The sequence below is a fragment of the Hermetia illucens genome, chromosome 1, assembly GCF_905115235.1.
Source record: "Hermetia illucens chromosome 1, iHerIll2.2.curated.20191125, whole genome shotgun sequence".
Classification (NCBI taxonomy): Eukaryota; Metazoa; Arthropoda; class Insecta; order Diptera; family Stratiomyidae; genus Hermetia; species Hermetia illucens.
In genome coordinates, this window is record NC_051849.1 from 189777689 (window position 1) to 190038553 (window position 260865).

Consider the following 260865-nt stretch of genomic DNA (forward strand, 5'->3'; position numbering starts at 1 on the left):
ATGTTCACTACATGCAGGCATTTTCTGATCGAAGGGACCGAATTTTGAAAATAATAGTTTGTAAGTGGCGTTTCTACTCCTGTTGCAAGCAAACCCGAGTCAGAATGCTTTCATGCGTATTGGTTGCTATCTGAAGCCACCCACATAAAGATATCTCTACGAACCTAACACACAACCCAACATTTATTGGTTACGATGTAATCTTGCCGGCCCTTCGTACTCTGGGAATTCAAATTTTGAAGGAAATGAATACAAAGTGTTATCCGTTAAATAAATGTAAAATTTATTTATCTATGAATATGATAATAACAACAGTAACTTTTCTAAGTCTGTGCTCCTTTGCTATTAGGACATATCTAGCTAGATATCGTCTTCGCCCTTTTGTTAGCGTGATTACTAAGATGTTTTTTTAAAAGTCCCGGTCGAACAAATTGTTTACCGCACTCGTTACAAGGAAATGGTTTCTTATCTACATGTATCAAACAATGCATTTTCAGATTTTGTTTATTGGAAAACTTCTTCTCGCAGGTGTTACACTGAAATTCTTTCCCGTGAGTTTTAAGATGTCGGTTCAGGATAAATTTTCTAGTGAATTTTTTGTCACATGTTTCATAGGTGCAAGTGTAGGTCGGATTCACCCCGTCCATATGAACTTCGAGATGGTATTTTAAACTGTACTTGTTCATGAAAGTTTTTGGGCAATTGTCACATTTTAACACTCTGGTTGCACGCAGTGAGCCCGACTCAGACAACTCCATATTCTCTTCTTCCTCATGAACTTTGGTATGCGCTTTAAGCCCATGTTTGTACTTATACACCTTCGGACATTTATCACATTTGTATATTTCAGATTCACTCCTTTCATGTTGGCTCACATGTTTTAGTATATAATATTTATTTGTAAACCGTTTGCCGCAGTAATCACACGCGTATGGGTTTTCCTCCGCCTTATGAGTTCCTAAGTGATATTGCAAATTTCCTTTGTAGGTAAATCGTTTCGGGCAGTAATCGCACTTGAATTGTTTTCCGAGTTCATGTATTTTTGAATGATACTTCAGTTGGTATTTGTTGCTGAAATTCTTGGAACACTGGTCACAATTGTAGGGTCGAGTCTCGCCCTGCGTGTGGGACTCCATGTGGTTCTTAACACTACGCTTATTGAAAAACGATCTTGGGCATATCTCACATTTGAACGGTTTTACTCCTTCTGTAGCATGAATTCGCATGTGATATTTCAAATAGTAAGCAAGTGCGAATTTACGTGGGCAAATTTCGCAATGGTATTCCTTTTCTCCGGTGTGTCTTGTGAGGACGTGCCGCTTCAAGCTAGATTTTGTCGTAAACACCCCTTCACATAGCTTACATTGAAATGCGGATGAATTACTTTGATCTCCCGCCCTCGTGTCTAGCTTCAAGATGAGCGTAGAGAGATGATATCGTTCTAGTTTGTTCAGCTGCTGCTGAGTTTCCTTGTCTAGGTTTTTCAACGGGCAGCTATGATATTCTAGATTGCTTCCTCCGGCATGTTTTCTGTGCAACTTCCGGTGCTGATAAAAACATTTAAGATTTGGAAAATTTTTGCCGCAACCATCACAGTTGAAGGAATAAGGAGTTTCTTTTAAGTCGTCTAAAGTTATTTGTGTAGAAGCCTCCGTCATCTTGTTAGGTATACTTTGTATCTGTACTCTGTCATTCTACCGAACGCGAATCGTCATTTGAGAGGAACCTGAAAAAGACAACAAAATATCCATGCTTTATTAACCGTCCTCGAAAAATAAAGTTAACAAATTTTGGAAAATAAACGAGATTGTTTCCTAAATTTAGGATTGGAAAGAGATTTGCTCTTAGTTTGTTTATTTAGACAGAACTGATTGGCTGAGGGTTTGAATGATGGTTATTGATAAGGTTCGTTTACGCCACTACATTTTATACGAATTTTAATGCAAAAGAAATGCTATGGAAACGTTTAAAAATTTGTTGAAAGTGAATTTTTTTATACAAGTAGCTCCTTTGTTTCCTATAGTTCTTTATAAGTAAAATTGTTAAAAGGAAAAGTTTCCAGTTTAACTATAGATTTTATTTAAGGATTGCATACACGTGTTTCGGACGCAACATGTGTCCTTTTTCAATGCTGGTTTTGTAATAATTTATTTGACTTAATTCTATAGTCTTGTGGCGTAGCGGGGTTAACAACATTCGAAATTTATTTCTCCGGCTCTCCGGTTATCTGGAGGCGGTGGCAGCTGCGGCCGATAAGGTGCATGAGGCGCACGCGCGTCCAACTATAGCGGCCGTTCAGCAGCCTTTGGACGAAGTTGGCGAACTGAAGCGCGAGATGGCCGCGCTTGTGGGCAGTATGGCTGAGATGAGGGTAACGCTGGACGCTCAGCGTTCGGGCGCCAGGTCGCGAGCTCGCCCGCGGCCTTCTGCTCGGAAAGGGCGATCGGGTAGCAGGTCGTCAGGTCAACCTACGGACCGAGGCATTTGTTGGTACCATCGCAGATATGGCGAAAAAGCCACCAGATGTACGATCCCGTGTAAATTCGCGCCTACCTCAGGAAACTAGGTCAGCGGGGGGACCTGGCGACGGCAACCTAGAACGCAGCGCTACGTCGCCTAACAATTTATGACCCTCTCAGCAGGCGCATTTATCTTGTAGATACTGATGCGAAGGTTTCGGTTCTTTCCGTACCCAGGCATCATCGGCTATTTCCTCAACCTCTGAAACTTGCAGCGGCAAATTCCTCGCGCATTAAAACCTACGGGTACAGGTAAGTGGACGTGAACCTTGGCTTGCGTAGGACGTTCCCGTGGCGATTCATCCTGGCGGATGTCAGCTTCCCCATTTTAGGCGTAGACTTCTTGTGTCACTATGGATTGCTGGTGGACTTGCAGAACAGGTCCTTTATAGATTCCACAACCAACAATCTTTCCGTACTTTTGGAGGACATTACTCTTACTCACTCTAGTGTTCGGGCACTCCTTCAAAAATTCAGCCAGATCACTACCGAATGTAGTCTCTCTAAATCAGTGAAGCACAACGTGCTGCACCACATTAACACTACTGGTTCCTCTATCTTCTCGAAGGTGCGTTCCCTACCACCCCAGAAGCTGGCTATTGCACGGAAAGAGTTTGAATAACTTATGCAACAGCGTATCTGCAGACTTTCGGACAGCTGTTGGTCTTCCCCACTCCATATAGTCCTTAAGCCAAACGGCGAATGGCGCCCCTGTGGCTAAACGCGCAGACTGTGCTAGACCGATATCCCATTCCACTCATTCACGACTTTGCGCATATCTCACAAACTGCCGCATCTTTTCGACCTTGGGTTTTACCAAGGCGTATCACCATATCCCTGTAGCTCCAGAAGACATTCCAAAGACGGCAATATGCACACCCTTTGGACTCTTCGAGTTCACACGGATGATTTTTGGGTTGTGCAATGCGGCGAAAACCTTTCATTCACTCGGTCCTGCGAAACCTCGACTTCTGTTTCGTATATTTGGATGATGTTTTGGTCGCTTCTTCCTCAGAGTCTGAGCACTTAGCCCACCTCGAACGCATTTTTCAACGTCTCCTTGAGGCCGGTTTAGTCCTAAACGTTGATAAATGCAAGTTTCTCCAAACACAGGTGAGATTCATCGGCCACTTCATTTCCCCTGACGGAACACAGCCCGACCCAGACAAAGTGCATGTAATTATAAGCTTCCCGCGTCCGAAAAATGTGAAGGATTGACGGAGGTTCTTGGGCATGCTAAACTTCTATCATCGTTTCCTGTCCAAGGCCGTCCAAAACCAGTCCGTTTTGAACGCGTACTTGCCTGGCCCCAAAACAACGGACATACGAGAGATTGTGTCGTCTGAAGAGGCTGTCCACGCGTTTGATAAATCCCGACAATAACTGGCTGATGCTACACTCTTGGAATTTCCTCAAAAACATGCACCCCTAGCCGTTTTTGTTGATGCCTCTGACATCGCAATAGGTGCTGCTCTTCACCAAATGGTGAACCAAGTCTGGCAGCCGTTGAGCTTCATCTCCAGACAGTTAAACCCCGCTCAACGGAACTACAGCACCTACGATCGAGAACTGCTCGCCGCGTACTTGCACATTAAGTACTTCCGCTTTTACCTAGAAGGCGTTCAGTGTTCATGGACCACAAGCCTCTAACGTATGCTTTGAAACAGAAGCCTGACAAAGCGTCCCGTCGTCAGCTTCGACACCTGAGCTTTATAAGCCAGTTTACGTCTGATATACAGCACGTGTCTCCGAGATTAACATCCCCGACTCACTCGACTTCTCGGCTATCGCCAAGGCGCAGGAGGATGACGCAGTACTGACCTCGGCCATACATTTCGACCACATTTCGCAAGGAAGTGTTCGACGCGGTTCACCACATAGCGCATCCAGGCATCAGGACGGCAAATCGGTTATTCACCGAGAAATAGTTCTGGCCCTCCATGAATAAAGACATCAACTCTTGGGCCAGAGAGTGCATCGAAGAAAAGAAGTGGGCTCATTTCCCCGCACTACCAAGCGGTTCCACACCATACACTTCGACATCATAGGCCCTTTGCGAGACTCGCACGGTTACAAGTATTTCCTTACAATCATCGACAGGTTTACGCGGTGGCCTGAGGCAATACCTCTGAAGGACATTACGGCAATGCAATGGAAATGCAATTTGAGTCCATCCATTTCTCGGAGTTAGTCAAATTCCTGGGATTCAAACGCCAGCGAACCGGCATACCACCCGCAATCCAATGGGATGCTAGAGCATTGGCACCGGACGCGGAAAGCCGCCATTATGGCTCGTGACGATCTGTTCTTGACTCAGGTCTTTCCTCTCGTCCTATTCGGCCTGCGAACAACCCGGCGAGTGGAATTGCTGCCAGCCCCGCGGAGCTGGCATACGGGGAGAACCCAAAGCTTCCAAGTGATCTTTGACAAGAGATCAAATCTCACAGATTCGGGATTGCTGCGCCTGCTGAGGGACAACCTTCGCCGCATTAAAGCCACACCTCCAACCCGACACTTGACTGCACCTGCCTGCGCTCCCAAGGAGCTGGACACGTGTACGCACGTCCTGGTCAGGACGGATGCTGTCCGGAAACCGCTGCAGCCTCCATACAAAGGCCCGTACCGTGTTCTCGAGCGGGGAGAGCATTTCTTCCAGCTCGAAATCGGGGGACATAAAAAGGCTGTCTCCTTATCCAGGCTGAAACCCGTTTGCGCCCCAAATTAACATTCGCTTCGTCGAATAATGAGGAACGCAGTTCCGAGTTCAGTCGCTGAAACCCCTAGGTTTCATCTGGGGGCGGAGTGATGAGGGGCAGCGGGGTTAACAACATTCGAAATTTATCACCGGTGTTCTCCGTGGCGGAGTAGGCCTGGATTTGGTCGCAAATAATGGAAGTTAGAAAATTAGATTTGACATAAGATTTTTCAATGGAAAGGTTATACTTTTGATGCAATGCTAAAGTTCTAATTTTGATGCAATGTTAAAAATAAAAGTGTGCGATGCATTTTTGTTTTCTTCTAACATTCTTGGGGTATTTCAGTATTCGAAAGTACATTCATTAATTACCGCGTAAAGTTTATCTAGAACAATCAGGTCATGTTAGCCCAAAGTCCTATATACACTAACCTATTAGACCAACTAACGTGATAACTAATATTTAATTTTTCTGAAATTGTAATACCCTCTTAATCACTTACCCTAATTACCTGGAATAAGCATATAGGACAGAAAATAAGTCAATAGAAAATATAGCAGACTTTGTAGTTAACGGATCGTCGGAAGTTTTTATAGATGAAGAACTGAATTTATTGAATAAAGGATTGAACTACGCGACACCGGACTTGAAGATGAACTTCGAAGATACGATTATAGACGTCGAAGAAGCTATTAGGTTTCTGGAAAAGGATGATCGAGATAACATAACATAGGCAACATTCCCAATATTAGGGTATGGCTTGAGCGGAAACACGAGTAGTTGGAACCACATTACCCAGTTCCTCACGAGACCTGGTGGCCGCTACAGGCAGTATATGCATCGCTTTGGATGGACGCGGTGGCAGATCGGAGGATCTGGTGCATGTGGTGTTTCACTGCCACAGTTTTGTGATGCTGATAAGGAATGTGCTCCAAGCGCTAGGAAGGTGATCAGTCCGGAGTAAGAAGGCTGTATACAAGAGATGCAAATTCAACGGCAAAGGGGAACGGAAGTGAACTGGCCCGTGACCCATGTGATTAATATATTGGTGTGTTGATGCGTTTAGATGGTTTTCTTGGGCGTGTTTTACTATCCCAAGTGACAATTCATAAAGGGATGTGCAATGCCACATACCCGCAACCAGGTGGGCGCCCATCAATACAGTGCACCGCATGTACGGTTCTAACACCAGACCTTATGAGAGGAATTTTCCTCCCGCACTGTCGATTTTCGAAAGTGAGCTTTTATTTTTCTCCACCATAAAATGAACAATGCACTGGGAGTTGAATCTTCTGTAGTCTTCTTAGCACGGAGATGCTAAGGGTGAAGCAGAATTTGCTTGCTGGTTTCACCACAATCGTAAAAATACAAAACGAGCTGATGAAGGAAGTAAGAAGAAAGAAAACTGAAAGCAATAGAAGCAGCAATTTCACAGGGTAAGCTCGCGTCTAAGCTTACCCTGTGAAATTATACCTAAATGGTCGCGGACCTGGTGACTGTCGAGCTTTTAATGTATGCCAATTCCACAAGACCCAATTGTAGCTCCGACGCTCAAGCGGCTAAGGTGAAACGGAACTTTTCAAAATATTTACATCCATATACATGTATATGTATATGTAAGAACAAAAACAGAATATATGTATGTTTCGCCTCTAGAAACTGAAATTGACATACATATGTATTTAAAAAAATTAAGAAGCTGCAAAGATTATATGTTCCCACTCGCTCCTCCTATACATATCATATATGGGCTCTACGTACTTCAGATAGTCTGCAACTCAATTAACAATTCCTAAGCTCTTCTCGAGTAGAAATGGTGTGATGAACGATCGTTGTTTTTGCTCTACCATACTGAAGTTGCAAACTACCCCACCGACAGTGTAACTTCTTCTCATCCTGAGGTCCTGTCATTTGAGTGACCAACTGCAACTTGCCACTTGATTGGCCCGTGTGCAGCGGTTATTAGTTAACTTCCGGAATACAGAAGCCACGAAACGATTCGATATTATATTTTTCAGGAGCACATACAAATTTGCTGTGAGACCACACAAAAGTGGCAGGCTGAATCTTATGATGCCAGCGTTAACGGCTAAATGCAGTACGCATCCACTATAAAGACACTGATTTGTTTGGTTATTAAATTGGATAAAATAGTAAATACGAACGAATGAACACTATTGAATTCAGAGAGCTATAATGCGAAGCATATCGCTCGCAAAAGAGGTACAATAGTGTATTATGAATCGAGGTCCGGCTTTGGTTTTGCCGAAAGGATTGCAACACGATTACTTCCTTGGAAACGTGTTACTTTGTTATTGTCAGCACAGTTAGCTACCGATTTTGTAAACTTGGGTATAACTACCCCAGCTAATCATAATGGTAGAAGGGCTGTCGACTTCCAACTCCTGTAACTTAAAAACTACGATGCAGGTTTCTAACCAAGGCAAACGTAAATAAGCAAAAGCCTCCACTAAGCTATGAAAAATAGAATTCACCTGTTATTATCTCCGGCACCGGCAAGATAGTGGTTTCCTACTTAGCGAAAGCAGAACACGAACCCAAACACAGCGTCTCCCACTAAATGACGTCTAATTTGACTAAAAACAAACTAGAAGTTGGCTACAGTACATCATTAGCAACATCAGCTGATAGTCAAGTTTTTTATACAGCACCATCTACTCTTGATTCAGTTAAACAAAATGATAGGAAACGGAAATCAACTAATGTCCATTTAACAGAGAGAATTTTTGTATTAAATTTGAAGAATACCATGACCGTTAGGTTGTGGATAAAATCCGGCTCAATAGGTTACGGTGGGTGGGTCATTTAATCCGTATGGATGAGGATGTTCCAGCCCGGAAAGTCTATAAGGGCAATATCTAAGGTAGAAAAAGAAGACGAGGCAGACCCTGCCTGAGATGGAGTGCTGGCATAGATCAGGACGCAATACAGCTTTTAGGGATATCGAATTGGTGGACCTCGGCGCAAAACCGGGATGTATTAAGGCAGGCCTAAACCGGATACCGGTTGTTGCGCCGCTGATGATGGTGATGAAATTTGAAGTGTCCAAGTTTATTTTTGACTGTGCAAAATGCTTACTTTTTGTTTAATCGCTATTTTTCTGTTTCCAATAAAACCAATTAAATAATAATAACGTTAGAAAATGCGCATACAGATGTGTTGTTTTTTTTCCAAATGGTCATCAAAAAGTTTAGACTGATTTCTGAGATATTTGACTTGAAAGTGTGTTGTAGTAACTGTCCAACTTTTTAATTGGCTGACTGTATATGAAACGATAAGTCTTCATTTGGAGTTTTTACTAGTAATTTTTTGAGTTTTTAATGTCGTTATTACGATTTTTAAGGTTTTGTGTAAATTGTAAAATTGGTTCACTGTCCGTCTGTCTGGGTATCCGTCTCTCTGTCTTTCACACGCACTTTTCTTCAAAACGGCTAAACCGATCGAAACGAAATTTGGTCGACAGATAGGAACTACGAAATCCCACGCATACGCAGTGAGTGACATAAATTTACGTGGAGTTTAAAGGGGGGGGCTCCCCATACATGCAAAGGGGGGATTTAACAATTTTTTTCACCGGATAATCGTGTGGAATATCAAATGAAACGTCTCGATTAGTACTTTTCGAAACTGATATTAGTTTTGGCGGGAATTGCGAAGTACTTGAGTAGGGAGTCGAAATGTACGCACTTAAAGTGAGACCCAACCCAAAAATCCGAAAAAAATCAGGGTGGTGCGCTTAGATGAAATCTAAGCCTCAAAATATGTCCCATTCCGATATCTGTTCAAATAAACTTACTAATAGTATTTTACCAACTTTTAGAAATTTACTGAAATTCATCCTAGGGCTACCAAATTTCGCACCAGTATAGAGGATCACATTTTGCATAAACATGCCAAATTTCATGGAAATCTGGCCATTAACGCCAAAGTTATAGCAGTTCAAACTTAACAACTTCGCGCTTCTAAAGCCATGCAAATTAGATGCTGACGTCATAATTAACGAGAATAGTTGACATTCGTTCGCGTGAAATATTAAAGTCACATTTATGACGAATTTATTTCTTCAGTTTATCCTAGGAGTACTAAATTTTACACCTCATAGACGACAGTTTCGTGCATACATATGCCAAGTTTTATGAAAATCCGACTATTAGTGTCAAAGTTAAAGCAAGTCAAACTTACCGCATCCTAAGCCATGCAAATAAGATGCTGACATCATAATTAGCGAGAATAATTGATATTTGAATAAAATATTAAAATTCCATTCATGAAGAATCTATTTCTCCCCAGCCCTTTTTAAGGTTTTGTGTGAAACAAAACCTTATTAGAATCGAGTCGCTTCAAAAGCTACCGCAGGCTCCTACCACACGGTTATGTGGGACTCTTACCCACTAAAACCACCTCCTTCTCCTTCCACCTCCCCGCGGGACTCCTATTTGGTATTACGTTGCGGGGTTGGATCAGAATTTATTCTGCGCTCATGTTAATACTCGTGTTTCTCTCGCGTTCATTCTTTCGGATGACTTCTTCCTGCCTAAGCTTCTTTCCGATGGCTGCAATCACTTTTTCGACTTCGGTCCATATCCCCTTTGCTTTCACCATAAGTTCCATTATATTTTCGGGTGTAAAGTCCTCCCCAGTTGTACCTTCTAATGTAGCCTTTGGGCAATGAAAAAAGACATGTTCTGCGTCTTCTGCAATATTTGGACACTTTGGGAAATATGGCGAATCATCACGCCCAAATCGATGCAGATATACTCGACAGCCTCCGTGTCCGCTCAAGAATTGAGTTAGGTCGAGACGTAGTTCGCCGTGGATCGCTCGATCCATTTCCGGATAACCCATATGATTTTGTGAGTCCAGCGGCCTTTTTCTGACTCGTCCCACTTCTCTTGCCATTCCGCGACAGTTTCAGTTCGTGCGAACTGAAGCCGACGGGCAGGAGATTATACGGTGAGATACGCTCAATCGTAAAGTCGTTGTATTTCTTTCGCCAGAATCTCAATCGGGACCATTCCTGCTATCACGCAAGCTGCTTCATTGGATATTGTTCAGTAAGCGCATCATGTTCGGAGTACACTTATGCGATACGCAGCTCCAATCTTTCTCTTATTTGCTGTATTTTTCAGTGTAGCTGCTCATACTGGGGCTGCATAAAGAAGGATCGAACTGACCACCTTCGAAATAAGGAGTCGACGGCTCGGCCTTGGGCCACCTATAATTGGTAGCATTCTCGCAACCAGCGCTCCGATATTATATGTCTTGGTTGCTGCACCCTCCACACGCAATTTGAAATGTAACCTCTGGTCAATCATTACACCTAAGTACATAAGTGTAGGCTTGGAATACATCGTTTGCGTTCTAACTTTGATTTTCATGGAAGTGCACTTTCTCCGCTTGGTAATAAGTACTACTTCCGTCTTATGCTCTGCGAGCTGTAGACCAGCATTCTCTAACCAGAATTTAATCTCATAGACTGCTTCATTAGCATAAAGCTCGACTTCTTCGAGAAGGCGTGCAACAACCATCACACCAATATCGTTCGCGAAAACAATGGAGGCCACACCAGTAAGAAGGTCTAGGGTCAGTACTCCGTTATATATAATAATCCACAAGAGTGGCCCTAGGACAGACTCCTGTGGAACTCCGCATGTCGTTTGGTATGATTTCATTCCTTCATCTGATTCGCAGCACAGAATCCTATCGGTTAGGAAGTCGGCAACGATACGCATCAGGTACTTCGCCACGCCTAAGTTGTTTAGGGACTCAAGTATCTTGCTCCATCTAGCAGAATTGAAGGCATTCTTCACATCAAGTGTAATCACTGTACAACATTTGCCCTCGTCAAGTGCGGTCTTAGCTGTGTTAACTGCTTGGGCAAGTGCATCCGTTGTAGACCTCCTCTTTCGAAAACCGAACTGATTTTCGGAGAGACCATCCTTTTCGGCAATTTGAATTAATCTGTTATAGATTACTCGTTCGAATAGTTTGCCAGTATTATTTAGAAGGCATATCGGCCTGTAGGATGAAGCTTCACCCAAAGGTTTGTTTGGCTTGGGGACTAGTATCAATTTCTGCTTCTTCCATTGTCCTTCTTTAAGGCATGTGGTGAACGCCTCGGCAGACATATTTGGAGTTGTCCGTCTGTTTGTCTGTCACACCTCATTTATTCGGAAACGGTTTGGCCGGTTGTCACGAAAATTGGTAAGAGTGTGTGATCTGCTGTTCCCTTTATGTGCAGCAAGTGGTGCTATTTTGTGTTAAGTTTAATGGGGGGGGGGGGGGGGGGGGGGGGGGGGGTGAATGGAGGGTGCAAACTTATTCTCATAAAAGTGGCCATGTGGGGTATCAATTGAAGGTCTCAATTAGTACTTTTCAAAACTAGTTCCATATTTGATATTGGGTGAAACATAGGGGAGTGAGGGCTCAAAATATGACCCAGAAAAAGTGTAACAGGTCTCGTTCTTAGAACCTACCCAACCGAAAAATTGAAAAAAAAATCTCTACGAAATCTAGGCCTCAAAATACACCCGGTTCCAATATCTGCGCAAATAAAGTTATGATGGGAAGATGGGAACTATGAAATCCCACGCATACAGTGAGTGGCATAAATTTAGGTGGAGTTTAAAGGAGGGCTCCCCATACATGTAAAGGGGGGATTCAAAAATTTTTTTCACCGGATATAGTTGTGTAGGATATCAAATGAAAGGTCCCGATTTGTACTTTCCGAAACTGATATTAGTGCGTGAGTAATGAGTCAAAATGAACGCACTTGAAGTGAGACAGGACTCATTTTCGGAAACTACCCAACCTGAAAATCCGGAAAAAATCGGAGTGGTGCGCCTAGGTGAAATCTAGGCCTCAAAATATGTCCAAATGTTCCAATATCTGCTCAAATAAACTTACTAATAGTATATTACTACTTTTTAGAAATTTACTGAAAACCCCCCTTAAATTCATCCCAGCACTTCCGAATTTTATACCAGCATAGAGGACAATATTTCGTATATACATGCAAAATTTCGTAGAAATCTGGCAATTAACGCCAAAGTTATAGCAGTTCAAACTTAGCAATTTCGCGCGAATTTACCGCTTCCGAAGCCATGCAAATCAGATGCTGACGTCATAATTACCCGGAATAATTGACATTCGCGTGGAATATTAAAGTCGCATTATGAAGAATCTACTTATCTGCAACACTTTTTAAGATTTTGTGTAAAACACTTATGTGAAATCTAATCTACGAGAGATGTCCTATTCCAGCATCTGCTCAAAAAATTTACTAATAGTATATTATCAACTTTTAGAAATATACTAAAAAACTCCCTTTAAGTTACTCCTAAGTATACTAAATTTTGCACCGACATCCAACTATTATTGGGAAAGTTATAGCAGTTCAAACTTATCAATTTCGTGCTAATTAACAGCATCCTAAGCCATGCAAATAAGATGCTGACGTCATAATTAACGCGAATAGTTGACATTCGAGTGAAATATTAAAATTCCATTCAAGAAGAATTTAATTCTCCCTAGCCCTTTTTAAGGTTTTGTGTGAAACAAAACCTTATTAGAATCGAGACGGTGTCTGTCTGTCCGTCTGTCTGTCTGTTTGTCTGTCTGTCACACCCGATTTATTCGGAAACGGCTAGACCGATTGTCACGAAAATTGGTGAGAGTATGTAATCTGGTGATCCCTTTACATGCAGTAAATGGCGCCATCTTGCGTTAAGTTTAAGGGGGGGGGGGGCTCCCCGTACATGTGAATGGAGGGTGCAAATTTTTTTTTCACAGAATGTAGCCAAGTAGGGTATCAAATGAAAGGTCTCAATTAGTACTTTTCGAATCTGGTTCAATATTTGATATTAGATGAAACATAGGGGAGTAAGGGTTGAAAATATGACCCACAAAAAGTGTAAGAGATCTCGTTCTCAGAACCTATCCAACCGAAAAATCTGAAAAAAATCACAGTAGTGCATCTCTACGAAATCTAGGCCTCAAAATATATCCGGTTCCGATATCTGCACAAATAAAGTTAATAATAGTATATTTCCACATTTTAGAAATTTACCCGGCACCCCCCCTTATGTTCATCCCAGAAGTACAAAATTTGGCATGAGTGTAATGAAGAATATAATGCACAGGTTGGTCAAGTTTGAAGAAAATCCAACTATTATTAACAAAGTTATAGGGGGTGAAACTTTACAATTTTTTGTGAATTTCGTGCACTCTACAACCCGCATGACGTCATCATCACATATCAATTCGTCAATACCACAACGAAATGAATTCTTATGAATTGGGTCGCAGAGAATTATTTGGTTTTAGTTTTTTAGTTATTTGTCAACCAGACATGTGTGTATGTAGGTATATAATATATGCGTGCTAATGAACTTTGCGGGTAGTGCCTAATTCAGATAGATATAAGACGTAAATCGGAAATATGGGTACGATAAATTTAGATACGTGCATATATGTGTACAGTATTCGGTAATAGGCAGTTTGTTTGTTTAGGGTGAGCGTGATATCTATGGCTCTAATATGTACGTATGTCTCGTAGTTTGGAAAAATATGAAGGATTATGTTGGATTTGTAGCTATATACGGACAGAAAAATGTGCGTCTCTTACATAAGATGAACACAAAACCTTTATACCCGAAGCGCGAACTTCCGGTATTCCGACTTGTTTATATTTGATGTTGGTTAAATTGTTGGCATTTGCTATTAATATTAAACTCAGAGTGTGAAGCGTGTGAGGTTGACTATTTCAATACAGTACTTTCCATCAAATGATTTATTAAATTGCTTTCTAAAAATAGAATTTTTCACTATGTGACACGGAACTGTCAGGCTTATCGCTCCTCACATCTTCTTCTTTTTCTTCAGCCTTCAGTTCACAAGCGGGGTCGGCTCGTCGTGATCGGTTTCGTCATTTTATTTTATCAAATGCCTGATCAGGATCGCGAGACCTTCAAATCTCCATCCTGTGTATCATGCGACCATTGTTTTGGACGGCTTTTTGGTTGCCTACCGTTGACTTCGATGTTCTGACTAATACTTTTTGTTGGATTCTCGTTAGCGTAAATTACGTGGCCACACCATCGAAAACGCCTCTCTCGCAGTTTTTCCACGATCGGTGCAAACCCATATCGATCGCGGATATTCTCATTTCAGACGTGATCAAAACATGTCACGCCACCAGTGCATTGCAACGTCTTCGCCCCATTACTGCAAGACGCCGTTCATTGTCCTTTATAGTCAACACTCAAACTATAGAGACCGGCAGACAGGCGACATTGCAGTAAATTTTAGATTTGGGACGTGCACTGATACGTCGATCACAGAGAACACCAGTTGGGGAATGCCACTTCATCCAGGTGGCGTTAATGCTTGAAACAATTTCATTACGCAGTTCTCCATTGGCTGGTAGCATTGATTCGAGATATTTAAATCGCTTAGTTCTTTCAATGGCAGTAATCTGCCCCTCCAGATATTTAAATCGCTGAGTTCTGGCAATGGCGGTAACCTGCCCAGAACTGAGCGATTTAAATATTTCGGGTCAATGCTATAAGCCAATGGAGAACTACGTTATTCTCCTCACATAGGGAAACATAAAACCTTTTATACCTGAAGCGTCAAGCTTCCGGTTTCCCGACTTGTTATATATTGCAGATTCCACTAAACTTCTGTACAGTACAAGTATATATGTATGTCTTTTTCTAGATGCAGTTGTTCATTCTTTCAAAAACACGCGGTTTGTGAAGATTTTTGAGTTCCCCTAACTTCCAGTGGAGCTTTTCCAGAAGTGGCGTTACCTTTAGTTAGATATAGAGACGCGGGAACCCCCAAACTTCATGACATTTAGGGTTCAACGGGGTTTCAGACAAGATTACTATTTGTATTGGTTTCTCTCTTCCTTCGATCATGTTATCTGAGTTTCGTAATAATAGTTTCGAGCATGATCAGACAGTTTTTTCTTTCGCGACCTTATTGAGAAATATAATAGTATTTGCAGCTTCCGGTAATTTTGTTTTTGAAGACTGAGCTTGCAAACGAATATAGTAATGACTTGACACTGAATTGTTATTAATTTGAAGGGTCAGAGGTATCAAAATATCCATCTCAAACTAGCTAGCGTAGTGTCATGCAAGCACGTGTGAACTTTTTCTTCTGATAATCATTCCTTTTGACCATGAAATTTCAGAATCTTATACTCGTACTCATAAAAGTTTCAACTATTTTCGAGTTAGTTGTTTGTGACAAAAACTCAGAATTATAACAAAGCCATCTTTTTGCTAATCGATTCAGCACTATCCAATTCCTGGAAAACACAAACACACATCCAACATATTGTCTATCTTAAAAAAGTCACACGCCGCCAAAAGATATATTTCATCACATTTCAGCTAAGTAATTCATCGATACTCGCTTAACAGACACAATATAATCCAACAGGTGAATTGAGCAACCTTGCTCGAACCATCAGTCAAATGAAAGTGACTCTGCTCTAATGAGCTTATTCAAATTAGCAAACTTGAATGGCGAAGTAAATTATTTCTAGCCCCCAAAGAAGCTTGGAAATTATAAACAAATCTTTTAACTCTATAAAAATAGAATTATGAACAAATAGGTAACTTGCAACAGCAACTTTTTAGTTGATAACAATAATGGATTCAAATTTTTTTCTAAGAAGTTATGAATGTATTATATTAAGAGCAGTTTCCCAAAGATACATGGTCCAAACTTACCGGTATTCTGCTTTCGATACGAGATCTACAATGTTTTGAATTATCACAAGTACTCGTATACCCAACTAGTATCTCTTTCTCATTTATTAATTCAATTTTCAGCAACGCGAATGGGACACACTAAGACACTTTTAACACAATTTTCACTTTTCCATAATAATCCAATCAATTTAACCTTTGATTAAAATCACAAATGAATTCACACGGCCCCCAAATATGTACGTATGCAGGTAGCGTTTGACAGAATACTTGAGTTATTTATCAATTTCGTGATTATTGCGAAAAGTACAGTTTTTGTTTGATATAAATAAGGCAAAAAAAACAGCTGGAAGATAGCATTAGAACGCGTTACGTGTGCCCCAGAGAAAAAAACGAGGAACCTGATCACATACATTCATAGCTTTTTTTTATCAACGTAACTGATAACGACAATTTTTCACATTTTCCGTAAAATCTAAGGTCAATGAATCACTTTAATCTTATCATCACTACGTTGTAAGCAATTAATCTAACACTTGAAAAGACGGAATTGGGTCTATCCCAGTGTGATTGCATCTGTTTGACATCTTCAAGATAATGATAGATAAAAGATCGGTTAAATTACGATCCGGGTTCAACTATTTTAATAATTGTTTGCTTTCGCGGTTTCTATCGCCTCAACGGCAACAATCTAACTATGCAAGGTTGTTTCTAAGATTTGACCCACTTGATAAAAAATGATTTAAGGAGGGATCTTGGTCTAGACAAGATATTTTGTAGATTTGTAGAACACTTTTTCTTTTTTTCGAAATTCGATCAATAACATTCTTTCGATGTAGCTACTTCGGCGTTCCAATGTATGCAATCGTACGCATTTTGGTGCATATTTGGCGATAAGGATATTAGAAACCCACTAAACTTTCTATTCGGCGACTATTAAATCATTTTTGAAAAGGTACTTTTCACCGTCTAGTTGCGTTTAAGGGACTATTACCGTGAAAATTCCTGCCGGAATTCCTACCCCCGTTCTACATTTTTAAAAGAAATTCAGAAAGTTACAGCAGTTTTAGTGCACGCTTATTTTTGGCTTCGCGCAGATACCAGTAGCCAAAGCGCCGCAATACGAGGGCTGTAACATAGAGTGGTATAACTAGTTACCTGTAGGAGGTGAAGAAAGTTGTACATGTACAAACTTGCTCTTAGTCTAGAGATGAAGGAACACGTTAAACCTCAATGAAACGAAAAGATTGTTTTTTGATTAGGGACAACCTTATTGTATTTATTTGTAGATGTTGATATTTCGGGAGTCAGTTGCTCCCTTCCTCAGTGCTTACAACCTGTAAAACGATCTTTTTGTTTCATTCACAGCACAACCAAAAAGTTCAACGCTACAAACCACAGGTTAAATCCGTTTTGTGAAAAACTAGTCGATGATGATTAACACAAACGTTGTTTGGAAAAGAACATTCAAAATAATACACGAAGCGAAAGGCGTCATGGGAACCCCTTCCCACACTCGAGGGGTACACGTCAATGGAGTCAGCCATGTCATTCGAAGACGAAAACGATTCAGCGAGGGACCCTGACTCTCCATCATCCGGCGGCAGCGTCACCCCGTTCGAAAATGAGGATCTCGTACCTTTTGAAAGGGCGAAACGCACGCTCGCATCCAAACTGTGGCCAAAAGAGACGGAAGTGCCTGGAAACGGTGATATCTGCGCGTCCACTCACCTATCTAGCCACAACCAAGAGGTTTTCCTTTACTGTGCTGAGGAACACAGCCCACCAGCAGACCAGCATATCCACAGGCCCTCACACAAAAGCAAGCCACCACACCCACCAACCAAATCGCCCAGGTAAGCAAAATTTCGGCCCCCCAATGATTTCTCCTTCACCAAATCAACTCTACAGAAACCGTCCCTCATGTTTTTCTCATTACGAGATCAGGTCCTGAATCCCACCAAATTGAAAACGAAATCCTGTCCAAGAGCAAGACTAAGTTCTATACTTACACCCATCCGTCTGTAAAGACAACGAATGACGAAAATCATTCGCACCCTCGATTGCACTTTGACACCAAAAGAAATCAGGGATAAGTTACACGCTGAAGACGTCCAAAATATAATATCAGTAAAGGCTTATACAACCAGCCGAGTTAAAATCCAGAACCGCATTTTCGATTTCTGACTCACTACTTTCGATGCGACCTTCTCAGAAGAGCAGCTAAAGAAAGTCAGGGCGTTGTTTGTAGTGCACAAACTGCACAAACTTGGTCACGCCGCCTCCAATTATAAATTTCACTACCACTGTGTGAAACGAATCCTTGGTTGCACCAGTGGCTTGCCTAAGTGGGTCAACTGCGGCGCTAATGAATATCTGGCAAACTACCCGAACTTCCCGACCTTCATTAAGGTCGTCTTTAACCGAAACGAACAAAAGCGTTCGCGTTAACACCAGCCCCAAGACAGGCCCTGTGCCTCATCCACACTCCTTCCTTTGTCCGCTCTTCAGTTTCATACGCTAACACCACCCAGACTCAAATCACCGCTAACTTTCCAATACCTGGCCCGCTATTGTGAACCCAACTAACAGCATTAACTATTCTCAACTTACAAACAAGGACAACATGCAGCAACTTTTTGAAACGTTCTCAATGATAATCACTTCCCTAGCTATCCATAATGGACTTTATATTTATTGTGCTAAACATTAACTCGATTGTCGGAAGGTCGGGCCGACAAGATTTTGAACTGCTTCTCAAGGAGCACATACCCCAGGCGAGACCAGACTCAACCACCGCTACAGGCCTTTTTTCCCTAATTAAATCTCTTTCGAACAGGTCACTTCGAACAGCTGCAACCCATAAATGTCAATATGTCCTCTCTACGCAACATTATTTTATATTCTCCCAAGATACCGTGTTTACAATGGTATACAATGTAGCTATTTACTGCCCTAACCAATCCTTTGATTCCTCTAACCTGCCCAACCTCATCTATTTTTGCCCCTCGCAACCACGCGAGGAAGCCAAGCCTTGGTCATTAGTAGAAGCCTGAACGCCAATAATCCTAATCGCAAAACGCACCATTACCTTGGCAACGGAAACCTAATCTCAGTCCCTGATGATATCATTCAAGATATCAAATTGAAGAAAATTCTTCGGTGCAGACTATTCAGGAATAGATTTCTGCCACATTTCCACACCTTACAAACTTATACAATCTTGACTTGTCCATTAAAACAAGAATCCGCACTCTGTATTTAGAACATACTAACTCGCGCTTAGTGAGTACTGTTCTAAAAGCCGATACCTTCCGCAAACTAAGTCAAATCTGTCCTGTTCCCGAAATCTTCCCCCTCCTCCAAAATATAACCCCACCAGAAAAAGGCAAAATCCTTGTGGACCACCTCTTCGAAGCTCACTAAACCACGGCTTCAGTACAAAATTACCACACAGAATCGGAACTCGTTGACTCTATCTCCAAATTAAAATTCTCTACTACTACTTCATCTTTCCAATATTTTTGCCAATCCACATTATAACCTAACCCAACCTGAAACCACCCCAGCCCTTTCATCATCAACGGCGCAACAACCGGTATCCGGTCTAGGCCTGCCTTAATAAGGAACTCCAAACATCCCGGTTTTGCGCCGTGGTCCACCAATTCGATATCCCTAAAAGCTCTCTGGCGTCCTGACCTACGCCATCGCTCCATCTTAGGCAGGGTCTGGCTCGTCTTCTTTTTCTACCATAGATATTGCCCTTATAGACTTTCCGGGTGGGATCATCCTCATCCATACGGATTAAGTGACCCACCCACCGTAACCTATTGAGCCGGATTTTGTCCACAACCGGACGGTCATGGTATCGCTGATAGATTTCGTCATTGTGTAGGCTACGGAATCGTCCATCCTCATGTAGGGGGCCAAAAATTCTTCGGAGGATTCTTCTCTCGAACGCGGCCAAGAGTTCGCAATTTTTCTTGCTAAGAACCCAAGTTTCCGCGGAATACATGAGGACTGGCAAGATCATTGTCTTGTACAGTAAGAGCTTTGACCCTATGGTGAGACGTTTCGAGCGGAATAGTCTTTGTAAGCTGAAATAGGCTCTGTTGGCTGACAACAACCGTGCGCGGATTTCATCATCGTAGCTGTTATCGGTTGTGATTTTCGACCCTAGATAGGACAAATTGTCAACGGTCTCAAAGTTGTATTCTCCTATCCTTGTTCTTCTTCGTGTTTGACCAGTGCGGTTTGATGTTGTTGGTTGATTCGTCTTCGGTGCTGACGTTGCCACCATATATTTTGTCTTGCCCTCATTGATGTGCAGCCCAAGATCTCACCCCGACCGCCGCCTGCTCGATCTGAATGGCCTTCAGTTTGTACGTCTCGAGTGGTTCTTCCCATGATGTCGATATCGTCAGCATAGGCCAGTAGTTGGGTGGACTTGAAGAGGATCGTACCTCTTGCATTTACCTCAGCATCACGGATCACTTTCTCGAGGGCCAGGTTGTCGTAGACCGTTGTTGATATCGAATGGTCTTGAGAGTGATATTGCTGCTTTTATCTAGGCTCGCACATTGGTCAGCCCAGTCAGTCTTGTTAATTTCGTCGGGATACCCCAGCCCTTTCCTTCACTAAAATCAGTATGAAACGTCAGCTAAAACAAAAGGTCAACCCATTTTGACCGTAAAAATGCGCCAAATTCATCAGCCTTTTCCTGTCTAGTCTAGTAAATAATTGCACCACCACCAAATGCCTACTTTCTATCAAGCTGGAAATATGCACAAATCGTCCTTATCCCCAAAAGACAGGTAAATCCACTCCACTCCAATAGCTATCGGCCAATTTCAGTACTCCCTTCCTTAGCCAAAGTCTCTGAATGAACTATTAAAACGTTCAACAATAATCAAATCGACTTCAATAATTCTAGACCAGAGTTCCAGTTTGCAAACCACCACGAACATTCGGTTGAACACGCTTTTCTTCGTCCTAAAAGCGGATATCCTACTGAGCCTGAATAAAAAAGCCCCTACCCCTATTCTGCCGACCTCAAGAAGGCTTTCGGCTCAGTTTGGCAGCATGGATTATCCCACAAATCACACCATTCCCTATCTTTCCACCCACATCTATGCAAGTTTGTACTCAGCTTCCTAGATAATCGCTCTGCAAAAGTAGCCAATCAAAATACTACATTACCACCCTACTCTTATCCGGCTGGCATCCCACAAGGCTCGGTTCTCTCCACCACGCTGTTCTCACTTCCAAATCCAAATCCCAAGTCTTTCAAGGCCGCCTCAAGCAGCCATGCAGAGCAATAAGAACATCCAACTTCAACTTCCCTTAAGCAATCATCCACCTTCTAGATCGCATCAACATGTTCGACAAAGAAGAAGGTGTCACCCTGCTCATCGGCGCATTCAAAATATGAGATGCCCAACCACTCTAACAGACGCAATTAACACCCCACCCCCTGTTTTTCACGCCCGCTCCCTCTTTCAATCTCCTCTCTATTTCTTTATTTTCTTCCACTTTACTCAGCTGGCCAAAAAAGTAGCGCAGTATAGCGACTAAGGAGTACTTTTTCATAATCCAGGGAGAGCAGATTGATTAATCGTAAGTGCCAAAACATGATTTTTGTATAGTCGAGTCGACGGGGGTCCCTCAAGGAACAAAGGCCGACAAGAATACCAACTGTCCGAAACCAAAGTAGAAGCAGAAGGGAGAGTTTTGCAGGGTCTTACTCAAAAGGCAATATCGTGGCAAGATTGTGGAGAATTAGAAGTCCGTTACTGTCGACGAGCGGGACGAAGTACCTGGCGATTGCCGAGAAATACAACAAGTGCCTTCAGGATGATGTTCAGTATGTTCAGGATGAACAGAGTTTGCAAGGGCTCGGACGGTGGACAACCTCTGCAAACAGGGCAGGAATGTCCGGCCGACAGTGCATGCACCGCGACGTGGCAAGGAGTCACTTAAGGGGGGCGTTGATAGATGGCATTTCCACCAGCGGGAAACTTGAGGTCAGGGTGTCGGAGCTGGTCATTGAATATACGTATAATGGCTCTTAAACAGTATAGAACAGTACCACCTGCCTTAATTCTCCTCACACGCTCCGTGGGTACCGTATAATAGCGTGAGAGGGCCGATTCTTCAGGGACTTCTTGGCTCATGTGTCGCTAAGGTCAATGACGTCTGATAGAGCATAAAGACAATCCTATTCGAATTCCATTCTGGTTGCTAAAGATTCGCGTGGATAAAGGCAAGCTCATCAAATCCCTGAGCTCTCTTACGCTTTCAATTGTACGACACACGAACTGGAGTCAAAGAATGGGACTCTGGAAGAGGCATTCGATCGCTTTTTGCCAAATCAGTCTTACATCTTTTTTGTTGAAGACCCTGGAGCACGTCCTGGACATCCACTTAAGCACTATCTTAAAGAGATTGTCCTTTTCCAAATTTCAGTATGCCTACCTGACAGGCAAATCCTAAAATACGCTTTTCATGGGGTAATTAGCACGGCTGAGCGGTCGCTACACTATAAGCAATATGCCCCTGCTGCCTTCCTGAATATAGGGGGAGCATTCAAAAACGTTAGCACCAAAGCCGCCAAGAAGCCTTTGACCAGAATAGGAGTGGAGCGCTATATTATGCAACTAATCTGGCAGGTAGCCATTTAATCTTAGCTGTGAGTAGATAGCCCCTCAGGGTGGCGCTATCTCCGTTCTTCTGGTTGATGGCATTTTCCTCTAATGTGAAACATCTGCATTTGACTCTGGATCCTAAGTTAAATTGTAGACTAAACATAGAACTGACGGGTTAACAGGTATAGTGTTCTCCTGCTCCAAGGACTTTTATAGGAAAATGGGGTCACAAGTTTAGGATGATTTTTTACGGTTCTATTGTATGGTTTCCGACACTGAACCAGAAATATAATAAAACCTAGTTTAATACGATTGAAAAAAACGGGTGTGCAGGTGCAACTGGGATTTCACAGATCATGTTCTTCTGCATCTGCTCCTTCTGAACCTCCATACTAAATACGTTGTAGTGTGCAGTGCTGTCGGAGTACATGGGTCTGAATTGTATCTAGAGAAATCCAATGGCCATAGTAACATCCTAAACGAAATAAGTCGAGAACACTGGGGATTCCCAACGAATTACGTTACAAGAGTTTCAAGGGAAATTTTGCAGTGAGCATTTCAAACAAGGAAGACTGAAAAGTCGGCAATATATTGCAAAGGTATGACGTCACCAACGGATCAAAGATGGTCTGTCGAATCCATGCGGAAGTTTTCCCGACACACAAAGTGTAGCTGAGTCGTAAGTCCTCCGGGATTCGCCAGTGTATTAGGCTGCTGGAGCAGAGCAGGGACGCGCTGGACAATCTGGCCGGCACGTCACGTTCAAGGTTATTGCAATTTAGTTTACTGGTTATAGAAACATAGAGGGGAATGGGCAAGTCGACAGATTGGACAGACGATTGTGAGGGGTGAAATCTATCTGCACTACTTAAAAGCTGCTGTCCTAAGTCGTCTAGGATGTGGAACGTCTACAGCTCCCGTTGAAGCCAGGCTACGGACACTAGGAAAACGATTCTTTGGGAATCTCGAAGATATCCTAGTTGCAGGGTGGGAAACTGATGTCCTTCATAAATGCTACGGGTTGGCTTTTAAAAGTTAAGAATACATGATTCTGTTCCTGTTACTCTTCCTACAGCAGTTACTTACCTCACTGATGGATCCTAAATAAATTACGGTGTCTGACCGGAAGGCTACTTTGAGTTACATAGTCTCTGCGAGTCGTTTAGCCTTCCAATTCATATCAGTGTCAGGTAGAGCTAATAGCAACCTGGGAAACCTGACAGTCGCTAAAGCAACATTTGACTTAATTTAAATGGAAAAGTTTCGTTTTTATTTTATTTTTTTTTATTAATTTATTGGTAACCAGCATGCATCTTAAATTCTACTAAAAATAAATAGGACACAACTTCAACTTAAACTTAACACATATTTAGATGAATGGAGTCACACTATCTCCAAAGCTTGTTGGCCCTGGTGCAGTGCCTTTTGGTGCTCTTGCGTCATTTACGTCGTTTACGCGCTGTTGATTACTTATATATCCTAACGATCCAGAACCAAGGAAGACACTACCATTCGGTCGTCGAATGTATCCTAAAGATCCTGAACCAAGCGCGACGGGTCCATGATTTCTTGTAACCGGTTGAATGAGGGACGTTGGTCCATTGCTAACTTGAATTCGGAGGAAATCCTGACTTATTCCTCGACTCACTGGATTTGGTCTACGATTATTCTGATTTATTGTTGAATATTTATCGAAAATGTTGGCAAAATCATTAAGAAGTATTGGATTTGACCCCACATTGTCTGGAGGAAGGATATCATCATATTGATTTTCTTCGACCAAGTATTGTTTCAGCACTCGACCGTCAACGATGTAAGTTTCCGTGTCGGACAGATAATTGTTATCTATCACTGGAAAACCCAAATTTAGGAACTGTAGATTACTACGATCTTTGTTGCCGCTTGTGACAATGCGTGCCTGGGGTTGAGAGAGAAGGCCTTGACTGATTATTGATGGAGCAAATGTCGGTGCTGGAGATGATGGACCAAACAATGATGGTGATTGGTATATGTAGCCTGACTGAGCGGATACTTCTAGAATGGACACTAGAAGTAGCGAGAGGACCGGTTGATGTATCTGAAAGAAATGGGAAGATTCATTAATATTTAATTGTTTGAACTATTTACATATATCGAATAAAGATCATTGCTTGGGGTTGTAATAAAAATATGAAGAAAGTACAGAAATTTTAGATGAAGGTAGTAAGGAACCCTAGTGAGAACTTTACTCTATGAAGTGAAAGTAATTTGCTTAATTGTTTGAATAATTTCAACTCCATAAACACTATGGGTCTTGCCATTATGAAAGATATTTCGACAATACCAACGATGATTTCCAAGTAGATGGGATATTGGAAGAAAATGGTTCCCTACAAAAAACAAACAAATGCAGTATTTCGGGAATTAGTTATTCCCCTTGTCGGTGAAAGAGTAGTCTAGGTTCCAGAGCTAAACGTGGATTGGTACCCACGATGGAGTATAGAACCTGGGAAATGCCTGCTGAACCAACACCAGCAGCTCTATCTTCGCTCCTGCGATTTCCCTCTTAATGAAAAACTGCAGACGGAGAAGGATGAAGGCTCTCTCGCGCCTAAAAATGGAACAAACACTCTGCGCTTTCGAGGCAAGTTTAGAAATATAAGCCTCATTAACGTCCTCGCTCCCACAGAGGAGACTGCAGAGTCAGGCGATATGGCGGCTCCCATAGCATATATAAGGATACCAATGATAACGGACTGCGGATTATTCAATTAGCATTGTCACATGAAATGGTTGTTGGAAGTAACATATAGAGGGGTCAATATAGACTCGGATTACTATCGCGTTGGCATGGTGCTAAGGGCTCGAATAACAATACCACCAAAAATCCCCCCTGACGATCAGATGAAACTATCCAAACACAGCCCTCCATAACACCTATAAGGGGGAAATGGATATAGCAATAACTGCAGCTAACAGAGGTCCTTGAGATGAGGCATCAACAAATAATCTTCACAACCACCTGAAGAGCGTTATTATTGTTACGGCCCCAATCGCAAAAAAAGTCACAACGGCTGGCTCGGCGATGAATGCCAGCTAGCAACGGACCGGAAGAATGCTGCATACCGGGCAATGCTGTACTCTCGAAAAACGCGGGGACGTGCAGAGGCCTATCACAAGTGGAGAAGCGACTTCACAGGAAGAAAAAAGAAGCCACTCTATAAAATATTCTCCGCGTTCTTACTACCACGGACAGCCTCATATGCCCAGAACATCACTCACCCATACCAAAGAGGTTTCACTCAAAGCAAATCAGCAATGGATCAGATTTCCTCTATGCGGCAAATGCTGGAAAAACGGTTGAAATATGGCCATCAGCATCATCTTTTCATCGAATTTAAGGCTGCGTGTGATGATATAGCCCTAGTAAAACTGTACACGGCCATGAGACTGATTAGGCTGACCCTGACCAACGTGCGAGGCCAGACAAAAGCACTCTCAAGAGCATTCAGCATCAACAATGGTCTAAGAAAAAAGGATGCCCTACCATTCGTCCTCTTCAACCTGACCTTGGAAAAAGTGATCTGCGATGCAGATGTTAATGGCAGAGACACAATCCTCTTCAAATCCACCCACCTACTTATGTCGACGATATTGACAGACCGTTGAACAACTGTAGTACAATTTACCTTCATCCAGATTGAACCGTCAGCACCAAAAACCATAATAAAAAAACGAGAATAATAAAGATATTAGACTACAGACCGTTGATAATTTCTCCTATCTAGGGTCGAAAATCACAACCGTTAATAGCTATAACGACACGGTTGTTGACTGTCAATAAAGCCTATTTGAGATTACAAAAACAGCTTCGCTCGAAACGTCTCACCATAGGGTCAAATCTTTTACTGTACAAGACTATGATCTTGCCAGTTCTTATGTATTCCTCGGAAAACCAGGTTCTTAGCAATCTATGAGCGATACCACGATCGTCTGCTTGTTTATAAAATTTAGCTCAACAGGTTGCGGTGGGCGGGTCACCTAATCTGTATGGATGAGCATGGTCCAGCCCGGAAAGTCTACATGGGCAATATGTCTGGTAGAAAAAGAAGACATGGCAGACCCTGCCCCAAATGGGGTAATGACGTAGGTTAGGGATATCGAATTGGTGGAGCTTTGTGTAAAGCCGAGGTGTCTGGAGTTCCTTACTAAGGCATGCCTAGCCGGATATCGGTTGTTGTGCCGTTGATGGTGATGATGGTCGAGATTTGGACTGCAGATTGCATGCAGAGATTGACTATTTTCTTCTGCACTCCTATTATATTTGTCTCCAATTTTGTCGGTCGGTCTGGGGGGAGATGGGGATTTCGCAATCACCCTCTGGCATACCAAATCATTGTTCCTTCTTTTTTTGGAGTTAGCCTTTGGAAACCGCCCAGCGCTAGAGTGGTGGAGTTCACTTTCCATGTGCTACCCCATATAGCAACACAGAAAGGACACTAGCGCAGAACAGTGATCTTAGTGTTAAGATAACTGCATTTCCAGATTTTAGATAAGGCAGCGAAAGCGGATCTAGCGCTGTTAATGCATCGGGCAACGTCCCGTTCGGGGCACCATCGCCAGAAACCTTATTTCCTAGATATACTTACAAATTGATCGAGGCCTTCGATGCTCTTCCCATTAATGCAGATAGGGAGGGTGCGATAACCCACCACACTGAAAACCTTGGTTTGTTTGTTCACTTTCCAAATCCAGAGCCATTTGGTTAAGGTCCATTACGTAGTCAAGGTGTTTAAGGTTAAAAACGTTACCGATGACAACAAGAAAGAATATCGGTGACAGGATGAAAACTTGGTGAACTCCGCTTTGGACCTCAAACTCCTCCAAGATTTTACTCCTCCAACTGTCACACTCATATGGTATTCCTTCCGTGAAATCATTGCCTTTTGCAGCATTTTCCGTTTCCCTGACCAGTGCAACAACAAATTCTCTTTTATTACGGCATACACTACGCTGAGTTTCTCGGGATTTCACTTGGTATCGGAGTTCGAGCGCGACATGCCCGCCATCATTCGCAGTGGTCAATAGACCCTTTAACCCCTTTCTTTCATCAATCCGTTTCCACGACTCTGCAGTCAGCCAGACGTTATGACGCCCTTTAGGGACGAGACCGACGACCTGTGTAGCACTTTTTCTGGCATTTTTGATGGCAGCCTGATGAACATCGATAGTCTTAGGCGGGTTACTCAGTATATCTGCAGTTCGGATCGGCAAGAGAGCTCTCTCACTGTCGAGCGACAACTAGATTATACAAGAGGTCGATGTTCCACTTGGCGGATGCAACAGGCAAGAGAAGGCAAGCGACCATTAGATGGTGATTCGTTTCGAGGTCGATGTGAGCGCCTCTCTTGTTACGCAAACCAAGGAGACAACTCCTAAATCTATTGCTGATCGCGAAGTGGTTGATCTTATCGCTCGTATGATGTCGGTCAGATGAAACCCAACTGACCTTATGGCGGGCTTTGTCCTGGAACCAATGACGAGGCGGTAGAAGTTGTCGAAATCCACAGATCTCTTCGGTCGCCAAGACCGTGTTTTCCATCACATATCCGAGCAAGGTGTTATCAGAGTTTACCATGGTATTCAAATCATCTACCACGATCACACAATCACCTTTAGGAGGGCTCCCGTGAACTACGTGTAATTACTCGCGGAAAGCATCCTTCTCCACTATGTCGGAAGTATATCTTCGTGCATACTATTGTACAATTGTGATGATTCTTAACCTGGACCGGAATCGGAAGTCTGTCAGAAGTCGGCTCCCAGGCCAAGAGAGCGCGCCTCGTCATTGCCGTCAGAAACAACCGGATTCGTGCCTGCTACCACTTGTCTTTCCACAGTACAAAAGCACAGTGCCGCAAGAGGAAGAGGAATAATCTCCAGAGTCCCACCATCTTGTTTCACTTAGGCCCAGAATGTTCAGCTCATATCGCTAGAGAAAGCGAGCATTCTGAAGGCCCTCACTACCGTTATCGACGAGTGTGCGCATATTCCAGAAACCAATCATTGTCGCTTTTCGATAGCCAAAGGTCTTTGGGGTGGTGTTGACTTTTCGGTAACAATAAAGGTTCAAAATTTGCTGGCCCACAAATTGCTATCTCTTGTAGTCGCCTCTCTTACGACAAGCAGACTTTTCAGTGTATTCTTAAGCCCCATCTCACGATTATTCGATTATTGTAGGACCAGAATGAATTCCGGCTGGTGTTATGAAATACTGAACAAATTAGATAAGCAATTTAGGATTGAAGCAAAGCAACGTTGAAGAACAGCATAAGGATTCTTAATGATAAGTTTGCGAGGTGGAAAACGAATTCGAACAGTTTTTGAAGGGCATAGTAATGAGTTGTTATAGAACCTCAAGCAAAATCTGTTAAAGCGACTATACAACTTGGCCGACATAATAAAAAGTCCCGCAAATATGTAACATGGAAACATGTATTTTCTTTACATGTGAAGTGATGATTTGCAGAATAGAAGAATGGCAACGATTTAAAAGCAGATTAAGAGAATTATGAGAATAATAGAATTATAATCTAAAGTGTAAATCCAATGAATAGAAAGGTAGAGTACCAGGTGGGCTGAAAACATCATAGGGTGATATCCCAAAATACTGATTCCATAGGCTTGTCAGCCGGGTGTTGTGTCTTTTCACGCTTTGGAGTCGGTTCATATGACGATCGTTTTGATTCTATTGTGAAATAATGGAACCAAGTTTCGTCCATTGTCACATATCAACGAATAAATTCGGTTTTTTTTATGGAGGATAGAAACCCTGATACGAATCGTCAACTCGTTGTTGTTTTCGGACGATTTTGAGCTCGCGCGTCACCCACTTTGAACAGATCTTTCGTATTCCCAAACATTTATGCAGGATATGTTCAACACGTTTCTTTGACATCTTTAGAGTTTCAGCTATCTCGACTTCACTTTACGGTTATCCAAAATTATTTTCTGGACTTTTTTCGATGTTTTCGTCGGTAACATCCTCTTTGAGCCGTCAACTGTGTGCATCGTTCTCGATGCTCATTTCACCTCGTTTGAACTTAGCAAACCTCTTCTTAACGGTTGATTTGCCTGACGCAAAGCCCGAATAATGTTTATCAAGCCAAGTCTTGGCTTCAACAGTATTTTTTGTCAAAAAACCATGCTTTATTAACACACGAAATTCCTTTTTATCCAAAACAAAAGTATCCCACAAACTAATAGTCCAATAGCTGTCAAATTTGTACACTTGCCTTTTGAAGGTTAGAGTTAACTAAAAATCATATGGATTTAGTACTATTAGTGCCATTTGTATGTTGACCTACGAAGTTTTCAGCTCATCAAGTAATAATAAATTTTAAATATCGTTTCTATTATATATTTGCAGGTAAAGTAAGGACATTGTAAATATTGTAAATAGTAACTAACATTAAAACTGTATTTTCAGAAATAAATTTGGTTTGTTGTTCAATCTCATAGGAAACACCCTTATAAGTGTACATAATTGAAAATGGAAAGTTTCCTGTATTTCTTCTCTAAATAGTTACTTTTTGGATTGCTCTAATACAGTGGATTATCCCTTCTGCTTGCTATTAGCATGATTGGGCCTAAGTTGGGTTTGGCAGGTGGAGTGGTCGTCGGGGCTTATTACATTTCCAGATGGTTGTTATTCATGAAATTCCTTCAATCTTTGCCCACAGCTATATTTTATGATACAATCAGATAAACTTATCGAAACTGCACATTTTGAGCTTCAATTATAGCTTGCTTTTCGCCCATTCACGGGGTAATTACCATGCGATTGCTATTCCGAACTTTCTTTACATTTACGGTTTAATCTGATTAGTTCCAGCGTCTGAAATTTATGATCATTCAGATCACTTGCTACCGACCAGTTAGTTATGCGTTGCGTATCAAAAATTGCAAACTCATGTTCTACAACTTGACTTTGTAATTAATTTCGCTCAACTACTGGATCTGACAATGTCACAGGAACTGCAAGAAGTTGCTTTTAATTGCCGGAGAAGTATAATTAAATTTCTCTCAAACAGGCCACTGTTATGGCACAGAGATATGTCCATCTATAAATCCACCTGGTATGACTGGGCACTGGTTTTTCGAATTCATATCGTTTTGGATTAGTGCGTTGTTCGGACTTTCCGCAAAAGTGATTGCGTGAATTTCCAGCACAATGTGGTGGTTCCCTTCAGGCCTAAAGGTTCGCAGACAACTGGTTAACTGGCATGTAGCTGAAAAATAACCCTCAGGCAACGACTGACGCTTGCATGAAGTCGGAATGCATAAAAACGAAAGTGACATGATTGCGTATGGATAAAGCATTTAAGCGAACAGCAAAGTTTAGGCCGTAAATATAAATTCTGTACGTACATATGAAATTTATTTGAATTTGCAAATCGCGACCATAAATCTGCCCCCAATTCTGGGAGACAAATGGAAAGGCGGTTTGATATGGTTATAAAATGTATTGATGAATTTGGTGCTGTTTTTAAATCAGGTCTACATAAGGTACCCCACATATCTCGCCATATTGAAGAATAACAGGTCGAACTACCAGAAGCTGGACCAAAGTACAAAGGTTTTGCTTCATCTTGTGTGAGAAATTTCCAATTCCCGTTTTCCTACTCGCATATGCTTCCAATTCAAAATATTCGTTGATATATAGATCCTCACAGAATTGAAGGCACAAAGAGTAAAATTTTTGGAAATCTGGCTGGCATATCACCTAACACACATGACCACACGACAATCATGAAAAATTCGTTACACTAGAAAGTAAAGGGGGTTTCTCCGAAAACTGCGATCTTATGCGGCACAAAATTGAAGGCACAAAAATTTATAAGGATATGTAGTGATTAGATTTTCTCAGTCATCGGACGGTGTTTATCGATTGAAATTATCTGAAAATATTTTTATTTATACATTGTTTGTAAATTTTTCGGATTTGTTGTGAAAATACAAACAAAATGAGGAAGGAAACAACAGTTGAAGAGCGAAAAATTATTGTTAAGCTTGTTTGTGAAGTGAAAACTTTTCGCGTAGTTGGTAGAATCGTCGGAATATCATTTTCATTGATAAAAACGATTACAAGCGGGAGAGAGGGCGAAAAAGGCTACGGACGCCTCTCGAGAAACATCAAATTAATAAATAACCAAGAAAATCCATAAACAACCTACAAGCTGATTCGTCTGTAATGTTCCGCAAACTTATTTCTAAGGTAACGATACAAAGAACGCTCGTGATTCACGACTTTAATGGAAGAGTTTCTCGTGGAAAACCATTCATTTCCAAAGAGAAGGTAGAAACTGTGAACGCTCACGCATACAGTGAATTACATCATTTTAGGGCCAACTTAAAGGGGATCTCCATATACGGTAAAAGGGGTGCAATTTTCTTTTTTACCAAATATCATGTGGGATATCAAATGAAAGCTCTCGATTAGTACTTTCCGAAGCTAGTCTTAGTTTTGATGTCTGTTGGAAAGGTGGGGAGTGCCGAAAGTGATAATTTCTTTAACGGACCCATTCTGAGAAACTACCAGACCGACAAATAATAATAATAATATACACTATAAGATAAAGCACAATCCTACCAAGTTTGGTGGAAATTGCACTATTACTAACAAAGTTATATTATGTCAAAGTTGTCGCTTCTGTGCAAATCCAAGACTTTGAATGTCTGCATCACGCAAAAGTGGATATTCTCACATAATAATAATAATAATCGTTGGCGCAACAATCCAAATTGGATCAGGACCTTGAAGTGTGTTAGAGCACTTCATTCAAGACCGTAACGGTACACTACAGGATTACAGTACCTTGTAGGAGGCAATGTGGTCAGCATTGCGCCCGCCCGAGATTATTATCCTGATTTGAATCAGGTACTCATTCACAGCTGAGTCGACTGGTATCCGACGTCAAATCACGATACAAATTCCACTGCCACCAGTGAGATTTGAACCGCGACCTTTCGTACAACAGCCTTGTGCTCTAACCACTTGGCTATCCGGACAACTCACTGTCACATAATAGATGTATATATTACGTGCTTGGTTTTAATGGGACAAATGTCTACTCAAATATTTTTATATAAGATATACACAAAACCTTTCATACCTGAAGCATCCAGCTCCCGGTTTCCCAACTTGTTTTATTATGTTATTAAGAGTAAATATATTGCTTTTGGAAAAACTAAATTACCACTTGTGCCTTCAATTTTGTGAACATTTGTACATATGTATTTCCAAGCTCCAACTCCGCCGTTCATATTTGTTCATTTTATATGATGATGACGCCATACTCGTCTTAGAGCGTGATAAATTCACGTGAAATATAAAATTTTGACCTTTTATAACTTTGTTAATAATAGCTGCATTTTTGTCAAACTTTCCAAAATTATGGACTATGTTATTATTTGTAACCGTACTAAATTTTGTACTTTTAGAATGAACTTAAGGTGGGTTTTCGGGTAAATTTCGAAAACATCATAATATGCTGTTATTAACTTAATATAAGCAGATATCAGAATGGGATGTCTAAATATCATATAAAGGCCTAAATTTCGTATCGATGCACCGTAGTTTGGCTGAATAGTTTCTGAAAACAAGACCTTTTACACTTTTTGGGGTATACATTTCGAGCTCTCACTCTTCTCTTTCACCCGGATTTAGAAATATCAATTTCGAAAAGCACTAATTGAGCCCAGGTCAATGGAGAATCGCCTTTACAAAATTCTAATGTAGACGACAAACTTACAGGCGATAGAATGGCTGAGAATACCAGGGCGGCTGCGTTTACAGAGCTAAAACTAAGATCCGAGAAATTATGGACCCTGCAAATTCGTGCCATAATGTACACGGAGTAAATAAGGAGCAATTTAGCGCTATGATGGCTATTTACATCAAAGCGAAAGAATAGTTGGAAGCAGAGAAGGGTAAGCGAGATACAGTAGAATCCACAACCCAAACTACAAAAGTAATTCTCCCTCTCAATAATGTTAAAGGGGTAGCAAACGGGTATCTGGATAATAAGCAACCATCAGAGCACCGCGAAACGAATAAGGAGATTGCTGAAGAAAGCAAAGCGACTCCGCGAGCAAATATCGTCAAGAAAATGCTTCAAATGCCTAGAATTCGGACACGTAGCGAAAAAATGCACTAGCCTACATGACAGACCTGATCTATGTCGAAAGTGCGGAGAGGTAGGACATTTTATCAAAGATTGCAAGGAGAAGTCAAACTATCTTCTCTGTAAAAACTCGAATAGTAATGACTGTGCTGCCTTTCACGAGTTGAGTACAAACTTTGATCGAAAGATTGGTCCGACATGCAGATTCGCATCATCCGCTTTCTCACGATTGAACATCATTTTTACAAACACCGGAGGATCAAACACATTCCGAAGAGGGGAAATGGGCTCGCTAGCTAAGGGTCTGTAATGACATATTAGCAAGCACTACATGCATAGCGACCATCAAGTGATTGTTCTTCAAATGGTGTTCACCATTAGAATAAAACAACGCAGAACTAGAGACATAGGACTTCTAGAAAAACCCATGCATTTCAAGCTGCTTTGCGGGGAAGCTGACCCTGACCCTTGGGGTGGTGCATACAAGACAGTTATGGCATCAATCAAGGCAAAGCGTTGCCCACCAACTACATACTCCAAGTCACTGAACGACATAATTAAGGTCCTATTCCCTCAGAATATTAAAGACGACCTTTCGACTGTTCAAATCAACCTCGATGAAGTACCAGAGATAAGCTACGAAGAGGTATTGAAAACGGCCAAAACTATAAAAGTCAACAAGGTTCCCGGCTTAGATGGTATACCGAAAGTTGCTATCAAATTGGCAGTAGGGATAGTCCCAAAAACTTTTGCACAAGCATTTACTGCGTGCTTGAAAGAAGGTATCTTCCTTGGACAGTGGAGTAAACATAAATTGAACTAGCCACTAGATGAATCCTCGTCGTATAGGCCAATATGCCTCTTAAATACCATTGGTAAAGTTTTCGAGCGAGTAAGCTATAATAGAACCCTCCCTATAGCGGAAAAGGATAGCGGTCTATCAGAGAGGCAGTTTGAATTCCGGAGAACAAAATCAACGTTCAATGCGGTCCATTTAGTGAGATTTCGGCTATTGAAGGAAGTAAATGTTGTGCGATGGTAATCCTCGGCGTCAAAAAATGCTTTTAACTCGACGAGGTAGAAACTAATCACTAAGGCACTTGTCAGGTTTGTGCCGCAACGATCCAAATATGTATTGTTATCGAGTTTCTAATAGAAAGACGACTTTGCTGCGATTCAAATGAGAGCCCTATAAAATACTGAACCATCTGTGTACCACAAGGATCAGTCCTCGATCCTTTATTGTGGAACATAATGTATAACGGAGTGTAAACGTTGCACCTCCCTGACGGTGTCACCTCCATTGAATTCGTAGATGACATCGGAATCACAATCGTAGCAATATATGTTAATGACGTCGAAATATACACCAACGAAGCAATATTGCAGATACAATCGTGGTTGAAAAATGCTGGACTTTCACTCGCAAAGAATAAACCAAAATTAGTACTGATTACTAAGCGCAAGAAGAAGAAGAGACGAAATTATGTAATACCAGCTTCCTCTCGAGGATCTCGTGGTGATTTTCAACAGGAGTTGAACTTCAATCCTGCGGATTCGCGAAGTTGCTGAACCTAACGTAGCTCGACGACAATCAGCAATGGTAGAAACGATGGGACGAGAGCAAGAAAGGACAGTGGACTCATTGGCCGATATCGAACGTTGAAAGCTAGACTAAACGGAGGCGTGGTAACGTGGGCTATGACTTGACACAGTTTCTAAGTGGACATGACGGTCATCGAGGATACCTCCACAGATTTTTTCATCATGATTCTCCGAACTGCCTGATTTGCGAGTACGCAATGAGGAATGACTTGGAATCGAAGGTAAAAAAGATATTTATCGACGGGCAAATAAAAAATTAAAAATTCAAGTCCATAATTATTTATTCGACTGGAGCAAGTTTTTAGATATTTGCCATACCTATCTGTTAGAACGCTGCAACAATGGGCCCAAAAAATCTTTTTCCTAGTCTCTAAACGGACATTGCTTATCAGTCAATAATTGTACTGCAAAATGTTCGGGCTTTATACTTTTCCTCTGATTTTCACTCCATTCAACCCTAGTTATTTCTCTTCAACTACTTTATAAGAAGTATCCTCGGGTACTGCTCACTGATCTGGTTATCCTTCCGTAACTGTTATTGTCTTGCCCAGGAAACGGTGCAACGTAAATTTACCCATTCCCTCTTCTTTAGAAAAACATTCCTCGTGGACTACTCCTCCCGCCTACGCTTTCTGAACCTCCTCTTCCTATAACAGCGTATAACCTATCTAGATTTTTTTATTGCAGGCAGCAGTTTCAGTACTGGCCGAAGCACTCTTCTTCACCCATGGCTGAATTCTCCGCTGAGATTTCGGTTCCAAAGAGCGTGTATAGAACTCTCGGAAATGGATCCTTTGCATAAAACAGGTATTCCCGAGCTCTATGCATCTCCAGCAATTCTGCGATTTCTATCTCAAATCAATGATGATATGACTGTCAGATTGCACGGTCAGAGGATTCGCTTTCGTGTTATCCACCAAGGAAAGTTCGGAGTGCCGGGATGATTCACTAAGGCAGGACATTGGTAGGATGATTCAAATCAGCACTGACAACTCCAGCAAACGAGTGGGAAATAAAGTGCAGAGGGTTTACAGGAACTATGCCGTCTCTAGTGAGACCAAATTCTGTACATATTAAAACAGAAACTTTCTGTTGTATCCAGGCTGTTACAGTAATTGGAAGCAGCCTATATTTTATGACTTCAAATGGAGAATGTCAAAGAGCTCCTCTGAGAAATAATAATAGCTGCAGGAGAAAGTGTTTATACCATTCAGGCAATAGTAAGCGGTTTAGGCGCCACTAATCAAGCCCTACACAGAGAACTAGGAGTGATATTTAAAAATTCTTCATAAGAGTATAACTTCGTATATTCAATTTCCCTTATAATAAGATTTTGGTCTTTTAGAATTATCAAGCCATCGCCGCCGGTCAGCCAAATTTTCTTGTTCATTGATGTTCTCCATCTGACAAAACTCCTGCGAAATCAATTCGTCAATTACGGCTTCATTTGTCAAGCTGTGACATGGGGGGAAATATTAGAGAAAAACTTTTATCCCTTACTTCAGATGAACTGAACGTCACCCATAAGGTTTTCTTGGTAAATTTAAATGTGAAAGCGGCGCAGCAGCAAAATGTAAAGATCTGAGTCGCAAAGGAGTGGGAAACAACCTTGCTTTCTGGATGGACAAAATGCTAGAGAGTAGGTAATAGAAGTACCGACAGGTACAAATTCTATTGGTATACATACTACACAAGGTTATTGCCCTGTTGATAATATCGCCGCTTATGTGGAGTACGGTAGTGGACGAACTCCTGAACGTGCTAACAAATACTGGAATATAGGTCCAGGGTTACGCGGACAACATTGTTTTAATCTGTAGGGGCAAATATGAGGATACCCTGCGTGATAGAATCCAAACTGAACCAAGGGTTACTAGCGCCTGGTGCAGGAAGGTGAGACTGCGTATCAATCCTGCCAAAACCACTATAGTACCATTCACTAGGAAACGTAAGTTTGATCACCTGAGATCCATAAGGTTACATGACATGGAGTTGAAACGAGAAACGCAGGTAAAATATTTGGGAATTACACTAGATCAAAAATTACTCCGGAAGACGCATGTCGGAAACACTTGTCGGAAAGCTACGAGGACTCTGATAACTTATAGGTCCACAGCAAGAAAAAATAGGGTTGCAGCACGAATATACTACTTTGGATATACACTGCAATAGTAAGGCCAATGATAATCTATGGGGCGGTAATCTGGGCAGATAGAACTGAACTCAGCACATAAGCCAGGGAGTTACACAAACTCCAAAGACTGGCTTGCGTGTGTATCAGCGTTGCAATGAGGACATGCCCAACGGCGTCTCTTTTAATCTCCAAAGGAACTACAGGGGGCAGTGCATTGCTATTCTAATCGATAGCCAAGTAGCGATCAACGCAGTTACGTCCAACAGGTGAACTCTAAACTGGTGTGGGAATACCTTGGGAGATTGAATACGCTTGGTTCGTTCAACAAGGTTTGGATACTCTGGGTTCTAGGTCATTTGGGGTGGAAGGCAATGAGGCAGCGGACGAACTAGCCAAGAAGGGAGCAGGGACGCTTTTACACGGGCCAGAACCCTTCTGTGGAATCGGCAATGGGTTCATGCCTATGACATTAAAAAATGAAAAGGAACGATTGAGGGAACTATACTGGGTGGGCCCACCAGGAATGGAGCAGTCCAGGATGCTTATTGTGGGATACGAACCCATACACACAAAGAATTGCTTAAGGCTCATCAAGAAGAACACCTGAATCATAGTGGGAATTCTCACTGGTCGTTGCCGGCTAAACTATCACCTAAGGAAGCTAGGGATATCTAGGGACACTGCCTGCAAGTTCTGTGCGGAATATGATGAAACTTCTATACACGTTCTGGGACAGTGTCCGGCACTTGTGTAAAGTAGGTCGAGGCTCCTGGGAGAACACTTAATACCAGATGCAAAGTTGAAAGATTTGGAAGTAGGGAATATATTAAAATTCCTAACGGTTATAGGCTTGCTTGAGATATTATTATTGATAGGTGCACTATACCCAGCAAAAGGGCACAATAGTTTTTGATGACATCATGCGCAGAATAACAAATATTGCGCGAAGTGTCGCGATCTGGTTTTCTTTGGTTTATGCTCCAGTTCCATGAAGTAATACCATATAGCAGTCCCGCGGAGAGAGTGGATGGAGGAGGTGGTTCTAGTGGGTAAAAGTCCCACATAACCGTACGGTAGAAGTCAGCGGTAGTTTTTGAAGTTTTCCACTTACCGTAAAAAAATAGATAGGCAGACGAACAGACAGACATCGAATCCACTCTAATATGGTTTTGCTTTACACAAAACCTTAAAAAGGATACAGTGCAACTTTTACAAGTCTTACATTTTCTGCCATATAACGAAATGCATAAGAAGCTTCAAAGCACTTTGGAGTATCCTAAAAAAGTAAAGCATTCGATGAATGTTTGGCCTTCCTATGAAAAGCCGAGCAAATATCAATACTTGTTTCTCCAATGCTAGCCAACTTAGTTATAATAATATGAATAATAGTTGATATGCGCGGAAATTTGTGTTGAATAAATAATTCCTTTTCATAATTAAGCACCACTTGTATACCAATATCGTTTATAAAAGGTCAAGTAGAAAGTAAAAGCTAATCTCCCGAACTTGTATTCTGTTCACACTTTTTGTTGAAATGGCTCTTTTGAAGTTATGAATGTGGGTCCATGTGAATATAGACAATAAATTCAATTAGATATCTTTTCTAGATAAAAATTTTCTGCCAATATATAGTAATTGCATTACCCAATTTTCGCTGCTATCTTTCCCATCTCGTTTTTATGCAGCTGAATAAAAAAATGTTTACATAACATATTCACGTCCACAAAATCGAACCGCAAACACTTGATTGTCTCTTTCGTCCCGCGGTTTTGTTGAAACCAAAACGACAAATCTGTCTGGCAAATCTTTGATGTAATCAACAACTTCTACGACATTTTTTTCACTAGCTCTTTCAGGGAAATAATGTTTCAATTAAAATCACTTGTCTATGCATAATAATTGAGTGTGGCATTAAATCTCTTGTAACCATCATATTATATTAACCTCATAAAAAGGTACATGAAATCTTAATCACGTTTCGCGTCATGTTTTGATATTTACCAAATTGAGCGTGACCTGAAGGAATTAACAATAATAATATGCTGCCCTCTACGTAGTTGCGGTCTATGTAAGTTCGTATGAATGCACTATTATTTTTACGATATTTCGAGTGCATAATACGAGTACTTTTGCTAATTAGAGCAGACATAATGCTGCTGGAGTCTAGCAAGGTAAAAATATAGACAGACCTGTCTAAAATGCAAATTTTCTGAAACCGAGACCAGGTGAACATTTGAATAGAACATCTGCTCAAGATAGGTATTTCATTCAGTGATTTGAAAGTAGATTCGTGCTTTTAACCCGTTTGGTAGTAACAACAAGACGAGAGGCCATTCCTCGTCTATGGAGAGCTTTGTTACTTCTAAATATAGTAAGCCCTCGAAAGAACAAGGCTTTTGACAGTGCTGTGGCGCAACCTTTGTCAAATAGTGAGAGGCTGAAGTGATATTATTAAATAGTTGTTGCTCAATAGAAGTCCATAACATGCACAGACTGAAACAACGTGAAACACCAAATCATTCCAGTTAGCACCCGTATTTGGAAAAGGACACAGTTTAATTCCAATTTTCATACGAAAACATGTTCCTTTTTAGGTTGATTGCTTTATTAACTATTCTTGTCTGCCAGTAATTGAGTAGCAAACGGGTTAAGGCATTTCCTCAGTATAACTTTCATAAAACTAATCTGTTCCGTTCAATATCAGTGCTAATTCTTGTCGGCAGGTTGTTTGGCCTATCACGATTTATATGTTACACACTACCTACCTGTAACCAAGCCTTTCATAATATTTCTAGTGTGTAATTTGGAAAAGTATTTGTTGCGATTATGAACATCTTTTTACTATAGATTTTCATGATTAAATGATTTAAAGTGTTATATAATATGCCAATTATGAACAATATGCAAATTATGGTCCCATTATATAGTGGAATAAAAGGTGTATTATAAATAAGTAGTCACGTGCTTCTGAAGTTAGGCTTGTGAGAAGTTCGAACCTTGTAAACAGCAAATCTTTTTCCCACGTTTTTTTATCGAAATTGGTTTATTTCGTATATATTCATTTGAGGAAATTGCGATAGATACACTTTGTTCAAGTTTTCCGGCTAATAAAATTTGCGGCATTATCCGCTGCTTATTCGAAAAGCGTTGGCTATTAAACAAATGTGTTGAAGAATACTTTCTATGCAATGAATATCAATTTTAAACATTTCATCATTTGACCAAATATGGAAAGCAGTTACTGCACTATCACGTCTCTTCACACCTAATCATATTATACGTAAAGATCGAGAACTATACAATATACTTAATTCTTACTGTCGCTTGTGAATTGAGATACTAAGAATCTAGTAAGATCTCCAACGGGGCTTGGTCACTACTTCGAAAAAAAAAACAAAATGAAAAGTTGGAATATCGTACAAAATGTCTGTGATCAGATGATCCTTAAATAGGGCAATATACTATTCTTAACTTAATTTGGACAGATATCGATATAGAGAGTATTTTGAGGCTTGGACACCATATAGAGGCAGCCTCACAATTTGAAAAAAATTTTTACACCTCCCATTTACGTGAAAGGGGACTCCCCGTAAAGCTCAACGTAGAAGGATATCGCTTACTCTCTGGGTGTTCACAGTTCCCACCTTCTCACCAAATTTCATGTTAATCGATAAAGCCGTTTCTGAGAAAAGTGCGTGTGACAGACAGACAGACTGACAGGCAGGGAGACAGACAGACGGACTGACAAAATACTGAACTGGTCAGCCTTCAATCAGCCTGTCATCGAGCCAGAAGAGCGGCTCAGAGAGCGGTAAAAACCAAGGGTAAAAACAGCGCGCCTATAAGGAAGCCCGTAAAACCCTCAAATTTGCCATCCAACGGAGCAAGAGGGAAACATTTAAGGAGCTCTGTTCAGAAGCGGACCTAAACCCGTGGGGGAGCGCCTATAGAATCGTGATGGGGCGATTCAGAGGCCGATCATCTCCGCAGATCACGTGCCCTTTACTCTTGTTAAAAATTATCCAGGGCTTATTCCCCTAGCAAGAGGGGGGCATAGACAGCTTCCAGTGACCTCTGAACGACACGGCAATACCGCCAGTCACCAGTGACGAGCTGCTGGAGATCTGCGCTAGGATAGGAGATAACAAAGCTCCGGGTTTAGAGGGCTTGCGGATAGGGTCCTTAACCGTGCCGTGAAATCCAGACCGAACATGTTCACTGAGTTGTTCGCGTGCATGTCCGAGAGGATATTTCCTGCATCATGGAAGCGGCAGAAGTTAGTGCTACTGCCTAAGGCTGGCAAAACTCCAGGTTAGCCAACCTCCTACCGACCTATTTGCCTTTTAGACACTGTGAGCAAAATGCTAGAGCGAGTAATCTATAATAGATTACTCCCGGTTGTTAAGAGCCAGGGAGGTCTTTCAGATCGGCAGTGTGGGTTCCTTAAAGCCAGATCAACCATTGATGCCATCAAAATGGTTACTGGCTTGCCCGAAGATGCAATCCTACAACAACGATGTATTTAATGTTCCCCTTACGGAGTTACAATCATGCGAAGCGATCAGTGCTGTTAGGGGTTGGCTAGAGAGTTCTGGTCTGACACTTGCGGGGGGAAAATGGAAGTGGTCGTCATCACCAAGCGCCGTAAAAGAAATTTTGCCTGTATTCTAATTGGGAATCATAACATCACTTCTAAGCCTGCCATCAAATATTTGGGAGTGATGATAAACGGGAAGCTTAGCTATAAGCAACACGTGCAGTATGTTTATGATAAAGCAGCCACTGCCAGTATGGCCCTGGCAAAGATGATGCCGAACATGGGAGAGCCCAGCATGCTTCTAGGTTGCTTATAGCTAGGGTAGTGAGTTCGATCCCGCTCTATGCAGCTCCAGTTTGGGGAAAGGCATTGCAGGTTACATTTAACGCTAACATACTAAGTTCAGTCTACAGAAGAACAGCCCTAAGGATGTGCTCGGCATTCAGGACTGTCTCAGGTGATGCAGCATTCGTCATCTCTGGAATGTTGCCCATTGAGATCTTGGCAGATGAGATGACGAATATATATAATGCGAAGTTTACCTCTGCTTTATCGCAGACGAAGAACGCCGAAAGGGAGAGATCTCTAAATAGATGGCAAGAGCATTGGGAATGCTCGGGAAAGGGTCGGAGGACACACAGGCTCATGCCTGCCATCAAGGAGTGGTTGGGGAGACGACACGGTGAGATTAATTATAATCTTACTCAGTTTCTCACGGGGAATGGAGGATATCGCCAGTACCTGTTCAGGTTTGAACTAGATACCCCACCCGATTGTTAAAACTGCGATGGAGTCCCAGAGGAAGCTGAGAATGTATTCTTCCACTGTCTAAGTTTTGTGGAGGAAAGGAAGAACCTAGAAGAGACTCTAGGAGAGATGCTCCTACCAGAGAATCTGGTGCGAAGAATGTTATCATGTCAGGAAGACTGGGATGCGATCAACTCCATGGTCGTGTCTATCCAGAGCAAACTGCGAAAGACACAGGAGACTAGAAAAGCGCGATTACGTACGTCGGGTAGAGACGAAAGGGGACCAAGCTAAAATGAGCTGACTCCGCCCCGTGATGTAATACCGTACGGTGGTTCCACGGGGCTTGGGAGGAGTCGGGGGTGGTTTTAGTGGGTAAGAATCCCGCACGTTGGCGTGTCCAGGCCAATGTATTTTGAACACCTTGCCCTGAAGAAGGGAACAAGTTGTTCCGAAATGCTAGTATTTGGAAAATACAAAAAAACAATACTAGCGACGGAATCGTTGCTTAGAATTGTAAGATAGATTAAGTGAAATATGGCGTAGTGTAATGACGAATGCGATTGGCGATGGTCTAAAGACTATCCTGAGTGACCAAAGACGGCCAAGAGGGAAGAGATATCCCAAAAACCTAAAAAGATAGCGAAATTGACCGTGAAAGTCTGCCGCAAATATTGAAGCTCCATCGAAGCATTCTATCGACACGTGCTTCCACGGCTCTGTGAACCGGATTGAACACGTCAATTTTTGTAAAATGATACGTGAGGGATCGAAGTTCTCGAAGACCCAAATTCGCGAGCTTGGCTAGCACAGAGGCATGCAAGCACGTGTCATCGGAGCACTTCGATTGAGCTTCAATATCTGTGGCCAATAAAATCAAGGAAAAAGGAATCGCGAGAATTCAATTTTCTTCGTTTGAAATCCAAGAACAAAATGAGGATAAATTATTGAGTACAAAGCGGCACAGCGTGCCTCCGTATTCCATCAAGCATTCATCTCACCCGAAACTTCATTCTAACGAAGAAGAAAGAATATTAATTTTTCATTTATTGAAACGAAGAGATGATCATTTCATATAACGGTAGGTCAGAACACTCCACAGAAATTCAAACGGCACACTCTTCAGTTTCAGTCTAGACCGATTGACATGAAATTTGGGGTGTGAGTAAAGGGTGGTATACGAAACAAAAGTTATATAGTTCGGGAGTGCAGCCCGGTCTCCCGGAGGGGTGTGGCACCTCTTCTCGAGGGTGGAACATTTTTTCGAAATAACCACAGAAATCGATTAAATGGTAAATTCATCAAAAGACGTTTTATAAAATTTTTTTGAGCTATTCATGTTCAAACATGGCGTTTTTTGTCGAAAAAATTCATGGTTTTTCGCAAATAACTTGAAAACCATGCGTTCTATGTAAAAATGATACTAAGTACAAACAAAGCATATTTAATTACAAAATGACTCGGTTATTCCTCCTCAAACGCAAATTCGTAATAATTAAAAAAAAATTGGAGGTTGAAAGCTTCAATGGGTGGAATAATTATTTTGCGGAAGCTCCGAACTAGAGTTCTCCAACTGCGGACGTGTAGCGACTGCAATTTGTATCTAAAGACAAAAAGCCTTTTAATTTGCATTGTCAACTTATTTTGTAAGAATATGAACCTAAATGCCTGTGAAAATAATCAAAATCAAAAGTTTTTCATCTGTTTACAGAAAGATTTCGGTTTTTACCATTTTTTACAAATGATGCAAAAAAGTATCGTTAGAAATATGATACTGTTCGAAGTTTCATATTCTTGGTAATAATTTAAAGAATCACATGTCCAAATTTCATAATGATCGGTTTATTATTTTTTGAGTTACAATTCTCGAAAATATGACAAATGTATATGGCGAGAAAACGCGTTTGAAAAAATAGTTTGAAAAGTCGCCTTTCAGATAAGAAAGTATTTCTCACTCGTAATTACAAACAAAATACAGTTACAAAAGAACCAAATATACTCGTAGAAGGAACTAACGCCAAGTATTTATAAGTATGCTAAATACATGGTGCTACAACATTAGGCAGATACTGTGAAGCTTGTTTTAAATCTAGTAAAGTTAGTATTGCCGGTCACTTGCTAGATGCAAAGCCGGCATTAACTGAGAATGCTTAGCAAACATTTAATAACATTGATGCGGTAGTAATTCTGTCAAAAGCGGGTAAAACGAAACCACCCTTGGGGTACATTTTTATCCGACAGTGTAAAAGCTGAGATTGAACAAAGGAATGTCAGATACAATCAGGAAGATGCCGTAAAACAATGAGTTTGGTTGTTGGAAAATTCCTTTAGTAACATCCCCCATAAATAATTTAAATAATTAAATTTAATTGTTTCTATATTATATAATATTAAGAGATATGCATATCTACATCCCATGCATTAATTTTAATTTATATTTATACTGAAATATAGTAGATTGCAGTATTAAAATTGTTTTTCAATAATTAGCTTTTTCGATTTTCGGAAAATTTTCCATAATTGGTAAAAAATTTCAAAAGATTTTGTACGACCAGGCGATCTGGGCAAAATTGCATAATTTGATGTTATATTATTTTCCATTGCTACGATGCATAATTATCCAAATTTGGATGCATTTAGTTTTGGAAATTTGGAGCGGAAATAAAATCTAAATATGACTAGATTGAATGCAATGAGTTGACGATATATGCATGTTATAAAATGAATTTTCAGGAAAGTTGGATCATTATTATAATAAATGTTAATTATAGTCATTGAATTTATAAATACCATAAAATTTTCACTATTAATAGGTAAGATTTGTGGAAATAAGTTCGATTTTACTTCAGACTTGTTATATTCACAAATAACCATTGAATTTTCGTGAAGCAATGCAACTTGTGCACCGAAATTATGACCTTATAATAATTGTTTTCTACAAGTTTGTATCTTATGTTATTCGTCTGGAGACGTTAATTAGAGTCAATTAGTAAAAACAAACTTAATTGAAATTCATTGCATATTTATCTAGTAAATTTATCCATATAAACACCCATCTAAATTGCGCATTTTGTATCTTAATTTCGTAATGAACAAGACCATCTTTAGTCGAAAGAGTGAACGCTTCGAGTCTTATTTAGAAATATTTTGTTTGAGGATGGTTTAAGGCTCAAATTAGCTTACTTTTAATTACGACAAAGCCAATGTCGTAACCGAAATAAATTTGTATTCCTTTTTTGGCAAATTCGATAAGATTACACAATTATAAGATTATTCTGTTTTTGGGAAAATGGAAAAACTAAACTAAATAGACTCGGAAGATGAATGAAAAGTGATTATTATCTAGGTGCTACTTCAAAAAAGATTTTCTTTTAAAACATAGGTTTCTCCAGGAATAATTTGTATTTTTGAGTTTCACATGTAAACACACTGAAGCTGACATATGTGTACTGTTGAATACTCAAACGTTTTATTTCATCTATTTGTTTATAAATGTAAATGAATTCCAATATTAAAGAAAATAAATGGTATAAAAGTTTATAAATAAGCATGTGCGACTATATTTCATTGAAAAATATTCGAATGTAGGAAATTCGGAATAAATCAAGACATCGACATGGCCTTTTCTCTTCAGTGTTTTTGACAATGACATTGGTAATGGCACAATATAAGGTAACATATTCATGAAAACTATGTTTGAAAATGTTAATAAAACTTGTTAAAATTATAATAGATGATGCGTGATGTGAAAGAGTTGCATCAGAGCTTACTGTATGTATATATGTATGTATGTACATAGTTTCCATGCCAGGTAAAAATATATTCTATGAAATTTAAAATATGTACTGACGAAAGATTATAATTTAGCTTTTATTTAAAGAGGTTGGCGAATCTGACAAACATTTAATATGACTTTTGAAATATTTCTCATGGTTGATAATATAATCGGAGCACGTGGTCTACCTTGATGTTTAAAAGAGGGTGTCGAAGCGATTGTCCACCATACACGAAACATCAAGTTTGATCAGTTTTTGAATACCTAAACTAGTTGTGCAAAAGATATTTTCTTGGATATCATATGTTTAGTTTATTTGTCAGCTTGACTTTATGTACGGGTTCGAATAAAGTTAAAAAATACGAGTAGTCAACTGCTGGGAGTAAATTATTCCAACCCCTGAGGAAGAATCAAATCGTAGGTTATTCATTCCTGAATATTATCGCTTATTATTGCGGGAAAAAAATTGCCTTCCATTATAGTAATATATTTTTAATTTATTTAGTTTTAAATACTTTTTAATTTATTTAATTGGAATTGTTTTATGTAAATATTTTAAAACAGTACTAGGATTCGCTACAGATGTATTTTTCATATTCATTTCTCCTAAAATAAATTCATTTCAAACAGACCTATCTTTTTTTATGCAACAATGATTCTATGTTCGACTATATCCTGTTTGATACATTTACTGTTGACAAGGTCAATAGGTAAAGACGATTTTGTATTACCAATATGCACCAAAACAGTCTCAAGCTATATTAAGATGAATCGATGTCACGTCATACAAAAACAACAGCCATTTTCGTGATTTAGACGCTCCCTTCACAGCAGTGATGATCCAAATTATAATTTAATTTAGCCTGTCTAAGTCACATTATATCAAAAATAAAACAGCTTCAATTAACAAAAACAAGTAAATTTATCCTTTTTGCATCTACCAGTAAATTTGCTCAAAAGATACAACTTTGACCTATTACAATTTTGTTAGCAATAGTGCGATCCCCACCAAACTTGGTAGTATTATGCTCTATATTACGCCTATATTACTGATTCATGATTCTAGAATGAACTCAGTACGCTTTTAAAAAATATTGTAATATACTATTATTAACTTTATTTTAACAGATGTCGGTATGGAAGGTATTTTGAGGCTTAGACATTATATCATTTTCGATTAAGCATTTTTTGAGAACGAGCCGGTGAAAGAAACTATCATTTTCCAGTCTCTGCACTCCCTCCTTTTGCAACAAATCTTAAAAGTATGGAAGTTATTAATCGGGACCTTTCATTTAATACCCCACATGACTATATTCGGGGAAAAGAAATTTTGCACCCCCTTTTGCTTGTATTCTTGAAACTCAACGATGATACTTGATACGAGGAGGTTCACAGTTCCAAAATTTCGTATCCAAAGGAGTAACCTTATTTGAGAAAATGCATGTGAGAGACAAGCAGACGCACACACAGGCAGATTCCTAACTAGCATTTTAATATTTAATTGCAATGATCGGCGTAACTTTATGAAACAAGTTGGGTAACAACAAAGGCGTCTTTCATCGCTGTAACAATCTTGAGAATACTACCGAACATTGGTGGGCCAAGGTAAGGCCCACGGCTTTTATTTCAAGTGAGTTAGTTCCGTGCTACCGAATGTAGCTGCAGTTTGGGCAAATGTTCTGGAAAATAATTTAACCTACAGAAAGCTAGGAACTATCATATATCGGCTAAGTGTACTCGACAATGCTTATCGGATAATATCAGGAGAAGCAGCATATGTATTAGTAAGTATGCTCCCTATAGATATCTTGGCGGATAAAGGCTCGTATCTCTACGACAAAACATACGCAATCGGGGAGTTTATCGCAGAATAGCAAGAAAGATAGGACCGTCCGGTCGTTCCGGTTATTCAAAGATGGTTTGGAAAAAGCCAGGGGGAATTACACTGAAAGCTAAGAGAGTTTTTAATTGAGCATGGAGGTTATCCCGCTTACCTACGTCGATTTGTCACGACGAGTCATCATACTGCCAAGATGTGGTAACGTGATGGAGAACAGTTTAAGTAGAAAGAATTCCATAGAAATGGGGTGGGGACAAGAGGCTTAGCTTCTATGTAAGTACTTAACACCATAGTGGTCCGTATTAAATGAACATTATAACATTATGCATAGAATATGCGAAACAGGCGCAACGTTGTGAAATACAAGAGAGATGAGATAAGAAATGTCAAATCTGATTATTTACATGATTGCTATTTACCCCGCAACGCTTAATTACCATCATCGTATGAAGCTCGCTGAAATGGGCTCCGCTAACGAAGTTCTTATCCTATGAGCCGTCGAAACCACACTTCCTAGATATCATCGACGCATGCAATGCTGTGCCCATCAATTCAGATAGGGAGTGTGCGATGACCCGTCAGACTGAAAACTTTAGTTTTGTTGGTGTTTATCTTCAGTCCAACTTCACTTGCATCTCTTTTCAAATCCAGAGCCATTTGAACAAGGTCCATGACCCGATGAGAGAACAAACAGATGTCATCAGTATAGTTGAGGTGCTTGGAGAAGGATGTCATGATCCATTGAATCCCTTCGCTTTCTCTGGACAAGGCAGCATGAAAAGCATTACAGATAACAAAAAGAAATATCGATGACAAGATGCACGGCGGACTTCGCTTTGGACCTCAAATTACTTTGAGATTTTACCTCGACGTAGCACCTGAGCTTTACGTTTCTCTGGAATGCCCTTCCTACGTGGAGCATGTCAGATACACTTCCTGCTCAGGCTGTTAAAAGTCGTCTGGAAATTGTTGAAGAGCAGGTGAAGCGAAGATCTAAACTCCGTTCCAATATGGTCCGTAACACGTTGATGTTGTCAATCAATTCCTTGATGCGTTGTAGGATTGCTTTATCTTTTTTTTTTTGATCACTGCAAGCACGCAGATACTCCTCCAAATGTCGCATCCAAAACGGGAACCCTTCTTTGGAATCTTAACCATCATTTCCTTGTTCCTAGGATTTCCGTACGAGTGAAAGTAGCAGATCTACAGGAACTGCAAGCGCAGCGATAAATATTATAACTCTGGGGGAAGACCGTCAAGCTCAGCGACTTTACTCTGTTTGAATGCATTGATGGCGAGATGATTTCTTGGCTTGGGGGCGCGGTCAGTACTTAATGTTACGATGACAGTCATTCCATCCAGAGGATGTGATACGGTTAAGAACCGTAGTGAAGTGTCCATTTCACTTTTCGACCATCAATGCTCCCCATAGGACCTTTGGAAGATTTGCGACCACATGCAAGTTCTTTTGTGAAGCGATATTCACTTCTGAAATCATTACTATCGGGGGCTCTTCCGGTTCCCTGACAAGGGAATAACGAATTCCCTTCCATGATTCCGTAGCCAACATCAAGGTCTTCTTGATGCATAGCACTGTACAATTGTGATCCTTGTTAACCTGTGCTGGAACCTTACATTTACTATCAGAAGTCGATTCTCAGGTCAAGATAACACGCCTGGTGGTAGCTTTCAGTACCACTTGGCTCTACACAGTATAAAAGCACATCGTCAATAAGTGTAGCGAGAGGGAGAGGGGTATTCTCCAGAGTTCTACCATCTTATAGTACTTCGGTTAGGCCAGAAATTCTCGTTCAAGTAGGAGAAAGCGAGCATTCTGGAGACCCCTGATACCGTTATTGAGGAGCGTGCGCACATCCCAGATACCAATCATATTATGTTTTCGATAGCTGAAGTGCATAGGTGTGAAGTCAATCCTTATTCGGTGCGTTGTTGACGTTTCTATAGCAGTAACATTTGGGAATTTGCAGCCAGCTATCCCGTAGCCTTGTATATTTTTTAGTCATTTTTTTTTATGACAAGCAGGGGAGCCTTTGGGTGTATTTTTAAAATCCAACCCGCAGGACCAATTAAAGCGGCAATGTGGGCTTATGAAATGAAGCCATCCAAGAAAGGATAGAGTTCCCGGAAGTTGAATTCGTTAGGGCAAAAATAGCTGGCAATTATAGTTACCGCTCTACCTTCGTATGCTTCCGCTATGGAATGGGGAAATCGAACTATAAAAACCAACACACCAGGGGCTGTGTTTATTGTCGAGCCTTTTGCAGAGTTAGATTTGGCACAAATATAATCAACTTCCGAGGGACATGTTTGGGCTCAACAGTCGTAGGTATCACGTTAGCGATGTTTGCTAGTAAGCAACATACTCACAGCGACCATCAGGCAATTTTCCTCCAGATCCAGAATGGGTGTTGCGACGGTAGTGTTTCCGTGGATGGGAAACTAAAAGTTAAAGTTAATCCATGAAACTATTTGCGAAGTTGTGTTGTTAGAGATACTATTGGAAAGGTACGATTCTGATGGTGCGGCTTCAAAAAAGTAGTACAAAGTATTAGACAAATAACGAAGACATGGACTCTGCCATGCCGAGGCGGGGAATTCACGCCAAAGGTCACACTATTGATGGAACGATAAAATTGCGGGCTGCATGCTTTCGACAAAGAAAATAATGCCACCGAAACATAGGAAGATCGGATTTCGGCGGAAAACAGGAAGTATACATGAATAATTGAAACAACTTTGCATTGAGGCAGATCTTAATCACTGGGGAATAACAAACTGACTTATTATCATATAATGAGGCTGAGAGAGCAAACTCCACAGTCAACCTGCTCGAATCGAATCCCCGCATTTTCACTTTACCGTTAGTAACTCAGGAGGAACTAATGTTCTGAAGTTGCGTTAGTAAATTGGGGATAATAGATCTGACGATTTTAGTGCCAGTCTCAATAGAACTCTTAAGCTGGCTGTTAAGACTAGACCCTCCAGGTCCATCAGCTTGTTTCCCCCGTTCCGTGGAGAAGGCAAAGACTACTTTTGATATGGGAAGCTAAGAGGTTAGATATTGTCTTCTATTTGTAGTTAAGTCTAAAATTGATAGACCAGTAGCTTACTCCAAACTACAATTATATTTTGTTATGTATATATAATATATATAGATATATATAGATATTAAAATGTAATTGTAGTTTGGAGTAAGCTAATGGGAAGCTAATAAGTAACCAGAAGATCTATCGCCATGCCCTATAGACATGGTTAGGAATATGCTAGAGCGGATCATTATCATAGAATAAAGGGATGGCCTACTGCAGTGAAAATTTGGTTTTCACCAAGTTCTAAAACGCGCGTCTAAAACGCGTTCAATTCAAATAGCTGAAAATAGATAAAAAAATAATTGTCTAAAACGGGTATTTTTAGTTGCTTGATTAGTTTAGTCACGATGGATCTCCGAAAGGTCAGTTTGGTACGATAAGGGTGGGGCCCTAGGGAGAACACCGTCTTGAAAGAGTTCTTTGTTGGGTCTGCTTCCTGGAACGTTATCTTCAATGAAGTTTTCGTCCCCTCCTTTTCGTGTTGGAAGAGATGTTCAAAATTGGTTTTGCTTATGATTTCACCGTGGTTCGCTCTGTCGCAATACTATTTGAGATGTTGAAGTGTAGGCCGATGAAACTATCAGTGCCATAAAAACTTTGCAGAAGATAGTCCAACTTAACCCAACGAAACAAAAAACAGAGGCAATCTTGATCACCAACCCTAAGAAAAGGAATAGGATTAGTATTCGCATTGGGGGCTATATCATCACTTCAAAGCAGGTTAGCAAAAATCACTGAAAAAATATCAACAGGGGAGGGAAAGTTCCCAAAGGGATAGTTGGCACAATTCCTGGCGAGCCATTGTGGTTAAAGGAAGTATCTACCCCGATTCAGTTGTGATGATTTTCCCTTTTGATTTTTAATGTGGTTGCACACCTGCAGAATCAGAGTCACTACTGTCACTACTGTTGAGATTTTGCTCAGAGAGAGGGAGTATTCTCTGGACATCAACAAAACTCCACAAATCATTGTCGGGGGTATATTGAAATCGGAGATTATCCCTAATAAGGAGAATTTAGGCGGAACTTGGTAAGACAGACAGTCCCAAAAAGTGTTCATCCTAATTTCTCCAGCTCGGTAGCATAGTTCCTTGTTGAAATACAGAGCAATTTATACACCCATCTCCAAAAAAAAGTGTTTTTCTGTTGCCGTGCTAGAGGACGCTGCGATCATCTTAAAGAAAACAAAGTAAACAGCATTTTCACGTACAGACTTAGCTACAGTCCGCAAACTAGGATTATTAAAAATATTAAAAGCTAAATTTTTGGTGCCGTGTTAAACTTTTTTTTGTGAATTTTGATGTTTTTTCAGGGCTTCTTCAATGAATAAAAAAACAACTGAATGAATTGCAATTATCCTAGTTTGCGGACTGTAGAAATATGTTCTGAATAAGTTGTGAAAATTTCAAAGAATTTCGTTAGATAGATTTTGGGCTATGGTGGCAGCCGATTTTCAATATGCAGTTTCGAGAAAACGCATTTAAAAAGTAGAATGCAATTTTTAGCCATAAAACCTTAACTGACCACTAATCTGCTATATCTAGCCCATAAACCCTAAGTTTCTTCAAGAAACCCATGTACAGCCTTAGCTTCAATTCTTGTCCTTTTAGCGAAGACATTCGAACGTCATTCGGACCGAAAAGTACGAGCCTTATTACGGCGGCCTACATAAATCTGGCATGTGACTTATCACGTATTTAACACTATAATTTCCAAATGACTCCGAATATCAAAAAATCACTTTGCCCATATATTCTACACTATATCTAGAAACAGTACAACTTTCTCGCGAAGTAATGGTTTGCGGTGGTTCCGCGGATCAAAAAGAAGTAGAAAGTTGGGTGGAAGGGTGTCTTCAGTGGGTAAGGGTCTCACACACTGCTGTAACCTGGCCCGGCACTATCGTTCCAAGTTTTCCACTTCCGACCATAAAAAAATCTACACTTCAAAGAGAACACTACAATAAAATGAATAATATTGATGACAACTCTAGATACATATTTTTTAAAATAGTTATATATGTAAAATTTCAGAATAGCATTGACATGACATTTCTCTAATTTTCACTGTCCAAACAATCCGAACAATCATTCAATTTGTTACGCTAGCATGTGGGAACCCAATACCTTTTCTATACTCCATTGATATGTATGTTATACATGGATTGAATGGCGAAAAAAAAAATAAATATCCACATTATCAGCAGGTTTCCACTAAATATTACAACCTTGATCTGCATTTATACTACCTACGAAACATTCTATGAAAATTTATGTATGCATAAAACATTATATAATCAGCAATTGATATGCAATATTTCTTAAATAATTTTGAATAAATATTAGAAGAAATTTGAATTGGTACGAATTTGTCTAATTAAATCTCAATCCCAATTGGCTAAAAATAATATGAAATAACGAAGTGTTGGTTGCAAGGCAAATGGAAACTGCAGCCATTTGAAAGCGAATGCATGTTTAATAATACTCACGACTAATGCTCCTTATCAAGCCTCGAATCTGAATGAAAATTTATGCAAAAGTTATACATACATTTACACATTTATTCGTTTAAAACCAATACTTTTTTGGGCATGAATAATGTTCGTAAATTAACTTTCGAAACCACCGAAGTGTAACCTGACTGCATTGTACATGCAAAAAGCATCAAGGAAAATTTAACTCAGATGTATCTGTATTTTTTGTTAAAATCTGCGAACAGACAAAGTCAACTTTTGATCGAAGATTTCCTGCAAATATGAATTTTCCTTGAAAATTTAAAGAGAAAAACCTTCAACAAAACCAAAGAAATGAAGCAAATAAACCAGAAATACATATGCACGGCGTATATCATTGGATTTGAAAGCATTATAAAGTGCATGCATCGAAAAAAAAATTGTTTACATTCTGGGGTTATTAGGATGAAACCAAAATTTAAAATGTAGATTTAAACGGAAAGATATGTGTGAACGCCAATAAAATTAACTGTTCGCGAAACGCATTGATTATATTTCGTTTATAAAATCGTAAATTATCTATTTAAATGCCAGCATTTTTCTAGCGTTTAGCGCTTACTCTACTTCCGTATCATCAATGGTTAATTTAATCTAATTTTTATGCAAATAAATTATCACATTGTTGAATCAAACTAAACTGATTGCAATTTCGAGCGGAAATGGATTCTCCTGCGATTATCTTTTCAAGATTGATTTAATTACTTAGGCAGAATGTTTCATTATGATATATTATACATACATACATTTTTGCAACAAATGCGTTTTTTCTGGACATTTAAAGGTGGATTAGTAGATGGCATTGATCTTTTTAGAAAATACAAAATTAGATTTGTTGTGCCAGGTACATCGAACTTTTTGTATTTTGCAACTTTTGTTCCCTACCTGGCTGTCACGAAATTTGATAGACTGACTTCATAATGCACGAAAAAGTGACAAAATATTTCGTTCTATTCAACATTGGATAGTCCCCCCAAAGGAATGAATGGCAGATACTCTAAAAAATACGAGTATGACTCAAGGTGAGTCCAGTTAATTTACATTTTTGTTTATACATATGAAAGCTTTGTTAATGATTCTACAAGGATGAGATTTAGAGGGTCATCTGTATCGGTTTTGCAATTTTTCCATTGAGCAGGGTATCGCAACTTCATTTACCATCCAAAGCATTAAGCAGGTAGCTCTTCAGAAAGAACCATTTTAAGCAGTGACCATTGTGATGAAAATCACTTTCAAATTTTCCGGGGAAATTTAAAGCGTGGAGAAGATACATGAGTTAATAAGATATTTTACTACTATAGTTCGACACCTATGATAATTTGTGAAACCAAAAAAGATTCTATCCAAGTATGTTCGCATTCTATGGAACACCCGGCAGGGTATACAAAGGCCCAAATTTCACCCCGAAAGATAAACAAGTCAGGAAACCGGAAGCTCAGCGCTTCAGACATAATGGGCCATGTAGGGGGGCAGAAATTCTTCGGAGGATTGTACGTCTCGGGTCATTCTTCCCATGATGTCGATATCGTCAGCATAGGCCAGTAGTTAGGTGGACTTCAAGAGGATCTTACGCCTCGCATTTACCTCAGTATCACGGATCACTTTCTCCAGGGCCAGGTTTAAGAGGATGCATGATAGGGCATCCCCTTGTCTTAGACCGGTGTTGATGTCGAATGGTCTTGAGAATGATTCTGCTGCTTTTATCTGGTCTCGCACATTGGTCAGGGTCAACCTAGTCAGTGTTATCAATTTCGTCGAGATACCGAATTCCGGCCGTGTACAGTTTTACCCTGGCTATGCGATCATAGGCGGCTTTAAAGTCGATGAATAGATGGTCCAACTGATACCCATATTCCAACAGTCTTTCCATCCTTTGCCGGAGCGAGAAAATCTGATCTGTTACTGATTTGCCTAGAGTGAAGTCTCTTTGGTATGGGCCAATGATGTTCTGGGCTATCCTAACAAGATAGAGGAGAATATCTTATAGATGGTACTCAGCAACTCTATAATTGCTGGACTGTGTGATATTTCCCTTTTTATGTATGAGACAGATAATGCCGCGGTGCCAGTCGTCAGGCATTGATTTGCTGTCCCACTCCTTGAGAACAAGTTGATGAACGACTTTATGTAATTGGTTGCCTCCATATTTAACCAATTCGGCTGTAATTCCTTACTTATGATTTTTAAGCCGAAAAATTGCACGGACTGTTTCTTCGATACTTGGTGGTGGCAGTATTTGTCCGCCGTCTTCAGTTGGCGGGACTTCCAAATCGCTGATGTTCTGGTTGTTCAGTAGTTCATCAAAGTACTTAACCCATCGCTCCAAAATGCTCATTCTGTCGGAAATCAGATTTCCCCCTTTGTTTCGGCAGGATGAGCATCGAGGTGTATAAGGGTTCATCATGCTGACTTGTTGCGCTTGGTGCGGTTGCTCCCCGTACTTTTCGATTTCACAGATCTGTTGGTTCTCCCTCGCGTCCTTTTTCCATCTGTGAAGTCGCTTCTCCTCTCGCCGGAGTTCGTGATAAATCACCGGGCGTGCCCGCGTTCTTTGAGAATGCAACATTACTCGGTATGCAGCATTCTTCCGTTCCGTTGCTAGCTTACATTCATCGTCAAACCAGCCGTTTCAACTCTTTTTGAGGCTGGGGCCAAGTTTGTTTGTGGTCGTATCAATGATAACGTTCTTCCGGTGATTGTGAAGAGCATTTGTTGATGCTTCATCTCCAGGTCCCCTGTTGACTGCGGTTATTGCAGGATCCACTCTTATAGATGTTACAGAGGATTGTGTTGTAGATGGCTGTGTTAACTCTCATCTGATTGTCAGAGGGGATTCTGGGTGGTGTTGTTATTCGAGCTCGGAGCACCATACCAACGAGATAGTGATCCGAGTCTATATTGGCCCCCTTATACGTTCTGACATTCATCAAGGCTGAGAGGTGGCGGCGTTCGATCAACACGTGGTCAATTTGGTTGAAAGTGGTCCCGTCTGGAGAGGCCCACGTATGTTTGTGGACCGCTTTCCGCGCAAACCAGATACTTCCAACAACTACTTCGTGTGACACTGCTAATTGAATAATCCGCAGTCCGTTATCGTTTGTATTTTGATGTAAGCTGTAGGAGCCAGCGTATCGCCTGAATACGGGCTTCATCCCTACTTGGCTGTTAAAATCCCCAAGTATGATTCGGATATCATATATGGGACAGGCTTCGAGGGTTCGTTCTACTGCCGCGTAGAAGGTATCCTTCTTCGACTCTGCAGTCTCCTCTGTAGGGGCGTGAACGTTAATGAGGTTTATATTTCTGAATTTGCCTCGCAAACGCAGAGTGCATAGCCGTTCGCTTGTGTTTTCAAAGCCGATAACAGCAGGTTTCATTTTTTCGCTGACTAAGGAACTTACTCCGAGCACATGGTTTACTGGATGACCGCTATAATATATGGTGTAGTGGCTCTTCTCCAGGAAACCCCTGGAAACGCTGTTATATCAGCCCTATATTGGGACAGGGTATCGGCTAGATGCTCAGCAGCTCCATCTCTGTACAGGGAGTGCACATTCCATGAGAAAATCGTTATTCCGTTATCGTTGTCGACTTCGTTGCTGTGTTATCCGTCCAGTCCGAGGTTCCGGTTGTGGCTTCGTAACAATTTGTGTTCCATGTAGGGTTGTCAGCCCTACCCAACTCCCAACCTGGAGGACCAGTTGGTACAATTTGTCCCGTTTTTGAAGGCGGGGAGTAGAGTTTCCTGCTTTATCCTTGGTAGAATTCCATAAGAGCTAGTCATTTGTTGTGTTTGTCTTTGAGACTTAACGCCTCGTAGGTGATTACCTTCCAGAAGTCTCTGGTCCTACGGGCCTTTCAGGCTATACGCTGAAAGGTATTGCCGTCCGAGTTTCTGAAGAGTGTCCTTGCCTACCTTTATGTGAAGTGACTATCTCTTCGTTTCAGAATTTAGAAAACTAAATATTCTGTCTTGTTCGTAAGGGCGAAGTGACGGGTGAGATGAATCCTGGATGGAATACGGAGGTAGTCGGCTATATGCTATGCCGTTCCGTCCTCAATAATTAATCTTCACCTCATTCTCTGACTTCAAACGAGGAAGCTTGAATTATCTGTATCCCATTTGCTTATTTTATTATTTAGTTCTTTGCGACGGGGAGCAACTCGATGGTTGTTTCTTCGATAATATGCACTGTGTGTGGAGACTTTTCTGCACACATGTTTAACACAATTTTTGATGTTGGGATTGCATTTTGGCCATCCGAGAGTTTTGCGGGAGTTGGTTAAAGAAGTGACATTTAGGAACATCCTCTCATTGAAAAACTGAGGCAGAAGAATCAATGATTGAGGCTATGATCCGTCGTAGATCTTCCACCCCTCCATCGCGGCACTCAGGTCGGGAGATTTATGGCTCCACCGGCGGTTAAGCCGTTTTTTTTTTAATTTTTCAAATTTAGGTTGCGTTCTGTTTTAACTCGTTAGACCATCGGGAATTTCCTTGTTTGTTTGATTATTTTTAGATCCGGTGCGGACCCACCCATCAGTATAGATAGTTGATTTTATATAATGACACCTGAGGGATCAAAACACTCAAAGACCCCCCTCACATTCCCGAGCCTGGCTAGCACAGAGGCGAGCAAGAACGTGTCAACCGAGTGCTTTGATGGAGCTTCTGTATTTGCGGGCAGACCTTCACGGTCCACTTAACCAATTTCTTTTAGATTTTGAGACAGCTCCTCCCTCTAGGTCATCTTCGACACTCAGGATGGTCATTTGACCATCTAACTCTCGTAAGTTTCATTACAGAGTGGAACCGTACAATGCAATGCCTCATCGTATGCTAACCACACCCTTATCAGAGGAACGCTTCAATTACCGGAAACGCCACCTTGTTAAAACTGCGGCAAAGAGCGATTTCAGCAGGAAGATGATTGAAGGAATCATCATCATCATCAACGGCGCAACAATCGGTATCCGGTCTAGGCCTGCCTTAATAAGGAACTCCAGACATCCCGGTTTTGTGCCGCGGTCCACCAATTCGATATCCCTAAAAGCTGTCTGGCGTCCTGACCAACGCCATCGCTCCATCTTAGGCAGGGTTTGCCTCGTCTTCTTTTTCTACCATAGATATTGCCCTTATAGACTTTCCGGGCTGGATCATCCTCATCCATACGGATTAAGTAACCCGCCCACCGTAACCTATTGAGTCGGATTTTATACACAACCAGACGGTCATGGTATCGCTCATAGATTTCGTCGTTCTGTAGGCTACGGAATCGTACGATTGGAGGAATTATCCATAAAAAATTGGCAAAAATAATCTGACGACACGATACTTCATACAAACAGGACAATCTAGAAAATCACGGGTACCTATCATCCATTCCCAAATCAGCTACCTGGCCAAAAATTTCCTAAGGAAATACGACATGGAAGGGATATCTACTAGCAGATCACATAATCTGAAGACACGATAACGAAACGGGAAGGACGCCACGGATGACAACGAGGAAAGTGGAATCTATCAGGTAACCTGCACCGATTGCGCAAAATCATATATAAGGCAAACCAGAAGATTAACAAAGACGAGGTTTAACGAACATATAAGGGAAGCAAATTTTGCGAAAGAGAAAAACAGACCAAGACATGCATTCAAATCATCACCAAGACCGCAAAAAGAGTCGGAATGGCTGGTTGGACGATGAATGTACGTTAGCAACAGAACGGAAGAATGTTGCATACCGACTAGTGTTGCATTCTTAAAGAACGCGGACACGCGCGGAGACTTATCACGAACTCCGGCGAGCGGAGAAGCGACTTCACAGACGGAAAAAGGAAGCCTGGGAGATGCAACAGATCTGTGAACTCGAAAAGTACAGGGAGCAACCGCACTAGGCACGGAAGTTTTACCAACCAGTCAGCAGGATGAAGGCTTATACACCTCGATGTTCATCCTGCCGAGACAAATAGGGAAAGAATGGGCATATTGGAGCGATGGGTTGAGTTTGAGTTTGATGAACTACTGAAAAACCAAAACATCGGCGAGTTGGAGGTCCCGCCAACTAAAGACGACGGACAAATACTGCCACCACCAAATATAGGAGGAACAGTCCGTGCAATTCATCGGCTTAAGAATCATAAGTTGCAAGAAGCCGACGGAATTACAGCCGAATTGGTTAAATATGGAGGTGACCAATTACACCAAGTGATTCATCAACTTGTGCTCAAGATGTGGGACAGCAAATCAATGCCGGACGACTGGCAACGAGGCATTATCTGTCTCATACATAAAAAGGGAGATATCACACAGTGCAGCAATTATAGAGGTATCATGTTCCTGAGTACCATCACTACATCACTAAGGCAAATCAGCAACAGATCAGGTTTTCTCTCTGCGGCAAGCGATGGAGAAACTGTTGGAATATGGACACCAGTTGCACCATCTTTCCATCGACTTTAAAGCCGCCTATGATAGCATAGCCAGGGTAAAACTGTACACGGCGACGAGAGAATTCGGTATCCCGGCGAAATTGATAAGACTGACTAGGTTGACCCTGACCAATGTGCGAGGTCAGATAAAAGCAGCAGGATGACTCTCAAGACCATTCGACATCAACAACGGTTTACGACAGGGGGATACCCTATCATGAGTCCTCTTAAACCTGGCCCTGGAAAAAGTGATCCGTGATGTTGAGGTAAATGCGAAGATTACGAACCCCTTGAAATCCACCCAACTACTGGCCTATGCTGACGATATCGACATCATGGAAAGAACGACCCGAGACCTTCAAACTGCCTTCATCTAGATTGAGGAAGCGGCGCGAGATCTTGGGCTGCGCATTAATGAAGGCAAGAGAAAATATATAGTGCTAACGTCAGCAGCAAAAACCAACCAAACAACAACATCAAACCGAAAATCACAACCGATCAGAGCTACGATGATGAAATCCGTGCACCATTGTTGGCAGCCAACAGAGCCTATTTCAGCTTGCAAAATCTGTTGGTGGATCTCGGCGCAAAACCGGGATGTCTGGAGTCCCTTATTAAGGCAGGCCTAGACCGGATACCTGTTGCTGCGCCGTTGATGATGATGATGATCTACGAAGCAATTGTTGTTTTAATTTTGTTTCCCATCCGATGAATGTAAATCATAATGGGCCCGACAAATGTGAAAGATCTTCAGGGGCTGAGATCCATCGTGAGAGGGGTCTAGTGTATGAACCTTCAATAATAAATGAAAAAATGTCCGAAAATGGAGACGAAACTTTCAAGGAGCAGCCAGTTCCACAGCGAAGCCGCACAAAGTGCTGGGGTTGACCGCAAAATTTTTGAAGGTTTCCATCTTTTAAAAAAATCTCTATTTATAAAATTTCGTCGGGTCTTTGAAAGATCGAACCTGCGCAGTTGCCTCTCGTGAACTATAAAGACTATACCTCATATAGTAAAGTGGGAAATGACATTCGCAAACGTGCGTTATATGAAATAAATATGAGTAGGAATCGTCAAACGACTTGATCAAATTCACCTTTGCAGTTGTGAAAAGCACGACAAGTGCCCGTGTAAATTTGCAGAGTGTTCGTCGACACATGCTTTCATGTCTCTAGCCAGCTTGGGAGTATGGGATCCCTCAGCGTTCGCGTATAAACATCTTACCTTTCAAGTGTCTACCCATTGCCCATAGAATTCACAATAAAATAGACTGTCAAACCCACGACTATAAGCGCGTGAACATATCTTCGATTGGATGGAAAAAAGATGGAAAAAATGGTGATCAGGATGGCCTGCCTAGATTGATATCGACAGAATTGTAACAGGGACTTCAAAGGGAGAACACCAGCAATGAAAGGTTATGCTCTCAGTATCGTGGAATTTGAAGGGTGTGATGTTTTTTGACCTTTTATCATTAATCGTAACAATTAATTCAGAAGATTGTCAACAATTGGGCATCTCTCGTCTAGAAACGCTCAGAGGAGTTGTGTTCCATTAAGAAAATTCAGGACTATATAAGTTTTCGATGACCTGTAAGCAATTATTGTTGTATGACTTGTGGTTTCGTCCAGGGCAGAGGCAACTCATTAGACACTGCCTCACCTCTGTCCTGGGAGCAGCGTGCCCGAAGTAGGCACATGTTGGCATTTGCTTCCTTATATTAATTCAAAAACACGAGATGTGTATAAATTATAATGAAGACAAATTTGCCTTGCAAAATTCAAGCCTAAGCCGGCCGACAGAAACGGCAAGTTACATGTTTTGCAACTTGGGTGCTTGTCCAAGGATGAGAGTTCCGTGGACCACAACTGAGAAAGTATGTTGCTTTCCAACTGGTCCGGTATGCCATTAAGTGGATGGCAGACCTCAATTCTCAAATCAAATTATAATTATAATTGCTTGGATGGAATTTACTGCCTCACCTAGCATATTAACATTACCAAGCGCTATATTCAGATGAGGTGGTAAGTCAGCAGCTTTTTCAGTTTTCTGCCAATAAAGAAAGGACCTGTCGGGGAATTATGAAGCTCACCGAAAGATTGCAAAAGGTCATCGGACCAAATGGCATATATATCATTGATTCATGTTTGTTTTTTTAGAGAAATAAATGACGCAGGCAAAATACCGCAATTGCTTTTTAATCAAACGAATAACATTTGGCTTCCTACAAATCCTTAGGAAAAGGTAAAGTACTGATATCCGCCGATCCAATTTTCACAATAGATGAAGTTCATAGCTGAAAAATTATCTAAGGGATGCATACAACATAGTCGATATTCACAAGAAAATGGGGTTTAAATACAAAAGCACCAAATGCTTAGTTTCGCTTTTAAGACACTTCGCAGATTATAATGCTTGATCCGAGGACACTAGTGGCTATCACATGGATGCAGACATTTTCTAACACAATTCTCTGCATCCAATTGTTTACAGCAATTCTAAGGCGATCCATTCATAAGCTTCCGTAGCAGGGCATGATCAGTAATAAGAATTTCAATCCTTTCAAATATGTGTTAATATGTGGGTGACCTATTCACTGCTACTTTGGCCTTCTAATCAGCATGTCTCAAATATCTCCCACAAATGCGACGGAAAAAGAAACGCACGAGCCACTTATCAAGTGTGAGATAGGATTTCAAAAAGTAGATTGGCAAATTATTAAATTTACTTAAAAAGATATTGTTAAACTACAGCATACAAAAAAGGCAGAACAGGGTTTTATCGACATCGTCAGCTGAATATTATTGTAGGTTTTTATGTTCAATCTCGATCAATTTAAGTAAATTACTGCAGGAATCAAGATGTACTAATTGACCATCTATCCTACCTAATTATAGAGGTATCACGTTGCTGAGTACCATCTATAAGATATTCTCCGCTATCTTACTAGGCCGGATAGCCGCATAGGCCTAGAACATCATTGGCCCATACCAAAGAGGCTTCACTCCAGGCAAATCAGCAACAGATCAGATTTTCTCTCTGCGGCAAGCGATGGAAAATCTGTTGGAATATGGATACCAGTTGCACCATCTTTTCATCGACTTTAAAGGCGTCTATTATAGCATAGTTAGGGTAAAACTGTACACAGCCATGAGAGAATTCGGTATCCCGACGAAATTGATAAGACTGACGAGGCTGACCCTGACCAATGTGCGAGGCCACATAAAAGCAGCAGGATCATTCTCAAGACCATTCGACATCAACAACGGTTTAAGACAAGGGAATGCCCTATCATGCGTCCTCTTTACCCTGGCCCCCGAGAAAGTGATCCGTGATGCTGAGGTAAATGCAAGGGGTACGATCCTCTTTAAGTCCACCCAACTACTGGCCTATGCTGACAATATCGACATCATGGGAAGAAAGATCAGAGACGTACAAACTGAAGGCCATCCAGATCGAGCAGGCGGTGATTGGCGCGAGATCTTGGGCTGCACATCAATGAAGGCAAGAGAAAGTATATGGTGGCAACGTGAGCACCAAAAACCAACCAATCAACAACATCAAACCACACTGGACAAACGGGAAGAATAAAGATAGGAGACTTTCTCCTATCTAGGGCCGAAAATCACAACCGATAACAGCTACGATGATGAAATCCGTTGGCAGCCAAAAGAGCCTATTTCAGCTTACAAAAACTGTTTCGTTCGAAACGTTTCTCCATAGGGTCAAAGCTCTTACTGTACAAGACTATGATCTTGCCAGTTCTCATGTATTCCTCGGAGGTTCTTAGCAAGAAAAATTACGAACTCTTGGCCGCGTTCGAGAGAAGAATCCTATGAAGAAGAGGATGATCCATGGTAGAAAAAGAAGACGAGGCACACCTTGCGTGAGATGGAACGATGGCGTAGGTCAGGACGCCAGACAGTTTTTAGGGATATCGAATTGGTGGACGTCGGCGCAAAACCGGGATGTCTGGAGTTCCTTATTAAGGCAGGTCTCGACCGGATACTGGTTGTTGCCCCGTTGACGATCCATTCGTTGACTTCTAAGACAGGGCATGGTCAGCAATAAGAATTATCATCGTTTCAAACGTATGTATGTCAATATATAACTGATATATTCGCTGCTATTTCGGCCTTCCAGTTAATATGTCCCCAAGTATCTCAAACAACTGTCGACGTTGTTTTGCATTCAAATTAGACTCAGACATGGCTACTTTTGTTCGAAAAATATGAAAACGTTGTTTCTAAAAATTTATCGAAAATTATCAAATTTACTGAACTTCCAGCAATAGCAACATACAGTAAAAAGTAAAAAAGGATCATAGTGATGTCTTCAGATTATTCCTTTGATAGTCACAAACACGGAGGAATAGGATTGTACTTTTTTATATTTGACTCCTTTACTTTCCTATCATTCAATTGAAGCAATTAATACAGGAATCGAGATGGACTAATTGGACATCCATCCTTGCTGGAATATTGGGTAAAAGGTAACAATTCCAAGTTTCGGATGGAAAAAGGACTCATCGCTGGAAAATCATTCGAAACTAAGCACTATATGTGAACTTTCATTGAATTGAATTGTATTGAAAGGAAACTTAGGATAGATTTTCTTGTACAGGAGAGTTGGAATCAGTCCTGTAAAGATTATAAATTATAAATTTTGTATCTGCACTTCCGACACTAAGGCAACTTCAAGGGTAATGCTTAATTATTGCATTTTTTCATGAGCTTTTACCATGTTTTTGTGAAAGTTCAACGCCTCATTTCACTTTACAAAAATTTTCGAACTGAGTTTTATAATTATGCAAAAGTGCCATTCACAAAATTAGTTAATTCACCAGAAAAAGTAGATATTTAAAGTATCTAATCTCGATCTTTAGGAAGAACAGAAAAACACGATTACACACTCCACTTTACAAGAAACTTCTAATGACTGAATAACATACTTCATAACACTGCACCTAAGATATTTTCGCCCCTAAAGGTGGAACCATACCTTTTCATTAAATCACGCAACACCTTGCCGGAAACTCATAAATCAGAATGTGCATGTGCTTCTTTGGTATCGCATAAATGCATTTCTGAATAAAAGTAAGTTACTAAGTAGAGTACAAACTGCTGTTTATGTATAGGAAAGCAATGTCTTCACACATTATTGGTTACAAAATTTCATTGCTATGTAAAACGCCTTCGGAAAACAATAGTTATAATACAAAGTTGGAATAGCACGCATTTTTTTGGACGCACTCAACATGGTACCGACATACCTAATTAAGTTGTAAATGTAAAAACGGTACTGGTTTTTGCCCAAAGTAATAATGTAAATTTGAATTTGAATTGGGGAATTTTTTGTCTTGTTGATGCCATTATAGATTTTGAGAACATAATTAATTGTTACCAAATAGTAATTGTGAAAACCACCTTTTGCCTAATTGATGTATCTGGTTTGTTTGGGTCAATTGCCATTAAAAGACCGCGTTGGCTTAATTGATGAAACTGGTAACTTTTTAAGAATCCATAGGGGTGCTATTGCTTCAAACGTTCATTTAATTTGCAAATGCATTGAATTGGAACAGTAGTAACATTAGAATAATAGATGGATTCCGCAGATACTTCACATTATTTATGTGAGTGCGGTCAAATCCGGGGAAATTATCCTAGATATTCCTGGTATCCTTGAAGCGATGGATTTGTTGAAGGGATAGATTCACTTATCCAATAAATTTGGAACATACAAATTAAACTATGGAATCAACATGCATATTTATAAACAAAATTAAAATAAACAAATTAAAACATCTTAACTCTATCACTGACTAGGAGCAAACATACCGAAATCATTTTAACCGACGAGATTACACGCAAGACGACCGTTGCAAAAACGATTCGAATTAACTGGAGAGTGAATTTATTGGATCACGATTCACGTACGAGTAACAAATTTCAACTGAACTTTGTCTCGATCATTCACGGTGCATTTATAAAATCAACTGAAAGATCGCCGAATTCAAATCCAATCTGGTTGACTTCAACTGGATCTTGGGGCGGATTTTTTTTTCGGTATTTATTTTTCTTGAAACTTTTAAGTTGTTCGGATGGTTTGAAGGTGGCGGCGGCGGCTCCATGACTCCCGACTGACTCATAGTGCGCCTATATCGAAGCAGCGTCCCGCCTTCAATATTACTTACTGCATAGTATTACTATCACTTTAGCTTAAGATGAAATGGATACACTATCGGTCATAAATGCCACAGCGTTTTTGGCAATTAAGCTCGTTAAAATTTTGGCCACGCACGTTTCATTATTTACGTGCATTGTTTTTTGAGTAGGACCAAGTGAAAGCATTTTTTATGATGAAATGCACCAATGGACTGTGACAAAGCCGGAAAACCCGAAAAAATTGGAATCTCCACAAAAAATCGAAAGCGTAAATGTGTTAATTGACTCAGCGTGATAAAACTGTGGGTGGCATAGAATATTCATGTCCTAATATATTGAAAAAAATCAGCTGTAATTACAATTCAAAGTAACACTTGTGGTGCCTCGGAAGTCACAAGTGCACGCAGCGAAACCATTGATAGCATGATTTAATTAAGATATCAATGTTTATTTTATTTCCTTACATTAGGCATTTTAATTTTCTGTTAGCTACTTCCTCATTACTAGTACTTCCTGGACAAGGATCACTTTTTTCTTCAAATTTTAAAGAATTTGGAACTAGTGAAGGTTGTAAGCTAAACATTAAAAGAAAGAGTCTTGAAATAAGCAGAAGATTGCTTTTGAATTAAAAAAACCAAAAAATGACTGACGGTTTCGTCCAGGTAGGCAGAGGTAACTCATCAGACGCTGCCTCACCTCTGCCCTGGGAGCAGCGTGACCGAAAGTGCCAACGGGTGGAAAAACATCATCATCACCAACGGCGCAACAACGGGTATCCGGTTTAGGCCTGCCTTAATAAGGAACTCCAGACATCCCGGTTTTGCGCCGAGGTCCACCAATTCGATATCCCTAAAAGCTGTCTGGCGTCTTGACCTACGCCATCGCTCCATATCAGGCAGGGTCTGCCTCGTGGCAGGTGGAAAAACGCTCCCTTTTATCATCGCGATGATAACTTAGGATCCCGGATATCCTAAACAATTGCTTTTGAAATTATCTGCAATTGCTTACATTGAAATTCTTAAGTTAAGTTGTAAAGTCACGTGCATGTCAACGTTTCCTCCTTCTTGGCATTTTTTACGTGCCGATCACAAGAAGAGCCGGGGCCATCATAGATGGGTGCCGTCTCATCTGCCAGAATGGTTGGAAGCTTTTTTAAAGAGGGCTCCCCATATGTGTAAAGGGGGATGTAAAAATTTGTTTCATCGAAGATAGTCATGTGGGGTATCAAATGAAAGGTCTCGATTAGTACTTTCCGAATCTGATATTAGTTTAGTTGTGAATTGCAGAAGCGCGCTAGTGAGGAGTCAAAATATACACACTTAAACTGAGACAGGACTCATTTTCGGAAGCTACTCAACCTGAAAATCCGAAAATAATCAGAGTGGTGCGCTTAGATGAAACCTAGGCTCCAAAATATGTCCCATTCTGATATCTGCACAAATAAACTTACTAATAGTATATTACCAACTTTTAGAAATTCACTGAAAAACCCCCTTAAATTCATCCTAGGACTTCCAAATTTTGTATCAGCATAGAAGACAATATTTCGCAAACACATGTGTCCGGATAGCTGAGTGGTTAGAGCGCAAGGCTGTCGTACGGAAGGTCGCGGTTCAAATCTCACTGGTGGCAGTGGAATTTGTATCGTTATTTGACGTCGGATACCAGTCGACTCAGCTGTGAATGAGTACCTGAGTCAAATCAGGGTAATAATCTCGGGCGAGCGCAATGCTGACCACATTGCCTCCTAGTGTACCGTTACGGTCTTGAATGAAGTGCTCTAACACACTTCAAGGCCCTGATCCAACATGGATTGTTGCGCCAACGATTATTATTATTACATGTAAAATTTCATGAAAAGTTATAGCAGTTCAAACTTAACAATTTCGCGCGAATTAACTGCTTCCAAAGCCATGCAAATAAGATGCTGACGTCATAATTAACGAGAATAATTGACATTCGAATGAAATATTAAAATTCCATTCAAGAAGAATCTAATTCTCCCCAGCGCTTTTTTATATCTGATGTAAGTTAAATTCTTGGCATTTGCTAATAATATTAAACTAAGAGTTTGAAGCGGATGAGGTTCACTATTATCAATACAGGGCTTTCTATCAAATGATTTATTTAAATCGATTTCTAAAAAATAGAGGGCAATGAAATTTTTAGCTATGTGACCCGGAGCTGTCGTGCACTCGTCGCTTCACACACATCTTCTTCTTTTTCTTCAGCCTTTGCCCCGTTGACAAGCGGGGTCGGCTCTTCGTGATCGGTTTCGCCATTTTATTTTATGAAATGCCTGATCTGGAAGTCCGCATCCTCGAGAATGATAGACGCTGAAAATTTAAAGTCGGGAGTATCCAGTCAGCTGGTCAGAATCAATCAAGTATTTAGGAATCAAACGCAATGATTTCCTAAAATCAGTAAGGCACCCAGTGTATTGAGCAGAATTTAATTTCTTCTTTATAAGAAGGTAGGTCTAAGCACGAAAACCAAACCGACTCTATGTAAAACTCTGATACGACCAATCATATGTTATGGAGCCCTAACGTGGATCCCATGCTCATTGCCACGGAAGCCATTGAAAAGTGTGTCACCTTCGAAAGTCGGATATGACTGTATTACATTTGGAAGACCGCCCTGTGAGTTGTGGCTTAAGAATACACTTTCGCTACTTGTCGTAAGAGGCGACCAAAAGGGATAGAAATTTGTGGGCTAGCAACCTGCAAATTTTGAAATTATACTGCTACGGACCCGTCAACAATATCTCGGATAGGGCCCGACCTCACAGCAACGACCGTTGGCTATCGGAAAAAGAACTATGATTGCTTTCTGAAAACTGCGCACGCTCCTCGACTTCGATAGCGAGGGTCTTAAGAATGCTTGCTGTTTCCAACGATATAAGCTGGACATTCTTGTACTTAGCGAAGTAAGATGGTGAGACTTTGTAGAATACTCCTCTCCCTTTTGCGGCAATGTTATTTTGTACTTTCGAAGTGGTAGCAGACGGGAATCCGGTGTCGGCTTGCTTCTGCCGGCTACCGCAAGGCACGCTCTCTTGACTTGGGAGCCGGTTTCTGATAGACTTCTAACTGCAAGATTTCGGTCCAGGTTAAGGAGCATCACAATTGTACAATGCTACGCACCAACGGAGACTTATGATGTAGTGGAGAAGGATGCTTTCTACGAGCAATTAAACGCGTTATTGTTCCGATGCTTGTAGTTCTTCTAAATAAAAATAAAACTTTCTCCTACAACAATATATTTTAATAGTTAGTAAATACGTCGTAGCTCTCGAAATACGTATTTACTAACTATTAAAATATATTGTAGTAGGAGAAAGCTACCTAGTTTTATTTTTAATTAAACGCGGTTCAGGGGAAACTTCCCAAAGGTGACATTGTGATCGTGATAGGTGATCTGAATGCTAAGGTGGGATCTGACAACACCTTGCTCGGGCATGTGATGGGGAAATGCGGTCTCAGTGACGCAAGAGCAATGGTGAGAGGTTCGCGGATTTCTGCTATTTCCACCGCTTCGCTATTCGTGGCACATTGTTCGAGCATGGAGCCTTCCATGAAGCCAGTTGGGTTTCAACTGACCAACGCCGTACGAGCAATCAGATCGACTTCTTCGCTATCAGCAGTAGATTTAGCAAGCGGTGGCGGATGTGATTCGCTCGAACTCCTATACCGAGCGAAATCCCGAGAAGTTCAGTATTGTTTATGCCGCGACAAAAGAGAATTTGCTATTGAGCTAGTCAGGGAAGTGGAAGATGTCGCAGATCGCAGTGATTTCAGAACTTTATACCGCATCATGAAAGAGCTTGCATCTGGTCGTAGGTCGTCTTCTCATCCACGATGATGAACAACTAAGGAGGTGGAGATAACAATTCACCATGGTTCTTAGTCGTATTACATCCGTCGAAGTTGCTTATCTGGCGGATGAAAGGGCTAGTCACCGTAACATGCGGATCTTGTCGCAAAGATAAGAGCTGAAATGACACTAGAACGTATCAATGAAAACCTCGAAATATTGATTGACAGGGATCAGGCTGGTTTCCGCTCCGGATCCTCTTGCGTTGACCACATCAACACCCTGTGGATCATTTTGAAATAGTGCACGGTGTTTAGATCTTCACTTCACCGATTCGATTTCAATATGATTTTCGATAGCATGAACAGGGATAACCCCTGCCGTGCTCTACGCAAAAGAGGCATTCCGGAGAAACTAACTTTTTTATCAGACTAACATACGATGGCGCAAAATGTCACGTACTACACTGAGGTAAAATCCCGGAGGATTTTGAGGTACAAACCGAAGTCCACCAGGGTTGCATACTGTCACCGATATTATTTCTTCTTGTTATCGATGACGTTCTTGATGCTGCCTTGTTCGGAGGACGTAGAGGAATTCAATGGACGTTTCCTCAAACACCTGGCCTACGCTGATGACATCTGTTTGCTTCCTCAAAGGGTCACAGCTCTGAATTTGAAAAGAGGGGCAAGTAGAGTTGGACTGAAGATAAACAACAACAAAACCAAGGTTCTCAGTCTGACAGGTCATCACACTCTCCCTATCTGTATTAATGGGTCGAGCATACAAATAATAATAATAATAATCGTTGGCACAACAATCCATATTGGATCAGGGCCTTGAAGTGTGTTAGAGCACTTCTTTCAAGACCGTAACGGTACACTACAGAACACTGTAGGAGGCAATGTGGTCAGTATTACGCTTGCCCGAGATTATTGATTTGACTCAGATATTCACAGCTGAGTCGACTGGTATCCGACGTCAAATCACGATACAGATCCCACTGCCGCCGGCGAGATTTGTATCGCGACCTTCCGTACGACAGCCTCGTGCTCTAACCACTCAGCTAACCGGACATCCGGAGCATCCAAAGCGTTGATCAATTTGTATATCTAGGAAGCGTGGTTTCTGTCGACGGCGGCACCGAACTAAATGTTGCCCGACGCATTAACAGCGCTAGATCCGCGTTCACTACCCAGTCTAAAACCAGGCAATGCAGTTATCTCAACACTAAGACCAAGTTGAGACTATTTGGTGCTAGTGTGCTTTCTGTGTTTTTAAATGAGGGTAGTACATGAAAGTGAATGCCACTGTTACTCAAAAGTTTCAAGCTTTCGTCAATACATGTCTGCGTCGTATCATCGGAATACGCTGGCCTGACTCTATCTCAAACGAAGAGCTTGGTCGGGGCGCTAGCTTCGCACTCGTATCCGATGTGATAGGAAGACAGAAGTATATATATAATATATAAATGTCAGACCACTTAGAGAATTTGTTCTCAATCTCATGGAAAACTCAAAAGAGTTGAAAACCATCCAAATCCTAAAATTAGAAGAAAAAATTAGAGGAGCGTTCCCAGGTTAAAAGCGTCTAGCCCGCATGGATCCGATTTCAGATACCGGTATTAGACTAGTTGCGTCGACATCACCAATTCCCCCTTTTCCGGTGGCAATCAACTCAGCTGAGTCAAATCAGGGTAATAATCTCGGACGAGCGCAATGCTGATCACATTGCCTATTATAGGGTATTGTAATCCTATAGTGTACGGTTACGATCTTCAATGAAGTGCTCTAACACACTTCAAGGCCCTGATCCAGTTGGATTGTTGCGCCAACGATTGTTATTATTATTATTTCCGAGTTGTCACAATCTCGACAGATGCTGGATTTTACCTAATACTAGCACTAAGTACCAAGCTTTTAGGCTCGGACGATCCTACCTACTTAAAAACTAAAGGGGCGCTGGTGGTAGTGGCCGGTGGTAGGTCCACTGGAGAATCCGTCGAGAGCTTCCCGCAACATCGAGCACGTATGCAGAATAGTGTACTTCTGTATGGTTAGCACCAGCCTGTGTGAAAGTCCGAGACATCAAGGCAAGCCGTGAGGGATTTGGGTATAATACCTGTAACTGGCAATATTATGAGAACTACAACCACCAGCTCGAGACGCCAAATTTTTTTGATTTCCCGAGCCAGTGGCTCATAGTTCACCTTTTTCTCCACGTATTTCCGATCAAGGATAGCAACATCAATAATAGACGCGGACCGACTCGTCTTGTCAACTAGCAGTACGTCAGGCTTGTTATATGGAATATGGCGATCAGCTAGAACTTGCCGGTCCCAATACATGTTGTAAGCAGAACTATCAGAGCCCATGCTTGTATGCAAGGTTTTGATGGATCACCTTACATACAGAGTTATGCCTGGCAATGTATTGCACCGGGGCCATAACAGTGCAGTCAAGAATGAGACGGTCCAACGTCTCTAACGCCGAACCACACATTCTACATTGGTCGTTCTCCACCCGTTCATGAAAATGATGAACTGTTTACAAGCTCGGGTGGCAAGCACTCCGTCCTGAGTGGCACACATGAAACCCTCAAGTTAAGTGGAGTCAGTCCACAGACAGCCGCATGCAAGGGATTCGCCTGCTTGTTGCTGTAAAAATAAGCGCGCAGCGAGTCAACTTGGCGATGATGTTGTGCCGCCATCTCAACCACGCCCCTACCTCCGATGTCACGAGGCGGGTTCATCCGCTCCACGGCAGAGTTTGAATGATGCATTCGGAATATGGACATAGTTGTCTGTATCCGCTGCTGGACGTTTTCCAGACCGGTCTTCTTCCACGGCAATATTCCGAATGCATAAGCCAGTGAAGGGATAGCGAATACATTCAACGCGCTTACTTTATTCTTCCCCAAGAGATGCGATTTCAGCACCAGCTTTACAAGTCGCAGGAATTCAGACAGCAGAGCATCCTTCAGATCACCAACTCCAGCATGGGTTCCTTGCAGAGTTCCTAGGTACTTGTAAAAGTCTGTCTCGGTCATAGCTTCGATGTGGAGGTCACCAATGCTATGTCCGGCATGCGGCTCGTGATGACCCTTGCGGATGGCTTGGATTCTACACTTGTCTAATCCAAACTCCATCCGAATATCACGGCTGAGCGTGTCTATTATTCACAACAGACTTCTAAGATGGTCGTCAGTCCCAGCATACAGCTTGATGTCACCTAAGTATATCAAGTGTGTCAGTTCGCACTTAGCACGTTGGCCATACTTTATTGCAAAAGCATGCCCTCTAGCATCATTCAGTAGCAATGAAAGAGGGTTCAGTGTCATACAAAACCAAAGAGGACTCAACGAATCCCGCTGGAAGATTTCCCTCCGTATATGTATATGCTCTGAGGTATTAGCACCCTCAGATGAAGGCACTGATGAGGTGGTGTGCCACCCTTTCATGACTGTCGCCAAAAACTTTATTAGTTTCGGATCAATCGATACAGATGTAGGATATCGATTAGCCAGGTATGCGGAACGCTATCAAAAGCCTTGGCATAATCGATATAGCAAATAAAGAGGTTTCGTTGGCCTCTAGTTGCTTGTCCTACAACTACCGAGTCAATGATGAGTTGCTCTTTGCAACCGCTTGACCCAACTCGGCAGCCCTTCTGGTCCTCGGACAGAATGTTGTTGGTTCCGTCTGGACACTCTATTGGGATTCGTTGAGAGATCTGAAAAAGTTCCGCTGATTCCTCTCGTATGTTGCATTCTGTACACGTCTGGAATGACTTTCGCCATACCGTCTTAACCGACTGCATATGACTGAAAGTTTCTGCTTTAGTGTGTCCAAAATTTCAACTACGGGTGTCTGACTGGGGATGGCATAGTTCCTGTAAACCCTCTGCACTTTATTTCTCTCCCATCTGATGGCATTGCCAGAGCTGAATTGAGTCAGCCTAGAAATTTCTTGCTTTAGTGAGTCCCGCCGACGTTCCAGACGAATTTTCCATGGCGGATTTCTTCGTTCACTCAAACCAATAACACGAAAGCGAATCTTCTGATGGTGCAATCTGATAGCCGCAACTGCACCACAATACACCAGTGATTATAGTTGCAACAGTGACATATTAGCATACAGCCGAGATGCAATCTCATCATTGATTTGAGATGGGAATACTTGGTCTATGCAAAGGATCCATTTCCGAAAATTCTATACACGGAATTCATCCCGAACCTCAGCGGAAACCTCCGCTGGATGGTGGAGAATATTGCTTTGGCGAGTACTGAATCTGTTGCCTGCGTGGTATTGTTGGTGCCGCCGCCTCTGGCCCCATCGACTCTCGGTCACCAGTTTCCCGATGACCGCAAGTCGAACACGCTCCCTGATGGTGGCCTGGATTGTGTCGCTGTGAGTAATAAAGCGGTACTGGTCTGCGACTCGTAACATAGTCACGTGCGCGAATTGCGGGAAACGCTCTACGAATCTCAGGTGCAACAAGGGGCGGTAAAATGTTGTACCCGTCCTCGCCGTTATTTCGTAGTAGGAGTGGATGATGAAGACGTTCATTTGCTCAGTCCACTTCAACTGCTGCCTACGCGAACCTGCTGAAGTTGTCGCCACATATTGTGGCGAAACAGCTGCAGCAGGCGGAGCAATGCTCTCCTGGTCGTCGTGACGCCTAGACGTCGAACCGCACCACGACTAGCGGTTTCAAAGCAGTGCTGTCCTTTATGGGAGCCCGACCCAGTGACCAAGTTAGACGACTCCTGTCGGTTATCCGTACCGGACCTCAAATTTATTCTTCTTCTCATTTTTGGTGGTGCATTTTATCCTTGGCTGCCAGGTGTGGGGATAGCTTCCTCAGTGGGTAATCTGCAATTTCCTGCGCTTTCCTCACTTACCCCCTGAGACGCTGCGGTGGCTTACAGCTCTTCAGACTGAAGCTATTCCTTTCACAACCGGGCTTGGTACCGGCTATATCGGAGTTATTACTATTATATTATTATTGCTCACGGTCGCGGGTCGATTCGCAATCTGTAATTCCTCACCATTTGCAATATATATATATATATGTATATCCTCAGTTTCAGTAATCAAGTACTACAGAATACCCCATGACCTTTAGGTGGTGTCTATTACAAGAGGTTCTTAATGAGTTCTTGCTGAGCATTAGTTCCTGTACACATGCCCACCAATATAGAATATAATGCTTTTCCTTTTAGACTGGATTTGGAACCGCCTTTTGCAAAACCAACGCTTGTCCTCATATACCAATCTTCAAAATATAATCGTACCACGGATTAGAATTCTTGTTTTTAATACGGTCAGTTGCTGTGGACTCATTTTCGACTTACGCATAGAGTTTGGTGCAATAAAACTTTCGGAATTTTGCAGTTTCCATAGCAAGCCTAGAAACGAACACTGTATTCACTAAGCGTATTTCTTCTAATCAAAAACTGCATTATTTCTATTCAATGAACATTTTTAATGGACCTCAGATATCAGTACTTCTACAATTGTTTTTAGAAAGAATAAAACTAAAAGTTGACTGCAAGCCATCAAAGCTGAAGGTATAACTTTATTGCCTAAACATCTATAAAATGAGATCGTAAATGCCAAATCAATTCAGCTTAAATAGAATTGAAGAACAATCAAAAGACCACGCAACTGTTTGTTTACCAAACAACTTACGTACGTACAACATATATTGTTTGGTACCATTAGCAGAGGTTGCTGGGGCTGCAATCTTCAAGAGCCGGTGAAGCCACGTTGGAAAATGAGAGAACTACGTTCATATGCGGTATCAGCGCGATCTACTTTGAATGGCTCAATTGGCCCCGATTTGAAAGGTTTTCTTAGATCTTGACAAAAGCTGAATTGGGATTTATATTGTTTTCCGATGCGATAATATGCATGCCATGTATCCTAACATGCAGAAAGAATGATTTAAGACTTGAACGAACGGTCACAACTTAAGCACGGTTGGCGAAGTACGGCTGCATCTAGGAATATTTCCAATGAACCTTGACTTGAGGCAGTGAGTCGTATCTGTGTATCGTTGTCGAAGATCGTGCGAGATCTTCTGAGCCAAAGGTGAAATACATAGAAAAGATACTTAGACTGAAATGTGACCATAGTACGTGCATCATTGCATCCATGCTCATATTTTTTCGCGAAACTAGATGAGGATTGATCTTCCTCTTTCTGGCAGAGTCCTCGATTAAATTGCATTTTCGCTGGTTTGTCGCAAAAACTAATTTTGCTTTGAGCCATTTATTAGCATATTTGGTAAGCGGATTGAATGTTTTCCTGGGAAGAGCAATGTGCAACACTCTTAGGAAATGGTATACTCGGCCATAATGGCGTTCGTTATTTTGCTAAATCCTTAGAAGGCGCGATTTCATCAATATTATAAAATTGAATACATGACACATGCTTGTGATCCAACAAAGTTCAATGGAACATAATGGTGACTTGCAACATCGCTGGCAAGTTCGACTAAAGTATTATAGTTAAAATCGAAAATTACGGTCGTTCCCTCTTTGATATACTCCACTTAGGCCAATCTATACTTCATTTTAACAAGTTCAAGCTATAAATTCCAAATCCGACAGCGCAGTCTAAATTGAGAGGCTATCGGTAAACCAATAAATAAATCCATCGGAGTATGTTATGTAATTTATTGACTCGTGCGAACGGTCTTAAGCGCCGCTTTTTTCTTGGCAGGCATCTTGCTTTGACATTTTAGGTGCACTATTGATACCTCAATGAACTTCAATGAAGTATCGTGAGAAAGTATGGTAATCTTGGGATGCTCAGGGAACCAACTGATGGATTCTATGCTCAGCTGCATATCAATGAAACGTGATCTTCTCTGCTAATAGCGTAAGATGTAGCAAACTGGAATTTCGTGTCGAGTTTTCCTTTAGGTATCATCTTGAAGATGTTATAGATGCATATCTGCTGCTGCAGTTTGCATAGGAATGCTGGCCTTCTAAGGTTAGTAATTTAGCATTGAATTTTGTGAATTAATATAAAAGTGTTATGTCATCTGAGGGAGAAAAAAGGAAGCCGATAAACTGGTTATCACGATGACACACTAAAGGGCAAATCTAGTAGTAGTAGTAGAGTTCAGTTGAAATATCAAGCGATGATATTAAGATAATGTTAACTAGCCCGCTGACAGCACTAAATCATGTGTGAAAATTAAAGTTTAAATCTTTTTTACAGGGACACCTATATTTGCGCTTCTATGTAACTATTTTATTACCGATTGTATCTAAAGATCGACTGAATAAATCAATCCGAACTAAGTTAGATGCTGGATGTTTTTGGTACGTAAGTATGCTATTAGTGGTAACATTTCGGCCGAGTGTTAATGAGAAGTTTTAGTGATTGTAAAATCATCTGTCTCCAAAGAATTCCCTGGTCATAAATCAAATAGAGCGATATTTACGTAAGCCAGTTGCTCTGTAGTATTTTTGGATCCCGCTTTGTGTTACGTGGGGAAGAGGCATAGCCTTCAGTACTCACATTGCAGTGGTCTACTATACCTTCTTGGGCTTCATCAACACCAAAAACGTTATGTCTGGATTCCGCTTATTTTGTAGAATTCATATTCTAACCAGCTAGTGATTTATGGCCAGCCAGAATGTCCACAGTAATCTCTTCATGCTTTCCGACAGGATAAATTTTGCAGTACGTTTGCTCGATTCTGATAGAAACAGTTTGATATGTCTATCAGCATATAGGCTCTGCCACTTGCTCTTGTGGGAAGTTTGTCCTCAGTTTTTGATAGTAGCATTCGCCAATGCTACTGAAGTTTCAATTGCTGGTTTCCGCCCTGGTGTGAGGCAATTGAATCCTCTTTTGCTAAGGCAGCTGACATTTCATTTCCTTTTATGCAACAGTGACTACGTATCGAGAATAGTCCGTATTGAATGCAAATATAGACTTGGAACGAACGAACATTCCTGAACGAATTTCAAAGTGATAAAAGGACTTCTCTCCCTCCTGTTGCACTCTGGAATGCCAAGTAGTAGCAGATACGAATCTGGTAACGGGTTGCTTTTGACTTTTGCGCAAGGGGACCTGGAAGCCGGTTTCTAACTGCAAGATTCCGATCCAGGTTAAGGAGCCTCACAATTGTGCAATGCTACGCACCAACGGGAATTTCCGATATAGTGGAAAACGATGCTATCTACAAGCAATTAAACGCAAGTGGAAGATTTACCTTTGAAGATATTTTTCTTTTTATTGGTTAAAAATATTTCATAATGTATACAAATATGTATTTCGGGGACCAAAAGTCCCCTTTTTCAGTGTTTTATTTTCTGAAAATTTTCTTTTTTTTAAAGCTATTCCTGTAATTATATCTTAATTATGCCTTTTTTTTCTCCTCGCCCTTCCTAAATGTTTCACGAAGGTGGAAGAATTGTTGCCCAAGTCCGTGTTTAGCCTTTTTTCGGGGGGAATTTTCGAGATATTAAGATTCTCGCAGGGGTCTAGTTTTCTAACCTCGTTCACTTCCTTCAAAATATTGACGTCGTCCAATGACAAATGGTGTCCCTGCTTTATTATATATCTGGCAACCGCGGACTATATGTGTGGGTTATTCTTATTTTTAACGGATTCGGTCTCCTTTATGTGTTCTAACACCCCGGTGTGTTTGCCCATCATAAATCTTCTCGTCTAGGCAGGAAATCTTATAAATGCCACTTTTTTCAGTACTTTGTTTTTTATCCTTGACTGATTGTAACCGGGTCCTAAGTGGGTATCGTCTGTAGGTCGTGGTGGCGCAAAATCCACATTTGTGTAGCCACCTTCTCATGTTCTACATTCGACCCGATTGGGTTAATGTTTTAAGAGCTAAATACTTTATCTTTTTATGACATTAAATTATATTTAGCACTTAATTATATACAACATGAAATTAAATTAATATTCATTGCCGCAATAGCCAATCTCGAAGATAGAAGACTCTCTATTATTTTTTTTACGTCCTGCCGTCAAGTCATGGCACTCTACTCTCCACTCCTGTGGCGAGGTCTAAACTGAGTGGAGAGCGCCGGTGGCGTCATCTGTCCGCTCGCATATTTGTAACATTCAAAATAAATTTCGAATCCCGCCGCGCCACAATGTCATCCATTGTCTAGGTTCTGTGTTCGCCTCCTGGAGGAGTGTTGAAAGTTGCTGTCTTGAGGCCTGGCGCAGTTTCTTTTTGATCTGGTTTTCGATAAAGTTCCTGTTGTATCCGTTTTTCTCGATTCTTTCCAGGATGTAGTTCATTTCTTTATTTCTTCTACTACACTCATATTTCTTCAACTACACTCATGGCATCTGCCTCCTCTCACCGGGTCATGGACTTTGGCCAAATATCTCTGGATTTGGAAAAACAAGGAGGTAAAGTTGGACTGAAGATGAACACCAACAAAAACAAGGTGATCGGAAGACGGAAATGGCAGTGAATAAGTCGCATTTTAAAGAGGGGCGACAATTTCATTGCGGGCCGACAAATGAGTTGCCCTAAAGGCGCTTGGCCAGTAGTGGAGGAGTGCGAGCGTCTCCGGAAGCTCAAAGGCGTTTCAGGTAACCGCGAGCGATAGCGTATAAACGTGGTTGACGCACTATATCCCACCAAGAGGTGAATGGCAACCATATATAAAGGATTGCCCAACGTCCTGCATAGGCGAACATCGGGCTAATTATAGCAACATATATTCACGTTACTGCCTGAGGCCCAAGTCTCCATCACGAGACAAAGGTCCGCCTGCATAGCCCATAAGTTTTGAGAGCTCGTTTCGAAGCTTCTTGCCTGAAATAACTCCCAGATATCTGGAAGAAGTTGTAGGGTTGTGTCCCTCATCTCCTGAATCCAAAGACCATTCATTCCTCTTTGTAAATAATACCATTGTGGTTTTATTTGTATTTACTGAAAGTCCATTGCCGAGGCACCAATTGTCAATTAAATTAATAGGACGTTGTATATTTCTACACACCGTTCCGAGATCTCGACCAATAATTAACACAGCCACGTCATCCGCATAATCTTGAGCGTATATTAGCCGATTGTGGAATTCGCATAGTGGTAAATCGATCAAAGATCGACGAATGACTGCCCAAGAAGGTGTGCTATCGCTGCTTCTGTTGCTAGGTAACGGTCAACAGCCAGCTCAGCACTTAGGAATCTTTGCGTTAGCATACATAGCGTAAGAGTTTCATCAACACCAAGCTCTCTCGCGCCATCACCAAGGTTTTGGAACTGTCGACAACGACTTCCATTGTGTACTCACCTTTCAAGGCTGCATCCTCTATCTTTGAAACCAAAGAATGGAGAGCAGACTTTCTACGTTGGTAAGCATTTTTGTTTACATTTAGTAGATAGGACCATAGCGCCTTCCCACGAATGTGACGCTCAACCAGTCTCTCCAAACATTTCAGCAAGAATGATGTCAAGCTGATCTATCTGAAGTTATTTGGGTTTGAATCTTTCCCAAGCTTAGGTATGAAAACTACCCGAACCTCCTGCCAAGAGAAAGGCACGTTTGTTAGTCCAATACAAAACAAGCTAGAAAAATATTTCTTAGCTGTCCTCTTAAGTGATCTATATCCTCCTTTAGCATCGCTAGATAGATGCCATCTATGTCAGGTGCTTTGAAATGTTAAAAGAACAGTATGGCAACTTTCACTTTTCATCATCATCAATGCCTTAATAAGGAACTCCAGACATCCCGGTTTTGCGCCGAGGTCCACCAATTCGATATCCCTAAAAGCTGTCTGGCATCCTGATCTACGTCGTCGCTTCATCTTAGGCAGGGTCTGCCTCGTCTTCTTTTTCTACCATAGATATTGCCCTTATAGACTTACCGGGTGAGATCATCCTCATCCATACGGATTAAGTGACCCGCCCACTGTAACCTATTGAGCCGGATTTTATCCACGGCCTGACGGTCATGGTATCGCTCATAGATTTCACCATTATTTAGAGTGCGGAATCGTCCATCCTCATGTAGGGGGCCAAAAATTCTTCGGAGGATTCTTCTCTCGAACGCGCCAAGAGTTCGCAATTTTTCTGTTGTGTTCTGTTCTGTTCTGTTCGGTTGTGATTTTCGACCCTAGATAGGAGAAATTATCAACGGTCTCAAAGTTGTATTCTCCTATCCTGATTCTTCTTCGTGTTTTACCAGTGCGGTTTGATGTTGTTGGTTGATTCGTCTTCGGTGCTGACGTCGCACTTTCAATTTTGTCAATGGGAATAATCGCTTTCGCGGTATTCCAATTCTTCTGCTTCTCTCGCTCTTCCACTTATGTTACCTGTTCTCCCGGATGCTGTACTTCCAAGAAAGCCTTTACTGATTTCAGTCTGGAGTTCGTGAAAATATTCCCCGGTTTTCAAAGAAAGCCCAACCTACTCTACACAGCTTTGAAGTCTCTCTTTCGTTTTCCAGATCCTCATAATATGATCTAAAGGAATCTCGTTTCGAACATTTAAGGAGCCTCTTATATTCACGCTGTGAGTTTCAGAAGTATAGTCAGGCCTCATTCTTCTTTGTTTTACAGGCACGATTCAGAAGTCATCTAGTTTATTCCCTGATTTATTACAGTTTACGGTTACCCAGCAACCGTATTATCGCTTTTGCCTCGGAAAACAGGGAAAGCGTCTTCGTCTAAAAGTATGCGATTCAGAGTTTCCAATTCATTTTTTAGCGCCAAAGGAGTCTGTAGTTGACAATCCGTTTTGTTAAGATTCCTCTTTGTATTAAAGACTTTTCTCCCGCAATTGCCAGACTAACTTCTAAAGAACGTTAATCTGACAGAGAATTTTGACATCAGGACGCAGGCTCTCGATCTCAAGCCTCTCATCTAAGAAAATCCTAGTCCCTTTATTAATCCGATACTAAAAAATTTGGTAAAACGAGCCCACGGCTCTTGACAGTTCTGCAATTTTGCCAGCCTTGGACCCAGTAGATAAAAAAAGGATTTGGCATGCGGTAGGTTAATTTGATTAACTTTTATGTTTGAAGACACAGATATAGTTTAATGTGAAAACCGCCGCTACCTGAAAAGTCTTCTGTATCCAGCGTGGATCTGACCGGAGCTACCTGCTTATCCGCACCTTCTGTCGAAAGTTCCGCCTTCTTGCGATTTGGTGTTGCAACGTCCATGTTCTCATTCCCAAGAAACTTCGTCTGCTTTCGGCGTGCCTTGCGTTGTCAGATTTCTTACCATGCCACCATGACAAGGCAGCGTCCGAGGTTGAGTAGACATTAGATTTAGTCAAGGCATATAATCAAATTTCTGTAGCTCTGTAGCTCTTGAAGATGTTCCGAAAACGACAATACGCACACCTTTTGGATTCTTCGGATCCACTATAATGATCGCGTCTTCTACTGAGTCCAAGCACTTAGAGCACCTTTTGAGAATTTTTCAACGTCTTCTTCAGGTCGATCTAATACTCAACGTTGAAAATTGCATATTCTTTGAACCGCCGGTGAGATTCCTCGGCCACCTGAAGGCATCCAATCAGAACCAGTCAAAGTGCAAGCGATTTCGAGATTTCCGCTTCCAAAAACAGTCAACAACTTCCAAGTTAGGCAAACTCTTCGGCTTGAAGCGCCACTGGACAACCGCGTACTACCCTCAGTCCAATGGAATGTTTGAAGCATGGACAGCCAATCGCGAGGAATTTGCTACAACTTCTGCGATGCTGGTATAGGGGGAGAACCTAAGGCTATTCAGCGAACTTGTTCTCGACATTAGGTTGGGCTTTGACACCACTGGATTGTTGCGTCTGCTCAAGGATGCAGTGCAGAAGCTGCACTCACTACCACCAGCCAGCCACGCGAAGAACGTAGCCAACGTGCTCAGAAATCACGACTCCGCTTGTCCTAATTAGGATGGAAACCTTCCGGAGACCGCTGCAGCCACTTTAGGTCTGGTCGTTCGAGCTCCTTGAGTGAGGCCTGCACCCTTTCAGCTTCGATGTCGGAGGCAAGATCAAGGCGTCTGACCCAATTAAAGCGTATCTTCCCGAAAGAAAGCGCAAACATTAAAAGGGGGCGCATCGCGTCCCCCTTTGATTTCAGTTGGGGCGGAGTGCTGTGGCGGAGCGAGTAATTGTAAACGCTCTGGAAAAAGTTAAAGTTGGAAAGAAAAATTGGAAGTCAAGAGCCGGAGAAAAGCAGTTACTTCTCTCTACATATTTCTTCCAAAGAAGCTTCTTAGCTAAAATCAAGGGTGGTATTATTCACGAAGGAAAGCCGATCTCCCACCCTGTTACTGGAGATCTCTCTGAGGTTCCCATTGTGTCATTACTACGATTTACATTAACGTCACACATAATTTTCCAAAGCGATTTTCGTCGCACTACCCACGCCACTCCTTGTTCGTCCCGAACATGAATCGCTGCTATCCTCCGGACATTTTATAGGATGTTAGTCTGTCCAGGTGCATTACTTTCAATTTTGCATTGTTATTCCCAAACTTTTGGATCTGATAGACGACGCCATTTAACCTTTTCACTACCCGACAAGGCCCTTCCCATTGTGACTGCAGCTTTGGTGATTTACCTTTTCTGCGTTGTGGATTATGAAGTAGCACCAGTTAACCTTCGAGAAAGCCTTCAGAATCTTCGGCTTTCTTGCAAACCCATGTTGATCACATAATCTTACGCAATCTGATCGCAAACATGTAACCCAATTGAATTGTCGCTCGTTTTTCGCTATAGTTCCGGTGACATGCAAATGCTCACTGGTTACCACTTCATGATGTCTGAAAATGATGCCCCGTGCCGTTACTCGTAGCACAACCATCCACTTTTGTACGACTCCACGACCTTCATTTTCCGAAACGTTGAACACGTATCCTCTCACTTGCAGAAAATTCTGCCGTTGTGCCGAATAAATATAAGCTATGCAAATTTTGACCGTTAAATCATCCCGGTTTCCTCGTTGGTTCTGCTCCTCCAAACTGTTTCGTTTATTTTTACCAATTTTCCAGAGTTTCGTCTACTTGTTGGAAAGTCAGCTCGATAAACACTACTAGATCGCTCCAGGATACTCACTCGTGTATCCTCCTTTCTTTTCAGTTTGCTCCCATCTATCACATCGCTTCCTTCAATTATCCCAAAACCCTTACCTTTTCCGTGTCCATGTATCCATCCCTTCTGATTCCTTCCACTTCTTGCGCCGCTTCATATAATTCCGTGTTACGTACCTTCCTCTACTCCAATCATAGCACTCGCTTCTAAAAATGCGTATAAGTGTTACCCTCATCAATTCTACAACTCGGCGAACCATTGTCTTCAAGTCACTAAGGGAGTTGTAAACTGTTGCTAGATTCCCTGCCGTCCAGCATATGCCTCTTGCTACCTCTGTCTTAAACGGTCTCAAGTTCGTCTTGTCAAGCGATTCTCGCCACTTCATTCTTTCCGTCTGTGGACTTATCGCCTCATAATAGTCATCTCCTCCAGCTCTTCACTGTCCTGCCAGATATGCTCACCTTGCTTACAAATTTCTTCCTCCTGTTTCGTACCTTCTCACATGGCCTCCTCCCGCCATTTTACACCTTCACTTATGACCTCTCCGTGGTTTACTGCTTCTCAGCAGTTTTGCTCCTCCTCTTTAGTCACCTTCTGACCGATCACTTCTTGTGATTTTCAAATATCCTGACTGGATTGCAACTCAACAATTCCTCCTGCCGGTTTTCAGCTTTCTGCACCTTTTCTTCCATCGGCTTTGGAATTTCATCGGCGTTCTCATGCTGTATTACCCCCTTGTGTTTACTCGCTTTTCGATACATCAGCTTTTCATCCTGCTGCTCTACAGGTACCTCTTGTCTTTCTATACTTTTCCTGAGCCCATCCTCCACACACTCCGAACCTTCTGTTTGCTGCTTTGCTACTTCTGGAATACCCTTTTGTGCTAGTTTCACCTCCAATTTTCTCTTAAATTTCTTAATGTTTTCCTATAATTCATTTGAACTCTTTTCGCATTGTTCATTATAAGCCTAGAGGGCTCTCACGATTTTCTTTGTGTCTTCAGTCTGATCCTTCACTAATTCCGTAATTTTTGTTAGCCTTTTGTTATGATACTTTCTAGATTCTTCTTGTTGCTTTTTAGACTCTTCTATCAATTGCTTTTTCAACTGCTCCACTTTCAGGCCCTTGAATTTTACCATTCTGGCTTACCATCCCACCGCTGACACCAATTGTTACGAATTTGCTTTTACGTAATCGCATCGCTGTCACTAATTGTTACATTCTTCGCTATTCGTACTAGTCTCTAGTTACGTTACTTGCTTTACATTGGCTCGTATCACTGGATTGCGTAGCACTAAACAAAAACCGTTTCTATAATTTTAATATAAGCGTTTATAAAACACTAAATTAAGCAAACGTACTGCACAATTGATTATAGAACATTTCCTTCAACTAGTACAATTCGAGGCGTATTTACAACCGACGCGTTTCAGTCCACTTCTCATGTGTCAGTGTCATTATTACGATTTACATTGACGTCTCACATAATTTTCCAAAGTGATTTTCGTCACAATACAATTGAACCCTAGGTTAGGATAGGACGAACTATGGCTGTGAACATGCAAAGAACTTCCCCCGCGAGGGGACACATTTCCTCCCGAAAGTCTTCTTGCAGACGTAGAAAACTATACAGTCCTTCTTCACGGTCAGTTCTATGTTTAGTTTCTAATGTAACTTAGGATCGCATTCAGATACATTACATTGGAGCGAAGTGTTAATCTGTGTTCATTTTGCCACTGGAGTGGAATACTAACATTAATATATTGTATAAACGCAGCTAATTTCGCTGTAGATAAATTCTCTTTTATAAATAGTTTATGCATGTACATATAACAAATCAATGAAAATATACTCGTAAACTGCCTGTAGAGTTGCATATTAAACAAGAAAAATAACGTATTGCAAAATATATAAAATTTGGCACTCGATTACAAACATTATAATGTAAATACACAATATCTAACCGTGAAGTGTGAAACTGGATAAATTTCTAAATAGATACGTTTCCCATTGCAGTCGCCTTGTTTTCTGCATAATCATGTTTTTTTCTTTTATCTCCAAATCCAATTAAATCTTTTGCCTTTGATTTTTGCAAACAAGTGTAACTAAACAAATCATATTGCTACGCTAATTTAATAATCTAAGGTTAGAAACAGTAGAAACTTGTAAATAAGCTTTTGAGATGATTACATGGTATTTTACATTATAAGATAATATCTACTATTCGTTCCACTTCGATAATAATTTGCATTAGTTTTACATATGATCAACATGGGTACGATCGATGGTAGCAGCTATGAATGTTGACCTTGTCAAATGATAATTATTTAATCAGTGGGAGCGAAATTAAAAGAAATTTTGAAAGTTATATAATACATAGTTTCAATTACATAGAATTACAACGTCAGCCAATATGGCATCGACTATTTAAAAAATAAAATCCACGAAACAATAATTTAAATCTGACAAAATACTATGTGTATTTACAATTTAAAATATCCGGGAAAAAAACGGTTCAGCGCCACTCATTAATTAATCTTCTGCAATAGTGTATAATAGACTCCTTTTTCCTATTTAGTGGATTAAAGGTTTTTGCACTCCCACAGTTTTTTTAAATTTCTGATTGAATTCTTTACACATATTTCCGTTAGTTGTGCAATTTCTGCCTTAAACTAAGTAGCTAAAATCTGAATCTTTCACTTTTTATTTTTGCTGAATCGAATAGCGATTTCTTGAAACATTACGAAGCGCTACTCTAATTTATGAATCGATTTGGATAAATAAACCATTTTCGCTCTGATTTAAATTAAACTTATTGATTCGAAATGCTCTGAAAAAGGTTTTTCATAACTTGCACCGAAATTTTTGTTTGTTTCTAAACCAATGAGAAAGTTTTTATTTATTTGCTGACAATCAACAGAAAATCACATCTAATTACCATAATTAAATTCAGCGGTGGAGATGAAATAAGTTTAGTTCAAATTTGATGCGGAAATATTGCTGAGTTCTCACATTAAAAAAATAAGAAAAATGTAAATGTATCAATTCTGTTGATTAAAGCTAAAGATCTGAAGCTTTGCCATAAAAAATGTTGGAGAAAATCTTTCGAGTCCGAACGTAATCAAATACTATTGCATAATATTTTTAGTGACTTGAATGTGATAATATGATTTTATGCTATTCTAATGTGAATTCAAATTTTGCTCTTTTAATTGATAGCTGGATTTGCATTAAACTACCAATTTCATTATCTATATTTTGGTACATTCTGATTAAGAAATCGATTACGTTTATGTGGAATGAGCTTCTAAATGGTATATATTGTGCTCTAATTTATGTCCAGGTTTATATCCTATCTTGTTATAAAAGGTACTCTTTTAACTGTATTATCTTCGTAATTATAATTTAATTGGAAGAAAAGCTCTTGTTGCTAGCATTTGAAATTATGCAACGAATCTTTAGTGGTCAATATTATTTTTTTCATACTTTCTTCATTCTATTGTCAATCCTTTGGATATTCAGCCTTTTGGATGTAATGTAAAGCGATAAGCATAGTATACTATTATTTTCGCTTACTTGAGGCCAAATGAGATCCCATTTTCCCGTTTATTTCCCATTTTTCCAATATTCTCGTTAGGTAGAGAGGGGAGTCAAGCAGTGCACTGCAGGATAGCTGACGCGAAATATAAATCCCTGGGATAAACCTATCTGTCTCTGCGACTGAGCTGTCTCTCTTCTAGAGTGATCTGTAGTTTGGCAGGGGCCAAATCTCTCGTCTACCAAAACGTTAGTGAGTAGTGATAGCCACACCCTGTACGAGGTGACCCTACTATTAACAAAACACTATACATCTGGACTGGGGAGTCGAGAACTCCTCCCCTAATCCAAGGTGTCATGCGAACCGTGCCCATTGGATAGTTTGCAATCCGGGGTAATTGATTATATTTGAAAGGAGCCTCTATGATACCTGGTCGCCTCAGTGAGTAAGTTTGACCTTACCGTGCTACGGGGGGCTGTGGCACGGCGGACCTCCTACCCCCATACTCGTGGAAATTAAATGAGTAAAATTATAAAAATAAAGAAAACTACAATAAAACAAGCGGGATTCTGCACCGCACACAAATTGGTTAACCAGACGGAGGTACATCTCCGAAATACTGAGAGCCAGGTGATTACACGCAAGAAGGGAGAAGTTAGGACTTCTTGCAGTAGATCCAAGGTTGAGAATAGTATACTGCGAGAACAACTAGCAACAAAGACCACTGTTCAAAAAGCAGGGACAAGCGAAAGCACGTCTGTAAGAAGGAGACAGGTCTCAGTGGCGCAGGTGCTAAATGGTACCTGCGTTATCTGAAGGAAGACTTGAAACCAGAAGAGGCCCCTTAGAAGACTCAGGAGCGGTTTTTTTCGGAGCCAAGAAACCAGGGAGTGGTGAAGATTAGTTCACATGAAGGAAATGCTCCCAAAAATCCACACCTGAACTCAAGAAGGGAGAAGACCCGGGTAAGTCAGGGGTGAAGGCAGAAATCAGAAAGCCCGCCGCTAGCTCTGCTAGGGCGGTCAAGCGCATTCGACTGACCATACTGCCAAAAATGTTTCCCGAACAAATACTCACTCGTGAGGAGCAGGAAACTATCGAAGCCCTTGTCGTCAGGCAGATATGCAAGGGTTGGACTACGAAGCTTGTATCCATCGAGATACACTATCGACCAGGTCATATACTGGTGGACTTCGCGACGGAGGACACTGCAGAGCTTAGAACCATACTTCCTAACTTGGCAGGCTGGGAAGGAGCAGAAATAGCGATATGTGCTGGGGATGATATACCTGGGGCACACATGGTGACAGTGTTTCTCCCGAAAACCACAACAATAGAGACGGAAGATGTCATGGGCCTCCTAATGACTCAGAATAAGGATTTCTATACCTGATTATGGAGAGTCTTCAGAAGCAAGGTGGAGGGCAAGGGTAGACTCCTCACGATCGGGGTGGATGACCTATTCCTAGAAGTAATCAAACTTAGGAGTTGCCATATCAACTATCGATTTGGCAACATACCTGCGCACGTGCACAGGGAAAAGCTAAGGAAAGACACTTCGGAGGAGACATCGGGTGGAAAACTTACCGAGGTCCCCGAAGGAATCTCAGGTGAAACTCCAACAGTGGAGAAGAGCTCCAAACGATAACGGAGCCAATGGCTAGCATTAAGATAGTCCAGATAAACCTCCAGCAAGGACAATATTTCAATAGTGCTGGCTCACGAGCTCTAAGTGTACTGGGGGCAGATTCGCGATCTCCAAGGAGGAAGTATGCAGGTAATTTTGGACTTCTTTTGCGAAAAACCAAGAACTTGCATAATTCTTAAATGTAATTTAAAATATATGTCTTTCAGACTTGCTGACCGGGGACCTTGCGGCTGTCTAAATCTCACTGGAAGCTGGGGGGGAGCACTCGAGAGGCAGTCGTGGCATTGAGCTACTTCCCAGGAGATGACATCCGGGTTCCATCAGAGCTTATAGCTAAACTGGTGAAGTATTGTGAGAGGAGGGCGGTACCACTTTTCCTCGGCTGCGATGCCAACGCCTTTCACGAAGTCTGCGGAAGCAGCGAAACCAATCGAAGAGATGAGTACCTTCTTGAATTCAATCTTAGCAATAAGTTAGAAATATATAATATAGGGAACATTCGTGACCAGCACTAGACAAGAGGGACTAGACATAACTCTGGGAAATACTCTGATGAACCGACTGGTCGGCAATGGAATTGGATGAGCCCTCTATGTCTGATCACAGAATAATCAGATTCAATATTGAGGGCAACTGTGAAATAAGAAGAATAATAAGGAATCCCAGGAGAATGGGTTGGGATATATATCTATATATATATATATAGTTAAAAAAAAACCCGCGGACCCTCTTCCCACCCAACCGAACCGAGGGGCGACCAACCCAAAGATGGGGTGAAGGCAACATCCAAAGGCCCGTATCACAGCAACCATGTGCTTCAACACAAAGTGTGTGCGATCATGCCAAAATGCATTGCTACATCCCGATTGTCAAACAGTTCAAGCAATGACGCGGTGGTTCTCTACTACAGAGACATGGATTTTAAATGGAAGACAGTACGAATTAAGACTGAAGCCCACTAGGCCAGATTGTTACCGGACAGGACTCTTCGGACTATAGCACAGTCCAACTCTAAGATCGAATCTGTCAATAGACGGGTAAGGGTAGTTCTTGCAAACAACAACATGCACAATAGAGCTACCTAAATATTGAGGATCACCATCCCACGTCATCAGGGAGAAAGAAGGGTACTTGATTTACTGTCTGTTAGTCTGTGTGTCTGTCTGTCAGTCCGTCCGTCACATTCATTTTTCTCGAAGACAGTTATAGCGGTGGGAACTGTGAACGTTCACGTCAACAATGAGTTACATCCTTTTACGTCGTATTTAAAGGAGGGGGGTTCCATATATGTAAAAGGGAGGTGTAAATTTTCTTTCACCAAATATAGTCATCATATAGTCATCATCAAATGAGAGGCCTCGATTAGCATTTTCCGAAGCCGGTCTTAGTTCTGACATTTGTTGAAAAGGTAGGGAATGCGGGAGGTCAAAAGTGATCATCTCTTCTCCCATTCTCAGAAACCACCAAGAGGCTACCACAATGTGGAGGCTAGGCTCCGAGATACCCTCCATGCCGATATCCTTTCAAATAAAGTTAATAACAGTATAGTACTGCAATTTTGGTTAATTGGCTGGAAAACCTCCCTTAAGTTCATCCTATGTAGGCTATAATATAGAGTATGATCCTGGTGAAACTGGCGCCATTACTAACAAAGTTATAATAGGTCAAATTTTTGGTTTCTTTGCAAAATCAAAACTATGAATGTCAATATCACCCGAAAGTCGATACTCTCACATAATGTATGCGTATATTACGTGCTACGTACTAATGGGGCAAATGCACCCTCAAATGTCTTTGTATCATATAAGGAATACACAAAACTTTTCATACCTGAAGCGTCCAGCTCCCGGTTTTCCGACTTGTTTACAAATTAATTGTGTTTTTCCACAAAAAATCTTTAGACGCATTTTTCTCAGAATCAAATTTTTTTCGCAAATTACTAGGCTGATTATTACCAAATTTCGTGTACATCTTTGTTATGTCTCTATAAAAAAATTGCGATAAAAAGGGCTAAAAATGGGGTAAATTTTCATACTTTTTAATCTAAGTGGCAGATTCGATAGACCGGCTTACCTTAACAGATATAAGTACATTGAATGTATATCTATCGAAAACTTTGAGCTGAAACGGATGTGCACCTGACGAACCATTGAATGGGTTTCCTTCTCTTGGAACTTTGCCTCCAGTCAGGGTTGTGTTTTATGTAATGCAGGTTCATAGGAGTGGCTACTCCTTTTGAACCCTCACATCTTTTATAGAAATATATCATCACACATAAACTTTCGTTGTGCTGGAGTAAATCTATCTATTTCTGCCTTTTGTTAGAATAAATCTATTACGTTCTTCTTTTTCTTCAGTCTTTGTCCTGTTCACAAGCAGGGTCGGCTCGTTGTGATCGGTTTTTCCCTTTGGCTCTGTCAAATGCCTGATCTGGGTTCAATCTCGAGACTTTTAAATCCCCATCCAGCGTATCAAGCCACCGTTGTTTCGGCCTGCCTTTTGGTCGTTTACCACCGACTTCAGTGTTCAGACCAATCTTGGCAAGTGAACTCTCGTTAACACGAATTGCTTGACCATACCATCGAAGACGCCTTTCTCGCAATTTTTCCACGATCGTGGCAACCCCATAATGATCGCGGATATCCTCATTTCGGATGTGATCAAAACGTGTCACGCCACTAGTTCAACGTAACATCTTCGTCTCCATTATCGCAAGACGCCGTTCAATCCGCCGTTCATTGTCTTTTATGGTTGGCTAACACTCAGAACTATAAAGGGCAACAGGACGGACGACATTGCGGTAAATTTTAGATTTGAGACGTTCGTTGATACGTCGATCACAAACAACACGAGTTGCGGAACGCCACTTCATCCAGGTTGCGTTAAGCGTCAAGCAATTTCATAACGCAGTTCTCCATGGGCTGATAGTGTTGATCAGAGGTACTTAAATCGCTCAGTTCTGGGCAGATCACTGCCGCTGACAGTGATTATGCCTGTTTCATGGGGATCGGTCTTCGAAAATTCAGTTTTGTTTAGATTCAATCCATTTTTGGACAAGTTGCTCGAGATCATTTTTGCTATCAGATGCTAGGAAAACATCATCTGCATAAAACAGTGTGTAGGGCGCTGGACGTTGAATATCGCGTGTGACGGTGTCCATAACAAGAACAAAGAGGAATGTTGAGAGGGCGCTTCCTTGATGACCACGAATAGAGACACGAAGCGGTTTTAATACACCCGCCATAGTTCGAAATTTACTTTTCAGATCGTGGTAGAGCAATTGAACCCAGTGCACGAGTTCTTCTGGTACCAAGTGTTATCGTAGAGCACACCAGATAAGTTCATGCGGAACACGGGCAAACGTTTTCTCCAGATCCACAAATGCAATGTAAAGAGGGCGATGCTTGTCGCAGTATTTCTCCATGAGTAACGGCGCAGCGTGTATTGCGTCAGTAGTTCCGCAGTTTTTGACAAATCCGGCTTGATTCACAGTTATTTCAAGGATTTCGCGAATACGGTTGTCAACAATGCATTCAAAAATCTTCATGGTATGGGAAAGTAATCGGATCGGACGGTAATTTGAAAATTCTGCGAAACTACCTTTCTTTTTCCATATTGGAACAGTGGTACTTTCTTTCCAGCAAATAGTGTTCTGCCCTCCTGAATAACCCGGTTAAAGAATTCACTGAGCCACAGTGTTGTGTCCCAGCTCTTCGCTTTTCAGAACTCAGATGCAATGTCGTCAGGTCCTGTGGCTTTCCCCGAATTCATTCGTTTTATTGCCTCCTCGAATTCAGTTGCGCTGTCAGGTGGGATTGCTCCAAATATCGGCAAAGATTCTGGAAGCGGAGGATGAGCAAATTGTTCAGTTGAACTCTGCTCGAAGTCTTCTCTCCATCTATCCGTTGCGGCTGGACGGTTGGTAAGCAAAGTACCGTTCTTGTCATTAACACAACAGAAGTGTTCGATATCCTGCGTACGTTCGTTACGGCTTTTAACAAGCCGATACAGATCTCTCTCGCCATCCCGAGTGTCCAGTTTATCATAAAGATTTTTGTAATGGTTCGATCGGGTGACAGCGACTGCTTTCTTTGCTTCCCGGTTGGCATTCTTATAAATTTGTAATTAGCAGGCGTTTTATCGTCGAGAAATTTATGGTAGAGGCGTTTCTTTTCATGGACCTTCATTTCAACATTATCATTCCAAAGCCAAGTATCTCGGTTGATGTACCGCTTACCCGGCTTGGTGACCCCGAGTGTTGCAGAGGCCGCTTTGTAGATCGTGTCTTTCATTTGGTTCCACATTCCTCCTTCCACATTCGTAATGGTCGGTAATCGTGTGAGTGAGATCGTTTTTTCTTCCTTCTCACGAAATCTACAACATTTAATGCGCCGTGGCCCAGTGCGTTCTTCACGCTATTTTATCGGTGGCTTCATGCGCAGGACGGCAATCAATGGTCGATGTTAAGGTGCGATGGTCTCGTAGGAAACGGCTTTGCAATCAGTGACAGTGGTAAAATGTCAGCGTCTTATGAGAATAAAGTTAATTTGCGTTTTACTGTTCCCACTATAAAATGTAGGAAGATGAGACAATCGTTTGATGAACCATGTATCATAAGTACAAGGTCATGTGTCTCCGCAAAATCGATTATATGCTCGCCACCCTCATTGCGCGCTCCGAAACCCTTTCTCCCATGGCACCTGTTTCCGTCTGCCTTTTCACCCACATGACCATTAAGGTCGCCGGCAATGATAATATAGTCGTCAGTCGCATATGACAAGTCTTTTCAACGAGAAGTTGCCAGAAAGAATCTTTCTCGGCCTCAGGTCGCCCTATCTGTGGTGCGTACGCAGTGAAGAAGTGAATAGTGCGATCAGCTGATATAATGGTGAGTTTCATCAGCCGATCACCAAATCGTTCGGCTTCTTTAATGGCATCAGCCTCTGATATAGCATTGCCAACACCGTATTGAGTGGGCTATTGTGTGTATTCTGTAGGCTACCAAAATAGAAAAGTTTATAGCCATTTTAACCGCGTTCGCATTCAATGTCGCAGCTTTTGGCACCAGACCATCGGGTTTCTTCCAGAGCGCAGATATCAATGCGCCTTTTCCGAAGGGTTCTTGCGAGTTTCTCGGTCTTTCCAATTAGGTTAACAACATTTCGCGTGCAGACACGTATCTGTTTTGTTCGTTTTGTTTGGACTAACTTGATTACGTCCTGACGCCGTCCATGCGTCAAGAACCCTTGCCCATTTCTCGACAGGACCGGGACCCGTCCTGCCACGTCGACTGAGGGGAACGCATTAGCATTTCGCCGAGGCTTGTGACTCAATCCGATCGTTCATCATTTATGGAAGCGTAATAGCATTGGGAAGGAACCTAGAATATATCAGCTATCCTTTAAATTATTAGATGGTCGACAAACAAATATAAATGATCAGAGGCGAATGTCTATCAACCATGAGCATAGACATTTTCACAAAAAAACCGTCTTGCGAAGCCAAAAAATTCAATCAACAAGTCATGTCGCTCTAAATTGCCTTGAAAGAAAACTGTTTTTTCCTAAAGTGCACATATCTATAATATTAACCAAGGTCAAGACTGATAGGCTTTTGATTGATATTATAATTAATGCTGCCCTAAATTAACCGTTACTTTTTACTTTCCATTTCTCTTTAAATAAAATACAAGGCTACTTACTTGCAGAAAACATTTACTGGCTACATAATTCGAAAGAATTGTAAACCAATTAGTACTCAGGTTTAGCAGAATTATTTTAAAAGCGAGACGATAAACGGTGCTGAAATTTTATTAATAGTAATCTATTCCGTTTAAATTTGAAACAATTTTCACTTGTATTAATCCCTGAGTAATCAATCATCAACATCAACAAAACTTCAGGCCGAAAAAGTTTGAACTGTCAAACGTAGTTATGACGGTCATAACTAATGAGATTATGACGCAACCCTATAAGTGAATTCTACGGTTTATGTGCATATCTTATACGTGCAAAAATTGGTTTTGCAAAATGGATTAACTTACGAGTATGACACATGCGAGTTCAATGCAATTATGCATAATTATTAATTCATATCACCTCATTTCAAAGGCTGTAATATCACTCCTTATTGCCCGCATTGTGTTATGTTTGGCTATGCCTAGCGCGTGGAGGGCCAATATCGGTGGATGATGTATGAAAATTGAATAAAATCAATTACAAGCGTTAAATATATTCAGGTTCGTGTGGCAATATGTGACTGTGTTTCTTGAAAAAACAACGCACCATCGATCCAGTCAAGGCACGAATGGATAATCCTGTGAGATCATGACATCCAACATTAATTATATTTATATCGATTTGGACGTAAGATAAAGCACCTGTCCATAATCTTACAACCGGGTAAGATCTGTGGACCCGTTGGAACAGTCAACCGGCATTCGCTCGCTAATCTTGTTGACATAGACGCAACGCCTTACTTTTGCACTTAAGCAAATCAAAAACGGGTTCCATGATTGCTTTTGCAAAATATCACGCTGCAAGAGCACTTGGGTTACTTCACATGGGATCGTACTGTCGTAGTAAGATCGTATCATAAGCGTTCTTGCAGTATTTACCTACCTTCGAACATGACTGTAAATATCTTATATGATAGACTGACCTGTACTTACAGTCAGAGTTTACCATATCAAAGATACATATTTATTTTCAGTCCAGTCCACTCTATGCGTCGCAAGGAGCGGGATTTGCCGTTGAGGGGGTTGTTATCTCCAATCGTGTCCTCCAATTGCTGTTAGTCGTCTTGCTCCCTTCAATGGGGACTCGTATCTGATTCTAATATGGACTAATATCCAGTGGCCCTCTCTTCGGCGGAACCTCATGCAGTCACTTAGGAACCTAGGACTGTACTCCTTAGTGTTACTCAGAAAAACGTCTGTCATCTTGTCTGGTAGAAAGTTTTGATCAACCCAGTTAGTCACCGTCTTGGAATTGTAGTTGCGCGCCGTTGAGGAGATTAAAGAAAGTTGTTAACTGCCCACCCAATCAGATTCAGGTATTACGTAACGCTTGAGAATTAAAGTTATTATTTATGCTGTTCATACATGTGTTCGTTTGTGACACTTTTTTGCATCATTCGCCGAGATCACATCTCAACTCTTGATGGCTCATGTAAGTTGAAGCTGCACCAGGGTAAGTGGTGAGCCTAGTCAATGTCTTCGGTATGATCGTTCCTATGATTCAGAAATGAATAATTCAAGTTATTACAGGCGTGAGACTTTTCAGACGAATTAAGATTTAAATGTAAGCGATAATGGGTGAACAGCGATTCTGTCTTAATGGAACATTAGCATTTCAGCGGGAAGTAAAAGGACTTTGACAATGATGAATTCTCGTGAAACGAACACGTTTTGAATTGAATACTTTGATTACAGATGCACATATTTATTCTACAAAAGAGGGGACCCGTTGAATAGGTTGCTCCTTCCCCCACGCACTATGTTAGATACCGGAAAGGTAATCGACATTTTAAGATCATAAGCTACTTCAAAATAAATTTTATTCAACAAAGTATTCACCATTTGGATCCAAAATATTTTGCGAACGTTCTCCGCGAGGAAAGAGATCTTACATATGGTTGCCATTCACCCTTTAAAGGGGGCATAGTGCCTCAAATCGCAGTCTTTTACGATTCGCTGAAAAGCGCTTCAGCATCCTTCAGCACTTTCCTAGATGCTTGCATTTCTCCTCCACTGTTTTGCACCATGTTCTCCTTAGGTGACCTACTCGCTTCTGTTTGGAGGAGCAGTCCACATTTTAGTGTTGCGGTGGCTTGTAATGTATCATCGAAAAGAGGTTTCGGGGATATGTTTTTCTCAATGAAAAATAAAAACTTTGGGGGCGAATCTGACACTTCGTGGGCGATTTTCCGAAACGCCCGCCGGGTCGTCGAAAACCTTCAGCCTCGACAAGAACATTCACTTGAGCCCGCCCCGGACGTCGAGCTTGAACGAGCGCTCGTCTCGTTTCAGAACTCTAAAAGTGCCTTCGTATGGTGGTTACAGCGGCCTCCAAGGAGCGTCCACTCGAATGAGGATCACTGAACACGTCTTTAAGCCCTGGGGGTGCTGACCTTCGTTGTTGCGTGTCGCAGCTTCCAAACCGCGTACCTGAGCAGAGGCAGCATTCCAGAAACGCTAACCCTGCTATAATGTCCAGTACAGGTTCGGCGGCTGGCCGTGAACTCCTCTCTTTGGGCTGAACGGAGGACTAAAGGCAAAGACCGCGATCACGATGGATCGTCGCGAACTATTAAAGCGGCTTTCTGCGTCCAGTGCCAACGATTCAGCATAGCCTGTAGATGGTATGCAGTAGACCTATGCCGTTTGAACACAATGAGCTTTCGTAACTCCTCAAGAAGAATATTCCCTCGTTCGTGAGAGGGCCTCGTCATATGTACCGTAATGTCAGACAGAGGTATTGCCTCAGGTCACCGTTAAAACTCTTCATGATTGTGAGGCAATACTGAAATTCGTGCGAGTGTTGCAATGGACCGATGTTGTCGAAATGAATGGTGTGGAAGCGCTTGGTTGACCTAGGGAATACACCTATTTCCTTTCGAACGTGCTTGCTGACCTTGCACTTTTGACACGCGATGCCCTGTCTGGCCCAAGAGTTTACATCCTTGTTCATGGACGGCCAGAAGTATTTATCAGTGACTAACCGGTTTGTCGTTCTGATGCCTGGATGTGCAATATCGTGTATTGCTTTAAATACTTTCCTGCGAAAATTCGCCGGAATGAATGGTCTGGGTTCCTTATCTGAGGCCTCGCAGAGTAAATTAGAGTTTGAGCCGAAAATAGTAAATTCCTTGAATTTGCATTTGAAGTTTGCCTTCAGACTCTGAAGCTCTGTGTCGATCAAAACATCATCCATGTAGACGAAACAAAAGTTCAAGTTTCGTAAGACAGAGTAGTTGAACCTCTGGAAAGTCTGCGCAGCGTTGTACAAGCCGAAGGTCATCCTAGTGAACTCGAAGAGTCCGAGAGGAGTACAGATAGCCATTTTCGGAATGTCTTCTGGAGCGACAAGGATTTGGTGATACACCTTGGCTAGATCCAAGGCCGTAAAAACACGGCAGTTCATTAGTGGTCGCGCAAAATCATGGAAGAGTGGAATGGGATATCGGTCAGGACCTGTCGGGGCAATCAGACGCCCATAATCTTCACATGGCCGTAATTCAGCGTTTGGCTTGGGGCCAAATGACGTGGAGAGGACCAACAACTATTGGATGGTCGGCTGATACCCTATTTCATCAAGTCTTCAAGCTTTTTATTCGCAATAGCAAGCCTCTGTGGTGAAAGCGGACGAACTTTTGAGAAGATTGGAAAGCCGGTAGGGATGATGTGGTGCTGCACATCATGCTTAACTGCATGCGATCACTCGAACGCCCGTTTCGGGAACCAGACGTCGACTGTGATTACGATCGAGATCTACCTTCCGAACGCTAAGTACCAACCGGCACTGCGAGCTTTGTGTAGGCGTCGGCCAGTCTTGTCACCATCGACTTAAGCTCGTCCACTTCCTGCGTTGTCTCTCGGGAAACTTCCGCGACTACGGCCCGCGCGTACAACTCGTATGCTTTGCCGGCGTGGGGGACAACACGTCCAGCGACTCCGAGTCCGCGCATGCCAAGATGGCGCGGGTACTATCCAGGAGCCGTTGCAGCCAGAGAGACTTTTGCAGCTCAGAGTCGACCATCCAGCTGCTTCATTTCTGGTAGCAACTGACGGGGGTACGACCGTCTAGCGTCAGCTCATTCAACAAGGGTTTAACCTTTGCTTCCTCACTTACTGAAAGGCGCCGAATCAGCTGTTTCTTCAAGCGGACATGCGAGCCTTCCTAAAGCATGTCCCTGATGAGTCCAATGGCCTCCTCGTCGAGATCGATGAGTGCGTGGTTGAACTTGGTGGCGTTCGCCATGGTGCCCGCCAGAGCAAATTGCGCCTTCAATTGGCGGAACCACGCAGCCGGATTGCGTCGGCAAAAGGGAGGCACTCTAACCGCGAATTATGTTATGAGTCAAAGATTGACTTTCGAAGAACAACTGGCTTATCTAAGGGAGAATCCACATATGTAGAAACATCTTCCAGGGGGGATTCATTGAGTTCCCTTTGATTTTGTATAGCGCTGGACAAACATGCCTGGCTACCGAATTATCCTAGAGTGCACAATTACGCCTACGCGTTAAGCGCGAGCTGGCATAAATGATGCATTTAGAAAGCACCATGCTGATACTGATGACCATCTTTATAGTCTGTTGTGAATAATCATATCAAGATCAAGCCCGAAGGCAATGAAGCAGAAGTGTCTTCCACTCGGAAGCAAAAGGTGGCGGAGTCTTCGTTGAATTAGGTTCGAGGAAAACCAGCAAGGGTGCTTTCCGTGAGGCAGTCAAGAAGTTACTGGGAGGTTTCACTGTTTCTAATTCAGATCATATGAATTCCTCGGAAATTAGGGATTTTTACTGTTTTACACAAAATACCGTAGTGAATAAGACCATTAAACGTGAATGCGCGGAGGCAACCAATACCCGGATAGGCATCAGCTCTACGAATTTTCGGGGTTCAAAACTCAAATTCAAATTTCCGGACAGCGGAAAATCTGAATTGGTTGGGTAATATATAGGATACGATTACAGACAGCTCCCATCAAGTCTTACAGGTGTTTAGACTACGGATACTCGCCTACAACCTGCTGGAGACAACAGACAGCAATGCAGCATGCAAAGCGAAGACTTGCAACGAGTTAAATTTTTCGGCAGGATCCGTGTCTGGTGAGAAAGATGTGCATACTGCGGAGGTCGGAGCAGTTCCCGGCTGTCACGGTGGAACTGCAAAAAGTTAAGATCTAGTGCTAACTAGCAAACAGGACGGAAACAAGGACTATATTGCATCAAGACTTATCAGATGCCTTGATACCCTAGGCAACGCTGTTTTGAACACAAAGAAGTGGCCCTTGAATGGGGCTTGCCTCATCTAGGCCCCAAAGATAAACGTATCCTGGTAATGACGGTGAAAATGGGCGCCCAGGGTGCGAAGCAAGCATACCCTTAACTTTCGTGCCGGAATTACTGGTGCCACGCTGGGGAGTACTTTGTAGGCATAATTTCCCATCCACTCCGCTTGACGTGGTATCTTAGCAGAGGACATAAGACATAAGCTACTGTTTAACTATGGGATGGACCTTCTGTTTTGCCACTGATGTTAGACGAGCCTTTTGCGGGTCAGCAAAGGCAAAGGAGACCCTGAGTTACCGTTTGCGGTTTAGTTTTTTTTGTATATACTATTTTACACTAAGAACTGTGTTTAAGGTGTAATATACTGCGAGTATATAAATTTGACAGATGACATGAAAAACAAGTAAAAAAATGTCTGTAAATGATATGATTCACCACTACCGTCTGTATAGCGACCATTCTCTATGCTTTTCAGAGTCTGCAAAGCGGTTGAAAAGCTCTGCAGGAGTAAAGTGGCCGAAGCGAGATGGACGGATCTACCCCTAGGGCCTTTCGGTTTCACAGCAACGAAATGATAGTTGACGCTTTCAAGGAAGTTCTGGAGGCTGTTCACGGACCATATACCCGCATACAACCGTTGATCTCGACGGGTAGTGATCCTCGTAACGATTCAGAAATTCCGTCGATTCCGTAAGATGGGCGGATATGCTACTGACACTAAAAAATTCTTTCCATGTACTGGGGTACTTTTGGTAAACAATGAGCGTTTATCTGAGATCTGAGAAGAAAGGAGAAGTGGTCGTCTTGACTAAAAATAGAATCTCGACCCTGCGTCGCGTGGTGATGGGCGAGATGATTATAGATTCAAAGCCATCGGTTAAGTACTCCGGATTGACGCTGAACTAGAAAATGAACTTTTCAGACAAGCTGGAAGCTGCAGGGCTTTCATCCCTAAATCGGCTAATGGCACCCCTTAGGAAGGTAACGTCTGATATTTGCTGGCGGAATAACAATGGTGAGTGCGTAGGCGCTTGACTTATAGACAGGGAGAAGGCCTTTGATACCGTCTGGTTGGATGGACTGATTTTCAGGCTCCTGAAGAATGAGTTTCCCAGCCACCTCGTAGCGATGATGTGTAGTATGCTGTATGGCAAGTGCTTTGTCATTACGGACGGAAATCTCACTACTAATAGAGACTTTCATGTTCTCAATGGATTACAGCAAGAGACAGTGACTGGGCCTACACTTTTCGCAGTATTTGCCGGCGAATTACTTAATTCGTTTGAGTTTAATAAATCTCCTAAAAGATCGTTCGTTGCCTTTGCTGACAATCTGATAGCTTACACGGCACACAAGAAGGCAACTGAGGGGAAAGTTAAACTTCAGAAGATGTTCAATGATATTAAGTTCTTCACGAACAGCTGGCGTGTGAAACGTGAATGTGATGTGATGTGAAACGATTCTGTTTCAAAATTCCTTGGCGTACGCCAGTAGGAACTTGAAAAGAAATTGGAGGGATTTCCACATTGTCACGAACGAGGATAGTTCTGAGCGCATCTTTCATAAGAAATGCGTTAGACACCTGGGTGTGCGTCTTGATGAGTGTCTCCAATTTAACTAGCACGTTAAAGTCGCGCTAGAAAGCGCTCGCAAGGCATTCATGTCAAAGACTCTTTTATGTTCCACATCTTAGCCGTAAGGTTAAGATTATTTACTATCTTACTTTGGTTAGATCGGGGCTCCCCTACGGGTGTCCTCGTTTAATTTGAGTGCTAGGCAAATGGAGAAAATAAGGATCTTTGAAAGGAAATGCCTGCGTGCTTGCACGGGACTTTATAGGACCGCTTCGTCAAACTATGAGCATTATGTAACTAATAAGATGATGTTTGCAGCTGCTCCTGTGCCGAGAAGCGTAACACTTATCGTCAGATTGATTCGGAAATATATAGTGCTATCTGTTTCGCATGGCGAGAACCTTTGGGTTTCGCAGCCGTTCTACCCAAATGATGGGTATTTCGAGAAAACTCTCATTACAGACTTCATTCTTCCCGAAGCGTTTGTGAATCTTGACAGGAATGGTATAATTCTTGATTCTGTCTGTGATCCGGTTATGTATCATATACATAGGCGAGCATGGACAAAAGGGTAGAATATCCCCCGAACTTGATTGCGGGGACTCCGGAATTCAACTGGAGATACCCCAGAGCGAGAGTAATTGGTATTAAGCGGGTTGAAACGGAGAAATCCTGGTATTGGCCGCTGCGGGATGCCGGTTCTGTCATTTGTTTCTTGGTGGGGTTTTGTAAATATTTACACATTGAAAGGGTGCTGCTTTTGCCTCCAGTTGTAACTTATACATACATATGCTATTAATCTTTGTCTCTCTGTAAATATTACAACTGTTATTATTACTTTTTCTCCCAATGGATGATATTGTAAATTAAAGAATATGTATATATAGTTCAAAAAGCCCACGGACCCTCTTCCCGCCCAACCGGACCGAGGGGCGACCAACCTAAAGATGGGCTGAAGGCAACATCCAAAGGCCCGCATCACAGCGATGATGCGTTTTAACGCAAAGTGTGTGCGACCATGCGAAAATGTATTGCTACATCCCGATTGTCGCAAACACTTCTGCCAATGACGCGGTGGTTCTATACTACAGAGACATGGGTCTTATATCGAAGACAGTGCGGATCAAGACTGAAACCCATTAGGTCAGATTGTGACCGGACAGGACTCTTCGGACTATAGCACAGGTTGCAATGATAACTGCTTTTTGCACCTCCATGTATAGTCCAGCCCTAAGATCGAGCGTTTTCAGCGCTTTATGTAAGTTCTGCGGGACTAATCCCGTCGCTGAAATTATCACTGGGACTACTTCGATCTTTTGTAGTCTCCAAGTCTGCTTCATATCGTCTGCCAAAGGGCCGTAGTTCCGGATTTTTTCATGCTGTTTTTCAACAGTGTTCCGGTCCAACGGTACGGCTACATCGATTATAAAGCACGCTCGTTCTTCCTTCAGAAACAGAACTAGATCGGGTTTTTTATGATTAACACTGCGGTCGGTGGCAATAGTGTGATCCCACAGTAGTTTGACCCGATCATTTTCCAAGATTCTCTGCGGAGTATACTTATAGTAAGGATGGTAGGTTGCCACTAAGTTATACTTCAACGCAAGGTTTTGATGGAGAATCTTGCAGACAGAGTTATGACGATTGGTGTACTCGGTACTGCTCAACATCCTGCACGCAGATGTTATGTGCTGGATGGTCTCCTCTTCACAGTTGCATAACCTACAACTGGAGTTGGTGATTGAGGAGTCGTGAAGAATGTACCGTTTATAATTTTTTGTTGGGAGCGAAGCATCCTGAATTGAAGTTAGGAATGCTTCGGTCTCATAGAACAGTACACCGTTTGTCAACCATTTGTTGGAGGCTTCGATGTCAATGCCTGACAACAACAAATTTTTTATATGACCTCCGTGAATGGGTTTCTGTTTCCACATGTCGATCTTCTGTTGGACTGAAGTAACATTCGACATGGGATCCCATTCTCTGCTTCAAAGGAGATAATTTATTATCTGCCATGACGGTAGCCTGATGTATTTGGCTAGAGGATTGTTTCTCATAGAAAAACTCACGAAGAGAATGCACTTGATTGTAGTGCATCGTTTTTAAATCAAGTACCCCCCTTCCTCCCTGATGACGTGGGATAGTGATCCTCAATCCTCCAATCGGCAGCTCTATTGTGCATGTTGTTGTTTGCAAGAACTACCCTTACCCGTCTATTGACAGATTCTAAATCAGTATTACTCCACTGTATCACACCGAAAGTGTATAGAAGGACGGGAATGGCGAAGGTGTTGATTACCATGGTTTTATTTTTCCCGTACAGCTCAGTTTTAAGGATAAGATCCAGACGCCGTTCAAATTCCCCCAGCAACTTAGATTTGATTATTGCCACAGCAGGTGTTGTTGCTTGCAATATGCCGAGGTATTTGTAGACGTTGTCCGAATCCATGCCCTCAATTCGGATGTTATTTTGGCTGTATCCTTCGTTGTCGGTGTGTTTTCCCCGAACAATTGTTTTTATGCGACATTTCTCCAAACCCAACTGCATGCCGATATCCCTGCTGAACTGGATGATGATGTCCAGCAAGGAGCGAAGTTGGTTCTTTGGCATACAGTTTGATGTCGTCAATGTACATTAAATGGCTTAATGTACATTTCGACAATATGCCATGCTTGATTTGGAACCCATATTTGCTTTCATGCAAAATATGGGATAGCGGATTCAAAGCCAAACAAAACCACAGTGGGCTTAGAGAGTCGCCTTGGAAAATGCCACGCCTGATTGGTATCTCTCCTGATGTTTGTGAGGATACCAATAGCTTCGTGCTCCAATTCTTCATTAATGTCCTCAGAAGAAGAACGACATTCGGGTTGATTTTATACAAGCGTAACACTTGTAGTAACCACGAATGTGATATGGAGTCAAAGGCTGATTTATAATCGATGTAGGCTGTCGAGATATTTCGTTTCTGATGGACAGCCTGCTTTACAGCTACCGTATCGATTATAAGCTGTTCTTTACAGCCTCGGGAGCCTTTTGCGCATCCTTTTTGCTTCTCAGCTATCAATTTATGAACATTAAGATGTTTTGAGATGTTCGCGCACAGAACTGAAGTGAAAACCTTGTAGATGGTAGGAAGACAAGTAATTGGTCGACATTTTGAAGGGCAAGAGACACCCTGTTCCTTGGGGATGAGGAAAGTTATCCCCTTGGTGAAAAGTGGTGGAACTAAATCAGGATCGGCAATCATCTGATTAAATTGATTTGCCAATATCCTGTGAGTGCTCTTGAACCGCTTCAGCCAGAAGTTGTGAATCTTGTCAACTCCTGGCGCCTTCCAGTTACCTGCCTTGTCAAGGGCTGCTTTAACGTCGACTTCAGTTACGTCAGGCATGATCATTTCGGGGAGGGCCTCGCATGAACGCATAAGGTGTGGGAGCCACGCTGCTTCTAAATTGCAACGGCTGGATTCGCTCCAAACACTTCTCCAGAAGTCTTCTGCCTGATCCAGATCGAGGTTACTTTCCCTATCTGAGCTAGTGAGATTTTTGTAGAATCCCCGTTCTTTCTGGAAGAACAAGGTGTTGTCTGTCCTTCGCTGAAAGCTTTTCTGATACCTACGGATGCGATTGGAGCATACCGCAAGTTTCTGCTTCAGCACCTCGAGGATTTCTTCGATTGGCATATCATTGGACAGATGGTAGTTTCCAATGATGTTCGCAACGCATCTGTGCACTCTTGGTGATGGATTTCCAAGGAGTGCTTGCGTCACACGACCAATCTCCTTTCTCAACTTTTCGACTCTTTTGTTGAGTCGAAACACCCAGAACGGTAAAGTCCTTCTGCGCATACCTCTGTTATTCGCTCTAAGATGTTGGTTATGGAGACGAATAACCGTGGCAGCTGCAACGTAGATCAGGCTGTGAACCTCTGTAGCAGTAATCTCGCTAGCCAAACGATCAGCCAAAATTCTGTCAACGGCAGCAATAATGTTAGTAGTTGCCGAAGTAAACTTCAGTTTTGGGATCTTTGGCCTAGCGTCTGGGAGAATCTCAGCATACTCTGTGAATGCGACCTGGAATGCGGTCAAAGCCTCATTATAAATTGGGTCGACATCCCCAGTTACTAAGCTTCTCCTGACTACTGGATTCATGGAGTGCCTTACAGGTGGAGTACTTGTGTTACTCCTTTGACTAGTCCGGTAATTTGATGACTCCAGCCCGAGCTCAAGTGAAACCTCTTGGAAGATTTGTTGCCTAGTTGGTAAGGCAACTCGGTTGTTATTCACTATCACCCGGTACTGGTTGACGACGTTCTGTTCCGGAACATGACTTAGCTCCGGAAATCGGGTTATGAACGCGTCATGTAGTCGATGTCTGTACCCTGATGGATTCCGTTGCAAATCTGTGACACGGTAATAGGCGCGGACGATAAATTCGTTGAGTTGGTTCGTCCAAACCATACGACGCCTAGGTCTTCCGTACTGGTGGTTGACAGCATAACCGCCAAAACATCCAAGGGCGAAGAGCCGCTCTGATGTTGTTGAACGACCCTTAACCGTGTTGGGTATTGTCTTCGTGTCCCTGGGGTCCCATTAAAAAAATTTTAATTGTTTTCCCCAATTTTATTCTCACGAGTATTGGGGAAGCAATCAACCCTGCAACAGAGCCCCAATGTTGCAATGCCCCATGGTTACCTCCAAAGGTAGGGAAGGTATTTGGAGGGGAGCCGCTGAAATACAGTGTAACGTCACTGCAATTCATCCGATAGGCGCTTCGATCCCTTCACCCCGGATTACGGATTTGTTAAGGAGCTTTACTCCCCTTGAACGGGAAGAATCGGTAAGGGAGGACGAACACAAAGGGAAACGTTTTGCTTGTCTGCGGCTACTTATTTACAAGATTAACTTGCGATATTCGTAGCTGACCCGGTGGGTCATGTCATTATCCGCAACCCATGACACGCGCCTGGTCGCATACAGCTCTGCGTTTGCAACTCAGGTGAGGATAAACCTGGTACGCCAGGGCGTACCGAATACCGTACCGTATATATAAACCGAAAAGTAAATAGTTTCAATTATGATAGTTTTAAGAACAATAATTTAAGTTAAAAGTATCTTTTGAAGCCGTTAAACATTTTCTATTACTTTCATATTTCTTTATTTGCCACTGTTAGGTTTTTAACCATTTCCCGACAACTTATTGCAAAATTAGATTTTAATTTCTTACTGTTTCTCTTCTCTGTCTGTAAATCGTTATCCAAAAATTTTGAGAGCCCACAGTGGACATTAGATTTAAGTTATTTTTGTTAGTTTAAAAGATTGTTTTTTTTTGTTCATTTTTCCAATGTATATATTATTGCACACAATTTTTAAGGTTCCGCTTCCGGTTTCCCGACATGTTGGGTATTTGGATTTGAATAACAATTAGGCAAGTCGGGGTAGGAAAATTGATTATATATTCTGTCAATTTTCTTCTACGATAGTCCCCATTTGGTGCAACACGCTTTCTTTTCTGCTAAACGCTTCTAGAAGCGCTTCCCGGTATAAGCTCCAACTCTGCCCACCAATTTTACTTTTGGGCTTTAATATGAAGCATATTATCTCCAAGCTTGATCAAAATCATACTATTAGTAACAAAGTTACAGTAGCTCAAAGTTGTCTTTACCATGTAAATTTACAACCGGAAGTACTAAATCTGACGTGCTAAATGCATATTCTTAACGGGCTACGTATAAATGGGATAGTTCTACACTCAAATGTGCTCACACAAGAAACAAACAAAACCTTTCATACCTGAAGCGCCTAGCTTCCCGACTTATTTAAAAATAGAAAATGATTTTTTTTTTTGAAGCCCCTTAGCAATATACTCCTTGTCTTTAATGTCACGTAGTCCGTTATGGTCTACGGTGAGGAGGTATGCGCTGATACTTTCGGAAAAGAGGGAACTTGCCCAGGTAAAGAAAAACTTTCTCGGTGGAGTCTGCTTGCCGTATTGTCTTCTTGCTGAGGAACGAAAGGTCATCTATGAGCACAAGAGACAGCACTCAAAAGAAGTGCTTGCTCGTGAAGAACGATGACATATACCAAATGATCGGTAACTATTTTCCAAAACGAGTAAAGGGCAAATGAGCTACGGGGGTCATCGGGAACTTTGGTCCTTTGGATTTTAAACAGATGTGAAAGCTTTCGGCCGTAATTGAACCATATTGGGAAGGCGGGATCTATTCACTGTGTGTTCTACAATGGGATACAGGATGACGCTCAGCAAACCTCCTTTTTTTGCGGAAGGTTAGTTTAGATTCTGCAGGAACTTTAAGTAAACACAGAAGAGCTCTCTCCGAGCAACATTATCAGAGAGATGGAGTTGAAGAATTACGTTCGGATTTTTTTCTCCTGGAGAAGATGTTCAATAGGACCGCTCCTCCTCTCCGCCTGCTCGTTGGTGAAAGAAATCCCTGATGTGATGAGAAGGATATGTCTAGTTAGTACTCAGATGTCCAACACTCAGTTATGCATTGATTCACCCACCCTATTCCAAAAAAAACTCATTGAAAATAGAAAAGGAAAAGACAAACGCCAAAACTCAATTTATCATGTATATTTTTCTAAAATTGGTATCATCCAGCTTTTTCCTTAAACAACATTTTGTAAATATAAAGACTTTTATCTTAGCTTCTAACAGGTAAATATTAACATATATATGTATGTAAGTCAAATTCGCATTATTTCAAAATATCATTCATCTTAAAATATATCAATACATGTAAATATATTACTTTTAATTTTATCTATCAATAATTGTTTGTTCGTTTTACAGAGTTTTCCTTTTTAGATTTTTTTCTGGGATATCTATTTTACTGTGTTTAAAGTATATTATACGCCGAGGATATAAATTTGACACATAACATGAAAAACAAATCAAGATATTTCTGTAAATGTCTTTGATTCACCAAAGATCGTTATTAATTTTTTGAGGTTTCTGTTAACTTTTTTTTGGCAATCTCGGTACATTTTGAAGCCAACAAGTAAATTTGGATTACAAGGAAGAATTTTTCATTGTTTATCTAATATTAAATATTTTTTAAAAATTCCTTTCATAATTTAAATAAATATTTTTCTTTTAACTAGACTCTTAAGTCTAATTAATTTTCTCTAAGTTAGTGGTATCTTTGCTTGTAATTTCTAATGTCAATGAAAGCCAATTTGGAAAGTTGCGTAGAAAATCTGTTCCTAAGTATCCTGAAAATTCTCACATTCTCACTTTCGTCGCGATGAAGCCTTTGTAACGTGACTACTAATTAATTTTCTCTTCTAAGGCAGTTGTCAATTTTAAATTTGATAATTAGTTAATAAATAAATATTCTTTCTCTTCTTTAAGAAGAAATTTTGGATGCTTTCCTAATTTTTGTAATTGTTACAGATCGAAGTAGCTTTATCACATCTTTTAGCGAAAACGCAAAAGCTTATGCTTTTGCAATTTTCTGGTTACATCTTCTTTACAGGGTAATGAATTTTAACCCCGAAAATTGAGTTAGTATCCTCGTTCTCAGCCTTTTGGGCTATAAGTAAGTTTATAGGAAATTCAGGATATAAAATTTAGTTGCTTCGTTAAGCCGTAAGGGGAGAATGCCTTTTGTACTGACTTCAGTTGTGGTATTTGAACTTTGTGTTACTCCGCTCGTCAGGATACGTGGTTCAGAACAGAAATTTGTTGACTTGCTGACTTATAAAAAATGGGTCCCAATGCTCGTCTTATCCTCTTCGTCGCTGACATACATTCGCGTTAGGTCTGAAGCAACTGAGGCTGTTTCACAATTACTGCAAAGAAGAAAGAAATGGTTTACATCCAAGTGGCTGACCTGTCTAGCTTGACTGAAAGCGTGCTGACCTATCGGAAACCTACATCTAAATAGCATGCAGAAACCTATTTGCTTAATTGAAATAATTGACGATAACAATAGCAAGAGCCTCGTCGCAATGCGCTGGACCACACTATGCAGCTCCGATTTCGCTGATCTTCTGACCGTGTGGGCTCAACAAACTCTGCGCAGACATAACACCTGATGATATTAGGTAACTTTGTTAATGAACTTCAACTCGATTACCGCTGAGCATTATAATAGCACTTTCGTGAACAGTTCAGCAGTCTGGCTACATTGTTATACCTGCCGGTCGGCGGGTTGACTGAGGGACTGAGAGATGGATAGATGCGGTTGAATAACCGATTTATGTGACGTTCGGGTTAATTGCAATAATCGAAATGCATTATATCTTGAGAGTCTCAAGCCTGTAGCGAAATATTTGGACGTAACAAGGTTGATATTAATGAATATGTATCATTGTTTCTGCGATATGCATCAGAGTTTTAAGCATAACACAAGCATGAGAAGAAATCGCATTAATTTCGATGTTATATAAAAATGCCGCGAGCAATAATTGCAGCAGAAAGAAGGCCTTTCTGGCAAAAATAAATTTGCAAATTTTACTCAAACGTTTTGAAATATCCTATTGCCAGTTACCGGTCAAATTTATGAAGGATTTTATTTGTCGGACAGAATGTTATAACGCATATCTAAAAAGGTCTGTCAAAAATATAGTAATCAATTGAATAACAAACTAATTATCATGAAACCATTTAAGAAAACCAGATTTATACAACAGAACCTTTGTTATTGGGTATTTGGATTTGAATAATAATTAGGCAAGTCGGGGTAGGAAAATGAAGTGTCAGAAATTTTCACATAAAATGGTAGATATTCATTTATTTGTGAATGTTTAGACTCTCCTTTAAGGTAGTCCCCATTTGATGCAAGAAGATTTCTTCTCTGTTAAACGCTTCTACAAGCGCTTCCCGGTATAGGCTCCAACTCTGCCCACTAATTACGCTTTTAGGCTTTAATCGGTTTGTTTCCTTATGAAGTCCTTTCTTTGCGTAGCGCACTGTGGAATAAAATAAATAAGATATTTGAATTATCCACCAATTGATACCTTTACCTCTATGAACTTATTTTCAGGACGGAAGTTATAACATTGGATATATTTTACTATGTACGTAATAAGGACGGCTGTGTTCACTTCAGACACTGGTAGAAAGGACCCCCCCAGAAGTTCGGGCGATAATATCTTTCATCATATAGCCGTAAAATCCTAGAAGTCTAGAAAATTTTGAACCTACAAAACGTCTTAAAACGAACATAAAAATGGCAAACTCTTGTGGTATGCTAAGGTACGGAGGGAGTCAAAGGGTAGTATAAGTCCAAGGGCGAAACGTGGATTGGTACCCACGATGGAGTATAAAACGCCTACTGAACCACCACCAACAGCTCTACTACCAAACCCTATCTCCACCTCCACGGGGTGACCGCTGGGAGTTTTTTCTTAACGAAAAGCTGCAGACGGAGAAGGATGAAGGTGCGTCTCCTGCGCCTAAAAACGGGACAAATTGTACAAACTGGCCCTCCAGGTTGGGGGTTGGTTAGGGCTGACAACCCTTGTTACGAAGCCATAAAAGGAGCCTCGGGCTGGACTGACAACACAACGACGAGTCCGGAAACGACAACGGAATAACAATTTGCGCGTTTTCTCATGGAACGTGCGCTCCCTGTACAGACCGAATGCTGCTCAGCAGCTAGCCGATACCCTGTTCCAATGGTAAACCATGTGCTTGGATTAGGTTTCTTAATCATCTAAAATATGAAACCTGCTGTTATCGGCTTTGAAAATGTAAGCGAAAGGCTATGCACTCTGCGTTTGCGAGGCAAATTTAGAAATATAAGCCTCATAAACGTTCACGCCCCTACAGAGGAGACTGCAGAGTCGGAGAAGGATATCCTCTACGAGGCAGTTGAGCGGACCTTCGAAGCTTGTCCCAAGTATGATATTAAAATTATACTTGGAGATTTCAATAGTCAAGTAGGGACGGTGCCCGTATTCAGACGAGACGTCGGCTCCCATAGCCTACATCAAATTACAAATGAGAACGGACTGCGAATTATTTAATTAGAAGTATCGCAGGAAATGGTTGTTGGAAGTACCTGGTTTGCACGGAATGTGGTCCACAAACATATGTGGGCCTCTCCAGACGGGACCACTTTCAACCAGATTGACCATGACCATTCAATATCTCTTTAATCTGGCCCTGGTAAAAGCGATCCGCGATGCAGACGTAAATGCAAGAGGCACCATCCTCTTCAAGTCTACCCAACTACTGGCCTACGCTGAAGATGTTGACATTATGGGAAGAACAAATGCGTGGAAGTTTTCTACACCGAAGCAGAACGAGGTTGTAGATATGGGTCTACCTACCCTGTGAGTTGAGACTAAAAGGGACAGAAATTTGTGGGTTACCAACCTGCACATTTTGAAACTTTATTGCTATCGAAGCGTCAACACCGTCTCGGATAGGAACTGGCTTCACGTCAAAGATCTTTGGCTATCAAAAACGGATTATGATTGATTTCTGGAATAATAGCGAGGGTCCTCAGAACGCTCGCTTTCATCAACTTGAGCGGGAATTCGAACTATATAAACTGGATCCTCTTGCGGCAATGTGCTTTTGTACTCTGGACAGTCAAGTATTAGCAGATGCGAATCTGGTGTTAGGTTGCTTTTGACGGCTTCTGAAATGCGCGCTCTCTTAATCTGGGAGCCAGTTTCTGAAAGACTTCTAACCGCAAGATTCTAGCTCAGGGTAAGGAGCAGTACAATTGTATAATGCTATGCGCCAACGGAGATTTCCGATATTGGAGAAGGATGCTTTCTACGAGCAATTACACGCAGTTCAGGGGGGGCTTCTTAAAGATGACATTCCGATCACCTCGCTCGATTGTATGGTGGATTTCTGCAACTTACACCGCCTCGTCATTGGTGGCACATAGTTCGAGTGCAGAGCCTACCATAAGGTTAGTTGAATTTAAACTGGCCAACACCGTACGAGCAATCAAATCCACCACTTCGCGATCAGCAATAGATTTGGGAGTTACCCTCTGGATTTGCATAACAAGAGAGGCACGACAGTAGGAGAACTATCTTACAGATCGGACGGCAGAGACACTGAGTAATCCCCTATGGACCGTTACGATTGATGGCGGAAGTGGCACACTCAAACGCCAATACCAGCCGAAATCCTAAGAAGCTCAGCGTAGTGGGCGCCGTGACAAGAGAGAATCTACTGTTCCGCTAGTCAAGGAAGCTACCGCAGAACGCAATTATCTCAGAAATCTTTGCTCTGTGTTGCAAATCTTTCGATGGTTCCATGAACCACAATGACGCGCAACTGCAGAGGTGGAAAAACACTTCGCCACGGTTCTTAACCGTATCACATCTGGTAAAGGTCCTCCTTTTGCCGATGGAATGACCAGTTACCGTAATATTTCGCTCAGCAATGAATTTAAACGGAGTAAAGCCGCTGGATTTGACGGTCTCCCCGCAGAATTATTTATAATTGCACCTGCAATTACTGCAGATCTGCTGCTTCCCCTCATATGGAAATATTGGGAGAGACCTTTCCCAGAGAGTGGGAGAAGAAAATGATCGTAAAGATTCCAAAGAAAGTCTCCCATTTTGAGTGTGATAATTGGTGGAGAGAGAGCAACTGCATGCACCCTGCCGTCGTAAAGATAATAGCTGAAATAATAATGAAACGGATCAGCTTGATCGGCAGGAAGCAGCCTGGTCTTCACTCTAGATCCTCCTGCATGCAGCACATCAACACCCTACGAATCATTTTGGAACAGTGCGCGGAGTTTAGATCTTCGCTGCACCCGTTTTTCATCAATTTCGAGAAAGCTTTCGATAGCGTGAGCTGGCAGTGTATCTGAATTGCTCTACGTAGGAGGACATTCCGGAGAAACTAATAGCCATTATCAGAGGAATATATGATGGCGCAAAATGGTTGCATCATGTCACCGATATTATTTCCTCTTGTTATCGGTGACGCTTTTGATACTGTCTTGTCCGGAGAACGTGTAGGAATTCAATGCTGTCTACGCTGATGAAATCTGTTTGCTCTCTTACCGAGTCATGGACCTTAGCCAAATGACTCAGGATTTGGAGAGAGGGGCAATTAGAGTTGGACTAAAGATAAACACAAAAAAAGCAAGATTCTCAATTTGAAGGGTCGAAAGCATCCATCAATTAGTATATCTAGGAAGCGTGGTTTCTGTCGACGGTGGCATCGAACTGGATGTTGCAGTTATCTCAAAATTAAAATCAAGTTGAGACTGTACTGTGCTAGTGTTCTTTCTGTGTTGCTATATGGGAGTAGCACATGGAAAGTGAACCCCATTGTTACTCAAAAGCTCCAAGCCTTTGTGGACACCTGCCTGCGTCGTATCATGCGAGAACGCTGACCTGAAGGACTTGTTCGACGCACAGGCCTGGCACTCGTGCGTACTGTGATCGGAAGGCGAAAACAGCAGTGCATAAGTCACACATTAAAGAGGGGAGACAATTGCATTTTGGACTACGCTATGCAATGGAATCCACTCTCCCAAAATGTCCGACAAGTGGGTCGTCCCAAGGACACTTGATGCAAAACAATAGAGAAAGAGTGCGTGGATCTCAAGAAATCGTAGGGGACCTGAAAAGAATTTCAGGTAACCGCAAAGTGTGGCACATCAATATGGTTAATACACTATACCCCACAAAAGGGTGATTAATAATAATAATAATCGTTGGCACAACAATCTATATTGGATCAGGGCCTTGAAGTGTGTTAGAGCACTTCATTCAAGACCGTAACGGTACACTACAGGATTACAATACCCTGTAGGAGGCAATGTGGTCAGCATTTTGCTCGCCCGATATTTTTACCCTGATTTGACTCACGTACTCATTCACAGCTGAGTCGACTGATATCCGACGTCAAATCACGATACAAATCCAACTGTGACCAGTGAGATTTGAACTGCAACCTTTCGGATGACAGCCTTGTCCTCTAACCACTCAGCTATCCGGACACGAAAGGGTGAATGACAACCATATATAATTCAGACTGAAGTACATGCGATTCTAAGAGCGACAACCTGGGTGATTGACGATCGGCTGAAGAACATGCGCATCACAATCAACAGCAATATCCAAACTGGGTTGAGAACATTCAGCAGTCCCTTGATCACTTTACAAATTATTCAGGAACGTAGAAATTGTTTGAACTCTATATCTTAATTCAACGCGATGAAACCACTCTGGGTACCTGATCAGATGAAAACTCTACTGCTTTAGCGGAAGAGAGTTCAATTTCTCACAAGTCGGACACCTGGACTACGCCTGTGAGAAAGCGGCAAATACCAGCGTATCATTAGCGCGAATGATGCCTACCTAACATTGGAGGCCCAAGATACAGTCACAGATTACTTGTGTCCGGAGTGGTTCGCTCCACGCTATTATACGCGACACCAGTTTGGGAGGAAGCACTAGCGTGTGAGAGTAATCGTAGGAGGGTAAATATAACTTACCGCTTAGTAGCGTTAAGGGTGTGCAGCACCTTCAGAACAATATCAGGCGACGCAGCGTAAGTTATTGCGGGAATGATCCCGATAGACATTCTGACAAGTGAGACACGCTATCTGTACGAGAAAAGGAAAATGGATCCTCCTGAAAAAGATGCAGAATATCGAAAGGCGGCAAGGCAGGAGTCGCTGAAGAAGTGGCTGCAACGGGGGGGACGACTCGCAGAGGGGTCGGTGGACATGCACTTTGATTACCCGTATTGAGGAGTGGATCCAGCGGCGACAGGGCGAGATTAACTACCATCTGACACAATTCCTGTCAGGACATGGTGGTTACAGGAAGTATCTGCACCAATTCAGGCTGAATGATTTTCCCTTTTGTCCTGAATGTGGTTGCACACCTGAGGACTCGGAGCATGTTATGTTCGACTGTCCACGATTTTTTGCAGAGAGGAGGAACCTAGAAGATCCCCTGAGAACCAACCTAAGCCCGCAGAACATCGTCGGAGAAATGTTAAAGTCGAAGGGAAACTGGTGTACGGTAAACTCCGCAAACAAAAGTATACAAGAGGAACGTGGAAAAGCGGAGCGCGCAAGGAGGACCCGAAGAGCGGAAAGCTTGGTCGCTTAGCATTACTTCCACCCCGCGAAGTAATGCTTTGCCGCGGTTCCGCGGGGAAGGAAGAAGGTGAAAGTGGCAGTGGTTTTAGTGGGTGAGAATCCCACACGCTGCTGCAACCTAGCGCGGCAGTGTCTTTCTAAGATTTCCACCTCCATCCATAAAAAAAAAAAAGCCAGACATTGACTCGATTCGAAAAAGGTTTTGTTTCAAACATAACCTTAAAAGGGGCTGGGGAGAAGTAGATTCTTCATGAATGGAATTTTAATATTTCATTCGAATACAAGGCTTAGGATGCGGTAAATTCGCTTGAAATTGTTGAAAAGTTTGAACTGCGTTAACTTTGACATTAATAGTCGGATTTCCATAAAACTTGCCATATGTATGCAAGAGACTGTCCTCTATGCCGGTGCAAATTCAGTACTCCTAGGATGAACTTAAGGGGGGTTTTTAGTCAATTTCTAAAAGTTGGTAATATATTATTAGTAAGTATATTTTAGCAGATATCAGAATGAAACATATTTTGAGGACTAGATTTCATCTAAGCGTACTTTCCTGTTTTTTTTTCGTATTTTTGGGTTGGGTAGTTTCCGAAAATGAGTCCTGTCTCACTTTAATTTTTACATTTTGAATCCCTTTTCGCGCACTTTGCAATTCATGCCAAAACTAATGTCAGTTTCGGAAAGTACTACTACTACTGATACCCTACGCGATTACATCCGTTGAAAATTTGTTTAAATCTCCCCTTTGCATGTATGGGAAGCCCCCCTTTAAACTCCACCTAAATTTATGATGGATTTCATAGTTCCCATCTGAACACCAAATTCCGTTCAGATCGGTTTAGCCGTTTTGGAGAAAAGTGCGTGTGACAGACAGAAAGAAAAACAGTGAATCGATTTTAATAAGGTTTTGTTTTACACAAAACCTTAAAAACGGTACAATTGGAACCTTTCTTAGGTCTAGCCAAATATTGAACGTTTCATCATCATTGTCTTTCCGGCAAATTGTATCTGGCTTCCTCGGAAGACCTGAAGAGAGTTGAAGTATATTTCGGCAAACCGGTAGTGAAGGTGCGTGGGTGACGTGCTATGCTCCATTGGCAACCAGGTATATAAAAAATGAACAACAAAATATAAAAATAGCAAAAAAGTTGTCTGGGACTCAAGTGCAAGCATAGGAGTGTTTTCATTCAATGCCCCAATTAATTTTGATTACAAAGTACAATCTAAAGTCATTGACGGATCTTGTAAAATTCAATTAAAGAAATAAAAGTATTAATTACCTGGTCGGAGAGGCCAACAAAAGAAAAAGCCTAAAATGTGGTCTAAGTTCGACACTTTTTGGAATAAATGGAGCTGAGTTCTTCGTTGTATCGTTGGTTGCTTGGTAGATATACCATTTTCTCTTGTATTTGTTCAGAAATAGAACAAAATGAGATCGGCTTTCGTTAACTTAGGGATCAGTAGCGAAGGTCTAGTGATTTTGAAAGGAAAGATAACCTTTCAACTGTGCAATATTTCATAATCATAAACAATAATTCAGACCATTTCTTCACTTATAGATTTATAAACCCGGTGACTGCCTGCACAGTAAACAATTGTAGTTGATGACCTTAGTAACCTTTCTACACCTCCCAGAAGCACTTACATATCACTGCACAAATCTAACCAGTAGCAGCCACATTTCATAGATATCTAGTTACAATCTAGAAAACGGAAATCATGACTTTATTGCCGAGAAAAAATCAATGGTAGCGGGTGCATTTGAAACCAAGCACTACTTTTCAGCAAAGTGATACTTTCAAAAAAAGATTTAGATATATACCTATAGAAACCTTGCCGTAGGATCGACTTTGTAAATCAGATATAAATACTTCGTTCAACAAAGTGAAATCATAAAACGACTTGGTAAACGTTATAATTATCGATAACGCAAGTCATCCCATTTGCTATATTTAAATAGTCAGTTCGGATTGTTATCTTTAACATAACAATGTCAGTTCGTGAATGAATCAATGAAAAATTCGGAGCGCATATGGTCATAATTAACATGAAATTTATATGTAGAGTGAAAGAAATAACACGTTTATTTTTCTATGCAATCAATTATTAGAAATAAAAAAATATGAGACAGAAAAATGGACATAATTATTATGACATGACCAGTTTAATCATCGCGGTGCAGCCAAGTCAAGGCGTTGGGGTTGAGCTCATTAATATTATAACAAACACACGAGCATATAAATCTTACTACGAATATCTGCATGATGTGTGAAAGTGTTGACCCAAAACTGCCAGTTATCAGAAAGCGTTTGATGTTTGATATGCCGATGACTTAAAGGACTTCTTGTACACGAAAATTTGGGTAATTGGAAACGGTTCAGTGACAAGTTAAAAATCACTTAGGATGGTGTTTTGCTGGGTTATAAACAAGTACCATTTGCAATATTATAATCTACCTAAATACTTGTATCTATTCGATCGGGAAACCAAAGAAACAACAAGAATTCGCACAAACTTAGGCCTACAGTAAGCACACTACATGAGTGTCGAATTCAACTCCCATTACTCACCTAATGTCCTCAGTTTCATACACTTCAGCAATCATTGTTTTGTACTTATCTTCGAGGCAGTCTTTCCTCTTCTGAAGACCGCTTTCATCTGAACTATCTGCTGATTGCATAACTGCATCCTCGTCAATGGGGTCACAGCTTGGCCCCCGAGATTGGCATACTTTAGATGTAGATGGCTGACACAAAAGCAATGAAGAATCCATGGGTGAGATGCTGACTGGTGATGAACTTTCAAGCCTGCTGGAATAGAGAACAAATTCAAACGTAACCATTTCAATAAATTTTCATAATTTTAAACTAATCCTTGAAATTTGAGTGAATATTAAATTTCATTTACGCTTCATCATCATCAAAATATCTCCAATTATGTAGGTGCAATAAAATGAGATCTCTAGATGAATTAGCTATCCTGAGAGCTTTGGAATTGGATGGAATTTCGTACTAACTTGTAAAGCTGATAACATGACTAGCACTACGAAGAGGGTTCTTTGGCTCAGATCTTCAGACCCAGCCATTAGCATTTACGAAGGACAGCCGCCGCTCTTCACCCTACAACTAGAGATATCTTGCAGTTCCCAATGCATTTTTTAACTAGTGCTCGCAGCCTGAAACTAGCTAGAGTTAAGCAATCGCATAGGAGGTGGCTGAAGGTTTCCCACTATTCTCTGCAATTTCAACAATGCGAATTGTTCGTTATGTCGAGGCTAACAGGAGTGCCTCGTAGAGGCCGCCGTAATTCTGCATGCATTTGCACGCGTCTGTTATAACATGGTCAAATCCTCTTCGACTTCACGCAGAACAATCACCATCGGGACGCAGAATGCAACCCCCATAGGGAGTATCAAGAATAGAGCTCAACTTGGCGGTTACATCGGCCCGCTAATTCTCCTCTTTGTTCCTATCGCCGGGAAACCGAAGCCTATACAGCGCAGGAGGTATCACCAGTACCTCCACCTAGAATACACTAACCTACCACTCGGCGACATTTTATGTATCTGAATAAGCCACCACACCGACTCCACAGACCATTCTTGCTCCGCCGGTGCAGAACAGTGTGTCATACCCTTCCAATACGTCGCCGGTTTCCCACTCTGGCCTGGTTGGAAAACCCACCGGAAAATTCCTCTTGAAGCTCAGTAAGCGTGAGGCGTAATCCGTTGGAAATGCAAGGAGTTCACGGAGTATTTCATCAAAGGTGTTAATATGGCCGTAGGGCTTCACTGTCCAACTGTCCCAATCCACTACTATCAACCAAGCTTGACTTCATTCTTGCTGAAAGGTTTGGAGAGACTGGTAGAGCGTCACATTCGTGGAAACGCACTTAGGTCACACCCACTTAGTGAAAACCAACATGCTTACCAACGTGGAAAGTCCTGTGAGTCTGCCCTTCATTCTTTGGTCACAAAGATAGAGGATGCAACTTTGAATGGTGAGTACGCGATGGGGGTGTTCGTAGACATTGAAGGGGCTTTTGGCTGTGCGCCTTTTCAAAAACTTTGCGATGCCGCCAGAGGGCATAGTGTTGATGATGCTTTAATTAAGTGGATCCATGCTATGCTAACGCAAAGATTGCTGTGCGTTGCGGTAGGGGTCGATCGCTATCTGACTGCAGAAGCAACGAAGGGCTGCCCCCAAGGAGGTGTGCTTTCGCCACTTCTGTGGAGTATGCTGATCGACTCACTACTATGCGAACTGCAAAATTTGCCAATACACGCTCAAGCTTATGCTGATAACGTGGCTGTACTTGCTGTTGATCGGGATCTTGGAACGGTGTGTAGGAATATACAACGTGCCGTTGATTTGATAGACAGCTGGTACCTTAGACATGGTCTGTCAGTTAATCCAAATAAAATCACAATGGTTTTATTCACAAAAAGGAGAAAACTGGATGGACTTTGCCTCCCTGAGATGAGGGATACTACCCTTCAACTCTCCGAAGAAGTGAAGTATCTGGGAGTCACTCTAGATAAAAAACTTCTTTGGAACAAACATGTAGAGGTAAAGATGAAACGAGCTCTCACAGCTTATGGGCTATGCAGACGGACCTCGACATGGGGACTCAGGCCTCATGTGGTAATGTGGATATACGTTGCCAACATTGGTCCGATGCTCGTATATGCATCGGTAGTGTGGTGGGTTAAGGTGAGACAAAAAGGTTTTCACCGTAAACTAGCCGCACTGCAAAGAACTGTGTGTCTGGGTATCACTGATGCCATGAGCACGACATCCGGCGCAGCTCTGAATGCACTACTCAAATTGCAGCCCCTGGATATACTTATTCAAAGCACTGCAATGAGAGCAGCTCATAGACTAATTCGATTAGATCTATGGAGAAACAACGGATGAGAGGGGGCACAAAGCATTGGAAGAGTTACTGGGAGGACTGAATCCAGTTCTTACAATGCCTTCCGATTCTCGTGTCCACATACATCTGTTTGGTAGAAGATATGAAGTTACCCTGAAGCGTAGAGAGAACTGGGAAGACCCAGAGGAATCCGTGGCGGGATATACGGAAGTCTTCTACACCGATGGCTCAAAAACAGAAGAGGGTTCTGGAGCCGGAGTCTACCTCTCGAATAAAAACGAGAAGTGGGTTTTTCCTTTGAGACAATATGCAACGGCTTTTCAAACCGAAGTTTATGCGATCCTAAGGGTGGCGAACTGGGTGATTGACGAGCGGTTGAAGGGCAGGCGCATCGCAATCTGCAGTGACCATCAAACTGCATTGAGGGCATTGAGCAGTCCTTTGATCGCCTCGAAAATCGTTCAGGAATGCAGAAACCGTTTGAACTCTATGTCTAGATTCCATACGGTGGAACTACTCTGGGTACCTGGTCACTGTGGCATAGAGGGAAATGAAATCTCGGATGCTTCCGCGAAAGAGGGGTCAATCTCCCCTATGCCGGGAACGGAGCCAGCATTTGGTGTATCAGTAGCATTGGCTAAATCTGTTTTCAAAAACTGGGAACAAGTTTCCCATAATGACAGGTGGCAGAGCCTAAATGCTGCTCGACACACCAAACTTTTCCTGCCAGAACCGAACATAAGTACCGCAAAGTTTATCCTGTCGAAAAGCAGGAGGACTTGCAGGTGTATTGTGGGCATTCTGACAGGCCATAATTCACTGGGCATATGTTCAGAATAGGAATTACCGAAGATGATAAGTGTCCCTCCTGTAATGAGGAAGCGGAATCCACGGAACATTTCCTATGTGAATGCCCCGCCTATGGACGCATCAGGCACCAGATCTTTGGTGCCGATGTTCTCCAATTGCGACGGGTAGCATCACATCCACTAACGGAAATCCTGCGATACGTTAACGAATCCGGAATATTCCGTTAGACGGAGAGGCGAGTACAATGGGCCAACATGGCCTGAATGCTCAGAAGCTGTAACTTCTCCCCACCATACACACACACACACACTATCAACCAAACGACCAGAGAGATTGCGCCACCCTATAGCGTTGATTGAATTATCCTAGTTGTTAGCATGAACATTATCCAATACGCAAGACACCCCTCCAAACCTATTCTGGTTTAGAGCCTACTTTAGCATCATCAACGGCGCAACAACCGGTATCCGGTTTAGGCCTGCCTTAATAACGAACTCCAGACATCCCGGTTTTGCGCCGAGGTCCACCAATTCGATATCCCTAAAAGCTGCCTGGCGTCCTGACCTATGCCATCGCTCCATTTCAGGCAGAGTCTGCCTCATCTTCTTTTTCTACCATAGATATTGCCCTTATAGACTTTCCTGGCTGGATCATCCTCATCCATACGGATTAAGTGACCCGCCCACGTTAACCTATTGAGCCGCATTTTATCCACATGGTCATGGTATTGCTCATAGATTTCGTCGTTATGTAGGCCACGGAATCGTTCATCCGCATGTAGGGGGCCAAAAATTCTTCGGAGGATTCTTCTCTCGAACGCGGTCAAGAGTTCGCAATTTTTCTTGCTAAGAACCCAAGACTCCGAGGAATATATGAGAACTGACATGATCATTGTCTTGTACAGTAAGAGCTTTGACGCTATGGTGAGACGTTTCGAGCGGAACAGTTTTTGTAAGCTGAAATAGACTCTGTTCACTGACAACAACCGTGCGCGGATTTCATCATCGTAGCTGTTGTCGGTTGTGATTTTCGACCCTAGATAGGAGAAATTATCATCAGATGTGATGTTAACGCCCGCCATATATGCTGATGAAGTTCCAACATCAACACAAAAAAATAGAGACTACTGGAGTATCTGGTAGAAACCGAATTGCAGATCCTTAATTCGGATAATGAACCCACTTTCTTTAATGTGGTCAGGCAAGAGGTCATCGACATCACATCACGGTGGCATCGCCTGACATTGCGGTTCTTGTCGGAGAGTATCAAACGATATCACGCTCTCCACTATTTCAGAATCATTTCAGAATCCACGTAAGACAGATTGACATGCTGGAATTGATCATTGATCATGATACCAAAGAAGAAACAGAGGAGAACGACAAGGGTGTTTCTCAACCGAGCTCTACAGTCTGATTCAGCCGCTTGCTAGATTCTTTACAAAGATGCTCAGAAAGCTCTCACTTTTGTGACGAGACCAACTTTCTTGAGGCCACCTCAAATCTAAAGCGGATCCTTGTCAAAGAATGTAACTAGCAGTAGGGTTATCTAGGTTTACAGAGCGGGAGGTACACAAAAAGCGATGACGAAACGGCCAACCATTTGCTTTAAGCGCACTTCCCAGGCAGCATCGTCACCTCAGGGCCGGCAGGCACATACAGCCTTCAACCGGAAGATTGGACTCTGTCATGCAAAAGTGAGTAAAATGGGCATTTAACCCGTTCCATAGATATAAGTCTGCAGGTCCGGATGGAATTATTCCTGTTCTAGTAGTAGATAAAGAATACGCCCATTTATTGACATCGAAGATGCCTTCAATTATTCCTCATTCGCGGCAAGATAGCATGGAATCGATCCGATGTTAATCAGTTAGATCCTTCACATGCACAAAGGTATTTACACAAGCATTTGGAGGTAAAAAGGAAAGCAGCTGACGATGCATATGGGCTTGTTACTATTGGCGAGTGGAAAGACGGCCAATTATACGGTCATGCATTCATCTGATTATAGCCTAGCTCGACCTATTCCAGACGGAGATATATGCCATTTGATTAGCAGAAGAAGAATGTTTGCGGCAAAAATGGAGGGGTCGCATCATTCGAATCTGTTCCGACAGTCGGGCAGGATTATCAGCACTAAACACGAACGACATTTCAAGCCAGTTAGTCTGGAGTTGTCATCAGGTACGGCTGAAGCTTGGCCGACTGAACGAAATAATCTGGATGTAGGTGCCGGGGCACTCAAACATCGCTGGTAATGGAGAAACTGACAGACTGGCTCGTCAAGGTTCTGAATCCATAATGGTGGGACCACAATCAGCTTTTGGCATCCGGCCATCTACTGTCAAAGTCCACTTTGAAGGGGGAAATGGCAAGGATTCATGCAGCAGATGGAGAAATTTAAAATTCTGCCGGCAGGCGAAAATCTTTGTGAAGGAACCCGAGGCCACTAGAACGGAATTTTTGTTGTCCTTTAAGAAGTGAGACCCCTAGCAAGGCTTTTAACGGCACACTGCCCCTTAATTTACCAGATTCGGGAAAGCCTGCGAACGCAGTCGCCGGTGAATAGACGATCTCAATGGGCCTAGCAAAGGGCTGAGTGCTTGCAGCTGTGACTCCCCCAAATAAACTAAACTAATTAAAAAATCAGAGTAATAATATCAGGTAAGGACCACATTGCTTGTTACAATGTACTTGTAGTCTTGTAGTGTAACTGCTAAACTCCGCCATGCTATTAACATAGTATGCTGGCCCCAAGCCCAGGTAAAGGATGAGGGTTTGAGGCAACGTACTCTGTACTATCCTCAGTAAAACAAAAATAAAATGCTGATATCAGAGAAAGAAATAAATAGAGTATAGTTGGACTTATTCTACTATGCTAAATCCTACCTGATCTCTCTTGATGACAGGCCCCTTCGGAAAAGGCGCATTGATATCTGCGCTCTGCAAGAAACCCGATGGTCTGGTGCCAAAAGCTGCGACATTGAACGCGAACGCGGTAAAAATGGCTGCAAACTTCTCTATTTTGGTAACCCGCACACTCAATATGGTATTGGCATTGCCATCTCAGAGGGTTTCCGTGATGCCATTAAAGAAGTCGAACGATTTGATGATCGGCTGATGAATAATAAAATAATGAGGGTGGCGAGCGTATAATCGATTTTGCGGACACCCATGACCTTGTACTTATGAATACACGGTTCATAAAACGATTGTCTCATCTTCCTATATTTTATAGTGGGAACAGTAAAACGCAAATCGACTCACTGATTGCAAAGTCGTTCCCTATGAGACCATCACACCTCAACATCGGCCGTTGATTGCCGTCCTGCGAATTAAGCCACCGATAAAACAGCGTGAGGAACGCACTGACCCCCGATGCATTAAATGGTGGCGATTTGGTGAGAAGAAAGAAGAAACGATCTCAGTCATACGATTGCCGACCATTACGAATGTGGAAGAATCATGGAATCAAATGAAAGACACGATCCACAAAGCGGCCTCTGCAACCCTCGGGGTCATCAACCCGGGTAAGCGGTACATCAACCGAGATACTTGGCTTTGGAATGATGATATTGAAATGAAGGTCCGCGAAAAGAAACGCCTCTACCACAAATTTCTCGACGATAAAACACTGGCCAATTGGTAAATTTATAAGACCGGGAAGTCAAGCCAAGAAAGCATTCGCTGTCACCCGAGTTGACCATTACAAAAATCTTTACGATAAACTGGACACTCGGGATAGCGAGAGAAATCTGTATCGACTTGTTAAAAACTGTAATGAACGCACACAGGTTATCGAACACTTCTTTTGCGTTAATGGCAAGAACGCTACTTTGTTTACCAACCGTCGAGACGCAACGGATAGATGGCGAGAACACTTCGAGCAGATTTCAACTGAAGAATTTACTCATCCTCCACTTCCACAATCATTGCCGACATTTGGAGCAGTTTCACCAGTCAGCGCAACTGAAGTTGAGGAGGCAATAAAACAAATGAAATCGGGGAAAGCAACAGGACCTGATGACATTGCATCTAAGCTCTGGAAAGCGAAGAGCTGGGACCCAACACTGTGGCTCAGTGAATCCTTTAACCGGGTTATTTAGGAAGGAGGAACACCATCTGACTGGCAAGAAAGTACCACTGTTCCAATATGGAAAAAGAAAGATAGTCCAGCAGAATGTTCAAATTACCGTCCGATCCGGTTACTTTCCCATACCATGAAGATTTTTGAACGCATTCTTGATAGCCGTATTTGCGAAATCGTTGAAACAACAGTGAATCAAACCGGATTTTTTCAAAAACTGCGGAACTACTGACGTAATATACGCTGCGCGGTTACTCATGGAGAAACACCATGAAAAGCATCGCCCTCTTGACATTGCCTTTCTGGATCTAGAGAAAGCGTTTGACCGTGTACCACACGAACTCATCTGGTATGCTTTACGACAACACTTAGTGCCAGAAGAACTCGTGCGCTGGATTCAATTGCTCTACCACGATCCGAAAAGTAAAGTTCGAAGTATGGCGGGTGTATCAAAACCGCTTCGCGTTTCTGCCACGCCCTCTCCCCACTCCTTTTTGTCCTTGTTATGGAGACCGTCACACGGGATATCCAACATTCAGCGCCCTACACACTGCTTTATGAAGATGATGTTTTCCTAGCATCTCATAGCAAAAATGATTCCGAGCAACTTGTTCAAAAATGGAATGATCGCGTCATGCAACACGGTCTCAGATTGAATTTAAACAAAACTGAATTTTTGACGACCGATCCCCATGAAACAGGCACAATCACTGTCAGCGGCAGTGATCTGCCTAGAACTGAGTGATTTAAATACCTCGGGTCAACGCTATCAGCCAATGGAAAACTGCGTTATGAAATTGCTTCACGCATTAACGCAACCTGGATGAAGTGGCGTTCTACAACTGGTGTTCTTTGTGATCGACGTGTCAATGAACGTCTCTAATCTAAAATTTACCGCAATGTCGTCCGTCCAGTCGCTCTCTATAGTTCTGAGTGTTGGCCGACTATAAAAGACAATGAACGACGTCTTGCGGTAATGGAGACGAACATGCTAAGTTGGACTTGTGACGTCACACGTTTAGATCACATCCGAAATGAGGATATCCGCGATCGTTATGGGGTTGCACCGATCGTGGAAAAGTTGCGAGAGAGGCGCCTTCGATGGTAAGGTCACGCAATTCGTGCCAACGAGAATTCACTTGCCAAGACTGGTCTGAACATCGAAGTCGATGGTAAACGACCAAAAGGCAGACCTAAACAACGGTGGCTTGATACGCTAGATGGGGATTTGAAAGCCTCGAGATTGCATCCAGATCAGGCATTCGATAGGACCAAATGGCGAAGCCGATCACGACGAGCCGACCCCGCTTGTGAACGGGACAAAGGCTGAAGAAAACGAAGAAGCAGATGAAAATATGAAAGTCAGAGTATCTCCATCCGTAAGTTTGTATATTCTGTTCTCTTCAGGCGTCACTCATTATTTAAGAGTATCAATTGGGCTACCTTGATTATATGTACATATATGCAATTAGTGCATATTTACTTCAATCGTAGTATAGAATTCAGTCCCACACATATTACTACAGCCATGGTTTACACTCTGCAGATATAATAGTTCGCATAGCATTTGTAGCGTCTATCTCATTATTTACATGTTTTTAATGATCTTTTGAAAGCATTCCGCATTTCTAAATATCTAAATTTTTTTTTCTTAGTTAAATTTAATTGAGAAATGTAAGATACGAAGTTGAATTAATTTGCTTTGAAGGATGTTGTGTCAATTGCTTTTCCACCCAGGGCTTCTAAAACAGATGGCCTCCAATTATGAAGGTTAACTTTCAGGGTCCTTTTGTGAAAGAAGGTTAATATATTGAAGAAGAGAATAAAGTATCTTGTGGTATACGAAAAGACAAACGATTGATGCCATCTTATGAAATAAAGCCCCGGTCAACCGTCAGATGCGATCAGGAGGAAACAGAAGATATATAATCGCCGATTGTCGCAATATGTTATGATCAAAGCAGAGTTTCACCAACAACACCATGACTTTAAAATGTTTAACAGAATTAAATATTTAATGAATGGAAATTGCAATTCAGGTGAAACTATATAATTACATCTTCATAAGGAAGTGTTTTGGTTAGCTCGGTTGTTATTTACAATGCTTATTAAGTGTATTTTGGAAAGCACATTTTCCCAATCTCCTGCAGTTTAATCAAAGGTCACATAACACAATAAATTCAAAATTTCCAGGTGCAGTTACTGAATTTGATCAAATTGCAATTAAATTCATATGGGCAAATATGAGTTATAATAAGGCCACTTATTTGAAAACCATATAGTGCAATCAGGAGCAATTTAGTGGAAATAATTATCATCAATCCTAGTTACTTAGCTAAAAAATGGCAAATACCTGCCTCCCCCAATGATTATAGTAATAAAAACATAATAACATCCAATCAAGGAACGTCCTACATAACAGCTAAAGTGCTGAAACAATCAGTTACAAAGTCGATCAATTTGTAAAAAATGGTAGCAATCAATATGGATCCCAGGCAAGCGCCATAAAATCACGTTCAACATAAATTGCGGTGTAATTGAGAGCCGTCATCGATTATTTATCGTTGCACTGAATCATAAAACCGACAACCAATAATAATAACAATAATCGTTCAAAATTAGAGTCGAGATCACGAAAACGTTCAAAATTTCAGTTGTTTCTTTGACTTCTTCTGATACAATTTATATCATGCGAAAATGTTGAATTGCTGGAAAGAGGATAGAAAGGTGAGTTGGAAAACCTTTTCTAATTCTAGCTTTACTCATGATTGCTTCCAAGGTAGTGTGAGGCTCCAATTAATTGTAGAATTGTCTGGGAAGGAGTTCACATAGTATTTAATGAAAAAGTCAGTTATTTTGAAAGCAATTACTCAGTTTGGCTTTTGTAGGTCTTTTTAAGGGAATTTATAATGTTAAAAGCTTCTTCTTGGCAGGAGTCGTGTAAGGAATGGGTCTGAACAGTGTCATAGGTGCCTTTAGATGCCATAGACAATAATGAAGACAAATTGAAGCATTTTTCATCCATTTTTTGTTATTACTGAATGAAAAGTTGAACGAATGCTTACTGAAAGCATTTCAATAGGAATGAGATGATTTTAAAATATGTCGTAAAGCATATCTGCTACGAGATACAAGCCTAACGAAGGAGATGCGGAAAGAGCAAGATTTCCCGGGCCCGGAATTTTCTGGGTGGGTCCGGGGCAGAAATTTCAATAAAAGGGGGCGCTTCAGGTATGAACGTTTTTGTGTACTTCTTATATATTTGAGTGAACATTCTTTCAAAATCTTCGATGGTAGTAAATTTGCACAAAAGCCACAAGTTTGATCTATTTCCACCGAACTTGGTGTTTGTTAGTTTAGTTTACTGAGGGGAGCCGCAGCTCCAAGCTCTCAGGTCATTGTTAGGCCCATTGTACTATCCCCGTAAACCGCCTATTGAATGGCTTCCCACTTATCGCGTTCGCAGGCTTTAGTGAATCTGAGAAAATTCTTCAGAGGCAGAGAGTGTGCAGATTCTTCATTGAAGAAAACCTTACCAATGTGTCTTCGTCTGAGATCTGAGGAGGCCGGGCAGCTGCATAAAAAGTGCAGGGCTGCCTCCTCCTCCTCTTCACATTGGCTGCACATAGCCGAAACCACCACCCCAATCTTTTCCATATGATAGTTTAAGGAGCAGTGTCCCTGTAAAAGCCCTACTAGGGTTTTCATATCCCACTTCTTAAGGGAAACCAAAAATGCCGCTCTGACCACCCCACGTTCTTTCACAAGCATTTTCGCCTGTCAGCAAGAGTTCAAATTTCTCCTCTCGACTGCGTGAATTCTTGCAATTTCACCCTTCAGATTAGGTTTGACAGTGGATGGCCGGATTCCAAAAACTGGTTCGGGCCCCACCATTGTAGATGCAGTCAGTTTGTCAGTCTCTCCACTCTCCGACCAGATCCGTGATGTCAGGAGATGCCACCCTGATGTCGATCACCTCTCGCATGATCACGTTAAAAAAAGTGGGTTCATTACCCAAATTAAGGATCTGCAGAACGATTCCTACTAGATACTCCAGTAGTCTCGATCCTCTTGGATTGATGTTGGAACTTCCCCAGCATATGTGGTGAGCGCTGACATCACATCCTGCTATTAACCCATGCCTCTACTTTTAGCATATTGGATAGTTCTGATGAATGTTCTATTGGGAACTTCTTCTCCGTCATAAGGGAAATATGCAGAGGACCATAATATCTCATTGTCTCCCTGTTGACTTTTTATGGTTAGTTTAGCTAATGTGGTGTCGCCATAACATAGGTCGCTAACCAAATTAGCCTGGAAGTCTTTTGAAACTACCATGCAGGAGCGGGTTCGATCAAATCCATTAACATACAACAGGTCAGCATGTAAGGAAGGTTCCCGGCCTATCGGCTCTCTCTCCTGTTTTGCTTCCTGGATGCTCCAGGTGGAGGTGTTGAGGTTATTCTGGACATTAAGCTGTCCGAGAACCTCAGCACCATTACGCTCTTCTTCTGGAAGATAGAGGAAGCCCTTTTTGAACGATGATGGCAGGGTTAGTCACGTACCCTCGCATACTGAACTTAGTATGATAGTATCATGCTTTATGATGTAGCCTCTGTTACCGCAAAACTTTATGATTCTAGTATAAACTTGAAGGGGGCTACAAGTCAATTACTGAAAAATATAGTAATAATAAATACAGTAATATATTATTAACTTTATTTCAACAGGTATCGGTATGGAGGGTATTTTGAGGTCTAGATACTATGTAGTGCCAGCTTCGTGATATTTTCCAAATTTTTCGCTTCAGTAATTACTGACAATAGGTCCGTGAAAGGAATGATCACTTTTGATCCCACCCCCACGCTCTTCTCCAATGTAAAAACCAATACCAGCTTCGGAAAGAACTAATCGAGAGCTTTATTTTGATAACCCATGGTTGTATCCGATAAATAAAAAATGTTACCACCCACCCATATTGCATGTATGGGGACCCCTTTTAAATTCGACGTACAGCGATGTATGCGTGTGCGTTCACAGTTGCCACTTTCCCATAAAATTTGGTGTCGATCGGTATAGCCGGTTCCGAAAAAAATGAATGTGACAGACAGGCAGACAGTAAACCAATTTTAATAAGGTTTCGTTTTACACAGAAGCCTTAAAAAAGGCGAATTTGAAAAGCACTAATCGAGACCTTTCATTTGACAAGCATAGTGACTATATTCGATGAAGAAAGAATGTTAAACCCTCGTTTTGTATGTATGGTTAATACTCGCCCCTGCTCTTAAACTGAACCTAAGACGATGGTACTCATTTCATGCAAGAGGATGAACAGTTCCCACCTGTCACAAAATTCGTATAGCTTAGTGGTTAGAGCGCAAGCCTGTTGTACGGAAGGTCGCGGTTCAAATCTCACCGGTGGCAGTGGAATTTGTATCGTGATTTGACGTCGGATCACAGTCGGCTCAGTTGTGAATGAGTACCTGAATCAAATCAGGTTAATAATCTCGGGCGAGCGAAGCGCTGACCACATTGCCTCTTACAGGGTAATGCTCCTTTTCCGCCAACCATCCTTTTTCAGACTTCATTGCAACTTGATGATATTCGGTGTTCAAACAGACACCGCCTGGATGCCTGCAATTGAATTTTTAGCTTCTCACATTTGGCTTCATATTGTTTACCTCTTCTGACTTTGACTTCTTCTAAACCTCTTTATCATCTTTCAGCTTCCTTGTACGGAATACTTTTGAACATTGCTTCGTGATTTGGTCCCCATCTCGCAAATATCACTGTTTTTCCCTCGAAAAAATTTAAAAAGTTGAGTTAAATTCACCCGATCTATCTTCTTTAAAAAAATTACCACCGCGTGACCTCTCCTACTCCACTCTCTAAATCTTAATATAAATGCTAATCAATATTATGAGAAAACAATAATAACTATGCCGTACCCGGTCCCAAGCCTGGTTGTGAAAGGAGGAGGGATGGATAGATTCAGTCAGAATGGCTATTCACCACCAGGTGGTAAGTGAAGAAAGTGCAGGAACTTTGCAGTCCTGCAGATTACTCACTGAGGAAGTTATCACCACACCTGGCAGTTAGGTATAAAATGCAAATCCATCTATGAGAAGGAGGAGAAATTGAATGTCCGGTACGGATAACCGCAGGGAGTCGCCTGACTTGGTGACTGGGTCGGGCTCCCGTAATCAACAGCACGGCGTCGAATCGGCTAGTCGTGGGGCGGTTCGATATCTAGACGGCATTACTCCGCCTGCTGCAGCTATTTCGCCATAATCTTTGGCGACCACTTCAGCAGTTTTGCGTATGCAGCGGATAAAGTGGACTGAAGAAATGAACCTCTTCATCGTCTGCTTCTACTACGAAATAACGGCGACAGCGGGTACGACATCATATTTGCTGCACCACAGATTCCTCGAGCGTTTCCCCCAATTCGCGAACGTGACTGTACAGCAAGTGGCAGATCAGTACCGCTATATTACACGCAACGACACAATCCCGGCCATCATCAGGGGACGTGCGTGAGGTCATCGGAGAGACTGGTGACGGAGAGTCGATGGGGGTAGAGGCGGTAGCATCAACAACACCACACCATACTGCAGGCAACAATTTCAGTATTCGCGGAAGCACTCTTCTGCACCGTCGGGATGTATTCCAAAGAGCGTGTATAGAATTCTCGTAAATTGATGATTTGCATAGACTCCGAGAGATGATGAGATTGCATCTTGGCTGAGTGCTGATATGTCGCTGCTGCAACAACAATTACTTGTGCATTGTTATGCAGTTACGGCTGATAAATTGCAGTGTCGGAAGATTCGCTTTCGTGTCATTGGTTTGAGTGACCGGAGAGGTCCACCATGAAAAATTCATCTAGAACATCGACGGGATTCATTAAGGCAGGGCATTGTTAGACTGATTCAAATCATCACTGGCAATGCCTGCAGACGGGTGAGGAATAAAGTGCAGAGGATTGACTGACAGTTTCGTCCAGGGCAGAGGCAACATATCAGACGCTGCCTCACCTCAGCCCTGGGAGCAGAGTGACCGAAAGTAACGATAGGTGGTAATGGCTTCATTTACATATAATCGCAAACACGATATGAGTGCGAATTATATTGAAGTTAAATCCGTCCTAAATTCAAACCTAGACCAGGCCACCACCCTTTTTGGTTTGGTTCCCAAGTGGTCCGGACAGTCATCAAGTGGATGCGGGCTCAGGATTCCCAGTGTCCTCAAAAAAAAATGCAGAGGGTTGACAGGAACTTTGCCACCCGTAGTGAGACACCCGTGGTTGGAATTCTGGACACACTAAAGCAGAAACAGAGCGTCCAGACAGTACAGTTTTCGGTGACATAAGCGAGAGAATATTGAGGTGGACTTCGCGGTTTACTCGCCCACCATGCTGAGTGGATTACGGCCAAAGGTACTTGCCATATCACTACATCTGACATGAATTTTACGGATGTTACCGAAGGTGAAATTCCATAAGCCATAAAAACCTCAAAAAACTGGAGGGGCCCAGGTCTAAATCGAATGCAGAATTTCTGGTCTAAAAAATTTACCAGTATACACAGTTGGTGGGCACATAGCATAAATCAAGTCATTAGTCGGCGAGGAGAATTTCCACCCTTACCCACTGCGAGAATTACCTACCTTATCCATAAAAAGGACACGGTCCAAGACCCAGCAGACAAAACGCCGATTACTTGCTTACCAACCCTCAACAAATTAATAACGTCCATTATTAGGCGAATGGTCAACGCGCACCCCGAAACCAGTAACAATGTGCGAGGAGCACCAGGGCCGAATCGGTTCAAAGGGTTACTAAGAGCAACTCATTATCGACTCGATAGTGGAAGGACAAGCGAGTCGAGATCAAAGAAACAACTTTAGTTGCTACGTCCGTTGCGTTCCGCATACTTGGTTAATCGATGTCCTACGTGTCAACACCTCAGGGTCCATCCATATTCGGGGGGGCATCTTTCAGGGGGATTCGTCCCATTTGGTTTTACTTGGCACTGAACCTCCTTTCTTGGCTACTGAATGATGTTAGGGGCATGGTTTTGCAATGAAATATGGCCTACGAGCTAAGTGCTGCAAGTTGAATGCTGATACTGAGGACCACCTTAGGAGTCTGTTGAGAATAATGGAAACCTTCAGTCGTGATATTCGGATGGAATTTGGATTATACAAATGAATCCAAGCCATCTGTAAAGGTCATCACGGGCCGCATGCCGGACATAGCATTGTTCAAGAACTCTTTTCGCATCATCACCATTGATAGCTGATGGTTTTGACTGGACAATCGAAGGATTTATGACCCCCAGAAACTTCTTTCGTGATGTGGTATACAGTACCGTAATCATTATTATGCATGGTAACTTTTGCTTGCCTGGCCAACAGACTGGTAAATTCCCTTTTGTTATAGCCTACGCCAAACTATTCTTTATTGGATTTGTCACCGTGTCAGAACCTAGCGCGCTATGTAGGGAGTGATCATTGGTGGTTTCAGTTTCTCTTACGCAGCTTTTACCTTTCCACAGTCAGCCAGATCTTATGGCGTCCTTTCGGTCGCAGCCGACACTTTGACTCCCCCTCTCGAAAAAACACCAAAAAAACGAAGAGAAGTGACTATCAAATGATGATACCTTCAGGGTCGATGCTAGCATTTCTCTTCATGTGCATTTTTAGAAGACCATTTCTGAATCTACTACTGATCGCAATATGACTGACTTCAGTGGCCATGCACTGCCGATCTGGTAAAACTCACTTGACCTTGTAGCCGACGCTATGCTCGGACAATGTGCTACCGGGTGATAAAAACTATAAAGACCCTCCAAATGTATATTGGAATAGTGTTTTACGCCAGATTTGCATGAAAGTACTCCTGGAGTGCCATGGGCTTCCGAAAAACTGTCTATCGAGAAATAGGACGGTGTTGCAAGATGGACAAGAGTTGTCGCCAAAGTTCCATCATTTTCCTGGCCTTAACGTCAGAATATTCTGTAACTCTGGAATCCTTCTCCAAATAGAAAAAGCGAGCATTCTGGGGGTCCTTAAAACCACTTAGTGCTTTCGAATTATAACCGCACAGCACACTCTTTTCTAAGGTAAGAAAAATTAAATTTTCCAGGTTGCACGGATTTCTATTTTCTTTTAATCTCCTTTTGCAGCAGCCAGAAACCACTTTGGATAAATTCCTAACCCCAAGTTGCTTTTGTCCTGCACAAAATTATTGTCCAAATTTTCGCATTTTTTTGCGAATGAAGGATCCGTAATTTTCTATCGCGCAGAAGCTTGAGGTTTGTCCATCTGGAGAATTCTTTAAAGACGGCTTTGGTTAATATTTTGACATAGCTCTGGAGGCGAGTAAATTAGATTTGATATTTTGTTGATAGGTTCAGCTCCCCTTAGGATAGACTAACATTAAGTACCAGTGAGTACAGTTGGCAGGGTGATATATGTATTTCTGTGCAGTCTTGATGGGTAGTATATCAATGATATAGTAAGCTAGTTTGACAATATTTGTAGAGATAAGGGGTACGCTGTAGAAAGGTTTTACTCCGCGATATTTTAGTTCGTTTTTGGACCAGACCACTGAAATGCCTGTGGTCTTCTGGGTTGTTGGGTCATTTTCCACAAGGAGGATTCCATATTATGATTAAAAATATCGCAAATAGGATTATTTTTAAACAAAAATGTTGGAGTTTCGTTTCCGGAATATCTACACTATAATTGTGATTCAGGTAATAAGTGGTTCTTCTTTCGTTAACACCTGAAAGAATGAAAATTAGCAATGAAATACCATAACACCAAACACGTCATGACCTGCTTCAGATTTTTTTATAAATGGAGCCTATGAGGATAACAATATGTAGAATATTCTCCATAAAACATAATCCACGGATTGTATTAATAAAAAAAAATTCTACTATCTGAAGGCTATGATCAAAGTCACCAATCTTCAATTAGACTTAAATGCGTTTCTAGAGCTACAATATGGGAACCTTGGCAATTATCGAATTTTGCAGATAAATGTAAACGTGGGTTGTGCTTTTGTTTTTGTGGAAAAAATTAAAAATAAAAAATCTACGAGCAAATTTACTAAATAGCAACGATTTGTCTGCGATAACCACTCAATCAGCCGAATTAAATGTATCAATGCCGTCACCAATGAAACGAAATTGTGATGGAGGTGATGAAGGAGAGTTGAAAATTCATATATTTCATACATTCATATATTCCATTTTCTATCCAACTCACATAGTCTCGCTGGAATTAAATTCATTTCATACATTTCTAAGGGCAAACAAGCCGACAACCGAACGATTCACGTATATAAGGTTCTGTGTATTTCTTGTGTAAGTATATTTGAATGCAGAACTATTTCATTTTGTACGCAGCCTGCAATGCATACGTTTTTAGCGTGTCAAGCTGCTCACTTTAGAAACTTAAGGAGGGATTCTAGTCAATTTCCCGAAAACAGTAATTTTCACTTAATTTGAGTAGGTATCGGTACAGATGGTATTTTGACACCTGGACACCGTGTAGATGCAGCTTCATGATTTTTTTTTTAGATTTTTGGGTAGGTTTCTGGGAATGGGTGCACGAACGAAATGATCACCTTCCGGCCCCCGCACTGCCCGCCTTTCCAAAACTAATACCGGATTCAGAAAGAAACTTTCATCTGATACCCCACGCGACTATATTTAGTCAAAAAAAATTGGACCTTCCTTTTGCATTGATGGTTGATTTTATGTTAAACTTAATGTAGAAGGATGTAACTCACTGAAAGTGAGGCATCCACAGTTCCCTTCCACCAAATTTCAATCGGTTTGGCCGTTTCTGGAAAAAGTGGGTGTGACAGACAGACAGATATGTGTGGAGTTGCCATATCTTTCGTCAGGGGTCTCATTTTGTGCGGGTAAGAGGACGCTCGGCGGATGCGTATGTATATGCACTTGTTCAGAGATTTTCGTCCATGGTATTTAAGCCGAAGACGTTGCTCCCTAGAACACCGCAGAAGTGCACGACCAGGGGAGAACGGTGGCCGTCAAAGGACGTAGTAACGCCAGCCACATCCGTGCATTAGGAGTTAGGGGTGGCTCTTAGGATCAAGAGCCGGATCCGTTCACAAAAAGCCCGACGATTTTGAGATTGTGTAGACTGCGGTAATAAAATCTGTAGCGGAGTACTAGAACAGCTCAGACTCAAAGCGCACTGTCCAGCGAAAAAAAATCGCTGGACCTGGCGGTGAGGCTGCGCCGCTAGACTTGCCCACAAGTCTACCCCTTCTTCTAGCTGCAGTCACCGAGTGCGGAACGTTTTTCTAATTGAAGAAAAATAAGCAATTGTTTTAATCAAATTAAATTCAGCACACCAGTTAAAAAAAATTGTTAAACAATTTTCTTTTATAAAAATGTCAGAAATGTGGAATATATATTACATATAAAATGATAATTTTATTACAATTTATTACGAACAGTTAGTGATCCCCAAAATATTTCCACGAATATCAAAGGCGGTTAAAACCCCGGGTCAAAAGAGCCCCGTTAACGTCCCAAAATATGCAGAAAGAAGAATGGAGGTCAGTCTGGAGAAAAAGACTGTGGAACAGAAGTCCCGCCTGGAAGAGTCATCCTTCCTTTTGCTTACAACGAAAATTGTTGAGTAGTCAGAATTTATCGAAGACAAACATAATGTGCCCCAAAACAATCAAGCGATAAGAACCGTCAGTGTTCTATACAGCAAATGCGAAAGAATCGAAGGAAAACCCTAGAATTACTCCTTCGATGGTAGGTCCAAAGAGAGCAAAACCAAGTCAAGTACAAAATTTACTTGGGGGAAGTCCTACCGTGCGTAGTCAAAAGCATGGAATCACTATATATTGCAAGGACCTAGACAAGTTCACCTTTAAGGTAGTAGTCCGTGACTTGCAGGAGGCATCCATTGTAAACCATAGAAAAGCACAAGAACAAGCACGATGTGATGAAACGGATCACATTGCCCGGTAAGGTAACAAGGATCCCAAATGCATATTGTGCGATAAAAAGGAAGACCTGGACTGCGGCATATTGCTGGAAGCGGCAAGTCTCCTGAGTTTAAAATGGCAGTGGGAAAATGGGGTAGGTCCAAATCAACCTCAATCATTTTAGGGTCACTCAACACCTGCTCTTGCAGACCATCAACGAATCGGAGATGCAAGTGGTTACAATAAGCGAATCCTATAGAAACCCTAACAATAATGTATGTGGACATACGGGGACCAAGCCATATAGCAATGTGCGAGGCAGCATATACGTCTATAGTTGTTATGCTTCTGCAACCGTCACGTTGACTAAATTCGGGAAAATGCTAGACAGATTCTTCCTGGACGCACAAGGATGAATATGGAAAGTCTGATTACACCGACGAATGTAAAAGGCCGTTATTTTTTGGAGGCTTTCGAGCAATTCGACATCATATTAGCAAACGATGGTTCGTTTAATACTTAAGGGAGGTCCCGTTCGGTTGTGGATCTGACGTTGGTTAGTCCTTCACTAGAACGCGATATGCACTGAAACGTCAGTGAACACTACACCTACAGTGGCCACCAGGCAATTGTCTTTGACCTGAAGAACAGACCAAGCGGTTGGAGAACTGCTCGTCCAAGAATGAGGAGAACATCAGGTTGGTCTGCGAAAGCAATCGACGGGCAAACATTAATAGATATAGTTTGAACCAGGATACTATAACAGGCACACTGTCGGAGAGAGCCCTCCATATCACAGAGTGCGACCTGATGGCATGTAGCCCATTGATATCGAACGTTATACATTTTCCAGTAGAAGAATCAGCTTCTGATCTGATCTGATCTTTTGTCGGCATATCTTCGGGCTAGACGAGCAACCCAGGAAGCAATGAGGAGGATTAATCAGGAGGTGAGCAACGTATCTACAAAGAAACCTCAAGCCAGTTAAATAGCAAAGCAAGAGGAACTGCTTCAAGCAACTCTGCGTAAAGGCGAATATAGAGCCAACATAGAAACGGCAAAAAATAGTGTTGTTGCCTAAACTGGTAAGTCTTCTAGTGAACCATTTTCCTACGGAACTATATACCTACCGGACACTATGAGGATAATGCCGCGGCGAATAAACGATAACAATTTGCTCCCGGCTGTAGAGAGTCTGGAAAGTTTACAAATTGACTTCCTTGAGGCAAGGCTTAGCCGAAAATGCGCTGCACGGAGGGGGTGGCACTAGGAAATATTGCACAGTGATTGCTCTTGACGTGTGAAATGCCTGCAACTCGGCTAGGTGGAACCTTATAGAAGGTTTTTGGTGGCGGTTGGTGTACCGAGTTACTTAACTGCGCTTGTTGAGCGCTATTTTATGGACAAAAAGCTCTTGTGTGACCCATGCAACGGACCCAGAGAATACATTGTCTTCGCGGGTGTTCCACAGGGCTCTGTGCTGGGACTGCTATTGTGGAGCATTATGTATAATGATGTCCTAAAAATCACAGCTGCTAACGAGGCTACAGTAGTAGATTACGCCGAAGTAGAATTCTATTCATTCGGAGCAATCACTGCTAGGAAGAGATGACTGAAAGATGCCGATCTTGCAGTCTTGTAGGTCGGAGTGTTGCTGATTATCATGATGCGGCGTAAGGAAACCACTGCTCGTATCGGAATCAGGTAGTATATTCTCACTTCAAAACCACCAATCAAAGACCTTGGAGTGATGATAGATGCGAGCTTGAATTTCAAGCAGTATTTACAACATTTTTGCACTAAGGCGCCCAATGTTACCATGACCCTGATAAGGATGGTGCCAAATATTGAGGCCCGGGATGCATCTATAAAGCTGCTTATAGAGTGCGAGTGCGAGTGCGAGTGCGAGTGCAAAGTTCTATCATATTCTGCACGACGCAGTTTCAATTTGAGTAACTGCACTGCATATCACATGCAATGATCCAAAGATGAGCACGATTTATAGAAAGACCTTAAGAGTGTCTCAGACGAAGGGAGGAATCGAAGCAGGTGGCAACAACGGACGAAAAGGTTCAAAGGATCCATAGATTGACTCCAAGCATCAAGGTGTGGACACAGAGAACGCATGGTGAGATAAACTATGATCTCACCCAGTTTCCCAGGGGTCATGACGGATATCGTAATTACCTCTATAGATTTAAACTGGACTGGAGTATTCCGGAAAACCCGCAACATATTTTCTTCCATTATCCTAGATTCGCAGAGGAAACGAAGACTCTAGAGGATACATTGGGAGGAACAGTAGGATCAGAATGTCTATTTGGGAAAATCCTTGTGTGCCAGGAGGACTGGAATGGAGTTTACCACATGGTGGCGCAGGCTCAGTGCAGATTAAGAGAGAGGTGAGAAAGGCGCGATTGCGAAATGCAATCGATGGGCAAAATGGGAAGCTAGAGCCATGTCCACTCCGCTAGGAAATAATTTGATTTGGCTCCGCGGGGAAGAGGATAGGAGTGAGATGGTTTTAGTGGGTTAAAATCCCACACGCTGGAACGTGCTCCATATACCATTTCCACTTCCGTTCTACACAAAACCTTAAAAATAATAAGCTGGTGCTCAGATATCAGCTCCTATTATAGAACTATGTAGAATTGGAAAAATTGAATTATAATGGAATTTTAATTTGTCTCCAGAATGAGGCTAACTCGATTATGGAATCCATTAAATGTAACTGGTCTCAGTGCAGAAAAATCTGTACTAAAGGTCAGATGCTCGACAAAAAACTTCAATCCGGATTTCAGGTGTCAAACCTAAATGAATATAAATTCCTTAATCACAGATTTATCTCATCATTAACTCAGAATTAATCGCACAATTTAAAGTTTATTACAAGATGTCTTGAACGTAAAACCACTTTCTATTTAATCTGATGCATTAGTTGACCGGTGCCCATAATACGAGCACTCGCATGCAATGCATCAAATGCAATTCTTACTGTGTTTACTTCAGGGAGACATAAATAATGGAGCAAGTACGCGGTATAAATTCAGTGAATTTATATGAGCGGAGGTATAAAATCGGCGGTAATGTACGAAACGTATTACCAACTGAAGTTAGATGCACATACCAGCATTCATATTGCTCTCCGAACAGGATAGTTAACGGCTAGAAAGGTGTCACTAGTATCAAACACTTCATAACTAGGACAGTCATGGGAAAACGAAGCACTATATACCTTACATCGTTTTTATACGTATATCAAATTCACGCATCTGCAGGGACTGGGAATGAAACGCCACTTACCAACTGGCAACACCCTGAACCCCATTTAATCCTTCTGCTTAATTCTTTAGTTAGTGCGAATATTTTACTTTGCGTACGCACTAGAAAAATCATGGAAAATTCACCGGCCCATGAGCTTAATGGCCGAAACGCGTTTTATCATATCAACTTTCATACGTGCAAGTACAGGTGTGTATGGATAAACACTACGTATTATGTTCATTATATAACCCGGCAGGGAACTACATTTGTCGAGCCTAAGCTGCTTTTAATTAAACTCGGAGGCGAACAAGAACCGTGTGAAATTCATTCGAAAATTGCATGTTGAATTTTCAGTTTTAATTAGTGAACTTATCGAAATCGGTTCAACCGTTGTAATATTGCGTGATTTATGTAATTCGTTTGTAATTGATGGAATGGTTTGGAAAATCTACTGAGAAATATAACATTAGGGTCTTTACAGGTGATTTTGTTTTGCACGTTGGTCCGTATGGATACAAATTCGTATTTATGTATATTCGTTCGTTCGAATTCAAAATTTACGCATGAACACATGTTTGCTTTCATATGTGCACCCAATTGATTTTTATTCGATGGAAAATCACGAAACGCATAGCACGATTGAACGGAAAACTAGGAAAACTCAATCATGCAATAAGCAATGCATGTGTATCGAACGACGCAAATTCCTCGCTTGATGAAAATCGGAATATGATGAAAAATAAGTACTGTTTTCGTAAGAATTTAAAACAAGTCGGGAAACCGGAAGCTAGACGCTTCAGGTATGAAAGGTTTTGTGTATTTCTTTTATAAAGAGATTTGGTGTGCATTTGTCCCATTAGCATGTAGCAAGTAAAATATGCATATATTATGTGAAATAACCACTTTCAAGTGATGTTGACATTCATAGTCTTGAATTTGCAGAGGAGCGACAGATTTGAACTAGTATAACTTTGATAGTGATAGTGCGATTTTCACCAAATTTGGCAGGATCATGATCTATACTATAGCCTACATTGTTGCAAAATGTTGTGATCCTAGGGTGAACTTAAGGGGGGTTTTCCTGTCAATTACTAAAAATTATAGTAATATACTATTATTAACTTTATTTGAACAGGTATCGTTATGGAAGGTATTTCGGAGCCTAGGCACCATATAGTGGCAGCCTCCTGATTTTTTCTAGATTTTTCGGTTGGGTAGTTCCTGAGAATGGGTTCGTTAAAAAAATGACCACTTTCAACCCTCCGCACTCCCCACCTTTTCAGCAGAAGTCAAAACTAATACCAGCTTCAAAAAGTACTAACCGAGACCTTTAATTTGATACCCCACATGACTATATTTGATGAAAAAAAATTTACACCCCCTTTTGCATGTATGGGGACCCCCCTTAAATTCGTCGTAAGAGGATGTAACTCACCATATGCGTGAGCGTTCACAGTTCCCACCTTTCTACCAAATTTGGTGTCAATCGCTATAACCGTCTCCGAGAAAAATGCGTGTAACGGACAGACAGACAGATAGACGGACAGACAGACAGACAGTAAACCGATTTTAATAAGGTTTTGTTTTACAATGAATGGACAGACGGGCAGGCTAAATGTACCGGTGACTGTGACAGGTTAGAAAGATGCAGAAAATGTGGGAAAGATGGTCATATGTTCAAGGAGTGCACAAGAATCTTGAATGCAGTAAAGAAATGAGGTTGATATAAATCAACCTCAACTACTGGGAGGCAACGCAAGCCCTTCTCCCGCAGACCATCTATGAGAAGGGAATCGAAGTTGCCTTAATCAGCGAGCCTTATCGCAGTAATATGAGCGGTGGCTGGACTGCAGATGTAACTGGCAAGGCGGCAATATAGGCGTGTGGAAATCAAGCCAGTCAAGAAGTGAGCTATGCTCCACCAAGCGCGACGATAGCAGAATTCGAATGAATGTTAGGTAGACTAGTCTCGGATGCAAGAAGTCGAACCCCCAAGGTCATAGCCGATAATTTCAACACGTGAGCCTGGACTAGGGCAGTCACATTACGAGGCTCTCGCAGAGCTAGACTTCTTGCTTACAAATACGGGAACCTTTCGTGGGACAGGGTCGGGCTCAATAGTCGATCTGACATATGTGAGTACCATATTAGCGAGGAGAATGGCATGGTTTATCAGTGAGCATTATACTCATAGCGACCACCAGGCAATTTCCCGCCAGATGGAAAATGGGCAGTGCGGCAAGGTGCATTCCCGCGGACCTGGAAACCCAGGCTGATCCGTGAAAAAGTTTGAAGGGGATGTTATTGGCAGGTCATAATCCCGGTGGTGGGCCATCAGAAAAGGTAGAGCAAATGACGGGGCGCATAACAAGATCATGCGACGCTGTTATGCTGAGACGGCGAGTCCTCGCAAAAGGAGAGCAAACTATTGATGGAATGAAGAGCTCGCGGAGTTGGGGGGTGCATGTTTTCGAGCTAGACGAAAAACGGCAAGTCTATGTGAACCTGTGAGATATGCTTAAGCTTATTACACGGAAACCAGCAAGCTAGAATGCTTCAAGGAACGGTGGAAGAGACGAAAATTGGTTTTGCTCCCGAAGCCAAATAAGCACCCAGGACATACATCATCATACCGTCCGATTTGCCTCATCGACACGGTAGGAAAGATGCTCGAAAGGGCCATCTACAATAAACTGCTCCCTATCATTGAATATAAGGGTGGACTATCGGAGCAACAATTTGGAATTCGACAATCCCACTCAACGATCGATGCCGCAGTGACGTTGGACGTCGAAAAAGCCTCCAATTCCGCTAGCTGGGAGTGAATAAAAAGCTCACTGGTTAAAACGGGTATCCCTAGTTATTTGAATAGTTACCTTTCGGAGAGGACTCTTTGGTACGATACGGATGAGGGATCCAAACAGTACACCGTTACCGCAGTAGTATCACAGAGCTCAGTGTTGGGTCCTCTCCTATGGAACGTGATGTACAATGCGGTTCTCGTTCTTCCCGTGCCAAAGGGGGCGGTCGGTTTCGCAGATGATCTAACCATGGTTGTCGTCGCAAAATAACCTGAAGACTTTGAAGTGTACGCTAACGAAACCATTAGCGCCGAAAAAACATGACTGGAGATAGTTCAGCTTGACCTTGTAGAACAAAAGACAGCGGAAAAGGGGCTGGAGAAATGCTGAAGTCGGAGGGGAACTGGTGTACGGTGAACTCCGCAATCAAAAGTATGCAGGAGAAACTTGGAAAGCGGAGTGCGCAAAGAGGACACAAAGAACGGAAGGTTTGGTCGCTTAAAGCGTAGTCCTCCCCGCGAAATAACGTTTTTCGGCGGGAAGAAGGAGAAAGTGGGGGTGGTTTTAGTAGGTGAGAATCCCATACACTGCTGCAACCTTCCGCGAAAACCGGAAGCTGGACGCTTCAGGTAGGAAAGGTTTTGTGTATTTCTTTTATAAAGATATTTGAGTGTGAATTTATCCCATTAGAACCTAGCACGTAATATATGCATTTATTATGTGCAAATATCCACTTTCAAGTGATATTGACATTCAAAATGTTGAATTTGAACAGAAGCGACAACTTTGACCCCTTATAACTTTGTTAGTAATAGTGCAGCTTTCACCAGGTGGTAGGATCATGCTTCCTATTATAGCCTACGTTGCTGCAAAATTTCGTGGTATTAGCATGAACTTAAGAGGAGTTTGGCAGCCAATTACTAAAAAATACAGTAATATACTATTATTAACTTTATTTCAACAGATATAAGTACGTAGGGTATTTCGAAACCTAGGCATCATGTAGTGGCAGTCTTCTGATTTTTTTGAAGATTTTTCGGTTAGGTAGTTTCTGAGAATGGGTCCGTAAAAGAAATGATCACTTTCATCCCCCCGTACTCTCTACCTTTCCAATAAATGTCAAAACTAACTAAGGCCTGAAAAAATACTAGCCAAGACCTTTTATTTGATACCCCACACGACTGTATTTGATGAAAAAAAAATGCACACCCTCTTTTGCATGTACGGGGACTCCCCCTTAAATTCGACGTAGAATTATGTAACTTACTGTATGCGTGAGCGTTCACAGTTCCCACCTTTCCACCATTTGGTATCAATCGCTACAACCGTCTCTAAGAAAAATGGGTGTGACGGGCAAACAGAAAGACGGACAGACAGACAGACAGTAAACCAATTTTAGTAAGCTTTTGTTTTACACAAAACCTTGAATTGTTTTACACAAAACCTTAAAAAGCAGTGTCTCTCAATGAAAGTGTATCCCATTGTGTTAGACTATTAATGTGCATGAAAGGTCTCCAGCGTTTTTGATCTCAACTGCATGAGGCGCTAGTTTAGTTATAACATTTTAGTTTATTTATTTTTCAAAGGAAATTCAATTCATATTCTAAACTTTCTTTCTCAATGAAATCAGTTCAATTCTAAGTATAAAAGCGATGGGCAGCTGGCAGTAGACACTCACAAGCCCGGTTCCTTCGCCGTTCTCGTGGCTGTCATCCTGATAGGCGAGTTGCTCATTCGGGTATGTTTTGAGTTACTCAGTCGTGCTGAGCTGTGCTGCACTTATTTTCGTGTGAAGCTCGGGTGAATTTCCGCTTAGCCGCACACACATTGCAGCACTTCCACACTACCCCACCCCCAGCTGATACTGAGCTTCAGCGACAAAACCCGCCGCCAGCAGATCGAATCTCACGCGACGTGTACTTTTCTTCTAAGAGACCTCATTCCCGGGACAAATGGCTTTAGCCTGCACACGAGACATTCTTAGGCCTGCCGTCGACGGTGGAAAGGGCTGACCTAGTATCGAGGGCAAGGTCGCTAGGGAGTCTCAAGCAAGCTCTTCACGAGTAGAAGAAGTAAAACGAAAAGCAGGACTTGCAAATTTGAAGAGTCATCGTGTGCCATTATAGCAGCTTTCAGCGTCCTATGCCAGCATCCTATTGTTTTGCGGGTGGTAGGCAGTCGTTCGATGACGTTTGAAGCCTAGGAGTTTGCCTAACTCCGAAACCAAATTAGTAATGACTTAATACTTCAGGCACGCGATGCACTGTCTCGCCCAGAAGTTAACATCCTTGTTCATTGACGAATATAAATAATTGCTAGTGACCAACCGATTCGTAGTTCAAATGCATGGGTATGCAGTACACGATCTATACTGCATGGAATACGTCCTTGCGAAATATATGACTTATTTCCCTTTTCAGAGGTATCGGAGAGTATTTCGGAGGTTGATCCAAAAAAGAGAAACTACCGAAATTTGTATTTGCGGTTGTCCCTAAGGCTCTCCAGCACTGCGTCATCTTTCGGAATTTCGTTCGAGCCGCCGGAGCTCCCAACGAGGTTAGTTTTTTGTGCTGTGAACGTGCATGGGCTGGTACACTGCAGGACTCGTTGAGGTCCCCGACGCGCGACTACTCCATTGCCCATTTCGGTCAGCGGACCACGAACGAATTCGTTACCTACCTGAAAATTGAAATGGAAAACTATGGAAGAATTTTAAGGAGAGTTTAAAGTGCAAGAGACCAAACCCCGAATTCTCAATAAGTAGATCACAACCTCAATCCTTACCGGGAATTTTAGCCCCAAAAACAAGTTTAGTATAAAGCAACGTACCAATAACAATAACATGCAGAATGCAGCAACTCAGAAGGTTTAGCTGTATTTCCAGAATATCCCGTACACATCAATGCCATCAATTATTTCCTTTGGAAAATACTTCCGTCAAAGACCAGAATTTTAGCATTATGAAGAGGTGATAAGAAAACGCCTACTCCAGGGGCAAAATATCCAGGCTAGAAGGTCTAGAAGGACCTCTCATTATCTGTAAGTATAGCACAGCATAGGCGTTCGTATCATAAAAAAAGGTGTACTGGTGCAAGTAATAACCGACTCGGCAGTATTGTGATCAAATTGCAAGGCCTTTCTAGGTCACAATCTTGTGACCATCTGGTTCCAATGAACAGGTTTTTTTAAAGGTGAAACCTTTTGTTACTACAATTGTAGCTTCCGTCCACCCATCGAAGTACTTATTAGGCGTAGATTATGTTGAATAGCAACGCCATTTTCTTACCAAAAACCGCCGTTTGTATATGAACTTATAACATACCGCATTGAAGTCCTAAGAAGTATAGTAGACCCTCCCTGGTATATTCGGAATGGAGATTTGTGCAGACTTGTAAATGTAGGCGGTTAATGAGGTCATCAAAGAGCATGCAATTAGGCACAGTCAACGATTACGCTTCCATGTGAATAAGTCTAAAACTTGACAGATATCCTAAGTCTATCAAGACGACTGAACATAGTTAAGCCGAACGGCTGCCAAAAAAGAAGCAGCTAATTTCACAATAAAGCCAAACAAGATGCTGATTTTAACAGAATCTTTTCGATAAAAATGTGGAACCGAAATATGAAAAGGAAGCTACTGGATGGAGAGAATCTCAGTGGTAGCTTAGCGAGACATGATTCTTTAACTCTGATTAGCTTTTTGAAAATTTCAACCTCAATAATAAAATGGGTTATTTTTAGTCAAACTTCATAAGGAGGGATAGTTCGTAGGCACACACAGATGGCGCTACTAGTACTAAATTCTCATGATTTCTGTAAGCTTCAAAAGACACATGTAGAAATTTGACAGCGGTCAGACTAGTAGTTTGTATAATGCAGCATTTGGAGTGAAGCAACTTCTGTTAGTTTAAAGAAAATGGTTAAAAATGAATTCCGTGTGTTAATAAAGTATTGCTTTTTGGCGAAAAAAAATCCCGTTGAAGCCAAGGTTTGGTTTCAAATACATTATTCGCACTTTGCACCAGGCAAATCAACCATTGAGAAGTGGTTTGCTAAGTTTAAACGAGGCGAGATGGGCATCGAGGATGATGTGAACGCTCCAAAGAGGCTGTTACTGACGAAAATATCAAAAAAGTCCACAAAATAATTTTTAATGACGTCAAAGTGAAGTTGATCGAGATAGTTGAAGGCATCAAAGGAACCTGTTGGACATATCGTGCAATCGTGCAAATGTTTGGGTATGCGAAAGCTCTGTTCAAAGTGAGTGGCGCGCGAGCTCACAGTCGACCAAAAACAACGACGAGTTGACGATTCTAAGCAGTGTTGGAGCTCTTCCTTCATAAAAGAACCCGAATTTATGAGTCAATATGCGACAATGGCCGAAATTTGGCTCAATTACCTCACATCAGAATCAAAACAATCGTCATTTGAGTGGACTGCAAGTGGACTGACTCCAAAGCGTGCAAAGACGCAACAGTCGGCCGGCAAGGCTATGCCTTGGGATGCGCATGGTATGATATTCATTGACTGTCTTGAGAAGAGCGACTTTTACATAGCATTATTGGAGGGCTTGAAAGATGAAATCGCGGAAAAACGGTCCCATTTGAACAAAAAGAAAGTGTTGTTTCATCCAGACAATGCACCGTGTCACAAATCAATGAAAACGATGCCAAAATTGCATGAATTTGGCTTCGAATTGCTGCGGCATCCACCGCATTCTCCAAGTGTGGCTCCCAGCGACTTTTCTTATTCTCATACCTCAAGGGAATGCTCGCTGGAAAGAAATTAGCGCCGATGAAAAAGTAATAATAATATAATAATCGTTGGCGCAACAATCCATATTGGATCAGGGCCTTGAAGTGTGTTAGAGCACTTCATTCAAGACCGTAACGGTACACCACAGTACACTGTGGGAGGCAATGTGGTCAGCATTGCGCTCGACCGAGATTATTACCCTGATTTGACTCAGGTACTCATTCACAGCTGAGTCGACTGGTGTCCGACATCCAATCACGATAACAAATTCCTCTGCCCCCAGCGAGATTTGAACCGCGACCTTCCGCTACGACAGCCCAGCGCTCTAACCACTTGAGCCATCCGGAGCCATCCGATGAAAAAGTATTCGCCGAAACTGAGGCCTATTTTGAGACCAAAGACAAATCATACTATAAAAGTGGTATCAAAAAATTGAATGACCGCTGTAAACGTTGTGTCGCCCTCGAAGGCAACTATAAAGAATATCAAAATCAAACTTTATAAAAAAAAATTTCTATGCTAGCCTACGAACTTTTCTGTCAAACTGTTACAGTGTCCTCCAATCTAAAATCAGTTCTTGCAACAAAGAAGATATCGTAAGACTGATCTATGCATCTTCCGTTGTAGACTGTTGGCATACATTAACATAACTAACACCAAAAGATTCAATTATCCCTAAAGATTCTGAATTTGTTTAGATCCATGTCACGATAAAAATATTGTCTTTACCCTTATCTATGGAAAGTAATTACAGACTCAACTTAGCTTTTCTACAAGTAAGGACAAAACTTATCTAGATTTGGGCATGACATTAATTCTGAAAACGTTTCCTTGAAATATTACCTGACCAATATCTAGTTTACTTCACATAATGAGTTGCATGACAATTATCATTACTTACTTATCAGTCGAGATGCATTTACTTCTCATTACAACCTGCAGCCAATTCGGAACTGTTGGTGTTGACTCGCCATCGGGCGTAAACCTGTAATGAAACAAGAAGAAAGGATTGCGTGTTAATGGTTTAATCTGATTTTTTGCATCTGGTTTTAATTTGAATTCACGATTTAGATGTAAGTCATTTCATTAGAGCATAAGCACATAACACTGTAACAGTTTTCGTTCTGGCTTAAGGGGGTCATCCCGTGTGAAGGCCGTTTTTTTTGCCTTTTTTTGAAAAATTATTTTGAAGGACTGGATAAAGATAGAAACGTGATTTTTTCACCATATGTTTATTGATATCTCTAGTATATGTGGTAAATTTTTCAGCTTGATTTCGTTGCTAATTTTCGGAATAGGTGTTAATTTATGCACCCATCTCCAAAAAAAGGTGTTTTTCTGCTGCCACGCTGGAGGGCGCTGTGTTCATCTGAGGAAAAAAAGCTAAACGGCATTTTAATGTGGACAATATTCCACGGTCCGCAAACTAGGATAATTGGAAAATATTAAAAGGTAAATTTTTGGTGGGCTTTTAAACTTAATTTTTTGGATTTTGGTGTTTTTTTACGGCTTTTTTTATGAATAAAAAAAAAACGACCAGTCCGATTGCAATTATCCTAGTTTGCGGACCGTAGAAATATGTACTAAAGAAGCCGTGAAAATTTCAAAGAATTTGGTTGGATAGATTTTGAGCTATGGTGGCAGCCGATTTTCAAGATGCAGTTTCGAGAAAAACGCATTTGAAAATTTAAATGTGATTATCAACAGTAAAATTTCAGCCCACCATTAATCTGCTATACCTGGTCCATAGAGAGCACCCTCCGATCCTTCAAAAAAGTCTTGTAAGGCCGATTGTTGCTCTCTGGTGTCAATTGTGGCTCTTTTAGCGAGGTCAGTCGATGGTCGTTCGGACCGCCAAATTCGCACTTCATTACGGCGGTCGGCATAAACCTGACATATCTGACCAACTTGACATCCCATTGCCTCTAGGATTTTAAGAATGCCATTGAATCCTTCATTGAAAATAATTACAGCCAGAAAAGTGGCTATTTCTACGACCTTGGCCCCAGAATGAAGGTGTTTAGGAGCGAAAGTTCAGTTCAATGCATTTAACGGCTCCTTGTTATTCCGGGTCTCTGCTCCTAAACATCTATTCAAGAGATCATCTCGTGACAAATCTTCATAGATTGGTTTGATGACTGTTTGAACTCCTTCAGTCAAAGGTGCCTTCTCGTGGTGAAAACTATCCAGTTCTCCTTTAGCATCCGCTTTGCGCCGTTTGCACCAACTGTCCTCGCCTGCTGGACAATTTTGATGCTGAGGATTTTTGTCTGTAGAACAATTATGGAAGAAAGTTTCCCAAATTTCTTGCTTCATTCCTTCTATCGAATTTGCGTGTCAACGAATAGCTAGCCCAGAAAATGTAGTGAGGTCCTTATCAGTAAGTTTTCCAGCCCCTTTTCCACCAATGCCTTTGTGATTCTTCTTTGCATTTCTAAGCCGCGTTCCCATTCTTTTCTCGACATGTCTTACGTATTCCGTTTTTACTACTACGTACATTTAATTATTTGTAGAAATTTGCAGAAATACCGGAGACAACTGCAGTAAAATCCAATATACAATATACAAAACTTGTCCCAATTGGAACATCCATGTTCATGCTTGCTAAAAGTTTCTTTGCTGATGTTGATGCGAAGTCCTTTTTCTTCTCTGATAACTATCGATTCCCATGAAATACTCGTTTTTTAGTGCGAACATGACGTTGAACGTTAACGCGATCTCCCTTCGTACGATCCAGTTAAAAAAATCACTGAACACACAAACACAAACAAAATATAAGAGAGTGTAGCTTGAAAGCCTTTCAGTGCTCACTCTAGACTGAATTATCCTTTTTATTCCAAACAACAAATAAGTTTAGACAATTGATTGGTTTTTCATCTTTTTATAATTATACCTGTGTTCAAATTTATAAGGCACCTGAGCCAAAAACTAACAGGGTAAAAAAAGATTCGATGCTCTTTCTCATCGAGTACTCTAGCTGCGGCTGCAAACTCCTTACCTGTTTAACCCTGTAATTTCTGAAGGACTCGGAATATCGGAAAATCCCTTTGCCCACATATTCTCCACTATATATAGATACAATTCATGCAAAAAAAAAAAAATCGATTTCTCCAACCCGACACACGGGATGACCCCCTTAAATAACAAGAGGAGACATTACGAGTTGCAGTTACTGCAAGGTTGCATCGTATTTTTGCAACTGATATGATAATTTGTGGAAAACATAGAAAACGTGAAAAAGAAGCAGATATCAGGGAAATGGACACTTGTGAATTTATAACATTGCGACAGATGCTCCTATGCATTTATTACGTGGAGACAGTCACATGCAAACTTCATCGATAGAGTGCTTGTATGTGCACTTTGAAATGTTACAGAACCATATCGGTTTACCAATCTTCAAAATACTGACTTATGTCATACAAGGCAGATTTAAGATTGGTTTCTTACTTCTGAATCTAATTTAAATTAAGTTTCGTACCTTATAATTGAATTAGTGCGTTTTGTCCGCGGCACTGCAAACATTTCCTTATTGCTGGTGTCCTCTTGTAGTGCCGGTAGTTCGTCTACTTGTCCAGCTTCGACTTTCAGCAGACTCAAATCGAATTTAATTAGCGCTTGAAATAGAAACAAGGGTATCTTTCAACGTGATAATAACGTTAATCGATTACCTCACCTAACTCACATTTATTTACGGGCCCCAGCTTCTGTGCGGTGCTGTATAATATGTCGGCTGTCCAAAAGTCGGGTATCCTCACAAATAGCTTACCAGCATCAGCGGGTAGATGAAAGCCCAACTTATGGAGTAGCAAAACGAATGGTTGGTAGAGGAGAATTGATGTTTGTTCAGAATTCCATGGGACCAAGGGTATCGACTTTTTCTTCACTGTAAGGAGCATTTTAGAAAGTATGATAGCGATCGTTAAGAAATATGAACATCGACTCTTTTGATTTATTACTTACAAATGCAATGATAAGGAATTGGTTCTAGTATGTTAGTATCATATTCATCTGCTTTAATGTCGCCTCTGAGCACCAGCTTAACATGACAGCATTCAATTAGAACTTTCTGGAGCCATTGCAAAGATTCTCCTTTGTTCTCCTTCAGAAGACGATCCTTAAGCACCTGGTATAAAATTGTAAATGGAATTCTTTTACAAATTAGACAATTGAAAGCAGATGTATTGTTTCAAAAGATGGTAAATGCTAAAAAATGCAATCGAAATTTAAATAATATTCACAAAAAGATTACCTGTATATCATCAGATGCTTTGCAGACATAGGAATCTCGTATCTCAATGCCTGACTCCTTTGTACTTGTAGACGGGGATGGTGTTTTTGTAATATTCCTTTGATATTCTGCATCTTCGAATTTCATGAGATCATCGTATTCAACCAGGTTGATAATATCCTGAAATAATATTTTAAATAGAACATTTGAGCCCATGACCAACTTTTGTTAAATCATTTGGAAGTATATGTATAAAATTAAAAATTCTGCTGTGTCCCCGGTGAGTTGGGGCTTAAGAATGCACTCAAAGTCTTCCCTGCTTGTCATAAAAGGTAATTATAAGGAATAGAAAGTCATGGCCTAGCAACCAAGAAACTCTGAAACTTTACTGCTACTAAAACATCAACAACGCCTCGGATAGGGAGTGACCTCTCAGTGAAGAGTTCTGGCTATCGGCAACAGACTATGACTGGTTTTTGGAATGCGCGCTTCACGACAACGGTAGCGAGAATCCTCGCTTTCTCCAACTCGAGAGAGAATTCCAACCATATAAGTTGCGCATTCTGCGCCTAAACGAAATAAGATAGTGGGACTCTGGAGAATATTCCTTTCCCTCTTGCCACACTAATGGCAATGTGCTTTTGTACTCTGGAAAACCAAGTGGTAGCAGACGCGAGTTCAGTGTGGCTACCGTAAGGCGCGCTCTCCTTACCTACGACCCGTTTCTGATAGACTTCTGACGGCAAGGTTCACGTATGATGGAAGAAGCATCACAGTAGCTTTGTACTAACAAAGAAGGTTAAGTCGCTCCTCAAATATATATTTACGTTTAAAACCAAAAATTGTAGTTTGGTGGAAGCTACCCTTTGTCTATTAATTTTAGGCTGGGCTACAAGTAGCAAACGAAAATCTAATTTCTTAGCATCACAGTGTTATGCACCAACGGTGACTTCCTGTCTTCAAGCAATTCCACGCAGTTCAGGGTTCACGCTCAGCCACGTAATTTTGCATTTACGCATAGAGTGTTGGACTCCCGGGTCGGTACGTCGGACTACCCCGTCGTCAGAGAGCTAGGTTGGAACCGTTTGTCACATTACTTCAGGCTAGCCCCCAACTCTCCCGCCTTGCGGAGTCTTCAAAGTAGGGAATTCTTTTCACCAACGGAAAAGGAAAAGAGCAAGGGAACTGTCAGTTCAAGAGACCCCCTGCCATCCGGCTCCTCCACCGGTCGAGCTATATCTTCTTAGCAACGAGAAGGACCCAAACGTAATGGGTAACCCAACTCCACTTGTCAGCACTCCTCAGCATCTCTTCGATAATGTTGTCTGAACAGAGATCCCCGTTTAAATAGAGCCGCTGACAAACCCCATTCCACCTTCCACAAGAAAAAAAAACAGTGATGGGCTTCGTCCACAACTGCATTGCAATATACAATCCTGAGATCGCGCCTTTCCAATCTTGTGCAGGTAAGACTGAAAACTTCCATGCCCACTTACAAATTGGGTAATGAAATAGTCAGTCTCACCATGCTTCCGATTCAGCCACATACCTAAGTTGCCGATGAGCCGCGCAGTCCATTTACCTCTAGTTTCATTTCGCCAAGAGAGCTGCCAATCCTCTAGAGTGCGTTGCCCTTCTTCACGAGCAACAATATCCCTTGGCTCATCTCCCTTGCGCTTGCATATGGCTTGACGCTCCTTAGCAAGAAGGGCAACGGGGATCACTCCCACGATCACCATCACGGCCGGTTCAGAGACAGTGAGTACGCAGACGCCACCCGCAAAGCTCCCCGTCTTCCTTGCCAAGAACGTCAGCCCATACCTCTGCACCGTAGAGCAGGACAGTCTGCGTTAAACTCATCAGAAGACGTTTGCCATTAGCTTACTTAACGCCGAAACTCCAGTTGCAGCCTCGTTCACTGCTGCTTTGATTTGCTCAAAAAAGCTCATCTTTGAGTCAAGAGTCAGCACGAGGTATTTTACCGCTCGTTTTGACTCGATTATCGACTCGCTGAACTATATGGGACGCAGGGTCGGAATTCTCTTTTTAGTCAGGATGACTGCTTTGATTTTTTCCAGTGCAAGGTTGAAACCATGAGTAGTCATCCATCTGGTTACTCGTCGCATCAATATGCCGAGCCTGCTTTGCGCCTGTTCGACAGTACGTCCGGCAACAAGCGCCGCGCCATCATCTACATAACCGTGTTTAATAGAGCAGGGAGCGATTCCTCAGATAGTCCCTCAATATCCGTAAGAGATAGTTCGGCACGCATAAAGTATTGAATAGTGTGTTTAGAATGTCTTTCCATCTTAAGAAATCAAAGGCCTTTCTGACGTCAAGCGTTACGAGGAGCACCACCCGTCGAGTTCGGCGGCAATGTGCTTCCGCTCGTCGAACGGCATCCACGAGTTGCATGAAAGCATCAACTGTGGATCTCCCTGCTTAAAAACCAAACTGCCGGGGAGATAAATCTACGGCAGGGCGTATCGCTTCAGCGAGTCTAATTCTGATGAGCCTTTCGAACACTTTTCCAGCAGTCTCAAACAGGCGGTATGAAGACGGCAAATCAGGGTCGCCTTTCCCTTTGTGAATCAGCGCAAACCTCGCCACTTTCCAACGAACAGGGAAAGTGCCCTCTTTCAGGCAAGCGTTGAATACGCCGAGCAGTAGGTCTAGCCGGTGTTGGAATACCAGTTTGTATACCTCTGTTGGAATACCATCAGGTCCTAGCGCCTTCTTGCTTTTTATAGAGAGGACTGCCTGTTCCAACTCTTTTATAGAGAAAAATGGACGGTCCCCTGCGCTCTCTGCGCCGACGTCATCATCCCATACAGAGTACGCAGGGAATAGTGCCCTTACAATGCGGTCCATCTGCTCGACCTTACATGAACAGGGTTTCAGCAGAGCCCCGATTTTTCAGGTTACCAGTTTGTAATCGAGTCCCCACGGGTCCCCATTTACCTTATCGACCAGATCCTGCCAGCAGCGAGCTTTGTCCTTCTTTACTGCGCTGCTCAGACACGTAATGGAGAAGCACGGTCTTGCATCTTTTTGCATCTTCCACCACCTCCATTGGCGGTGCTTTGTGAGAGCACAGAACCTGCCCTAAAGTCAGTTTGGTTTCAGTTGACCGACACCACACAAGCAATCAAATTGACCACTTCAGGAGCAGCAGTAGATTTAGAAGTTGTCTTTTGTATGTGCGTAACAAGAGAGCCGTTGACATCGACCTCGAAAAGGATCACCATCTGTACGATTGGAGCACACACGCGTCACCTCCCGCAGGATTGGACCACTGCAACCCCTAAGTTCAATATCGACCGCTTGCATGATCCATGTTCAACATTTGGAAAGCTATTTAACTGATGGAACGGAAGATACACAAAGTCGCTCGCCTGAGAATATCTATGAGCATTGGGCCTCCATCAAGCTGCTCGTTTCTCGGGTATTACGCAGATCATCGGGCACGTCCCGAAGGAGCATCCTAAGATCTGACCGACTGCGGAATCGTGGAAGCCGATCGATGAACGAAAGGGATTGCGTAAAGCGCTCGAACTCCGATACACGCGAAATCCCACGAAGTTCACCAACCATAACAAAAGGGAATTTGTTATCGCACTAGTCAGGGAAGCGGAATATGTCGCCGAATCCAATGATTTCAGAAATGTTTACTGCATCACGAAAGAACTTGCATGTTGTCGCAAATCTTTCGATGGTCCTGTGAAGTATGTGAACGATCGATTCCCCATCCATGATGAGGAACAATTGGAAAGGTGGAAGAAACAATTCACCATGGTTCTTAACTGTATCATATTCAATGAAGTTCCGCCTCTTGCTGACATGCTGATGCGGGCTGTTCCTCCAAGCAGTAGAGAAATCATCTCAGCCTCGATGGCTACTCAAAGGGAGTAAAGTTCGACGGTATCTAGGCAGAGTGATTTATTGCAGCGCCTGCCGTTACTGCAGATCTACTGCTCCCACTCGTACGGAAATCGCGGGAATTCGAAACCTATCCCATAAAAGTAAGGGATGATGGTTAAGATTCCGAAAAGGGTACCCGTTTCGAGTGTGGCAGACTGATTTTCGCTTTCGATCGTGCTGGATTGATCACATCAACACTCTACGGATCATTTTGGAAAAGTATGCGAAATTTCAATCTTCGCCGCACCTTTTGGAAGCATGAATATGCTCTACGCAGAAGCGACATTCCGCCGAAATGAATGGTTGTTATCAAAGGGACATATGATGACGCAAAATGTCACGTGCTTTATCGAGGCAAAATCTCAGAAGAATTCAAGGTTCAAAGCGGAATCCACCAGGGTTGCATCTTGTCACCGATATTTTTTTTTGTAACGAGATCTATTTGTTCTCTCATTGGATCATAGACCTTGGCCAAATGACTCTGGATTTGGAAAGAAAGGCAAGCAGTAGTAGTTGAATTAAATATAAACTCCAACAAAGCCAAGGTCTGACGAGACATCGCACTCTTCCTATCCGCTTTAATGCTTTGATCAATTTATATTTCTGGGAAGAGTGGTTTCTACCGACGATGATACCGAACTAGTTGTTACCCGACGCATCAACAGCACTAGATCCGATTTCACTGCCTTGTCTAAAATTTGGAAATGCAATTATTTCAACACCAAGATCAAGTTGAGATTGTTCTGTACTAATGTTCTGTCTTGGGAGGTTCTCAGCAAGAGAAATTGCGAACTCTTGGCCGCGTTCGAGAGAAGAATCCTCCGAAGAATGTTTGGCCCTCTGCATGCGAATGGACGATTTTATGAGCGATACCAGGACCACCAAGTTGTGGATAAAATCCGGCTCAATAATCCGTATGACTAAGGATGATCCAGCTCGAAAAGTCTATAAGGGCAATATCTAGAAGAAAAGGAGAACGAGCGAGATCCTGTCTCAGATGAAACGGTGGCGTAGGTCAGGCCGCCAGACAGCTTTTAGGGGTATCGAGTTGGTGAGCCTCGGCGCAAAACCGGGATGATTGTAATTCCTTATTAAGACAGGCCTAGACCGGATACCGGTTGTTGCGCCCTTGATCTGTGTTGCTGGTGCTCAGAGGTGGCGGTGAGGAAGACGGGGCAGCAACTCTGTCGGCTGAACCGAAATCAAGTGGCCGAGGAGAACCTCCATAGTAGTGGCACCGGGAGACGCTGTATCGCATTGGCTTGCCGGCCGTGATGTACTAGGCGAATGCTCCAAAGGCCTAATCAGGGCGATCAGACCCGAGTCTGCACGGGAGCTCATCTGAGGTGGCAATTGGTCACGAAACCTTACCAGGGGTATACTGGTACCATGGAAACCGGGATATCCTCTGGACTCACATACTCCGGGAGAAAACAGACATTTACCTCTCTGATGTCTGAAACAGGCGGTGATATTTACCTGTCTGTTGTCTGAGGTGGACAAAGGCATTTGTCTAAAAGACGTAACTTAATAATAGTGCTTTCAATATCTAGTGAATACACCAGGGAATATTCTGTCGTGTTGTTCACAGTAGGCGTTGGTCCTTTCGTGTCGTTCCAGTGGGTGCGAAGGTCCGTTAGGTCCGAAGGTAAATCTATTTATAACACAAGTATACACTTTCGTACCTTCATCCATGTATATGCTGCTTATAGTTGCCGGGAGTTTGTAGGTATCATCAAATCGATATTTAGGAGTAGAAGCAATCGACGACTGACTCAATGTAAGTTCAATTAAGTTAACTTTTAATATGAAAAATCAAACTTGAAACTTTAAACGCGGTTATCTGAGAATCATATTTTTTTGAAAGTAAGTTCGCGGTGGGCATGATTACTAAAAAACTAATAATTCATAGTTCTTTTATATGATTATAACTATTCGCTCAACGAATGATTTTCAAAAAAATCTTTTTTCGTTAGAGAAAAATGTAAGCATCGCCATTTTTTTAATAGTTGACATCTTCACAAACCCTTGATTCAGCGATTAGACAATACTACAAAAAAGTCGGAAATGTATTGATCGATTTGGGTAGCAATTCTTTATTAAACATTTACTAGGCTGTCCGTAGAAAAACCGGAAAAATGTTGGTGTATCATTCACTGCAACTGTAAACTGATGAAGGGCTGAAGTGTGCAAAGAACTCCCTCCCCCTCCGCCATCCAACTTTCCCCAGCTTAGTTAGCGCAGAGGCATGCAAACGCGTGTCGACGGAACACTCCAATGGAGCTTCTATATTTGCGAGTGGACCTTCAGGGTCAGCTTCGCCAAATTTTTAAGTTTTTGGGATAAATCTCCCCTCTTGATCGATTCCAGGCACCCAGAGTCACCATCCCTCAATCCACATTGCTCATTACAAGTGTCATAGCATTACTTGCAGCCATTCCGGGCAATCCATAGATTAGTACCCACTGGTAGTCTGTTTAACTCAATATACCTCGAACATCAGTCATTTGATGTTTTCACGCGTTTGGCAAGATTAATGATGCTGTCGAAAAGTACCTCACGAGTTGACTCTAACCGACGTATGGAAACATGCCAAAATTGCTAAGAAATCAACTTGAATTTAATGGAGTGAATTATGATCATTATCATCATTATAAACGGCATAACAACCGGCGTTCGGTGTAGGCCTACCAGAGCCGGTTTTCCGCGGAGGTCCATCACTTCGATATTGATGATAGATTTCAGTCATTGCTCTACCTAAGGCAAAGTTTGCTATATTTTCTTTTTTATTTTACCCATACTGGTCATATGAGCCTATTAGGCCGGATTTATTTACAAACAAGCCGTCATGGTATCGCTCATAAACTTCATCATTATTTGGTGGTACGGAATCGTCCATAATCCTATAAGAAGCCAAAAATTCTTCGGAAGATTTTTCTCTCGAACGAACGCTGAAATAAGCTCTATTGGCTGTCAACAGTCGCGTACAGATTTCGTCTTTATAGCAATTACGTTTCTCATTTTCAACCCCAGATAGGAATAATTTTTAAACTGTGACCAAAGGTTGGAAGTCAGTGGTTAGACTTTGGACAAGTGGGAAACCCAAAAGAGAACCGGTTCCACAGAAAGCCTTCGCTTCGCTTTGAGTTTATTCCAAATGTTCAGAATATAGACGGAAGGCTCTATTGTGATCAACTGGACCAGATCTATTTAGGGCTGGGTCAAAAGTACCCTACGTGGCAGCAATGCAATGTCAACCTGTGCCAATCCATAGCGCACTTTTTGAACGAACATTACGAGACGAGATTGAGTAAGGACTAAGATTGTATCGACCCATGGTGGAATAATTAAATAAATTAAAATAAACTACTATCTATAGATATAACATAATATAGTAAATATACTATGTATGACATAGAAATAGGGCATGTTGACTGTCGCAAACGAAAATACTGATGCAGTAAAGCTAAATGGCAAAATTACCTGTTGAAGTAACTGTTGGATAATAGATATTCGCGACTTGTACTTGTTTCCATTGTCACAGAAGAGTTTCACAATTTTTCCAACTGCATCGTGCGATTTTTTGCTTTGCACGTAATACCAATACAAAGTATCCATTTCCTCTTGTGTCCATGTGCTGCCAAAAGAAAAATAAAAAATCTTAATTCATTTCAAGATATAAGAATACTTATCATTTATATCGCTTTCATCTAGTAAGTTTATAAATTGCACAATATTTTGTCAATATGAATCCAAATTGTCACGGACGTATGGTATCATCAAATATGTAGGTAAAAAATATATCTTACCAGGAAGCATGTTCCAAATTGTACTCTTTAGTCATTTCTGTCAAAGATGGACTGGACAACGACAGTCGACTTTTTTGAGGTGTATTCATAAATTTATGAATAACATACTCAATTAAATCGGACCAATCCTGCAAATAATAATGAAAATAATATTCCAAAAATGCAATAATAACCAAAAGAAAGTGCAATTCAATATATTTTACTTACATCACATAGTTCATATTCTGTTTCCCAAATTTGTGAGTACGTCTTCAGAACAATTGGTTGAAAGAGGCTGTTCACTTGACCCAAGTCACCGCCGATGTGATGCATCATTGTAAAAATACAATCGTTCACGAATTCGCCATTTTCACGGAAATTTTCCAACAATAGACCGTAGTGATTCATTATTTCCACGGTAGCAAATCTGAAATTGGAATATATTTTCAATCTTACATGTATTACAGGAGCATACAAAAACTGGTGGTCAAAGGGTAGTATAGGTCCAAGGGCGAAACGTGGATTGGTACCCACAATGGAGCATATAGTAAAACCTGGGAAACGCCTGTTGAAACAACACCAACAGCTCTACTACCAAACCCTATCTCCACCTCCACTTGGTGATCGCTGGGAGCTCCTTCACGAAAAGCTGCACACGGAGAAGGATGAAGGCGAGTCTTCCGCGCCTAAAAACGGGACAAATTGTACCAACTGGTCCTCCAGGTTTGGGGTTGAGTAGGCCTTACAACCCTACACGGAAAACCAACGTAACGAAGCCACAGAAGGAGCCTCGGACAGGATAGATTTTACAACGACGAACCCGGCAATAACAACGGAATAACGATTTGCACTTTTTCTCATGGAATGTGCGCTCCCTGTACAGAGATGGAGCTGCTAAGCAGCTAGTCGGTATCCTGTCCCAATGTAGGACTGATGTAACAGCGTTACAGGAAATGCGTTGGACAGGGACCGGCTTCCTGGAGAATAGTCATTACACCATATATTATAGTCGCCATCTAGTAAACCAGCTACAAAATGAAACCTGCTGTTATCGGCGAGTTGGAGGTGCCGCCAACTGGAGACGACGGACAAATACTGCCACCATCAAGCATAGAAGAAGCAGTCCATTCAATCCACCGGCTTAAAAACCGTAAGTCGTCAGGAGCCGATGGAATTTCAACAATTGGTTAAATATGGAGGCGACCAATTACACCAGGTGGTTCACCAACTGGTGGTCAAGGTGTGGGACGGCGAATCAATTCCTGACGATTGGGGACGAGGCATTATCTGTCTCATACATAAAAAGGGGGATATCACGTATTGCAGTAATTATTTCTTACTAGGCCCGATAGCCCCATACGCCCAGAACATAATTGGCCCATACCAAAAAGGCTTCACTCTAGGAAAATGAGCAACAGATTTTCTCTTTGCGTCAGGCGATGGAAAAACTGTTGAAATATGGGTATCAGTTGCACCATCATCAGTTTCATCGACTTTTAAGCCGCCTATGACAGCATAATCAGAGTAAAACTCTACACGGCCATGAGATAATTCGGTATCCCGACGAAATTAATAAGACTGACCAACGTGCGAGGCCAAATAAAAGCAGCAGGATCCCTTTCGAGACCATTCAACACCAACAAGGGTCTATGTCAAGATTGTCATACGTCCTCTTCAACCTGGCCCTGGAGAAAGTGATTCGCGATGTAAATGTGAGAGGCACCATCCTCTTCAAGCCCACCCAACTACTGGAAGAACAACCCGAGATGTACAAACTGCCTTAATCCAGATCTAGCAGGCGGTGCGAGATCTTGGGCTGCATATTAATGAAGGCAAGACGAAGTACATGGTGACAACGTCAGCGCCAAAAATCAAAGAACGAACAACATCGAATCGCATTGGTCAAACGAAAACAATAAAAATAGTAGACTACAACTTTGAGACCGTTGGTAATTTCTCCTATCTAGGGTGGAAAATCACAACCGATAACAGCTATGACGATGAAATCCGCGCACGATTGTTGACTGCCAACAGAGTCTATTTCAGCTTACAAAAACTGTTTCGCTTCAAACGTCTCCCCAAAGGGTCAAAGCTCTTACTGTACAAGACTATGATCTTGCCAGTCCATATGTATTCCTCGGTAACCTGGGATCTTACCAAAAAAAACTTCCAAACTCTTGGCCGCGTTCGAGAGAAGAATCCTCCGAACAATTTTTGGCCCCCCTACATAAGGATGGACGATTCCGTAACCTACATAACGACGAAATCTATGAGCGAAGCCACGACCATCTGGTTGTGGGTAAAATCCGGCTCAACAGGTTGCGGTGGTCAGGTCGCCTAATCCGTATGGATGAGTCTATAAGGGCAGTATTTATGGTAGAAAAAGAAGACGAGACAGACCTGAGATGAAGCGATGGCTAGACGCCAAACAGCTTTTACGGATATCGAATTGGTGGACCTTGGCGCAAAACCGGGACGTCTGGAGTTCGTTATTGAGGCAGTCCTAGACCATATACCGGTTGTTGCGTCATTAATGATGATACAGGAACTTTTAATATAATTATAAAATGAATGAATGAATAAGGATACTAACCCCATCGCCAGATGGGTAAGGCCATCAAGCAAGTACAGAAAGAAGTAAGTTCATTCCCTTGATTTACAAAGCGTTTTCACTCGATCCCCATCGACATTATTGGTCCCTTGCGAGATTCACGTGGCTTCAAGTATTGCCTCATAACCACCGTTCACGGTTCACGCGGTGGTCTGAAGCAGTACCTCTAGCAGACATTTCCGCACAATCGTGCGCCGAGGTCCTTTGTTGAGAATGGATCCCACACTTTGGAGTTCCGGCCGAAGTCATTACTGACCAGGTAATGCAGTTCGAGTCTAACTTTCCCTACCATGCCCATACCACCCGCAATCCAATGGGATACTGGAACTTTGGCATAAGACACTGAAGGCCGCTATAATAGTGCATGATGCCTCCTCGTGGTAGCAAGTCCTGTCTTTCGTTTTACTTGGTCCACGTACAGGCCATCGTGAAGAGCTTGCCGCCAGTTTCGCCGAGTTGGTATACGGGGAGAATTTAAGATTCCCCAGCGATCTTGTGTTCAATATCAGGTCGACCCTTACCACCACAAGGTTTGCGTTTGCTCCGGGACACCGTGGTAAGGTTTAAATCACCCCCGCCATCCCGTCATTCTTCGACGAGGGCTAATACCCCCAAGAACGTAGAAGTCTACACACACGTCTGTCGCCGAACCCTGTCGGCCAAACCAAAGCGAGAAGAGACCTTCGGGCCTCGGCGTGGTGTTGCGTCACAACACGGGTGCCGTACTCCTTAGTTCGGTAGAGATTTAGGTATGTCTTGCATCTACCAGTATGAATGCTAAGCCATGCACTTGGTATACACTGGTACCGTTGTTGCTTGTCTCAGCGGGGCTTTGATTGTCGTCATAAAATCAATCCGTGTCTTAAGAAGACCGTGGGATTAAGTCTTCCAGACCTGTGCTCAAGTAAAACCCTCAAGGATCTAACTGTCAGCGCACCTGAAGTGGAGAACGAATGAAATCGGGGCAAGCCACAGTACCTGACGACATTGCATCTGAGCTCTGGAAAGCGAAGAGCTGGGACCAAACACTGTGGCTCAGTGAATTCTTTAATCGGGTTATTCAGGAAGGTAGAATACCATCTGACTGGTGAGAAATTACCACAGTTCCAATATGGAAAAAGAGCAGGAGAATGTTCAAATCCGTCCGATCCGGTCACTTTCTTCTATTATGAAGATTTTTTGGATGGATTCTTGACAAGCATATTCGCGAAATCGTTGAAACAACCATGAACCAAGCCGGCTTTGTCATAAACTGCGGAACTACTAACGCAATACACGCTGCGCGGCTACTCATGGAGAAACACCGTGAGAACCATAGCCCTCTTTACATTGCATTTCTGGATCTAGAGAAAGCGTTTGACAGTGTGCCACACGACCTCATCTGGTATGCTCTATAACAACACTTAGTGCCAGAAGAACTCGTGCACTGGGTTTTTATTGATCTACCGCGATCTGAAAAGTAAAGTTCAAAGCGTTGCGGGCGTATCAAAACCGTTTCGTGCCTTTGTTGGTGTTCATCAGGGAAGCGCCCTCCCACCACTCCTCTTTGTTCTTGTTATGGACACTGTAACATGGGACATCCAACGTCCAGCGCTTTTTACACTGATCTATGCAGATGATGTTTTCCTAGCGTCTCATAGCAAAAATGATCTCGAGCAACTTGTCGAAAAATGAAATGATCGCCTCATACAACATGGTTTCAGACTGAATCTAAACAAAACTGAATTTTTGACGACCAATCTTCATGAAACAAGCACAATCACTGTCAGCGACAAAGATCTGCCTAGAACTGAGTGATTTAAATACCTTGGGTCAACGCTATCAGCCAATGGAAAACTGCGTTATGAAATTGCTTCACGCATTAACGCAACCTGGATGAAGTGGCGTTCCACAACTGGTGTTCTTTGTGATCGACGTGTCAACGAACGTCTCAAATCTAAAATTTACCGCAATGTCGTCCGTCCAGTCGCTCTTTATGGTTCTGAGTGTTGGCCGACTATAAAAGACAATGAACGACGTCTTGCGGTAATGAAGACGAACATGCTACGTTGGACTTGTGGCGTCACACGTTTAGATCACATCCGAAATGAGGATATCCGCGATCGTTATGGGGTTGCACCGATCGTGGAAAAGTTGCGAGAGAGGCGCCTTCGATGGCATGGACACGTAATTCGTGCTAAGGAGAATTCACTTGCCAAGATTGGTCTGAACATCGAACTCGAAGGTAAACGACCAAAAGGCCGGCCGAAACAACGGTGGCTTGATACGCTGGATGGGGATTTAAAAGCTTTGGTCGCGACGATCCGGCCCCGGTTGTGAACGGGACAAAAGCTGAAGAAAAAGAAGAAGCTGGTTTATAAAATGATCATAAATTTCCCAGTGATGACGGTGTTCATAGTTGCACATAACTATAATATAAGATTACAGAGTAATAGCATACTGCTGAGAAAAACTGCCAGCCCTTTCCTTTACGTTTGAAATGTCGTTTTTAACTTACTGTGATAAATGCTGCATCATGCGAATGCCACCAACTTTGTTCTCCGGATATTGGCTGACACTCTCCAATAACAGAAGCAGGATATGATTGGTCACAATTAGGTCCTGCAGATATTGTTTGCTATGTAGCGCTGGATCATATCGTCGAAGAAGCAATACAAATAAGCATCGTAAATCTTCAGTGGTTCCAATTTGTAATTGCAATATTTGCAAACGATGCCTGTCTTCCTGAGATAAATGTGTAACCTTCTTGTAGGTTTCCAAGGCCTGAAGGAACTCTCGTATTGCAGTTACAACCTTCAAAGAGAAGCGGATATATTTATGAATAGATTATTTAGATCACTACATATGCATGTAGGCAAGGCTTAATACTTATGCTTATAATTTATAGAAAAAGTAGAATAAATTTCAATATTTGATCAAACTCACCAAATGCATTCTTCTTAAGTATGGTTTTAGGTCGCAACCTTGTTGATGTGAATTCAGTTCAAGCTGCTCGCAAATGTTAACTCCTTCGAAAGTAAGGTAGCTTACGACTTTGAATGACAACACATAACTTATGTGCTCCATTTCAAGTTCAAGTTGAGCCGCAAATTTTAGGAAATATGTAACAAGCCAGAAGAAGTGCGATGTATCGATTTGAACTTTCTGCAATAAAAATTATCATAATCAATAAAGTTCGAATCTACAGTGGCACACTAGGTTAATTGGGGTTTAAAAACAATAAAAAATTAACCTCAAGCTAGTTAAAGTTCATTATATGGCAAATAGCTAGCTTGACCCTGGATTATATGACCAATCTGATCTGACTATACAAAAAATTGGAGAATTGGTCAAAAAAGCGCATTTGCCTGGAACTAGGGGTTTAACTTGCTTAAACAGAATCTCTCTGTTTTTTCCCAAATGTAATGGAAACTATATTCATATTCTTCATATTTTCATATATTCATATACTTCATTTCCCGAGGCCAAAGCGGTAAAACAGTTCCTTGGTGGAACCGAGAACTGCAAAAACTCAGGAAATCAACCAGGCGACTTCTAAATCGTGCTTGCAAAAGTAACAAGAACGAAGACTGGTTAAATTTCAGGAACTCACAACGTGAATATAAGAGGCTCGTGAGATGCTCGAAACGAGACTCCTTTAGAGCGTACTGTGAGGAACTGGAAGGCGAAAGGGAGACTTCAAGGCTGTGCAGAGTCCTCAAAAGGGATGAGTCGGCCAAGTTGGATTCTCTTAGAAAACCCGACGGTACTTTCACGAACTCCAGACTGGACTCAGTACAGACCCTCCTGGAAGTACACCACCCGGGGGAACGGGTGAGAGAAGTGGTAGGGGGAGAGTTGACGGTTCTTGCAACCCCTTCAACACGCAAGTGTTGCAAGAGGAACTGGAACACTGCGAAAGCGGTTGTTACCCTTGAAAAGGTGAGAGCTGCGATACTGTCCTTTGAACATTTCAAAGCACCTGGCATGGATGGCATCTATCCGGCAATGCTAAAGGAGGGTATGGAGCATTTAGAGCGACCTCTAACAAATATTTTTCGAGGATGTCTTGCTCTGGGCTACGTGCCTTCTTCTTGGCAACAGGTTAAAGTAGTTTTCATACCGAAACCTGGGAAAGATGACTATTCTAATCCAAAGAACTTCAGACAGATCAGCTTGACTTCATTCTTGCTGAAAGGTTTGGAGAGACTGGTGGAGCGTCACATTCGTGGAAAGGCACTTAGGTCACACCCACTTAGTGAAAACCAACATGCTTACCAACGTGGAAAGTGCTGTGAGTCTGCTCTTCATTCTTTGGTCACAAAGATAGAGGATGCAACTTTGAATGGTGAATACGCGATGGGGGTGTTTGTGGACATTGAAGGGGCTTTTGACTGTGCGCCTTTTCAAAAACTTTGTGATGCCGCCAGAGCGCATGGTGTTGATGATGCTTTAATTAAGTGGATCCATGCTATGCTAACGCAAAGATTGCTGTGCGCTGAGGTAGGGGTCGATCGCTACCTGACTACGGAGGCAACGAAGGGCTGCCCCCAAGGAGGTGTGCTTTCGCCGCTTCTGTGGAGTATGCTGATCGACTCACTGCTATGTGAACTGCAAAATTTGCCAATACACGCTCAAGCTTATGCTGATGACGTGGCTGTACTTGCTGTTGATCGGGATCTTGGAACGGTGTGTAGGAATATACAGCGTGCCGTTGATTTGATAGACAGCTGGTGCCTTAGACATGGTTTGTCAGTTAATCCAAATAAAACCACAATGGTTTTATTCACAAAAAGGAGAAAACTGGATGGACTTTGCCTCCCTGAGATGAGGGGTACTACCCTTCAACTCTCCGAAGAAGTGAAATACCTGGGGGTTACTCTAGATAAAAAACTTCTTTGGAACAAACATGTAGAGGTAAAGATGAAACGAGCTCTCACAGCTTATGGGCTGTGCAGACGGACCTTTGCCTCGACATGGGGACTCAGACCTCATGTGGTAATGTGGATATACGTTGCCATCATTAGGCCGATGTTCGTATATGCATCCGTAGTGTGGTGGGTTAAAGTGAGACAAAAAGGTTTTCACCGTAAACTAGCTGCACTGCAAAGAACTGTTTGTCTGGGTATCACTGGTGCCATGAGCACGACATCCGGCGCAGCTCTGAATGCACTACTCAATTTGCAGCCTCTGGATATATTTATTCAAAGCACTGCAATGAGAGCAGCTCATAGGCTAATTCGATTAGATCTATGGGAAAACAACGGACGTGGGGGGCACAGAGCATTGGAAGAGTTACTGGGAGGACTGAATCCAGTTCTTACAATGCCTTCCGATTCTCGTGTCCCCATACATCTGTTTGGTAGAAGATATGTAGTTACCCTGAAGCGTAGAGAGGACTGGGAAGACCCAGAGGAATGCGTGGAGGGATATACGGAAGTCTTCTACACGGATGGCTCAAAAACAGAAGAGGGTTCTGGAGCCGGAGTCTACCTCTCGAATAAAAACGAGAAGTGGGCTTTTCCTTTGGGACAATATGCAACGGTTTTTCAAGCCGAAGTTTATGCGATCCTAAGGGTGGCAAACTGGATGATTGACGAGCGGTTGAAGGGCAGGCGCATCGCAATCTGCAGTGACAGTCAAGCTGCACTGAGGGCATTGAGCAGTCCTTTGATCACCTCGAAAATCGTTCAGGAATGCAGAAACCGTTTGAATTCTATGTCTAGATTCAATACGGTGGAACTACTCTGGGTACCTGGTCACTGTGGCATAGAAGGAAATGAAATCTCGGACGCTTTAGCGAAAGAGGGGTCAATCTCCCCTATGCCGGGACCGGAGCCAGCAATTGGGGTATCAGTAGCATTGGCTAAATCTGTTTTCAAAAACTGGGAACAAGTTTCCCATAATGACAGGTGGCAGAGCCTTAATGCTGCTCGACACACCAAACTTTTCCTGCCAGAACCCAACATACGTACCGCAAAGTTTATCCTGTCGAAAAGCAGGAGGACTTGCAGGTGTATTGTGGGCATTCTGACAGGCCATAATTCACTAGCTGGGCATATGTTCAGAATAGGAATTACCGAAGATGATACGTGTCCCTCCTGTAATGAGGAAGCGGAATCCACGGAGCATTTCCTATGTGAATGCCCCGCCTATGGACGCATCAGGCATCAAATCTTTGGTGCCGATGTTCTCCAATTACGACGGGTAGCATCACATCCACTAACGGAAATCCTACGATACGTTAACGAATCCGGAATATTCCGTTAGACGGGGGACGCGAGTACAATGGGCCAACACGGCCTGAGTGCTCAGAAGCTGTAGCTTCTCCCCACCACACACACACACACACACACACATATTCATATTCGCAGGCCTGCTCAAAGGGGGCAAAGGGGTCACTTCTTCTCCTGGGAACTTTTCAGGCGCACGTAGTACGGATTTAATTTAAATAAAGGTTAATAAGAACACCAAAGTTTCAATCCCGAGCTAAGGTTTTCCCTGTATGGCTCTGGTAGTATCTTCCAACTGAAACCATTGAGATATATTTTTGCATTTTACGTAACAAAATGGTGATATATCAAAGCTAACATAGCCTTAGGGTGGGAATAGGTTTTTTTTTCAAAACTGGAAATATCTAAATGATCCTTCTTAGGGAAGCCTCGATAAATTTGCTTACGTGAGTTTTTCTGAACTGCCAGATGAATGTCGCACGACAGTGAAACGGTCTTATAGCTATCACTAGCATAAACCATTAGATTCGGTGTGGTAGCTTGAAAGTTGTTAGGATTTTCTTCTTTTTTACTGGATTAAATCCAGCGTTAGTCCAAGGTAGAGGTATAGGGTGGTGGTTTCTTATTCTTTGTGGGTAAGTGCTTTTCACTCCAGTATAACAAAGAGAGGTCAATCTTCTGTTTGCTTTTTTTCATTAGTGACATTAGCTCGGCGAGGATGAGCAATTGAAATAGAGAAATCTGTTGTTATCACTTCAACTGAACGGGATGATCGGAGCGTACTAAGGGTCTGGATAAACAGTTTATTGTTGAGTCTCTATAGGACCTTCGAATTCAAATTAGCAATTAGATTGTGTTAACATCGTTCTAATCGTAAGGTTAATCTCCTCTCTCTCTCCTTTTCACTTGACGTGCTTGCCACAGGAGTTTTATCATGGAAGTGTATGAAATCAATGGGCGGTTACCGGTAATCTTTCTATTGGCGTCTTAAGATAAGCTTCGTCAAATTTGCCAGCGTTGACTTGAGAGAGAGAGAAAGTGTGTGTGAGAAGAAGTTCGTCGAAAGTATTCGGTTGTTCTGGCGGCTAATAGTCTCTTTCTATTCAACTAGGACCTTTGGCTCCTATCTGAACCAATTCGAGGATATACTTGTCTTCTACGAAAACCTGACTGAGGCATGTCGCGTTTGAGAGCCCATTTTTTTAAATGTCTGCTCCCAGACCTCAAAGCCTACCTCACTAAGCAAATAAATTTATTTCATCAAGGGGTTCTGTGCTACCAGCAAGTTGGTTCAGGAAAAATCTAGATCTGTTCAAAGTTCACACCTGAATAATATTGTTTTATCATCTACTAACACTTTTTTGTTCGGAAAGCAATCCAAGACTTTTACTTAAAGAACGCAAGAGGATTAGATATTTGATCAAAATACTTACTTCTGGAACTTTGTTGGAGTTCGGAATGTAAACTTCATTGAAATAAGGAAATAATAAGAGGTCCGGGCCGGATTAACCCTTTACGACCCTGGATTTTATCAATTTTACAGGAGTTGGAATGGGACGATCTGTTAACCTGATTGTAAATTCCATAAAATGGAATCTACCACAGAATTTAATGCTAGATCTTCACGGCTGGAGAGTAGCAAGCTGCGAAAAGCTATGGATTTGAATTAAAGCAAGAACCGTACACACAGGAAATTCACCCCGGGCGGATTGCTTGAAATTGTATCGGGGGAAAAAATCATTGCGCATGTTTGACCTTCTCCGGTTCAGCTCCAAATATTTTCTTTTAGTTTGGTATATAGTGTTTCTGAAGGTGTTTTTTCCTTGTTTTTTTGCGAAAGACCTAACGAATTGTCAGGAACGAGTCAAGGAGAAACTCAACTTGATACCATCTCAATTTCGTCAAGGAACTTCTATTATTGCTAAGTTTAGTGACCACTCATGTGAGATTTCTTCATTTAGTGATCCACTCTGTGGAGAATCGTCTATTTCAAAGGATCAGTGGTCTGAAATAAGTTCCTCAATTTACAAGATCAGATTTCAGCAGGAAGTGTGTCATTGAGGCCATACAGAAATATCACACTGAAAACATCACTATAAAAGAACCTGACCTGTTTCTTCCCGAGAAAGGGTATCATATTTGAAGCTTAAGGAGACAAATTGCACAATAATTTTGTTATGAGAAGCTGAGGATTATTCCATCGTCCGCTTAATCAAGAATTTTACAGTATAACGAACTCAGATATTAGAGTTCTTTTCAATCCTCTCAGCTCTATAGGTTTATTCTGGTAAGGCGATACATAGCACATAAACAAGATGCGTCGGCCAGCTCCGACGAAGGAGAATTCCCCCGGGCACGGGATTTCCTCGGGGGAACGGAATAGAAATTTCAATGGAAAACAAGTCGAGAAACCGTATTTAAAATATCAGACTATTCACTTTAGATACTGACATTCAGTCTTAAATTACAGTAAATTCTCACCAAAGCCACACAGCTTTGACCTATTATAGTCCTGTTAGTAATGGTGCGATTTTCAACAACCCTGGTAGTATCATGCCTTATTATACAGCCTATATAACTGCGTTCACAAGATTCTGGGTCAAACTTAAGAAGGGGGTTTCCAGTTAATTTACTGTACTTACTAATATGCCATAAATAACTTTATTTAAACAGATATCGGTATTGAAGGTATTTTGAGACCCAGAATTGTGGCAGCCTCCTGCTTTTTTCCAGATTTTTCGGTTGATTAGCTTCTGAGAACGGGTATGTGAAAGAAATTATCACTTTCTAGTCTCCACTTTCCTCCATTTTGCATCAAATGTCGGAGATGAGCCAACTTTTACCTACTATAACTTTGTTATTAATAGTAACATTTCCGTCAAACTTCCCAGGATGATGTTTCCTATTAAAATCTATCTTACTGCAAAATGTTACAGGTCTAGGATGAGCTTAAGGTTAAGGGCGTTCGCTCTAAATTTTCAAAATACTATACAATTATTTACTGTTATTAACCTTATTTGAGCAGATATCGTAACGGGGAGTATTTTGAGCCCTAAATATCATGTGCATGGACTACCATGATTTTTATTTCAGATTTTTAAGTTGGGTAGTTTCTGAAAACGGGACCTTGACCTTGAAATAATTGGCTCCTTTCGGAACCCCGTAGCAACACAAAATGAACATCCTCCTTTTGCGCGTATCATATCAATTTCGCCCCACGCCAAGATTTTCTCTCTACGATTCTAGCATTTTTCCCTTGAAACAATGGAATAAATGATATGAAGCTTCTCCCAATGTCTCCGTAAACTCGCTCAAAAAAAAAAACAGCAGGGGGAATTATAAGTCAAGAATGTGGAGCAATGATTATTCCTGGAAGATGTTTGACAATCAAGGGGTTGAAGTATACTAAATATCTTGAGAATTAGGGTCATATTTCAAAACTGTTTTGAAGTCAATTCTTACAGTAATACGTTCACCGCATCCTTAAAGATTGGAAAAACCAACCTTCGACATAGGACAAAAAAGGAAAAACTAAACTTGGAGAATGAAATGACAATTTCGTTCATTGATTTGATTACTCTGAGCAATTAGCGATCACAAATTGTCATAACAAATGCCACCAACGTGGGGACCAACATTTCCGAGGTTTATGGCTCGAAATTCGTTTGGTACCAATAAATAAGCCAGTGGAAGAGAGCCTACTTCGGCTTACGTTTTGATGTATCAGGTAGAGATAAAATTGTTTCTGAACAATGTTCCCGAATAGGCTCCAGGTGCACTCGACTTCATCTCTCAAGTTTCAAGTTTTACGCTTTTTTCTCCAGAGGCCTTTGCAAGAATTTCCCTTCCGCCCTTGTAGAGTAAAGTTTGCTGTCCTGTCTTTGATACTATACTTCGAAAGCTGTTTGCTTCCTTTGTCTGTCTTTGAGATTTACCGTCTCATAGTTGATGGCCTTCCAGATGTCTCAGGATCTGCGGGCTCGTGCGCCTATATGTTGAAAGATATTGCCATTTAAGCTTCTGAGGAGTGTCTTAATTTTTTTTCACAGGCAACAGGACCATTAATGAGATTTTTTTGCTAATCAAACGTTATTTGTGCCAAGAATAAGAGCGAACTTATCGGTTACGACCTTCGGCTACCGTACCAGGACACGGATTGGTTTTTGCAATGTGTACATGATACTCAGTAAACATGTCGAAACCCCACAGAATAATCGATTGCGGGAGTTAAAAAGTTAGAAGTTGAACTTCCGATGGTGGAGCTCTGGAGAATATTGACCACTGATTGCAGTACTCCGCCTTTGTACTCCGCCAGTGCTTCCTCTAGCTTCCAAAAAAGGAGTGTAATGGTGCTGCGGTTTGAAATAACTTGCTGCTCGGATGCTGCTAGGCAGCCAAACAGAAAAGAGAGTCGATAAACTGGGGACATTCATTACTATCGGCGTTCCCAAACCAGATATTAAGATGATTCGGGAAGAAACGGGCTGCCGGCTGTACTATGAGCTTGGTACCGTCGCGTTATAAGTATCGGCTCTTAAAACCATTGAAGACAATGTGCAGCCCAGGGCATCATCATCTGAAGCGTAGATGAGGTACCATATTCCACGAATAAATTTGTAGCATTCTAAAACAGCGACTGCATTTATCACTCATCGGATCATTAGCTGCAAGGCATTTATATACCTCAAACAAGACCCATGGGTTGTTGACGACATGCTCGTCTGTTGTATGCCAATGGAAGTGATAGACCCCACTCCTATATGTTGGCCTCAAAAGAGCTTCCGGCTAATTTGGTTAACGACCTACATGATGACAACATCACAACGGCCAAGCTAATAATAAAAACTCAGCAGAAAGATAAAGAGATTTTATGGTGCTCTGCATATTTCCTCATAGAAGAAGTTCCCAGTAGAACATTCATCAGTAATAGCAGAATGTGATGTCAACGCCCACCACATATACTGAGGAAGTTCCAATATCAATGTTGAAGGATCAAGACTATTGAAGTATCTGGTAGGAACTGATCTGCAGATCCTTAATTTGGATAATGAACCCAGTTTCTTCACTTCAACCACAGCATTTCGAAATCCGTGGAAGGCAGATTGACCAACGTATGGAATAGAATTGAGCGCCCGAGCTACGATCCTCTGGGAAACGCATCAAATCCATTGCTGGAATTGAGAAGATAACCCAGATGATCACAACTAGGATAAGAGAAGCTTTGGAAGAAAGCTGTCCAATCCTAAAATCTGGGTCATCTACGCTTACAGAGCAGAAATGGCAAACATTTGCTTGAAGCGCACTTCCCAGGTAGCATCCAAAATCTCATATCGGGCTGACAGGTACCTGCAACGTCAACTGAGAGACTGGAATCTGGCATACAAAGTAGTATTACTGGAGCGAGTAAAATGAGCATTTCACTCATACAATTCAGTAGGACCGGATGACATCCTTCCTGCCTTAGTAATAAAGGGAATGGATGCCCTGGATCTACATATTCGGAATATATACAATTCATTCCTAGCACACGCTTATATTCCAATTACCTGGTGTGATGTGAAAGTGATATTTATTTCCAAACCAGGGAAATCCACCTACACGGACGCAGACAGTTTCCGACCTATCAATCTAATGTCCTTCCCAAGGACTAAAGGACCACCACCAGAAGGACAAATCCACGGAGACGGCACTCCATCATCTCACAGCAAAAAATTAACAGGCGCCTTCAATTATCCCTCATTCGACAATTCGTGTCGCGACAAATATATGGAATGGATCCGCTGTAAATCAGCTGGATCCTTTACATGCTGGAGTGGAGAAAAATCCACATACTGGTTGGCCAGATGTCTATTGATGCAGAATGTCTTAGGGCGGCCCACAGGAAGGATTTCTCCTAGTAATGGATACTTTGCTATGGTTCCTGGAAGAGAAGAAGATCTTCGTGCAAACGTTTGTGGACGATCTAGCCATAATAATTATCGGCAAGTTTCGGGCACAATATGTGAACTTATTTCCTATACTCGAATATGAGATGCAGCACAGCATATTTTTCAAAAAAATAAAATATTTTACTTACAAGATCTGATAATAATTGTGCATGCAACTCTTGTACTAGAAATCCGTATCCCTTCAGAAGAAAATCAACGGTGAACTCCTTTAGTATATGAGATATGTCCTCGTCCGTAGGGGTGTGTTGCACAAGACCCTTCATGTTGATTCTGAAATCGTGAAATATGGAAAATTTAAGTTTAATCCTTGAGTAAGGGAATATTAGGCTTTTAGTCACTTCTTTAAATTCGAATTTTCTTATAAATATGATTACTTTAAGGGGCCAGCCTTAATCTTATGAAGTACAATAATGACACTTACAAATTGCTTTTACTTCGCTTCACCAGCTTCTTACGTCTTGATTCCTTCTTGTCCTGTGAACTCGCCGCATTCCTCCCTTTTTTGCCAGCATTAAAACGCTGCTTTTGATTGCAGGGTGGCTTCTGGTGAACAGGTTTCTGCTGCGGACTTTCGTCTTCATTACTCGAGGTTGATATTGATTCCTGATTTTCAACCTGTGTCGCGTAGCCACAATCTGAGAGTTCGGATTGTGAAGAAGGACGTTGAGTTTTTTGTGCACAAGAATTACCAGAACTTAGTTGGGTTGGCAATAATTGCGACTGCGACGAACTGATACGATGAATACGCGTCTGTGAGGTGGTTTTTGGCTGTATCATCTAAAGAATAAGTAAGTAAGCCATTTTCTTTTTTCTTTGATCGTTTAAATGGCAGTAATGTGCTGATTTGAAATGCAGACTTTCAAAATAAAAAACAAATGATACCCAAATCAAATGAAAACATAACAACGAAGCGTCATTGCTTTTCCCTACTTTAGTGTTGTGTTCCGCCGCCAACACAAACACCTGAAAATATTCCTTGCGGCCATGTTAATATTAAATTGTGTAAAATAAATGGGTGCCTCTTGCATTGAATTTTAAACTTCTCTGATTACCTTCCGAGTACTCAATTAAAATTAATTCATAATTATCGTCGAAAGGACAGACAGTTACTTGTGAATTGCCGAAATTTCCCTATACAAAGCTTAAAGAGAGGATGAATCAAATTAGTTTTGATTTCACTTGCATAAGAAAATTTGACTTTGCTTAAGTAAAAGATTATAATGTAAATATTGAATAAAAATCTACAAACCAGAATATTTCTCCCAGTATTCGTGCTAACGGGGAAAGCCTTCATATCAGTTATCTACTTACAGAATCATTGTCTTGTGCCACTTGATGCAATGGAGGATATTTTGGAGGACCCATCGCTTTCTGATCTGGGTTGTTTTGGTAGCACGAGGGTTGTGGCTTTGTTGGTGCTCTCAAAACTGCATTCTGATATTCATGTCCTTTCCGACTCACCTCATGCAACGTCGCCTCTGTTTCTTTGTTATGGGCCGCCTGCCGCCGGTCATCAGCACTTTCCTGTTTCCCGCTTCCTGGAAGAGAGTGTGCTTTAAACTCAAACGCGAACTCTAAAAGGGGGATATAAACAGCACAGGTAATATATTTATGGATATTTTCTTAGGTGGAAAAATAAATAATGAAATATCGGGAACTCTGGATATTGAAAGCCGTGGACGTATAAACCAGACTGTTAGGAGTTAACTGAAAAAAAGTGAAATTTTACAAACACATTTGAAAGGTTTTGGAAAAAGAAATAAAAGACAGTTTCGAGTGGAGAAACTTCATTCGAAAACAATACAAAAAACTGCAATCCAAATTTTTTTCCAACCCTTGTCAGCCTCCTTGCACCGCAAGACCCATCTTGAAAAAAATCGCGCCAGACTAAATGAATGGACCGCAAACTGAATGGAAACTTTTAATCACATCATCACTATCTTTCAATCTCAAAATGAAGATACCAGAAAGTGAATCGCAGTAAATTAACCATTACCACAAGCCAGTTGACAGCAATACCAAAAGGTTGAAAAAATCTCAGCTCAGTGTCCACCTCCATTTTCCAAAATTCGCACTTAGGCTAAAAGGGTGAGTCTTCATTTCTTCTACTTTATCATAAGATTTAAAAGCATGGAACGGAGGTGGAAAGCAAAATAACTTGCAAGAAATCAGTTCAAATGTATGGCTAAAAGAACTTCCTTCTACAAACTTCCATGAGTGGAACTGCCTTTCTGATCGGGTATATTGGTAAGTCTACCAAAGAATATTAATAAGAACTCGATGGTTCTTAAAAGCGTTCTTTACGGCAGTACAACTCAAGTGCTTATGAGGTAGTGTCCTTCATGCTATCTTGATCAGATGTGTATGTATCCCTTATCCAGTTCTTTTAGCAGAAAGGAAGTTAAACTTATCGTTTGGAAGATTTTTGCGTCTGTATAGGGGAATTTAGGAATAAATTCACAGCATGAAAGTTAGTTGGATTAAAAGCGGGTGCTAGGGGAGCACGGTATATATTCCGAATATGTAGACTTAGAGCATAAATTCCCACTATTACTAGAGCAGGAATAATGCCATCCGGACCCGCGGACTTGCATCTATGGAATAAGTTAAATGTCCATTTCACTCGCTCTAGTGGTACATGCTGTATGCATGATTTTGGATGCTGCCTGGGCAGAGCACTGCCATTTTTTATGCTTTCTGTGTACCTCCTGCTCTGTAATCTAGATAACCCAGCTGCTGGTAACGCTCTTTGACAAGAAACCGCTTCAGGTTTGAGGTCGTCTCAAGGGAATTGGTCTCTTCATAAAATCGTCTCGATGAGAATCGTTTAGCCGATCTTTTGCTCTTTTTTAGAGTCTTTTGAGCCTCTTTATAAGTGTGGCGGCTGGCATCATCGCTGTAGACGTTAACGCCATCGATTGGCAAAAGACGATTTCGCGCCACACTTCGAAGTTTCATAACGCTCCCTTCTCCTGCGGTTCTTTCACCGCCATCGGACAACCCTCGACGCGTCCTTTGAGCGAACTGTGCCCCACGCTTCCTGCCATCTTCTTGGACGAACAGCGAACGGGAACGGCTACCGGGCGGCCATCGAAGATGACTTGTAGAGGCAATTCAGAAGGAGTCGGCTACGGAGAACCGCCCCGTATATCAACGCCCTAGTGCTGGAACCAACGATTCATCTACGGATGGAGCGCACGGATATGGGCACCGAGACCCGTTCAAACATCAACTAATTAGCAAGTGCCTTTTTTTTTTGTAAAATATTAGAAATACACGCATGTTATCCAAAAGTGGAACAATCCCCAAATTGGTGACTCCGACAGTCAATATAAGGGATAATTTGTGGAACATTAAATGTATTAGAGTTAAGGTAAAAAATGCATAATGACGGTAAGAGACACTCAAAAGTGCGCGCATTTCAGTGCGTAAACCGGCGTTTATCCTGCACGGTCCAGGGTTGTGGTTCACGATGGTCGAGCGTAATTTCCAGGCCGCAAAATTGACAATTGAAGTAACGAAATTTGGACATGCACTCGGAGTGTTGGAGACGAGGTACGCGTGTGAGTAAAGGGCATTATAATGACACCGCCAGCCGACCTACCGTTCAAAAAAGTCAAGAGCTTATGACCGTAACCCATAACGTCGACTACATAATCTCGCGAGTGGTGAAGTAAACACTGGTGGCGTCCTTCATGCTATCTTGATTAGATGGATCAATTGAACCATGCTGATAATATCTGCCTACTTTCTCACTGAGCTGGATTTGGAAGGGAGTAAGACGACTGCGTCTAAAGATAAATACCAACAACATGAAAAGTTCCAATTTTGCCAGCCATTTGTTATTGAATTGATGGATAAAATCTTGAAGGAATCAAACAATGTGCATATCTCTTCCTCGGCACATTTACATTACTAAATCTGTTTCGGTGTTCTGTCCAAAATCTGAGAATTTCGGTACCTCAATACCAACATCAGTTTGAGGTTTTTCCGTGCCAACATTTTCTCAATGCTGCTACATAGTATCGTGATGGCCACTATTCCTCGAAAGTTCGAAACCTTTGCCAACACCTGTTTGCACAATTTCGTCGGACTACTCTGGTCGGTCGGTCGCTTGTCCCGTCAGGATCGAATTCGGTGTTCACATCAATCTAAACTGGTGAATTTTTATCAGCTTTTCTAAAATGGGTGGAGTCCCATATTGACGAGGACATGACAGTGTGTTATGCCACTAAGCAAACGTAAAATCAGAGTTTCAACTACCACGAGACGCCGTGACCACAGAGGGCTACAAAGGAGTTTTAAATTTGAGACGCGTCGATGACAGAAAACGCCCGTTGCCAGGTTGGGTTAATATAATTTTATGGTGTAAATAACGATTGACTAAGAGCACCGATCCAACAGGCAAAACCAAACCGTCTCCGATAATGCCAATAACGGTCGTAGCGAGTATGAGTCGCCATATTCTCATCTACCAGCGAGGGACCCGCAACCCCTCCTGGCGCAACTAGGACAACAACCTCGGACCGGACGAATTCAGCGGCACCGACTTCAGCAACGAAATAGGGTTTAGAATCGGAGCTTTGCGAGAACTTCTCAAAGAAGATACAACATCAAAATCCTGGCGATCCAAGAAACGAAATGGCTCGTATACAAGGTTGACGACGGAAAGGAATCGGGAAACGGAGAATTTAAAGTAGCTTTTATCGTGGACCACAAGTTCAAAGAACGAGTCATTGATTTTAAAGCAACAACTCTGCGTGATCTGTATCAAAACAAATTTTTTTAACGTATGAGAGATCGAAGAAAACTTAGACTTAAGCTTTCTTTAGAAATTTGATACCTTGATACCATAAATTTTTCTAACGATAATTAAAAGAAGTGTTTTGGGGCTTTCCCTACCGTAATGAATGGTTTTTCGACATGTTAGTAACACTGCGGTATAGGTCCCCGGCCCTTGAAAATGACACCAATTCGAGATCCAGAATTATCTCTTGCAAACAATGTTCATCCGATCTCCGGTCAAGTGCCAAATTCGCCTTCTGTGAAGACTCTAGTTTAGATTTTTAATGAGGTGGTTTGTCGGGCCTAGTCAACACATGCCTGAAACTAGGACATAGTCTCAACAGTTGCGTTACACCCTTTTACCGTTTGCCAAAAAAACTTCAAAAACAAACCAAACCAACATGGTGATGGCATCCTTGTTTTGGCACCATAAAGGCGGATAATTAAATATCTTGTTTCGGGGGACACCATAAACATGGCCAAATATTGTGAGATCCTAAAAAAATGAAAAGGACGATTCAGAATAATAGGAGGAGCTTGCTGTCAAAGGAATTTTGCCTATTGAACGGTAATTCCAGACTTCATGCGGTCAAAGCCTGGGAGCAACTTCTGGGCTCCTGACTTTGCCCTTCTAGATTACCATCTGTTCTCCTAAAGGTATACATGGGTGAAAAAAGTTTTCCAAAAGTGTAAAGGGGAGGCGGAGAAGTGAGGCTGTTGCCTTCAGATGGCGAAGGTTCAGCACCTGCATTAAAATGAGGGGGAGTTGGCCCTTCATTATCAAGATCAGATCGCGACAGCAGGAGGAATTGACTTATAGAGTAATATGCGGTTAAACTTGGTATACAATTCCCATTGCCAAAGTTATAGGGAGAAGGAAAAAATCCTCAGGCACTTTCTTTGCGATAGCCCAGGTGCAACTAACGCTAGGCTTCGGAGACTAGATAAACCATTCTTTCGGAATGCATGGTGGGAAACTGCTCTCATTTGTAAACGGTGGTTGGTGGCTCTGAAGATCTGAACCGGATAGATTCTGTTCCCCTTGTTCTTCCCATCATAATTAGGTCTTAGGGGCTCGTGGCATCAAAACAACGCACCAGAGTGCTCAGTGGACTCCTATAACTAATTATTTTTCACCTGATAGCTTGTCTTCCGAAAAGCCTAGTCAATAATTGATGTACATAAAATGGCTTATTATCGGCCAGTTGCAATGCAATCTTTACTGTATTCAAACCGATTCGCTGTACCGTAAGCGCTTCGGACACAGCCAACAGTAGGACATCAGTGCATATACTACTGACTCTGTTCTTGGAGCACATGCACATGCACTTAATATAAAGTCGGCATTACTATCTCTGAAGATTTCCGTGATACCATTAAAGAAGTCGACTGATTAGATGACTGGCTGAAATGAAGCTCAGCATTATATCAGCTGACTCCACGATTTATGTCTTCACCGCATATGCACCACAGGTAGGTCCACCTGATTCTGAGAGCAGGCCTGACGGTAGAAAGGGGGATTGCCCCTGGCTAGGAGCTTTCCCGGGGTCCCGAAGTAAGAGCTTCCATGAAAAAAGGGAGAACAGAGCCCAGATAATTTTCAGCTCAGAACTGTATAATTTTCACTTCGGGCCCCATTTTACCACATGATTTTCACCCCGGGCCCGGGTTACCTCTCTACACTCCTGGCTGAGAGAAATGCATTCTGGCAACTACTTGATGCAAGGACCTGCCATATCCCAGTCATTGCAAGCAATCTTAATGATCATGTGGGCGAAAAGCAGCAGGTGCCATGGAAGGAAAAGGTTTGAAACACACAATGGGGATGGCAAGTTTATAGTCGATTTTGCGCATATTCAGGACTTTATATTTGTCATAAATTAGTTATTAAATAGTTGTCTTATCTTCCTTCATTTTATAGTGGAATTTTCTCACCGTTATTGGCTGTATATCCGTTCCCGTCCCTATGAGATCATCGCGCCTCAATATTAGCTGTTGATTACTGTCTTGTAAATCAAGCCTTCGATAAAGCAACGTGAGAATGCTATAAATTAAATTGTGGTGATTTCGTGAAAAAAAAAATAAAAGAAAAAATCTCTTCCGCACTTACCGAACATTATGAATGCTAAGGAATCGAGAATTAACGTGTAAACATGATCCAAGCGGCCTATGCAACAATCGGGGTAACCAAGTTAGGTAAGTGAAGCTGCCCAAATGAGAGTAAGGGAAAATGTTACTACCAAAAGTTACTCATCGATACATTGGCTAGTTTCCAAGAATAAGAAACAGGGAGCAAAGAAAGTAATCGCTGTTACCCGAGCTGCTCACTATAAAGATCTTTACGATAAATTGGACACCCGGAACGGAGAGAAAGATGAATATCGGCTTATCAAAATCTAAGCTCACACAGGAGATCAAACATCTGGAATACTCGTCGCAGATTTCAACAGAATTAATCAAATAACAGTGAACTAAGTCGGCTTTGTCAAGAACTACAGAAATACTGACGCTGTCCCGCTACTTATGAAGAAACACCGTGAAAATGCATTACTAGATCTAGAGAAGGCGCTTGACTGTGTGCTACATATGTCATATGGTATGCTCCGTAACAATAACCAGTGCCAGAGGATCCCGTTTGCTCTACCGCAATCAGAAGAGTAAGGTTCGAAGTGGAGCAAGTATATGCTTCATGTCTCTGTCGGAAGCAATCTCTAACTACCCGACTTTCTTCTTTTTATTGTGGGCATCACATGGAGCATCCAAAGTCCAATTCTCTACAGTTGATCTCAAACAATCACTGTCTGAGACGGAGTCTGAATAAAACAGAATTTTCGAGAGCGGACCCCAATGAAACAGGTGCTTTCACCATCAGTAGCAGCAACTCGTCGGAAATTGAGCAATTTAAAATCTCGGATCAATGATATCTGTCAGTAGTGAACTATGATACGAATTTTTTCCACGTATCAGCGCCATATGGATAAAACGACGTTCCAAAACAGGCGTTCTTTGTTATCGAAGCATCAACGAATATTTCAAATCTAAAATTTACCACAGTGCCATTCGCCCTGTTACTCTCTGCTGTTCTGCGAGCTAGCCAATTATAAAAGGCAATGGACGACGCCCCTTGATAATGGATACAACTATGTTACGTTGGCCTAGTAGGGTAACACGATATTATTACATCCAAAATGAGGATATTTGCGATCAGGATGGGTTTTACTGCTAGTGGGAAATTTAAGAATATGGGTGATCACGGCAGTTCTGTTGCTGGTTTTATCTCTGTCTTATCATTCAAAAGTTCATACCTTTGAGTATAGGTACTCCCGAATAGATAATCTGTGTTCTCGACTCCACCCAATTCAATTGCCTATGGCCAGGCAAAGCTGTCAATCAAGACAAGTCGAACCCGCTTCTGAATGGGACAAATGCTGAAGAAAAAATATAGACGAAGAGGCTGACCATGTCTGATAGCGTAAATAAATTCTGATTATATGTCCAAAACACGAGTCATATCGTGCTATGCGAGCGGACCTAGAGACACCACAACGTTTTAATGGAAACAATATCACCTAATATTATGTGAAAACAGTTAATATACTATATCTTTAGTTTGGCGGATTTGAAGATGTAATTTTAAAATTCAGTTAATATTTGTCAGTCGCACCAAGAACAAACCCCCCCTCCCCCCCTCCCATTTCAAAAGGCGATACAACGTAAGCTCAAGAAAGAACGGAACTTTGGAAAGACGGTTTGTTCAATGGTAGCGGTCACGGTTTTCCGAAGTTCACTGGGAGCCTTCAGACAATATACATATTCCATACATACATATTCCTACTCCCTAAGCATGACAGATGCTTTGGGGAGTGAAAATCTTCCGCTGAATCTCGAGGAATCATTTACTATAGTAGTAAAAATATTTTGCAATTTATTACTCGGTACTTATCTAAGTAAATCCAGTTATAGTCAAATTTTTGAAAGCAATATCCTTAAGAATGATGATATTACCAAACAGGCCCAGGTGATACATTATCCTTCCTAATTTTATAATTTTGTTAGTTTCAGGCAAAGTGTCATGGAGTTGAGTATGTTTATTTCATCTCTAAATTCATCTAATATTGTATTAGAATATAGTGCTATATATAGTGTGCTAAATCATGAAACATACATATTAAATAAATATTATACTTGCCAGCGCTAAGAAAATATATTTTACTCTTATGTATATATCTAGGTAGAAGCATATTACCTTTGATTACGTTTCAAAACGTTCACAAAGTTCCCCTTCGAAGTTGTAAAACAAAAAATCGACTTACCATTATCTGAAGAGTCTGAAGTAGGATCTGATGTCAGCATAGGGCTGGAGTCTCCACTACCTTGTTTCGGGGGCGACGTGTTGCTCTCATTATCCTCGGAACTTTCTGACAATGATGCCTCAACCCAGATGTTCAGCAACTTTTGTAGCGTGCTCACATGCTGATCCTTATACATCAAGGCAATTAGTTGTACCATGGTCACACCCCAACAAGAACGTTGCGAACACGACATCAAATATATCAATAACTTATCAACACTTTGTGTAAAAAGGTTCCATAAAATAGTATTTTGCATTGACGTTAGACTGCCGCTATGAATTCCTTGCGTTACAACGTTATTCTCGGGTATGTGTAAAATATTTCGTAACAATAACAAACAATTGTTCATGGTATCACATTGACTCATTGTCAATTTTGTATCACTTTCTAGTATAGATTTCATATAATCGATAATTGCTTTCGTACTTTTTGGTTCCAGGAAAGCCTCTTTGCTGGTAATGAGCAGCTTATTAAGTTCGAATATGGTATGGCGCCCAACTTCGGTACGATACATGACATCAACCGAAAATAGACACTCCACGGGCACGGTTAAGTTTACAAGAATCCTTATGGCGGCTTGAATAACCTGCGAGTCCTTGGCGTTGACCAATAATGGAACAATATCGATTTTTACATTTTGCCCTAGACCAATGGCACGACGAAATGTTCGTAGAGTTTGATCCTCACACAAAAGTTTGCAATTGATCTCTTCTAAGACAGCTGTAAATGTATTAATTAATAATAATTGGAAAAAATAAGGATCTGAGAAAGTTTTTAGATGTATTCTCCCATTGTAGTCCATGATAGTGTACTTAGATGAATAACAGGTTCTAATCGAACTCCTCCCGTAATACGAAAGATTTTAATACCTCCAAAGCGTTGTGTTTCCCGATGAAAAGGATTATAGGAACATGAACAATTTTAAGAACTTCAGATACCTCATGGATAAGTCTAAGCGCAAGATAAGTGTCATTGTGGGGGTGTCCAGATGTTTGGCCCCTATATTATATGTACTATGATCGAAAAAGTTACTGAAAGAATAGCTAATGGCAAACATTGATCTGCATGTTATGGAATGTCAAGGGGCCTTGCACTTTAAAAACGCACTCAACTCTCTCTGTGGGGTGTGGGGTCCAATTACACAAGGTAAAGTTCCTGATCGCCTTTAACTCGGCAAGGGCCAGTGATGATCCTTGTCCATGTCTGGATCAAGTCGACTCACACCTTCTAGTGATAGCTCTGGATAACCATTAGACAACCGTCGTATGGTGAACAGACGGCGTCCCAGCGTACGCTCTAATACACAGAGCTGAACCTGGCACGAGATATAAGTAAATTGCAATCACCCATATGCAATGGAAGAAAACAATGGAGTGTATACCTCAGGTGGCAGACCAGTTGTACTGGAAAATCCACCCGTCGGTCCTACGGATTCTGGGGAAGACCTTTCATTGCATTTGATCGAACATTTTAGTAGGAGTCCGGGGGTTACAAGATCACCACCATCGACCAAAAGCGTAACCCAACTATCGAAAAAATGATTACTAACATCAAAGGATGAGAAACCTAAAACTATAAAACCAACTAGTAATGTAGCGAAAACATCTCAGGAAATGGAAAATGAGGAACTCCGCGAACAGCTCAAAAAGCTAGAGCAGCTTACATTACATCTTAGTTCGAAAATTAAAGAACTACAACAGAAAAACAAAATCCACAAGGAAACAACTCAGGCTAATTTACTTCCAGCAAAGTGCCGCAGCGCTAGTGTAAATAAACCAAAAAGATACCCCACAGATGAAGAATGATTGGCCAGGCAAACTGACTGGATCAAGCAAACAAGAAGAGCATCCAAGAAAAGAAAGGCAGACTCGTCACCGGAAATCATTAGACAAAGTCCTGCGAAAAGCGGTAAAGCGAAAAATCTAACGAAATTGGAGGGAAATTTCCTCCGATTAATATTAGCGGAATCGACCAATCTGACCTATCGACACCGATGATAAAGGAGTACGCAATAATGGCTCTACACAACAATGTTTGGAAAGGCAGATGACTATAGAGCCCTTTTGAAAACATCCAATGGTACACGTATGAAGACAAAAGCAAAAGGCCTCTCAAGGTTATGTCTAAGGAACTCCACCTAACGTACCAGACCGCATAGTAGAAGACCTAAAGGAAGAGGGTTTTAAGGTCCTAGACGCTGTGCATATATTGAAAAAGGAAAAAAAATCAATGAAAAGAGAGAATCAATAGTCAGTAAGCGAGGACTCCCACTGTTCATGCTTACGTTCGACAATAGTGAAGACCCAAAAAAAATTCACAACTTAAGAGCTATCCTTAATGTGAAGGTCAAAATAGAAGTTCTGAGAAGAGTCACCGACCTTATACCCCATTGTGAAAGTGCCACTCTATGGTATTGTAATCGAAATCCAAGCTGTGTGAAATGTGCTGGTGACCATGAATCTTCAAAATGTCCAAACAATGGAGGTTCCCCGGCAAAATGTGTAAACTGCAAAGGCCAACACCCAGCCAATTACCGAGACTATGAAGTAGCGAAACAAGTACAGAAGCTAAGACGTGAAGGACCTCTGCCTTTAAAGTTGGCTGCTCGCGAAAGATGACAAACTGAGACACGCAAAATCAACCCAACGCCAAAATTACAGGAAAATCAAATGACAAAATTCCTGAAAATCATAAATGGACTGCAACAGCACCTACAAGAGTGGGAACCCTTCCTTAACACTAAATTGATGATATGCCTTATCTCAGAAAGTCCCCCCATATCATGCAACAAGCCTGAGGGAGGAACTACAATCTTCATTAAAGAAGAATATCAGACCTAACGAAAAACAGAAAATTGAGGAATGGAAAAATGCAGGTTGTTACAATTGGTGTACAACTATTTAACAAACCTGGGAAGATCTCCTCAATATACTGTCCGCCCCGTTCCAGTGTTCAAAAAAGAAGACTTCGCTCGGCTCTTCCAGTTCATCGGAAGCTCTTTCATTTAAGGAAGTGACTTTGACGCAAAAAATAGATTCTGCGGATCTAGGTTAACAACATCCAGAGGCAGAGCATTATTTGAAGCAGGAAGAGCACAAAAATACAATTTCCACTCCAATGGTAAGCCTACATACTGGCCGACTGAAGTAACAAAAACACCGGATGTGAAGTGATTTCAGATGAATACATCTGTGATGTCAATAATGAAAATACAATGTCCGATCACTCGCCTGTCATGATGCTGGTCAGCATTCAAAAAGCACATCCAACAACACGTTTGCATAAGTGATCAAATCAACACTGTTTATCAACTCGAGGAGGACGTCGATCTGCTAACAATGAAGATACAACAGGCGGCTTGCAAAAGCACCCCTACTCAGCATGGACCAAATATGCAATATACTGACTGTCCTGCAGAGGTTAGCGAACTAATTGTAGAGAAACGTAGAGCTCGCAAACTATGGCAAAGAAACCGCACAACGGAAAGGGAAAGAAACCCTAAGCTCTCTGACAAACAAGCTAAAGGCCTTAATTAACAAATACAGAAACAAGAGAGAAGATATGTCTGATATCCTGCAGCACAAAAAAAACACAGACTAATCTCTGTGGAAGGCATTCGAAATGAGGATATCCACGATCGTTATGGGGTTGCATCGATCGGAAAAATTGCAAGAGAGGCGTCTTCGATGGTATGGTCACGCGAGTCGCGCTAACGGGAATTCATTTCCCAAGATTGGTCTGAATATCGAACATCGACCAAAAGACAGGCCAAAACAACGGTGGCTTGATACGCTGGATGGGGATTCAAAAGCCTCGAGATTGCATCCAGATCAGGCATTCGATAGATCCAAATGGCGAAACCGATCACGACGAGCCGACTTCGCTTATGAACAGGACAAAGGCTGAAGAAAAAGAAGAAGAAAACTGAAAGAATTACCAGGAAAGAGTCTAGTCAAATTGCTACAGCTTTTTGATTAAAATAATCCCTCGACATTTAAAAAGTCGCCGAAGCTATAATGGTCTCCAAACCAGGGAAGGAGCCAAGTTGGGTCAAATCGTATCGACCAATATCGCTGATCCCTACTACAGCCAAGCGATTTAAAAGGCTTCTCCTTAAAATACTGAAGCAAATCATTGTGGATCGAAACCTAATACCAACTGACCAATTTGGTTTCCGCGAAAAGCAATCTAACAAGTGCACAAGATCACGAAACCGGTAGAAAATGCATTGAAAAAAAAAATGAAAAAAAATTTCTCGATGCCGCCCAGGCGTTTGATAAGGTACGGCATGAAGGTCTGCATAGGGATCTCCCAAAAGAATTCGATATCTTAAAATCGTATGTGTTAGAGCGCCTATTCAGAGAGAAATACGAAGGAACCTACTCTGAACTGAAATTACAGCTGGTGTACCACAAGGCAGTGTCTTGTCAATGATATACCTTGCTATGAAAAAGCCAAAATAGCGATATATACAAACGACACTGCTATCCTTACCATGGGCTAAACTACGGAAGAAGAAAAACCAAAGTTACAGACAGGTATTGACAACATTGTAGAATGGACCAAGCAATGCAAAATAAAATTGAACGAAAGTAAATCAACGCACATTAACTTCACAAATAGAAAAGGATGTGCCACCGGCGAGTGAGGTCAAATATTTAGGTATGACACTCGATGCTACTAAGCTCAGCTGGAAAAGACACATCCTGAGACAGAAGGACGAGCTAAGTGCCAGATGCAGACAGATGTACTGGCTGTTGGGGAGGAATTCCCAGCTGACGATAACATCAACAACAAGTTGCTTATTTATAAGCAGATACTAAGGCCCAGATGGACGTACGGCATCGAACTCTAGGGCTATGCCAGCGAATCAAACCTGAAAGTCATACAAACTTTCCAAAATAAAGTGCCGAGAAGCATAGTAGAGGCTCCCTGGTTCATTCGTAATGAGGATATACATAGGGACCTGAGAATACAGTTGGTTAGTGAAGTCATTAGAAACCAAGCAATTAAACATAGCCACCGACTAGGATCACATGAAAATAACGGAGTCCGAAAATTGACTGATATCGCTGATATAATGAGACGACTGAAAACAGCGTGGGTGCTGGGGTGGACCACAGGGTCTTCTCCCAATAAAAACGAAACCCAAATATGCAAAGAAATATTAGGCGATGACGGCTTTACGGTTTCTTACCAGGGCAGAGACAAATCGTCAGACGCTGCCTCACCTAAGCCCTCGGAGCAGCGTGACCGAAGCGGCTCGCAGGTGTTAAGTGCTCCTTCCATTTGGTCCGGTCCGAAATCAAGTGGATGCCGACTTAGGACCCCGCAATTCTTAAAAAAAATATGCAAAGAAAGCTGCTGGATGGGGGAATCTCAGTCGTAGCTTGGCAGGAGGTGGTTTTAGTGGGTAAAAATCCAACTCTCAGGGAACCCTGAGGTTAGTCTTTTGAAGATGAGAAAAAACCCTCTCTGCGCGTAGAGGTATAGATAACATTTAGTCATCTCTAAAATAGCTTACTTTCGATTGTACAGAATCAATGGAGCAAAAAGTGGGATGAATACATCTATATGTCATTTAAACAGCATTTTTCTAAAATTAAATAAATATAACTTACACAAAGCGTTGGGACTGACAACATAAGTATCACCCATCATAGCACCCAGCGATGAAAAAGTGCTGTGTATCTGCGGATTTGCAAGAAGCCATTCCATCTTTTTAGTTTTTATGTTTGATTTTCCACAAAAAAGATGCTCTACGTTTTGATTTCGTTATATACTTCCTTATTATATTTTATTATAAACTTTTTAAGTGAATCAATCAATAGCCGTTTTGCCACAATATCAAATCTAATTTTTAACTTCATTTAGAGTCAGAGCACGTATGAATGTAATTAAAATTGAAATTTTTTTCACCACATTGATGTTACGTAATTCACTAGTTCCTTTTTCTTTTTCTCTCTCTATTCCACACTTAATTACTTTTTTCTTGAAGATATTTTTATTTTAAATTGTGAACAAAAATAACACACGGAGATTTTTAGCCAAAATATAATATTTTGAATACCAAAGTAGAGCATGCACTATTTTCGAAAAGCGAATAACTTTTAAAAAATCTAGATTTTGAAGCGTTTTTGAAGAAGAGTTGTTAGTGCTGAAGAGATTTGATGGTTAAACCCTGAAAGCAGAAGAAATAGTTAAACATATCTTTGTTGTGGAAGAAAAATAAAGCTTCAAAATTTGATATTTATTAAACTACCCAAGGGAGAGAGGTGAAAAAGTAAGGAACGTATATTATTAACACAGATTGAAATAATCGAGTGTGAGAATGGTATTCTATGTACATATGAGGCAATACGCATGCTAGGATGCATAAACATGCGGCAGCAATAAAATTGTAACAGACCAAATCATAGCAAGAAGTGCTATTCATATTAAGGCCTCTTGCTTCAGACCTCAGCTTTGCAATTTTCAGCTCCACTATATATTCTTCAAGTTGTATGAATTCTAAAAAATCTAAATAAATGAAAAATGAAACTAGCAGAAATATTAAAACAAAAAAAACCAATCGTAGTATAGAAGCTTTCGAGATAAACAGGACTAAATAATGCTGTAGCTTCTTGGTGATTGTGCGACCAATAATTCTGCTCCTGCTACTGCTACTTCAACCATCTTCGTTACAGATGTCCTCTTCATTGGTTTGGCACATCTCGACCTTTTGTAATTCTAATATGTCCTGAAGTTCTTCTACTTAAAAAAAAATCAAAACTAGCAAAAATCAAAAAACCAAAAATGGCTAACAGTTTTGTCCAGGGCGGAGACAACTCTTCAGATGCTGCCTCACTTCTGCCCTGGGAGCAGCGTGAGCAAAAGTGGTGGGAAAACGCTCCTTCATATTGTCGCAAAAACACGACAAGGTTGCAAATTATAGTGTACCAAACTGCCAGTTGTTTTAGTCTAAACTAGACTAAAGCTGGGTAGTTGTTTAGGATATGCGGGATCCTAAGTCCACATTCACATGATGGTGGACCGGACCAAATGGGGAGCAACTTACTCCCACGTTTTTTGGTCCACAGATCCCCAGTTTGGGGCATAGCACCCAAGCATTCAAAAATCAAAAAACATTGGTCCGGTCCACCATCATGTGGATGTGTACTTAGGATCCCGTATATCCTAAACAAACACTGCTGTTAGCCTAATTTTTATTTGTTACGTTGGTACACTCTCATTGCAATCTGTCAAATCATTCTTTGTTTACAAGCCATTTAGTATCGAGTGTCCCCAGTATTTTTTTACAATGGAAAAAATCAAGTATCATGCAATGATTAAATTTTTATTTTCGGTTTTCGGAGGTTTAAAAGCAAAGGAAATTTATGAACGGGTGTTGAAAGTGTATAAGGATTCTTCGCCTTCAATTAGTACAGTAGAAAGTTGGGTTGCTGAATTTAAACGAGGTCATACAAGCATTGAAAACGATCCAAGTCAAGGACGTCTAAAAACAGGAACAACACCAGAAATCGTGGAAAAATCCAGGATATCATATTGGAAAATCGTCGAGTGACTGAAACAAATTTCGTAGAAGCTCTAGGCATCTCATTGGGCAGTGTAAGCAATATTTTGACTGAAGTATTGGGTTTCAGAAAGTTATGTGCACAATGGGTGCCGCATTTGCTAACAATGGAACAAAAAGACATTGGAATTCGACTTTCTCAGCAACAGTTAGAGTGTTTTCGAAAGGATAAAATGGATTATGTGGGTTGATTCATCACTGTGGATGAGACCTGGGTCTATCACTATGATCCCGAATCAAAACAAGAGGTTAAAGAATGGAGTAAACCTGGTTCTTCCGCTCCGAAACGACTTCGTGTCCAGAAATGGGTCAACAAGGTGTTAGCATCAGTTTTTTGGGATGTGAAAGGAATTGTATTTGTGGATCACTTGCAAACTGGTAATATCATAAATTCTGAATATTATTGCAACCTTTTAGACCAGCTGAAGGAAAAAATTCATGAAAAAAGACTAGATTTACAGAAGAAAAAAAATCCTTTTTCATCAGGATAGTGCACCGTGTCACAAGAGCATTTTGACAATGGGTAAAATCCATAAATTTAAGTTCGAATTGTTGTGGGAGCATCCACCGTATTCACCGGATTTGGTCCCTAGCCTCTTATCTGTTTCCAGAACTAAAAAAATTCATGCGTGGAAAGCGTTTTTCATCCCATGACGAGGTCATAACAGCTGTGGAAGCGTATTTTTCAGCCCTTTCAGATTCTCAGGGATGGAATTCATTACAAGTGTATTGGTGTTCACAAAGACTACACTGAATAATAAAGTGTACTTCAAACTATAAAACTATTTTTTTCTTATCGAACCGCAAAACTTAACTGAACAAAGTATATATCTCCGTTTCTTAGAAAAATGTGAAGGACAGGTGGACAGACAGTGAACTGCGTAATGTATATACATTTAGTATGCCATACTATTCACTTTAGTGTACTAACGCCCACTAAAGCGACAACTTTACCTATTACTATTACTATTGTTACTATTAGTTCGATTTCCACCGAAATTTGTAATATTGTGCCCTACAGTATAGCCTAGATTAGTTAGTTAGTAGTAGTAGTTTCTTATAATGGGTTCCTGAAAGAAATAATTAATTTTCCACATCCCCACCTAGCGGCGGGACTATTTCCAGTTTTGGAGAGTGCTAATCGAGACTTTTAATTTGATACTCCAGATGATTATATCTCGCAAAAGAAAAATTTACACCCCTTTTTGCATGTATGGCTCGTTTCGGTGCCATTTTGCAGCTAGTTATTTAGGATGCAATTAATGTTCATTTGGGAATTTGTGAAAAGTCCTTTCACCATACCCTAGTTTCCATGAAAAGTGTTGATATAGTAACAAGTCGGGAAACCGGAAACTAGACGCTTCAGGCATAAAAGGATTTGTGTATTTCTCCTTTATGTGAGAATCGCGAATCATATCATCACTTCCAAGCCCACTATCAAATACTTGGGGGTGGTGATAGATACGAAGCTCAGCTATAAGCAACACGTACAGTATGTTTGTGATAAATCATCCACTGCTGGTATGGCCCTGGCGAAGATGATGCCGAAAGTGGGAGGGCCACGGCATACCTCTAGGTTGCTTATAGCTAGGGTGGTTACCTCAATCATGCTCTATGCGACCCCACTTTGGAGGCGTTGTGGATGTCAGTTAACACTAGCAAACTGCAGTCTACATCATCTCTGGAATGATGCCGATTGACATCTTGGCAGATAAGATGGCGAATATATACCATGCGAAGCCAATCTCTCCCTTATTGCAGACGAAGAACGCTGAGAGAGAGAGATATCCATAAATAGATGACAAGAGCATTGAGAACGCTCGGGAAAGGGTGGGTGGACTCACAGACTCATTCCTGCCATCAAGGAGTGGTTGGAGAGACGACACGGTGAAATTAATTATAATTTCACCCAGTTTCTCACGGGGCATGGAGGATATCGCCAATACCTGTACAGGTTTAAATTGGAGGCCTCACCTGATTGTTCAAATTGCGATGGAGTCCCAGAGGATACAGAGCATATATTCTTCCACTGTCCGAGATTTGTGCAAGAAAAGAGGAATCTAGAGGAGACTCTAGGAGAAGTGCTGGTACCAGAAAATCTGGTGGCGAAAATGCTAGCAAACCAAGAGAATTGGGATGCGGCCAAATGCATGATCACATCTATTCAAGATAAATTGCAAAAGGCAGAGGAGAGGAAAAAAGCGCGGTCACGTACGCCGCGTATAGAAGAAACGGGATTAAGCTAGAATTAGCTGACTCCACCCCGTGATGTAATACCTTAGGGTGGTTTCGCGGGGCAAGGGGGGAGCGGGGGTGGTTTTAATGGGTAAAAATCCCATACACTGGTGTGCCCAAACGCCAGCGCCTTTTGAAGATTTCCACCTCCTCAAAAAAAAACTGACAGATGGACAGACAGACAGACAGTAGACCGATTTTAATAAGGTTTTGTGTTTACACTACTACTACTATTAGTAAGTTTATTTGAGCAGATATCGGAATGGGAAAGAACTTGAGGCTTAGATTTGATTTAAATGCACCTTCCTGATTTTTTTTAGAATTTTTGGGTTGGGTAGTTTCCGAAAATGAGTCCTGTACATTTTGACTCCTTACTCGCGCACTTTGCAATCCACGTCAAAACTAATATCAGATTCGAAAAATACTAATTAAGACCCCCTTAAACAGCACGTAAATTTATGTCACTTACTGTATAAGTGAAATTTCATAGTTCCCATATGTCCACCAAATTTCGTTCGTTTGGGATCGGTTTAGCCGTTTTGGAGGCAGACAGACAAACAGACCGACAGAAAAACAGACAGTGAATCGATTTTAATAAGATTTTGTTTAGTTTGTTTGTTTTACACAAAACCTTAAAAATCAATAAAAGCTTCTAGGCAACAACATCCCTAGTTTTAGGTAAAGCAATTTTGGACTGTAGGGATTATGGTGGTTTTCCCAGCTACATGAGGCATGGGTCGAGCTGATTTTTTAATTATCTAGGATATGTCAACGTCCTTTGCGGCCAAATTTATTCCATTTTTTTATATCATATATTCCTTCTATGGTCTATCTTTAGTTTCTTTTATTAACAAAGAGGGAGAAGTCTATAGTTTACAGTTGATGTGGATGTTAAAGAATCAGGAACACAAGAAATTTGAGGATCAACGATGAGATTATGTTTTTAAAGACAAGTGCATTGATGAAAGCACGCTTCAAAAGAACTTATCAAAGATATGGCCATATTGATGGAAAAGGATGATGCATTAACTATCAGATCAGAATATCGCGCATTCCTGAAAAAACAAAGCAAAAGTGGAAAAAAAAAATAAGCCAGTTTCAACACCACATCCAATGTCATTACATTCAAAATGGAATGAACCAAGAAAAACCATGTTGAATGCTACACCTAGCATGGGAACTGGAGATCCAACACGTTGCCAAAAAACGATTAAGGCTAAGAAAGACGTTCAGTAAATGGGGCAATCATTGAAAATTTGCTTGATTAAATTCTGGACCTTTACTTGAGCTACTACCTTGCGTAAAACCAATGAAATATAATGGACCTACAAGCAGAAAATCACAAAAAGTACTGAATTTATTAACAAAACCTAAATAGAAGGTTTGAGCATAGATTTACTAAAGGTAACATAAAAATTTGAGTATTTCTGCAATTACTTGTGGCTTTACTCAGGTTCGCTGAAAGGGCCACAAGTCCCCCCAGAACTTTTCGAGTCGTCCTCACTCCTCCTCCACTATTCTGCGCCAAGTGCTTTGGGACAACTCACCCATCAGTCATCTTAGGAGAGTGAGTTCCATTGCATGGCGTACCCACCAATATAATTATCGCCCCTCCTTAATGAATAACCTACCCCCTGCCACTTCCGTCTTCACATAGCCCACGAGTGACAGACTTGTGGGTCAATCAAGTTCTTGGCTTGAATAGTATCAGGACAGCGTATTCCGATGGTACGCCACTTAAAATTGTTTATAAAGGGTTAGAGTTCTTGAGTAACAGTATGGGTTACTTTCCATGTGCTACTCCCATATGGCAACACAGAAAGAACAGTGGCGCAGAATAGTCTTAATTCATCTGGATGTTGAGATAACTGCCTTTCCAAAATTTAAACAAGGCCAGTTCAGTGCCACCGTCAACAAAAACTTAGTTCCCTAAAAATATAAACATTGATCAACGCCTTCGATGTTCTGCACTTTAATGCAGATTGGGAGAGTGCGATGACCCGTCCCCAGTTTTGTTGGTGTTTATCTTCAACTCGACTTGATTCTCTTTCCAAATTCAGAGCCATTTGGCCCAGATCCATAACCCGATGAGAGAACAAATGCCATAGTCTCGGAAAGAGCAGAAACACACCGATTAGGATAACATACAGAATTGGTTGTTGCACTATATCCTGATTAAGAATTGGCAACCACTATAAATAACCCTGACCGGTGTCATCAGAAAATTATCCCCTTACTGGTACTTACCAATTGGAACCCTTCAAATTCTACTTATTTCTGATTAGTTTTAGTTATTTCATGGGTAAATGCCATATTCAGACTTAACGAACGAGGAAATCAAAAGTATAAACTCGATCTAAAAATACACAAAACAGTAAACAAATAGATACATAAGCACGTTACAGAACCTTAAGTGAAAATATTTTGAATATTATCATATATGGTAGGATTCACAAGTACATATATACTCATATGCAAAACGTACAAGTACCCCCATGCAAAAGCTTCTAATGGACCATCACTACTTTGCTTACTAACTTTGTGTAGCTCACAATTATGTGTAGGAATCCAACATTCAAACTAACTATTCCACTAATCATAGGGATTAGGGTAACTATACCATTCAGTAGAGCAGGGATAAAAAAACTAAAGAATGTAAGTCACGTTCCACAAAAGATTTATGTAATATTTCACATTCTTGAATTAAGGCGACCTACCGCACGCTTTAGTACCATATCCCTGGTGTTTGCATTAAGATTATCCGATGTTACCATTTTTGAAAGCGTCAACATTTCAGCTCAATGAATAAACAAATATTATCTCAATTTAAACACTTTGGAGTGTTGCTTCCAGTTGATCGCTAGTTGAAACTATTCGATAGTTGTTGTCAACTTAAAAGCATTTCGCGGTAATATCCAATATAGAAACAAATTCCAGCAACTGAAAATAAAAAAAAAATAAAAGGAAAAATTATTAGAAATTGACTTCTATAAATATTATTTCCGATAAAGTATAAGTATTTCAACACACAAATTAATTTATTACAAATAATAAATGAATATTATTCCGTAACGTACATAACGATGAAATATATGAGCGATACCATGACCTTCTGGTGGACAAAATCCAGCTCAATAGGTTGCGGTGGGAGGGTCACCTAATCCGTATGGATGAGCGGGGTAAGTCTATAAGGGCAATTTCTATGGCAGAAGAAGAAGACGAGGCAGACCCTGCCTGAGATGGGGCGATGGCGTAGGCCAGAGTGCCAGATAGCTTTTAGGGATATGGAATTGGTGGACCTCGGCACAAAACCGGGATCTCTGGAGTTCCTTATTAAGGCAGGCGCAGACCGGATACCGGTTGTTGATGAAATGGATATTATAGAATTATTATTCCATAAGCTTTGCCAACATTTGAAGCAATTCCACCTGTCAGCGCCACTGAAGTTGAGCAAGCAATAAAACCAAGAAAGTCGGAAAAAGCAACAAAACCTAATGACATCGCATCTGAGCTCTGAAACGCGAAGAGCTATGACTGTGGCTTAGTGAGTCCTTCAATCGGCTTATTGAGGGGCTCTGTTAAAACACTGCATACTAAGTATCGAACAGATAGACCGCATTGTACAGACATACTCCCCAGACATTCCGTACAAATTGATGCAAACAGCGCGGAGAGCGTCGAGGATTGCCCTCTTTTCGCAATGAAAGAGTTCGAAGAAGCAGTTCTCACCATTAAAAACAAGAAGACGACAGGTCCTGCGAAAGTTTACAAACTGATGTCCAACCAATTGGCAGATTTGCTGCTCAGAAGGTTCAAGGCTTGCCAGAAGGAATGCACTTTTCCTTGGTGGAAGTTGGCGAGACCCGCGCTAATTAGTAAAGGAAAAGGAAACCCTGGGATGCCGTTTGCATACCGACAGCTGTCTATGCTTGACAAGCGCTGCCGGAGACTTATAAGGCAGTTCGGGATCAAAGCAGGGAGATCCGCCGATCTCAACGGGTAATGCTGCTCACAACGCTTGGTGTCAGAAATGCCTTCAATTTCGTAAGATGGACAGATATGCTAGGCACATCAGAAAACTCATTCCACGTGCCATGCTATCTCTAGCGGATATTGGGGGATTATCTGAAAGACCGCTCTCTGCTGTGTAAGACGCTAGAGGGCCAGAGGAGGATGGAGATCACGTCGGGAGTAGGACAGGGATCCATCCTAGGGCCGCGCCTCTGAAAGGCTTCCTACGATAGAGAAGAGTCGTGCGTGGTCCAGTATGTAGACGACGTTGCGGCACTTGTTGCCGGACGTACCGTTGATCAGGCGCAAAGCAGACTTGGCATATTTATGTGATGAGTAAGCGATGACTGTTCATGATTTCAGCCTTGGTGAAAAAAAACCGAAGTAGTCATCTTGACCATACAGGGAATCCCGACCCTGCGTTTCATATCGATCGGCGAATTTCGTGTAGACTAAGAACCAGCAGTTGACTGGAAAATGTACTTCTTCGAGCAAATCAAACCAGCAGCAGACAAGGGTACAGCTGGAGTCTCGGCCTTTAGTTAGCAAATAATGAATGTTGGGGGCCATAGAGGACGTCTTCTTAAAGGAGCAAAGCAGTCCGTTCTGCTCTACGGCGCGGAGGTACGGACTGATGCCCTTGACAAGGAGATTCATTGTAAGCGCCTTGAACAAGTGCAACGCACACTTACCGAACGGCAACTCTCTTGGTAAAATGAGCCAGGACGTAGATCGACTAAGCGGCTCATCGAAAATTTAGATCCGTGGCTAAACCGAACGTATGGTGAGATTGATTCCTTTCTTACCAAACTTCTAATTGGGCATGGAGGTTTTCAGTCTTACCTATACAAAATTGAGAAGGCACGATCTCCTGATTGTGTGTTCAGCAATGGAGTGGTGGACGACGCCACACACACCCCTTTTTCTATTGTGAAAGCTGGGAAGGCTTTCCCTGCTGCTCTGTGTGGAGTGGTAGAGCTGAAAACTCGGCTTCCATTATATCCTATTCTGCCAGGTTGACAAAACTAGAGCCGCAAATAACAACGATTTCACCACCACATACCGAATTATGAAAGCATTTGCAAATAGTTCCAAGACCTTCAATGGTCTTGTGATGATGTAAGGAACACTTCACCAAGAATGTGCACGTGCAATCCCCGCCGAGTTGTTAAGATGGTGATCGTTAAGATTCCGAAGAAGGGCACACATCTTGAGTGCGGCAATTGGAGGGGTATTTGCGTGCTTCCTACTGTCAAAAGGGAGTGTATATGAAATGCTGTATACTGGGAGCTATTACCCGAGCGACATATAACATCGGCAGGCGCAAAATATTACACGCTGAACCGAGTGAAAATCTCAAAGGAAAAGTCCAAAAGGGACCCGCCGATACTTTTTCTTTTCGTTATCGGTGACATTATTCATGCTACCTTAGCAGGGGCATGTGGAGGAATTCAATAAATGATGTTGTCTTTCCTTAAATATAATACCTCGACTATGCTAATGGCATCTGCTTGCTTTATCACTGAGGAGACAAACAGAGGAGAGAAACAAACCCATTGCAGATTATGTCATGCAATGTAACCCACTACCCCATGATAGCGACGAGCGGGTGGTCCTAGAATTACGTGACGTAGAACAATGGAGGAGGAGTAGGGGCCTCTCGGAAAATCATGGAGAAAGTTGAAACACATTGCGAGGAGCCGATAATGATGAAGTGTAGGTTTTGTCGGCATTGAGGTAATAAGGTTGATGAAGGCGAGCAGAAAACTGGAATACATGCTAAAGATGAATATATGATCTCAAAATACAATGCGAGAAATTTTGGAATCTGAAGAAAATTAGTGAATGAATTAATTTATAGTAAACACGTGAATAGCAACGATGTAAAATGAGTTGCAACGACTGGAAAATACAATGGGCGTACAATTTAGTCATGCTGAATAAATGTATATAGAGATTTTGGTAGATTAAGCACGCAAGCGAGGCCCACATTACTACAGCTAGACACAGGAGCATTTTGCTAAAGTTTATACCCCGTTCCATGAAAAAAAGAACAGAAAAGTGAACCGAACGGCTAAGGAGCAATGCATTCAGGGTCATAGCTCGGCTTGAAATACAGTTGGTTAGAGTTGAATTTTCAATCCCATCTATCCATGAAGGAAAGGGAAAGCAAGGTCACTCCTCTTCAAGCGCGGTGAAAATTGGTGTTGGTCACCCTCCCTAACCTTCCATTTGGCGTCAGTGGTGATAACCTTCGGTTTGGTTCATGACATCTGGCTAAACCTCTATGTATTGTGTAAATCTTAGAAAGACGCTGCTGCGCCAGGTTGCAGCAGTGTGTGGGATTCACACCCACTAAAACCACCCCCACTCTTCCGCCCCTCCCCGCGGGACCACCGTGAAGTATTACTTCGCGGGGGAGGCTCTGGTTCGCTATACCAGCTCGTCTATGTCACGTATCCGTCGCGCCGCCTTCCGAGCTCGATCCAACTCCAGGAGTTTTGTCTGCACCACGGCTACTGCCTCATTTACCGCCATCCAGTTTTCCTCCGACTTCAACATCTCTTCCATCAGGTTAGAGGGCTCGATGTCCGCCCCTAAGATGCTGCTCAACCTCCTTTTCTGCTGCAGAAATCTGGGACAATAGAACATAACGTGCTCCGGGTCCTCGAATGTAGCACCGCATTCAGGACAGTTGGGAGACTCGTCCAACTCGAAGCGATGCAAGTACTTCCTATAGCCACCGTGTCCCGTAAGGAACTGTGTCAGGTGGTAATTCAACTCTCCGTGCTTTCGGTTGACCCATTTCTCGATACAGGGGATCAATGTATGGGTCCACCTGCCCTTGTCGGAGTTATCCCATCGTTGTTGCCACTTGCCACACAACTCTCTCCTGATGGCTTTTCGGAAATCCGCATTCACCTCGGCTGGATTTGCCTTCCGTTTTTCGTAGAGCCAGTGTGCCTCGCTCGCTAGAAGATCTATAGGGATCATTCCTGCGATAACACACACTGCCTCCGTCGACGCCGTCCTAAATGCGCTGCACACCCTTAGCGCAATTGGCCGGTATGCCGAACATATCTTCCTCCGGTTGACAGCGTGGTTCAACGCTCCCGCCCAGACAGGGGCTGCGTATAGCAGGATCGACCTCACCACTCCCGCGATGAGTAGCCTGCGACTATACTTCGGCCCTCCCACGTTAGGCATCATCCTTGCAAGGGATGAGCTGGCATTTGCTGCCTTTTCTCGCGCATAATCCAAGTGTCCCTTGAAACTCAGCTTGGCATCGATCATCACCCCCAGGTATCTGACAACCGATTTTGAGACGACCTCACGATTACCAACCCGGATGGTAATCGTGTTGTTCTTCCTACGGTTGGTAATGAGGACCGCCTCCGTCTTTTCGTCCGCCAGGTCCAGCTTGGCCATTCGTAACCATGACTTGATGGTATGGATGGCTTCATTTGCATAAAGCTCCACGTCCTCGGGATGCTTTGCAATTGCAACTACCGCCAAGTCGTCCGCAAAACCAATCAGCGTTGTGTCCTCCGGCACGCGAAGGCCAAGCACTCCGTCGTACATTATGTTCCACAGCAGCGGTCCCAATACAGAACCTTGAGGCACACCTGCTGTCACAATGTACTCCTTCGGCCCGTCATCCGTCTCGTACCAGAGAAGTCTATCCGAAAAGTAACTATCGATGAGCCGAGCCAAGTAGCTAGGAACACCCAGTTTGGCCAAAACGCCCTTAATCCAGCCCCAGTTGGCTGAGTTAAAAGCATTTTTGACGTCCAGCGTCACCAGAGCACAGCACTTGCCCATGGCCATCCCATTTCGAGCCAATTCCACGACCTTTGCTACTGCATCCACCGTAGAACGGGCTCGCCGAAACCCATATTGCCGCTCTGAAAGACCACCCGCAAGCTCGATGAACGGGAGCAGCCTGTTGTATATCACCCTCTCCAACATCTTCCCCATGGTGTCTAAGAGACAAATAGGGCGATATGAAGAGGGCACGCCGGGTGGTTTTCGAGGCTTCGGTAGCAAGACCAGCTTCTGCCTCTTCCACTGGGCGGGAAACACTCCTTCCGCCATGCACGATTCGAATGTGCTTGCGAACCACCTTGGTCTGGCCTTGACCGCCACCTTTAGAGCCCTGTTCGGAATTCCGTCCAATCCCGGAGCCTTGTTGTCCCCAATACGTCTGCAGATTTCCCAAAGTTCCTCTTCGGTAACATCAGGGATCGAGAAGACGTCCTGCTGAGCTGCCAGTTGGGGTTCTCTTTCGTCCTGCTCCTGCTGCGGGAAAAGAGTTGCAATTATTTGCAACAAGAGCCGTGGGCATGTCACCTGAGGTGATTTTCGCCCCCGGATCTTCTTCATTACAACTTGGTAGGCTGTACCCCACGGATTCGTATCAGCCTCCATGCAGAGCTTCTGGTAGCATTCCCGCTTGCTTCTCCGAATGGCCTTCTTAAGGTTGCTTCGCATATCCCTGTATTCCTCCTCACGCTCCTGGTGCTCCGGCCTTCCTCTTGTCCTGTGGGAAAGTCTCCTCGCTCGGAGACAAGAGGATCTCAAGGCAGCGATCTCCGTGTTCCACCAGTAGTTTGGCCTCTTGCCGTGGTGCAAACGTCGTCGTGGCATCGTAGCGTCGCATGCTTCGGTTACAGGCTGAGACAGCTGTGTGACCCTTTCCACCGCTGTTCCATCCGGATCATGGACTCCCTCCAATGCGGCCAGGAATGTCTCCTCGTCGAAAGCTCCGATAGACCAGCCAACCGCCTTAGCCTTTCCACCTCCAGAGCGTCGTTGATGGCTTCCCCGGTTCCCAATGTGGAGGAAGATGGCCTGGTGGTCACTGTGGGTGTAGTGCTCACTCACTTGCCAAGCCATCCCCCTCACCAGTGAAGTGCTAACAAATGTCAGGTCAACGATCGAACCCGACCCTCTTCCTCGAAAGGTGGGCACGCATCCAACGTTGGCCAGCACGATGTCTAGCTCCGCAAGTGACTCCAACAGAATTTGACCTCTGGTGTTCGTCGATCGGCTTCCCCACTCCAGGGCCCACGCGTTGAAATCGCCCGCAATGATTTTAGGGCTGCGGTCTCTAGCATCCGACACCAGACTGTCTAACATCTTCTCATATTGTGCTAAGGTTGTACTAGGAGGAGCGTAGCAGCTGTAAATATGGACACCGTTGACCTTCGTCCTTATAAAACCGGTTGCCGGCGGGGCCATGACTTCCTGAATGGCCTGTCTTCCGCACGCCCAGATTGCCGCGTTGCCAGACGCATCCACCGCCCAAGTTGCACCGCCGTAGTTTCTGTACGGCTCGCAAATAACCGCGACATCGACATTCGACTCTCGAATGGTTTGCGAGAGCAGGTCCTGAACTGCCTCACAGTGATTGAGATTGATTTGTATCAATCTCATTTTCCTGTGCGGTTCAGCTCTCTCCTATATACCGGACATCTGCTGCTTCCCACAATATGCCGGCCGTCCACGCCCTCTTTCCCACTACATAACATACACCGTGGATCTCCGGTGCAATCTTTGATGAGGTGGCCCTCTTCCCCACACTTCCTGCAACTCCTCGACCTATCATGCTGGCTAGTGCATGCCGCCGCAAAATGGCCGAAATCGAGGCATCTGAAGCATCTCTTTAGAGAGATTTGTTCCCTGAGCCTGCACACGACCCAACCTACTCTTACCTTGCCCGCGGTAATCAACTTAATAGCTGATTCCGCCGGCAAACTAATAATAGCGGTCTGTGTGCCACCATATGCCTTCTTCATCCTTTTTATGGCACTCTGGTCTATATCGCCAAGGTTGAACTGCTGCTTTAGCGCAGCACAGATGTCCTCCCGTGAGGTGACTTCATCTAGGTCCTTGCACTCAACCACTATCTCCTGTTTCCGAGCTCTTACCTCAGCTTCCTCTCCAAGTACACTTTCCACCTTCCCGCGGAAGTTATCGGCCGACTTGTCGGCGGATTTACTTAACTCCAGCATCAGATCCCCTTTCTGTGTTCGCCTAATACGGCTCACATTATCCCCCAAATCCTTCAATTCCGGGTCTGACTTCACCTTTCGGAGGATGTCGGCATAGGACATATTTCCCTTCTTGGAAATAATTATTATTTCCGGGCGGAGCTTCTTTTTGTCCTTTTGCCTCTTGTTGCTCACCTTAGTCCATTGTTCGGGCCTCCGGGCGTTGGTTTTTTCCACTTTTGTAGGTGTTGTGGCTGCAACCGTGAGATTACCGACTTTCGCGGGTACTCTCGCCGGCTCCGCCTTCTTTGGTGAAGAGGCTTTTTTCTTCTTCGGGACTTGCTGTGGTCCAAGAGGCTCGCTGGTACCGTCTCTAGCCCGTTTTCCTGTCTTCCCGCCTGCTTTATCACGGGGAGGCGTCACCTGCGTTTCCCTTGTGACCTTGCCAACTAACGCTTGGGAATTCTTTTCTTCGAGTGCCTTGATATAAGACAATTTAATGCCTCTTATCAAGGCTCGAATATTTTGGTGGATATTCCGCCTCTCCTTGATGAACTCGCACAGTTCATTTATTCGTTCCCCGAGTGTAACGAACGCCATTCCGGTATGTTCCCGTTTGATTTCGGGCCTTGCGCCACAAGGAATGATCTCGATTAAGGGACTATTCGTAACTATTGCCTTTTCGGAAGCATATAACACATAGGTATGTATTTTTCGCTGTTCCGTATTCTTAGCTGGTGTTATCTGACATAATCCAGAGGTATCCCTGTATCTATGTCTGATAACCTGTCCGTCTAAGAATCTATTGAGTGCAAATACTGCCAAAACTCCTAAACACCATAATTTTGTTCGCGATGATGACCATGTACCCTCTTTGTATTTGCCAAATCCATCAGCCCCCGAAATTTCTCAATCCACAACTGTTATTAAAACGATTACCAACTCCAGACATGATTTAGAAAGTTACCTCTTTGTGAACATAAGATCGATGACTCTGTGCGCCTTTTCAGGGGAGGCCGTATTTTCATCGCAATCTACAATTCCCTCCCTAGTGGGTTGTTAAAACCAATGTTTATAATCTCTCTGTTGAATGCAAATTTACAAGAGCCCCCTTAGACAAACATTACCTTTATGTCTACGTCTCTCTCCGCTCCAGGGACGCCACTTATAACTAACTGGCATAATTACTTCTACCGCTGCTTCATTAGAAATGAATAACAGAATAGTTGACTTCAGTGGCCTGAACATGAGGCTCATTATCCATGAAAATGATAACCGCCTCCTCCCAGTCAAATCTTTTGGCCCAATTGACTCCAGCTTCGTCATGATAGCCATGACTCGCAGCAAGTTTTCCCACCTCCCAATCAAGGTGGTACATGGCTAGATCTAAACTTTACCAATGACCACAACGAAATGGTGGTTAGTCAAACTATCGACACCGGGAATCTTTTCTCTAACTCTCCCCAACACGTCGCCTTTACAGTTGAACTCTTCTTCATGAATCCTCCTTTGTTTGTTCGTACAATAACGATTCTAAGAAATTTTTTGACTTCGTTAATAAAAAACGGAATTCAACCGTTTTCCCTACTTCCAAGTTCAGAGAGGCACACAGGAAATTGGTGACTTATTTGGTGATCACTTTCAAAGTATTGTCTGGCCACCTCTTATCCCTTCGTCAACTATGATTGCTGAAGCCATTCCGACATACCTTATCGGTAACCTATTTTTAACTCATGAGGGGATCCATAAAGATATTCATGAACTTAACGTCAATAAATGTCCCGACCTTATTTTAATCTTTACCCCCTTGGTGCAGTGCATAGATCAAGTAACAGCTCCTTTGTATTTGGTCTATCTCACACCTATCTATAAGAGTGGCAACAGATGGTCAGTTAAAAATTACCGATGCGTTAATATCTTGGCAACAATCCCTAAACTCTTCGAGACACTAATCTGTGATAAACTCCCTTCGGTCATTTATCCCCAAAAACTTGGAAAAGGTAGGTCGACCTCTACTTCTTACAGTCTTCTAGTCTCTAACGTCCTCTGCAAATCAGAAGAAAGAAACCAATTGGATGTAATCTATGCAAAGGAACTACAGGGGGCAGAACATAGCTATTCTCACCGATAGCCAAGCAGCGATCAAGGCACTTAGGTCCAACCAGGTGAACTCTAAACTGGTATGGGAATGCCTTGAGAGACTGAATACACTCGGCTCGTCCAACAAGGTCTGGATACTTTGGGTTCCAGGCCATGCTGGGCTGGAAGGCAATGAGGCAGCGGATGAACTAGCCAAGAAGGGAGCAGGGATGCCTTTATACGGGCCAGAACCCTTCTGTGGAATCGGAAACGGTTTCATGGCTATGAATCTAAGAAACGAAGAAAAACGGTTGAGGGAACTATATTGGCCGGGCCTACCAGGGATGGAGCAGTCCAGGGTGCTTATTGGGGGATACGAACCCATGCGCACAAAGGATTGCTTAAACCTCACCAAAAAGAACCTCCGAATCATAGTGGGAATTCTCACTGGTCATTGTCGGCTGAACTACCACCTAGGGAAGCTAGGGATATCTACGGACACTGCCTGCAGGTTCTGTGAGGAGGAGGACGAAACCTCTATGCACGTCCTGGGACAGTGTCCAGCACTTGTGCAAAGTAGGTCGATACATCTGGGAGAACACTTAATACCAGATGCAAAGCTGAAACTTCTGGAAGTGGGGAACATACTAAAGTTCCTAACGGTTACTGGCCTGCTTGAGATACTATGATCAACAGGTACACTATAACCAGTAAAAGGGGCACAATAGTTCTTCAAGGACGCGGTGCGACTTTCCCTTAACAAAATAATAATAATAATGTAATCTATAGAAACTTCTACAAAGCTTTCAACGGGTTCAATTATCATGTTCCATTGAGGAAATTTCGTAATTTTGGTGTATTGTGTTCCTTACTCAATCCAATCTTCCATCCAATCTTTTTGATAGGATTCAGGGTATCTATATGCCATAGAATTTTTAACTTTTGCCTGTTACTATGCGGAACCCCAGCAGTTAAAAATGTACCATTAGAAGCACTTCCATTGTTTGTCTTTGTTTCGTCTCCACTGCTCTCTCGCAACCCAACCTTAACACTTTGGTCCGTTGATGCTCGGTGAACAAGCTGAGTCTACTTTTCTGCATATTGTCTTTAATTAACTAAATAAATAAATAAATTATTCACTTTAGTACGATACTGACATTCAGTTTTAAATTGCAGTAAATTTGCACAAAAGAGTAAAATTTGATTTATTATAAGATTGTTAGTAAGAGTCCAATTTGCACCAAACATAGCAATATCATATAACATACCTATAATTCTGAGGAGAGTTGTTTGTATGTTTTAAACATAAAAAATGTCCTTGTAACAAACATTGTATGGCAGATAGGGTAGATGGGTAGGTCAGTGGCCGCTCCGAGGAGACCAATTAGCGTTGTGGTGCGTCATTTTGATGCCACAAATTCCTAAGACCGTCACTGCTGTTATGAGAGCAGGGAAGCAGAGTCCAGCCGGCTCGGATCCTCAGAGCCAGCCCGTGGCATTCACGAAGCAAAGCAGCTCTTCCACCCTGATGTCGTCACTGAGTACAAAGCCTTGATGGCCGCTTGGTTGTTGATCAGGATGGCTATGCTACGCTATCACGCTCCAGCCATCGACATACTTCCAGTATCGCCAGTATTTCCGCTTGGAATACACTGGCAAAACCTGGGAGACCATGTGACTTGGATACACTGAGTGTATTCAAAAAAACTCTCGCAACGACTCCATAGATTATCTTTGATCCATCAGTAAAGAATACTGTGTCATAACCTTGAAACACGTCACCGGTCTTCCACTCTGCCCTAGTTTGAAAGGCCACAGCAAAGTTTCTCGTGAAGTTCTGCTTGCGTGTGGCATAGTCCGTGGGGAATATCAGATTTCCCGACGTACTTCGTCTAGGATGTTACTGTGGCCGTAGGGCTTCGCCGTACAGCACCCGGACTCACATAGTCCCACTGTACTGCACGCTACAACGTATTTAATGTGGAGATGCAGAAGCACATTGAGAGCATAAGCCAGGCAGGATTGTAGAGCCCCCGTAGCACCTGCACACGCGATTCTTTGAATCCTATCAAGTTTCGTTCTATTGTATTTTTTGTCCAAGCCTGCCACCATACAATAGACACGTACGTTAGGATTGGACGCACCACAGCTGTGTACATCCAAAGAACCATCCTCGGGCGGAATCCTATTTCTTTGTAAAGATTCTCTTGCAGGCATAGAAGGCTATACAGGCCTTCTTAACCCTCGGTTCTATGTTCAATCCCCAATTTATTTTTGGATCCAGAATTACAGCCAAATACTTTACATTGGAGAAAAGAACCTGTCTTTGTTCATTCAGCCGTGGTAAGTGAAATTCAGGTATCGTTGTCTTGGTGGTGAATAGTATCAGTTCCGTTTTGGTTGGGTTTATGCTGAGTCCGCTTCTTGCGGTCCACAGACACACCTTTCACAACGCTCCTTCCATTATCGCGCTCATAATAGACAAAAACATCGCTGACATTAATATCACCAAGTCGCCAACATACGCCACAACCTTCACCCCACTGCTGTCTAATATTCGTAAAATTTCGTCCATCACTATTAACCTGAGCACCGGAGAGATGGTGCCACCCCGCAGCGTGCCTCTATTCACAGCTCTGATCAAATGGTTACCTACGAGATCCGACTGGATTATCCTGGTTCTTAGCATGGATATCTTCCAATCCGTAAGATACCCCTCCAATCCAATATTGGTCAAGGCTTGCTTGACGGTGTTGGTACTAATGTTGAAAGCTCCCTCTAAATCCAAGAAGGCAACTAGGGTATACTGCTTGTACTGCAGTGAGCGCTCAACCGTGCCAATTACCTCGTGGAAAGCGGTTTCTGTGGATTTTCTTGAGGTGGGCGTGGTGGGACTTAGAGAAAGGCATTCTCTCCATAATCGTCCTTAAGTGGATGTCCAGGACGCACTCTAGGACTTCAGCACGAAGGAGGTGAAAGTCCTTCGCGGACTCATGGTCGCGCGTGCCAGCTTTCGGTATGAAAACCATTCGTACGCGTCTCCAGGACTGTGGTACGTATCCTAAAGAGATACAGTTCCGGGAAATCTCCACAAGCCACGGCACAACCCTTTCCTGCTACTTCTGTAGCATGAGCGGCATTATGCCATCTGGACCTGGAGATTTATATGCGAAGAAGCTTTTTATAGTCAAGCCGACTTTATCCTCGGTAATTACCGATTTGATAGTCTCCCACGGCTGGGGTGGCCAGCTCCAAGCAAGGCTCTGACTTACAGTCCTTTTCGCTGGCGGGAAAGTGCGTCTAAGCCAGCAGCAACAAGGTTTCACCAGAAGATTCCGTCCAGGAGCCTTCCGACTTTTTAACAAAGGATGGGCTCTTATGTTCCTTGGACAGAATCTTGCTGAGGCTCACGGATTTGCTGGTGCTTTCGATGTTCCGACAATAGTCCAACCAAGACCGCCTCTTGAGAAGGATCTCTGGTCAGACACTCTCCAGTTCTCCATTGTCTGTCATCTGTTGTCCTTGTAACTAACTTTGCATGGCATATATCCTTCTTTTTTGTTCTAGATCGAAAGATGGTAAATTTTTAAGAAAACTCCGCAAATTTAGTTTTAGGTTAGGCTAGGTTAAAAAATAATGGCACCTCATCGTGATAAAGTTTGAATTTTCAACTCTACCTCGCGGTATGTAGCAATAGCCTTTCTGCTAAAGAAATGCGACGGTTATCACCAAGTTATGGTGCCTCAAAATCAGACTATTTTGATGTCATAAAAGTGGAGTCTAATTTTGAACCCCACCTCCTGAAGAGATAGAGAGGGTATGAAGCGAGATGTGGGAGGACCCTTCTCGCCAAACTTCATGATCGAATAAGTTATTCCGCTGCTGATTAGATATCTTTTTCGAGCCGATTTTATTGGTGAAAAGTGCAGCATATTTTCAAAAATCGTAGTCAAGGATGGGTGTGAAAGCAAAGAAATTCCATTGAATGCTTCTCTAGAAATAAAATTGCTATGTTTTCCCATCCAGTCAAGTGATGCTGATTACAGAAAATTCCTTCTAAGCAAACTAGCTAGTTTAAGATAAAATATTATACGGATTCCTATCAGCTATGATTACATATATAGCAAGGGAAATATGAACTTTTTCTTAATAAATTACAAAGAAATCTAATTCAATCATCACAAAGCAACACATAATTGAGTTGATAGGCTCAGTTTCCATGTTTATACATCCTCCTTCATATCGTATTAATGTTTTGAATTAATCTGCCGGGGAACTAAATTCTATCTCTTCATAATCTCTTCGGAAAGACAAGAAACCAGATATTATCAGTAGACATTGTATTTGCCTTAATATCTGGCCCACAGGCAAAAAATCCCTATCGCATCATAGATAGTATCAACCTTCAAGAATGATAACAAAACATACCCCCAACAGCAGACGACAAAAGCTCCACACACCCATAGAAGAAAAGCAATCGACAACTCTCATGTCGGACCGCGTGATTTCTTTTTGAAATTGGCGACTGAATACGTTTTATCTTTAACAACAAAAATGGAAAAACAACATTCTTAATAAAAAAAACTAAATCGTTCTCAAACAAGCTCAACCGTTTCCCGACTGAATTATTTTGAAATTTAAGATGAGTTGATTTTCAATATTTCTCAAATAATCAAACGATAAAGCGGAAATGAAATAATGAGAAGTTTTCTTGTTATAAAATTCAAGGAATTTTCAGATTGTTATACAAAATAGTGGAATTAGTGGAAAACGCAGAGAAAATTGACATCAGTAGAAGGAATGTGCCTGACTAAAAGGAAAACACGTGCTGGGAACGATAGTATTCAATATAATTTTAATGATGGCGCATGTTCAAATCGAATCGGAAAATTTCGTAACTACGTATCTATGTATCTGAAATTGTATCTAAATGGCTGGAATAGTTATGGTTCTTTGTTTTAATTAAGTGCAAGATGCATGTCTGAAGAAAATTAGGGAAATTATCTAAATGTCCACAACTTTTTTCGACAAGGGGTAAAAAGGAAAGGGGAAGGAAGCTAGCAAAAGAGATATGCTCAGAAGCTAGGCTAAGATGGGCAGAGGAACTTTTAAACCACTAAAATCTCCCGGAGTAGATGGCATTTTCCCAGCACTTATCCAGAGAGGCCTAGGAATTATCTTAGAGTCTCTTCTGAGGGTGGTATGGAGGAGCATAGCACTGGGTTACATACCAAGGGCATGGAGACGGGCAAAAGTGGTATTCCGAAAGCGGGTAAAAAGGATCCTTTTCAACCTAAATCTTTCAGACCAATTTGCCTAACATCGCTCGTACTCAAAACGGGAGAGAAGGTCATAGACAACTATATTAGAACTAACGTTCTAAAGCATAATCACTGTCACTGTCAACACGCTTACCGGGCAGCACGGTCAACTGAAACTGCTCTGTATCAGCTGACAGCGGTATTACGGGATGCCATAAAAAGAGAGAAAAAGATGCCATAAGGAGTGGGAAACCCCCTCGCACTCTGGATGGGCAAAATGCTAGAAAGCAGGCAAATAGAGGTACCGACAGGTACAAATTCTATTATCATGAACACCACTCAAGGTTGTCCACAGGGTGGAGTACTATCACCGCTGATGCGGAGTATGGTAGTGGATGAACTCCTGGACGTGTTAACAAATACTGGAATACAAGTTCAGGGCTACGCGGACGACATTGTTTTAATCTGTAGGGGCAAATATGAAGATACCCTATATGATAGAATCCAAACTGGACTAAGGGTTACTAGTGCCTGGTGCAGGAAGCTGGGACTGCGGATCAATCCAACCAAAACCACCATAGTACCATTCACTAGGAGGCGTAAGCTGGATAACCTAAGAGCCATAACATTACATGATATGGAGGTGAAACGAGAAACAGAGGTCAAATATTTGGGAATTACGCTAGACCAAAAATTACTCTCGAAGACACATGTCGGAAAGCCAAGAGGGCTCTGATGACTTGCAGATCCATAGCAAGAAAAAAATGGGGTTGCAACCCGAAGATACTACTCTGGATATATACTACAATAGTAACGCCAATGATTACCTAAGGAGCGGTAATTTAGGCAGAAAGAACCGAACTCAGCACACAAGCCAGGGAATTACATAAGCTCCAAAGGCTGGCTTGCGTGTGTATCAGTGGGGCAATGAGAACATGCCCAACGGCATTCCTGGAGGTCCTTCTGGGATTTTTTTTTTTTTTTTGGAGTAGGGTAGGTGAATGCGTTTACGCACAGAGTGTTGGAGTCCCGCAACAGCACGCTGGCGGACTACTAACTAAACACCTCCCTGTCATCAGAGAACTAGCTCCCGCTCTCCCGGCTTTGGGAGCCTTCAAGTCAGGGAATTCCTTTCACCAAAGGGAGAGGAGGGGAGGAAGGGAGTTGTTGTTAGTTCAGGGAACCCCTTACCGTCCGATCCCTCTGCCGGTCGAGTTCAATCTTCTTCGTAGTAAGAAGAGCACGAACATAATGCGCAATAAGATTCCAGCTGCCAGCGCTCTTCAGCATCTCTCTGACAATGTTGTCTGGAAAGAGCTCCCCTGTGTCTGCATAAAGCTGCTGGCGGAGGCCGTCCTGCCTCTCACAAGAGAAAAAAGTGTGTTCAGCGTCATCCGCCACTCTATTGCAGAACACACAATCAGGAGATCGCGCCTTGCCAACCCTGTGCAGGTAAGACTGTAAACCTCCATGCCCACTTAGAAGTTGGGTAAGGAAGTAATCAATCTCACCGTGCGTTCTGTTCAACCATGGGTCTAACTTGTCGATGAGCCGCGCAATCCACTTGCCCCTTGGCTCATTTTGCCAAGAAAGTTGCCACTCGTTAAGGGTGCGTTGACGTTCTTCACGGGCAACCACTTCTCTTAACTTTTCGCCCTTACGGCGATAGATAGCTTTGCGCTCCTTGGCAAGGAGGGCAACGGGGATCACTCCCGCAATCACCATCACAGCCGGTGCGATAAGCAGACGCCACTCGCAAAGCTCCCCGCCGCTGCACTTGAGCGAGGCGTTTACGATGCACCTCCTTGTCAAGGGCATCAGCCCATATCTCCGCACCATAGAAAAGGACGTACTGCGTTGCTCCCATGAGGAGACGTCTCCTAGTTGATATAGGGCCCCCGACATTCGCCATTAGCCGACTCAAGGCCGCGACTCCAGCTGCAGCCCTGTCCACTGCTGCTTTGATTTGCTCGAAGAAGCTCATCTTCGAGTCGAGCATTAAACCAAGGTATTTAATCGCTGGTTTTGACTCTATAGTGAACTCGCCGATCGATATGGGACGCAAGGTCGGGATTCTCCTTCTGGTCAGGATGACTACTTCGGTTTTTTCCAGTGCAAGGTTGAAACCGTGAGCAGTCATCCATCCGCTTACCCGTCGCATCAATATGCCAAGTCTGCTTTGCGCCTGTTCAACAGTGCGTCCGGCAACCAGTGCCGCAACGTCGTCTGCATAACCGACCAGGCGCGACTCTTCGGGCATATCGAGTCTCAGCAGACTATCGTTGGAAGCGTTCCAGAGGTCCGGCCCTAGGATGGATCCCTGCGCTACTCCCGACGTGATTTCCATCCTCCTCTGGCCATCTAGCGTCTCATAGAGCAAGGAGTGGTCTTTCAGATAATCCCTCAATATCCGCAAGGGATAGCTTGGCACGTGAAAGGAGTTCTCTAGTGTGCCTAGCATATCTGTCCATCATACGGAATTGAAGGCATTTCTGACATCAAGCGTTGTGAGGAGCACTGTATGTCGAGATCGGCGCCTGTGTGCCCCGGCTCGATTAAACGCATCTACGACCTCCATAACAGCATCCACTGTATATTTCCCTTTTCTAAACCCGAACTGCCTTGCGGATAAGTCCCCGGCAACACGGATCGCTTCAGTGAGTCTACCCCTGATGAGCTTCTCGAGCACTTTTCCGGCCGTGTCAAGCATACACAGCGGTCGGTATGCAGACGGGAGCTCCGGGTCTCCTTTACTCTTACTGATCAACGCGAGTCTGGCCACTTTCCAGCGACAAGGAAAGATGCCTTCCTTCAAACACGCGTCGAACACTACCAGCAGCAATTCTGGCCGTTGGCCGGCACGCCAGCAGGACCTGGCGCCTTCCTGTTTTTCATAGTGAGAACCGCTTCTTCGAGTTCTCCCATTGTGAAAAGGGGACAATCCACGACGCTTTCCGCGCTATTTACATCAACCCGTACAGGGTGTCCTTCTGGGATTAACCCCTCTCCATCTGCACATACAGATGCAGACAAGGAGATCAATATTCAGGATAGACGGTAGTATCAGTGAGGCGGAGACCTGCGTAAATCGAAGGAAGATTGATATTCTTTCTAGGCGGTATCCCGAATTACTGATACCAAGGGATAACATGACAACGAGGTTTCACTTCGATAAAAAGTTTGAAACACGTTGGAGCAACAAGGCAAACTGGGAGAGCGTGGCTGCGACATACGGCTTAAACCAGCAACTGATTACTTGGTACACTGACGGATCCATCACAGCAGAGGGAGCGGGTGCCGGTGTCATTGGTCCAAGGAAAATGTACTTTGAGCCAATGGGCAGGTACACTAGCATATTCCAGGCGGAAATATACGCCATAGACAAATGTGCCTCCTTTAATCTGCAAAGGAACTACAGGGGGCAGAACATAGCTATTCTCACCGCTCGCCAAGCAGCGATCAAGGCACTTAGGTCCAACCAGGTAAACTCTAAACTGATATAGGAATCCCTTGAGAGACTGAATACACTCGGTTCGTCCAACAAGGTCTGGATACTTTGGATTCCAGGCCATGCTGGGTCGGAAGGCAACGAGGCCACGGACGAACTAGTCAAGAAGAGAGCAGGAAGGCCTTTACAGGGGCCAGAATCGGAAACGGTTTCATGGCTATGAATCTAAGAAATGAAGAGAAGCGGTTGAGGGAACTATATTGGGCGGCCCTACTAAGGATGGAGCAGTCCAGGGTGCTTATTGGGGGATACGAACCCATGCGCACAAAGGATTGCTTAAACCTCACCAAAAAGAACCTCCGAATCATAGTGGGAATTCTCACTGATCATTGTCGGCTGAACTATCACCTAAGGAAGCTAGGGATATCTCTACCAACACTACCTGCAGGTTCCTGCAGGAGGACGAAACCTCTATACACGTCCTGGGACAGTGTCCGGCACTTGTGCAAAGTAGGTCGAGACATCTGGGAGAACACTTAATACCAGATGCAAAGCTGAAAGATCTGGAAGTGGGGAACATACTAAAGTTCCTAACGGTTACAAGCCTGCTTGAGATACTATGATCAATAGGTACACTATAACGAGTAAAAGGGACACAATAGTTCTTCAAGGACGCGGTGTGACTTTCCCTTAACAGAATAATAATAATAATAAAAAGGAAAGTCGTATTTCCTTCAATTATGCCCAATAAACAAATAAGCAAAGCAACTTCCACCTACATAGATTGCCTAGAATCTTAATGTCTTTACATAATCATCTCTCTGATGAAATTGGGGAGTCTCAATATAATGAATGAGACATTTAAGAAAATTCTGAAGGAAAAACCCATTTTGAATTCCAGCTGATAAGTTAGATAATGTCACCAATTACAAGTGGAATAGGCCATCGAATCCTTCGAACCACGTACAAGTGCAACACACTCGCACAGGCATATTTTAAGGATCCTTCCAAAGGAAATTTCTCGATGACCTAAAAATATTAATCAATTGTGAAAACAAACGAGACAAAAATGGAAACAAACAAAAATAGAGGTTGGGCTTAGAAACCACAATTTATTTTCCTGAATTAGGAAATAAAATGTTCTGTCTGGCCTTATAAATATATGTAGATGTGAATATACAAATTCGAATACACTTTCCACCACTTCCTAGCCCTTTTCGAACGCAGAAAAACGTGAGCACGTTTCGGGATTCTGTTTGTACACAGACGTAAAGAACATCACGTAGAACTCTTCCATAGCTAAGAATTCAACAAACGCCAGTAACTTGCCTGAAATGTTTTCGCTATTGTTGGCAACATGTGAACTTCTAGAATGCCTAGACTTGAACTTTTAGCCACGCGCTGCACTTTACCATATCTAAATTTGAAAGTTACTAGAAGAATGCCAATGCGTGGACATTTTTAGACTTACTACAGTTGCTCAACGCTGCAGCACTTTGATATTTTAATGCAAAAACTTCTTCGAAAAAGGATACACAGGAAGCATAACAATCACATGTTTTGGTACATAACAACTTTGCCCTTATCTTTTTCATCGGAAATACGAATGATGGGATAAGTATAGGAAACGTGCCGAATTTCATCAAAGTAGGGTCGAAACAGCTAGTCGGCTGTCCGGGGGTTGTTTAGTGTGAAACAGGTCACGTAGGAGTGGGATATTTAATTAGCAAGGGCTGATGCCATTGTACTCCGTTTCTTGTATATGTACATCATCACGTTGAACTTACGGTCTCTTAATATACCATACGTATTCTGAAAAGAGTACGAATGCTTGCAAATAACACATATGAGGGGTGTACGTATGTAAAAGGACTAGCACTGCCTGATTTTTTATACGGAGCAGGAATTCTGACAGAAGTTCAGTTAGTTTAGCTTGTTGGGGGGAGCCGTAGCTCCAAGCACTTAGGCCATTGTTAGGCCCATTGTACTATCCCGGTAAATCGCCTATTCAATGGCTTCCCGCCTACGGTGTTCGCAGGCTTTAGCGAATCTGAGAACATTCTCCAGAGGCAGAGAGTGTGCAGATTCTTCATTGAAGAAAACCTTGCCAAAGTGTCTTCGTCTGAGATCTGAGGAGGCTGGGCAGCTGCATGAAAAGTGCAGGGCCGTTTCCCCCTCCTCCGCACATTGGCTGCACATAGCCGAAACCACTACCCCAATCTTTTCCATATTGCAGTTTAAGGAGTAGTGTCCCATTAAAAACCCTACTAGGATTTTCATTTCCCACTTCTTAAGGGACAACAAAAATGCCGCTCTAGTGGCCCTAAACTCTTTCACGAAGATTTTCGCCTGCCGGCAAGAGTCCAAATTGCTCCACTCGGCTGCGTGAATCCTTGCAATTTCACCCTTCAGAGTAGACTTGACAGTAGATGGTCGGATTCCAAGAGCTTGCTCTGGCCCCACCATTGTGGATTCAGACCCTCGGCGAGCCCGTCTCTCAGCCTCGTCATTACCAGCGATGTTAGAGTGCCCCGGCACCCACATCAGGAATGTTTCGTTCAGTCGGCCAAGTTTCAGCAGCACCTGATGACAACTCCACACCAACTGGCTTAATATGTCGTTACGGTTTAGTGCTGATAATGCCGCCCGACTGACAGACAGAATGATGCGATCCCTCCACTTTTGTCGCAGACATTCTTCTGCTGCAAATGATAATTTTTCCGAGGGCTCGGGTCAGTTCTATAATCGGATTCTCCGAGAACACCCCTGCGCCCGATCTACCCTCCATGACTGACCCGTCGGTGAAGATTATTAAGTCTGTAATCTCATGGCCATTTGTCGACCATTCTTCTCTTTCGGTGATTACAACAGTGTATGTCTTTTCAAAGGCGAATCTGGAAACCATATGATCGGTCGACATCAGGGCTACCGGATGTTTTTCAAGGAATTTCCAGATAGACGCATGCCCGTGTGATTGGCCGCCTTTCCACGCCCCAATGATATCGAGCCTATATGCATCATTGGCTGTTTTCTGTTTCACCTCCAAGTGAATGGGGGGTAAATTAACTAGTCCAGCCTTCCTAGCGTTCACCGTGAATCCATTGCGGAGGCATCAGCTGTGGATTTCATGCAGAGTTGCATTCGAGCGGTCACATACTGTGTCCTCAAATCTGCTGGTAATTATTACGGCTAGGTCGTCCGACCCTTCACATTCCGCCATTTAATTGGAAAATAAGCGTGCGCTAGGCATGCACGATATATATTCCGAATATGTAGACCCAGGGCATCCATTCCCTCTATTACTAGCGCAGGAATGATGTCATCCGGACCTGCAGACTTGTATCTATGGAACGAGTTAAATGCCCACTTAACTCGCTCCAGTAATACTATTTTGCATGCCAGATTCCAGTCTCTCGGTTGAAGGCTGTATGCACCTGTTGGCTCCTAGATTAAATTATGGATGCTGCCTGGGAAGTGCACTTCAAGCAAATGGTTTGCCGTTTCGTCATCGCTTTCTGTGTACCTCCCATTCTGTAAACGTAAATAATCCAGTATCTGGCTACGTTCTTTAATTAGAATCTGCTTCAGCTTTGAGGTTGCTTCAAGAGAGTTAGTCTCTTCATAAAAGCGTCTCCATGATGATCGTTTAGCCGATCTTATTCTCTTCTTTGGAGCCTTCTGTGCCTCTTTATAGCGATTCCAGCTAGCGCCTGAATCACACTTCAGAGCACGATTGAGGAGAATCCTTGTCGTTCTCCTCTGTTTTGCCAAATCCGAAATCCACCATGGTTTTTTACCCTTCTTTGGCATCTTAAGTGGACAGCTTTCTTCGTAAGCTTTTCTCATGCTAGTTGTGATCATCTGGGTTGTCTTCTTAATTCCAGCAATGGATTTAATGCGCTTACCCAAAATTCAGGATCTGCAAATCGGTTTCTACTAGATACTCCAGTAGCCTCGATCATTTTGCATTGATATTCGAACTTCCCCAGCATATGTGGGGAGCGTTGACATCACACCCTGCTATTACCCTCATGCCTCTAATTTTGGCATATTGGATAGCTCTGAGGTCTTCTGCGTCATAGGAAAAATATGCAGAGCACCATAGTATCTCTTTATTTCCCTGTTGACTTTTTATGGTTAGCTTAGCCGATGTGGTGTCAACATCACATAGGTCGCTAACGAAATTAGCCTGGAAGTCTTTTGAGACTACCATGCAGGAACGGGGTCAATCGTTTCTATTGGCAAACAACAGGTCAACATGTTGGAAGTTTAAGCCCTTGAGAGAATATCTAAGCAGTAAATGATTGAAAGAATTTATTCTCAACCGAAAAATCCTCGAACTTTTCTAACGAATTTACAAGTCGAAGACCAGAAGCTCAGCCCCTTAGGTATGAAAGAACATTTGCTCCACTTGTACCTAGCTCGTAATGTTTATGCATTTGGTTTATCAGACTATTCACTTTAGATAGTGTGATAATGATATTCAGTCTTAGATTGCAGCAAATTTGCAGAAGACCGACAACTTTGACTTATTACAACTTTATTAGTAATAATGCGGTTTCCACCAAATTTGATGCTATCATGCTTTATATTACAGGCAATATTATTGCATTTGCAACTGAGGTGGAGCAGCATACGCCGAGGGCTGCGTGGCCAATGGGGAGCTTGTTCTTTTGTATGTGAATTCTTGGGCACCTTCAGTTTCAAATAAGACCCTTACCCTGGTGGTCGGGCTAGCCAGAGACTCAATTAATAAAAACAAAAAACTAATAAGAGAAGAACTGGTTATGCCCGACACATCTTCGGAAGACAAGCTGTTGCCATCCAGCTAGGAGTCATGAGAACAGTATAATTGGTACCAGCTTTAGCAACGCTGTGCTGAAACCAACTGCAGGGACCTCCCGGATCGAGGCGGCAGACGGACTTGTGGTTTCCAGCTTGGAGTCCACTGCCGTCAAGCTGGGTGTAGCGAGTATCAGCCACAGTCCTCCCCTCAAAAGCAGAAACCAGCAAGAATGTCAGTGACCGGAAACCAGATAAGAAGCGAAGGCCCACTGGAGTCCTGCTCAAGAGCCAGCACCAGAAGATCATGCATATTCTCAGCAAAATTGCAAAAACTAAGGCAGTGTTCACGAGCGGTATGAAAAGGAATTCGCTAAATACCACGTGATTTTTTAGGAATATAACAGCAAATACCTGAAGCCCAGCGATCTTAAACGCAATTGATCTCGATCCGAAGTGGAACAAAACCACAAGCAGCAGAGTTGGCAAGACCTCGGACGCTAAAGAACCTCTGAAGAAAGCTAAGCAGCAACGAGCAACGAACTGCGGGACTCTTCAGGAGGCACTTACTTACACTTATAACTAGTGTCGGAGGTGCGGACCAGCAATGAAGTGAGGCTGTCGGAAATGGCCATCGAACATCTCCTGGACGCCAAAGGCGAACCCACGGGATCTATCACCTGCTTTTATTCCCGCCATATGGTCCGTAGATCCCACTTTATCACTTGCAAGGACCAATTCTCCAAAGACTTCCTCGGTTCATGCGTCGCTAAGATCAGCAACACTTGGGAGGGCTAAAGCTCAAAGTCATCCCTTACGATGTTATTCCCAGGTCTTATCCATCCTGGGAATAACATCGTAAGGGATAACTTTGAGCTTTAGCCCTCCCAAGTGTTGCTGATCTCTGAGAGATGAGAGTAACGTAGATAAATCTGCAGAACTCAAAGTGCGCCTTTGCTAATCTGATTGTCTTCCCCCTAGAGGAAGACATCGACATCGCACTAGTACAGGAGCCCTGGATCGGAAGCAACCAAACCATCAAAGAACTCCAAAGTAAACAGTATAATTTATTCCACAGCACAGGAGATGCTGATCAGAACAGACCTGGATCATGTATCCTCGCTAGAAAGAGTCTTCACGCTTTTCTGTGTCCGGACGTGAGTTCTAGCGACCAGGTTGTAGTCAAAGTGGAGCAGATGAGGGCAGGGAACGTGTATTTTTCCTCGGCATACAGGGCTCACGACTGACCAGCTCCGTCAGGAAAACTGCAACATTTGACGCCCACGCCAATTCAAGGCATACAACGAAAGAGGTGGATCATTAATTGATTTTATTATTAATAGAAACCTATCCGTTTGGAACAGGGACGGTACACCCACTTCCACTTCCACTTTCCCAGCTCGGAGGACTGTGACAGTTGGCAGGAGGTCCTCAATATTACCCTACTAACCAACAATGGGATTCTTAGGATGAGAAACTGGAGAGTGTCTAACCAAAAATCCTTTTCAGATCACAGTTGGATACTTTTCAGTCTAGATCTTGCCTCAGGAAGCTGACAAGGGAGATCTTCAATATCTGCTAGAGGCATAAATATTGGCAACCATACAAGGGCTACCTGGAGAAGTATAAGTCAGATATCAAGACTGATAAGAGACGGTCTTGGTTGGACTATTGTCAAGCCATTGAAAGCACCAGCAAATCCGCAAGGCCCAGTGAAATTCCGTCCAAAGAACATAGGAGCCCATCCTTTTTTAAAAAGTCGGAAGGCTCCTGGACGAAATGTTCTGGTGAAACCTCGAAGCTGCTGGCTCAAACGCGCTTTTCGATCAGCGAGGGGGACTATGAGCTAGAGCTACGCCTGGCTAGTATGCAGCCGCCCCAGCCGTGCAAAGCAGCAGGAACGGGTTGTATCTGTATCTCTTTGGGATACGTACCACAGTCTTGGAGAAGCGCACGAGTGGTTTTCATGCCGAAAGTGGGCAGACGCGGTCTTGAGTCCGCGATGGAGTTTCAACCAATCAGCCTCATCTACTGATAACCCCAGAGCACATCCTGGACATCTATTTAAGGACGATTATGGTGAAAACGCCTTTCTCTAAACCCCAGCATGCCCACCTGAAAGCCTAGAAACCACTCTCCACGAGGTAATTGGTACGGTTGAGCGATCACTGCAATACAAGCTGGCTGTCTTCTTGCATATACAGGGAGCATTAAACAACGTTATTACCAACGCCATCAAGGAAGCTTTGGTCAGTAATGCATTGGAGGGGTATCCATGCTAAGAGCCAAGATAATCTAGTCGGATTTAAGAGGCAACTACTTTACCAGAACTGTGAACAGAGACACGCCCCAAAGTGACGCCATCTCCCCGCTGCTCTGGTTAATAGTGATCGACAAAATTTTGAGAATATTGGAGAATAGCGGGGTGAAAGTGGTGGCCTATGCCGACGACTTGGTGATGTTAATGTCAGGGATGTTTCCCTCGATTATGAGTGACATCATGCAAGGACCGTTGCGAAAAAAGTGCCTATCGGCCGTAAGATATGGTCATGACATAAACCCAACCAAAACGGAACTGATGGCATTCACCACCAAGACAAGATTACCTGAATTCCACCAACAGCGGCAGAATGAACAAAGATGGGTTCTTTCCTCCAATGTAAAGTATGTAAGTGTAATCGTGGATCTAATGCTAATTTGGGGATTGAACTGCGGGTTAAGAAGGCCTGTTTAGCCTGCAACCTTTGAATAGAACTGAGGTCTCCGGTCAAGGATGGTTCTCTGGATGTACCCAGCTGTAGTCCTAAGGCTCTATTGTATGGGGGAAGACTCGGGAAATCTGGTCTTTCCACACGGACTATGCCACACGCAAGCTGAACTTTACGAGAAACTTTGCTGTAAATTTTCCAACCAGAGCAAAGTGGAAGGCCGGCCGCGTGTTGCAAGGCAATGACATAGTATCACCCACGGATGAAAGACGGTCTGTCGAGTTGGTGTGAGGGTTTTCTCGAATACACTCGGTGTATTCGGTCGTATGGTCTTCTAGATTTTAAGTGCTGACGATACTGGAATCATATCGATGGTTTGGGCATGATCCTAAGCGTAGCATAGCCATTCTGATCGATAGCCAAGCGGCCATTAAGGCCTTGTACCTGTTGTAGCGATATCATTCTCCAATGTAGAAATGTGTTGAACAGTCTGGGCGGCACTTCAAGGTCACCCTCCTCTAGGTTATCAGTCATGGGAACATAAAGGGGAGTGGGCGGACTGACGGATTGGCCAGGCAGGGCTTTGCTCTTGGCAATCCTTTGGCGAGTGCAGTCTGTATTGCGGCCGCGGCTGTCAAGAGCGAAATATACCCGCACTACTTAGCAGCCACAGACCTCAGAAAAACTTTGAGAATGTTTGCAGTAGTGCAAAAAATATAGTAATATGCTATTATTAACTTTCATCAAGCAGATATCTGGATCGAAAATAAATAGCCCTGATGTCGTATATTGGCACCACGATTACTTTTTTTTTTCATATTTTCCGACTGTAATTTCTGAAAATGAGCTCTTGGAATAAGTGACTGATTTCTATCCCCACTCCCCCTTCACAATTGATGCCAACATTATGAATTAAGCCCTGTTTCGAAAATGACCAATTAAAACATTTCATTTAATACTTCACATAGTTTAATTCGATGAAAAAATGTACATCCTTTTTTGCATGTATACGAACCCCCTTAAGCCTATTTGAAAACAGTGTCATTCATTGCATTGGGTTTTACAGTTCTAACCTTTCCACAAGATTTTATGTCAAAAGGCCTAACCGATAGACAGAGACATGGATAGTCATACAGACAATGCATCGATTTTAATAAGGTTTTGTTTTCCACAAAAGCTTAAAAACGACCATTGATAATTACTTGCAAATTTTTAGGTAATTATTCAGAACGCTTCAGGTATGAAAGGTTTTGTGTATTTCTTTTAGAGACATTTGAATGTGCATTTGTTCCTTTAGTAGGTAGCACGCAATATGTGCATATATTATGTGAGAATATCCACTATTGCGTGACATTCAAAGTCTTGAATTTGTAAAGAAGCGACAAATTTGACCTATTATAACTTTGTTAGTAATAGTGCGATTTCCACCAAACTTAGAAGGATCATGCTGTATGTTATAGCCTACATTGCTGCATATTCGTGATCCTCGGGTGAACTTTTTTACAGCCAATTACTGAGAATTATAGTAATAAATTATTTTTAACAGATATTTGCATTTCGGAGTCTAGGCACTATATAGTAGAAGCCTATCGATTTTTTCAGATTTTTCGGTTGAGAATGGGTCCGTTAAAGAAATAATCACCTTCGAGCCCCCGCGCTCCCCTCCTTTCCAACAAATATTAAAACTAACACCGGAATCGGAAAGTACTAACCGAGACCTTTCTTTTGGTACTCCAAATGACTATATTTGGTGAAAAAACAATTTACACCCCCCTTTTGCATATATGTGGCCTACCATTAAATATGACGTAGAAGGATGTAACTCAGTGTATGCATGAGCGCTCACAGTTCCCATCTTTCCACTAAATTGGTGTCAATGTCAACAGACAGTGAACCCATTTTAATAAGGGTTTCTTTTACACAAAACTTTAAAAACGGTACAGTTCTGTCTTTATATAATCATTGGCACAACAATCCATATTGGAGCAGGGCCTTGAAGTGTGTTAGAGCACTTCATTCAAGGCCGTAACGGTACACTAGGAGGCAATGTGGTCAGCATTGCGCTCGCCCGAGATTATTACCCTGATTTGACTCAGGTACTCATTCACAGCTGAGTCGACTGGTATCCGACGTCAAATCACGATACAAATCCCACTGTCGCCAGCGAGATTTGAACCGCAACCTTCCGTACGACAGCCTTGTGCTCTAACCACTCAGCTACCCGGACACAGTTCTGTCTTTACTATCTTAAAAATCTTACATACGAACATCGGTTCCCAATCGTTTCTTCGTCAAAATTCAAAGAGTACAATTAAAGATTCATCAATCCACACATGGCTATAATTGCATGCGTCAAATAAACGTGGATCGAATCAACAATATTCTCCGCAAAAACACCTACATAAATGGGTTTAATCTATTATTCCACAACCTTCAAGAAGAACTTTCCCATAACAGCCCGTCATCACAATAAGCATCATTAACACCATCAATACCAGCGACGCCCCTCGGGCGAACTGTTGCATCACTGCATCCACCCCCTCCCCTTTCAAACAAAAATCATTGCAATTCAATCTTGAAAACATGTGAGACCGGGTCGTGCTACGAAAATAGCGTTCTCAGAAGTTGTTATGGCGTTCGCCTGGAATTAAAGCTTTAGATAATTCTCCGTAGTCAGCTGTGAACGAAACTTAGCCTGAAGCGGGAAATATCATCTTGCACTAAGTGGGAATGGCAACGGATGGTACTGCAACGTGAATTATTCGCTTTTTGTTATATGCAATAGTAACCTTGGCATTTGTAATTGTGGAAAACGAGGCAGAATATGTGATTTGCGAACAAGTGAAGATAAGGTTTATGACGAACTTATTTGCGAGCTGCATGCTATTAACAATCCATTAGAGCCTCTTGTGTCAATGTTTCGTAACAGCTTTATTGAATATTGCTACATATTGAACCACGTTGTCTCGAACTGGCCACGTTCATGTGTTCATGTGTTTCATACGCATGTAGGAGTTTCTGCATCCATCACATCAGGACATTCAATGGGCAAAATAAAAGATTAGAACTTACTTAAACTTAAAAGTATCTGAGATGCACACTTCTCTGGTAGTTGCACAGATTATAGCCGAATCATCCAATAATACACCATTCCTCGTGATTTTTGGCAAGAAGCAAAGGATACTCAAGATTAACAACATTCGAAATGCAATTAATGAATCCTGTTCAAAACGAATAATTTAAAAACTGGTAAACTCTGTCCATACTAAGGAAATGCGCTGGAAGGACGTAATACTGACTAGCTCTTAAATTAAACAGTACAGATATTCGCCCGATATCTCCAACACAAGCCCGTGGTATGTCAACACAACAAATGCCAAAACTAAGACCGGCTTCGGAAAGTGCTAACCGAGACCTTTCATTTGATACCTCTCATGAGTATATTTGATTAAAAAAAAAATTACACCACCCTTTTCCATGTATAAGGACCCCCTCTTAAATTCGGCGTAGAATTATGTAACTCAACTGTATGCATGAGCATTCACAATTGCCACTTTCCAGCAAATTTGGTGTCAATCGCTTCAATCGTCTCCGAGAAAAATGCGTATGACAGATAGCAAAGAAGAAGCGGTGTTACAAACTCCTACGGTGACCTAATTGCCACAGGTACCTATTGCTACCAAAATGGTGCAACGAGCCACTCAAACAAGTCCAAAGTGGAGAATTGTAGAAGGCGGAAAGAGGAGCAGAGAAAAAATAGATGATACTTGTGTAAAGCTCCCACCATCAAAGAAAAGCCAAGGATCCAAGGAACCAGTAATGGAGGGAGGGCAACGTTTCGACCCCAAATCGGCGCCACAAATGAAATCCCAGAAAATGGGAGCAAATGTCTGAACAACCGTGAAGCCAAGGAAGCAGATAAAAAGAAGGAGGATTCCAAATATCCAGCATTGGATTACGCACAGTCATGGAGGTGTCCACTATCACTTGACCCAATTTCTATATGGACTGGTGCATGCCGCAGGTATTTACATCGTTTTGGGCATGACGATTCTCCCTTTTGTCCTGAGTGTATAAATGAATACGAGGACCCGGAGCACATATTCCTCGCATGTCCGAAATTTGCAGATGAGAGAAAACAGCTTCAACTTTTCTTGACAAGACAAGTGGAAACGATCATTTCGCAAATGTTCGATTCCCAAGAAGTCACACCATAAGCTGTATTCAGGAGGAGCTTCGAAGATTAGAACGTTTACGAAAAAGCAGTAGGGAGGGAACGATTCTCACCATAGGAATAAGCCGATAGGGCTTTAACCCGTCCCACGATGTAATGTCTCTAGATAGTTCCGTGGGGCATAGAAGGTGAGGAGAGGTGGTTTTAGTGGGTTAAAGTCCCACACTGTTGCTTTCAATGCTTTCCACCTCTATAAGCAAACAAAACCAAGTCGGGAAACCGGAAGCTTGACGTTTCAGGTATAAAAGGTTTTGCGTTTCCCTATGTGAGGAGCATAACGCAGTTCTCCATTGGCTGATAGCATTGATGTCAGTAACTTGCCCGGAACTGAACGATTTAAATATCTGGGACCAATGCTATCACCCAATGGAGAACTGAGTAATGAAATTGCTTCGCGCATTAATGAAACCTGGTTGAAGTGCAATTCCACAAGTGGTATTCTTTGTGATCGACGTATCAGTGAACGTATCAGTGAACATCTCAAATCTAAAATTTATCGCAATGTCGTCCGTTTGCGGCTCTCTATAGTTTTGAATGTTGGCCGACTATAAAAGACAATAAACGGCGTCTTGCGGTAATGGGGACTAAGATATTGCATTGGACTAATGGCGTGACATGTTTCGATCACATCCGAAGTGAAGATATCCACGATCGATATGGGGTTGCACCGATCGTGGAAAAACTGCGAAAAAGGCGTTTTCGATTGTGTGGTCACGTAATCAAAAGGCCCGCCGAAACAACGGTGGCTTGATACGCTGGATGGGGATTAAGAGGCCTCGCGATTACATCCAGATCAGGCAATTGATAAAATAAAATGGCGAAACCGATTCCGACGTGTCGACCCCAGCTCCGTGTCACATAGCTAAAAATTCGATTGTCCTCTAATTTTTAGAAAATTTGAATAAATCATTTGATGGAAAACGCCTCCCTTTAAACTGCACTCAAGTTTATGTCACTCACTGTATGCATGTGATTTCATAGTTTCCATATGTCCACCAAATTTCGTTCGAATCGGTTTAGCCGTTTTGGAGAAAAGTGCGTGTGACAGACAGACAGACAGACAGTGAATCGATTTTAATAAGTTTTTGTTTACACAAAACCTTAAAAAGACAGATAGACAGTAAACTGATTTGAATGAGGTTTGTTTCAACCAAAAGCTTAGAAATGAGAGGTTTTAGTTAACTGCTCCTTCTGCAGGACTTTAGGAGTGCAACCGACAGGCATATGTTACCTTCCTGAAGCTTACTTTAATTATAGGTTTAGGTGGCTTTCAGTTTTCTTCAAATAACTTCTCCTCGATCGCGAAAGTGTTTTCTCGAAGGGGTTCAACTTTGACTAGAAAGTATATGCACATTCACATTTTTAGTTTTCCAATTGTAAGACAACTCCGAACAATGTCGCTCAAATATCTCTAACCTAAACATGACTTTTGTAAAGATTCAGGATCTTATGAGATCTGTGTAGTCCTACTTTTATTATTCTTCGTCTCAAGCTCTATTCGTACTGTCAAGCACATAACGGCCGAAGACGACGTAAAGAGAAGAGCTATCCCAGAAACCTAAAAACCTGAAGGTCCGCTCGTAAATATTGAAGCCCCATCAAAGTCGATGGAGCCGTAAGTCTCCGGACCCGAGTGCCGCAATAGAGAGGAAAGATCCACGACGGATCTCACTCTTGATCCCTGCTTCTCCTGCCTCAGATGGTTATTGAGGCGCGGCCCCTGAGGTTTCCTCCCTCCAAACAATGGCCTGAGGATGTCAACGATGGGAGGGAACCTCAGGGGCCGCGCCTCAATAACCATTTGAGGCAGGAGAAGCAGGGATCGAGAGTGAGGACGTATCAACCCAGCACTTTGTGGGAACGGTAAATTTCGCCAACTTTTTTGATTTTTGGGATAGTTCTTCTCTTTCGTCTTCGGCCACTCAGGATGGTCGTTTGATCATCATATAGGTTCATTCCAAATGGCGCCCAACGTGGGCCAAACTCAGTCGGGAGACCATGAGATTCTTAACCTCAGGTTCGTGGGTTCATGCCCCACGTTGGAAAAGGAACTGGATGATCAGCAGAGTTGTTGATATGCTACCAAAAACCAAGAGGCAAATCGTCATCGTCAGAGTCACATTCATACATATCGTCGAGTCCGGATCTGTCGTCATGTCCGTGAAAGTTCTGGAAACCAGACTTATCGTAAGCTCTATAAAAAGTTACGTGCCGTTCATCGCCATGCCTGTAAAATTTAGTTGTACTTCGTACATCGTCACGTCTGTTTCCTATATGCGCGGCGCGAGTTGGAGTAGACTGATGACAATGAAGACAATGGATCCAATCCAAGTTTAATACATCTGCAAGCTATCGTGAGTTTTTTTTTTATGCCATTGAAGAAGAGAGAGGAGGATGCTGTGTTTTATGTTTAAGTCGGAAATAAAAGTTGCAGTCACATAAGATACTGGGAAGAAAGTGTTCTTATGTGCAAAGCTTTCAGAAACAAAGGGTTTGACTATTGATTTAGATAGATCCGAGACGGCAGAGACTTGTGCTTTTGTTAAGGACTTTTAGGTAAGTTTACTTGGCAAGAACCAAGTTGTGGATTTAAATCCCTCCGTTAACCTTTTTACCTGCACGAATATGACTTTTGCTTATCATGTGCAAATTTACATCATCAACGGCGCAACAACCGGTATCCGGTCTAGGGCTGCATTAATAAGGAACTCCAGACATCCCGGTTTTACGCCGAGGTCCACCAATTGGATATCCCTAAAAGCTGACTGGCGTCCAGACCTACGGCATAGGTCCATCTCAGGCAGGGTCTGCCTCGTCTTCTTTTTCTACCATAGATATTGCTCTTATATACTTTCCGGGTTGTATTATCCTCATCCATAGGGATTAAGTAACCCGCCGACCGTAACCTATTGGGCTGAATTTTATCTACATGTACATCATCAGCCAGTTTACTAAAGACTATTGGAATCGAAGTATGGAAAATATACTTCTCACCAGAAACTGATGAAGCTGTGCAAGACTTTACTATCTTGGTGTATAAGGGTGTGAGGTACCATTCAAAGTAATTAAGAGGTTGTCGCAACGGAATTTTCTATGTGGACGGCAATGGACGAGAAGCAAATGTTAACGACGAACGTCGGAGCTTGCGTATTTCAAAGCCCCATTTGACCTGGAGCCCGGGCAACTGAACCAACCGATCTACGAAGAGCGCCATGTTTGCAGGAGAACCACCCCAGTAGCGCAATCGTCACAAACAGCAATTCCTATGTTTCTAGCCTAGGAATGAGTTGCTCGAAGTTTATCTTGGCACTGCGAGGCAGCAACCTCATTTCAAAAAGGATTTCAGTATTGTGGATTGCCAACCAACAGTGAGTTAACTTTTTATGGTTTAATGAGAATAAAATCTTGTAAGTACTTCACGAAATGTATCCGGATGTCTCAAGTGGTTAGTGCGCTGGACTGTCGTAGCGGAAAGTTGCGGTTCAAATCTCACTGGTAGCAGACGGATTTGTTATCGTGATTGTATGTCGACTCAACTTTGAATGAGTACCTGAGTCAAATCAGGGTAATAATCTCGGGCGAGCGCAATGGTCAAAGGGTAGTATAGGTCCAGGGCGAAATGCGGATTGGTACCCACGATAGAGCATAAAACCTGGGAAACGCCTGCTGACCCAACACCAACAGCTCTACTACCAAACCCTATCTCCACATGCAAGCGGTGATCTCTGGGAGTTCTTTCTTAACCAAAAACTGAAATATGAAGGCGAGTCTCCCGCGCGGACAAATTGTAAATGGTCCTCCAGGGCGGGGATTAGGTAAGGTTGACAACCATACACGGAAAACGGAATGTTACGAAGCCACAAAAGGAGCTTCGGGCAGGATGGACTTTAAAACGACGAGCTCCAGACCGATAAAAAGGAATAATGATTTGCGCATTTTCGTACGTACGCTCCCTGTGCAGACCAAATGCTGCTGAGCAGCTAGCCGATACCCTGTTCCAAAATAAGGCTGATGTAACAGCGTTGCAAGAGATGCGATGAACAGGGACCGGTTTTCTGGACCACCATATATTATAGTGGCCATCCAGTAAACCATGTGCTCGGAGTAGGTTTCTTAGTCAGCCAAAAATGAAACCTGCTGTTATCGGCTATGAAAACATAAGCGACAGACTATACACTCTGCGTTTGCGAGGCAAGTTTAGAAATATAAGCCTAATAAATGTTCACGCCCCTACAGAGAAGACTGCAGAGTGAACGGACCCTCGAAACCTGTCCCAAGTATGGTATGAAAATCATACTTGGAGATTTCAGCAGTCAAGTAGGGACGAAGCCCGTATTCAGGCGATACGTCGGCTCCCATAGTTTGCATCAAAATACCAATGATAACGGACTGCAGATTATTCAGTTAGCAGTATCGCACGAAATGATTGTTGGAAAAACCTGGTTTGCGCGGAGGGCGGTCCACAAACATACATGGGCCTCTCCAGACAGGACCACTTTCAACCAAATTGGCCACGTGCTGATTGAACGCTGCCACTGCTCAGCCTTGATAAATGTCAGAAAATATAGGGGCCAATCTAGACTCGGATCACTATTTCGTTGGCAAGGTGCTCTGAGCTCGAATTACAAAACCACCTACAACCCCCTCTGACAATCAGATAAGAGTGAATACTGAAGCCATTCAGAGCACAGCGCTCCGTAACACCTATAAAGGGGAAATGGATGCCGCAATAACCGCAGCTAACGGGTGTCCTGTAGAAGAAGCATCACCTGAAGAATGTTATCATTGATACGGCCACAAATATACTTGGCCCCAGCCGCAAGAAAAGTCGAAACAACTGGTTCGACGATAAATGTAAGACAGGAACCAAACGGAGGAATGCTACATACCGAGTAATGTTGCATTCTCAAAGAACGCGGGCACGCTCAGAGACTTATCACGTACTCCGTCGAGTGGAAAAGCGACTTCACAGACGGAAAAAGGAAGCCTGGGAGAACCAACAGGTCTGTAAGCTCGAAAAGTACAGGCTGCAATCGCACCAGGTGCGCAAATTTTACCAGCAAGTCAGCAGAAGGAAGCCTTCTACACCTGATTTCCAATAGAATGAGCATATTGGAGTGATGGGTTGAGTATTTTGGACTGTACATAAATGAAAGCAAAACGAAGTACATGGTGGCTACGCCAGCAGCAAAAACCAAAGAACCAACAACATCGTATCGCACTGATCAAACAAAAACAACAAAGATAAGAGACTACAACTTTATGACCATTGAAATCCGGGCACGGTTGTTGGCAGCCAACAAAGCCTATTTCAGCTTACAAAAACTGTTTCGCTCGAAACGTCTCACCATAGGGTCAAAGCTCTTACTGTACAAGACTATGATCTTGCTAGTGCTTATGTATTCCTGGGAGACGTGGGTTTACAGCAAAAAAACTCTTGGCCGCGTTCGAGAGAAGAATACTCTGAAGAATTTTTGGACCCCTACATGAGGATGGACGATTCCGTAGTTTACATAACGACAAAATCTATAAGGGATACCACAACCATCTGGTTGTGGGTAAAATTAGGCTCAACAGGTTGCCATGGGCGGATCACTTTATCCGTATGGATGAGGATGATCCAGCCCGGAAGTCTATAAGGACAATATCTATGGTAGAAAAAAAAGACGAGGAAGACCCTGCCTAAGATGGAGCGATGGCGTAAGTCAGGACGCCAGACTGCTTTTAAAGATATCGAATTGATACAAAACCGGCGTGTATAGAGTTCCTTGTTAAGGCAGGCCTAGACCGGATACGGGTTGTTGCACCATTGATGATGATGATACCATGACGTTGAGCGCTTGAAGTGGACGCTCAAACCCATATGTAGTCAAATCATGCATATCGCCTTTTCGATGTAATAGCTCTGAGCCAGTCATATTTTCAGGATGGATCTTATTCTTGTCATATTTCCATAGCTGTTAAAGTAGAAGCTCCTTATATTCGTTTTGAGAATGATGGGGTCCTAAGTCCGCATCAACTTAATGCTGGACCGGACCAAATGGGGAGCAACTTACTCCCTCTTTTCTGGTCCACGGACCCCTCGCTTAGGGCTTGCACCTAAACTTTTTAAAAAAGTCAAGCGAAGACGGCTTTACGGTTTCTTACCAGGGCAGAGGCAAATCGTCAGACGCTGCCTCACCTCTGCCCTGGGAGCAGCGTCATTCTCAAAACGAATATTTCAGCTCTGGCCAAGCTCTGGTCAATAAGGCGAATTTGCGCTCAATATAATTCGTAGGCATGTCGTGTTCTACGAGTTATATAAGGGAGCATTCAACATCTGCGAGCCGCTACGGACACACTGCTCCCAGGGCAGAGGTGAGGCAGCGTCTGACGATTTGCCTCTGTCCTGGTAAGAAACCGTAAAGCCGTCATCGCTTGACTTTTTTTAGAAGCTCTTATTCGTTCTCTTTCCAGTGGGGAGTCTCGTTTTTCAGATATTAAGCAGTTATACTGACTGATAATTGCTGGGCATGCCTGCTTGATCTTCGAATGCTCGATTTTCGGGGGGAATTATCAAACATTTCCAGAACTTAGTGGCTCACCAATAACAGTCATTATTTGTCATGACGGTTGGATCAAAGTTGTATAAGTTGCTCCATTGTAGCGTCCATGACTTTTTAACGCGGATGACCGCCACAAGCTTCCATCAGGTTTGAAAAGCGGACCGATCCTTTCCCCCGCTTGCAGTCCTCACCCTTTTCCTTTTCCCCAATTTTCATAGCGATCGAGTGAAAGGTATAGAAGTTGATCTGCCGTAGCGTCATCCAGTTGTGAGCTACAAAAACGTGGATGGAACCTAAGTATTTACTGTGGAAAAATACATATAAATACCAATTTTCATAGCGCCGTCTAGTAGCGATTTACGGCAACTTGTATAGCGCAAAAAACTTCTCCGTTAAAAAATACGTATTTATACCAATTTTGTGTAAAACAAAACTTTATTTAAATCGGTTTCCTGTCTATCCGTCTGTCTGTCTGTCCGTCACACGCATTTTGTAGACGGTCAAAGCGATTGACACCAAATTTGGTGAGTTATATCCTTCTACTTCAAATCTGCGGTGGAGGGATCCCCATACATGCCTTCTTTTTTCTCCAAATATAGTCATGTGGGGTATCAAATCAAAGGTCTCGGTTAGTACTTTCCGAAGCTGGTCCTAGTTTGTACATTTGATCGGAAAGGTGAGGAGTACGAGGGGTCGAAATTGATTATTTCTTTAACGGACCCACTCTCAAACACTTTCCAAACGAAAAATCCGATATATATTCAAATAAAGTTAATAGTTAATAGTATATTACTATAATTTATAGTAATTGACCAAGTTTGGTGGAAGGTGCACTGTTACTAACAAAGTTATAATAGGTCAAAACTGTCGTTTCTTTATAAGTTCAAGACTTTAGATGTCAATATCATGCGAGAGTGGATATTCTCAAATAATATATACGAGTTCATATAATATATAGTATTATGTGCTAGGTACTAATGGGACAAATTCACACTCAAATATCTTTATAAAAGAGATACGTAAAACCTTTCATACCTGAAGCGATTTCTTGACTTCTTAAATAACAGAAGGAGAGAAGAAGATAATATATTAAATAGACCTAATATTCCAAAATCCACATCCTTCCGCCTACTATATGGGTAGGTCGACCCAGTTGAAAATTACGCGAGTCCCCATATTAATATATGCAAACGAGGGATCCGTGGACCAAAAAGACGTAAGAGTAAGTTGCTCTCCATTTGGTCCGGTCCAACATCAAGTGGATGTGGACTTAGGATCCCTCACTTATCCTAAACAATAGTTTAACTTTAGCCTAGCTAAGGCTCAAACTATTGGCGGTTTCGCTTGGATATAATTCACACCCTTGGCAAATTCTTCCGAATATATAAAGAAGCGTTTTCCATCTGTTGCCGCTCACGGCCACGCTGCTCCCAAGGCAGAGGTGGGACAGCGTCTGACGAGTGGCCCTGTACGAAACCGTTTGCCCCTGTATTTTTTTTTTTTAGCAAAAAGGTGCTTTAGACATCATGGGTGATAGAAACATCCTTTAAGGACCTAGCATTGATGATTCAGTATGAGCTAAGCCGATAAAACTTTTCATGAGCAGTGCCCTTCGTAACTCCAAAACGACTGGACCGATTTTTTTCAAATTTCGAACACTATTTCTGTAAATAATTTACGAGGTAACTATTGAGAATTTTCTTTAAATTTGTTGATATTCTTCATTTTGCAATAATAAATTAGTTGACTTTTTCCGCAAAAATCGCATTTTTCACTTCAAAGTGTTCCCAAAAAGAGAAAAATTGAAATTTCGAAAAACCCTTTCAGTATTACCTGGGAAAAGCAATCGTCTAATGAAAAAACTTTGATTTTTTTATTTCAGATGATCCAACACCGAGCTATGAAGGGCACCACAATTCTACTTTTTCCGGAGACGCTTGGGAATCATTGCTGCCATTCCCTTATTTTTTAATATTTGTTCATGAAAATTTTACACAATATTCTTCGAATATCATACCTTAATGTACCATTTACCGTTTTAATAAATAGATTCCGAATGTATCGTAAAAAAATCTCAAAATTATGGCCGTTTTTGCACGAATTAAGGCTTACCCCTCACCCCCCTTAGTAGAATTGATGATTCGGTCCGGCTGGGGTGGAAAGGTTTACGACACCATACAAAGCATCATTTTAGACAATCCTTAGATCATTTTCTACCGACCTAGGCGTAGACGTTAATGGCCAGATTTCCATGAAATTTAGAACGTATATTCGAAATATTTTCATCTATGCTGGTACAAAATTCGGAAGTCCTAGGATGAATTTAAGAGGGGTTTTTCAGTAAATTTCTAAAAGTTGGTAATATACTATTGATAAGTTTAATTGAGCAGAAATGGGAATGAGACATATTTTGAGGCCTAAATCTAAGCGCACCACCCGGATTTTTGGGTTGGGTAGTTTCCGAAAATGAGTCCTGTTTCACTTTAAGTGCATACATTTTGACTCCTCGCTCTGCACTTTTTGATTCACGACTAAATTAATATCAGTTGCGAGAAGTACTAATCGAGACCTTTCATTTGATACCCTACACGACTATATCCGGTGAAAAAAAATGTCCAATCCCCCTTTGCATGTACGGGGAGCCCGCTATAAACTCCTCCTAAATTTATGCCACTCACTGTATGCGTGAACATTCACTGTTCCCACCTTTTCAGCAAATTTTGTGTCAAAAGAGATCAGTATTACATTGAAGTGAATAGCCTGAAGTATTCTTATATAAAAAACACCCAAAACCTTTCGTACCTGAAACGCTAAACTTCCGATTTCCGGCTTTTATTTCTTTACAATAAGTGCAGTGGCTGCCACTGGATATATCATGTGAATACAGATAAGGAAAAATATCCCCCACAAACACATCGAAACCCAACCACATTTTTCAGCAAGCAGTCTGATATTTAAACAATTCTATCAAATTTCACAACTGTTTTAAATTCAACCATGTATTCTATGGAAGCTGATTATATGCCAGCAACAGAATGTTGCAAACAGACCAAATGGAGTGTCAGAATTATATAAAGGATACATCAATATTTCCCAGCCAGTACCTTTCAATTATACTGGCTCATATTTTTGATGGGTGTGGTTTGACGTTACCAAGATGAAGCACAACGCCTTTCCTGTACATCTTTCACGGCCTCTCTTTTTAGTTGGTTTCTTTATTTGACATAAGCCATAAATAGGTGAAATCCCGCTAACGACACATTCACCAGCATTTCCGCCAATCCTGACCCTGATACCGTTTCTGGAGTTTCATCATCTTTTTTTTCGATCAACACTGCCTTCACGAAAGATTGTAGTACACGACCTATTTTCCATCACCCGTTACCATTCGCTTTAAAAGTGGGCCAATTTCGTTCTGTCTCAACAGTTATTTGAATATGGTAATTCGGTCTATTAAATTGTTTTCTCTTAGTTCTTGGGTGCCTCAATATCAAACTTCTTTGACAATGCCGTTACTGCTTACGTAATGGTCTTATTCAATTTTTTTCGAAGATTTCATCGACTTTCTCGGTGACAGACCACCTAGAGCGATGTGAATATTTCCCGTCAAAATATTCACAACTACCGCGGGCGAACAATCTTTTTGGATTGCTTTTCAATAGGGTACCTTTCCCATAAATAGCACGAATCTATTGACCTGTCTGCACCATTTTCTTTCAATTTCCACAATAAATTTCGAAATTTACCGACTTTCTCCGGAAATTTCATTCATTTTTTTGATTCAATTAAACTTTATGCGGCCTTGTCTGGAGGTCGTGGAGAGAATCAATGGACGTTTGCATCTTTCCTGAAAAACCTCGACAATGTCGATGACATCCGCTTATTCTCCCACTGAGTCATGGACTTGGATTTGGAAAAGGAAGCAAGCAGATTCGGGCTAAAGATAAACACCAAGGAAACCAAGACTTTCTGACATGTAGTCTCACTCTTTCAATCTATCTATACATTAACTGGCACGACATATAAGGCGCCGATAAGTTTGTATATGTTTGTAGTGTTGTTTCTGCTAACGGTGGCACCAAACTTCGCTGTTTTGTCCAAAATCTGGAATGCAACTATCTTAACCCCAACAATAAGTTGAGGTTGTTTCTTGTCAATGTTCTCTCTGTGCTGTTATATAGAAGTAGTGTAAAGAAAATAACACCCCCTGTTAATCAGAGGCTCCAAGCTTGCATCAGTTCATTTCTGTGTTGCGTCATCTAGGTAATCTGGTCTGAAAGAGTGGGGAGCAGTGGAGGAGGAGACTTGGAAGCTTCTCGAAAAATCGTGAAAAAATTTGAACCACATTGCCCAGAACTAACAGCGATGGCGCGGAAATGTGGTTGATGCGCTATATATCGCATTAAAACTGATGCGTCAGGCAGAAAAAGCCCTTTTCCCTAACCAGATATATACAAGGTCGATAACTCGCCAGGTGGGCTATATGCAAAAGTCAATCTATTCAGTTGATTATCCAACGTAGGTGACGAAAGTGGTGACTAAAGATAATATTCATTACCGAACGTATTATTATTTACATTCATGAGTAAGGATTATTGAAGGTCACGAGTCATTTGCCAATAGAATTATACTTCTCGATATTCATGATGTGCCTGATCGTGGTTTTTCCCACTTCGATTTCATTCCACTGCAATCATTACTGTCATGGGAACTTTGAAATTATTGAGGGAGGTTCTGTCCTAGCAGCACAACTTTGAATATATTAGCTTACACGTAAAGGTTTTAAATACGTAAAGACGCTTTTTCAATTGCCAACACACATAAAAGTTAAACATGAGCAAACAGGGGCCAACTTCCTTAGGAAAACGATAGTTACTGATTGAGTTTATAGGTAGTAAAGCTGCGGTTTGCCGGGAAAGAATGGGAATGTGGAATTCAGTGCGTCCTATTAATAATTTATACCATTATTAACAACTTTCTCAATTTCAAAAGAACCTTGTACTGACAATTGTTTTTTTTTTCAGGGAAAGTATACTTCAATAAAGTCCGCAAGTAGACGCGTTGTAAACAACTGGAAGATACTATCTATCTATAAAATAAACACCGCATTCACCTTAATATCAAGAGCGATATAACCACCCTATAGCAGTGTTAGATGAGTCAAACCAGCAAAAGCTCGGTTTATCACCTACACAAATTTGCAATTATCAGCAGAAGGGGTTAACACAAATATAAATGACAGCCCAGCTACCTCAATACCCTGTGATTATTCAAGATACAATAGAATAGAATGATAGATACTCACTTGGAAGTTAAATATCCACTGTCCTTGGCTTGCAACAATGAGCCTCTATGTAAATGTTAGAATAGGACTTTCACTAAGGATGCATTTGTAAATTGTAAACTATCTGCTATCCGTTTGATGCATATCTATTTCACTCTTAATAATATTAGCTCCACTTTGAGGTGTTCATTCGAAAATTGTAAAAGGTCACGTATATCCAACACTACTTCAATCACAATTTAAAACCCGGTATCGGCACCCAAGCTTTTAAGTATTCTTCACTCGAAGTTACATACAATCACGAAACACCAAAACTCGCGAAAATATAAAAACTATTCGAAAATAGAAAATAATCTCATGAAAAATGGAATTTTCACAAAATATATATCCACATAAATTCAAAATCTATCAATTCCACAATAAGATTCGCATAAATTCGATAAACATAAATCGAAATAACGGACACCTTATTTGTACGAATTTTCCGACGTGAATGGAAAACTTGGAACGTTGTCCAGGAAACATTATACCCTCAATTTCCACAGTCGTTTGCTTGTCTCTGTTCGATTCTAATCCCACATTGGGGGCCGAAAGAGAATGATAGACTATGCCAAGTTGGCGACAAATCACGATTTCAATACGAATTCAATGTTTTTCACGTGGGAAAACAACGTGACTAAATCGCTTTTCAACCTTTCAAACAAACCTTACATTGCATCTTCGCCCCTGCTAGACTGTCTAGCTTGTACGGTCGTTTAGTATACAGCATGTGTGTGTATTGTTAACTATTCGTAGTTAATATGTACATATGTACTACATGCTCAGAGCGCAAATTCACGAAATGTATCTTTAGCGTGCTTGCATTAAGATTCGCGGTCAGCTCCAAGACATGAGGAGCAGAGCTTCGTAAACCCGCTTAAAAGAGCGGGTTTATTCTTGAAATTGCACGGAATTGAGTTATAGATAATGACAAAGGGGAGGACTTCGACAGGCACCCCTTCAGATAATTTGATTTCTCTACCTGAGAAACATATATAAAAAAAATCTGACAATAAAAGATAATGCTTTTTGTAGAAAATAGATGAAGAGAACTCATCACCCCAGAACTGTTTAGAAAAACCTACCCCTGTCACTCCAATGGAGAAATAATCGAAAGTGGAACGAAAAGATAAATAAAAGGTGATTCAATTCCTTAACTCTCTCGGAATGTAAATGGCACAATGTGTTCTTGCATAAGGGACGTTGTCTTTTGTTATTGGCTTAGAGGAAAGGGAATCAAATTAAATAAATGGAGATACATCTCATCTCCTAGGGACTATTGTCAAATTCACAAGCTAATAACCCATTCTTCAGAGGGAAAGATTCTTTGATTCTTCAGTAAGCAGTCGTCGGATTATCAATTTTTGATAGTGATTCCTGAACTTACTTTTAATCTTTTAATGGATCAATTTTCTTTCCTCCATTCCCTTCTTGCCTATACCCCTTCGGGACTACGTAATGTGTGGAGAGTTGTGACTTATTTATTTATTTATTTATTTAATTTAACGGACAACAAACAGAGAAAACTCGAATTAATTATTGTCCTCAGGAGGAGGAGACAGCAAAAAACTTATCTTACGTTTAAAACTACTTAAAGTAGAGAAGTTCAAAGGACCAAGCTGTTCTGCGTTGTAATTTCGGCAAAGCCTAGGAATGGAGGAATGAAAGTAGATTTCGAGCTCTGCAAAGAGCACGTTGAAAATGTCTGCGCTACGCGTGTTACAAGACGCAGGACGGCAGGTGATGTCGTCCATCAGACCCGAGAAAAGTTTAAAAAATGCACATAGATCCGATAGGATCTACGCTGTTGTAGGAAGGGAAGGTTCAGAAAGCGGAGGTGAGAGGAGTAGTCCACACGGGGGAACCTATTCTTAAAGAAGAGGGAACGGGTGAATTTACGTTGCACATTTTCAAGGGCAAGACAATCACAGTTACGGGGGGGAGACCAGATCATGGAGAAATACTCGAGGGTATTCCTCACGAAGGAATTGAAGAGAGCTAAGGAGGGTTGGATGGAGTTAACATCAGAGGAGGAGCGAAGTATAAAGCCTGACAATTTTGCAGCTCGATTGATGACATCGAGGCAATAGGTGTCAAGGCGGAGCTTATGGTCGAAAGTGACTCCAAGGTCTTGAGTCGAATTTAAGCAGCATAAGGAATGCCCGCTGTGAGAGTAGGAGAAACAAGTAGGTGAGGATTTTAGGGAGTAACACATAGAGCGACACTTTCTGACGTTTAGCGCTAAACCATTAGTCGAGCACCAACGAACTAGAGTGTCCAGGTTAGATTGAAGGGAAACACAGTCCATAGGCGACGATATAGCGGAAAACAGCTTAAGGTCGTCTGCATAGAGCAAACAGGAACAAGTAAGGAGGGAAAGAAGGTCGTTAATAAAAAATAAAAATAACAAGGGACCCAGAGTAGATCCCTGTGGGACGCCAAAGGAGGGGGAGAAGGAACGGGAAGTACAGCCGTCAAAAGAGACGCGGCAGGATCAGTTGGAAAGGTAAGAGACAAGCCATAAGACAAGTGGTATGGGAACGTTTAGAGACGAGAGTTTGGATAGAAGTATCTTGTGACTTATAGTGTCGAAGGCTCTAGCGAAGTCAGTCTAAATGGTATGCACGTCTTGTCGTGAATTTAGACATTTGGCGACAAAGTTGGTAAAATCAAGCAGGTTGGAGGTAGTGGACCTAAGTTTAACGAAGCCATGTTCCTCTTTCACTATGTGTTGGCCAAAGTGGGCGGACAACCAGTCGCTGAAATATCTTTCCAGGATTTTGGAACAGGAGGGGAGGAAGGAAATGGAACGATAATTCTCGGCAAGCGTATGATCGCCACTTTTGTGTATGGGAATGATGGGTGCCTCTTTCCACAAACCGGCAAAATGATTCTCTTCGAGGCTTTTGTTGAAAAAAAGAGATAGGGGAAGGGAGATGGACTTACCAGTTTTGAGCAAAACGAGATTTGCAAGACCATCATAGCCAGGTCCGAGATTGGCATCAAGTTTACTAATGAGGTACTCGACAAGAATAGGGGTAAGAAGGGGTATGGTAGCCGATGTGGGGCAGGCTACAGCCACTATCGGGAGGCAGAGTAAATCACACGATATTTGGGGGGAGCTAGTTGAGAAACCAGAGAATTTAATGGACGGAGGGGATAACCGGGCAGAGCAGCGAGAGTTGCGAATATGGGACCAGAAAGGTTTCAGGTTCCCACGCCTGCGTGAGTGTTCCACACTGGTCAAATATTCATTTCTGGGCTTACGTGTTAAGGATTTGACCAATGAACGTAGAGATTTGAAAAAAACTAAGTCAGCATCGTTTCTAGAAGACAGGAACTTCTTTTTTGTGGTGAACCAGACACCCCGAGCGTAAGCACTTATGAGAGGAGGGAACGTAACAAGGAAGAAGATCAGATAAAATGGTAAAGAAATTGTTGAGTGCTTGGTCGCACGTAAATGGAGAGAGGAGGGGGCCCAGTTGATTGACGCCAGGGCTGAATTCAGACCTTCGAAGTTCACCTTACGAAAGTTGAACTTGGTAGGCTTGCGAGCGACCGGAGAGTGATATCTGAACATCAAGCTCGAGAGCAGGATGATGGGCGTCAGGGGCAACGTAAGACAGAGCTCGAAGCGATTGGGAAAGACAACGCATAGAAAGGTTAGAGAGGACAAAGTCAAGAGTGCGATCTAAGTGGTTTCTAGAAAGGTTAAACTGTTAAACTGGAGGGCCCCACAGACGTACATGCAAGTGGATACAGGAAGGGAAGGTTGGGTCGAGCTATTAGGGAGGGAGGGAAGCCCAGGAGTAATGGGCCAGGAGAGCATAGGAAGATTAAATTCGCCACAGAGGATGGAAGAAAGTAAGGGAAACAAAACGGTTAGGACCTCTGATAATCTGTCGAAGAAATCCTCGTACAGGAAAGGCTTAGGCAGAGAAAATATACACACGATGTGATAAAGGGGCACACGTTTGGCGGAAAGATACGTATGAATCGCTTATGCTAATGGATGCAGCTCCCTCTCTATCTATCTATCTCTCTATCTCTCAATTTTGGTGTGTAATCCAGCTGATTCTCTACAAGTTATCGTCAGACCTAACGAGAGGGGGATGGAAATGAATTGCTTCCCCCCGGGCCCAGAATAGTAAAGCCTTTATTCCGTGCCAGATGGATATTTGGGTAATATAGAAAGACCATTTACCAAAGCATGCAAAAAGGTTTTGACCAAAAGGTGCCATACAAAAATTGTGTGCCAAGGAGTACAAAAAAGTTGCGCTATTCAAAGGATCTAAGGGCTTACATAAAAGTAACATTATTCCTATTGCCAGTTACTCAGGATTTGCATCCGTAGATCATAGCAGTGAACGAGAACATGCTTTGAAAAGCAGTTCTCTCCGGCCCATGATTGCTAATAATCAACAAAAGCCAAAGGAGTCTCAGCTCATTATTGGATCATGCAGAATTAGACATAGTACCGGTAAACAAAATTGATTTGAATACCTACCGAAAAGAACGTTCTGGTTCATAGTGTGATCGACATTCGTAGGTGTTGTGCTGATGCACAATATGTCTGAAAACACAGCGACCCTCAGATAATTCAATTCAAGCCAGAGAGCCTGCAGAAAATCCAACCACAAATGGGGAAAATATTGAACCGCCTAGAAAAAATGATGCTCCAGCAAACTTTCATACGGGTAAGGTAAAATCAGCAGCCCGCATAGGAAAATTATCTACAAGAAGAAATCCATCTCATCCACGACATCGTAATAGGATACCTAAAAAATCGTACGAGAGATCACGTGTAACAATTTCATCATCATCATCAGCAAGATACTTGGCAGATGATAGGAAAATCCGCAGTAATCGGAGAAGAGCTACTTTACAGTAGGTTGTGAGGAAATGAAGCTCCAGAAGATCCAGAAGGAAACATTAACAACAACGGGGTAAAGATATGATCAGATACGTTTGCCAATTTGTACAACGCATGCATTGGAGAGGAGATCTTTGCAGGAGTTAAGCGAGCCATTCCTTTATTGTCCCATATATGTTTAAAGCATTATGGGAAAAGTGTTGAAGCAGATAAAGATTGCGCTAGTTTGTTGATGGTCTGGGAGTTTTCCGAATTGGCAAACTAATTTTTAGGAAGCGATGTCAATATAAAAATTATAAAATTGACTACCACTTGGCTCAAAGTGTGTGGATGTAAGGAATGAAAATTGGACCGATTGGAAGCTGTTAAGCCACGACTGATATTACCAGCCGTTTTGTTTCTCTTACGGATCCGGAGGGAAGGCGGCTCTGGTAAAACAAAGATGATGGGCTCAAGGAGTATACCGCTTTCGCGAGTGTTCCTCAGGGCTTTGTGCTGCTTCCATTATTCTCTATCATGCACATACAATGGTATACTCAGCTTTCAACTAGCTAAAACCAAAGATAGCATTGGTTGTAGTTAAAAAAGATCTAGCGGCATCGGGGTTAATTCAACCTATCTCTCTTTGAAAATGAGCTGTCTCTCCTCTAGGGTCGTGTGTAACTTTCCAGGGGACAACCCTTACGTCTACCAGGACCGTTAGCCCTGGAGAGTCGAATAAGCCCTCCCCCAATCCAGGGTGCCATGCGAACTGACTGTATTCGAACGGAACCTTACTGATACCTGGTCGCTCCAATGAGTAAGTTTGACCTTACTGTGCTACAAGGGGCTATGGCACGGAGGACACATCATCCAAGAAGGGAGAAGTTAAGACGTCAAGTAGTAGATCCAAGGTCAACATTGGTTTAGTGCGAAGACAACAAGCAACAAAGACCACTGCTCAAAAAACAAGGACAAGCAAAAGTTCGTCTGAGATCAATATATCAGGCGTCAGGAAGGAGACAGGTCTCAATGGTGCAGGTGCTAAATAGTACCTGCATTATCTGAAAGAAGACCTGAAATCTGAAGAGACCCTTAAGAAGGCTCAGGACAGACCTATCTTTATCTGTGCCAAGAAAGCGGGGAGCAGCGGAGATTAGCCCGCATGAAGGGAATGCTCCCAAAAAATCCAAACCTTAACCTAAGAAGGGAGAAAATCCAGGTAGGTATGGGTTGAAGGCGGGAATCAGGAAGCCCGCCATTAGCTATACTAGTGCGGTCAAGGGCATTCGATTGGTCATACTGCCAAAAATATTTCCCGAGCAAATACTCACTCGTGAGGAGCAGGAAACTATCGAAGACCTTGTCGTCAGGCAGATGTGCAAGGGATGGACTGCGAAATTTGTGTCCACCGGGGCACTATTTCGACCAGGTCATATACTGGTAAACTGCATGGCTGAAGACAGTGTAGAGTGGCTTAAAACCATAGTTCCCAAATTACCGGGCTGGAAAGGAGCAGAGCAGTCAACATGTGCTGGGGATGATATATCAACAGCACATATGGTGACAGTGTTTCCCCTGAAAAACCGCAACAATAGAGGCGGAAGATCTCATGGACCTTCTAACCGCTTAGAATGGGGATCTCCATTCGCGATTATGGAGAGTCTTCAGAAGCAAGGTGGAGTGCAAGGGTAGACCCTTCACGACCGGGGTATATGACTGAGGCAATCAAACGTCGGAGCAGAGAGAGTAGGTCCCAGGGTCATTGGTCCAAGAAAAATATACTTGGAGCCAATGGATAAGCACATTAGAATATTCCAGCCTTAATCTCCAAAGGAACTACGGGAGCAGAACACTGCTATTCTTATTGACAGCCAAGCAGCCATCAAGGCACTTAGGTCCAACCAGGTGAACTCTAAACTGGTATGGGAATTCCCTGAGAAACTGAATAAGCTCGACTCATTCAACAAGGCTTGTATACTCTGGATTCCAGGCGATGTTATCATAATTCGGAAGGCAATGAGGTAGCGGACGAACTAGCCAAGAAGGGAACAGGAACACCTTTACACGAACTAGAACCCTTCTGTGGAATCGGAAATGAGTTAACAGCTAAGACATTAAAAATGAAGAGGAACGGTTGAGGGAACTATACTCGGTGGGCCTACCAGAAATGTAGCAGTCCTGGGTCCTTATTGAGGGATACACACCCAAGCGCACAAAGGATTGGTTAACCCTCACCAAGAAGAACTTCCGATTCATATTGGGAATTCTCACTAATCACTGCCGGCTCAACTATCACCTAGAGAAATTAAGGATATCTACGGACACTGCCTGCAGGTTCTGTGCGGAATGTGATGAAACCTATATACACGTTCTGGGACAGTGTCCGGCACTTGTGCAAAGTGGGTCGAGACATCTGGGAGAACACTTAATACTAGATGCAAAGTTGAAAGATTTGGAATATACTAAAATTCCTAACGCTTATGGGCTTGCTTGAGATACTATGATTAATAGGTATACTATAACCAGTGAAAGGGGCACAATAGTTCCTTAAGAGCGCGTACCCCTTAACAGAATAATAATAATGCTTTCGATATTGAAGCTAAAATCGTGTAAGCCTCGTTCAAGGATTTCCAAGCGGCTCTCGTAAGATGGCTGCATCGTCCGTGCTAATTAGAACATGCGTGGTGGCGGCTTCAGCTTTTGGACTGTGTCCTTGAGCAAACGCAACAAACCGGTGGTGTTAAGGCCCAATCTAATGTGGAGTACAGGGTCACTAGGAATTCTTAACTTCTCTCCGTACACCAGCTCTGCAGGACCTGTAGCAAATTTCTCGCGATTAGTTGCCAAGCTGCCAGGAAAGCAAGCAGAATGAGTGGCAGAACTTTCGACCACGGAGGATCGTCTTGGGCCATTATAGTGGCCTTCACCATCCTGTGCCGAGCATCCTATTGGACTGCGGGTGGTACGCGATTGTCCAGTGACGTTCAAAGCCGAGAAAAAGGAGGACTCTAACTTCATTCCCTGGTGAGTGTGTATAACAGCGCACTGGAACGTGGAATTCACTCTCGACAAAGTGCCTTAGCACAAGACTGTGCAGAAATATCTTTCAGAAATCTCGCCTCTGACTATCGCATGAACGTATTGATCATTGTAACACAATACCTGAAACCCTGCGAGTCTCTCAAAGGACCAGTTAGATTGAGATGGATAGTGTGGAAACACTTGGTGAATCGATGCATTGTGTGGCCCAAGAATTAATGTCCTTGTTCATGGACGCCAGAAATACTTTACGATGATCAACTGGTTCATTGTTCGTCTTAAATGTCGGAAATATACTGACTGATAAAGCTTCAGTATAAAAGTTGGTGACGGGACGATTGAAGTTCTAGACTCATGTCTACCATACGCCCAGAACAGCATTAGCCCATACCAAAGAGGCTTCACTCCAGGCAAATCAGCAACAGATCAGATTTGCGCTCTGCGGCAAGCGATGGAAAAACTGTTGGACTATGGACATCAGTTGCACCATCTTTTCATCGACTTTAAAGCCACCTATGATAGCATAGCCAGGGTAAAACTGTACACGGCTGAGAGCGAATTCGGTATCCCAACGAAATTGGTACGACTGACTAGGCTAACCCTGACCGATGTGCGAGGCCAGATAAAAGCAGAAGGATGCCCTATCATGTGTCCTCTTTAACCTGACCCTGGAGAAAGTGATTCGCGATGCCGACGTAAATACGAGGCACTATCCTCGTCACGTCCACCCAACTACTGGCCTACGCTGACGATATCGATATCATGGGAAGAACAACCCGAGATGTACAGTCTACCTTAATCCAGATCGAGCAGGTCGGGCTGCATATTAATGAAGGCAAGACGAAATACATGGCGGCAACGTCAGCGCCAAAAACGAATGAACGAACAATATCGAATCGCACTGGTCAAGCGAAAACAATAAAGCTAGAAGACTATAATTTTGAGACCGTTGAAAATTTCTCCTATCTAGGGTCGAAAATCACAACCGATAACAGCTATGACGATGAAATCCGCGCATGGTTGCTGTCAGCCAACAGAGCCTATTTCAGCTTACAAAAACTGTTCCGCTCGAAACGTCTCACCATAGGGTTAAAGCTCGTACTGTAGAGGACAATGATTTTGCCAATCCATATGTATTCCTCGGAGACTTGGGTTCTTAGCAAGAAAAATTGCGAACTCTTGGCTGCGTTCGAGAGAAGAATCCTCTGAAGAATTGTTGGCTCCCTATATGAGGATGGACGATTCGGTACATAACGACGAAATCTATGAGCGATACCATGTCCGTCTGGTTGTGGATAAAATCGGGCTCAATAGGTTACGGTGGGCGGGTCACTTAATCCGTATGGATGAGGATGATCCAGCCCGCAAAGTCTATAAGGGCAATATCTATGGTAGAAAAAGAAAACAAGGCAGACCCTGCCTGAGATGGAGCGATGGCGTAGGTCAGGGCACCAGACAGTTTTTAAGGATATCGAATTGGTGGACGTCGGCGTAAAACCGGGACGTCTGTAGTCATTATTAAGGCAGGCCTAGACCGGATACCGGTTACTGCGCCATTGATGATGATAAGCTAAGCCTCAACCAAAAAACACGAGTTTCTCTTTGAAACTTTGTCAGCGTACTCTAGAATAGCTCCCGATCTATGCAATAAAAAAAATAGATTCGAAATTCTCCTAATGTGGTTTCCCTCTTAATATTATTTAAAGATTATTATTCTGCGTTTTCCGGCATATTCTTACAGCAGGTTCCACATCGAGCCGATATTGTCATAGCCCGCAGATTGCAGAACTTGAACCACTGAATTAAAAGTGAATTAAAATGCTCAATACAATTAGAATCAGACGCCATGAACGTCTTTGGAATTGTTCTCAATTCAAATGCACATGGAATGATGTTTATTTCTCGGTCATACTTGAAGCATGGCAAGTTCAGCTACGGATCAAATTGTTTCAAGTTATCACATTAACACTGAACAATAAATAAACTTCCATTCATGATTGTGTTACAAACGCACAGAACTTGTAAAACATTACATCGTGGGTGCTTGAATATTTGTAGATATATTTTATACATATATGTATGCAATATTTAATACTGTTTCTTCGCGAGGACATTACTCGCTGAAGCTCTCTGTTGAATTAAAACACAATACTCTGGAAGTAGGTTAGGCTAACCATTGGTTTGATGATAATAGATAATGCATAGTGGAAAGCATTGTGCAAATATTGTTATCCAATATAATAGCTGATGAATTTAGATAACATCAGATAAGTTGGGCCATCTTACAAAATGATAATATAAGATCAATAATGATAATACTAATTGTTGGTGGATCAATTCAATTGAATCAGCACCTTGAAGCATGTTAAAGCACCTCATTCAAGACAGTAACCGTGCATTACAGGACTACGTTACACTGTAGAAGTCAGCATTGCGCATGCCTGTGATTATTACCCTGATGTGACTCAAGTACTCATTCGCATTTGAGTTGACTGGTATCTGGCATGCAACCACGATAAAAATCCCTCCGCCACCAGTTAGGTTTAAACCATGATTTCCCGCTGCAATGTTCTAGTGCTCTAATCACTGAGGTATCCGGGACGTGCTGTTATAATTGTAATATTTTGGTTACTGATAACAGTATCGGTTTGAAATTTGTAATAACATATAAAAGTTTTATCTTCTATAACTTTGTTAATAATAGCTGGATTTTCTTCAAACTTCCCAAAGTTATGCCTTATGTTATCTCTTATGCAAGTTCCATTTTATAGTTCGAGTATGAGCTTAAGGGGTGTTTCCGGCTAAATTTTTAAAATATGCTAACATACTATTATTAACTTTATTTGTGCAGATATCGGAACTGGATATCTTTTGTGGCCTAGATTTCGGTTAGATATACCATTGTGATTTTTTTCAGATTTTTCAGTTGGATAGGTTCTGAGATCGAGACCTGTTACACTTTTTGGTGCTCATATTTTGAGCCATCACTCTCCGGATATCAAATATGGGACCAGTTTCGAAAAGTACTAATTGAGCCCTTTCATTTGATACCACACATGGCAACATTCTGCAAAAAAAAATTTTGCACACTTCATTCACATGTATATGGAGCCCCCCTTAAACTTAACGCAAAATGGCGCCACTTACCGTATGTAAAGCGAACAGCAGACCACATGCTTTCATCAATTTTCGTGACAGTCGGTCTAGCCGTTTCCGAATAAATCAGGTGTGACAGACAGACGGACAGACCAGTGAGGAGTTACCAGATCTTCCATAAGACGAATAGGGGAATGCTCAGCGGATGCGTATGAATATGTACTTGTACACATTCGAAGGTACGCGTGCATGGGCATATTTATGTACAGGTCGGATGATGGAAGAAAAACGCCCACCCGTGGATAAAAATGGCTACGGGAAGGTTACCCAGAATAATAAACTAATATGGACGAAAAGAAGGTGTATAAACTTACGATGCAGGGGCTCGAAACGCCAGTACCGGCGGCTTTTGGGAGTGGGCAAGCACGCTCCCGGTCGTTGATATCCCTCGACTTCAGTAGCTCGGTGGTAGACAGCTTGACCACCGTGGCAACTAATGCTACAAGCAGCTTAGACAAGAAGGTGTTTAAACCGAGCACATCGCTCTCTAGAACACCCATAGCAAACACGCAGTAGGATGTGTCCAAGGGAGAATGTTGGTCGTTAAAAGCCGCGTGACACCAACCGCATCCAAGCGTAAACAGTTAGGGTAGGCTCTTCAGTATCGAAAGCCGGATTCGTTTAGGAGAAGCTCAATGATTATGAGATCTCCCCCAATATCCAAGACTAAAAAGGACCTGGGCCACAGGAATCCCGTTGACGCCAGAAAATATACGGAAAGAAGAATGGAGACAGAAGTCCGATAAACACAACGTGCCCCAAGCAACCAAGCATATGGTGAGAGCCATTAGGGTCATATACAACAAATCGCGGGAAGTTGAGAAAGGTTTGAAAGAGAGCCCCAAAAATAAGGTTGGACCAAAGAAGCCAAAAAAGAAGAAGGAGAAGATGAGGATCCGTCCCGAAGCAGTCATCATTTCAAGAACGGGTAGTATGTCCTATGCAGACATACTAAGAAGCCATACAGGTAGAAATATATGGCATGTACGTCTACAGCTGCTATGCTGTTCCAAGCTTGACGTTAGCCGAATTCGAGGACATTATAGACAGACTGATTCTGGATGCAAAAGGAAGGAAACCAAAAGTTATCGCCGGTGATTTCAATGCATGGGCCACAGAATGGGGAAATTAACTGACGAATGCAAGAGGGCGTTATCTCTTGGAGGCTTTCGCGCAGTTAGATATCATATTGGCTAATGATGGTCAGACTAATACTTAGCGGAAAGAGGGGTCCGGTTCAGTTTTGGATCTGACTTTTGTTAGTCCTTGACTAGCTCGCGACATGTCCTGGAACGTCAGGGAATAGTACACCCATAGTTATCACCAGGCTATAGTCTTTGACCCGAAGAGCAAATCAAGCGGTTGGAAATCTACTCGTCCAAAAATGAGGAGAACGTCAGGTTGGTCTGCGAAAGCAATTAACGAGCAAACATTCATAGATATGTGGTTGGACCAGGACACTATACACCATCGGAAAAAGTCCTCCATATCACGGAGTGTATCGCGAAGCATGTGACTGAGGCAGATATAGACCCATAAGGAGGCGCCTACAGGGTTGTGATGGGGTGATTTAGAGGCCAGGCAGCTCCACAAATTACATGTCCCGATCTCCTACTGAAAATCGTTCAGGGTTTATTCCCCTCAGGAGAACACAAGGGGTTACAGTCTACAGACATCCTTAGATGTGGCTGTAATACCCCCAGTAACGACGGAAGAAGTACTAGAGATTTGCGGCCGCTAGCAGACAACGATGCGCCCGGCCTCGGCGGTACACCAAACAAAACCCTTAAGCTGACCGTTAAGGCGAGACCAAACATATTCGGAGAATTGTTTGAAGCATGCTTGGCGGAAAGGATCCTTCCTGAGACTTGGAGAAAACAAAGGTTAGTGTTGTTGCCTAAACCTGGTAAGCCTCCTAGTGAACCATCTCCGTACAGGCCTATATGTCTATTGGACACTATGGGGAAAATGTTGGAGTGAATAATCTACAACGGATTCCTCCCGGCTGTAGAAAGTCTGCGAGGCTTATCAGACCGACAATTCGGCTTCCGTACAGCCAGATCAACGGTCGACGCCATCAAACTGGTCACTGGCTTAGCTGAAAATGTTATGCACGGAAAGGGTGGCACTAGCGAGTATTGTGTTGTGATTACTGTTGGCATGCAAAATGCATTCAACTCTGCCAGTTGAAATCTTTTAAAGGGGTCATTGGCAGCGATTGGTGTACCCAGTTACTTAACTGCGTTAGTCGACAGCTATTTAACAGTTAGAAGGATCACAGACAATGGGACCAAAGAATAGATTGTCTCCGCGGGTGTTCCACAGAGCTCTGTGCTGGGACCGCTTTTGTGGAACATCATGTATAATGATGGCATCATTGTCCCAATTGGTAGCGAGGCTACAATAGTGGGTTACGCCGACGTTGCAAAAGATCTGGCGGATGCGGATTTATATTCATCCGAAACAATCACTGCTATAAAGAAGTGGCTGAAAGATGCAGGTCTTGCACTGCCGGAGGATAAAACAGAGGCAGTGCTTATCACGAAACGGCGTAAGGAAACCACTGCCCACATCAGAATGGGGAAGCATATCATCACTTCAAAGCCAACCTTGGAGTGATGATAGATGCGAGGCTGAATTTCAAGCAGCAATTACAAAATGTTTGCATCAATGCGTCCAATGTTAGCATGGCCCTGGCAAGGATGATGCCTAATGTTGGAGATGATGCCGATCGATATTTTCGCCGATGATGGGCTCGATTCTTCCTCTGATCGGCAAATTGAAAACGCCGAAAGGGAGGAATCCTTCAGCAGGAACAGGTGAAAAAGGGTCGATGGACCCCCAGATTGATTCCCAGCATCAAGCTGTGGACGCAGAGAACGCATGATGAGATAAACTATGATCTCACGAAGTTTCTCACGGGACTGGTTTAAACTGGATAGCTCAACCAACTGTACCAGCTGCGACGGTATTCTGGAGAACCCGGAACATGTTTTCTTCCATTGTCCTAAATTCGATGAGGAAGGAAAGAGTCCAAAGGAGAAATTTGGAAAGGGAAACACTAGCACCGCTGCTTGCATACCAGGAGAGCTGGAGTACAGTGAACGACATGGTAGGACGGATTCAGTGCAGATTAAGAGAGAAAGTGAGAAAGGCGCGGTTGCGGATGCAATCGATGGGCGAAGAGGGAGCCTAGAGCCATGTCCACCCCGCAAACAAATACTTTGTGCTGAGAACAGGAGTTAGGGGGTGGTTTTAGTGGGTAAAAATCCTACACGCTGGAACATGTGTACCAGGGGCTTTGGAAGATTTCTACCTCCGGAAAAAAAAGACAGACAGGCGGACTGAAAATCATGACATTCTATCTCTTGCTCTTTGGTTTCATTAATTCTGTATTCAATGATTTTATGCGTTTATTTCCTATGTTCATTTTCAACTAGCAACATTGTTTGCTGGCCATTCTTCCTGTGGTAACTAACTTAGCCCTGCAAACTGAATGTCATTCTGGCGCCTCGAAATTCACTTTTCTGCGCTGTTTCTCCTTCCTAGGGAATATCTAATCGCAGAAATATGTATGTCAAGTGGCACAGTTAGGTATCAACTCTGTAAGAAATATGTAAAATATATTTAAAGTAAGTCCGTTGCTCTGGTCATAGTACTCACATCTTGAATGTTCGACGTACAAATGCTACCTACAATGGAAATTTCCATATCCATAAATGTGCACTGGAACTATCAATGGCCTGAGGCAATAATAGAAATCAAAATAAACCGCAATTTTACATACTAATATTTCAGAATTCTAGTAAGTCACATTTTCCTGTCGATTGATTGTACTCGTACACTAAAGAGCATTGAATCGAGTGGGTATGAATGGTAGCAAACAACCTTGTTGAAGTTTCCAGGAAAATGGTGAATTCATTTGAATTTTTCCGCATGCTTACAGTAATACCGAAAATCCGAGAGGTGGATGTATTTGATCCTTGACTTGTATTTAACATTGCTCTGAATATAAGCCTATTGTGCTTACATACTTCGTATCAAATTCCCAGACTCCGTTGAGCCTTTTCGATAATTTATTTCCAAGGAAATATCCCACCGAAGGCGTAACGATTAATTTTCATTATATACATTCAAGGGAGCCTCATTGTTACAGACTTTCGGTAAATCAATTCACAAGAACTAGGCTCAATTAAGACTCAATTGTGTATTGTGTGCTCCCTACAGATTAACTAATGGGAAAATCTCCCGAAAAACTTATTTCTGCTTGGGAAATTGCCACGAGCGCTTGTTCCATCTAAGAACTACGCAATATAGATATTGCTCCTTTTCCATTTTTCTCCCTTTTAAGTTCGGCAATTATGTATATAAGTTATACATAGTACAACATGTATGGAAGCGATTACTTAACTTTATCAGACGATATTTAGTTTTCAATCGTGAATGAAAACATGACCTCTCGGATAGAGGAAGTGGAGGGAGTAGTGAACTCTAACAGAATTCGCACGAGAAAATCCTGGTCACAAGGGTGTTAAATCTCAAACAGTATCTAATTCGCCATTTAATAGCAAATCGTATTCAAAATTGAGCACTTCTTATGGAGTATAATGAAGAGTTCTATAATAGGTCATTTACCTTCAAAACACCTCCCTTGAGGCACATTGCCCCGAGTAAGGATCGATAAAGAATAAAGCGGTCGTTCACTATGAGTTCTGGTTAATAGGGAATTCTGTTCGTTGTTATTTTTGGAAAAAAATACTTCCATCATTTTTATTTTTAATATTTTCCCCTTTTTAGTATTTAGTGGGAAATAAAACTTTATTAAAATCAATTTACTTTGTTTTTTTTAAGTGAAAATCTGCAAAGGACACTTTCTTGGACATGCAAATATATGGGATTTACAGCTGACCTTTGCGTCTATCATCACTGCCAAGTATTTGATGCCTAACTTGGAAGTGATGACATGATTTACAGTTCTCTTACGATGCTTGGTGATGAGGACCGCTTTCGCTTCTTTTTCACCGCTAGTCCATAATGTTCCACAGCAATGGTCCCAGTACCGAGCCGTTTGGGACCCCCGCGAAAACAACACCCGAGCTTTAACAACTTGCTATCTTCATCAGTAGGTTATGGAAAAAACAACGTATTGGCTTTTTCTTTTAAAACCCACTGATGAAGGTAAGAAGTTGCTATTGAAGTGTATATTTGGGGCGATAAATCGCTCACGGACTTAAATGGAATAATTTTGGCATTGACAGCAGTTATGAGATAATTAGGAGTATGAATCTTCGGCAGGGACTAGCAATTGGAACCCAACCCAACGGGAAAAAATCTGTTGTACAATACTCGCTCCAACATCTTCCCTATAGTCTCTAGAAGACATATAAGAGAATGGCTCACCTGAGAATTTATCGACTTTGGGCAACTGCACCACCCTTGGACGCTTCCATGATGGTGGAAGAATTCCTCGGATATGGACACTTTGAACGAACATGTCCAGTTTAGGCTTTACTGTGAGTTACGGGGTATTATTCAACATGCCATTCAGGCCTAGTTTTATTGTCCCCTATTCTACTGCAGATTTCCGTCAACTCGTCTCTAGTGATTTCAAAAATGGCCGTTACATCATGAAGTCTCTGGAAGTCATCCGCCAGAGGAATTACCCTTATATAATTTCCAGCTAAAGAATAGGGCACCTGGTCTACGTAGATAAACGACCGCTGAGTCGTTCCTCAAAGCGTTCTCTCTTCTTCTGCTTTACAGTCAGTTTGAGACATCTGCGGGTCTCCTTATTGGTCTGTTCTTCTCCACTCTGAGCCAGTTATCTGGCCCGGTGCCAACCCGATCGAACACTAGGCAGTTCACTATTTCACCACTAGCTGGGTGCTCTAGAATGTGTATCTTCTTGAAATTGACGAACGTATGCTTAGACGATGCATTGCGTTATATAGAGAGCTCTCACCATGATAATGCTTACCTAAGCTTCCAAAATTTCTTCATCTAATGCTTTTGAAGATCAATGTAACGTCCATTCGGCTTTAATTTTGGACATGCAGATGACCAGTCCAGTGGCTCTCTCTATAGTTCAAAGCTGACTGCACGTTAGTCACCGTGCGTATACTCTTTACTAACGTGCCAGAACATGTTGTGCACCAGTTCACGATTGAAAAAAGTCAGATCTACAACTGAACCAGGCTTTCTCCCTTTCTCCCTTTAGCCCAGTGCTGCAGCTTTATGTAGCGATTTTCAATGCATTCCTAAAGAAGAGCTTGATGTATGTGACGGAAATGATCCATTCAGAGACGACAATCATGAAAACGAGCCATATGAATATGTGCCTGACGAAAATGTATCTGATATTGAAGCTGATTTTGGTTATTGAACCGAACGAAGTTAAGACCACGATGGAGAGGAAGCACAACCTGAAATGTCACAATTAGGTGCCTCTGGTGAGAACGAAGAAACAAAATTCGATACCGGTTAAAGAGTTCAAAAAGTTATTTCCACCAAACGTTACATTCATCATTGTCAACCAAATCGCTAAGGAAAGAATATGACTAAAAATATGAGTAGTAGAAACCAAAGAGTTTGGCAACAGTTAACTCGCCCTAAATTAAACGCACTCGTTGGTTTATGTTATTTTTGCCAGCTCGATAATAAGAGATTTGGTCCAGGTACACGTATATTTCGCGAACAAAGCAACAAAGTCACACTCATTGGTGATACTTGGAACTTTTCGAACCAAAATATTTAAAAAAATTCCAATCCCCATGAAAATATCGCTGTTGGATGAGCATCTATTTCCGTATCGTGACAGTACTAAGGGCGGTCAAAAGGTAGTATAGGCCCCAACCACCACCAACCAATACCAACAACTCTACTACCAAACCCTATCTCAACCTCCACGTGGTGACCGCTGGAAGCACGGAAAACCGAAATTACGAAGTCACAGAAGAACCCTTACAGGGAAGACTGCAGAATCGGAGAAGTATAGCTTTTACGATACAGTAGAACGAACCCTCGAAGCCCGTCCCAGATATGAAATCAAAATCATACTTGGGAATTTTAACAGTCAAGTAGGGACGGAGCCCGTATTCAGGCGATACGTTGGTTTAGCTTACATCACATACAAGCGACTTCACAGACGGAGCAAGGTAGCCTGGGAGAACCAACAAGGCCGTGAACTCGAAAAGTACAGGGTGCTCCCCCCCACCAGACGCGGAAGTTTTACCAACAAGTCATCGGGATGAAGTCTTACACACCTCGATGTTCATCCTGCCGAGACAAAGAGGGAAATCTGATTTCCGACAGAATGGGCATATTAGAGTGATGGGTTGAGTACCTTGTTGAACTCTTCTCAACAACCAGAGCATCGGCGAGTTGGAGGTCTCGCCAACTGATGACGACGTACAAATACTGCCACCACCAAGTATAGAAAACAAGTCGGGAAACCGGAAGCTTGACGCTTCAGGTATAAAAGGTTTTGTGTTTCCCTATGTGAGGAGCATAACGTAGTTCTCCATTGGTTTATAGCATTGACCCGAGATATTTAAATCACTCAGTTCTGGGCAGGTTACCACCATTACCAGAACTCAGCGATTTAAATGTCTGGAGGGGCAGATTACTGCCATTGAAAGAACTGAGCGATTTAAATATCTCGAGTCAATGCTACCAGCCAATGGAGAACTGCGTAATGAAATGTTTCAAGCATTAACGCCACCTGGATGAAGTGACATTCCGCAACTGGTGTTCTTTGTGATCGACGTATCAGCGCACGTCCCAAATCTAAAATTTACTGCAATGTCGTCCGTCTGTCGCTCTCTATAGTTTGAGTGTTGACAATAAAGGATAATGAACGGCGTCTTGCGGTAATGGGGACGAAAATGTTGCATTGCACTGGTGGCGTGACACGTTTTAATCACGTCTGAAATGAGAATATCCGCGATCGATATGGGTTTGCACCGATTGTGGAAAAACTGCAAGAGAGGCGTTTTCGATGGTGTGGTCACGTAATTCACGCTAACGAGAATTTAACAACCAGTATTGGTCAGAACATCGAAGTCAATGGTAAACAACCAAAAAGCCGGGCAAAACAATGGTCGCATGATACACTGGATGGGGATTTGAAGGTCTCGCGATTACATCCTGATCAGGCATTTGATAAAATAAAATGACAAAACCGATCACGACGAGCCGACCCCGCTTGTGAATTGAAGGCTGAAGAAAAAGAAGAAGATGTGAGGAGCGATGAGCCTGACAAATCATTTGATGGATAGCCCTGTATTGAAATAGTCATCTGTTTTGCATGGCTTTGGCTTTACACAAAACCTTAAAAAAACAGCCCGTGCAATTCATCGACTTAAAAATCATAAGTCGCCAGGAGCCGATGGAATTACAGTCGAATTGCTTAAATATATATATATATATACCTTCTGTTCAAAATTGAACCGGACTGTATCATTTAAATTAACCGTTGTTGACGTATTGTTTAAATTTTGTTTTATGAAGAGATCTAAGACTGCAATGATTTTAGTTGTCAATTTTTAGTGTGATCTGCAACGTCATTTCTTTGTAATCGCTTAGCAAAAAGTAGGCGGCGAAATATTTTTGCGAATTTCATTATGGATAAAAAACTTGAACAAAGAGTGTGTTTAAAAAATTGTTTTATAAACGGAATGTCTTGTCCAGACGCATTAAAAATGCTACAAAATACCTATGGTGGATCTGCTCTATCGCGTACGCAGGTATTTAGCTGGTATAAATCGTTTAGAGAGGGCCGTACATCTATTGAGAACTTGGCCCATGCTTCCCGTTCAGCGACATCGGTAAATGACGAAAACATCGAAAAAGTAAAGAAAATTGTATCCGAAAATCGTCGAGTGACCGTAAGGGAAATAGCTAGTGAACTTGGCATATCGATTGGATCGGCGTACAGCATTTTACATGATATTTTGGGGATGCGTTGGGTTACCGCGCGGCTTGTGCCAAAATTGCTGGATTCTCTTCAAAAACAACGTCGGAAAACTGTGGCTGAAGAGATGCTTTCTATGGATGATAGGGACATTCAGCACATCATTACTGGTGACGAGACTTGGGTGTACGAGTATGATGTTGAAGCTACTCAACAATCTTCGGAGTGGCGCTATCCAGATGAGCCGAAACCCAAGAGATCACGCCAAAGTCGGTCGAAGGTTAAAATGATGTTAACTGTTTTTTTCGATAGTCAAGGTGTCTTGCACTCGGAGTTTCTTCCCGAAGGTCAATCAGTAAATGCACAATATTATTTGAGTGTTCTGAAGCGTTTACGGGAAAATATTCGCCGAAAGAGGCCAGAATTATGGAAGGACAATTCGTGGTTTCTGCATCACGACAATGCACCGGCCCACACATCAGCGCTTGTATGTGACTATTTGAAAAAAAATAACGTCAATGTCGTCCCACAAGCACCATACTCGCCCGATATGGCTCCTTGCGACTTTTTCCTATTTCCCAAACTTAAATTGGCGCTTCGTGGAAAACATTTTGAGACAGTTGAAGTTATAAAAGAAAATTCGCAGAGGGAGCTAAAGGCCATTACAAAATCAGCATACAAAAAGTGTTTTGAAGATTGGAAAAGACGTTGGAAAATGTGTATTAATTCCGATGGTGATTATTTTGAAGGGGATAAAATAAATATTGAAGAATAATTAATTGTTGTCGTTTTATTTGCACAGTCCGGTTCAATTTTGAACAGAAGGTATATGCTTAAATAGCAGATAATAAATTATAAACTTGAGAAGCAGAGAATGGGATCCCATGTCGAATGTTACTTCAGTCCAACAGAAGATCGACATGTGGAAAGAGAAACCCATTCACGGAGGTCATATAAAAAATTTGTTGTTGTCAGGCATTCACATCGAAGCCTCCAACAAATGGTTGACAAATGGTGTACTTTTCTATGAGACCGAAGCATTCCTAACTTCAATCCAGGATGCTTCGCTCCCAACAAAAAATTATAAACGGTACATTCTTCACGACTCCTCAATCACCAACTCCAGTTGTAGGTTATGCAACTGTGAAGAGGAGACCATCCAGCACATAACATCTGTGTGCAGGATGTTGAGCGGTACCGAGTACACCAATCGTCATAACTCCGTCTGCAAGATTCTCCATCAAAACCTTGCGTTGAAGTATAACTTAGTGGCAACCTACCATCGTTACTATAAGTATACTCCGCAGAGAATCTTGGAAAATGATCGGGTCAAACTACTGTGGGATCACACTATCGCCACCGACCACAGTGTTAATCATAACAGACCCGATCTAGTTCTGCTTCTGAAGGAAGAACGAGCGTACTTTATAATCGATGTAGCCGTACCGTTGGACCGGAACACTGTTGAAAAACAGCACGAAAAAATCCGGAACTACGGCCCCTTGGCAGACGATATGAAGCAGACTTGGAGACTACAAAAGATCGAAGTAGTCCCAGTAGTAATTTCAGCGACGGGATTAGTCCCGCAGAACTTACATAAAGCGCTGAAAATGCTCGATCTTAGGGTTGGACTATACATGGAGATGCAAAAAGCGGTTATCCTTGCAACCTGTGCTATAGTTCGAAGAGTCCTGTCCGGTAATAATCTGACCTAATGGGTTTCAGTCTTGATCCGCACTGTCTTCGATATAAGATCCATGTCTCTGTAGTGTAGAACCTCTGCGTCATTGGCTGAAGTGTTTGCGACAATCGGGATGTAGTAATACATTTTCGCATGGTCGCACACACTTTGCGTTAAAACGCATCATCGCTGTGATGCGGGCCTTTGGATGTTGCCTTCAGCCCATCCTTAGGTTGGTCGCCCCTCGGTCCGGTTGGGCGGGAAGAGGGTCCGTGGGCTTTTT

The 260865-nt window shown here is 42.2% G+C and overlaps 3 protein-coding genes across 8 annotated transcripts; all 3 read right to left on the reverse strand.

Moving 5' to 3' along the window:
• Window positions 1-267: 267 nt before the first annotated feature.
• Window positions 268-16340, reverse strand: LOC119646626 (gastrula zinc finger protein XlCGF46.1-like). Of its 2 annotated transcripts, none has more exons than XM_038047134.1 (2): window positions 15982-16340; window positions 268-1726 (listed from the first exon to the last, which is right to left on the reverse strand). In XM_038047134.1, the coding sequence occupies exon 2, from the start codon at window positions 1656-1658 to the stop codon at window positions 357-359; it is 1302 nt and encodes a 433-aa protein (XP_037903062.1). In that variant the 5' UTR covers window positions 1659-1726; window positions 15982-16340; the 3' UTR covers window positions 268-356. The 2 variants fall into 2 exon arrangements, with proteins under 2 accessions (XP_037903062.1, XP_037903063.1); XM_038047135.1 differs by lacking the exon at window positions 15982-16340 and adding an exon at window positions 7711-7791.
• A 7536-nt stretch (window positions 16341-23876) lies between these two features.
• LOC119658433 lies at window positions 23877-66459 on the reverse strand. The gene is made up of 2 exons (XM_038065836.1): window positions 66292-66459; window positions 23877-24681 (listed from the first exon to the last, which is right to left on the reverse strand). Exons 1-2 carry the CDS (start codon window positions 66298-66300, stop codon window positions 23974-23976), a joined length of 717 nt encoding a protein of 238 aa, XP_037921764.1. The 5' UTR covers window positions 66301-66459; the 3' UTR covers window positions 23877-23973.
• Window positions 66460-108833: 42374 nt separating this feature from the next.
• On the reverse strand, window positions 108834-239429 carry LOC119655307 (protein timeless). 5 transcript variants are annotated; one of them, XM_038061173.1, is made up of 20 exons: window positions 238923-239427; window positions 197274-197496; window positions 190370-190929; window positions 184710-185468; window positions 176923-177149; window positions 176301-176388; window positions 176033-176246; window positions 175740-175881; window positions 166377-166595; window positions 165949-166244; window positions 161069-161267; window positions 160862-160989; window positions 160536-160689; window positions 153153-153311; window positions 152864-153026; window positions 152577-152786; window positions 152382-152517; window positions 149802-149885; window positions 118894-119133; window positions 108834-110069 (listed from the first exon to the last, which is right to left on the reverse strand). In XM_038061173.1, the coding sequence occupies exons 3-20, from the start codon at window positions 190464-190466 to the stop codon at window positions 109976-109978; spliced, it is 3609 nt and encodes a 1202-aa protein (XP_037917101.1). In that variant the 5' UTR covers window positions 190467-190929; window positions 197274-197496; window positions 238923-239427; the 3' UTR covers window positions 108834-109975. The 5 variants fall into 5 exon arrangements, with proteins under 5 accessions (XP_037917101.1, XP_037917085.1, XP_037917068.1 ...); XM_038061157.1 differs by having other exon boundaries at window positions 118894-119130; window positions 176033-176388; window positions 238923-239429; XM_038061140.1 differs by having other exon boundaries at window positions 176033-176388; window positions 238923-239426.
• Window positions 239430-260865: the final 21436 nt, after the last annotated feature.

Coding starts and splice junctions, on each gene's coding strand:
- LOC119646626 (XM_038047134.1), bottom strand. CDS start 1,658: ATGACGGAGGCTTCTACACAAATAACTTTAGACGACTTAAAAGAAACT.
- LOC119655307 (XM_038061148.1), bottom strand. CDS start 190,466: ATGGAATGGCTTCTTGCAAATCCGCAGATACACAGCACTTTTTCATCG. Junction 177,150..184,709: donor TTCAGACTCTTCAGATAATG/GTAAGTCGATTT, acceptor ACTCTCTTCCAG/GAAGCGGGAAACAGGAAAGT. Junction 161,268..165,948: donor ATGATGCAGCATTTATCACA/GTAAGTTAAAAA, acceptor TTCCAATTTCAG/ATTTGCTACCGTGGAAATAA.